Source organism: Lepisma saccharinum, chromosome 2, assembly GCF_977018435.1.
Source record: "Lepisma saccharinum chromosome 2, izLepSacc3.1, whole genome shotgun sequence".
Lineage (NCBI taxonomy): Eukaryota > Metazoa > Arthropoda > Insecta > Zygentoma > Lepismatidae > Lepisma > Lepisma saccharinum.
The window spans coordinates 135098070-135386427 of record NC_139230.1 but is presented as its reverse complement, the minus strand read 5'-3'; the positions used below and the strand labels follow the sequence as shown (position 1 = coordinate 135386427).

General features: G+C 37.7%; 1 protein-coding gene, 1 long non-coding RNA gene and 1 pseudogene across 3 annotated transcripts; 2 read left to right on the top strand and 1 right to left on the bottom strand.

The window, feature by feature from the left end:
- The first annotated feature begins 46459 nt into the window (after positions 1 to 46459).
- LOC145984511 (ribonuclease kappa pseudogene) lies at positions 46460 to 46861 on the top strand (annotated as a pseudogene).
- Positions 46862 to 77614: 30753 nt separating this feature from the next.
- LOC145984510 (uncharacterized) lies at positions 77615 to 224836 on the bottom strand. Its single transcript, XM_083118160.1, has 5 exons — positions 224801 to 224836; positions 209656 to 209775; positions 178918 to 179090; positions 124702 to 124753; positions 77615 to 77850 (listed from the first exon to the last, which is right to left on the bottom strand). Exons 2-5 carry the CDS (start codon positions 209705 to 209707, stop codon positions 77705 to 77707), a joined length of 423 nt encoding a protein of 140 aa, XP_082974286.1. The 5' UTR covers positions 209708 to 209775; positions 224801 to 224836; the 3' UTR covers positions 77615 to 77704.
- Positions 224837 to 225093: 257 nt separating this feature from the next.
- LOC145984509 (uncharacterized) lies at positions 225094 to 276881 on the top strand. 2 transcript variants are annotated; one of them, XR_014441339.1, is made up of 3 exons: positions 225094 to 225190; positions 238357 to 238529; positions 276759 to 276881. It is a non-coding gene; the product is annotated as an uncharacterized LOC145984509 (long non-coding RNA). The 2 variants fall into 2 exon arrangements; XR_014441340.1 differs by having other exon boundaries at positions 238343 to 238529.
- The last annotated feature ends 11477 nt before the right edge of the window (positions 276882 to 288358 follow it).

The following is a 288358-nucleotide window of genomic DNA, read 5'->3' as shown; positions in this document are numbered from 1 at the left end:
GGGGACAGCATATATATTTTGCCACCTGGTGTAAATGGTGAATCATATTCTTTGTTGGGGATACTGTACAATTCAAGAATTACTGTATGTTTAGGATTCTCGATTATGCCAGTTATTTCTTTTTCTGCTGTAAGCAATCTACTTGTTACAGATTCAAGGTGCTCATTGATAGTCCTAACAACATCATCGTGGCCTGGCTTGATCTTTATGTCCACAACAAGTTTCTTGTATTGTTGCACAATTTCTTGTAGCTGGGTGGTAAAAACAGACAAAGCATTTGCTTGATTGGATTCCATGGTCCCTAGGTGTTGCTTGATATTAGCTACAATTTGCTGTAAATTTTCAACAACTGCCAATTTTGAATTTTGAGCAGTAAGATCATGGACTTGTCTTCTAATATCCTCAAACAAGGCATGCAATTCATTAATATGTTGATTAGTTGGTAGAGTGGCCACTGTCTGAGTAAGTTGTTTGATCTCTGTCTGGATATTCTTGATATCTTCTGATTTCAATATGCGATTCACAGCTCTCTTAATATTTTTAAGTTCCTGTGATGTAGGCAGATTTGATACAGTATTCTGCAAAGATTCAAGTGCCAATTTCTCATCATTTAATTCAGAAGCATCAACCACACCACGCATAGCATCTTGGAGCAGGGTTATGTCTGCCTGAGTAGGTGTTGATTGTTGTAAAATTTCAAGCTTTGTTTGGATATCATCGATCAAGTGATGAAAATGAGATACCTCAGATTCAGTGTTGAGGTTTTCAAGTTTTGTGATCTGTTGCTGGACACTGACAAGGGTGTCTACAATACCAGGCAAGCGGGATTCTAGAGATTCTTGTACATTTGTCAAATCACTTTGCACTGCTGCTATTGTACCCTCAAGATGGGTTATGGTACTTTGATTTTTTCCAAAATTTTCATATGTTTCAAGTTGCAGCTTAATGTTGGCAACACTCCGAGTTATAGCACTCAAAGCATCAGAAGATGGCAAGTTGTTCATAAAATTTTCAAGTGTCTCAATTTTTTCTTTAACCTCGGCTATGGCATTGTTCAAGGGGTCCAGATTAGGAATCTCCAGTGATTGAATCTGTTCTTTTAGAGTGGAAATCACTAGATCAAAATCTTCTTGTAATTTTATGCTTTTGACAATTGTTTGGAGCTGTGCCTGGACATTATTAATCTGCTCTTCCAATTGTTGTTTCAATTGCTCAGAGTTGGTGGCCTGGGTCTTAAATTTGGCTTGAAGAGCTGCTACAGCCTCCTCTAAACTTTGAAAATTATCCAATGTGGCCAAATCAGTATATTTTTGAAGCAGCAATTTGAGTTCTGAATCAATTTTAAGAAGAGGGTCCATGCATTGTGATTGTAAATTTGTAATTTCTAGTTGAAGACTGGCATTCAGTGTGGTTTGTAAAGCTTGTAAATCACTTCTTAATTTTTTGACTCTGACATCAAGCATCAGAATCTCATCACTGTGATCTTCATGTCTTGTATGGCCAAATATATCATTAGGCATTTTGATTTAGTGGTTATTTATTATTGAATATCTAATTCTTAATTCTATAAAAAAAGGTATAAGCTTGTCATAGGATCCCGGGACCTCAATATATAAGCAGTCACCAGCAGAAACAGTATATACAGTGCCAGAAACCATGTTTGAGTGCTTAATTCTATAAATATTTTTGCCTATTGAAACTTTGACATTACCCTCGGGAGTTGTAATAAATTGTAATTGACCACCTACAGGTAATTGGTAATGATTTAAATTATTGTTAAATATGTACAATGTTTTACCTGTTTCATCATCAACATCTGTAAGTATGCTGTTCAGATGAATAATTAACAAAGCACTTAGTTTAGATATTATATCAGAAGAGGGTGCTGGTGTTGGCAGGTCCATAATAGCCTATTTTTTGAACCCAAATAAGTTCATAGGCATGTTTATTTATTTCAAATCATGCTCTGTAATTGGGCATTGATTGCCATTTTTCAAATCACAATGACCCCATGGTAGAGTATGTATGTAACATGATAAAATGCATCCCTTATCATCATGTGGGTCCAGAGCCACTTTTCTTACAATATTTGTAGTCAACAAGTGATCCACACTCTGAATTCTATTTTCTGATGTTCTGATTGAACTTTGTGATTTGAGACAATTTTTGTAATCTTTAAATTCAAGCTCTTTGTCAACAGTTACTCTGCCGATGCCCTTGGCTTTTTTTGCAACAACACCACTACATGTTTCAAAACTGTACATCTTGGCCCTTAACCCAGCAAATGCCACAATAACATCACCAAGTGTCTCATCTTTTAACTTGCCAGGCACCTTTTTGTTGTGGGGCTGAATCTTTGAATGTTCACTGGTATCAAAATATTCAAGCAATGCAGGCTGTGACATATCTTGATAAACATCTTCTGTCTGAATATCAAGAATAAAGCTATCTGTGTCCGTGTACATCAGTTTTACACAATCACCATAAAAAGGCTTCAACACATCATAATACAATTTTAACATGTGTAATTTGGCCAATTCCAATATCACAGACCCTACATAAATAGGCTTATCAAACTTAATCTTTGTTTTTTCATGTTGAATAGTGCCATATTCTCATCATAAATTCTTCTGTAGTTGAAATTAGGCTTTGCTATCAATTTTTTGCTCTGGCTGGGGTCAGTAATTAATTTAACATCAGTATGTTTTCTGACATTTTCTATGGTTTTACCATACACTGAATTTACCATCATGTTAAACAGGGTCTTATCAAATTGGCTCATTGCAGATGTTCGAAGCTCTGTGTTTGTATCAATATATGGCTTCAACCATATTGAGTGCCTGAACCTCAAAACTTTTCCAACTTTGGTTACTTGAACACCATGATTCATTAGGAACTGGAGGTTTTTGTAATATATGACATAATCCTGTTTTGGCTCTAGAGTCATCATGAGCTTCTTCTGTTTAGAGCCAGGTGAACACTTAACCTCAGGAATTGGGGGCAGATCAGAAAATGTGTTGTGTAAAACATCAGGAATTGTCAGATCAACTTCTAAGAACAGGCCATAGTTACTGTCATCAAAATCCTGAAGATCTTCAATATTGAAATCTTCAACCCACTCAAGCCCTGCATATGGCAATTTATCCATCATAGCATAACCATACAGGCTGTTGGCATCTACATACAGTATATAATTTGATGGCAGTGCTGGATCATAATCAGGAATATATTTGATATTTGCTCTGGCATATCTCTGAGAACATTGCACCATGCCTCCTCTTATACATTGCTCCATAAACAGATACATATCTTGATCTTGGATCAGATCCAATTGCATCTTAGTGTTTAAAAACATTGCAGACCATGCTAGGCCTGGAGCACTGTAGAAATACATTGGATCCAGCTTATAATTTTCCATCGATGATTTTCTAAATGCCTGAAGTATATCAGCTAAGAGAGTCACATCAAGTTTTAAATATGCCTTATGATAATCACCAAATGTCTGGCATTTTAAATTGTTCCACATCAACTGGGCATGGTGATAATCTTCATCAGTGATTCCAGATGCTCTGAGTTTGCTGTAGAACTCTTGTTGTGGTGGCAGAGCACAATCATCAAATTTAGAAAAATCTGTAACATAATCATATGGGTATACACCCTTCCGCCTAATTAATTTCAGGTCCTGATTTGGAAACAAAGCACATGTGATTTTGAATTGATCATTAGATAATTGACTGGCCAGTGTAGCCAGGCTAGCGGACAGAATTCTGTAGGAATCAAGAAATCTTAAGTGAATGGGAACACCATTAACTTTAATTATTTTGCTAATGGCAATATATTTCTCATTATTTTCAGCTAAAATATTTAAATTCTGCTTGTCAAACCCCTCGTACCTGATCAAATGATGAAAATCATAATTGGATGCACCATGGCAAAATATAGGGACAAATTTTGGTCTCTGGATCTTAATATTACAGCTATTACACAGGGCCATTTTGAATTTACCATCTGTATGAGAATGGTGTTTCACCTTGATATTTGTATCTGAAAATTCAGAATCACATACCGGGCATTTTTCTGCATTGTTGAAATCTTCAATCTGTTTCTCTGTTAAAGGCAACATAGGTTTTGATTTTAATAAGACATTAGATGCTATGTTATGGCACTCATTTTCTATTCTATGTGCAAATTTTTTGATGGCATCTGCTCCCATGTATAAATATTCTCTACTAACCACACCATCCTGTACAACAACATAATAAAAAATAGAAGGTTCATGTAACTGGTATGATGTAATTGAAGATTCATCAGGATCTGGGCTGCAGAATGCAAGGGGTTTGAGGTTTGATTCAAAATCACAGACTATATATGCTGGGTGTTCCAACAAGGCTTCAAATTTTTTGAATTTGGCATTTTCATTTGGGTTAGGCATAAGCATATGAACAGGTTTATGGTTGCCACAGTATTTTAAATGTTCAATTAACTTGTTTTTAGCAATTTCTGCATTTTTTTCCCGAACACCATTTATTATTTTTTGACCATCAAATACAGTCAAACATCTTCTGCACAACTTGAATATTGTATTGGATTTGTCTAGTTGTTTTCTGACTAAAGCTTCAAGATTATGTATCAAAGTGTAATGGTGTGTGTCACCCCCTTCAATTAAGAGCAGATCAATCGGCTTTTTTGTCTTTAATATTAGCAGGTAAAGGCACATATGTGGAACCTTGTAATGGGTTAAATTTAGAAATATTAACATAGAGCTTGTGTGGAGATCCGCATAGGCTCCATCCTGACCCTTTTGCAGCAAATTCAGAATGTTTAATATTCAATTGCTCTATCAAACTGCTTATTATTTTGTCTAAATTTGCATTTGAATATTCAGCTACAGTTTCTGTTATGTGGGGCTGTGTAAATTTTGTGCCATTTGCTTTCTTATGTTGTGTAAACAATTTGAAGGACAGCTTATAAGAGCTATTTTGTGCATTTAGAATTGCCTGCACATCAGGATTTATACTGTTCAAAAAATTCTTAATATCACATCTTGGCTCTGATACAAAACAGTGATCCCTAAGTTGGCCATTAAAACTGCTATGGATAGGTGGTGCATAGCGTGGCTGCTTTGCCGATCTAGCATTAACAGGTGCTTCATGCTTCCTTTTCAGACCAGATGTATATGGTTGTGGGGGCAATATTGATGACTGTGCAGAACAAGTATCTATATGTTTATATGTGAAATATTCCATGCTATATTTTCTATGGCATTTTGGGCATATTTTTGTGGGTGTTCTGCATTTTTCTGGATCACAATTCTTTTGGTGCCTAGCCGAATTGGGGCTGGATATATTCTTATTGCATTGATTACAATATTTTTGATTTGGCATTTTTGTTATTGGTTTATTATATAAAATTTCTTGGGATTCAAATCAAAATTCTATGCTTAATAAAAAATATCAGTTGGGTTCAGCAGTGTGCTTTGTATACTTAGTGTGTGTGTGTGTGTGTGTATGTGTGTTAATATTTTTTGCTTTGGTATTTATATAAAATTTCTTGGGGTTCCAATCAAAACTCTATACTTAATAAACCTATGACAGGTTGTATAAAGCTGATAGCCTACATGCACAAAGGTAGAATAAGTACAGAAGCACTGCCCTAGCACAAATGCATGTCTACACAGGCATGTCCTAGAAAAACAATGACCTAATACCATGTGTCATGTATAACAAACTGGGGCAGATATAAACCTTTTGTTCAATATATTACAAATATGTTTGATATGAATAATAAAAAAATTCTGTCTATTAAATCAAACAAACCTATAATTCAATTTATACAAATCTGCTATATTTTTGTGTTTAAAAAATATGAGGAGCACTGCAACAACATACCCTTACTCTTCAACAACTCTCACAATACTGGCTGATATGCAATGCAAAATCTCTTTATATAGCCTAAGCACGGACCGCATTGAAAACATCTGAAACAATAAGCCAATCAGAATATAACACATCATCACATTATGTCATAACCAACCAATCAGAAAACAACACATGCTTAATAATTTATTGCATAATATTGGGTAATAATTTGTTGCAAAACATGATGCAAAAGAAATAAACCAGAAATAGGCCACAAGTGGGCCGGAAGTGGACCGGAAGTAGGCAAACTGGAAGTGGACTGGAAGTGGACCGGAAGTAAACAGGAAGTAAACCGGAAGTGGACCGGAAGTAAATATGTATAGGTGAGGGTGGGTGTGGGTGTATGTGGGTGTGGGTGTAGCTAATAAGATTACACTTTACAGAGTATTACACTAGAGGCAATAAGCTCTTATGAGCATCTTGGCTTAGTTTTAGGTGTAGCCAAAAAAAATATCAAGAGGGGCATATTTTTAAGAAGCTTATGGACAACAATCTCACAGATGTAGCTTTTGTAAGTGTAGGCAAATCAATCTGAGGGGGCTCATCATTTCACGGGAAATTCCCGAGGGCATTTTTACAAAAATCTTGGGTTAGACAGAGTACCACACTTGAGCAATAAGCTCATATGCACATCTTCAGCTAGTTTTAAGTGTAGCCAAATCTGCCTGAGGGGGCTCATCATTTATCGACCCAGTAATAGGGTATTTTACACTACTGCACCCGCCACGTTATACGGGGTGCAGCCCCTTACCATAACAAATAACATAACTGTAATGTCGCATAACTGAAATATTAAAATATTCTGACAGGTTAAAACTGAGGCTGTAAAGAGGCACTCAGCGCATATGACAGAAAGCAGGAGAACACACAGAATTATACTGGCCATAGGGCCAGTCGCCAGAGTCTCGTTAGTCTGCAAAGAGTAGTCCAGGGTCTACTACGTGGAATGAAGTTGAGGATTGGATGTAATACGTGGAAGGTCACCCCTTACACCCCTGTTACGTTTTCAAATCTGAAAATAGTTATTTATGTTTGGGTGTGAAAAAAGAGATCACTTTAATATTCAGACAAATCGTGAAAGCCTTCTGTTTCTGTTAAGCTACGTTTCCATTCTGACAAGTTCCAGACCCATGACGCGCAACATATGCCGGCGCATGTTGCGCGTCATTCAGTGCACTGTTTCCAATTCAAAACTACTTCTGCAAAATACGCCCGCAACAGCACCGGAGTGCAGGACTTGAGTGTAGCGTTGTTCGTGCTTTAGAGTAGTCAGTGTTTCTTCTCTTGTATTGTAATAATTTGGTAGTGATTTAACGTGTGTAAAGATGAACAATACAACTATGGCGGGTTTTATGGTTATGGCAGGCGCGTAGCATGAACTTGTAAAAATAAGAGGCGAAAACGACCTAGATGGTGGATTAGAAGTTTTCTAGCGAAAAGAAATTCGGAAGGAGCATATAACTAGTTGATGAGAGACTTACGTCTTCAAAGTGGGTACGAAAACTTTGTAAGAATGACTGTAAGTGATTTTGCATTGTTATTAAATCTTGTTGGACCCCAGATTGTAGTCGCGTCGTTTGTTTCTACTCTAGTGCGCAGCTGTGCAACTTGGAGCAGGCATTGGGACTGCTGTACGGTTCAGTAGCGTTTCGTCCGAAAGCGAAATTTCTAGAAAAATGCTACACTTCGTCTGCGACGGTTTAATGAGTTGCGTTTCGTTCGAGCCTGGCTGATGATGAGTCACACCTTGACTAACCACTGGCAGCGATGGAATTGGTGACTAGTATACCTCGGTTTACAACTTTTAAAACTACATTTCATAGACAGCGGAGTGCAGCACAAGGAGTGCAGACTCAAGACAAATTGTCGAGAGAGAGGTCCCGGGTTCGATACCCGGTGGACGCACAAGTGGTTCGGATCCCACTTTAAACTGTAGGTCCAATCCCTATTAGCCTTAATGTGCATAAAGTGGACTTAAAACAACAAATCAAATCAAAACAAATCGTCGAGAGGAAGTGAACTTGGATCTAGAAATTTTAGTCATGGCAGATGGCAACACTTTCTTACTATCTGACAACTACGAAAGTGAGATTTGCAATTTCCAGAGGGAAAGAAATATTAAAGAAAAAAAAAATATTTTCTTCGATGGAGCATTTAAGAGTGTTAGCAAGAGTTTGCTTCATTAAACACTATTAGGATGGTAGCCCTCGGACGAAACGCTACTTGGTCAGGTAACCGTAAGTTGCCTGTTCCTGGAATTCGGACGCGAAACGCTACGCCACGTGCTGTACACCTGGCGGTTCAGAAAGCGAAGATGAGCATGAGCGACGAATGCTGAAACTGATGAAGGGACACTCACAGACAACACTCATGTGCAGGTCGGGATTCGAAACCGGGACCCCTGCCGTCGTAGTGCGCTGTGCTAACCACTCTGCCACGTAATATTTTTTATTTACTCATTTTTAGCTACTTCCTTTTAAACTAACTAACTAACTCTCTAGCTTTCTTAAACCCGAATGTTCATGGCTGCAGCAACACAGGCCTTCCATCTGTCCCTATATTGAGCAAGATCTATATACTTTTTCCATCCCTACCGATTTCCCTTAGGTCCATCTCAACGAATTCCCTCCATCTTGGTCTTGGCCTTCCTATAGGTCTCTTACCATCAGGTTTCTTAACAAGAATCCTATAAACTCCTCTTTCCTCTCCCATTCGTGCCATATGGCCTGCCCACCTAAGTCTTCTTGATTTAATTAGTCTAATAACATCTGGACATGAATACAAATTATGTAGTTCTAAATTATGTAACCTTCTCCACTCACCTGTCTCCTCATCCCTTTTAGGTCCAAATATTTTCCTAAGAACCTTATTTTCAAATACTCTCAATTTATATTCCTCTTTCAATGTAAGGGACCAAGTTTCACACCCACATAATTCGAGCACTACATACAAAATTACTGTTTTGTATATTTTAACTTTTAGTTTCTTAGTTATTAAACTAGAAGACAAAAGTTTATGAAGAGAGAAGTAACATGCATTTCCTGAATTAAGCCTACTTTTTATTTCCTCTTTAATATAATTTTCATTGGTTAATATTACTCCTAAGTATTTGAATTTGGAAACTGGTTCAAACGAGTTGTTATCAATAATTAGATTTTGATTATTACCTAACACTTGGTTTCGGCCTGTAAGCATATATTTAGTTTTCTCTTTGTTAACTTCCAAACCTATGTCTTTAGCAGTTTTGAAAAGTATTTTAGCATTATTCTTAATTGTATTTATATCATCTCCTAATAACTCTACATCATCTGCACATGCTAACAACTGAGTCACACCATTTAATTTTAGTCCTTCGTTAGTTTCTGTTACCTTCCTAACAGCATATTCTAAGGCAAAATTAAAGAGCAATGGATATATTGCATCTCCTTGTTTTATCCCATCATGAATTGTAAATTTGTCAGACATATTATTACCCACACGAATTTTGCTTTCTGTTTCACTGGTGCATACTTTTATCACATTAACAAGCTTCTTATGTATTCCAAATTCGACTAATATATTATATAATTTATCTCTTTTGACCGAATCATGTGCTTTTTAGAAATCAATGAATACCTGATGGACATTTTGATTATATTCCCACTTTATTCAAGTGACTTCCTTTTACCTACGCTAGAAAAGGAAATTTTAAAAAATGAATATTAGTATTTTTTTTCAACATGTCCATTGAGAATGTAAATGATCTGTCCATTTTTTGTCAGGAAACCTTTAAAGTTTGACATTATAGTTATTGGACCTTTGTCGCCATTGCACTGAAAGTTTACATCATTGCAAAGGTTGATATATCTATCTACCAGATAGAACACTGGAATTGAATGAGATTAGGTAGTTGTTCTGTAATAGAGATAACACAATTCCATTATAACTTTGTTATTCGGTAAAATAATCGATTACTTTGATTTCACTATTATTCAAAATGTATCTATCTGTTAAAAGCAAAAGTAAGAACCGAAGTCCACCATGGCAACAACACTACTACTTGTAAGCAGATCCCACAATTGACTGAGGTTAGAATGAAAGTTTGTCTTGTTTTAAGTTCACTTGTATGCACAGATAGGCTAATTGGGAGTGGACCTACAGTTTAAAGTGGGAAATGAACCACTGTGCCTCCACCAAGAATCGAACCCGGTTAGAATGCAAGTGGTTTCTCATACTCAGATGGCAATTGTAGTTGATTGAGGGAAATTGTAGGCTGCAATTGTTTCATCTCTTATCGTCTGATGTCTACATACAAGCAATTTGGTATATTGAGTGTGTTTTTCGTTCATCTACGCAATATGGCAGCAGCCACGAGAATGCAAACTCAAGACAGGCACACAAATTTGGAAGTAGTAAATACTGTATAGATTAATGAACAGGGCAAAATTTAAATTAACAACAATAACAAGTATTGCTTTCGAAAATCTTAGCATGCTGTGGAGCAAATTGTGGTTTTGCAATAAAGGGAAGACACGCGAATACCACTACTCACTCGTGCATGCAGTGAATGAAGTGGTAGTTTGTAGCTAGGGTGAAACGAGCCTTGGAAATCGGTCGGGAAGTTGTTTGCTATTGTTTCACATAATCTGTAGGTAGTCACACGTAGTCTGAGAAACAGAAAAGTCACACATACAAGAACCTCTCTTGCAGGCCACGGATAATAATCCTGGGGAAGTGACGCTACCAGCTCCAATTTTCCAAAATTTGGCAAGTTAGGTATTACACCAGATGTGTCATTTGGGTATGATACATTTTTATTATATTCCTGTGGAGATTCGAACAGTGTTCTCGGCTTGCGAGCCAGCTTAAATCGGCGTTAGCGTCCAATGTTTCGAGCGCATACATTGCTCCCATCATAAGGTAGAGAGCATCCTGCTTAGAGCAATGTATGCACTCCTTAGTTTGAGAAAATCTAAAATAAGAGGAATTCCTATCCCTGTTCTCGTGTTGATATTTCCTGGCAAATAAGAGGCTGTCGCGGTCTATTGCCGCGCTATACATTGAAGAGACATGCTTTCTAACGACCGCCATGTTGGGCAGATTTCAGTTGTATATTGGCATTTATCTTATTCGTAGATTTTCAAGTTAAGAACTTGGATTAAATTATTTATAGTTAATTGTTTTTATAATTCATGTATATATTACGTTTCTTTATATTTTATAATATTATTCACGTATTTTTTTTACTTTCTTTTTCACGTATTTTTGCAACATTTATTCAGAATTTATAGGATCCCAAATAATATATGCAACGTTTTCATTGTTTTTGAAGCACAAGTTAAATACATTTCTTTCTAATATCGATTTTTGTTCAACAATGTACAAGATTGAAGTAATTTGTCTTCCTTATAAACTAAATATTTATTTAATCATTTTTTTATGTACAAGGGCAAATATGATTTATTTGATAAAATCAGTTTAGTTATTTCTATATAGTTTAATATTGTAATATTATAGCAAAGTATTTCTCCCTCGTTTTCAATAAAATATCGTATTCCTATTGGCTGTTTATGTTAGGAGTAGGAGAACCACGCTTCGTGTTCTTCTTGGCGATGTAAAAACTTCCACGTTGGAATTTTTAATTGTTGCCAACCTTAACTTTAGCTTACTATCGCTAATTAACATTGATGTGTTATATAAATTATCAGTTTTTCTTGTGTTATTTTATGTTATGAGTTTGTATTGTAAGTTAGAACAATCTGTTATGCTGCACCTCGCGCTTGAGGTAGCAGTTGAGGTCTTGCTATTAACTGTGAAGGCGGTGCGCGGACTCTCGTGTTAAAAAAATTGCTTATGACTGCCTGCGAGCGTGCATGACCCAATAAATTATAACTTTTAACTTGTGCGAATCAGTATGTAATAATTAACATATATTATTATAGCTAAAATGCAATTGCGCGATATATATAATTTTTGGTTGACTTTCCTTTTCCAGGTGGGTCGTGCCCTTGCCTCTTTTTTGGACATTCATGCAAAGGTTCTATTTTTATTTCGCGTCTACCACTTTAGGTTAATCGCGATGATAAAGGATGTGATAGGTGATGGAAGTGGTATAAAGACAAATGACCCATCCATATTTTCTAATCCGACATTAGACTTAGCAGTGTATTACGCTAACTAATTTGCCACGGGATCGGCTTCTTCGTGTTTGTCTGCTCATCAAATGATTGATTAGTTATTCAAACTATATAGGTAGCAAAGCTATATAAAATAACGAAACAGAAAAAAAATCCACTTGACGTCTTGTAGTACTATCATCAACCTACAATTTCATGCTCTCAAATCCACACAGAAAACTTCTTGTGGCATTAGTTTTACGGAATGGCCTTCGGGAATAAAGATCGTCCATTTCCTGGTTCAGCTCGAAATAATTCAGGTGCCTTATCGAAGCTGCTCTTGAGCACGCAGGGTTTCTAACCTACTTCGCTGTAATTCAGTTGTTGTATCTGGTTTAATATGATGTATTGTAGAGCCAACCGCAGATTAAATAGGAGGAAAAAGACTTTTTCCGACGGAAAATAAGTTGGCAATGCTACGAACACCGAGGCATTCTTGATAAGACGCCTGAGGAGGGTCGAGAAAACTTTCCTGAAAAAGCGCAACCCCAGTATCGAAGGTCATGCTACACGTGGATTGGCAACTTTCGGGAGCATGCTGTCTGTCTACACAATTCTACCCAAATACCTGTTTGAAAATGAATTTTCTGCTCGCATTTTATTTTTACAATGTAGTTCTGACATTGTAGTCATTTTGCAATTATTTTTATTTGTTCTTATTTTGCTTTGCTTTTATGTCACTTTTATAATTAATCGAAACTATGAAGATGAATTAATAAATAGATGAAATTGATGAAGAGACACCTAAAAAAGATATTTACAGACCAGGACTCGAACCCGGAACCTAAAGCGGACTAGACAGGAACGATCCTTAGTGAGGTACGTAGGAACTTCGTACGCTCCCAACTTTTGCAATGAAATTATAAACAGATTAGATAAGCATAAACATTACTATTTTAATAATATGGTGAGATAGACACATGTACCACCTTGGAACGATCTAGTAGGATAGTTGCATTAGCTTATGGCTTTAGGGACATCGCAATGAACACATTTTGTAAAATTCGTAACAGAGATACTGCTCTAATGTTTTCCGAGCAATCCTGCACTTTATCTCGGTTGTCAGTGTTCATTCTATCCAAAGAAAATTAAAGGTTCCAAATTGTAACGGCAACATTGTACTCAAAACAACATTCGCAGTGTTGTATACGTCACTCGTCAGTAGTTGGTCTTCCATATGCTGTTGGAGTTCAGTTTACGATAAAGAGATAATATGTATCGTAGTTTTTATCCATTGCCTAGTGCTTCTATTTATACCTATTCTGCGACTACGTTTCGAGAAAGCACTTCTTGTCTAGTCCTCAGGCTAGCAATTTCTTTGTGCTGGTGGTAGGTATCAAACGTATGACAGGCTTGTGATTTTATTACGTATCCTGTGCGCTTACAAACTGCTCCACAGTGTGCGTGTGACATTCTATCCAAGTCGAAAACAGAGACATATGTTTCCGTAGTTGGACGATTAACGTAGTTTGTTACGAAGCCAGGGATTCTAGGATTTAATCCTGGGTTTATTCCTTCATCCACCGGCAAAAATATGGGACACTTGGATCCTGAAATGCTCGCTAGCCTAACTCTATGACGATGGGAGAAGGTCGTTACTAAGCGCTCTTTTTACACTCAAGTGAGAAACCTAATACACAGTGTTTCAAAAGTCACGCAATTCTAACTTTGATCGCTTCAAATTCGAAAGCCGTAAAATACACTTACACCTAAATTTTTACGTTTCTACGTCTTTGTAATACTTTTATTTTTTAATTTGTGAGGTAAGCCCAAAAAATTCATTAATAGGGAAATATAGGATAAATATTTGTCTAAAATGTCAATTTCGGGAGAGAAAAGGAAATTACCATGTAATCGCAATTGGAAGTTTGAGAGTCACGTGGAGATAGATATTTTCGGTATATCCATTTCATGAACGAAGTAGCCATATTCGCCTATCTTGTAACTAATATGACTCTAATTTTTAGCTTTTCTTAGGATTCAGTAAAAAAAAATGCATTATAGTACCCATTGAAATTGACACGTTTTAAAATAAAAATGTGTTTTGTTGAGATCTGAAAATGTATTCCAATTTTTTTGGCGTTCAGGGTTCTCCTTTCTAGTCGCGGCTCTGAGATAGTCACTTTCCCGTTCATTCCCTTTTTCATGTTTCTGTTCATCACAACATACGACGACGCTTGGGGTTCCGGGTTCTATTCCGGGCATGGTTGTTCTTTGTGAATGTCCATTCACCAATTTCATCATCCTTATCACTGGCGTACGCAGAGGTAGGGCTGAAGGGGCTAAAGCCCACGAATTTTTTAGAAAATATAAAAAATCAAGTGATGAAGTCAGAACAAAAAAACTTAAAATGACATCCAGTAAGAGAGACAACCAAGTGCGGAAACTTTTGAAACACATTGGGTGGGCTCAAACCCTTGATTCATAAGTTCACAAGAAATCACATAAACTATTGGGTGGGCTCTGGCTCCACGGGCTCATATAAATTGGCGCCACTGTACACAGTCGCCATAAATTGCGAAACGAAATTTTTGTATGTAGCTATGGTGCGGTAAACTTACATCAATTCAACTGGAAAAACGTAAGTACGATATAGTTTACAAGTGGGTTGGAAACAATGATTCCTGTTTGAGATGTGTCATTCATAACCAGAGATCTGATGGTTCACAACAGGAGGAGGGGGAAATCCCTCCTATCACCCCTTCATATCACACCCACCATTAAAATTAAAAAATGCAACGTTCAAATGACAGACTCCTGGTTTTCCGTTCCATCACATTCGAATTGAGCCCAACACGAGAGGTCTAGTGCTTTATATGTTTCGGAATTATTTGTTTTTAAAATAATCATAAATTCTACAAAATAAGAAATAAAATGTATTTACTTATGTAAATGTTCTATTAAACAACAGGAAATGCGTGAATGCTCTTCTAAATTGAAATTTTCCATGCCCCAAAAGGGCCTCCCCGATGGCGCAGTGGTAGCGTCTTCGCCTTGCATTCAAGGGGTCCCGGGTTCGATACCCGGTGGAGGAACAAGTGGTTCGGATCCCACTTTAACCTGTAGGTCCAGTCCCGATTAGCCTTGATGTGCATAAAGTGGACTTAAAAAAAATGAAATCAGCATCCGGTCTCATTATCATAACAATTCTCAGCTCTTTGAGATCAAAGCATCATACATAAATGTAAGTGGATAAATATACACGTATATTTATGTGTCTGAGAGAGAGAGAGAGAGAGAGCTGGGGCGGAGAGAACTTTGATCGAAACAAATGGAATTTTATTAATTTGTTGCTATGTATGAAATGGAAGCTATTTATATGTTTTATTTATTTCAGATTTGTTCTTGTTGAAAGGGTTCTTCTAACAAACGAAGAAATTAGTGCAGTGTGAGGACTTGCATAAATTCTTGCACATTCTCGGTAGATTAAATGGAATTAAATTAATAATTGAATGTATAAGAACCACGAAAGTAACAGCAACAAAACACTGTAGGCACCCGACATTCCTTGTCCCTTTCCCCTTTCTCTTCCCCCCCGAAGACAAAAAAAAAAAAACAACGCGTAGTTTATAAGCTCCTACTCGGCTCCACAGAGCCTCATAGACATACTACAACAAGATGTTACAGCTGCGGGTTAAGAATGGTTGACAGTATGGCGGCACAATTATACGCACAAATTGACTAAACGTAGTTAGAAGTGGCGGAAATTAATTATATGCAATGCTTTCGTTCAATTACAAACTTTTTGCATTAAAATTGATTTCTATCACAAAAATAAAAGTATACGAAAATTATATTGAAAACGACCTATTACCAAAACTTCTTGAAATTGCACTATTACTTTGAATGGAAATATATAATTTCCTCTAAAGGCATTTATAAAAACATTCTTCATCATACGAAAATGACCTTCTTAAAATAGGTACATTTTCCTTTCTTGGGTGGAGAAATGGAATGAAATGAGTATGCAAGAATTCAGAACGATTTATATCATAATAATCCATATTTACGAAAATATTTTTTTCCTGATTGATCCTTCGGCTATACTGGATCGTATTGAAAGATTTTACACCGATCAATAATAAATATTTGTTTGCCACATATTAAAACGAAAAAAAATTACTGCGTTCAGCAACTACGCTCCATTCGATAATAAAAATATCAATACTGTCAGAGATCAGTTCACATACCTTGTGGCACTGATTAGAAATAGGTTAGTCTGCACAGAAAAATTACAATAATTACCAATAGTGTGCTCGGAAGTTTACTCAAAAATCAAATAAATAAAAAGTACTAGGTTGAATGCTACGAAAAAGTCACCCTTTAACACATATTTACTGTCATGACACAGACCATTAAGTTGAAGTGAAATTTCATACTTTATTGTAGCAAGTGCAGCATCACCTACTATACATATATGATTTTTACACTTTGAAAGAAAAGTATTAAAACGTATTTTGGAAAATTAATTGTTGTTCCCTAAAGACTTATTTCAGCATTTAAGGCAATTGAAATAATGAAAAACCCTAATATTGAAAATTAATATTCCTACTTTAAAAAAAACAAAGAAAATTTTAACAATCTCTCTTGATGTGTGCATAAAACACACACATAGGTGGATAATTCCTCGAAATTAAAGAAATGCTCTATTATGTATAAAAAATACTAGTACTTTCATTCCAAATATGTACAGTGGGATTAATTTTGTTACATTTTCATGTTCAAATACTATTAAAGAAAACATGTACTGGAAATTGCCCAATGGGTAACATAGTTTCCCTGCTGACACTAACATTTCAGTAGCCAACATGCTCAAGTGCTCACCACATAAATGAGAGTACACTTTGCAAAAATAAAGGCGACTGAAGCTATGGCAAACAGAAATGATGTACTTAATGTACTCACTTTAAGACATGCATGTCTTCATTATCAACTTTGGCTGCGTTATTCTAAGGACATACGAACATCATTACAAAAATAAAAAAAAATCATATTGGACCTTGCAACTCCATACCTCCTTTCTGTAATTATTTATTACACATAGTTTTATAACATGAGCAACTAGTATTTAATGAAGTACAGCATAAACAGTGTGCAACATAGACTAGTTACTTTCATACATCTCACTGGACTTGATTAATCTGTTATATCAGTAACTACTGTACTGTATGTATCATGATACATGCATGTTACTGAACACAAAAATGTTCATCTTGAAATAGATAAATTGTGGAAATGATCACACTCTGAAATATTTTTTTTTATTCCACAGAAAGGTTTCTCTAACTGCAAATTTATTCTCACAGTTGTTTGCAGTACTGAAAGCACCTTTACATTCTCTTGCATTACATCTAAAAAGAGAACATCACACAATGGGAACCATGATTTTCAGTAATTATTCTCAAAATAAAATAAATGAAAAGAAAACATGCAACAACAGTCATGAGATGTTGAGACTAGCAGAATAAGTTATTTTCACCATTTTTATTATTATTAAGTATAAATGCTATTATATTTCACACAATGTCAGTCACTCAACTAACCATAGAGATTAACACAAATTCCTTTTGTTTTATTGTGATTTTAACATGGTTCGATTTCAATTTACTTCGGTTAACACATACTGCAGAGTTTTCAGGATTACTTAAGATTTTGTTCAATATATGCTTTCGTAGTTAGGTTAGGCAGGCCAGGTTTGGTTCTCTTAGCATTAAAATAAAGTATTTACATGCATTCTACTAAGGTTCCGATTTACTTCTACATTAATTCCCACTAGTCTACGATACTTACAGTTGCTTGTGAATGGAAAATACGTTGTCCATGGGAAGCGCGCTTGCTTGCGTAAGGCAATTTTTAAGTTGAGTTTTTCAACATAAATAACTTTTCTTTCGAAATCCGAACAGTAGTCATTACTTTAAGGAAGGTTCAAATTTCGTGTGACAATGATTGTCAAAATTCTATGATATTTAGTCTCCCTGCTAAGAAAATTAAAAAAAAATCATAAAACATTCTGAACCGTTACCATACATACCAACTCACCTGGTCGATAGCCCGAGAGAATCTATTCATCATTCGTCGCCAGGAAAGTTTCAAGTCTTACTGAAAATATGCTGTTCTCAATACAAAGTTGCATTTTCCTCAAGTGATCCTTAAGAATTATATGCACATAAAAACCCCCATTGAAAGTAGTGCCTCCATGAACAAACACTGTTAATTTTTATACGTTTTAAGTAGGTTAGGATCATTTGGTTTATTATCTTATTATTTCCGCGCGAATGTATAATTATAAAATATAGAGAAAAACCTGACCCACCTATTCAACTCAAGCAAACAAATACGGCAGGGAATGAAAATTAATTGTTTGTAGAAAACATAACATCGCAGATTAACTTATACACATGGAACTTGGGCCTTACAAAACAACGACACTGAACAGTTCATAATATTATTATATTTAAACAACAAATGGTTCACAATTAAGTAAAAGGTTCGTCTTCGATACTTAAAACAAGTCTGTACTGATATACGAGATGAACGGAATTTGTTCGGCGATATTTTTTCTTTTGAAAAATGCAATGATTTTATACAATGTTTACGATAATCTAGTTCACATTAACTACATTAGGCAAAACTTACCGTATCTCCAAAAACGTTCTTCATTGACAAGTATCAGACGACACAATTTCAAAATTTATGGAAACAGATCGGCCGGATGAAGCTACTTATCCAAATTAAAAACTAAACAATGTGTCATTGAAAAAAATATAGTATACTTAAATTCCTGTTACTATTATTAAATATTATATGTATTCTACTCGAATTCTCTAAATACATTTTACTAAAAGAGAAGATTCACGAATATCGACACGAATTTGACTTGAGCCGGTTTGCGAGGCACCGTCGAAAAACAGACTACTAACTTCGGTCAACCAATCTCCCATTAGACTGAAACAGCCCTGCAGGGCCGTGTGGTGGACTTCACGTCAGTGCTCGTGAGCGTGATTCATGCTACCTTGCAAGGCCAACGTAGGTTCATTCAAGACCTGTCCGAGTTGGCTGGACATGACAAATTTACCAATTCGCAGAAATTGTTTTTTGTAATTGTGTTTAAGCAACAAAATACGTATAACCATGAGCCAAAGTAAAAATATGCTCCCATTCTTCAAGATGTTTGGTTCAGGGCACACGTTTTACTACCCATAGCGAATTTTTGTTCTGTCGTTTTAAGTAGGGTTTTTCTTTTCTGCCAATTCCTTGGTGTCTGTTTCCAGGTAGACACCGAATACTAAATTACTCGAAGTCAATGACGTATCCTAAAGGAGGGTCTATGCAGTTCAGAACTGATAAAATGGTTAGCGCCGATGGTTGTGTCCTAATTGTGAAGAAAGCCAAAATCGTCCTAATTGCGAACACATAAAAGCGAGAAATAATTTCGTGTCCTAATTACGAACACATGAAACTGAAAAACCTGTTTTCAGAAACAGATAAGGTAGTGACGCAGGGAGACAACTGGTTTGACCTGATTGATTTATCATGGTCTTCTACTTTTTAAATGAAGTGTGCAGTACGTATTCCTATAAAATAACAGGTTACACTTTAGTTACTAAATTATATATACCTGTACTTTGGCGACTACTTTAATCATGTCGAATTTTCTATGATTCAACAATACACTAACCACTCTCAAGTCTGGAACTGAGACCCTTTAAATAAATCGTTAAATAGACTCGGGAAGTGTGAGAGAAAGTTGTAGATCTCAAGGCAGAAAAATGTGTTCGTAATTAGGACATAGCGCTTCGAGTATATTCCTGTTTAGGCAGCAAGTGTTCGCAATTAGGACGACACAAGCGCCGATACTCAGGAACCATTCTGATTTAAAGCTTGAGTAATTTCGAAGATGTTGCAACATTAAGAAGTCATCGATTTTTGACATTCAGTTATTTTACTGTCATAGAGAGACGGGTGGGTCAATCGAAATATTTCATAATTTCTTAAGCTAATATGGCCTAACGCTTAATTACAGAAACTTTTAGATATGCTCGTTCTTTCTTGTCGAGATATTGACAGATCACTCGAGACCGGTTGTTGCCTCTTAGTACCAGACAGACTGGTTGATCGAGTTGATTAATGGTGCCTTGGGCTTTTATTTGTTAGGACTACCAGTTCACCAACATTTTGTTATTTCTGAAATATCGATAGTTGACAAGGTAGATGGAAGAACAGAGAGGCAGACACACACGATACGATACACGAGCATGGCATAAGGGTGATTTTTTAAGGTTGATTCTTACTCCTAAAAACAATTGTTGGAATTTTCTTTTATTTGCACATTCTCTCTGCCTACCCAATAAGATACCAAATCAAATGCGGTTTTCTTTGCAGATTCCGAGAAAAACAATCTACAGGGTGGCCACACAGTCCCGTTACCCTTATAATATGCAAACACAATGAACAATAATTCTTTTGAGTAGTTTTTATTGATAACAGACAATGAATTTACTAAACACCTCTGTGATATAAACCATTAATTATAAAAGGGATCAGTCTGTGCACCATCATTCTCATGGCAAAGGATAGCCAGGTTCTGTGCGATATTTTGCGGAGCAATGCTGGCCTAACACGAGTGAAAGCCCGTTTCAAAGTATCTTTCAGTTCGTCAGTGGAACTGTACGGTCTAAAACGGAAACAAATATACTTTTATTATACTTTACATAGCGATAACGAGACTTTGTGGCCACCCTGTATTTACGCATTTTTTTACGGAAGACAACAGAAAATAACCATTAATGACAGATTACGAACAGTTATAATTTATATATTTTTTTGTGATTTTATATATATGCCCTCCTACTTGGACTTCGGTCTAAGGCGCTGTGCTTTGGGCTCCGAATGCGGAACGGCATGGGTTCGAGTTCACCTGGGTTCAGTCTCTGAGTTCTCGGCCTGTGTATATTACCGATGGCAAACCACCATCGTGAGGAAATTGGGGAGCTACTAGTGAGTAGCGTAACTCGGTGACGGATATCTCCTATAACGGCTGGGGGTTCGACGTGCTGACCACAAGTCACCCCATTACTGGTTGAAGATCTCCCTCCATACCTCTAGGTCGGATTGTGGGAGGGAGACTGGTAGTCGGGAGATAGGCTGTAGAGTCACGGGTTATTTTATTTTTTATTAGCCTATACTAAGGTATATATGAATAATTCCCTTAAATTTTCTTCAAAAATATTTCCTTTTAAAAATTATTTCATAGTAGTATTTTACACATAAAGTAGACATTTATACTTTCGTTTGTAAGATGGCTAGATATAATCACTATTGTTGTCAAATTGTGGCTCCTGTTGAAAGACAGACACATCGATCGTGATCGAGATACTAAATACCCCACTGAACGACGCATTACTACTCTCAGTCCAACGAATTTGTGTCTTTTCATTTGTCAAAGTTTCTAAGCAACCACAAGATATCCAATGGTTCGGGCACCAGCACTAATGGATAATTATACAGAAAATCAGGAATACTTTCTAAATTTAAGGATCACTTACTATATAGTATGTGCATACAAAAACATACACAAAATTAAGTGTTTTCAACTTCATTTACTTCTGAATACTGAAGGTTAAGCATACTTTTTGTTTTTATTTTTGACAGTTTGAAATACGAGACACTCAAGTCGAGATTAGTTTAGTGTTAGGTAGATATTTTTGTAAACCGAAATTTATATTTTTTATTTTTCGTAGAAACTGAGTCATCAATTGGTTTCGACTATTCACTAGAACATAAGAATGGACGGTTGGATCTCGAAAACAGATAGCCCTACTTGTAATAATTATAAAATGGGCGACGCCAGGGGTTCCGTGTTTGAATCCCGGCCTGTGCATGGATGTTTTTGAGTGTCCATTCATCAATTTTATCATATCATCACTCATCCCCTTCTTCGCAAATTAGCCATAAATGGCACAAAAGGCGGTAAGTAAAATAAGCACATCCATCAATCAATATAAAATGTTCAATGATTTAGGTTGGAAATTACTGCACAAGTAACTTGGACCTTTTCTGACAAGAATATTAGCATCCATCTAAGTTGCATTCCACTCAAGTCTCATGCTTATCAATATATGACATCGGCTCTTTTAGACCCAGACCTTAGATATAAATAAATATACAATGTATATTTAAGTGTGTGTGAGAGAATATTTTCTTAGAAACTAATGGAACTTTGTTGCCATGTTTTAATTTGCTTTTAAGTCCATTGTATTCAATGAAAGGCTAATTTGGACTGGATCTATAGTTTGAACTGAAATACGAACTGTGTGCCTCCGCCGGGTATCGAACCCGGGACCGGTGATAACAAGACATTGTCGTTAACACTACGCCATTGGTGAGAAACGTGTTGCTATGTAATAAATGTAAGATTTTTATATATGTATTGTTTCACACTAATTTATTTTTGTTGAAATTGTATACTTTTTTATAGAATCTAGACGTTAGTGCAGCGTGAGGAGCCGCATACAATTTTGCAGTAAGTTCTCAGTAATGAATGTAATGAAATCAATGAAGGGTAATGTGTTAAAGCAACAAAACACTGCAGGCAGTCACTCGAACGTAACCCCGTCCCCTCCTTCCTCAAAACCAAGAAAGTTCAATAGAGTGGTCAAGAATAAACAGGATTGGTCACTTCCTATGCTTTCCATGTACATTTTGCAAACACCATGACGTCATGAAATTTAGCGTGCAGAACCACTTGGTAGTTGCTCTGAAACTGGCTCGTTGTCATGGCAACTTATTTGCCAATTCGATCCATGCGTTCATATCGTTGTCATAGTATCAGCCTACCAATTGCATCCTACTTCAATTGTGACAGTTGAATGTGTGTGCGCGCAATAACCAGCCAGTTCTCGTCCTACTCTCGATATTTTCTAACAATAATTTGGGCATTTCTCGTAACTTAACACGGCAAATTTGCGAACACAATAGAAATAAATTGAACAATGATGTATTTTAAAACATTTTTTACCTTCAGTTTCTTCCGATTTTCTGCGTTTGAGTTAAAATAAAGGAAGGAATTGGTTTGTTGGGTCTCAGTGAAATGCAGAAAATCGGAAGTAACAGTAGAATAAAAGATGCCTAAAAAATCACTATTGCTCAATTTACCCCTATTGTGTTTACAGATTTTCGGCGTTAAAGATATTAGAAATGTCCAAATGTTTGTCAGAAAATATCGAGAGTAGGACGAGAACTGGCTAGCATGACCAGCCCCACCCCACAAGAAAAGGAGAGGAAAAATATAAATATTTGTGTAGGGCGATTTGTGTAGTATTCTAAAAGATACATACAGTGACATACTTTAGAGGGTGTTGTGGGGCAGAAATTATGAGATGATTGTTTGAATATGAACCATGCATTGGGAACAATGAAAAGAAGTGCAGGATGCTTGATGTACATATTGCTAGCTGCCTTCTCCCTATAGAAAAATAGAATAACCTAGCAAGTGCAAGGTAATCATGTTATGTCAGAACAGAAGTTTAGTGTGTATCCTGAAGTTGCACAATAATATATTATGCACTTCTCATGCTTGATTCAATAATGTTCACAAGTTGAGCTCTTCAAGAACAGTGGATTGCACAAATATTGCTCGGTAATTTGTCGATGACTATTTTTATTTATGCTTCTCTTGCATCGTACTTGTTTTTAAGAGCTTAATTTTTAAGTATGCTCATGTAGACGTTGCCAGGTGCTTGTCACCTAATTTATTTCAATTCTTGAAGCTTTCATTACTCAAAACAGAAGAATAAACATGAAGATCAACAATTTGCTTTGTAATATTTATGCATCCAACTGTCAACCTTATATACACAACATGTAGTACTAACTGTAAACAAAAATACAAAAATGTCACTAGCATATGTTTGTGATGTTTGGAATATGTTAAAGCAGCAGCACATGTGTTATAGGCATTCAAACAGGCAATAAAACTATAGAGATATTTCACAATGCTGATGTACTGACGTAGAGCAGTAAAATAGAATAGACAAGTGTGTGTATTATTCACTCTGTAATGATTGGGATATTTTTCAACAACGGCAATAATTAATATATAAACAAAATGTACGTACGTATCCATTGATTGATTTTCTTTATTTTACTTTGCTTTCTGTGTTACTCTTGACTTATTTGCAAAGATGGGGATGAGCTAACTACTCCCCCACGGGGGCCGGCTCTTACGTATCCATGAAACAGTTTTTTTCATTCTTAACGCAGCTACATTTCATGCATATATTAATAACTTACAGCATTTAAAGTTTCGTGAAATATGAATGGCTTATATTGAAACAAACTCCTAGGTTATGATTCTTACATATCTGTGCACATGTGCCATATCACACTGAATGCCATTGACAATTGGTAATCAGCTAGCAATAGAATATTATACAATAAACTCAAAAGTGACAGGTATAGCAGACAGCCCATATAAGAGAGAACAGAGTCAGATTGTCCATCAGCATGTTCTCTAGTTCTGGTTTCCACAATGTACAAACCGTTCAAGAATTGAAACAAATGTATCAATAAGCAGAGGACATGCCCTGCTGGAAATTTCCACTGTTTTCAGGAGACAACCCAGGGCGAGCCTCAGCTACTGGGCGGGTCGCAGGTGGCGGATAGCGAACGGCCATCAGATATGGTGGTTAGCTGCGAATAAGGAAATACCAAATAAGCAGTCCCTGACCGAGGCGGTAGTGCTGTTGAGGTCTGGGGAGGAAGGATTATGGCAAGATCATCGTCATAAAATCCCAGAAAAGCCTTATAATAGCACTACGACATGGCGAGAAATTGCCGCCATTAAACAAGCACTGCCCCTGTTGCCTTGCAGGGAGGAGAGGGATCTCCAAAGGCTAGGGGAAGGTCACCCCAACAGAAAACCAAAGGGTGGAAGGAACTCTTAGGCATAGAGAAGCCGATCCTTCTAAGGGGAGTAAACCCCTATCAGAAAATCCCAGGTCCTCCAAGGAAGTGGAGGTTGGAGCATAGAGCCCACAAAAGAAAAGGGGAGAAACATCCAAACCCCATTGCTGGCATAGCAGCAATAAGAAGGCAGCCCCTTCACTATGCTAGGAAGCTGCAGGCCAATCACCTACACTTCTTAAATAAAGATGATTAAAAGAAAAGACAGAGAGTTGGCCGGACGGATCTACAGGAAAGACAATTGGCGAGGACTAAGGTATATGACTTTTGGAACTTGGAACATCAGAGGCCTTAATGGAAAAGAAGTTGAAATAGTAAAAGAAATGAAGAACACCAAAGTAAAATAATTAGCCCTAACTGAAACCAAGAAAAAAGGAAATGGAGAAATTGAGTTAGATGACGGATATGTACTGATATATTGTGGAGTACCGAGAATGGAAAGAGCTAGAGGAGGGGTGCCACTTCTGATCCACGAAGAAAAGAAAAACAATATAATAGATTGGGAATTCATAAGTGAGAGAATAATGATTGTTAACATTAAAGAAGAAGAAAATATATCAATGATAATAGTTTATGGTCCAAATGAAGATGATACAGTAGAGAATAAAAACATGTTCTATTATTCACTACAGAAAATCATAGATGAAAGAAAGGAAGAAGTACTGATAGTAGGAGATCTAAATGGAAGAGTAGGAAACAATACGGTAGAATGGAGACAGGTAATAGGACAACATGGAGAAGAGACATTAAATAATAATGGTACACGAATCTTAGAATTATGTGTAACAAATGACATGGTAGTGGTAAATACTAAATTCCCACATAAAGAAATCCATAAATACACTAGGGAAGAACCAACAAGAAGGGCAAAATCTCTAATTGACTATTTCATAGTAGAGAGAAATACGATGAGAAAGATAAGAGATGCCAGAGTGAAAAGAGGAGCGGAAATTGGGAGTGACCATAAACTATTAATAATGGAAAGAGTAGTACAAAGAAGTAGAGTGCTAAAAACTAAAGGGAAAAGAAGACAGGAAAAACAAAACAAAATAAGAATAAAGGCATACAAATTTAAAGATACAAAAGTTAAAGAAAAATATCAGCAACTAATAGAAGCAAAGATACAGGAGAAACATAAAAAGGAAGAAATAGATGTAGATAAGTTGTGGGATGAATTTAAGAAGATTTTGCTACAGTCTGCAGAGGAAAGCTGCGGGACAACATACATTGGAAACAAAATGAAAAGAACGGCATGGTGGACAGATCAGCTGAAAGAAGAAGTCACGCACAAGAAAATACTGTGGAAAAAGTACCTATCAGTTAATTATTTAGAAAGCTTCGAAGACTATAGGAGGCAAAGGGATATAGTTAAAAAGAAAGTGTTAGATGCTAAAAAGAACTCTTGGAGAAAATTTGGGGAAAGTATGGAAGAGAACAGCCGAGAAAATAAGAAAACTATTCTACAAAGTTTTAAAGACCATGAGAAAAGATAAAGAAAGCCCATTAAAATACATAAAAGGAAAAGATGGTAAACTAAGAACAAAACCAGAACAAATCATGCAAAGATGGAAGGAATACTTCGAAGAATTGCTGAAGGATGAAACACAAACTAACAGGACGGAGGTTCAAACAGGAAATGAAAGAACAGAAGATACAGAAATGGAGGGTGAAGAAGAGGAAATAAACGATATCAAAGTAGAAGAATTAAAAGCAGAATTAAAGAAACTGAAGTTACGTAAGGCTAGTGGACATGATGGTTTAACACCAGAAATGCTTAAATACATGGAAAATGCTGGAGAGCAACTGTTTTTGAACCTACTGAATGTTGTATGGGAAAAGAAAACTGTACCGAAGGAATGGGAGATATCAGTAATAATCCCAATCTTCAAGAAAGGGGATAATAGAGAATGCAGAAACCATCGGGGAATCTCATTGCTCAGTGTGCCAGGGAAGATATATTCAAGAATCCTGAAGAATAGACTCAGAAAATATGTCGAAGAGCAATTAGAAGAAAGTCAAGCAGGCTTTAGACCAGCAAGAAGTGTATGTACAAGACCATATTTTCACCCTCAAACAAATAACAGACAAAACAATAGAATACAATAAAAAGGCACATGTATGTTTTGTAGATCTACAAAAGGCTTTTGACAGAGTTCTTTGGAATGAGATATGGAAATCTTTAGAGGAGAAAGGAGTGGATAAAACCTAATAAAAGCAATCCAAAGTTGGTACAAAGGATGCAGATGCTACGTGAGGACGAGAAACCACCAGTCAGAGGAATTTGAAATAACAACAGGAATTAAACAGGGAGATATACTATCACCATATCTATTTATAATCTTATTAGACGAAGTAATAAAGGAATGCCACATAGAAATGAAACAATTTCATGTAGGATACTGGAATATGAAATCAATTAAACTAACAGAGCTCATATACGCTGATGATATTATACTAATAGCTAATACACAGGCTAGTTTACAATATAACCTAAATATTCTTAATGAAGAATTAATGAAAAAGAATACGGAAATAAATACAGAGAAAATTAAAACAATGATAATTAGCAGAGAAAAGACAAGCCATAAGATAAAACTGAATAACAAACCTTTAGAACAAGTGCCAAATTTCAAGTATCTTGGAGTAATTATAAACAGTCAAGGAAAAGAAGAGGAAGAAATAAGAGATAGAATCATGAAGACAGGAAAGCTATATCAAATGATAAACCGAGGATTTATAGGCAAAAAAGAAATATCTACCCAAACAAAATTCACTGTATATAAAACAATGTATATACCAACACTTACATGTAGCAGTGAAATTTGGACAATGACTGGAAAACACCTCCAAAGTGTACAAACAATGGAAATGAGGTACCTTCGAAGAATAAGTGGGAAAGCCAGGAAAGATCGGATAAGGAATCAAACCATTCGGCAATCTTTAAATGCTCAGCCACTACAAGAAACAGTTGAACGTAATGAACTCAGATGGTTCGGCCATTTGAGCAGAATGAGTGAGACGAGACTGCCAAAGCAGATATGGGAAGCACGTCCACAAGGAACAAGACCAAAAGAAAGACATGGAATATGAGTGTCAAAGAGATTTTGGAGAAACGAAGCATAAGATGGAAAGAGGCACAGGAAAAGGCGATGGACAGAAACGTCTGGAGAGCTCTCTGTAACTCCTCGACACCGGCAGGTAGAAGAGGACGCGACTAAGTAAGTAAGTAAGTTCAGGAGACAAATTCTACTGTTTTCAAATGTCTTCTACTGTGTACAGTGAAATGAACTGAAATTCTATTGTAGATCTACTGTACAGCTACTGTACTCTAGCTACTGTACTGATAAAACAATGTAAATAATAATGCATTTGCTACCATATATTATAAAATCATTTATTGACTCCAAGAATAGACAAATTCATTCTTGACACAATATTTTTAGTGATTTTGAATTGAATTGGAAAAACAGTACATGAACTGAATTTCTACTGTTTTTCTAATGCATACTTCTGAAGTCAGATATATCTTAATGAATAAGTTACTACAATTCTTTCTTAAGAAATAACTCAACCTTAAAGCAGCTAGCAGTTTGAATACATGATCATATCAGTTGATTTTTTTCAGCATGGAATTTCCATGGTTATTATTATATCTGTCTAATGCAATTGCAGAAAGGATCCATTTTTTGATCAACGTAGTCAACAGTGTTTGCTTGTTTTGATTTTTCAAGCATTGAGGGTCAGATATTAATTTATACTAATTTTTGGCCGTTTTCGTGGGAATATAGGAATAACAATATGTCAACTTATGAATAAGAGAGTGTGTTTTTCAATTTTCTACAGGTGCGTTAACCACAATGAAGCTACACGCTTAAAAACGTGTTGACTTTATTTTATTTCTTTGTTGTGTGAACGCATTCCTGAGTAGCAAGTTCCATATGCTTTACCATACATTTATTTTAGTTGTTTATACGATTTTTCCATTGCATTTTCAGTTACATAGATAAGAAATTTTCCACTAACAGCAATATACTGAAAAGTTTTAGGACAACGACATTTTAAACTAGGCAACCCAATTTACACAAGGAGTTGGTGGGTTGCGTGTAGAGGTAGGCTGAAGTTCAGGGTTGCCACATGCACATTAGATATTTATAAAATACGCGAAAGAAAGAAATCAACGTATTATTGCACAAAACTAGAAAAAAAATCAGTATTACATTTGTTGCAAATGGAAACACTTTCTGGAAGAAGGAAAGTCGGTGTTCTACTATTTCATTTTTGATGAGTCTGCACAAAGGAAAAGGGGAGAGAGGAAACGAAAGGGGACAAAGGAGAGTAGAAAAGAGAAAGCGAAAGGAGAAGAAGAAAAGTAAAGGAGGGAAAAATATAGGACAGAAATGGGTAGGAGAAGTAATTACGAGAATGGAAAAAGATGCGAGGAGATGAGGAAAATGGAGCATAGAGGAGAGAAGAGAAGAAGGAAACCGAGGTGATAGAAGAGGAGGAAAGGAGTTTGGAGAGGAGAGGAGGAGACGAGAAGAGGGGAGTGGAGTGGAGAGTAGAGTAAAAGAGAGAAAAAGAGAAGAACGAAAAGAAGAGGAGAAGAGTGCAATGGAGTCGGAAATCTAAGACAGGAGAGGAGATAAGAGGAGTGGAGAAGAGTGGGATGGAGAGAAGAGGCGACAAAAGTAGGGAAGGCGGTATGAGATAAAAGCAGAGGAGGAGGAGGGGAGAGAATAAGTAGAAGGAGAAGAGAAGAACAGAATAGACTGGAGACGAGAGGAGAGAAGAGGTAGATGCAGAAAATATCGTCTCGGCGTCAAGAACTAACTAATGCATTGATCAAATTATCGACATGAAACATTCAATAACATTTTATAATGTATTGGAGAATGTATTAGATCGGCGCGAAATTCCTTTTGGCCGAGTTCAGAGCAAGATAAAATCTTCCACGTAAGATGTTTGATTTTACCTGCGATTATACCACTAAAAACATAAATATAATTTTAATATTTATAAGAATTGTCCAATTCTTACCCACTTCTCGGTTCGTTGAAATGGAGATTTTGTTATTAAATATTTCCCCTCCCCCATTGTTAATTCGAAACTGAATCATTCCGTTTCACACGGCGTGCACAATGAACACAATGAGATATGACTAGAACTTCCGAAAAGTTTCTGCCACCGGAGGGGTTTGAACCTACGACCATCAGATTGACAATCCTTAACGGTAACCACTACCCTACAAGCTTTCGCTCCTGGACGCAGGTGGAATGAGCTGACGAATGTGAAATGTAGATCCAACTCTCCTCCTACATGCCATGTGCAAAGAATACTTGTTTGTAACAAAGAAAACGAAGGTAGTACGACTCGGCGAAAACATTTAATGGAGAATTGCACATGATGGAAACTTTTCATTCGATATTTGCAGAAGTATCCTTGCATTGAACTAGAGTGGAAAAAGGGGTAAAATTAGTATGTCCTGAATTTCCGCAAATATAAATAGTTCTTTCATAAATATTTGTCAATGTCTTTGAAGCAGTACACAATTATCGTTTCAAGAGTATCATAATTCAAGATCTGATACGTGAAAATATCCCTTTGAACTTGTGTCAATTCATTTATTTGTTTATTTTTTTTAGTAAATTTCAGATGCAGAACAATGTAGCCACTATACACTGCTATTACAAATAATGTCACCATGAACTTGTTTAATAAAAAGAAAATTTAAAAAAAAGAGAACACCTCGTAAGGAGAATCGAACCTGGGACCACTAGCAGTCCAATCGACAACTCTGACCACTATTTTTTTTTATTTTTAAAGGAAATACCCCCTACACAATGGTATCCCCCACCATTCACTCTTTTTCTCAATTTTACAATTTTCAATTCCTACATTTTTCTTTGTTTCTTATCAACTGGACGAACACAAATACCCATGCCTTACCCGGGACTCGAACCCAGAACCCCTGGCGTTGTAGCGCGCTCTGCTAACCACTTCGTCAAGCAGGTCGACACTACATCACGCCCTTTCCTTACGTTGAAACAACAATGTTTAAGTATTCTGTCTTTCCAATACTGTAAATGTCCTTGGTTATATACTCCGTCCCAGCTAACTGTTAAGCAGACAAACGAAAACAAGTCTCCGTGGAAGTAGTGACGCGAGACGACTCCACCAATGAACACGTGAGAGGAACGGAATTGCGTGGAGAAGTGGAAAGCGACTGAAGTTACCAGCCTTCCCATCAGCGTCTACTGATTCTCTCTTGCCAACAGATTTCCCTCGCTTCTCTGACGCTATGCGCGGCCTTGCTCCACAGTTAGCCTGGACAGGGTATAAATGTAGTTGAACTTCTACTTTAATTTTGAATTGTTTCTTGTAGTATAGCAGCTATCTTCGAGAATATATTTTCGAAGTCATCAAGAAAAACAAGAATATTGGTATTTTTTGTGAAAATGCGAGTTACTTCTTCTAACTTACTAGTTACTTCTTCTAACTTACTTACACGTATTATGTTGATTAGCCATTATTAATGTAAAATATCTACACGCTTCAAAATTGCGGACGATGTTCTCTTCCTATGATACTGCAGCAAAAGATATGCTTGTTTTCTGATGCAAGTCTCGTGTCCAGAACAGCCTTTTGAAATGTATTTGCTGTTGCGTAAGGTGACACGAAATAATTACAACGTTTGCGAACTTCCAAATGTGCGAAACGTTTTTCAAAGGCAGACAAGCTTGGTACGCGTAGCGTAGCTTGCTTGCGTTCATGAGTCACACTTCACAAGGCCGCTCCATATCGCAAAACACAGTGCGTCGATGCACAGTGTCTGCACCCAGCAAGTTACAACTGACCAGAGTCGAATTTTAAAGAGAATCTGAAGAATGATAGATTTCATCAGAGGCGGCTAGGTGGGCACTAGCTCAACATGCAATAAGCAATGATTCCTAGCAAACAAGAAAGCTTATTGAATAAGTATTCGGATAGTAATTAGTGCTTTATCGTGTAACATGTAAGATATAGCGTAGTAGGGCACCTGATCCATGAAAAACAAAATAAAATTGAATGGTTGCTTTATTATAGATAAATATTTAAAAAATATATTTTTCCTCATTCCCTTGTTTTTTCTTATTTTAATAATAATAATATTAATAATAATAAGTAGGGACATTGAATTTTCGCGATGCGCGAAATCGCGAAATGTGAAAAAAAGATTCAATTTTGAACATTCTGCACGTAACTACACCCCCAATGATGAAATATTGATGAGTTTTATTCGCGAAGTAATGCGAAATGTGTGCTTTTCCACGAAATGAACGCTTTTTCGAGAAATAACCGTGAAATATCATCAAATTAAGTAGAAAACACTCAAAAACCGGCAATCGAGGTTGTGCGCGCAAACTGTCGATTTGTAACGAAACGTTTGCCTAAAGTTTCCTACCACTTGCAGCTGAAGAACGTTTTATCTTCGATCACATCAGGAAGACGCTGCAAATTGGGATTTTCCATGCACATAATCTCAGTTCGAGAACTTCGCTCCCTGTCAAGCTGCATTCCTTTCTTCCCTCGAATGTCTACTCTACTTCCAGTTTCATTGAACTTGCTAGCTGTAGCAGCGATAAGATTAGTCTGTTCCCGCACATCAAGGGAGACAATGGTGTCATTGGTGTTCAGTCATGAATGAATTTTGTTTATCATCAAGTGATTTTCAACATGTGTTTGTGTATGTGCAGTAGTGATTATTTTATTTGTTGGACAGCAAGGATATCCTTTAAATACATACAATGAATAAATCACTTGAGATATGCAATTTAGTAATGAAGTGATTTTCTGTTGATGTTTTATTTTTGGTTGAACAGCTAAGTACTTGTGCACGTGTACAGTATATAAAAACGAAGTAGTTGATCAATTTATAGCTCTTTTGTATGTTGTTTCCTCTCATAATGAAAAAGTGTGTGCAATTTTTTTTTCACCGGTGGTATATACCGCTGATCTAACATTTTATTTACCGCTCTTCTCAGTTTTTATTTACCATAAATTTGTGCCCCTAATAATAAGCCATGGCTCAACAGCTCTCGCAGGGCCTTGGCCTTCCTTCCGAATGCCAGTCTCCCTTACACAATCCTTCCTAGAGATCTTCAACCAGATGGGGTGACGTGAGGTCAGCACGTCGAACCCTCAACCATTATGCTGACAATTCACCTGATGTTTACATTTTCGTTCCTGTTCATCGCGGGCGGGACCCTACTTCCGGTTTTGAAAAAAGTAACGTGGATTACAAAGATGTAAGGGTAATATCTTGCAGAAAAGGTGACAATCATTGCGTGCCTGTTGGTTGCAATATGAGGTCGGGAGCGATTAAATTTTCTCAAGTATCTGTGAATCTTTTTTCGGCAGACACGATACGAAAACTCAGTGGATTCAGGCAATAAAGCAAAAAAAACAAAAAAAACTGGGAACCACAACATGAGATAGAATAATTAAGAGAGCTGTGTTCTAGTAGATACACAAATCAAAAAAAATATTCTGATATAGTCGGAGTACATTTCAGTTTTTTTGTTGTTTTAAGTACGCTTTATTCACAGTATGGCTAATCGGGACTCGACTTACAGTTTAAAGTGACCATATTGTGCCTCCACCAGGTATCGAATACTGGACACCTTGATTACAAGGCAGCAACTTTACAGCTATGCCATCGGGAGGCTTCGAAGTATTTGAATGTTTGTAAATAATGTAAGCTTTATTTCAAACTGCGTAGTCTTCAAACTTCCTGCATATTCGTATCATGTGTGAAAGTTCCTGTTTTTTTTCGTTTTCGTGAAATTAAAAATCAACTGGCATGGTTTGATTGATTGATTGATTTAGTTTATTTTAATTCGCGTTTTGTGCCTCTTGGCTAATTTGCGAAGATGAGGATGAGTGATGAAATGGATAAATGGACATTCACAAACAACCAAGCCCGAGCGGGATTCGAACGCGGAACTCTTGGCGTCGCAGCGCGATCTGCTAACCACTTTTTTTTAATCTATCAACAAACTATAATATACTTTATTCACATAACTATCATACATTTTCATGGTGACATGGTGCAGAACAATGTAGCCACTATACACTGTGACATTATACAAATAACGTCACCATGAACTTGTTTAATAAAAAGAAAATGAAAAAAAAAAGAGAACAGCTTGTAAGGGGAATCGATACTCGGACCGCTTACAATGCTATCAAGAACTCTAACCAATACACTACGCCCTTGGTTTCTCTTGGAGCAACAATTCTTAATTTTGTCGCCTCAATATTGCAAACGTTATCCTGCAAAAGAAGTTCAATACTCTCATATTGCTCTGTACTTCTATAATTAGTTTATACACATGCATTTGAAATCTTACTCTGAATTTCTTTCTTCGTATTAGTATATCTAAGGTTGTGAATATATTTTATTTGTAATTTTATAACGGTTAGGATATCATATGAGTTTTACAGGGTAGGTGGTGTAAAATTATTTTAATAAACATACATGCACCAACGGAAGATAAAGATGATAATACTAAAGATGATTTTTATACAGAGTTAGAACATGTCTTTTATAAATTTTCTCAGTATGATATGAAAATTCTGTTAGGTGACTGTAATGCACAGATTGGCAAAGAAGAGACATTTAAACCCACGATTGGTAAAGAGAGTCTTCATGAATTAAGTAATGATAATGGTATAAGATTGATTACTTTTGCAACCTCAAAGAATATAATTGTGAAAAGTACCACTTTTAAACATAAAGATATCCATAATGTAGAGATGTGGAGATTATTAAACCGAGAAAACCTCGTCATGGTAATATTCACGCTTGTTTATTTCCTGGAATTGTCCGACCAGCGGGTGATCCCAAGAATGCGCTAACTTGTAACTTGCGTTAAACAAGGAACTGAAAGGCAAACGCGTGGATCAAAACAAGATCTACCGCGTTCGAAAGGTTTAACAACCTTTCGAAGCCTAAGATTATAAAAGCAAGCTTACTCCCAGAGCTCGCCCTCATTGGAACTACGCTTATCATCGACGCTGCTCTTTTTGGATTTCGACGCTCACATGGATAACTAGTCTCTGATTGCTCTACAACACATTAACACTACTGAACTACGACGATGGAACACGGAGTTACGGCTCGCAAGGGATAGCTCGGTTTGGTGAGCCAAGGGTCGAAGGATAGAACCTTGGCACCTGTCACAATTCGGTCTGCAAGAAGCATCAGGACAAGAACATCACACACCTACCAGGTATGAACAAGCGTGAATAACCTTTACATCAACTTTCCATATCTCTACCCTCCTAATCGGAGCAGGTTCAGCCAACAGATACAATTAAGCTCTACCTAAATGTATAATTGAACTTCCCTGTGACCTCAGATCCCAGGTAAAACGGGATTACTACATGGTGGAGGTGCTTCAGACCCTTTTTGCAATTGAGTACCCTTCTGTACGAATTGCTTAAATTAAATTAGTCTTTACCCCCCTCCCACTTTGGGAGCATTTTTTAAAGCAAATTTTTAGTAATTCCAATTCATACTCCCACAGTACGCTTAAGATGCGTCAGACCCAGTGACAATTTTGTGTATTACCCTATGGAATACCACCCCTCTTTTCTCTTTTTATGCCGAGTCCCCCCCACAACAAAATCTAGTTCTTCTGCATAACATGTATTCAAGCATCATTCACACAGGAATGAGAACACTTGCTTATACTTATTTGACAAGCGATATATTAATGACATAAATAACTGCATAACCATACTTTCATTTGTTCTTTGGTCAGCACAACGAACCTTTGTTTATGAATAAGTCACAGCTAGTATTGCACGAACACCTAGATTCCTCCCTCGACCATATCATAGAGTTAGCTACTGCAATCACGGCAAATCCAATAAATTCACGACCTTTGTCCCCACTCCCCTCTCCTCCACTAACACGTTTAAGGTCTGCTAATAGAAACTACCCTCAATTTGTCCTTGGACTGGAAACACCCACCAGAAACCGACCCCAGCCCTTAGCAAGTACCCCAGCTCCCGTTTCTACTCCTTCTAACAAGACTAATAGCTCTGATAACGTAACTGTAAAAATTCCCACCACTAACATGGCCACCCCAATCCCAACTGCATTATACCCGGCACCATTTAGCGGAAATGACCCAAAATACATTGACCAATTTTTCCTCAAGTTTCAAAATGTAGCACACGCCGCGGGATGGTCGGAAGCTAAGCGTAAAGAGATGTTGCCTTTATTTTTGACTGCCACCGCTTTAACTTATTTTCATGACATACAGAAACGACCCAACTTTGTAGACCTGACTTATACACACATCATAAATGAGCTAAGTACGTTATTTAGAGGCTCGTACCTATCAGCGGATCCCGTACAGATAATATTCGCAAGGAAACAAATGATTAGCGAACCAATCCATACCTATGTTATTGCTAAGAAGACATTAGTCCAGCAATACTTCCCGAACGCCACTGAAGAACAAGCTCTGTCTTATATAATCACGGGACTGCAAGCCAAATACATTGGCTGTTTAACTAATAAGCACTTTGCCAAAAGAGAAGAATTAATTGCCCACCTACAAAATTTCGAACGCCAGCAGTTATTGATTAATTCCCGTATGATGGAGGAAAAGTTTGAAATTGACCAGGCGATAGCACAAGCAAGCTTGCAGCAACAGACATTGACCCAGACGCCACTTCACAGCTGTTCTCATGCACAGGTTTACTCCCCCCTCCCAGGTAATCATCAGAACCCGAGTCAGCAATATGTACCATATAACCAGAGTCCATCTCCTTTCCCCCAACCATCGGCTCATCAAGTCCAAAGTCTGAAATCAAATCCCGCTCACGTCAATAACTCTCACGCAATGTATCAAGGAATGTATCATGTACCAAGTTCTGAAATTCTCCACTGCGCGGCGCCACCAGCCGTAGCCACAGTGGAACATGCTCAAAGTGCTATATCTAGTGATGAAATAAATAAACTTTCGTCACAAATGTCGAACTTAGCTTTACATTCAACCGAACAAATGAACACAGCTTCTCTTTTTAATTTTTGCTCAAATGTTTTGGAATTTGCGAAAACGGCTAATCAAAACGCACATGACAGAGGGAACAGAGCTTACAACAAGGGGAATAATAACTCCTCTTCCTACAGGGGTAATAATAATAATAGAGCTAATCATAGAGGAAATTTTAGATTGAACTCTCGAGGCCAATTCAGAGGTAATAATAATAAGAGGTTTCAACGTCGAGATCAGACTCGAAATATGGGTAATCGCAACGAAGCAAATACATCGGCCTGTACGTTCTGTGGTCGCTACAATCACGTGAGCGATAAATGCTTTTACAAGCCACAAGGAGATAACAGTAGTTTAAACTAAAATCATCTTCGACTTGCAGGAACGAAATCGAGGATAATAGTAGATTAGACAAAGTTCCTATCATTGAGAGAAATGGCCTATATTTTATCAATAGTAGCATACAAGGGAAAGAAGTAGATTTACTTATTGACGTGGGTTCCCAAATATCAATTTATCCCTCCCACCTCCTTCCTACTGAAAGAAAAACATACAAGGTCAAGTCCACAATCCAAGGTGTGTCCGGATCGAAACTGAGTGTGTTTGAAATGGTAGTTCTTCCTATCATAATTGGAAAGCGTAAATATTCGCACCCGTTTAGAATTGTAGATTCAACAAATGTCCCTCCCCTTTTAGGAAATGACTTTTTGCGAACGCAGAGGTGCGAAATGTCGTTAAAAGACAACACAATAACTCTTCATCATTTAGGACGTACTCCAAATTATAGTATTTTGAGGTCAAAGTACAAGACTCACCAGCTGTCACATGACATATTCACCCAAATTGAAAATGTAAATGTGTATGAGGGAAAAGCTACCCTTTCAAACACAATTCAGTTAAGTCCACGATCAAAAACTTATATCAATTTGAAACTCACAACTACGACACCTAACACCCCTAAGCCTGTACTTTTTACCCCATCTGCTTCCCTTATGACCCAGCATCCAGTAGTCCTTCCCAATGCTACAGTAAACCCTCAGTCACCTGTAATTCCCAAAGACAACCCGATAGAAAAGACTAATCCTGACAAGAAAGATGATGATGATGATGATGATGCACTATTCTTTCATCAAGTATTTCATGCACAAGCAGCAGATTTTGACATTAGTTCAGAACAACGTAAAGACCCCTATTTAAGAGACATTATTGACGTTTTAGAAAACAAAGATCAAGCTAGTCATCCTAAACTAGAAAAACTTTCGTATTCTTATGTACTCAAAAATGGAGTCTTATACAGGACTAATAAAATCAAAACTGGTTATCGGGATAGACTTTGTATTCCCCATGCATTAAGAAATCAAGTTTTCGATCTTATTCATGCACACAAAATGAATGGAAGTCACCAAGGTGCACAAAAGACATAATTTAATGCTTATGCGCTACTTTTTCCCTAATATGAAGAAATTTGTGTACGATAAGGTTCGACATTGCATCCCTTGCCAGATCTCAAAGAAACCACAAGGTTCTAAACCACATACGCTGAAAACATTTCAACCAGCCCAAATTCCTTTCCAACGAATTCATATTGACGTTTGTGGACTACTAGTCTCTTCTAAAACGCACAAATACAAATATTTTCTATCAGTAGTTGATAGTTGTACAAGATACGTGATTACAGCTCCTTTGGCTAATTATGATGCACAAAACATAGCAACAGCTTTAGTTGAGAAAGTCTTTCTAATCCATGGCCTCCCGGAAACGATCTATTTAGATCGTTCAACACCCAATTCAAGTTTACTTTTACGAGAGTTAGCTAATATTACAGGCGTACAACTAAAATATGTACATACTTGTGCACATTTCACGAATGGGTTAGTTGAGAGTTCATTTAGTTACTTAAAGAAAGTTATGAGAGTTTTTGTGTTAGAGAAAAAGGCTTCGTGGTGTGACTATTTAGCTAGTGCGACGTTCAGCCACAACATTACAAATAATTCTGGATCCCTCCAGAGCCCGTATTTTACTTTGTTTGGATACAACCCAAGGATTTTAGCAGACGCAGTCCTTCCTTCGAAACCTGACAATATCCCTCAGACGAACGCACAGAGACTTGAACTCCTGACATCCATACGTAAGACCGCTCACGACAACTTACATAAACGTTACGAACAGCAGAAAAAGTACATAGACCGCACTTCTAGGCAAATACAGTACTCACCAGGTCAACATGTGTGGATTCTAGATGCCACTCCGACTCCAGGCGTGTCAAAAGCCTTTGCGTCCTCTTATAAGTATAAAGGAACTATTCTTCTCAAAGTTAACGAGAACTCCTATGAAGTCACTTTCATCGACGGCAGAAGTAAACAAATGACTGACACTCTTACTGTTTCTCGACTCAAAGCCCGCTACGACTAGTGCCATAAAAAAACCCACTAACATATACGCTAACATTCATTAACACTCCACTCCGTTATCAATCTCTTTAGCCTCCTCGCTACGTACATTGCACATGCTAACATCCCATGATCCAGCATTTTCTCACGCTCATCGACCCCCCCCCTTTTTCCACTTCCCGTGCTCGCACTGCACTTCTTCGTTAGAACGAACTCATTTTTATTTTTAACAAGACCAGGATTACAGAATGCTATCTCAATCGTCGGAACATTTATAATACATCTCTTGCCTAATAATCAATTTCTACTGATATTTTAATGTTATTTTATATTTTGCGATTAAACGCATAGTAATAGTCAGAACATATCACTTAGCTGATTTGACTAATAAGTACTTAGCGCGTTTATGATTCTAACTAGCAAACATTTTTTTCCCCATTTGCTGGTACATATACGCTCAAATGAAAAAAAGTACAAAGAAATAAAGAAAGAAATAACTAAGATAGAACAAGATCAAGGATTTAAAGAACAAATGAACTGCGTAGAACTTGCTGAACTTATTTGCTTTTGGCCAAAACAATTTTTTTTACGGTTAGGTGTAACGCGAACTGCTTCTTTGAAAGCTGCAATGCACTAAATATGTTAACAAATCATATAATAAATATAGGCAAATGTTCCCACTCTCTCCTTTAATTTTATAGTTCAAATATTGATAGTATACAACATGGTATAGCTCATATCCCATGAAATTAAAACCTACTCTGTTTTTCCATGAACTTCATATAAACATATATCTTACTCTTTTTCACTTCTTTTTCAAGTTTTTTTTATTAGCAGCGAATCGAAGGCGCTTAATCCTTTGACCACAAGACACGTAAAATACTTGCAATTGTTTTATATACGACATTTACACATATTACAGAAGGAAATGTCTCGTAATCACTTAGTTCGTTCTATTATCGCTGAACTCCCCTTTCTTTTCTCATTTCATTCCCGGCTAAGCCGGCTATTCCAACACCAACTTCCCTCCCCCCATTCCCCCCGGCGAACTTCCCTCATGTAAACCTGTCACTCATAAACAGGCCCCCTTAAAAACTCTTCGTCATATGAACAACAATGCCCCTTCGCCGTCACTACGATCAGATATTATCTCCCCTCCCCCCTGCAATAATTCACCAGTTTTATATGAAAGTCCTTTTTCTGTCGACTTTATCACCCGCCATCATTTATTGTAAACTCTGCTCCACTACCTTTTACATTTTTCCTAATTTTTCCCTTTTTGCGCTTGTTTCATTCTCATCGCCACGAATGCTACTGGATGGATTCATCATGACGACCTCCTGCCTGTGCTTCCGAGCGAGAGATCTAGGCTCATCGCAGAGAACGACGTCGATCTTGTGGACTTCCACCACCAAAGGACCCAATCCCGTCTGGACCGCATGGCTGATTTTCCCATCTTCCCTGCCGCGACCCAGCTGTGGAACGCTTTACTCAGGACGTCTACCGACCCGCACCGACATCGTAGGCTTGAATTCCAGACTGCCCTTCCATGACGTCACGGCGACCTACATCGGCAAAGCCCCTCCCACTGAGAGCGTGTTGTGTTGCCCTTGTTTACTGCCATCACATGATACGCATTGTCGTTTTTCATCGGCTGAAAGTGTGTTCCAATGTTCAGCCTCCATCAACTACCGTCAGGCACACACATTTAGTACAAAAATATGTCAGTTACAGTGCCAGGGTTGTGACCATGGGTGCTGCCCATACTTTTGGTGGATTAGAGATAAGTCTCTTTGTTTTGTGTTTATTTTTTTCGTCTGGTACAGATTACACTCGGCCAATAGCGCCGTGCAGTCTACAGCGTTGCCATGGTAACTTTACCTCAATGCTCCGCCCAACCTCGTGTGTGTTATTCAGTGTGTACTTTGAACTCTGCAAACAGTCAATAAAACCACGTGCGTTATGCGGCGTTCCTTCACAGTGTCCTGACATGTGTTTTTCTGTTATCGTGTTGTCATCTTTAATTCAAAACTAGTTCAGTGTCAAACCTTATATGTTTATTTTTTTATCCATGTCTCAAGACTTCGTTATTGATGCTCGTACTCTGTGAGTACACAAGAGGCTTTGACCTACAGTTTTAATTTTTTTCTACGTGTTTTAATTTTTTTCTCAACGGTGTTTGGTGCTACGATTTTTTTTGATGATATGACTATTTTGGTGATCTCAATTTTTTTTATGGTGATGTGAATCTTATGGTGAATGGATTGATGTATTGGTTTTCTACGGATTTTGATATGTTAATAAATTATACTTTTTAAATATCACCTCCTCCGGAGAAGGTAGTCAACCATCACAGAATGGATCGATTACTTCAACAAGCGGAATGTAGAGATGTGGAGATTATTAAACCGAGAAAACCTCGTCATGGTAATATTCACGCTTGTTTATTTCCTGGAATTGTCCGACCAGCGGGTGATCCCAAGAATGCGCTAACTTGTAACTTCCGTTAAACAAGGAACTGAAAGGCAAACGCGTGGATCAAAACAAGATCTACCGCGTTCGAAAGGTTTAACAACCTTTCGAAGCCTAAGATTATAAAAGCAAGCTTACTCCCATTGCTCGCCCTCATTGGAACTACGCTTATCATCGACGCTGCTCTTTTTGGATTTCGACGCTCACATGGATAACTAGTCTCTGATTGCTCTACAACACATTAACACTACTGAACTACGACGATGGAACACGGAGTTACGGCTCGCAAGGGATAGCTCGGTTTGGTGAGCCAAGGGTCGAAGGATAGAACCTTGGCACCTGTCACAATTCGGTCTGCAAGAAGCATCAGGACAAGAACATCACACACCTACCAGGTATGAACAAGCGTGAATAACCTTTACATCAACTTTCCATATCTCTACCCTCCTAATCGGAGCAGGTTCAGCCAACATATACAATTAAGCTCTACCTAAATGTATAATTGAACTTCCCTGTGACCTCAGATCCCAGGTAAAACGGGATTACAACAATAAATATACCTGGTCTTCTCCAGATGGTAAAACTCATAATCAGATAGATCATATTCTCATTGATAAGAGAAGGCATACTAGTATAATTGACGTTCGTACACATAGAGGTTCTGACTGTGCCAGAGACCATTATTTGGTAATTGCTAAATTAAGAGAAAGACTCTCAGTGATAAATCACAAGCAACAAAATCTAAAAGTTCTAAAATTTGATACAGGAAAGTTTACTGATGAAAGAATTAAGAAAGTTTACCAAATTAAACTGTCAAATCGATTTGATGTTTTGCAGGATTTAAATGATGATGAAAATATAAATGAAACAGACGTAAATAAGAATTGGGAGTACATACGTAATGCAATAGAATTAGCAGCTAAAGAAAGTATAGGATACCATAAACCGAGAAAAAGTAAGCCATGGTTTGATAATGAATGTCATAATCTAATAGAAATAAGAAATCAGGCTAGACTTAGGTGGTTAAATAACTCTGATGATACAAATCTAAACAATTATAATAGAATAAAGCGAGAAGTTAACCGCACGTTTAGAAGTAAAAAAAGATATTACTTGAAAAGCAAAATTAACGAAATTGAAACAAACAGCAAAAATAAAAATATCAGAGATTTATATAAAGGTGTAAATGAATTTAGAAAGGGGTGGCAACCTGATGTAAACTTGATAAAAGATAAAACGGTGATTTTCTAGCTGACACAAGCGATATTCTAAATAGATGGAAGAACTACTTTAATGACCTTTTAAATGTCCATGTAGGAGATAAATCAGAAGTAAATGAAGTGCACACAGCAGAACCTTTAGTTCAAGAACGTAACTTGACTGAAGTTAAAGATGCTATTAAAAGGCTAAAGAATAACAAAGCACCTGGCATTGATTTAATATCAGCTGAGTTAATTAAATATGGTGGAAATTCATTAATATGTCAAATTCATAAATTAATTTGTTTAATATGGAATAAAGAAGAAATCCCTCAACAGTGGAAAGAATCCATAATTGTTCCTGTGTTTAAAAAAGGTGATAAAATGAACTGCAATAATTACCGTGGAATTACTCTACTCTCAACAACATATAAAATATTATCTAACATTCTTTTAACAAGACTAACCCCATATGCTAATGAAATTATAGGTGATTATCAATGTGGATTTAAACGTAACAGATCAACTACAGATCGAATTTTTCACATCAGACAGACACTTGAAAAAAAGTGGGAATATAATCAAAATGTCCATCAGCTCTTCATTGATTTCAAAAAAGCATATGATTCGGTCAAAAGAGATAAATTATATAATATATTAGTAGAGTTTGGAATACCTAAGAAGCTTGTTAGTATGATAAAAATATGCACCACTGAAAAAAGAAAGTAAAATTCGTGTGGGTATTAATATGTCTGACAAATTTACAATTCATGATGGGTTAAAACAAGGAGATGCATTATCTCCATTGCTCTTTAATTTTGCCTTAGAATATGCTGTTAGGAAGGTAAAAGAAACTAAAGAAGGACTAAAATTAAATGGTGTGACTCAGTTGTTAGCATATGCAGATGATGTAGACTTACTGGGGGATGATGTGAATACAATAAAGAATAATGCTAAAATATTTTTCAAAACTGCTAAAGAGATAGGTTTGGAAGTTAACAAAGAGAAAACTAAATATATGCTTACAGGCCGAAACCAAGTGTTAGGTAATAATCAAAATCTAATTATTGATAACAACTCGTTTGAACCAGTTTCCAAATTCAAATACTTAGGAGTAATATTAACAAATGAAAATTATATTAAAGAGGAAATAAAAAGTAGGCTTAATTCAGGAAATGCATGTTACTTCTCTCTTCATAAACTTTTGTCTTCTCGTTTAATATCTAAGAAACTAAAAGTTAAAATATACAAAACGGTAATTTTGCCTGTAGTATTATATGGATGTGAAACTTGGTCCCTTACATTGAAAGAGGAACATAAATTGAGAGTATTTGAAAATATTTGGACCTAAAAGGGATGAGGAGACAGGTGAGTGGAGAAGGTTACATAATTTAGAACTACATAATTTGTATTCATGTCCAGATATTATTAGAATAATTAAATCAAGAAGACTTAGGTGGGCAGGCCATGTGGCACGAATGGGAGAGGAAAGAGGAGTTTACAGGATTGTTGTTGGGAAACCTGATGGTAAGAGACCTGTAGGAAGGCCAAGACGAAGATGGAGGGACAACGTTGAGATGGACCTAAGGGAAATCGGTAGGGATGGAAAAGAGTATATAGAACTTGCTCAAGATAGGGAAAGATGGAAGGCCTGTGTTGCTGCAGCCATGAACCTTCGGGTTTAAGAAGGCTAGGGAGTTAGTTAGTTAGTTAGTAATTTTATAACGGTTACATGAACATCTACGAAATAGTTCCTTATAACTTGGAATCTGTATATTGATACTTTCGAGCTTTCAAATGATTTTAGACCACTAGATTTTGGCAAGGGATTATGTGTGATCCATGTCAAGTCATCATTGCTGAAACAAACGTTTGAAAACTCCGTGAAATGTTCATTCTGAGATAAGTTGCTATAGTTGCTACATGTATGAGAACTACACTGGCCCACTTATCTCTGGAGCAGGTGATCAAAAGCAAGTATCTGAGCAGCGATGAACACATGAGAGGAACGGGATTGCGTGAAGGGAGAAGATCCACTGCAGTTACCAGCCTTTCCAGCAGTGTGTACTGCTTCTCTCTGTTCACTCGATCCCCCCTTCCCCTCTTTTCCCTTCTCTTCCGCTATGCGCGGCTTTCCTCCAGAGATGATGGGACCGGGCACAGTTAATTGTTTGCAAAAAGAATCTCTATGTGTCACACATATAATTCTTACTCACATGAAAATAAAATAAAGATGTTGTCAATTTGTATTCAGGGGGTAGTTTCACAGTTACAAACTATGTTTGCCTTATGAGAAGTTTAGTGTAAATAGTCATTTTGTTTATAATTTTTTAAATTGAGGTCTATGGTTGAAATCCTCATATTTCGGGCTTGAACTCGTCACCTGAGAGGTTGAAGATCCGTCCTATTCTTTGTGCGTGACCTTCTTTATCTTTTCTATTCATTATTCATCCTCATCCTTGCGATTAGCCAAAAGTAAAATAAGAAAAGTCCTCCTCCGTGATCGTGCGGTCTAAGGCGGTTTGCTTTGGATTCCGACTGCGGGACGGTATGGGTTTAAGTCCGCCTGAGTTCAGTCTCTGGGTTCTCGGCCTGTGTATAGGACCGGTGGCAGACCGTCGTTAGGAAATTGGGGAGCTACGAGTGAGTAGCGTAACCCGGTCTCGGAAATCTCCTATTGGGGATGTTCCTGGCTAAACAAAAAATAGTCCAGCAGACAATTCGATTATCGAAGGCGATAAGAGAACTTCCGGTTTGACCAAGTTTCTAATATAAAGAAGTGAAATACAGATTTTCTTCGATCTTACTTTGTTAAAAAGGAGCGGATACAAAATGGATCACTTGAAATGTGTAAGTGGCACAGAGAAATAAAGATACCTCGAAGAAATTGACCAGTTCCCGGAGCCTTTGGATGAAGATTTATGGAACAATAGTAATCTTTTCCGAGACAATGTTGATCCTCTACCAACGGTTTCGTTGGTATATACATGTGTATTAAACAAGAAAGTTCATTCGCTTATGCGATAAGTAACACATTTTTTACATTAAAAATGAAGTAAATAATAATAAACTCTTAAAGTTTAAAAGAAGATTAAAGACACCAACGCAAAACAAAGATATTCTACATATTCTAATAGAAATAAAATGCAAATTTTATTTCTCATTATTAAAACCACAGATCAGTTTTTACATTAACGTGTACTTTAAGTAGGTTCTAATTTATGTTTGGCCACTTATCATTCTTTACAATTATCATTCTAATTAACCATTAACATATATAGCCACGCCAGTTGTGGCCGAGTGGTTGTAGATGCTGAAAGTTGACGAAAAATTTGGATATCGTTCCTCTTGTGATTTTTTTAGCAATATAAACATGAAAATTTGTGGTCCTAAGTTGTCTCTTTGTGGATTTATCGTAAGCGTATGGGGAATTGTGCAACTGGTTCTTATGTGAATATTTCATTATGTTAGAGCTGTAGCATTGGCAGAGGATTTACCTTTGGAGCCATCATATCCATGAGTAAAAGATTTTTATCTGGCTGCTGATAAAAGTTATCAAACGAATGTCTACAACTGTTGGATAGCTGCATGTTTGTATGTATTCACATTACTTTTCTCGGCGCATCAATTTTATGTGAATAATCGTCTTTCCACAAGTATGTAATGTAGAATTAAATGTGTTCTTTCTATCAAAGATATCAATGGCAGGAACTGCAGCAATCGTGCATCATGAATGTTTCGAATGTGTAAATAATCATTCTTCTTTATTCCGAAAAACATAAGAGAAAAAAAAAACATAAGGATTGTTTTCAAGAAAGTTTTGTAAATATGAGTGACAGTGATTTAATGTAAATAGAATCTCACTTTCGTTATCTTCTCCATATTATGATTGAAATGTTCATATTCAGTGCTGTTTGTTTATGGGTCAAAACAGATTTCATTATTATGATTTGTACTTCTGGAAGTACGTAACTATTTTTTTCATTACAAATTTAATACTCAAAGGTAATGTAGTCTCAAAATGAGTTAAGTTATAACGGACAGTGCTTCTGTATCACATCTTTTTTTATATATATTTTCGATTGCAAGTTTCTTACAGATTTACCCCAGTTTATTATGTAGAAAATCTCTTTAGATGTAGGGTGTTGGGTGGTGCATCATTTTTGTGTCATGTGAGGTAAGAAATGGTGTTTGTTCTGTAATATTATTACTATTGAAATCTCATTATCAAGAAGATTTCTGAAGAATACTCAAAGTTGTTACATTCCAGTATTTTCTTTCTACAAGAAAAATCTATCAAAAGTATTGTATATGTTAGCTTAATATTTATGAAAATGTATGATAGTTATGTGAATAAAGTATATTATAGTTTGTTGATAGATTAAAAAAAAAGTGGTTAGCAATTCGCGCTGCGACGCCAAGGGTTCCGCATTCGAATCCCGCTCATGCTTGGTTGTTTGAGAATGTCCATTTATCCATTTCATCACTCATCCTCATCTTCGCAAATTAGCCAAGAGGCACAAAACGCGAAGTAAAATAAACTAAATCAATCAATCAATCAAACCATGCCAGTTGATTTTTAATTTCACGAAAACGAAAAAAAACAGGCACTTTGACACATGATACGAATATGCAGGAAGTTTGAGGACTAGGCAGTTTTAAATAAAGCTTACATTATTTACAAACATTCAAATACTTCGAAGCCTCCCGATGGCATAGCTGTAACGTCGCTGCCTTGTAATCAAGGTGTCCAGGATTCGATACCTGGTGGAGGCACAATATGGCCACTTTAAACTGTAGGTCGAGTCCCGATTAGCCATACTGTGAATAAAGCGTACTTAAAACAACAAAAAAACTGAAATGTACTCCGACTATATCAGAATAAATTTTTTGATTTGTGTATCTACTAGAACACAGCTCTCTTAATTATTCTATCTCATGTTGTGGTTCCCAGTTTTTTTTGTTTTTTTTTTTGCTTTAATGCCTGAATCCACTGAGTTTTCGTATCGTGTCTGCCGAAAAAAGATTCACAGATACTTGAGAAAATTTAATCGCTCCCGACCTCATGTTGCAACCAACAGCCACGCAATGATTGTCACCTTTTTTGCACGATATTACCCTTACATCTTTGTAATCCACTTTACTTTTTTCAAAACCGGAAGTAGGGTCCCGCCCGTGATGAACAGGAACGAAAATGTAAACATCAGGTGAATTGTCAGCATAATGGTTGAGGGTTCGACGTGACCCCACGTCACCCCATCTGGTTGAAGATCTCTAGGAAGGATTGTGGAAGGGAGACTGGCATTCGTAAGGAAGGCCAAGGCCCTGCGAGAGCTGTTGAGCCATGGCTTATTATTATTATTATTATTAAAATAATAAAAAAGAAGGGAATGAGGAAAAATATATTTTTTAAATATTTATCTATAATAAAGCAACCATTCAATTTTATTTTGTTTTTCATGGATCAGGTGCCCTACTACGCTATATCTCACATGTTACACGATAAAGCACATATTACTATCCGAATACTTATTAAATAAGCTTTCATGTTTGCTAGGAATCATTGCTTATTGCATGTTGAGCTAGTGCCCACCTAGCCGCCTCTGATGAAATCTATCATTCTTCAGATTCTCTTTAAAATTCGATTCTGGTCAGTTGTAACTTGCTAGGTGCAGACACTGTGCATCGACGCACTGTGTTTAGCGATAAGGAGCGGCCTTGTGAAGTGTGACTCATGAACGCGAGCAAGCTACGCTACGCGTACCAAGCTTGTCTGCCTTTGAAAAACGTTTCGCACATTTGGCAGTTTGCAAACGTTGTAATTATTTCGTGTCACCTTACGCAACAGCAAATACATTTCATAAGGCTGTTCTGGACACGAGACTTGCATCAGAAAACAAGCATATATTTTGCTGCAGTATCATAGGAAGAGAACATCGTCCGCAATTTTGAAGCGTGTAGATATTTTACATTAATAATGGCTAATCAACATAATACGTGTAAGTAAGTTAGAAGAAGTAACTAGTAAGTTAGAAGAAGTAACTCGCTTTTTTTAAAAAAATACCAATATTCTTGTTTTTCTTGATGACTTCGAAAATATATTCTCGAAGATAGCTGCTATACTACAAGAAACAATTCAAAATTAAAGTAGAAGTTCAACTACATTTATACCCTGTCCAGGCTAACTGTGGAGCAAGGCCGCGCATAGCGTCAGAGAAGCGAGGGAAATCTGTTGGCAAGAGAGAATCAGTAGACGCTGATGGGAAGGCTGGTAACTTCAGTCGCTTTCCACTTCTCCACGCAATTCCGTTCCTCTCACGTGTTCATTGGTGGAGTCGTCTCGCGTCACTACTTCCATGGAGACTTATTTTCGTTTGTCTGCTCCACAGTTAGCTGGGACGGAGTATATATCCAAGGACATTTACAGTATTGGAAAGACAGAATACTTAAACATTGTTGTTTCAACGTAAGGAAAGGGCGTGATGTAGTGTCGAACTCCGTGGCGAAGTGGTCAGTCTGCCTGCAGCTCGTGCAGGTATCAGTTCGTTGCGAGCTCCGCTCTTCGCGTGAGAAGGCTTAGTGATCGAACTGTCCGAGTTAGCTAGGGCCGTATACGGTTTGCTAGTGTTGTGTTAGTTCTTTTTATTTTCTTTTGGAGTGCAAGCGAGGTTTTGACTACAATTACCGTGAGCCAGTGAAGATACGATGAAATAGTTCACGATGAATACACAAAGAGAAAACACCTTGAAATTTGTTTTCCGTGAGGTCAAAACGCGACCTACGGCATTGGATTTTCATCGATGGTTTCATGATGTCTACCAAGTGCCTACGAACCAAGTGCTCAGTTTTGAAATAGATTACTTTCGTAAGTGTTTGTACGTGAAATTTGCGACAAAAGTGGTAGGAGAACGGTTACTAAATGATTTTGGTGCTGAGGTAATCTACAGTGACGTAGATGGTGATCATAAAGTTGAAGTAGAATGGGCCCACCAGCGGCATGTAATCGTCAGAATCCATGTAGTCCCAATTGAATTAAGTGCAGAAGTGATAAGTCGTGTCATGAGGTCTTATGGGGAAGTTTTGAAAATTGAAGACGAGACATACTCTGCAGATCACATTTACCCTACTCGAACTGGACGTGTCTTGATTAAAATGATACTACGTAAACCCATACCCTCATATGTAGCAATGAATGGAGACTCTTATTGGGGAGGATCATGTAGTTGCTCAGTGCCCTAAGCGTCGATCCTCAGGGAACCAGCCCCGCAGGGGTCCGGTTAATATACCCGCTGACAATGTACCGATGGTATATGAACCAACTGTGCTACCCGTACGGACTAAACCAAGAGATTCAGCTCCGTTAGTTGCAGAAGTCCCAGCGTCAGGAGATAGCAATGGAGGGAACACGGATAGCCCCAGAATCACCGACGAGGAGACAGGTACCAGACAGGAAGTTAGTGAGAAGAATGCACCAACAGGAAGGGAAGAGATGGAGCAGCCAACATTGACCACTGCAGAGGAGATGCATCACATACCCCCGCTCCCACCCCCAAGTGCTTTGTTCGCGGAGGCAGAATTCTCCGTAGTTACCTCTCCTAGGAAATCACGGGCAAGATCTGTATCAAGGTTACGGTCAGTGGCGGAAGAGTCCATGGTGCTACGTAGAAAGAAGAAGAAAAATAATGCATGCGTAAGTTCCACAATAGTTCATAACGAATTTAGAGTAGAACCTGGTACCCCAAAACAAGATGTTTCAAAGGGTAGTTTAACAAGTCATTCAGGAAATGTAATTAAAGAGAAACCTTCGACGAGTAACAAACTTACCCCAGATTTATTTAGTGGAAAGCATAGTTAATGCATTATAGGCAGAAATTAGAGTTTAGTAATGTTGAAGAATGTAAGTAAGTTTAGTTTTCTTTTGTGGACAGTTCTAATCATGCAAACATTTACCTTGGCATCTATAAATTTGAATCAAATGCAAAGTAAGACCAAAATAATTGCTCTCAATGACTTTCTCATTAAATCGTCTATTGATGTGGCCCTCTTACAAGAGGTAGCCATAGACGATTTTTCTGTACTGAACATGTTTAAAGTTTACAACAATTTTACTCCCTTTGCACAAGGGACTGCCATAGCATGTAGGCGACACTTGGATTTACGTAATGTAGTGCCCCATCCCACGGGCAGACAAATAAGTGCCAAATTAGGCTCAGTGTTTCTCTGTAATGTGTATGCTCCGTCAGGAAGCCAAAACAGACGGGAAAGAGAAGATTTTTTTTCAACAGTTGTAGGGCCCGAGTTGACATCCCACACACTAGACACTATACTAGTGGGAGATTTTAACTGCGTAATTCGTTCACAAGATCAAAATCCAGGATACAACTTCTCACGTGCGCTCTATGAATTAACGCAGGGGTTACAACTGCGTGACGCTTGGATACACACCAATGGCGAAAGTCAAGGTTACACACATATCACCTCCAATAGTGCGTCAAGGATCGATAGGTTTTATGTCGCACCAAGATTTCAGGAATATATCATTAGTGTTCAAAATTTTCCAGTATGCTTTAGTGATCATAGTGTCCCAATTCTCAAAATAAATTTAGATTTGATCAAACCCCGACAAGGTAGCGGATACTGGCTTTTAAATAGCACATTATTACGCAATGGTAGTTATGTCCAGCTAATCAGGGAAACGTGGAACGAACTCAAGGCCTCTCGGCCAGTGCAAAAGACCCTAATCGAGTGGTGGGAAACTCGAGTTAAGCCTAAATTTCGTCAGGTCAGTAAATTCTTCAGTGCAGAGGTTAGTAGAGATCAAAGAAACAAATATAATTTTTTGTATGCAGTCTTGAATGATCTCCATCGTTTAGCATTGCAAGGTAATTTCGATCGTACTTATGGAAATGAAATAAAAGCGCAATTACTTGCTATACATAGGAAACGAAAATCTGCAGCAATAATAAAGAGCAAGATTCTTCCTATAGACCCAGACGAGCAAGCCACACTAAGTCACATTCTTCAAGAACATAAACACGCCAGGAGTCACGTTATTCATAAATTAACTTTAGATTCCGGTGAAGTTGTCACCAGCCCTCATAGTATACACGACAGGTTTTTGCAATACTATAAAAATCTTCTTGGTCAAGCCTTTAAACCAACAGAAACGCAATGTAATTTTTTGAACTACCTCCCTGCATCACTGACAGAAAATGAAAGAACTGAGCTCACACAACCGTTTAGTAAAAAGGAGGTTCATGATGCAGTATTCAAAGCTCCGAGGAATAAAACTACAGCCGAAGATGGACTACCATCAGAATTCTATCAATGTTTCTGGGATCTAATAGGAGACGAATTAACGGAATGGGTCAACGAAGTGTTGACAACAGGGACCATAGGGAAGACCAGTAGCACGGGAGTTATAGTGTTAGTTCCCAAAAAGGCAAATCCAAAGTTCGTCACAGATTTTAGGCCAATTTCCATATTGAGCAGTGACATCAAACTTATAAGTAGGTGCATAAATCAGCGTTTAAAAAAATATATGGTTAATCTTATTGGCAATTTACAGTTCGCTTGTAATATGTCCCAAAGTATACATCACTTGCTACAAACGATAAGAGACGTAATTATTACCAAAACAAAATAAGAATGCATCAGAGGCAATTCTCTCTTTAGATTTTTCTCAAGCATATGACAGAGTGAGCCACGAATATCTGTACAAAGTCTTAGAAGCATATGGCTTCGGAGACACTTTTCTTAATTGGATAAAAACATTATATAATCATATGCTGCTAAAACTCAAAATAAATGGTTTCTTGACAATAAGTTTTAAAATGCGACGAGGTGTACTACAAGGTAGTCCCTTGAGTAGCACATTGTACGTCCTCACAATAGCCCCCTTTTTGTTTAGTATCCAGCATCATTTACAGGGCATTTCTATGGCTTCCACCACAATACAAGTTGGCAGTTTCATGGACGACGTCACGATTTTTCTCAAGGATGAAAGAGATCTGTACAGTGTTAAAAGCCAAATACAAACTTTTGAGCTCACATCAGGAGCAAAACTAAACAATCGAAAGTCATTCCTGATGCCCCTTGGCAAGGAGAATCCTTTCACAAACAATACGGAGATCCCTGTAGACAAGAAAATAAAAGTTTTAGGTATAAACTTCTATGCAAATATCGATGAAACGATCGAAGCCAATAGTAATCTCACGTGCGAGAGGGCAATCTACGTCCTCAGAGTGAACAAGATGCGCTCTCTGAGTTTAAAAACACGAGTAAGATTTATCAACGTTTTTGCTCTCTATAAACTTTGGTATGTAGCAAAAATCCTGCCCTTCAAAACACAGCACTTAGCCAAGGTCAACAAAGCTGTTGGCTGCTTTTTGTGGCACGATACAATTTTCCGGGTGGCAATAAATGAGGTCACGTTATCAGAGAAGACAGGTGGTTTGGCACTAATACACGTGAACACACAGGCAAGAGCATTGTTTGTACAGACTGGCCTTAAAACAGTTTTCTCACTGCACGAGTCAACGACCCAAGCATGTATACAGACGATAATACAGGACATTCCATTAGAAGCTCCCATCGATATCCAAAGTATCCCCAAAAGATTTTCGTTTTATAAGGACATCGCTTTACAGGTATGCTACCAGTTATTACGACATGAGACAATTACACCATCTGTTAAAAAGTTATATAGTGAAATCAATAGTTTCAAGCACACAGTACCACGAATAGTCCGGGATTTCAATACACATAATTGGCCACAAATATGGGAAAATGTCTCCGCCAAACACCTTTCAAAAGCTGCCCAATCAATATGGTACAAAGTGGTTCATCGTGTTATAGTGACAAGAGATAGGACATACCAATATGGAATCAGTGACTCTCCTAACTGTATATCATGCAACGTGCCTGACTCTTTCGCCCACAGGATAACCAAGTGTCGCAACTCCTCCACGGCGTGGAACAAATTGCGAACAATGCTCAGTCGTATATGCCGCACCTCATTAACAAAGTTTACGGATACAGATATACAGGGAGGTTATTTCAGTCGTTCACCGCCAGCGTGACGGCCGGTCGGCGGACTCTTCATGCAACAGGTCCCGGCAAATTGCGTTCAGGAAGTCCGTAACAGAAACCGCTTGTTTTGTAATGTTTCCACTTTTCACAATTACAGTTACAATTACAATTGAAATAAGCACGTACCTTGTCGCAAGGATGCTGTGTGTGTGTGGAAAAGGTGTCCTCCCAAATACAAATATTTCTGGCACCTTATTTCTGACAGAAAATCTTAGATTAGACATCGCTACTTTATCGTCAGTTGTCAGAAAGGGAAGACAGCATCCCGGCGCATAAAGCAAACCGAAAGCGTAAAATGATATTTAAAAGTAATAATAATGATGATCACTAACCTCCTGTGTTATAAGAGATGTTGAAAATGACCTCCTTTAACAGCAATACAACACGTTTCTTAGGTTCAAGAGATCCTGTCTATCGTAATTCCCTGACCACTTTTCTGCAAGAATTCGTTTTCACGTAATTATCGTACATAAAAACTCTCTGTTCAAGACTATATTTGTTTAACGACATAACTAATGAATGAATAACAATTAACACACAATAAAGCACTAGCACTAGCAATAACACAGTATAAAAAAACACGCGTAACTGATAAACGCAAACAGAAGTGAACATGAGGGTACGGTACACTCACTACGTCTGGTAGACGACAGTGTTGCTAACCATTTTTCGGCAATGTCCCTACAACTGACCAAATGTCCCTACGCCAAGTAAAGCGACTAAAAAAATTATCACCTCATGAGCATGCAAAACAGAAGATAAAATATACACATTTACTTACCAAATCTTTCTGCTCGGTGCTTCCACAATTAATGAAGGAGCGAATTTACATTTGCCTATCCTAACTTAACCTAACCGTACCTGGAAGCGGCCCCGGCGCCTACCCAGCGTCGAATAACATGGGTACCTGGGGGAAACCCTGGGGGGTAAAGGCGGTCAGGGGCGTGATGCTGATCACATCACCCCCACTCACGACCGGATCAAGAAAGTGTGGGGCGTTACCCTCACACCCCCTATACGCCTTCATGGCGTGGTGCTATGCACAGGGGAACACTTTACCTTTTTTGTACCTGAATGGTTCGTGGGGCTATCCGTCAATGGTTTGTTGGGCTACCCGTTTTTCGAGCCCAAATTTTAACTATGTTTGCCTTGCCTAACCTAACTTAACCTAACCTTACCGAGAATGCTCAGTGGGGCTATTCCTGAATGGTTTTGCGGTAATTGTGATTACGAACCGATAAAAAATATTTTTTTCGTAGCACTTTAACATCATCGAAGACGCCATTTTCGTATCCTGCAATTTTATGATTGATGTAATGTTGCCAAATTTACCTGTAATCAAATCAGTTCTTCTACATCGTGATTGTCGCTGTCACATGTAAGCATGTTCTTTGGGCAATATACTGAAATGAATAAGTTTATTAATTAGCCCTCCTGCACACTCCACCTAACAATCTGTATAACATTAACAACTTTTTTACTGTTCTCTTCCGCTATTCTTACACAATCCATGCTCTCCAAGTATGAAATCAACAGTGTGGCAACGCTGTAGACAGCGTAACTAATTGTAATTTGTTCATATCAACAAATATGGCTACCATACTTGTATACGGAGAATCATTGCGAGAATTGAAATGCTTATTTTACAACTTTTACACGTTAATTAACATTTTTTCCCCCTCACCCCAACATGTTAACTTGAGATAAATTATCACGACTAATTATTTCGTGAGTATAAGACGTAGCATAGAAATTACAGAAGGGTCCGGTATTGTAAATTCTTGCCTTAATGAATAATAGGGGTGTGCGGGACAGAATGTTTTGGGTGGGGACGGGATCGGGACGGTAATTTTTTTAAATCCCGACATTCGGGACTGAAAAATTTGCGGAAATGTTCGAAATTTCCCGAAGCACTGGAAATCTCGAATTTTACAAGTCATTTTCACTTTAAGTGATTGTTTTTGCATTTCTAGAATAAAAACTTACAATTTTCGATAAGTTCCAGAAACTTACAAGGCAGAAAACGTCGAGAATTAACGACTTTTTAAAGTAAAGGATCCTGCACACCCCTAATGAATAACGTTGAGTCGTTTACTGTTGATTATGTTATTTGAAGTCATACATGCTGCTGCTGTGCAGAGATAGATGTTGGTTGGTGATGCTGTATTTCCTGCAGTCTTTAACAATTCTGGTCCCATTTTATTTCCCTTTTTTGTTTTTGTATCACTTAACGTTGAAAATATTCTTTCAGTTTCCGCTTTAGAATGTGGCAATGTTAGCACTATTTTCGCGAGAGTGGAAATGTTTTCAAAAAGGAACTTGCCTTGAAAGTTTTTGGTAACCGATAACATGTTCCAAAATTCTCATGGAGATTTGTTAGTTAGTTCTTTTTTCTCCTCTTCGCTAAAGTATCCAGATAAACTAATTCATAAAATGTCATTTACCAAGATTGAAAAAAGTACCTACGTTTTCCCTCATTTGGCAAAATCTGTCCCTGCGTTCCTACGCGGGCGAAATTTAGTGAAAAGTCCCTATGCTTAGGGACATGTCCCTACGGTTGGCATCACTGCCGACACGTGCAGTATGAAGCGCCCTCTCGCGGCTGACAGACAACTCACCCAACCCCCGATAAGCTGCCGGCGCTGTCGCGACAACTGAGGATAAAGTAGCGATGACTAATCTAAGATTTTCTGTCAGAAATAAGGTGCCAGAAATATTTGTATTTGGGAGGACACCTTTTCCACACACACACACACAGCATCCTTGCGACAAGGTACGTGCTTATTTCAATTGTAATTGTAACTGTAATTGTGAAAAGTGGAAACATTACAAAACAAGCGGTTTCTGTTACGGACTTCCTGAACGCAATTTGCCGGGACCTGTTGCATGAAGAGTCCGCCGACCGGCCGTCACGCTGGCGGTGAACGACTGAAATAACCTCCCTGTAGTTTTTCCTGCTTTCAATTTTTATCCACCAACAAAACAACGAGCAGTACAATGGTTGATAACAGAATACTTATTATATATATTTCAGAATGACGAAAGCAGTTTTAAGAAACAATTCAGTATCTTCTTGCAAAAACAATATGAAAAAATTCCTCTCCAAGCAAGGAAGAAATGGTATGCAAATTTCTTATTAGTGCTTTATACTTAATTTAGGTCAAACAAAAATGTAAAGGTTAACCAGATAGAAATACAAATTGTAATAGTAGTACTACACTTATGTCAAAAACAATGTAATTCCATAACTTGTATATCAGAATGAGACAATAATAAAAAAAGAAAGTGGTTAGCAGAGCGCGCTACAACGCCAGGGGTTCTGGGTTCGAGTCCCGGGTAAGGCATGGGTATTTGTGTTCGTCCAGTTGATAAGAAACAAAGAAAAATGTAGGAATTGAAAAGTGTAAAAGTGAGAAAAAGAGTGAATGGTGGGGGATACCTCCGTGTAGGGGGTGTTTCCTTTAAAAAAAAAAATAGTGGTCAGAGTTGTCGATTGGTCTGCTAGCGGTCTCAGGTTTGATTCTCCTTACGAGGTGTTCCCTTTTTTAAAAATTTTCTTTTTATTAAACAAGTTCATGGTGACATTATTTGTAATAGCAGTGTATAGTGGCTACATTATTCTGCATCTGAAATTTACTAAAAAAAATAAACAAATAAATGAATTGACACAAGTTCAAAGGGATATTTTCACGTATCAGATCTTGAATTATGATACTCTAACGATAATTGTGTACTGCTTCAAAGACATTGACAAATATTTATGAAAGAACTATTTATATTTGTGGAAATTCAGGACATACTAATTTTACCCCTTTTTCCACTCTAGTTCAATGCAAGGATACTTCTGCAAATATCGAATGAAAAGTTTCCATCATGTGCATTTCTCCATTAAATGTTTTCGCCGAGTCGTATTACCTTCGTTTTCTTTGTTACAAACAAGTATTCTTTGCACATGGCATGTAGGAGGAGAGTTGGATCTACATTTCACATTCGTCAGCTCATTCCACCTGCGTTCAGGAGCGAAAGCTTGTAGGTTAGTGGTTACCGTTAAGGATTGTCAATCTGATGGTCGTAGGTTCAAACCCCTCCGGTGGCAGAATCTTTTCGGAAGTTCTAGTCATATCCCATTGTGTTCATTGTGCACGCCGTGTGAAACGGAATGATTCACTTTGGAATTAACAATGGGGGAGGGGAAATATTTAATAACAACATCTTCATTTCAACGAACCGAGAAGTGGGTAAAAATTGGACAATTCTTATAAATATTAAAATTATATTCATGTTTTTAGTGGTATAATCGCAGGTAAAATCAAACATCTTACGTGGAAGATTTTATCTTGCTCTGAACTCGGCCAAAAGGAATTTCGCGCCGATCTAATACATTCTCCAATACATTATAAAATGTTATTGAATGTTTCATGTCGATAATTTGATCAATGTATTAGTTAGTTCTTGACGCCGAGACGATATTTTCTGCATCTACCTCTTCTCTCCTCTCGTCTCCAGTCCCTTCTGTTCTTCTCTTCTCCTTCTCCTTATTCTCTCCCCTCCTCCTTCTATACTTTTATCTAATACCGCCTTCCCTACTTTTGTCGCCTCTTCTCTCCATCCCACTCTTCTCCACTCCTCTTATCTCCTCTCCTGTCTTAGATTTCCGACTCCATTGCACTCTTCTCTTCTTCTTTTCGTTCTTCTCTTTTACTCTACTCTCCACTCCACTCCCCTCTTCTCGTCTCCTCCTCTCCTCTCCAAACTCCTTTCCTCCTCTTCTATCACCTCGGTTTCCTTCTTCTCTTCTCTCCTCTATGGTCCACTTTCCTCATCTCCTCGCATCTTTTTCCATTCTCGTAATTACTTCTCCTACAAACTTCTGTCCTATATTTTTTCCCTCCTTTACTTTTCTTCTTCTCCTTTCGCTCTCTCTTTTCTACTCTCCTTTGTCCCCTTTCGTTTCCTCTCTCCTCTTTTCCTTTGTGCAGACTCATCAAAAATGAAATAGTAGAACACCGACTTTCCTTCTTCCAGAAAGTGTTTCCATTTGCAACAAATGTAATACTGATTTTTTTCTAGTTTTGTGCAATAATACGTTGATTTCTTTCTTTCGCGTATTTTATAAATATCTAATGTGCATGTGGCAACCCTGAAATTCAGCCTACCTCTACACGCAACCCACCAACTCCTTGTGTAAATTGGGTTGCCTGGTTTAAAATGTCGTTGTCCTAAAACTTTTGAGAGACACTGTACAATTTTATTACTGCAAACGTTAAGAGTGCAGTTCAACTACTTAAATAGAGGAAACCGTTCGTACTACCAAAAACAGTAGAAAACATTAGCCGTACAGTTCATCTACTGAAAATAGTTGGGCTACTAAAAACAGTAGAAAAAATTAGCAGTACATTTCAGCTACTGAAAACAGTAGCCTACTAAAAACAGTAGAAGACAGTAGCATTACAGTTGATGTACTAAAAACAGTAGATGTTTCAAAACACCCATTGATCTACTGAAAAACTGTAGACAGAATTTTCAGTTGAGTGTAGCCTTTGCACTAGCTTACACTACACTACACTTTGTAGCTGTACAACTGTGTTAAAGATTATTCAGATATTTGATATCCAACACTACATTTACAAAATACTTCCATAAGTGCAACAAAGCAAGTACACATAGATACTCAGAATCCATGGCAATGTAGTAAAATATAATGGGAAAAATTAATGAAATGGTTGCTTTTCATTAGTCTTATTTTTAAATTTTCATTGGGTGACGCCTGTTCAGACGCGAGGTGGAACCTGAATCACACTTTTCAATTCTATCACTTGGCAGGGTTCATATCTCTAAATATGTCAAAGGTAAGAATAAATGTTCCGTATCGCCTGTATTACGAACCTACTAATTTGAAGCAAATGCAAAGCTATGGCGCTATCACTGTACCACTGGGGAAGTCCTATTAGTAAAAAAATAAAATGAAAATATTTATTTAATAGATATGACCTCATCATGATTAACAGATACATATGCTTTGTATTGCAAGACATAAATATTATATTTGGATATTTATTTATTGAGAAAAGAGAAAATTTCAGATACAGCACGTAGCCATTTTACACTGAAATCAGTAACAATGAAAATAACAAAAAAGGACAAAAATAAAAATAGCAAAATAAGACAAAATATTAATATAAATAAGTCAAGATAGGACAATTAAATATTATTTAGCAACATATCTTCTGATGGTTGACCGAAAGGCATATTCTGTGGAAAATACATCAGCACTTGATGGGAGGTCGTTATATTGAGTGGGAAGTCTGTGGCTTTTTTGTGTAAAATAGATTTGTGTTGCGTGTTGAGCGCATAGGCACTCGAAAGTGGAATTCCTGGAGGAGTGTGTTGCAACGGATTTTGCCATTGACAATTTTGTAAAGATACCCAAAATCGTTCAGTAAACGGCGCTGATAGGGAGTCTGTAGGTTTAGAAAGGCCAGGAGATGTGGTGTTGGAAAGTTGCGTAATGAGGGAACCCTGTAACGAACTATAGCCAGGAAAAAGTTAAGAACAGAATCAATTCTGGAGAGCTAAGTGGGACATGCCATGGACCAGACGGGAGAGCAGTATTCTATTATTGGGGAGATGAATGATTTATAGTACAAGGTGAGGGCTGAGATGTCACTAATTTCGGTGAAACGGTAGAGTAAACCTAAGAGACGCATAGCCTTTTTTGTCGTGCCTGTAATATGTTCTTCAAATGTGAGCTTTTGGTCGAAAACAATGCCTAGGTCTTTATGAGAGGATACTGCTTTGATGTTATTGCCAAAGATGGAGTAAGATGACTTTAACAGGTTCTTTTTGAGAGAGATGGTGAGAGTAGTACATTTTTCAGGATTTAAAGTAAGTTTCCATGTCAGGCACCATGAAAAAAACGTTGTTATGTCATTCTGGAGAAGATGAGCATCGTTGGAAGTGGAGATTTCTCTGAAGATCTTACAGTCATCTGCGAAGAGAAGGTAATTACTAGAGGCGGCTGTGAGATGGTCGGTAAGGTCATCGACGAATAATATGAACAATAGGGGTCCTAGAACTCTGCTCTGTGGTACTCCAGAAAGGACGGGAAGAAAGTTAGACAGAGTTCCTGGAAGGACTACACGTTGTTGGCGATCGCTAAGGTAATCTGTGAGCAAGTTAAGAAAGTTACCATGAATGTTGAATCTATTGCATAATTTATGAATCAAAAGACGATGACTGACAGTATCGAAAGCTTTGGCTAGATCAAAATATATAACGTCCAGTTGTGAATTGTTTGAAATACATTTCATAGCATCTGAGAGAAAAACAGACAGGTTCTTAAGACAGGAACTACCAGAAAGAAAACCATGTTGATTTGAGCTAAGGTACGGAGAAACAAATTTATATAGCCTGTCTTTGATGATTTTTTCACAAATGATGGACAGAGGAGAGAGTAACGAGATTGGCCTATAGGAAGAAGCACGGTTTTTGTTGCCATTTTTGTGAATGGGAGTGATGTTAGCTTGCTTCCAAGCGTGAGGAAAGACGCCCTCCGAGAAACATCTATTCAGAAGAATGCAGAGGGGATAAGAAAGGGATTCCCCAGTTTTCTTCAGGAACATGGTGGTGATATTGTCCGGCGCTAGTGCACGGTGAGCTGTGAGAGACGACAATAGACTTTTCACTTCATCGGTTGTAGTGGCAAGCTTTGTTAGAGAGGAAGAACAGACTGATCTTACGTTTGGCAACGTTGCAACGGGGGCAGGCGGACAGAAGTTACCGTGGAAATAAGCATTTAAGAGTTCAGCCCTTCGGTCACCTTTCGCACTTTCACTATTGTGTGTAATTTCAAGAGGAATTCTGCTGTTGTTTCTTCTCGAGTTTATTAGACTGAAGAAGTTCTTTGGATTTTCCTGGATTGTTGCATTGATACTGTTTATGTATTCTTTGTATTCGTTTCGGAGAAGGTACTTTGAGTGCCGTCGAAGAACAGCGAAAGTATTGTAAGTGTGTTCACTCGGGAAGTCCTTCCAAACTTGCCAGGCTCGATTCTTGTTAGCCAGTACAGCACGCACTTCGGAGTCGAACCAACTTGGAAATCGGCGAGATGCTATTCTTTCCGAAGGAACAAGGTCGTTCACCGTTGCATGAATGGCAGCTGTAAATAGCTCACCTGCGTCGTCGACTGTCCCGTCTTCCAAAAGCCCCCAGGGGAAGCATTCGAGGGTACGTCTTATCTCCTCCCACGGTGCTCGGTTCCATAGGTGGCGCTTCCTCTGGATCGATGGGCGATGACCTCTTTTAGTAGGTGGGGGGATGGAAATGGACACGTCCAAACTATCGTGGTCAGAACTGAGGAGATTCTTACGCGGCGTAATGTTTACATTGTTCAATGTGGACATAACATAATCTAGATTACTGTCCTTCCTGGTGTTGAATAAATTATGCTGCCTTAGCTTTAAACCAGAAATGAAAGTTTCAATGAACCATAGGTCATTTGCACACTTCGCGATTCGATGACCAGGATCTTGCCACTCAATAGACAGGTTGAAGTCTCCGAAAAGTGCAACGTCCCCCAAGGCAATTGCTGCAAGTAACGAATCTCGACATTCTTCGAGAAGGTACAGTGGACTATTTTTATTCGGTCTATAGTACGAACCAAGGAGAAGATTATTTGCATTGGATACTGAAACCTCGACCCACAGTAATTCACAGTTCCGCTTTAGGTCATTGCGTACTTTACTGGGCCATTTTGTGCTAACACATATCATTACACCACCACCGCGGGTCGCATGATCTTTTCTATATATGTTAAAATGGCTTGCGAATGGTAGTTCACTGTCACTAACATTTTCAGTTAACCACGTTTCCGTAAATATCAAGCAATCGTATGTCATTAGCTCACACACAAAAGCAGCACAGTCAGAAAGCTTGTTCTTAATGCTCTGTGTATTTTGGTAATACACAGAGAAATTTGCCAACGTTTTCACAGGTCCTGGATTCACTTGTATGTCCCCACAGATTAAAGCCATGCATAGGAAGTGAATGTACCGGGCTGGGGTCCCCTTACCTGTCGAGCGCTGCTCCCTGCTGCTGGGTGAAGCCATGGCGGAGACACGCATACCTGTTGCCGCGAGTGCCGAAAATGAAAAGTCTCTCTCAGCACATCTCCATCGCAATAGATCATGAAAATCCTTTGACATCGGTGAGGAAACACTGTAGCGGAGGCACGAGTACACCAGGATTAAAGATAAACTCAGAAAGAACACTGAAAATTCTCGAAAAACGGGACGACGATCATCGCAGCTTCTACTAGTTGCCGCCATCTTCAGTGAGTCATATACAGCACAAATTTGGCAACATTGACAACTACTGTAGGATTACCACCAAAGCCTTATACACTGGGAGAGTATGCATTTCGTAAGTTGGGTTTCAAGGTGAACGTCTCAGTTGAAAATATCCTTGCAACTGTGGATGTCTAAAGTAGACGGGACAGGGGAAGATACACACCCAAAAGTTAAGATTTATATGGAAGCAGATAATGACCATTGCAGCAAATGACACACATTTTAAATGCAAGATCAATTTACATATTCATTATAGAATAAATTAGACACCACATATTTCCACAACACAATGATCTAGATTTGAATTTCAGGTAAAATATGTACATGAAACGAACTGTATAGGGAAGATGGCCTGGAATACGTACACTTGCACACTTTTCAAATACAGTAACATAGAACAACTAATTTCCACGCTGTGCATTCTTCACATTGTCGCACTCGGTTTTCTTAGTCAATATAATAAAATTCATGCAGGAGATCTAAAGGATGATAAAAACACATTGCTATGGGGTTTCTTTTTATTAACAGTGTGCATGTGTGAAAATACATAAGTTTGTATATATTGTACTACAAAAAATCCTTAAAAACAGCACTTACAATACACCACATTTATTATCGACAAATGTTTTACTCATTCACATTAAATCTTTAGACAATATTTTTACGCCTTGATCTATGAAACTGGGCTTGCAACATTGACATGGTAGGATCAAATTATTGTTTCAATCAGATGCAAGGAGTTTGCTGACTACTTTATTATCAGAGTTTTTGCTCTAATCTACATTGCTTACATCAAAATCACCTGGCATTTAACACTGCTTGAATGGAAACTCCACTGTGTGTGTGTGACTTCTCCATTAACAAAACTAGTGGGATCATCACAAATCAAATCACCCTTCACTAAAACATGTTCAGAAAACATACTGGATGGGAAACATGAAATTCAATTATTAGTAATAATCACTTAAGCATAAGAGCTTTTCAACATTTTAAGAACACTAATGGTGTAATTTATGCCTACAGCAGTTACATCTCAGTAGAAAGTCTAATTTTGTTTTCTATTTTAAAATTTAAAATGTATCATAATTATTTGGAAACTGTACCTGCAGCGAGTGATAATTGAAAATTTCTGCGCAAACATTTATACAAAAAGATTATATTTATTTTCACAGCTAAATTGAAGGGGGTCTAATATTTATCAACATTCCTGTAGATGCATTGTTTACAACCTTGGTGACAATGTAGTTCGACCAGAAAGTAATACGTGATTAAATGCACAGAGGCATAGGCGGTGGAATGGGTGACCCGCAGAAGTGACGCATGTGTGTAAGAGGAGGCGTGTGAGCAGGCAAGAATCGTGACCCCAGCATGTTGCACCTAAGGTCACGTAAAGAACGAAAACGGGGAACAATACGCGTGACATTGAACTTCGACCAGGCACCAGACCCATACAGAAAAATTCCAGATAGTGGCGCATTCGACGGAAGCATGACGTCACGGACACGATAAGGGAGTCCGCCGTATATAAGCGCGTGCTGTGCACCGAGGAACCGCAGTGCATCATCACCATGGCCAGGGGCAAACCTATTGACAACAATGTGAGGAGAAGAGTGGTGGAGTTGCAACAGGATGGACTCAGTGAACGGGAAATAGAGCGCCAACTGAACTTACCCAAGTCAATGCATCATCAAACACCACCAAAATACGGGTACTACAGAGCCAGGTAAGGCCCCCGGTCGAAAACGCCTGCTGAGCGTGCGTGACCTACGGATATTTAGGCGCTATATCCAGACCAACAATCATGTTTCTGTGGCCGAATTACGACTGTGGACTCGAGAACGCTTTCACATTGAAGTGTCAACCAGAACCATTCTCCGTTACCTACAGCGATGCGGTTACCGAGTGTACAAGGCGAAACGTAAACCCTTCCTTTCCATGTTGAACAAAGGCAATCGACTACGGTGGACACGAATGTACCGGGGATGGACATTTCGGCAGTGGAACAGGGTTTTGTGGACGGACGAATCCATTTTCAATGTTGTGTACGGGAAAATACGGAAAACAGTCATTTGTCGGAAGGAGGAACAGAATGAAGCAAAATGTTATGCACGTCGGGTACAGAAACCTGCGTCAGTGATGGTATGGGGATGCATGACGGCATCTGGGGTTGGCCCACTACACGTCTGTGAGGGCATTGTGAATGCACATGCCTATACACGCATACTGGAGCGGCATCTTCCCACAGTGCGAAGGCACCTGTTCCACAGGCGGCGTCTCATCTTTCAACACGACAATGCCAGGCCTCATACAGCGCGGCTGACAAGAGAATGGTTGACTCGCCATCACGTGCGAACTCTGCCATGGCCACCATCGAGTCCCGACCTCTCGCCCATTGAGAATGTGTGGCGTGTTCTTAAGCGACGTGTGCAACAGAGGGGACCCACGACAGTGGCTGCTCTTATCGCCTGCCTGCAGGAGGAATGGCACCGCATCGATGTGGAATACCTTGAACGACTCGTCCGCAGCATGCTTCGACGCATTGCCACAGTTATTCGCCGACGGGGCGGCGTCACACCATAGTAAACAGGATCCCCTCTAACAGTGGTCGAACTTCAATATCACGTGTAGATGGCCGAAAATGTTTTATTTTGTGTGGACACCATACATTGCTGCGTTGCAGCGGAAATTTATGTTTTCCTTTGTTCCATGTAGCCTGCTGAATAAAATATGTTCAGCATATGCATGTGTTCTCCTTCTTTCACAACGCACTCCTATATTTGTGACTGGTCGAACTTCATTGTCACTAAGGTTGTAGTTTTACCACTTTGGGATTTTTACATACAATAATATCAAATGAGTAGTTTTACATGCGTGATGAGCACTGTAAGCTATCAACAACATCTCATTTTAAATGATAAGACACAAATTGGACAAATACGTTATTACCATCAGTTGTCGGAGAGGGGAGGAGGGTGAGAAACATCCTACCACAGACACTGTACAATAGATGACACAACTTAGCACATTTAAGATGTATTATCCACTGACGTTAAAGCTTCGGCATATGCATTCTGAAATTAAATTTTACTTTCCTACCTCTGGCTTCTATTCTTATGGCTGATTTAGATTGGTCGAGTGAGCAGGAGAGTTACTGGGACGAGCACTGGCCTGTCTGCTCGAATCGACTCCTTCTATGGCGAGTAGCTGTTTACACACTTTCTACTCGACTCCAGCAAAGTGGGATATTAGCTGCAGAATGAACCAATCGACGTCGTTGTCGATAGAAAAAAACAAGTTCTGAAACGGTTTACGGTTTATACACTTCTTTTCACGAGAAATGAATACAATAATACACAAAGACATGTCTGAAAAAAACTAATTTTCTTTGATTTTTCTATTTTCGATCATTCTTGGTTGAACGTAAATTCCTTATTTTAAATTTTATTTCTCCTACGCCAAATACATCAAGTCTCATCTCTTCAACTTCATACGCCCGTAGTTTATTTTGTTTGTTCCTACCTATAAATCGACACAAATTCCATGGACACTCCCAGACACAACACGACACAGACTCTATACTGTCCTCAGAAAACGTTTACTCGGTCAAGTCGCTGTCCTCCGTGGACAGCCACTCGACTGTCCTGACTACTGGAGCGAGTACTGGCTCCAGTACTCTTCCCAGTTGTTTACACGAGGAGAGTAGCTCGCTTTGCTCTACTCGCTCCAGCTACTCTCCCGTCTAAACCAGGCTTTACTATTGACAGGCAGAGAGAGAGAGAGAGAGAGAGGGAGATTAAGAGTGTGTGAGAGAGAAGAATAGGTGAATAGAAATACAGATATGCACCGTTGAAAAGTAAAAAAATAAATTTATAAGTCTTGTAGAGAGCTGTGTGGTCTCCTTTTGAAAAATTCAAAATGCTTTCTTAAAGTAATAACTGGGGTATTCAAGCCTTAAGTGTATAACATCTCACACACAAAATGTAAGATTATAGACATGAGATTGGAATGTAATATTCATAATGTACTGATTTCTTAGAAGTGCTTTGTGGTCTCTGCTAACAAATGAAAAAAAAACTTGAGTATGATGACATAGCCTAGCCAGTTAATTGGGCTTGAGTAGAATTTGGTTATGATCTTGAAACTCAAAGAATTTGGCTGTGCTTTACTCTCTTCAAAATAATTAAATAAAACACAAACCAGAATGCATGAAAAGCACCAACAAAAATGTGTTAATTGTGTGATACTTTAAAAATATTGCAAATTTGACTTCATCTGTCTGTGAAACATATAGACTACAAATGAAATTATAATAACTTTTGGTGGTAAAATATGCAAATTATATGCATTCACAAAAATTTCTACCTTAATGTGATTAGAAACAGTAATAATCTTTAGATAAATTTATTTTGTTATTTACATGGAGTAGGGCCACTTTCTGTGGAATACCCCAAGTTGTATTTCTAAGAGTGAAACCATATACTCTCCAGCACAGTGTTGGCAAAAATATACGTATGTACACTAACATTCTGCAAGTGAAATACCTAATACACACACACTTAAGTAAGTGACAATGCTGGGCTGTTTGAATGTCATCATTACAATCTAACAATTAGCATGGTTATACAAAAGTCTCTCTCTGTTGTCCATCGAACAAGCATTGGGATACAGGATTCGAATATAGTGTGGAACTGAGACTTATTATGTTAGCTTTCGTAACACAGAACTAACTACAAACTATGCTGAACTTTACCACTTAATTTTGGAATATAATGGAGGATGAAATATTTGAATCCTGTAGGAATTGTTCCTTCCTGCTGATACGGGTGATGTTACATGTCATCAAATAATACAATTCCGTACCACTTTTTTATTTACATATGATAGCAACTTCTTCAAATTGAACACAATAATTCATCTTGTTCTTCTTAACTAATCAAACATACTCACTTGGCTCTAAGATGAGAAAGCATGATCTGCCAACTGTTGTTACTTCACATTCATCTATATATGTCCCCTCTGGTAATTAGATATCCTTGTTTTACCTAATGTGGCTGTGCTGTAAGTAAACAATAAATGCTACAAATTTGCAACTTTTGCACAAAAAACAAATGAATAGGTGTTTCAAGTTTTCAGCATTATGTAAGGGTAACTGTTAAGATTGTTTTATGATTTTTTTAAAATTCTCCTAGCAGGAAAACTAATTATCCTAAACTTTTGGGCAATCATTTTGAACCTTCGTTAAACTAATGAGCACTGTTTGGATTTAGATTAAAAAGTTATTTATGTTGAGAAAAAAACAACTTGAAAATTACCTTACGCAAGCATGCGTACTTCCAATGGACAATCTATTTTTCGTTGACAAATGACTGTAAGTGTCGTAAACTAGTGGGAGTTAATATATAAGTAAATCGGAACCTTAGTAGAATGCATTTAGAGACTTTATTTTAATGCTAAAAGAACCAAACGTGGCCTGCCTAATCTAACTATAAAAGCATAAATTGAACAAATCTTTAGTAATGGTTGAAAAACTGCAGTATGTGTTAACCGAAGTAAATCGAAATTCAATCATGTTAAAATTGCATTAGTAACATGATGATATCACAATAAAACAAAAGGAACTTGGGCCAATAGTCTCCTTAATCTGATTTTGTTGTACACTGTACACTAGAATTACTTTGCTCCTCTTGCAGTGAATATAAACATATTTATCCACTCTTGTAAGTTTTCTAAGTGCACTATCGTAGCGCTTTTTTTAAAAAAACTATTAATACGATTCCGCAATTCAGTACTAAAAATGTATTAGTTAACGACAGTTTAAAAATGTACAAATGAACATCACATTCAAAATATTATTCATGTTGCCAAATCTAATATCTAGATTCGTTCCTGCTCTCCCTTGCACTAGTTACTTTGAACGTGTAAAATTCAATTACTGCGAGAGCTATGTGAACAAAGTTTATTTATCAACATGCATAAATTACTTCATACATCATAACAATATACGAATGACTTTCATTCGTCCTTTGAGGCAAAACTTGCATACATACTCCTACTGAAAAAAACACACATGTGATAACCTACAAGTTCACTCGCTTCAGCAAATCTTTACCCACAATCAAGACTATTAAATTATATTATTAATATAAAACTACTAACCATTCAACATTTTCAGGAATACTAAAGTGCCATATTATCATTTTAAATTCAATCTAATTCTATGTAAATTATCTCTCTCGTTGTAAATATTAAAAGGCATCCATGATGGTTTGCTTTGATGAAGAAATAAAAAACGAGCTCATTATGATTGATCTTACAAAAAAACTTTACAAAGTATAGTTAAAGGGAAATTTGTATCTGTGATAGCTTGCAAAAATCTTAATGCATTTTACATTAATTAATAATTTTTAATGTCAACTTAAACTTCAGTTTATAAATATAATACTCGAATCAGTTCCGATGGTGGCGTCAACTGGTTTCCAGACGTATAAATATCATTTTTGGTGTTGTAGGCTACACGACCCTGTTCGGCCTACTCATCAAGTAAACGTTCCATATTCCATGGAGTGGTTGTGTGAGCTTCTCAGTGAGTGAGTCATCATGCTCCTTCACCTTACTGCAAGGCCAAGGAGGTATACAACACCTGTTTCTGTTACTAATTTCGCGTAAAGTAAAAAAAAATCCTTTTCGTTTTTAGAATTGTTTTAAGCCGCGTTTACACAGAAAGTTACCTACAAATGTTAACTGTTTGTTACCAACACGGTTAACAACAGATGCTGGCAACAAATGTTGGTAACCAGAAACACTAGTTTGACTTTATTTTTGTTAATAACTTTTGATAATATTTTGACTGCATGACCTCAATTGCTTGCAAGATGCAAGATGTCTACTGTGGAAGAAGTTGTACTCTCTGTGACAGAATGTGTCATTGTGGCGCAAGAGAGAAGACCAAGAAGATTTTGTGTGAGACCTTAACTGCGGGCAAGAATAATTATGGCGGAAGTGCCCTTTTGTTTTTTGCCTTTAAATTGTGGACAAGTTTGGTCCCAAAGGACTGGCTTCTCGCGGAACAATTCAACTAAGTTCAGCACTTGATCATTTCACCACTCCATCTCACTCAAAAGATAAATAAATTACAAAATAAAACACACCTTCCAAAAAACAATGGTTTCGCACTCGCTGGCTGGCTGTCACTGGTGGCGGAAGGGGAGCGGAGGAAATGTTGCTAACATTGAAAAGGCTCTGTTAACATGTATTGGTGACAAATGTTGATAACATTCTTTGATCTTTACCGACTTCTTGTGGATAACAAAATTTCTGTTGCCAACACGGGAAATCTTTTGCTAACATGAGATGTTGATAACAAACTCACAAGCGTCTTTCCAAATTTTACCAAAATTTGTTGGTAACATGTGTTAGCAACTCCGTTGTAAACGCGGCTTTCGATACAACGTCCATAAAAGCATGAGCCGAATTTCAAATATGGTCCCATTTTTTGAGGAATGTTGGTTTAGACACACGTTTTGCCAGGGGCGCCCACAGGGAGGTTTTATGGCGCAAGTTGCGCCATCGAGATTTTTGGGGGTGATTATTCCCCTTCAAATAATATAAAATTCAACATTTATATCTTTCCCAAAACATATGTAAAAATTTTACACCTTAAATGCACCATATTTAATACATTAGATGAAGAAATGAAAGTGTTTAAAGCATTGTCGAAAGGGCGGGGATAAGGGGGGATTCTGAATTAAACTTTGGGGGGGGGGGACAGTATCCAACTCTAGATCTTGGATTATGGCAAGTACTTTAGTTAGAGATGGGGATTGAGCATTAAATTGAAGGGGGGGTATCCAATTCTTGTGTAATACTATTGTTTTAGACTGTTGCGGAAATTCTGGTGTGGAGACTGAGAATTAATTTTTTGGAGAAGGCAATATCCACTCTTCAATATTAACAGTAAGTTTAAAATAGCATGCAAATTTTGGTCGTAGGATTGAGTATGAAATTTAAAGGGGGAGATAGAATGCTCTTAATAAAGTGTTAAATCTTAGATTGTCAAGGGATTTCTGTAGTGGAGAGAGAGAGTTCGAACATTACATTTTGGAGACTGTATTTAGCCATAAGGCCTCCACACGTTTTCGACCCCGAATGTGCCAAAGGAAAAGCTGGAAAAGGAAAAGACTAAATATCTCGGGATCTTAAGAAAGTATTGACACCCCATTAAATTAATATTCTTCAAAGCCTGTATAGAAATGGATGTTAAAATTTTCTTGCTCGCTTCGCTCGCAATACTTTGTTGCTGCTATGTGTTTTTGGCGCTTTAATGAGATGAATATGAAGTTTTTATACTAAATCTGCATTTCAAGACAAGCGATATTCTCGATTCATTGATTAATGATTTGGTGTTTTAAGTCCACTTTATGCACTCTAAGGCTAATCGGGATTGAACCTACAGTTCAAAGTGGGATCCACGCGATATTCTCGATTATGATGAACGATTTTAGGGGTGGTCTTGATTGATGGCACCCCCTGTTTAGGGAGAAGGGGCAGATCAATTATAATGTTCAGTAAAGCTAAGAAAAGAGTTATTAAATATTTTGTGTTCATTACGATATGGTTTAAGAGCGCGAATGATATGATTTGGGGGTGACGCATGACATGATTTTGTGGGGCATGCGCCATTGGCCATGGGGGGGATGGGCACCTCTGCGTTTTACAACCCACTGCGAATATTTGTTCAGTAGTTTTAAATACTTTCTTTTCTGCCAATTCCTTGACACCTGCGCTTTTCTGTATTAAGGACGACAACGACTACTAAAATAATTCACACGAAATCAAACGCGTATTCAAAGGGATGGTCTATGCAGTCCTGAAATGATGGAATAGTTAACATAGACACAATGATGCGTGAGTCTTACTTAGGGTCTAGTGGTATTTGAAACTTGAGTAGTATCAAATATATTGCAACATTACAAATTCGTAGCTTTTTGACGTTAATTTATATTACTGTCACAGAGAAAAGGGCTGCGATTCGAAATATTTTATGTCTTGCTAAAGCACCATTTCGCGCTGAAATTTCATAAAATTTTGGATCTTACGTTTTTGATTGTCGAGATATTGGCAGGTCATTTTAAGTTAATTCATGTCCCTTAGGGCCAGCCAGACGAGTTTTTCGAACTATTTCAGCTCTTACTATCAGCTATTACTTGGTATGGATATCAGTTCACTGACCATTTCGTAGCTCTTGTAATTTTTGAGATATCGATAGTTGACAAGGGCGGAGTGACAGAGGCGCAGGAACGCTACAGAATCATCACATCAGTGTTTTTTCAAGTGAACTTTTGTTGAATCGTACATCTCAATCACTCAAATACTTCTTTGGTAAGACAGAAGTATTTGGCGAATCACAGGTGTTTTCAAATCGTTGTGGAATGAATAGTAAAAAAATGCACTAGCTGACACAGGCTCAACTCGTTTTAGCACTAAAGAATAGGTAGTATAATGAAAGAGCGAAAGATCTAACGATCGCTGGTTCTCCTGGACAGACTACTGCTTAAACGTAGATTCACGAAATTGATGAGTTGGCCATAAGTACAATATTATCACATTGTGTTGATAAACCATTTCGCGAAACTGAAGAGAATATTAGGCGTAGAGTCACAGAAGTTAGAAAGATTTCGAAACCAACGCCTTGAGCAATTCAAAGTGTATCCAAAAAGGACAATGTCCAATAACATGAAGTAAAAAGTTAACTAGATTGTATATTTAACAGTGCTGAAGTCTGAATGTATTGAGATATGTGAGTTGTCGGTGCAAAGTTGCCCAGAGGGGTGAGGGGATATAATGATGCTCGCTGTGTCATAGGATTTTTTAAGGAAACAAATTATAATTATCGAATAGATACTGTAATAAGTAATGTGATTTAACAATGCATTTGTTATAGTTTCTAGAGTCTTAAGTTATTTAACGATGATTTATGAAATGATGGAATTATATATGAAATTATTATGTGTTGCATTGAAAAACAGAGCTTAGTAATCTAAGTGTGTGCGAGGAGGTCAAACCACAGAACGTTAAGGGTGCATGTGCTACAACGTGTGCGTTAGAAAGCAAGATTAAAAAGGTTTCAATTCGTAAACAATAGGCGTATCTAGAGAGTAACCTCACACGCTTGTAAAATATTGCATTTCTTTCCTTAGGTCTTCAAGTAGAATGCTACTACCACTTGTCACTGTAGCATGAAATGTTTCCTAGGGGCAGATGGAACGCATACTCTACAATAGTAACCTACAAATAAAGCATTTTGACATTATACACTTGGTGCCGCAATCTCAGCTCTAATTTGCTTGATTTGTATTTACCTATACATGAACCTTTGCATGCTAGTTGGATGATGGCTAATTCGGTGTGGTTGCTAGTTAACGCGAAGAACACTCATGCAAAGGAACTTCAGTTTCAAGATCAAGCGGCTACCGAATCGACAGGGGGACACTTTCATTGTTAGAAAACTTGCCGTATGACGTAGAAGGTTCTCGTGGTCTCGTTCTTCTTTTTTTAAATAATAGTATTACGAAGTTAGAGATTCGTTGATACCGTTAAGTAGATTTTTGTGCTGCTCATTATAAAATAGTGAAGCAAACTAAAAGGCATTTTCTAATATAATCGCTTAGATATGAGAGACATATGAAACGGGGTTGCTATAACTGGATCTACTTTACCGCTTTACATTCTCAAGGTATTATCATCAGTACTCCCTATTGGGGAAGACATTTATAGATTTTAGCAATTGGTATTCATATCGAAATTATTAGCCAGTTACGAACCTACATACAGACTCACCTTGTATATACTGTAAATTCCGTGACGCAACAACCTTATTTAGCAGTTACTTATTGGATAATATGTGATCAGTGCTTCGAGTCCTATCTCGCCTACTGGCTTTCTAACCCAGAATCCTCTACCTTTCTTTCTAAGTAAGCTGCCAAATTATTGTTGGTGCTGAATCAACATCGAACTTTTGGGCACTTTTACCCTGAATCTAACACGGAACCATACTTGTCAAGGGATCAACTATAACAAGAAACTCATTCATCATGTCCTTGGACTTTGTAACCATCTATGATAGGAATACAAAATTATTGGACAAGGATTTTTTTCGTGTGAAACGCTAGAGAAAATATTCTTAATGTCTACATTAGACTATTGACACTATGATAACAAAAAATAGCCTAAGTTAATCTCTAGAAGAATATCTTAGTCGTTAATTTAGTCTTAAGCTTTTCACGATAATAGTATGTTTCATGTTAATGCAAAATCGTTGCAGCATGTGCCCCAATTTTCTAGTCTATAACCTATTATTGCTTATATTTTTATTAGTATGTGCCTATGAAAAAAATATATAGATAATATTTTGAAAGCCAACTGTTGTCTTTGAACATGAAAATTTTTAGAGACAGTTATATCGAATTTAGTGCCTTTGAAGATGTCTCAAAATTCTTCTTAGTATCAATTCACTCCATACCTACTTCTTAATTAAAAAGCGCAAATTGTGAAAACGAGAATAGTGAAACACTTGAGTCATATCAAATAGTAATTAAGTCATAATTCATAATATCGTGGCAGGCTCCAAGATAATCCATGGTTTGTTGCTAAGAGTGCAGAGGGAATATGCAGTACACTACTGATCATGTAACCAAATAATAGCATAAATAAAATATAAACCACAATTTCAACCAAAATATTATTTTCAATTGTATTTATAGTTGAATCTAGCAACATTAGTATAATATGGTGCTTCAAGAATCCTGGTTGTATCATATGATTTCACCGTGGATCGAATCCAGATATTCTAGACCACAATGCGAGAGCGTTACCACTACACCATCGAGGACAGCAAAACCCTTTGTCAATATCAATATTCGTTGTAATGGATCGTGAGGTAATGTTATAAGAGAGAAAGGCCTTGATTTGATTTGATTTGATTTTAAAATTTTTGGGTGCGTCAGCACTAAGGCTATTTTGCACCCGTCACACTATATGGGGTCCAGCCCCTTACCGTTACACGTAACAACTCTAACGTTGCTTAATTAAAATCATAAAAGATTAAAATGTTCTGACTGTTGTTAAAAGCCGAGGCTGTAAAGAACACTCAGCACAAATAAGGACAAACCACAGGACAACACAAACAAAATTATACTGGCCATGGGGCCAGTCGCCAGAGCCTCGTTAGTCTTTAGTCCAGGGTGCACTACGTGGAAGTGAGGTTGACTTTTGGGCGCCTACGTGGAAGGTACCCCTTACACCCCAGAAAGGCCTTGAGCAATGAAGGATAATTACAGGACAAAATAATATTCTACTGAAGTGTTACTTCTTTACTTCGCTCAAGAAATGGATATTCCAAAAATCCATAAAGTTTCCAAAGTCTCTCAGAAACTTTCAATTTTGATCCTATGGTAATTTCATTTTCTCTCCAGTATATTTATCGTATGGCACAAATTGACACATAAAAGTATTGCAAATACGAAGAAACGTGAAAATGATTGGCTCTTGTTTTCATGTAACCTTTACATACGGAACCTTCAGTGCCTGTAAACTCGTCCTGGATGGGAACATTTACGCGCATGAATTTCAAACTTCAAGCTAAGTACAAAAAATCGTAGTTCGAGAACTAATTGTCATAGAGAGAACAAATTGGTTTTGTTTTCTTTCCCAAAGATAAAGCTTTTAGGAGGGATGGAACTCTACATTGTGCCTCCAAATAATAAGTGTTAAAGGAAGAAGAAGGATAATCAATTTCTTTGAAATTGGAATTCGGCACGTCCTCCAATATGAAAAAGAAAACGAAAATTACGCCACATATTCGAAAGCCACAATTCTCGGTAATTTTAGAATACTGGGCCTTTTGTTCTGGATCCCTAATTGTAGCACGTTATTAAAGTGTTAATTTGTTCTCATTATTACGTGTAAAAGTGAAACGTTTATTAGGATAAAGCTGTGGTTGAAGGCTTACAGCCAATTTTATTGAATCTATCACATAAAACAACAGAGGTAAACAAACAAAGAACTTTTTTCCAACACCGATATTTAATTTTTTGATTTGATTTGATTTTGGTAACTTTTACATCGATTTTCTGTCACTTTTGGCTAATCGCGAAGATGGGAATGAGTGAAGACATGGTAATATTGATGAAGCGACACTCACAAATAATACCTATTCCCAGGCCGGGATTCGCACCCGACACCCGTGGAGTCGTAGCGCGCTATGCTAACGACTCCCCACGGAGGCCGGTCGCAATTTATTAATAACAACAATTGAACAAAAAAGACAAAACTGAAATACTATGTGAGGTTTTCAAGAAATGGAGCATTAATTTCTAAGAACGTGGTGCTGGAATATATATGTATGTATGCATCCTCAAAGGGTATACCAACAGCGAGATATAAATATCCCATCCGTACACTAAAGCAAGAAGAACACGTAACTGAAGTCCCACAAATTTTGTGTCAGATATCTAACAAACAGGGAAATTAATTTTCACAACCACAAAATAATATGAATTTCGTATTATACATGGTTTTAATGTTTGCTGTCAATTTCAATACACATTGCACATATACAGAAATTACAGCGAAAATCGCAGATTTTTTTTCTATCTCACTTCAATGTGTTCGATAGCATTCTTCAAAACAATATTTTATTATTGCAGTAGTCATAATTGATGTACGTTGACATACACATTCCAAGTTAATATTTCAGTAAAGAAAAATCCATAACAATTTTCAACATGAGTAACTGTTATATATTAATCGAAGTTTTGGCCCCTTCCGAAAATATATTTCTGGTTAATGCTTAAATTTAATAGTGGAAGAAAATAGAATTTTTACAATAATATCTACAATACTTTTCTTCAAGTCAACACTATTTATACGTATATCAACGGCCTCCTATTTTTCGAATCACTGCCAGCTGTTAAGTGTCATTCCATTATTTAGGACTTTTCAAAATTTCAAATAATTGTAGTTATCGAATGAAACATAGACATACGTAATTTATTGTACTATCTACAAATACACAAAATGCAAATACATTATAATTCCATCTGATTGGTTTCTTCAGTAGTATTCAAAACTCTTGAGCGTCCTCAAAAATATCCTCTTCTTCGGCTACAGTCGATAATGCAGATTCATTTTCTTTACGAATCCTCCCTAGACGTTTTCTGTAATACCTTCTGATGGGCTGGCGACTCCGAATTATCCTTGCTTCATATTCTGAAAGAAATATATGTATATGTCAGTTGATTGGTTGAGTTTGAGTTTTAAGTCAACTTTGTGCACAGCAAGGATAATCGAGACTGGACCTACAGTATCAAGTGGAATCCGAACGACTATTAGCCTCAACCGAGTATGTAACCTTGGACCCATTGATTACAAGGCGGCGAGGTTACCACAAGCCAACGTGGAGGCGCATATGTATATGTACACACACATACACACTGCATGTATAAATACGTTACTTTCAATGATCAAAATGTGCCTGTATCCATCCAAAGACAAGTACAGTTGCACAAGTAGCGTTTACAGGATGGTCAGATTGATATAAACTTTTTATTAGATTTGAATAAATTTTATTTTATTTTATACGTGTATAAAATAATAGGACTTTAACTAAGAACTTACAGAAAGAAGCAACAATATAGAATATGGAAAGTACTTTTTAGCTGAGAATAGTGGGTTAATTGTTGCCGAATCGGTGCCAAAAGGGCTGAGAAATGTGAAAAAGCAATTGTTATGGAAGCGTAAGTTTCCCATTGAAACTTTTCTAATTTAGTCCTCTCGCTTTCTCACGCTATTGGTATCAACTCTCTCTCCTATTATTTGAAGATCACCCAGCTTAAAATTTGCTATCATCTCTCCAGCTTGAAAAGCCAGTGTCGTAAAACTACCGCAATGACAGCTTTTAGCGAGTATCTGATTTTCTGCACCTTGTCAGAGAATAAATATCCACAGACGAGGGTGGATTTCAACGCAAGAATTGGAGGGAAGGATTGCATTACAAACAGAGAATTAGGGGTGGGATAGATAGACGAAATCTATAGTCTCTCTCGGGAATCTCTGGAGCAAGGAAACGGAAATAAGTAGTACTGTATATTAGGCGGTTATAAGTCATCCCTCGTGGGTATCCCCTATTTCTATGGATGTAGCCTCCGTTGAATCATATTATGACAATTTTTTGTGGATTTTTTGACGTTCGACGATGTTTCAGTACAGTTTTCACCGCAACTCGGTTTCTTCCATCTCATCCTTTGTATAAGTATATCACGATCTTATGTGATTTAACTTCACGTATTCACTTTTTTTTTACGATCTTTTACGAGTTAGATAACATACAGGTAGTTCGTTCTCTTTCACTCCAGATGTTACCTGTCACGGGGACGTTTTTGTTACGATCTTTTACGGACTAAAGTGCGTACGTAGGTGGAAAAGTCGACTTCTAAGTAATGTAGTAGTATGAAACGGTAGGAGCTGGACACATACTTTGACCTACTTTTTTGTTTTTACGACCTTTTACGTGCTAAGCTAACCTACATGAGAAACAGTTGACCTATATGTATGCACGTACTTGCTAATTCGCAGAAAACAGATTTTGACCAAGTGTAACCGTTTTCGATACATCCACTTCCGGTCGCCATTTTGAATTTCGGAAATCCGATTTCAGTCAGGGAGGACAGAGGACACCGAGACGATGCTAACGCAAAAACCATGTTCCTACGATCATACTTTCGAAAGTTATGAGTGATCGAAAAAAAAATCGGCAATTGACCCACCCCTTGACCTCAGGACCACCAAATTTCATACGCGTACTCCATGTTCCCAAAATCGACAGGGGAGTCAACGGGGAGGATTTTTCGAGTTATTTTTGCGATATCTCTTAGGTAAGTTTTAACGTTTATTTGTGATTGTGGTTTGTTTCAATTATGATAGTTCAAGGTTTCCGGGTGTTTTTTGATTGGTTAAAATAATGATGATTTCTATTAATTATAGAAAATTATATCAGATCCTGTATAATGCTTATTTCTCATTATAACTGGATTATTTTATTTAAGTTTGTGAATCTTTGTTTAAATAAAGATTTAAAAATATTTGTAAAATATAAATATTAAAATTATATATATGCATATTTTTTTAATTGAAATTAGAATGGAAGGAATAGGGGACATGTGTTTGAAGTAAATATAATATGGAATGAGCAAAGCAAGATTGTAAAGAGTAAGTATTGTGAGTGTGGGATATTGTGAGAGGAAAATAATATTTTTATGTAGTATTATGACGCTTGCTATTGTATGTTGGAAAATGTGGAGAGAAAATAAATAGTTTTGTTTATTGTGCATTTTGTGTTGAAAAAGTGAAATTATTGTTATTCATTTTAAAATAATTGAAAATAAAGCATTGCTTCAATTTAGAAATGATTTTTTTTCCCATTTTGGTTAATATGCCTTCTGTTATTCGGTTTTCTTTTAAGGTAAAGAGGTGTATGGTTTATAATTCCTTTAGAGTTTCTAGTTCAGTATTTGAAAGATAAATTTTCAATAGCGCCAAGCATATTTTTCCAAAGTTTTGTAAGTGTATAAGATTTCAATATGAAATTCATTGACCTATTTTATTCAAAAGAAATACCATCTTCCATTATAATTTAGTTTTCATGACCATGTCCTAAAATTTCATTACATTATTTTCAGATTGTGAATTCTTGTTTAATCAGAGATTGAAATTCATTCGCAACATAGAACTATTAAAATTATATATATATATATATATATATATATATATATATATATATATATATATATGCATATTTTTTTTAATTGAAACCAGAACGGGAAGGAATAGGGGACATGTGCTTGAAGTAAAGATGATATCGGACAAGTAAAGCAAGATTGTTAAAAGTAAACTTCGTGTTTGCGGATATTAATAATATGGTTTATCAGTTTGCAAAAATAAAAAAAAATAAAAAAATCTCTTGCTCGCCAAGAGTCATATATATATATATATATATATATATATATATATATATATATATATATATATATCTGTATTTATTATTTATATTTCAGATATGCAAGCACATACACATTGATATTTCATCAATAAATAGGCCTTCTTAAGATAAATTCCGATTTCCACCATATAAAATATAGTTAAAAAATATTGTGCAAGTATTTCTATTTTTTTTTTTTAGAATTGAATAAAATGATTTCGGGTAATAATATGTTTAAATTTTGTGTTTTTTGATTAACAATTGATTAAATTAAGTACAGAATATTGCCGAAAAACAATTCACGAAAACGTTAGATTGAAATGTTAACATTATAATAAATGTTTTTGCATAGCCGTTCTAGTTTACAGTGTTAGCGTGTTTCATTGTTATATGGGAAACCTTCTGGAGGTTTATTTTTCCTGGAGCTTTGAGATTCACCAAATCACATAGCATTGAGCATCATTATTCATCTTCATCGTTGCTATGTAAAGAGGAGAAGAATTTTCACAATATGCTAATATGAGTTTCCGTGTTTTGAATGGATGTACCATGTTCAAAAACAATGAAAATAGTTTGTCACGGATTTTTGATGTTATCTGTAAAAAGCATGAGCTATGACGAGAGCGGGAACCGTGTCGGAAATAAATTCGTAGAAGATAGGGACTTGCGGCATGAAGATTCGAGGATGTCAGTAAATCATCAATGATGCCTAATAGCTCTGTAAATTGACATATGAATTGATCATTCCTTTCTATATTAACCAATTAATTATCTTGCTTTATTAAAAACTCTAAGGTTTAGTAATAGAAGCCTTCTATCTGTCACCCTATCCCTGAACAATACTAATTCAATCTTTTCCAACTCAATGTATCAAATTCTCTTCAAATCACACAGCCGGAATCTTGCGTGTATCGCTTTCACTGGTTATCCTTTCCGCTAGCCTTTGACCGTGTTGGAAACAACGTGAAGATTGGAACGGCAATGCAAAGACATTTCAGAAGAAGAAAAATGTCAAATGAAAAATTGTTTTGCTGTGATAATGTTAACATTTCAGTCTAACCTTTCGAGAATTGCCTTTTGATAATGTTCGGTACTTGATTTAATCAATCGTTAGACATAACAAAAGAGATGATATTGTAAAAAGAAGAGACAAAATATAAACATATTATTACCAGGAATCATTTTCATGCAATTCTAAAATTATATTTTAACTGTACTTGTATGGTCTACCCAGTGACTTTTCTTAGTGTTTGTGTGACAGTTATCGAATCATATACTCTTGGCGTGATGTGGCACGGAAGTAAATTGTTATAGCTTCAGGAAATTGCGTTGGGTTGACGCTGAGAGTGAAAATTACTATCCCTGCAAGTAGTATAATTGATGCTACAATAAGCACACTTATAGCGTAGAAAAGAAGAGCTCATATGATTAAACAGCCCGATTTGCCCACACTTAAAATTATGCCAAGATGCCCTTATTCCCCATTTCTTCAAGTGTGATATGCTCTTAATTCTAAGAATTTTGAATCCTAGTGTAGAAAAGAACAGTTCATATGCCCCGATTTGCCTACACTTAAAACTATATCAAGAGGGGGCATATACCCCAATCGGCCATGTGTGTACATATTTAAATCCCAAGAATCTTGAATTCTAGTGTAGAAATGAGAACTCCCCTCAGACAGATTTGCCCATGTGTGTAAAAGCTACATCTCTCAGTTTGTTGTCCATAAACTTGTTAAAAATATGCCCCCCTTGTTATTGTTTTGACTACACTTAAAAACTAAGGCAAAATGCTTATATTCTCATGCTCTTCAACTTACAGATCAATACAATAGGACAAGGTCAGGCTGCAAATTGTTTCATGTTCTTTCTAATCTTTGATCAGTTTCATGTCCCGGCCAGCAATAAATTATGCACGCCTGGGAGATTTAATATGCTTGCGTGCATGAGATAAAATCTACACTGTGCCTTTTCAGGGAAAATTCCCCATACATGCCATCATGTTATTGGCTCCAAGGGAAATTCTTAGTAAAAAGAACATTAGCCTCTTGCATGTATGCCTGAATTGGATTCAGGTTTTGCCTTGTTCAGATAATATTTACCCGAGTGAGACTTACAGATATTCATTGCACAGTTCAAAGTCCAACTTTGAATTGTATTTAGCTGATATAGAGCTCATAACTCCTGGGTTCTGATATTCAATGTGTATTGCATGTGGACATAGTCCCATGGCTTATATGCTTTGTAATCAAGAGGCTTCTGTTTTTGAGGCCTCCCCTGATGGCAAAGTGTTAATATTGTTGCCTTGTAAACAAGAGCTCTGGGTTTGAGTCCTGATAAAATGTGAATGATTGAAATACATGTGGCAAAATAATATCTCCACACGTGAGATTTTGAGAATATTCACTGCTAGTTGATATACAACTGATAGCTCCCAGATCTGAAACCTGGTAAAGTGTGTTGTACAACAGCATAAAAGAGCAAAACTATTTTATATTGGGGATCACCAGAGCCTAGTTATTGCTGTTGTTTGGGTATAAAAGCACCAGCTCAGCCACTAACTGCTGTTATAATTGTTTTGGCATATTGTCCATAGTTCTGTTTTTTTTACCAATAAATTTTATATAAACAAACAACAAAAATGCCAAATCAAAAATATTGCAATCAATGCAAAAAAAATATATCTAGTTCTAATTGGTCTAGACACCGGCATATTTGTGACCCTAAGAAATGCAGAAAGGCTACAAAAATGTGTCCAAGATGCCATAAAATATTAAGCAAGGCATATTACAAATGGCATAAGTGTATTTGTTATGAACAGCCATCAACATTGCCCCCACAACCATCTACATATGGTCTGAAAAGGAAGCATGAAACACCTGTTAATGCTGGACCGGCAAAGCAGCCACGCTATGCACCACCTATCCATAGCAGTTTTAATGGCCAACTTAGGGATCACCGGTTTGTATAAGAGCCAAAATGTGAATGTGAATTTTTTGAACAGTATAAATCCAGATGTGCAGGCAATTCTAAATGCACAAAATGGCTCTTATAAGCTGTCCCTCAAATTGTTTACACAATATAAGAAGCCAAATGGCACAAAATTTACACAGCCCCACATAACAGAAACTGTACCGGTTTATTCAAATGCAAATTCAGACAAAATAATAAGCAGTTTGATAGATCAATTGAATATTAAACACTCTGAATTTGCTGCAAAAGAGTCTGGATGGAGCCTATGCGGATCTTCACACAAGCTCTATGTTAATATTTCTGAATTCAGCCCATTGCAAGGATCTACATATCTGCCATTACCTGCCAATATTAAAAACAAAAGAGCCGTGGTTAACATAGAAAATACCGACCAGAAATGCTTTTTGTGGTGTATTTTAGCTGCTTTGTATCCAGTTTTAAGGAATCCTCAGAGAATAAGTTATTATAAACAGCATGAAAATGATTTTGATGAAGCAATGGAGGGTTTAGAATATCCAATGTCTGTTCAGAATATTGATAAATTTGAAAAAAGGCCAGGGATATTAATGGTAAACAATTATCTATTAATGTATTTATTTGTTCTACTGGCCGTGGCAATTGCTTGATAGCACCTCTCAGAATCAGTACATTTGATGATGATTCTGCTGTTCCGATTGATCTGCTCTTAATTGAAGAGGATGATACACACCATTATACTCTGATACATAATCTTGAAGCTTTAGTGAGAACACAACTAGACAAATTTAAAAGAACATTTAAGTTGTGCCGAAGATGTTTAACTGTATTTGATGGTCAAAAAATGGTAAATGGGGTTCGTGAAAAAAATGCAGAAATTGCTAAAAACAAGTTAATTGAGCATCTGAAATACTGTGGCAACCATAAACCTGTTCATATGGTGATGCCTAATCCAAGTGAAAATGCCAAATTCAAAAAATTTGAAGCCTTGTTGGAACACCCAGCATATATAGTCTGTGATTTTGAATCAAATCTCAAACCTCTTGCATTCTGTAGCCCAGATCCTGATGAATCTTCAAGTACATCATACCAGTTACATGAACCTTCTAGTTTTTATTATCTTGTTGTACAGGATGGTGTTGTTAGTAAAGAAGATTTATACATGGGAGCAGATGCCATAAAATAATTTGCAGATAGAATAGAAAATGAGTGCCATGACATAGCATCTAATGTCTTATTAAAATCAAAACCCTCGTTGCCTTTAACAGAGAAACAGATTAAAGATTTCAACAATACAGAAAAATGCCCGGTATGTGATTCTGAATTTTCAGATGCAAATATCAAGGTGAAACACCATTCTCATACAGATGGTAAATTCTTAATTGCCCTGTGTAATAGCTGTAATATTAAGATCCAGAGACCAAAATTTGTCCCCATATTTTGCCATGGTGCATCCAATTATGATTTTCATCATTTGATCAGGTACGAGGGGTTTGACAAGCAGAATTTAAATATTTAAGCTGAAAATAATGAGCAATATATTGCCATTAGCAAAATAATTAAAGTTAATGGTGTTCCTATTCACTTAAGATTTCTTGATTCATACAGAATTCTGTCCGCTAGCCTGGCTACACTGGCCACTCAATTATCTGATGATCAATTCAAAATCACATGTGCTTTGTTTCCAAATCAGGACCTGAAATTAATTAGGCGGAAGGGTGTATATCCATATAATTATGTTACAGATTTTTCTAAATTTGATGAGTGTTCTCTGCCACCACAACAAGAGTTTTACAGCAAAATCAGAGGATCTGGAATCACTGATGATGATTATCACCATGCCCAGTTGATGTGGAACAATTTAAAATGCCAGACATTTGGTGATTATCACAAGGCTTATTTAAAACTTGATGTCACTCTCTTAGCTGATATACTTCAGGCATTTAGAAAATCTTCCATGCAAAATTATAAGCTGGATCCAATATATTTTTACAGTGCTCCAGGCCTAGCATGGTCTGCAATGTTTTTAAACACTAAAATGCAATTGGATCTGATCCAGGATCAAGATATGTATCTGTTTATGGAACAATGTATAAGAGGAGGCATGGTGCAATGTTCTCAGAGATATGCCAGAGCAAATAACAAATATATTCCTGATTATGATCCAGCACTGCCATCAAATTATATACTGTATGTAGATGCCAACAGCCTCTATGGTTATGCTATGATGAAAAAACTGCCATATGCAGGGCTTGAGTGGGTTGAAGATTTCAACATTGAGGATCTTCAGGACTTTGATGACAGTCACTATGGCCTGTTCTTAGAGGTTGATCTGACAATTCCTGATGATTTACACAACACATTTTCTGATCTGCCCCCAATTCCTGAGGTTAAGTGTTCACCTGGCTCTAAACAGAAGAAATTGATGATGACTCTAGAGCCGAAACAGAATTATGTCATATATTACAAAAACCTCCAGTTCCTAATAAATCATGGTGTCCAAGTGACCAAAGTTGGAAAAGTTTTGAGGTTGAAACCATATATTGATACAAACACAGAGCTTCGAACATCTGCAATGAGCCAATTTGATAAGACCTTGTTTAAATTGATGGTCAATTCTGTGTATGGCAAAACAATAGAAAATGTCAGAAAACATATTGATGTTAAAATAATTTCTGACCCCAGCCGGAGCAAAAAATTGATTGCAAAGCCCAACTTCAATTACAGAAGAATTTATGATGAGAATATCACACTTTTCAACATGAAAAAAACAAAGATTAAGTTTGATAAGCCTATTTATGTAGGGGCTGTGATATTGGAATTGGCCAAATTACACATGTTAAAATTGTATTATGATGTGTTGAAGCCTTTTTATAAGGATCGTGTAAAACTGATGTACATGGACACAGATAGTTTTGTTCTTGATATTCAAACAGAAGATGTTTATCAAGATATAGCACAGCCTGAATTGTTAAAATATTTTGATACCACTGAACATTCAAAAATTAAACCCCACAACAAAAAGGTGTCTGGCAAGTTAAAAGATGAGACACTTTGTGATGTTATTGTGGCATTTGCTGGGTTAAGGGCCAAGATGTATAGTTTTGAAACATGTAGTGGCGCTGTTGCCAAAAAGGTTAAGGGCATTGGCAGAGCAACTGTAGACAAAGAGCTTGAATCTGAAGGTTACAAAAATTGTCTCAAATCATGTAGCACAATCAGAACATCAGAATCCAGAATTCAGAGTGTGGATCACTTGTTGACTACAAATATTGTAAGAAAAGTGGCTCTGGACCCACATGATGATAAGAGATGCATTTTATCAGGTGGCATACATACTCTACCATGGAACTCAGATTACAAAGATATTATGTGGAAGGGTTGTTTAAGAATCACATTTAGAAGAGCTGCCAATGATAATAATGCTTTGATGAGGTACAGTACATTAAACTCTACAGGGGAAGCTCTGCCCAATACCTTACCTGATGAAGGCAAATGCATTATTCAGACTATGGAGCTAAGAATCCCAGTTGTTGAATATGAAGCCAGTTATGCTCTTAAATTCAAAGCAGATATAATAAAAAATCCACAAGTACCTTTACAATTTTATACATATCAATGTGTACAGAAGCCTGCCGCTGGTACTTATTATGAGTTTGATGCTACAAATTCATTCTCCAGTATACAATATGACATGCCGGATTTTGTGGTGGTACTGTTTCAGACTGGAAGACACAATAATCAGGAAAAAAATTCAAGTAGATTTGATAACTGCAACATCAAGAACATATATCTTAAAAATGGCAGAAATGAGGTATTCCCTAGAGAAAATTATAATTTAGACATGTCCAAGGATGATTTCCTTAAATTATATGAAGCATTTACAGCATACAAAAGGGTCACTACTGGCAATACTGACATGTATTACACACCAGATGAATTCAAAGCACAGAGACCCATGTTTGTCATCAACAGTTCAAAAAGGAAACAAGTTGTGGTTAATGACAGGACAAACATTAAAATTATCTGTGAATTCCACGATACACTCCCTGATGACACCATATGTAGTGTTATTCTTATAGGTGAAAAATCATGTGTTTATGATGTAAGAAATGAGAGAGTCACAGAGCAATTCTAGAAGATTTCTGCACAATGCATTGTCTTAGTACTAGATATGCAAGTTGAGGCTGGTGTCCAATTAAAATATTGATCATATTCCAGGTAACAAGTATTTAAGCATATATTACATTATATTATTGTGTAAGCAAAATCTCTTATAAGCATTTTGCCTTAGTTTTTAAGTGTAGTCAAAACAATAACAAGGGGGGCATATTTTTGACAAGTTTATGGACAACAAACTGAGAGATGTAACTTTTACACACATGGGCAAATCTGTCTGAGGGGAGTTCTTCATTTCTACACTAGAATTCAAGATTCTTGGGATTTAAATATGTACACACATGGCCGATTGGGGTATATGCCCCCCTTGACATTGTTTTAAGTGTAGGCAAATCGGGGCATATGAACTCTTCTTTTCTACACTAGGATTCAAAATTCTTAGGATTAAGAGCATATCACACTTGAAGAAATGGGGAATAAGGGCATCTTGGCATAATTTTAAGTGTGGGCAAATCGGGCTGTTTAATCATATGAGCTCTTCTTTTCTACGCTATAAGTGTGCTTATTGTAGCATCAATTATACTACTCCTGCACAAATTTTTGCATACTTGAAGTTAATGAATTGATACATTTATTCTGGACTTGCAATTGTTATAGTGACGTGCACCTTCACAAGGTATCGAAGATTCTACATTACAAGAATACATTAGAATCATGTACATTCATGTCGTTGAATAGCAAAGAAGAAAAAAGGACCGTTTGTATATCCGTCGGCAATCACGCAATCCATTGTATTCTACGTATAAATATGTTATTCGATCGACAACTGCAAATTAACATTTCTCATAATTTTAAAATTTTTGAACTCCACATTATTTGTACTCCAACCGAGGATTGTAAGGGGGGGATAATGCAGATGGGTAATCAGTTTATCTCCTTATCTTCAAACCCTGGCAAAGGTGGAGGTTAGTTTCTATCGCGAAAAGGAACTCAAAATGTAAAATCTTCATTATAACGAGTTAGAAAATAGGTATAAGGGGAGTGGGAGAAATGTCAAGTAGGTTTAGAAGTGCCATGACGGTGAGTGATAGATGACACCTAAAAGTATCAACATAGAAAATTGGTGACAGCAAATAGGTGTATTCTCTCCATATCCTTTATTGCACCATTTAGAAAAATCGCACGTTTTTGCTCAAATTGACAAAAATTAAAAAAACAAAAAACAAGTAGCAATTATTCACATTATTTTTTAGCACCATCTAAACAAAATGTCATTCGCACCAATACTGATAGTGAATATATATAATTTTCTTTCCTTATTTGTTCTGGTGCCGAAATCAACTTTTTGTTCCCTTCCTATCACACTGGGAAAATAAACATGCAACTTTAGTTATTACACATTCCATTCATCCATGTTAATTAATCAAAATTCATTATGAATATGATATTTCTGATTAGGTTCTATTTTTCCCATAAAATAATTGGATGAGTATGGCTATTAATGTTAGGATTGAACTATGGTTACAAGGACTGTGGAATTTGCAGGTATGTTAATTATAAGAGATTTTCTTGGGGACGCCACAAAACATCAGAAGACGCTTATATTCAATAAGGTCGAGACAACAACAAGTTAAAGAACTATGGTATCAAGTACAGTAGATTTTTCAGGTATGTTATTTATAGAGAATTTCTCGGGGACAACACGTAACGCCCGATTAAGTCAAAATTCAATTTGGTTGAATTCACTACGAGAAACATCTAAACACATTCGAAAAATAATTGAAAAACAAGTTATTGCACAACGGTTACAAGGATGGCAAAATTTGCAGGTACAGCACACCGCTCACGAGAATATCCCCAAACGAGGGTTGTCGGGGAGCGGGTGGAAGGAAAGGATCGGTCCATTTGAAGATTTTAGGGGTAGCATAAGGCCTTCCACTGCGGTTTTTCGAAGTGCGTGGGAGTTGATTTGCGTCAATCACGCAGAGCGTGTGTCCCCAGCAACAGTTTGCTGCTTTTCTTTCAGTGGCCAGAATTCTTTTGTATTGCTTATCCTGTGCATTATTTAGACTGTATTTCAAAGAATTTTAGAAAAATATACGTCAACGACTTTAGGGTTACCAGATGACAAACTTTAAAAAGGAAGGCATTTTTAGATTGCAAAATGTTGTTAACTTTAGACGAAGACACACGTTTTGTGCTTACTGGTGTTTTGATGGACTTATAGATCACACACCCCTGTAAAATAATTTTACACCTTATCCGTATAACTAATAGTAGGCCTCATTGTAGGCAAATGTCTGGATTTTCTAATATTTATTCACTATGCTCCTAATATTATACGGTTGTGAAGCTTGGTCTCATACTTTAAAAGAATAACATAAATTGACATTCTGCTTCGGAATTTTTTCTTCCAGGCCTAAAGTCAGGAAACCGTTTTTGTAAGACGTCACTAAAAACACATTTGCATTTTGACATGGTTCAGATCGCTGATCGACAGAATTTCACATCTCAACTGCCATGTAACAACACGATTACGGCTGTTAAAAAATACTGTTTATTTCTGAATTCTGTCATGAAACTCAAATCAAAGTAAACCGCGGCTAATTGCATATTCTTACCTATTGTCAGAAACTTGCTGCTCACCAAGAGCCGGGGTAGATGTCACAAATGCTTTCAAATCAAAACCTCACACGGCGCGGCGGTAACAACAGAAGAGACGCAAAGGTCCAACAATTGTTCTTTGTTGCAAGAAAAGTTTATTTTCTTTGCGTTTGCAACTGAGAGTGTTGTATTTCTTTACCTTGAAATTGAAAACGGAAAGAATATTAACAATTGTTTACAAATAACATTTTGTTACTAATCTTGAAGTTAAGCAGCTGTCTATACCCCAAAATATATAATATTTCCACATTTTCCTAAAAATCCACATTTTTAGTACCCGAAAAACAGGATTTGTCCGGGTAAAAGAGAACTGCTGGTAACCCTAAACGACTTGCGTCGTTGCCCCGGTTACAGCGAGCCCACATGTGTTTTCACTCAGGGTGCACATCCCCGACCCTAATATGGAGTCGCCTGCTGCTACGTCTTCACTTCCGTCAGCGGTCTTCTCCTGAGCGGTCAGCTGTACGTTATTCATAAGATATTTTCTGATGATGACAACACATCCGAAAAAAAATAGCAAAATAGGTTTTTGGAATTTCAACATTCCTTTGCAGGATTCAATGAGACCCCTTAATCGTCGGTATCGTCTACCCATCTCCTTTTTGCAATTCGCATCTTTCCATTGCTTAATCCAAGGATTAGCTTTCTTTAAGACGAATTGTTGAGAACATGATATCATGAATTAAAAGCCGTATCCAGTGAAATACCCCAGCATAAGCTAAGTTCGTGTTGCTAGAAGGCCTTCGTCGTTGCAGGTCACCTAACCCATTCACTAAGAAAAGAGAACAAAATGTTGACGTACTGAAAAAAGTTGTCAGAAAATTCCAACATCCGAGAGTTCCAACGTTTTGCTCATAGATGGCTCTGTCGTCGCCTATCAAAATTCTCGACCCTTCCGAAAAAAATCCGAAATTATAAAAAAATGACGACCAGCAGTGGACGTATCTTGAAAACGGTAAGAGTATCGCAAAAATAACTCGAAAAATCGCCCCGTTGATCCCCATGTCGATTTTGGGAACATAGAGTACGCGTACGAAATTTTGGTGGTCCTGAGGTCAAGGGGTGGGCCAATTGCCGAATTTCTTTTCGATCACTCATAACTTTTGAATGGATGATCCTAGGAACATGGGGTTTTCTGCGTTAGCATCGTCTCAGTATCCTCTGTCCTCCCTGATTGGAATCGGATTTCCGAAATTCAAAATGGCGACCGAAGTGGATGTATTGAAAACGGTTACACTTGGTCAAAATCTGTTTTCTGCGAATTAGGAAGTACGTGCATACATATAGGTCAACTGTTTCTCATGTAGGTTAGCTTAGCACGTAAATCGTCGTAAAAACAATAAAAGTATTTCAAAGTATGTGTCCAGCTCCTACCGTTTCATACTATTATATTACTTAGAAGCAGACTTTTCCACGTACGTACGCACTTTAGTCCGTAAAAGATCGTAAAAAGAATGTCCCCGTGACAGGTTACACCTGGAGTGAAAGAGAACGAACTGTATTTTATCTAACTCGTAAAAGATCGTAAATAAAGTGAATACGTTAAGTTATATCACATAAGATCGTGAAATACCTACAAAGAATGAGATGGAAAAACCCGAGTTGCGGTGAAAACTGTACTGAAACATCGTCGAACGTCATAATATGATACAACTGAGGCTAAATTCATAGAAATAGGGGATACCTACTTAGGATGACTCAGAACCGCCTAATTTACACTGTTATGAGTCCTGTGATCTACTAGAGAGGGCTCGACGAAGGAACGCGGGGGAGGGAAATATTGGGGCAACCCTACTATATTCACCAGCCGTTCGCAGCGGATCGACCTGCCTTGTACTGTCCACTCGCTTTCTGCCCTTCTCGACCCCTATGCGCGGTATTGCTCCAGAGATTCTTGGGACAGAGTATAAATCCACAAATTAAGTGGAAGGAAGAAATTTGCTGAATTTGATGGAGGGCTTCAAGCTAGAGGTTATGAACTGAAAGTGTGGGAAGTGTCTCGAGGGAATATTACGATTTTTGTGGTAAGACTGGATGTCAGTGATCGATTACATATTTTTCTCGAGTCCGTGTCGTTTGCGCCGAGTCATTTGCGCCGAGACTTCTTATCGGTTCATTTGCGCCGCGACATATGTCAAGACCTTCCTTGGTGGATTTTCCCACAATCGGGAGTGTCATTACCGCCGCGCGCACGTGTGTCTATGACGTTGCCCAGCTGTAGCTGTGTTTATCTTTCGATTGAAAAGGAAGGTGATTGGTAAATTAATGTAAGATGAAAGTATATATGAGGGATCTACATTGGGAAATTAGTATTTATGCAAAACTGAGACTTGAGAGAGACAAGATGGCTGAGAATATGGACATGATAGAAACTAAGCGTGGAAAGCCGTAGCTTATTTACGAAGGCCAGCAGTATAGGAAGAAGAGGGAGAACAAGGATGGTTCGATAGTTTGGGTAAGCAAATTTCCACATGTAAACTTTTATACCTATTAGAAAACGTGTGTTACATCTCATCATAAAATTCTTGAGACCTAATGTTGCAATGTTATTCTTCTTTCAGGTGTGCGTTAAGGAGAAAGATAACCCTAAATGTCGAGGTGTGTTAATCGTCAAAGATGGAAGAATTGTACGTATCCCGGAACATATAGGTACATGTGTGCCAGACCATGCTGGGCTTGAAATTAAGAAGAAACTAACGAATTGCAAGAAAAGAGTTCGTGAAGAAATGTTAACGCCTGTTTGGAAAATATTCCGACAAGAAATGGATGAATGTCTAGACCGAGGTTTGGATATTGTTAGTAACGTTCCTGTTTACGATAGACAGAAGTGTACCCTGAACAGAATAAGGAGATCGATTTTAGGTGTTCAACAAGATGCACCAGATGCAGATCATCTCACTTTACCAGAATCTTTTAAGTATTTTAATGACGGTTCTCCATTTCTGTACCTTGACGACACGGAAAATGGAAAGCGGTTGTTAGTTTTTTCTAGTGTCAGATCCAAAGATGTTTTGGCAACTTCAGAAACCGTACTTTTAGATGGCACTTTTAGCGTCTGCTCCAAACAGTTTTATCAGCTGTATACCCTCCATATCGACATCGGTAGTACGAATACTGCTACTAACGTAGCACCAGTAGTTTATGCTTTACTTCCGGACAAAACCGAAAGAACATATCAAAGATTATTTTCGTTCATTAAGAACTACTGCCCTGAGATTAATCCGAAAGTGATCAAGCTAGACTTTGAAAGTGCAGTACTTAAGGTGTTAAGAAACGTGTTCCCACTGTCACACATTTCTGGATGCAATTTCCACTTTAAACAAGCAATTTGGAGAAACGTTTAACGTCTAGGGCTCGTTGACATGTACAAGAAGGACGAAGCTGTTAGAATGCACATCAAAATGTGTGCCGCTCTGTCTCTGATCCCTGAATCAGAAGTAGAAGAGGGATTCCTACTCATCATGGACAGTTCTCCACTCGATCAAAAGGTCCAGTTGTTTAATGACTAATTCGTGGAACAGTGGTTGGAGAATGAGCATATTCCAATATCTGTGTGGAACTGTTGCAACCAAAGACACAGGACAAATAATGCCGTTGAGTCATGGCATTCAAAGCTTGACAAAGTCATCGGGAAAAGGCAACCCAATGTTTACGTGCTGCTTGAAGCCTTAAAGGCGGAAACAAAGAGTAACTCGTCTGCAATTGAGATGGCAGAATTGTGTCTATTGGCTGGGAAGAGAAGAAAATATCAATACATCGAAATGGACAAACGTGTTGAGTGTGTTCTTTCGAAGTACAGAAGCTCGGGCGATCTTCGAGGATGCCTTCGAGCATTTGCATACCTACAAGAATTCAAATAACGTTTGTATTTTTGTTGTGCAAGTGTATCCAAATATTGTGTTTATATATACGTAGCTATTACTTATGTAATGTTTGCAAAATATAACACTGTATTTATAATATCTTTGACGATTTTATGTAGTGCATAATAATTAAGTGCAACACATTGGCATATTTATGTTGTTTCCAAAGTGTACATATACGTAGTACTTATATAATGTTTGCAAAAATAACACTATTTATAATAATTTTGAAGATTTTATGTAGTGTATAATAATTAAGTGTAACAGACTGGCATATTTATGTTGCTTCCAAAGTGTACATATACGTAGTACTTATATAAGTTTTGCAAAAATAACACTATTTATAATATTTTTGACGATTTTATGTAGTGTATAATAATTAAGTGTATTAGACTGGAACATTTATGTTGCTTCCAAAGCGTACTTGTAGAATGCTTGCAATATTTTAACAATACTGTATTTACAATGTTTTTTTTAACGATTTTATGTAGTGTATAAATTATTAATAGTTAATAGGCTGATTTATGTATTTTGTGTTGTAGAATAAAATTGATACAAGTAATCCTCTGTAACGTCTTTTGAAATAAGCAAATAAAAGTCATATTTGACTCTCTGGATAGGTTTAACATTTCAGTGTAAACACAGCTGTGCAACGTCATAAACACACGTTTGATTGTTTGTTTGTTTGATTTCATGCACTATGCACCATGTTCCCATAAACACACGTGCGCGCGGCGGTAATGACACTCCCGATTGTGGGAAAATCCACCAAGGAAGGTCTTGACATATGTCGCGGCGCAAATGAACCGATAAGAAGCCTCGGCGCAAATGACTCGGCGCAAACGACACGACACCGACACCATTTTTCTCATTCGATTTGTCCAACAGGGTGGCGGATTTCTATGTTCACGAGCGGACAGAAAGTCGAAGCTTTCCATTGGTGTTGGAAGTTGAGTGTGCCACCCCGGTCAATTGCAATACAATATCGGTTCCATGGCGGGAAGATCCAGGAGAAGCTTCTGTTCTGAGGCACTATAAGAACGCAAACGAGGGGCTACAGCAGTTCCAACAAATGTTATAAGACGACAAAACTGCTATGCTCCTTAGGAGAATGGGTGAACACAATGTGGGAAATTTCCCCGAAATCAAGAAAACAACAGTAGTACAAGGGTACAAGTGTAGATGTAATCGACACCAACAATTACAGATGAATTTCCCTTTCCCATTTTAAGGAAAATATATTGCAACTTTATGCACAACAGGTTACGAAAGTGAACGGATATTTTCGACAAATTGACTCCCCAAAGGCTTGTTTAAGGTCCAATTACACAACTGCAGATAATATTTTGTCTTAAACACCCTTGTACACAACGTAAATTGAACTGTGGTTTCGTTGATTTTTAAAAGAGTCTTGAATTTATGAAGAAGCCAATTCTGTAAGAGGCGTTATAAGTAGACCTCGGATTTTCAGGTTCTAAAAAATATGCTTTTAGGTTCCTAACATTGGCTCTATAAATCCCAAAATCGGTTCAAAAAACCCTAAAATAGGTTCTATAAATCCTAAAATAGGTCCTAAAAGTCTTAAGTTAGGCTCGAAAAATCCTGAAGTAGGTTAAAAAAAACTCAAAATAGTTCAAAATTCCTCAAAAATACTGATTAGGTATAGTCACATATATATCTTGCTAAATGTTATGTGTGTTGCCTAACCCTATGGCAGAACTTGCCATTGGAAGTTTTATGTTAAAATCCACTCCTCGCCGTATAGTTAGGCAACAATCTTTTTTCATGTTATCCACAGTCAAACTTCGCAATATTGTCTGTGAGTATCATCTTATATGCTGAAAATAATATAGGGTGATTATAAAGTTTCGATACATTTCTGTGAAAAATAGATATTAGAATCAAACCAATAATGAGAATGGAAAACCTATCACTTAGTAACATTTAATCTATCAAAACGTCTACGGATGATGTAAACCCAACCTCAGAGTAACACATAATCCTTTCGTGCAGCGGTGCGTCGCTGGGAGTTTTGTGTGGACGTGCAGGGTGATCATTTGGAATAAGGCTCAGTGCAACCTGTGCGGGTTACGGAGGGTTAATAAACAAAATGACACGTCCAACGTGTTTGTGAACAACGTAATCGATATTCGGTTTCGCAAAATAATGAAAATAATGTACAATCTATGCATGCCAATTCAGATTCATCCCACAGTCAAGCATCAAGCAGGGGAAATATTAGTTTAACGGGAAATAAGAGACCAAGACTAAACTTTGATGCAAGGGCTAGCAAAAGTAATTATAGCAATCAGGGATCACCTTACGTGAATAGAAATTTCAGAAGAAGGAATTTTAATAATTCTAACAATCAATTCGGGAACAATAGAAGATCTGATAGTAATTTTAGAAATTATCAAGGGAAAATAACATTTTCAAACAACAAGTTTAATTGGCATTCTTGGAACTATCAAGGTCCAGTAAACGATATTAACGAACAAAGTACTAGTTTAAGGTTTTCTACATACGCTTCTTCATCTACTGTATGTCCAATGTGTGCAAAGCCAAATGAAATTGGTCAAGCTTGAAATGAAGATTATCAAGCTAGGACTATGAGTAATTCTTTGAACGTAAACGTTCCTAGTTTTGACTGTAGAGAAACTGCATTTAAACAGTTTGATCAGTCTACATCGAGTGTAAGATTAAATGAATGCCACAGGTGATCTTAGATTTTCAAACATTTGCAGTACAAAGTTTTAAGAAGTTTCTTATACTCTATTATTGACATTGCCTCAAAGAACTGTTATACTGTTAAGCAAGCACTCATTGTTCTCAGATTGAATGTTACGAAATGGAAAATATTTCCACACTTATGTTTATGTAAACGTCTAATTTCTACACAATCTTTGCTATTTGATCTTGTTTTCAATATTGTATATGTTTGGGTTAAATATTCTATTCATGTAACAAAAACATTTGAAGTTTATAATAATTAATAAGTGCATAATATTGTTATAATGCTATCTTGTACAAAAGTAAAAGTATTGAAAACATTGAGTCTGTCATAACGATTATCGCCCATAGCTAAACAGCATTAATGCTCAAGAGTTTCAAAAACGTAAGTCAGAGTTAGATTTTATTTATCGTAGAGGAGAATGAAAACAAATTTTTATATTCAAGTGTATAAGAGTCAAGAAGTTAAACTGACATAATTAATTTTAATATGAAGTAATGGATACTTAGAATTTAAGCTCTAGTCCTAAGAAAGGAAGAGTTAAAAATAGATTTATTATTTTTAATGTTAAATGGATAAAAATCCTATCCTATAGTATAAGGTAGTCCTCCTTCGTAGCCGAGCGGGTTAAGGCGTTCACTCGTCTTGAGATCGTATATGGTCGGTGGCAACCCACCATCGTGAGGAAATTGGGAAGCTCCGAATGAGTGACCGGTAACCCGGTCAAGAAGACCTACAGCGGCTGGGGGTTCGTCGGGCTGACCACCCGTCACCCCAATACTGGTCTACAATCTCCACGCTACAACAGGTGACGGAGGAACAGTGTGGGAGGGAGACCAGCAGTCGGTAGGTAAGCCAAGGCCCTCAAGCGCTGTCGCGCTTCGGGTTATAATATAAGGTATCCAGATCCATGAATGCTCCTGGAGATATGACTCCATGATAAAGAGTACTTAGGTTCCAAAAGAGAATTTGTCTTATGATAGTTTCTTGATATGTACTTAGTTTACCTACAAATATTATGAAGAAAACTCCTCGTGTCAATATGTAATTGCTATAGGGTGTTTCAAAAGTTTCTGACGACTCGACGTTTTCTTCCCCGAGGAAGGGGAATGTTGTGACTCTTGTTCTCTACAGCACAAATTAATTTCCTACGTTCATTTTTGTATGTACTATTATAATTATGAGTTTAAAGCTTCAAATGTTACTGTTAGAGTTTATGTTTTATGAAGTTTGTTTTCTCTTTATGATAAGCTGTATTACGTTAATAATAATAATAATAATAATAATAATAATAATAATAATAATAATAATAGTTTATTTTAAGTGTTGAGCACAGTATGAAACCTAATACAGCGCTAAGTCAAATACAAAAGTACAAAGTTACACGAATAAAATACGTAAGCTGTAGAATAACATAACATAACAAGTTAGCATATTTACACTTCAAGTTACAGTTTTCAACGAGATCTATTATATCTCTGATACTAATAATTGTTTATTGTTATATAATATTGTGCAATTAACTGTGTATTGTTCTAATAATAATAATAATCATATTTATTGAAGTGATGATAACGATTAAACAACCACTATGTTATACAAAATTTAAAAAATTGGATACATAATTATAAAATAAAACAGTGGATCCTACAATCTTATACATCAACATAAATTCAAATTGTAGGTTTCAACAAGATCAGCTACTAAACCTGTTGCCGTGTTTAGGCATGTGAGAATTGAGATATACGTATGGGAATATCTGGGAATTTTATAAGCTATATTATTAAAAAAGTATTCACTGTCAACTTGGAAATTTAATATCTTCTCTACAAAATTTATCCTTTTCATTTTTCTTCTTTCTTCTAAGGAAAACATATTCAACTGTGATAACCATTCAGAGTAATGTTGGTCATAGTAATTGTTTTTAAACTTTGTGCATAATAACCTGATAAAAAGTTTTTATTTATTTATTTATTTATTTATTAATGCCTTGTTTTAAATGGCGGAGTTAAGGCCGTACAAAGCCTTTTCTTCCACTCAACCATACATTTAAAATTATACATTATTATATTATACACAAAGTACACTAAGTCATTTCACATAGGTCCACACACACACATTATACTCATACACACAAGTCTTAAATCCCTGAATATAACACACAAAATTCAAAATATATAATACACAAAGAACTAAATATGGAATGAAAGAATGCAAATTTAAAATTGTATTTAAGTAACTGCAAGGTATTTTAAGAATTCGTTCACTTGCACATGCTATTTAGTCTGCTTGACAGGGGAAGATCTAACGACTACTCTGAAGAGAGTGGCGAACATGTCTGCTAAAGGAACCGACGGAGCTTACTGCTCTAGTGCTTTCTGGCAACTTATTCCATAGTCTTACAGCCGATACGGAGAAAGAGTTGGAGAAGAAGTTTGATCTGTGGACGGGGATAGAGAGAACTGAGGAGGTGCGTGATCTGGTGTCGCGATCGTGAAATTCGTGAAGAAATTGGAAGCGAGAGAGGAGATAGGAAGGTGACTTGAGGTTGAGAACTTTGTAAAGTAAAATCAGTGTGTGCAGCGTTCGTCTTTCTTGCATACGTACCCACCCCAATTTGAGAAAATAAGGTGATAGGTGGTCCCAATATTTTAAATTAAAAATGTATCGTACGCAGGCATTTTGAACACTCTGCAGACGTCTAGCTGACTCACCTGTTAAGTTGGAATACGCTACGTCACAATAATCTAAATGGCATAAAACTAGGGACTGACATAGTTTGGCCTTGATAGAGGTGGGGAGGAACTTGCCCATGCGTCTTATAGAATACAGAGATGCGAAAGCTTTTCTACACGCCGAACTTGTGTGATGTGACCACGATAAATTTCCGTCCAATACAATTCCCAGATCTTTAACAGTTTGGTTAAATAATATGTGAGTCGAATCTACAAGAATGGAAGGCAGAATGTTAAGATCTACGTAACGTTTCAGTTTATCGGAAGCAATCAAAATTGCTTGTGTTTTATTAGGGTTAATATACATGCCATTGTCTAGCGACCAGTTAACAATCCTCTCTATATCTTCATTAACCTTGGAAATGCCATCGCTTAACATTACTGGGGGTGCAGAATAGTACAACTGGAGGTCATCGGCATACAGGTGATAACGGCAGTGTTTCAAGATATTTGGCAGGTCATTAATGTATAAAGAAAATAATAAAGGGCCGAGTACGCTTCCTTGAGGAACGCCACAAGTGATCACAGTGCCGAGCACTTGCCATCATAAACCACCCTTTGTTTATGTCCAGTTAAGTAGGATTTGACCCAGTCGGTTGCAGAGGTGGTGAAATTAAAAAATGATTTTAGCTTGGAGATGAGAATATCATGGTCGAGTGACTGGAAAGCTTTTGTGTAGTCCAATAAAACTAAAACTGTCGCCTGCCTGCAGTCCATAGCTTGTCTGACGTCGTCGGTTATGTGAGTCATGGCGGTGCTAGTGCTGTGATTAGGTCTAAATCCCGACTGAAACGGAGCCAGAACTTCATTTGTATGTCGGCTGATTTGGTCGTGAGCAATGTATTCTAATGCTTTCGATAGCGCGGGAAGAATACTGATAGGTCGGAAATTGTCAATGGAAATAGCGGGGTCAGTCTTGGCGAGAGGAAGAACGTGTGCTATTTTCCACTTATCTGGAAAAATACCAGAGCGCAGAGAAAGATTAAAAATGTCAGTGATGTATGGCAATACATGAGGTAAAATCAGCTTTATTAGTCGCAATGGGAGGTTGTTGGCTCCTTCAGAACCAGATTTGATCCGACCGATTGCAGTTGCAACTTGGAACTCATAGACTGGGTTAAAATTAAACTCTATCATTTCTGTTTTGTGGTTTGCTATAGCTCTAATAGTAACATTTTTAGCATCGTTATTTATTGAATTAGAGAGAGAGAAATGTGTATTTAATTCATCAAGGGACGAAACACGAGTAGGATCTACGTTACGTTTCTCTCCTAGCCCTAGATTTCTTAAGTTATTCCACAACATTCGGGGGTTGCCTTGCATATTTAATAATTCGTAAGAAAGCCTCCTCTTTGCGTTGCGCACGGCCTGATTACATTGATTTCTCAACACGCGGTAGTTATTAAAACTATTTAAAGTATTTGGAGATTTGAGGCGCTTGTCAGATTTAAACCTGCGGTGAGCCGAATCGCGCTCCGCCATAAGTGCGAGAATGCTGTCGGTCATCCAGGGGGAAGCAGGCCGCGTGACGCGTTTTTCCTTTAGTGGAGCATGATTGTCGAAAAGGTGTAAGATTAGACTATTTAATTCATTAAGCTTATCGTTAATATTAGTGAAGCTGTATATTGAATTCCAAGGGGTTCTTGTAGCATCTTCGTTTAGTGAAGCGGGGTTAATTTTCTTTAAATCGCGGTATTCAATTATGTTTGACTTGGATTTCGGAACATTGAGCGAGTAAGCAACGTAAATAAGATCGTGGAACGAGAGACCGCAGGCGCTCGTTTGTCCATGTTTGGTGATTCGAGAGCAGTCTCCTGTTATGATAACATCTAGCCAAGAATGCGAGGTAGCCGTGTGGAAGGTAGGATCGAGCTTCAACTGAACTGATTCAACTTTTTGAAGATGACTGGTTACAGTCAGAAACCATTATTCATTTGCATATTCAAGAATAGGACGAACTATCGTTTTATACAGGAATATTAAGGTATCTTCCTTTTTAAAAACTTTCCATGAGAAAAATATATAACCAAGCATTCTCTTTGCTCTTTTGCAAATTTCTGAAATGTGCTCATCAAATATGAGAGAGGAGTCTATTACTATTCCTAAGTCTTTATGACTGTCGCACACTTGGATTTTATTTTCATAAATAAAATAGTTGGAGACTATATAATGAACTTTCTTAGTACATCTTAAAACTTTACACTTTTTCAAGTTAATTTCCATTTCATTAATCTTGCACCAATATGTCATTCTGTCGAGATCAGCCTGAAGTTGAGCGACATCATTATTTGTTAAAATACTCTTAATTTTTCTTATATCATCTGCATATATTTATAGTAAACATGTGCTAGATTTAAAACATAATGTAACATCATTGATAAAAGCAGCGAACAGAATTGGGCCAAGTGGCGACCCTTGAGGTACTCCACGAAGTACTTCTTTTTTAGAAGAAGTTGTTTCACCAATCTTAACAGAGAAACTTCTATTTACTAAAAAGTTGGAAAAACATTTCAGAATTCGTGGTGATAATCCCATTTGGTCGAGTTTATAAATTAATAGCTGATGGCTGACACTATCAAAGGCTTTAGCCAAGTCAATAAATAAAATATCGGTCTGGGATTGCTTCCTAATGTTAGATTTAAGAGAGTATATTAAAACCAATAAATTTGTAATAGTAGACCTTTTTCTAAAAAATCCATGCTGATTTCAATCAATATATTATTTAAAAGAAAAAGCCAAATAGTCAGCAATTATGTGTTCAAAAACCTTTGCCATGGAATTTAATATAGTAATTGGTCTATAATTATTAAGATCATTGGCTTTTCCAACCTTGTATTTAGTTACAGGTACAATAAACACATTTTTCCAGATATCTGGAAATATTCCAGAAGTAAGTGACATGTTGTAAATTTTAGTTAACAGTGGTACAACAACGTCTTTGTTTGCTTTCAAAATAATAATAATAATAATAATAATAATAATAATTTAATCATCTTTATTGGAGCCGTCGAGGGCTGCTATTACAACAAACCCTTGTCTGGGTGATTAATACAAAGTAAAGTAAATGTAAAGTACAAATGGAATATATGAATATATCCTGATTATATGTATGATGGATGAACAATGAATACAAAAATACAAATTGAATAAAAATGAGGTTAAGAAAGAAAAAAGAAGATTATATATAAACAAATGGATATCCATTGTTCGTCGCTTTGATCTTTAGTACATATACATGTATAAAATCCGCTGGAACAATGAATAAAACAGTAATAGCAATAATAATAATAAATTTAAAAGACAAAACAAAAATTATGAAATTTAGAACTCTAATAGTTATAACAAGTTAAATGAACAGAGTTGTCAATTATTACAATGGATCTGTATATATTTATAACAGAAAAGTTGCTCGTGATTATGTGCTTAGCTGTCGTGCTATAGCTCTTTTCAGTTCTTACGGCGAGCACTCTAGAAGCTGGCAAGGGAAGTAGGGAGCGGGGAAGAGACCAATTCAGCGCGATAAGAATCGCAGCAGCCTGTAGAATGAGGTTCACGTAGTACTTATTTCCGCCACGTCGTATCTCTCGGCGCCACTGCTGTTCTCTGGTTGGTCTGCGGCGAATACCCCGCTCACGATTTCCCTCGCCAGCTTCTAGAGCGCCTGCCGTAAGATCTGAAATGAGCTATAGTAGATGATTTTTTAATAGCTTTTTGAACTGCTTATGACACTGGATGGATGTTAGAGAGGCTGGAAGGGAATTCCATTCTTTGGTGACAGATACGGTGTACGATCTTCCGTAGGTGTTTGGTAACATTGTAACAGCTATGGTAACAGAGATAACAGTTGTGAAGTTTTTGATAAAAGTTTCTATCAAAAAGTGGTTTCCACTCGTGCTAATATTTAGGTATTTTAGATATGTAATCAGCCCACAGAAGTTTGGCTTCGCATTCGTGAATCGTGAAAGATATTATTCGTTTAACAACAGTACACGCGCCGGACTCTGTGGCCGAGTGGTTCAGTCTCGCGCCTAGCGCGGAACAGGTAGGTCGTGCCGTACGAGCTCTGTGCTTTGAGGAAAAGTGAAAGTTCAGCGCGATATCGGTACGTACGTGTGGGAGAGGGTGTGCTGTTGAACTGTGCTAGTGAAGAATTGGACAAAAGTAAAGTATAGAATGGATCGCGAAAATACGATACAAATCAGTTTTGAAACGGGAACTTTGAAACCTAGTCCTTTGGGAGTACATGAATTTATTCATGATAAATTCAAACTGAGTGTGGATGAAATTGCAGCCACACAGATTCCCACGACGATTAAATGTGTATTTTTGAAATTAGTGCGTCCTGGAAAAATGATAAAAATATTAGAAGAAAATACTGGTGAAGTGAATTTTTATTATAGTAGTGGAGCTGTGACACAAGTGAAACTGAGTGATGCGAATCGATGCCAGAACGACAAATTCGTGAGAAACTGAGTGAATATGGGACAATCGATGAATTGATAAGCAGAAACTTGGAGTGACAAATTCAGGTACAAAGTGTATAATAGGGTGCGTCAGGTTTTGATGGCAATTAAGAAGCCAATTCCCTCCTTTGTGAAAATACTCCAATATACGGCACATGTACTATATAATGGTCAAATCAGGACATGTGAATGGTGTGGTAGTAGTGACCACATGAGATTTAATTGTAACTTACGGAAACCAACAGTGTTCAAAGTCATGGGTCGTGCAGTTTGGTCCTATAGCGAAGCAATTGCACCGTCTACATCTTCACACGAAGGTATAAATGTGGGTCACCATAATACGACACAGAGTCAAGAATCAGCACAAGTGACGGTGATAGAAGGGCTTCAACAGGGAATATAAATACAGGAAGAGAAAAATATACACAAGAATGATCAACAAACTTTGACCAAGGAAGGAACTGAAGAAAATATGCAAGAGCAACCAAAATAACCTGTGTTAAATGTTCAACTTACGCGACAAAGTGAAGAAATGTCCCTGGATACTATGGAGAAGAAGAAGTGTGGACCACTAAGACGACTAGAAGACATAACTAAAGTGCAAGAGGTATCGAGTGATGAAGTGCTACAGAGCAAGAAGGAGAGGAAGCAGAATCAGACCAAGCAAAAGGACTTCAGACATGAAGCTGAACAGGAAAAATATTCCGGAACTGATAGTGAAAGTGTCCAAAGTAGTACGGGTCGTTCGGTTTCCGGCTCACAAAAACGACCAAAGAGTATAAGGAAAGCGTCAGGCAGCAACCGGACGAAAAGACGATCATTGCGACATGTAAAAACAAATGTACAAGACATGGTTATTGATCCGAGTCCGATAGGTCATGAAAGTTTGTGAATACTGGGTACAGGTAATCACTTTAAGATTAGAAAATAGTATTATTTGGAATGAATAATTTTATATGGACTGTCAGTAAGTTAATGATATTGAATTATGTGGTGGTAGTTATTAATGGATTAAGATATATAAATGGAAGTGGTATTTCCTCCCCCCCACTAAAATAATATTGTTACTGTGTTTGTTAATTTTTGGTGTATAACATTAGGGGTATATAAAAATAGTGTAAGAAATATTACTCTTAGATGGGGCAAAGGTGGGAGTATAAGTATTGGGAATAACCAATCCTAAAAATTTTGATCATAGTATATATGATGACGACTCTTCGTTTTGCGACGATAAATATAAACAAAATGAAATCCCTTACAAAACAGGCGGCGTTAGAGGACTTTATTATACAAGCATCATTAGATATTGTATTTCTCCAAGAATATGGACAAATGAATTTCAATTTTTCCCCAACGATAAGAGTTCATAATAATGCGAATTTTCAATCGACAGGAACAGCTTTGTTAACACGTAATACGGTTCCCCTCACAAATGTGGTATGTCATCCTAATAATAGAATCATATCTGCAAAAGTTGCAAATGTATGGATACATAACATATATGCCCCGTCCGGGTCACAGTGTAGGAAACAAAGGGATGAGTTTTTTGCGCAGGAAGTTGCGGTTGAAATGCAGGGTAGGAGAGAACACATAATATGTGGGGGAGATTTCAATTGTGTATTGTATCCGCAGGATCAAAGACCTGGTTTTAACACGTCGAATTCATTGCAAAAATTAGTAACTGGCTTTAAGTTCACAGATGTCTGGAGTGATAAAATTTTTTGGGCAGAGAGGTTTCACGTATATACGTGACAATTGTGCATCCCGATTGGATAGATTTTATGTAACACCCAAATTACGTCAGTCTGTAAAGTCCATCAGTATAACACCTACATGTTTTTCAGATCACAGTGCTGTCATTATGATGATAAATGTTGACATTCCAATAGTCCATAGAGGGTACGGTTGTTGGAAATTAAATGCTTCAATACTTAATGAGGAAAATTTCCAACAAGCATTTAATGACCTAATGGTCGAGATGGATAACACACCGTCTGAGGAGGATAGATATAATCCGCTGGTGGGAGGAGATTCTCAAACCGGGTATAAAAAGATTCTGTATCAGTTACTGTGAGGAACGGTCGCGAGATTGGACAAATAAATATAATTTTTACTACAGGGTGTTGTGTGAACAAATTCAGCAAGCAACAGACGGGAAAAAGTGCAAACTGAAGTCAAACGTATACAAGCTGTACTGTTAAAAATGACTGCAGAAAGGCGCCAAGGGGATAAAATTCGTAGTAGACTTCCTCATTTTGACAAAGATGAGGTCGCCTCTATCAGCCATGTAATTTGTGAAAGAAAAAATGCTAAAAGACAATGTATTAGTGAAATATTTGATAATGGGGGAAGAAAGATAAATTCAGCCCCTGAAATACGTAATTACATTTATAATTATTTTGAGCAGCAATATTCTCAACGAGCGTCACATAATGGGGATTTGATGGATGCATTGGCATCCGAATCAGAGCCTTTTACAGATGAAGAAAGTGAAAATTTAAACAAAGAATATACAAGTGAGGAAGTGTTTCGAGCGGTTAAGGCAGGTCAATCATTTTCAGCTCCTGGTTGGGATGGGACACCCAATAAGTTTTATCAAACCTTTTGGAAATAGATGGGTGAAACAATAACGGACTGGATAAATGCAGTGTTTAGCAAGTATCAAATGGGTAAATCTTCCAATACGGCTATTATAATTCTAATCCCAAAATGTCCAAAACCAAGCGAACCTGGTCATTATAGACCCATCACCCTACTATGTACGGATTACAAAATATTGGCGCGATGTATGCTTGGCAGACTTATGCCTTATGTCGACAAATTAGTAGGAGAGGAGCAATATGTTTTTGGTTTAAATAACAAAATCACAAATGTTTTACAAACGATGCGTGAAGTAATTATATGTTATAGACTACAGAAAAATAATTCTGAAAATGCTATATTAGCATTAGACTTTGAACGTGTTTTTGCTCCATAAAACATGAATATCTATTTAACGTCTTGCAGGGCTACGGTATACGTGGACATTTTCTGTCAGTATTTAAAAGTCTTTATAGACATGCAACAGCAAAAGTTCAAATAAATGGTTTTCTGACAAAATAACTCTATATTTATAAAGGTGTAAGACAAGGAGATCCTTTGTCGATGTTAGCGTTTTGTATTGCACTGAGACCCTTCCTTTCTGAATTAGGCCGAAAAGTTCAAGGAATTAACATACACTCTACTACAATTAAGGTGTTAGCATATGCTGACGATATTACTGTATTAATAAATGACCAGTCTAATATTGATGCAACGTGTCAGGTATTACAGAAATTTGGAATATGGTCGGGATTAAAAATAAACCAAGAAAAATCGTCACTTTTGAATCTAAATTTGGCTCATTCTCACTCGCAGCGAGGCAATTTTAAGGTTGTACAAACGATAGCATACTAGGTATAATATATACGCACTATATTCAAAGTATGATCCAATTAAATTTTGATAGAGTAACAAATGGGGTTAAAGTGATATTACAAACAAATAAATTTCGCAGCCTTAGTTTAAAGTCAAGTGTGACCTTTGTACAGGTCTATGCACTGTCAAAGGTATGGTGTACATGGCAAAAATCCTCCCACTACGGAAGTTAGATATAAATAAACTTAAGAGTGCAGTAAATTGGTTTATTTGCAACGGTCAGATATTGAGGGTAAAGCATGTGTTACTTTGTTTGCCCTTTGCCGAGGGAGGAATGAATCTTGTGAACATAGAACTCAAATACCAGTCCTTACGTATTCAAGCTGACACGTATACATTGATTCAGCATCCGCTCAGCCTCACAAGTAAACTTTTGAGAAGCGCTTTGGACTATATTTTACTAGAGGCTCCTATTGATATTACTAGACTGGTAGACAATTTATGGTATTTTAAAGCATAGTGGATATTAGTTTGCCCTATTACAATCTCCGATATTAACAATACCAATGACATCGGAAATATATCGTAGACTATGCAAATTAGAACAACCAAAGTGTAAAATTATTGAGCAAAATCCCAGAATGAATTGGAGAGAAATATGGAATAATATTCAGGCTCATCATCTTACATCACAAATCCGATCAGCATGGTATATAATTGTCCATCAAAAATTAATCACTGGAGAGAGACTCTATGATCTTAAATTAATAAATACACCAATGTGTGTTAGATGTAATGTATCTGATAGTTTAGTCCATAGACTAAGTGAATGCCAAATAATACAAACATCATGGCTCTATGTAAGGAAACTAGTGAGTACTATTTGTCGAACATCAGTGTATAACATCTCTGTAGATATTCTTTTATATCCAGCTTTTGCCTATTACCCAAAAACAAAACGTAAAAGTGTACAATGGCTCTTAGGACACTATGCCTATTTACTATCGACATATCGGCAACCAGACTTTAATATACAATTTGTAAATTACCTGCATCAAGAATACCACAGGATACCTCATTGTAAAAGAAATAGATTGTATGCTAATTTTCTTACTGTAATGTTCACCTACTCAATGAGTTGAAATGTAAATTGCGAATGTATGTAATAAAAAAAAAAGTGGTTAGCAATCGCGCTGCGACGCCAAGGGTCCCGGGTTCGAATCCCGCTCGGGCTTGGTTGTTTGTGAATATCCATTCATCAATTTCATCATTTCATAACTCATCCCCATCTTCGCAAATTAGCCAAGAGGCACAAAACGCGAAGTAAAATAAACTAAATCAATCAATCAACAGTACACGCATAAATTATAATCGATGGCAACAGCAAAAGACCTACATTTAAACGAGTTTCATCAAAATGTAGCTTATTCAATTCTACGTTAATCTATGCTAACCAATTATTTTTTCGAATAGGCACACAGTGATGTCCGTTGAACAGCGGAAACTGCCGGCGGGCGCTGCGAGCCAATGCTTTCAATGTTGCTACTTTCCACATACATTTATACTCCGCTGAATAAAATTCTGTATAAAATCGGTTTCGCAATATGAATTGACAGTGATAATGCATTTTAAAAACAAATACAAGGAGCTTCAAAGCAAGACCAATATTGTAACTGTAGAACTACCAAATACTATGGAAAAATTGTTTCGCAAAATTGATAAAGATTTTTTTTTCTTTTTTCAGAAATTTTGAAAACCTGAAAAAGAATAATTGTGGTTAGAACATATTTGCCTGCACTCTACTAAAATTTCATAATGATCGGACAACCCGTTTTATATTTACAGAATTTAAAAAAATATTGATAGTTATCAAAAGTAATAAGAAAACGGCCCTTTTTTGTTCTCACGACGATAAAAAATAAAAGGCCTACTTGAAAATAAACTGGCTGGTATAAATTAACGCAGAGTTGAATAAGCTAAATTTTGATGTAACTTGGTGTAATGTAGATGTACTGGTTAATTTTTAATTGGAGTCCAAACTCGAGTATCTATAATTTCTAATCCGACAGTAGAAGAAATGGGCATACTGTCATACGTGTGTATATATAAACTGCTCGCCATTAAAAATGCAACACCCAGAAGGAGTAATCGGAATCGGACGAAATGTGCACAGTGTGTAGAGGAGAGGTGCAGAAGGAAATGATTAGGTGTTCAAGGCCGTCATGCGTCATGTGCGCCTGCCACGCCATCTGGTAAGTGGTATCTGTAGCAGGTCAGATAGGTGCAGACGAGCAGTGAAAGTGCATGGTCGTGAGAGTAGTGTGTTAAAATCGGTCAGCAATGCCACGTCGTCGAATACGGCAGCGATTCCAGCAGGTTTCCCAGTTCGATCGCGGCCGAATTGTTGCATACCGTGAATGCGGATTATCCTACCGTGAGATCGGTGCCCGTGCAGGACGGAATGCATCCACAGTGATCCGTGTATGGAACCAGTGGGTCCAGGAAGGCACTGTAGAGCGACGTAGAGGTTCACAACGTCCGCGTTGGACGACGGAACGAGAGGACAGACGTCTGATACGCATGGCCCTTACAGACAGAACGGCCACGTCAACGAGGATTGCGCATGAAGTACGGGATGTTTTACAACGTCCAGTGTCCCCACGAACCGTACTTCGTCGTTTGGCGAACCGGGAAATGTTTTCCCGGCGCACACTGTTGCGGATTCCTCTGACGCTAGAGCATAGGCGTTTGCGTCTGAGATGGTGCCAAGACCGTCGTGCATGGATGGCGGAGTGGAATGCTGTAGTGTTCTCTGATGAATCCCGCTTCTGTATACAACATCATGATGGACGTACACGCGTGTGGCGGCACCGTGGAACTAGGCTTCATGACGCCTGCATCATGCATCATCACACAGGGCCTTCATTGGGTATCATGGTATGGTTCGTTCACGTCTCGTACGCATTCAAGGGACATTCAACAGCCAACGGTACATCACACAGGTTCTCACCCCTGTTGCTGTCCCATTAATCCATGCACTGCATAATGCCACTTTTCAACAGGATAACGCGCGTCCCCATGTTGCAAGGAATGTCCTCGCATTTATGGAAGCTAACCACGTGCCCCTGCTTCCTTGGTCAGCACGTTCGCCGGATATGTCGCCAATTGAACATGTCTGGTCCATGGTGGGTCGCCGGCTGGCCCAACTCAGGTTTCCGGAACTTAATGTTGAAGACCTCTGGCACCGTGTGGAAGCCGCTTGGGACGCCATACCGCAAGCAGACATCGATAGACTCATTCTGTCCATGCCTCGCCGTGTTGCAGCAGTTATTGCCGCCCGTGGAGGCTGTACACGCTACTAGCTCCTTGGGGTTATGCAACCATGTTCTACGTGTCACATGTCACACCACCGAGCTCTAACTGTAATCATTTTATTATCTTATTATGAACTACATATTTGCCAAGTTTCGTGTTTCTATCTCATTTCCTTCTGGGTGTTGCAATTTTAATATATATATATATACACACACACACACACATACATGGTGTCTGATAAGTCAATACCTCTTTTTAAGTTGGTAATACATAATGTAGAAACCATTGTATAATGGTAAATATCACAGAGAATGAAAACTAATTCTTTACCATTTATGTTGAAGGTAACTGAATATGCCACCAACGCTGATACGCACCCACTTATTGTATAATTTTAGGTGTTTAAAATGTTAATTGTCTATTATGACGTAATTTGTTTTGTTCAATTGGGTAGTCTTTTATGGTTATGGACTAACCTGAAAACATTGGATTGTGAGTGGAGAGGTGAGAGATATTATGGATGTTTCTGGAATAATGCAAGTGATTTTGGAAATGTGACTGTTTTAATTTGTGTAGTGAAGAAGTATTATGATCTAAATACACTTTTGTTTGTAATAAGAAGTTTAATTGTGAGTTCTAGTGTAATATATTAACATTAACATATCCTTATCTGATTTCCCACTACCTGAAAGCTTCAAAGTAGGCTGATAAGTCTCATGATCGCCGTGGAGGAATAAACGTAAGTTGATCCTTTGAGTATATTCCGGGGAACGTAGCAGGTGTAAACTTTTTGGCGCCGCAACGCGGGGCTCGATAAATGTGTTTGAGTAGGGTATGCAGAAGCGTAATTTAAGAAGTGATCGTCGTAAGTTAAAAATGGATACTTTAAGTTGCTGTTCCGATAAAGTGAAAGCTGATGATGAAGAGGTCGAGTGCAACGATTGTAAAAGAAGCTTCCACTTACGTTGTGCTGGTTATCCTTTGACAAAATCGCAGTATAAGGAGGAAGAATTGAAATGTCTAATTTGTAAAGAGAAGGGTAATAAAGGAAGTCCTTGTTTGGAACAGTTGTTTCAAACCCTGATGGAGAAAATGGAAATGGGAAGAAAAGAAGATAAAGAGGAACAGGAAAGGAGAAGAAAAGAAGATAAAGAGGAACAGGAAAGGATAAGAAAAGAAGATAAAGAGGAACAGGAAAGGATAAGAAATGAACAAGATAGAAAAAGAAAAGAAGATAAAGAGGAACAGGAAAGGATAAGAAAAGAAGATAAAGAGGAACAGGAAAGGATAAGAAAAGAAGATAAAGAGGAACAGGAAAGGATAAGAAATGAACAAGATAGAAAAAGAAATGAAGATAAAGAGGAACAGGAAAGAATCAGAAGAGAACATAAAGAGGAACAGGAAAGGATAAGAAATGAACAAGAAAGAATCAGAAGAGAAGATAAAGAGGAACAGGAAAGGATAAGAAATAAACAAGAAAGAATCAGAAGAGAAGATAAAGAGGAACAGGAAAGGATAAGAAATGAACAAGAAAGAATCAGAAGAGAAGATAAAGAGGAACAGGAAAGGATAAGAAATGAACAAGAGAGAAAAAGGAATGAAGAAAGAGGAGAATTGATGAAGCTGCTCAGTCAAGATAAGGAAGAATTATTATTTAGAATAGAAGAGGGGCGAAAGGAATGTAGAGAAATTAAGGAGACACTGAGGAAGGAAATTGCGTGTGAGAGGCAGCAAGTAGCTGAATTAATACTAAAGCTGGAAGAAAAACAAAAGGAGGATTATGAAAAGTGGAACTTAGACTTGACACAGGAGAAAACATCTAGAGAAGCTAAAGAAAAGGAAATGGAAAATGAAATTGAGAAATTGAGGGGAAGAATAGAGAGTGTTGAAATAATTGCAAGGCCAGAAGCAACACAAGGTTCCTCAGAATTACTTGATAATTTAGAGCTAAATCAGAGAAGACAAGAAAAGAAACTTGAAGAAGTTACGGAGAAAGTCGCATCTGTAGATAGGCAGGTCGATCAACTACAGATGTTAATGGCAGGCTGTCGGGTTCTAGAACCTTCTCAAAATGGTGAAATTGTATTTCAATCGGGAATGAACGGTTCAACAACTAGAGGTGATTCCAAGGGGAAGATGAGGAAAAGAAATCGTTACTCGTCAAGTTCTTGCTCTGTAGTTTCCTCTAGTTCTGAGGAAACTGAAACTAGGAAAATCACAAAGCCCAGGAAGAGACATAATAATGGAAAGTCCGAGAGATTGGTACAGGATGAGATATCTCGTGACAATGCCTATAAGAATAGCTCCTACAAATCTTTTCGCATGTCTGATGTTAACGCTCTTTCAAAGTTTGCTGGAGAGATTAATACTGTCTCTGCTGAGAGGTATTTAAAAGAGCTAATAACATACCTGGATCTAATGAATGTCCCTATGATTTTTAGATTGAAGTTATTGCCCTCTCTTATGGTAGGAAAGGCTAAGGCGTGGTTTGTTGCAAATGAGAAGAAGTGGAAAACTTCTGAACACTTTTGTGCTGCCTTTAGGAAACAATATGCCTCTGCTGATGCCAAGCAAAGGGAAATGCAGACGCTGAGAAACAAACGGTATTCGAGGAGCTGTGGCCTCTCACTTGAAGAATATTGCTGGGACACATATGGCTCGTATTGTAATCTTGTTGATAATGTTGACCAAACAGAGGCGCTGAATTTGGTTATTAGTCAACTACCACAGCGAGTGCGTCAGTTGGTACTTACACGTGATCCACAAAACTTCGACCAACTCACTAGTTTCTTAGGGAGATATGAAGCCTCGGAACAACTGGAGGGCTGGAGAGCAGACAATCCCAGAGTAGAGAACAGGAGACCACAACAAGCTAGGGTCCGGCAATTGAAGTATTCGAGAGACCAGTCCCGCTCTCAGGGAATGCCTGAACCTAATGATAGTTCTACTAAAGACCACTTTAATAGGAAACCACAGTACAGAAACGCTCAGAGAGGAGGGAGAACATTTTGGAATCAGAGAAAGAACCCGTTTTATCAAAGAGGATGGACTGTTGATAGAAGTAATACTGTTACCAAGGATGCTGCTCCTAGTGACTGGCACTTTGTTCGATTGACAGCTTTGGAAGAATTTGATTATTCTAATACGAAACCTGAAATTATGGCTGACGTTTTGGGGATTAAAATTAACTGTATTTTAGACACCGGCAGCGAGTGTACCGTTATGAGTTATCGAATGTGGCTAAAATTAAGAGAAAAGCTCCCAGGTTTGAGACTTCAAAAGTGTCCAGGAGTTAAGTTGAGAGACTTTGCCGGAATTGAAAGATCCCGAGTTGTGGGTTGTCGAAGAATTCACTTTCAAATAGCTGGAGTTACCTTTGAAGATTTAGTCTATGTCATTAGGAATTTAGAGGCTGAGTTACTTTTCGGATACCCATTTTTAAAAAAATATAAAGCTAATTTGGATGCGGGATCTGATAAATTATATCTTACTGTAAATGGACAAGTTGTTGAAGAGGGGCTCATTCCAAAGAGCACTTCAGAATCTGATTTGACGGAGAAAGGACTTAAAGTGGTCAATAGTATAGATTGTGAGAAAAATACAGTGGACGATAATTGCATAGCTTCTGAGGAGACTTTAAGAATGAAGGCCTATGAACCCGAAATATTAAGGCAAGAAGAGAAGGAAAGGTTGTTCGAATTACTCTTGAGTTATCGTCATATTTTCTCGGATAGGCCTGGACTTGCAAAACATTACGAATGTAAAATTGTGTTAGGATCTGGTGAACCAGTCTATACGCACCCTTATCCGATACCTATGGCGAAGAGGGCGAAGTTGGAAGAGGAATTGACCAAATGGAAAGCCTGGGGAGTGATACGTCCGTGTAACTCACCTTATTTAAATCCTATGTTGGTTGTAGACAAGCCAGATGGGTCGGTCAGGCCCTGCATTGATTTTCGGAAGCTAAATAGACTTATTATTTCCCCCAGGAGCACAGTGCCTCTGTTGCAAGAAGCGTTACAAAAATTTAGAGGAAAAAAATATTTCACTTGTTTAGATTTAGCGTCAGGATATTTACAGATTCCCATTCAGACCGAGCATCAAATCTACACTGCTTTCAACTACAATGGTAGGTCGTGGTGTTTTCCCCGTATGCCTTTTGGTTTAGCCAATGCAGTTGCTGTTTTCATGCATGCAATGCATAATTTATTCGGTCCAGATACAGAAGACTTTCTCACTGTATATATTGATGACATCCTAATCTTTGATGATTCTATTCAATCCCATTTTGAACATGTTGATTTTGTTTTGCGGAAGTTGCAAGAGGAAGGCTTTACTGTAAAATTGAAGAAATGTTCCTTGGTAAAGGTAGAAATTAAATATTTAGGACATCTTGTTTCTGGACAATATATACGAATAGATCCGCGGAAGGATGAAGCCATTACGAAGTTTCCAAGGCCAAAGAACAAAAAGCATTTACAACAATTTTTGGGTCTCGTAAATTGGAGGCGAAGATTTGTGCGAGATCTTGCTCAAAAGACTGCTAAGTTAGAGGAACTACTGAGTAAAAACAAAAATTGGGAATGGAACAATGAACATGAGTTAAGCTTCCGAAAGTTGAAAAGGGAGCTGATTCAAATTCCTGCTTTGGCCCAGCCAGATTTCTCAAAACCTTTCTGCATTATGTGTGATGCTTCTCTCATAGGTCTGGGAGCCATACTCTTCCAAGGCGTTCTGTCTGAAGCTGCCAAATTAGAAGAAATTGCTATCGTGCAGTACGCCAGTAGAAAATTAAAAACTTCGGAAAAGAATTATACTGTTCAAGAATTAGAGTGTCTTGCTGTTATGTTTGGTATTGAACACTTAAAGGTGTATTTATATGGCACAAAGTTCCTCATTTATACAGACCATAAGAATCTTGTGTGGCTGGAAAACAGCAGAAATTGGAATGCCAGACTTACTAGGTGGGCCTTAAAACTGCAGCAGTTCGATTATCGAATCCTTTACATCCAAGGCAAACACAATCAACTCGCTGATATTCTAAGCCGTTATCCTCCTAGCGCTCCTGAGGAGAAGCTCCCTAATGAATCCACCCTAGTGTTTAATGTCTGGCATATAATGCCTAATAACTTGAATGAAGTTGAATTGAACAAGTGGAGGGAAAGGCAGATTAATGACTCATTTTGTCAAAAAGTACGGAAGAATCTAAGGGAAAATACTAAGGATAAAGAAAAATATCTGGAGCATCAGGATTTATTGTTCCGAAGGAACAAAAACTCCCAGCAATTTCATCAAATTGTAGTCCCAGAATCTCTTATTCAAGAAGTTTTGCATGCGGAGCACGACGGAACTGGACATTTTGGATTCACTAAAACCTATAATAAAATAAAGTCCAGATACTTCTGGGAAAATATGAAAAGAAATGTATCTGAATATGTAAGGGAGTGTTTAGTTTGTTCGAAGAATAAGCCCGACAGATTGGGTATCGTGAAGGAGAAACTAACAACCACTCAAAGGGATCCGCACGAAGTTCTGTCCGTGGACCTAATCGGAAGGTTACCTGGATCCAGTCGATATCTTTATCTGCTCACCATGGTGGATGTCGGCAGTAGGTTCCTGATTGCCTACCCACTGCGGACTGCCAGCACAGGAGAAATTATCAATACATTGGAGCTGGGATACCTAACACATTTTATGAAACCAAAGTACATCGTGACAGATCGAGGAAGTCAGTTCACTTCGGATAGATGGAAGAAGTTTTTAGAAGGCCATTCCATATCGCCATTGCTTACATCTCCTTACCACCCTGCCAGTAACTTGGCAGAGCGATACAATCAAGAAATTGTTAGATTACTTAGAACATTCTGCAGCAAAAGGCACGGAGACTGGCACAAATACGTAAATAAAGTGTGTTGGATGCTGAACTTTTCGGTATCAGAGGAAACAGGATACGCGCCTGTGGAATTATTTTACAACAAACCAGTTCCAGCTAATTTGTTAAAACAACTAGAGTGGCCCCTTAACGAGCAAAGTGAATCAATTGCTTGGGAAACCAAACTGTTTAGAGCCCAGGAGAGTAATAGGAGGAAAAAGGATAAGCATAAGTTCAAAAATAAGGGCAATGCTTATTCCCTGCATTCTGGTGACCTCGTTCTCAAGCGGAATCGTAAACTCAGCTCAGCCAAAAATAATGTTATAGCTAAATTTTTCGAATATTTTGTGGGACCGTTTCTAGTATCTGAAACGAAAAACAACGTGGCAACTCTGATGGATCCCTGGACTAAAGAAGTGGTTGGACGAGAGAACTATGATAACCTAAAGAAGATTAGCTGCTCTGATTCCAGAAGGGAAGAATTGTTGCGAAGGTGGAAGAATGACTGTAATTAAGAACTAAAAAGAAAATTTACTCCATTTTCATTTTGTTAATTTTCTTTTTGTTTGTGGGAGGATGCCATGATACGCACCCACTTATTGTATAATTTTAGGTGTTTAAAATGTTAATTGTCTATTATGACGTAATTTGTTTTGTTCAATTGGGTAGTCTTTTATGGTTATGGACTAACCTGAAAACATTGGATTGTGAGTGGAAAGGTGAGAGATATTATGGATGTTTCTGGAATAATGCAAGTGATTTTGGAAATGTGACTGTTTTAATTTGTGTAGTGAAGAAGTATTATGATCTAAATACACTTTTGTTTGTAATAAGAAGTTTAATTGTGAGTTCTAGTGTAATATATTAACATTAACATATCCTTATCTGATTTCCCACTACCTGAAAGCTTCAAAGTAGGCTGATAAGTCTCATGATCGCCGTGGAGGAATACACGTAAGTTGATCCTTTGAGTATATTCCGGGGAACGTAGCAACGCTTAGCATAGAAAAGCGAGCAAGAATTGCTGCAAAGTACGAAGCATGGAAATTGGTAGTTCAAGTCCGGCGTTGGTGGAGAACTGAGAATTGTCGAAATGGAACGCTGACTACCAAAATCATCAAAAAATGCAGTAAATTGATGAGAACAGGTTCTGTGTTTGATGCGTGACGTACTGGTCGACCGTCAACATCACGATCGGAAGAGAATGTTACATGCGTGCGGGAAATGTTTGAAAAAAGCCCTAAAATCCACCTGAAAGGCCAGCAGAGAGAGCCACCTAAGACGCTATACCATTGAGACTGTTTTGAAAAAAATAATTAAATTTCCATTCCTGGAATCTGCATTACGTCCAGCAAAACTTTCCGGAGAAATGTAAGTAACCACGGAATAGAATTTGCAGAAATCATGATCGGATGGAAAGAAGATAATCCTCTACCGATTTCCATTCCTCGTATCTTCCAGTAATTCTTGCTCGCTATTCGATACGTAACAAAGAAAGGAAGGAGTCAGCAATTCACCACAGATGACTTGCCTACCTTGTCTAAGGAAAGTATATATATCTATGTACGTATAGCTGAAAGTCTCTTAAAATTGTACAACTTGCATGACTTACAAACCGTTATATCTGTAAAATTGGAAAAATGGAATGGATAGTTTCATGTATCTGATCTTACTAGTAAGATACACAAGCAACGCCACATCCGAAATTATTGATTGATTGAGGTGTTTTAAGTCCACTTTATGCTCTGTAAGGCTAATCGGGATTGGACGTACAGTTTAAAGTGGGATCCGAACCACTATGTGCCTCCACCGGGTATCGATTACAAGGCGACGACGCTACCACTGCGCTATCGGGGAGGCAACATCCGAAATTAAAAGACGATGTTTGGTGACAGTTACTGTAGATCATATATTCTTTCCTATAATACAAAATTATCATTATTCAATGTGTTTGTGTTTACTGTACTATTGCACGCCTCCGAGAAGTGAATAATATGATGATAAAATGTGTTAGTAATGTTGAGAAAACGTTTCAAGCGATCCAGAATGAAAGGGGAGGGAAGGTAATGTTTAATATAGAACTAGCTATATAGCATCCACCAAGACATAGATATCGTGAAATGCATAACAATCGTGACGTTGAAATGGGCAGGACATGGCAGAAGGATGCCGTAAGTGAGAGAGCAAAATGAATGGATTGGCTCGTGCACCTGCAACTAGAAACTGCAAGAGAGAGCTTCCACAGACCGGGTCCAATGTGACAAACACTGAATACGAAAGTCAACGCATCTACATACCATATAGTCAAATAACAGGCGTTCTGAAGTATATAGACGTTTAAATTTAAATCCAAATTAAACATTTCACTCACGGTCTGCGTCACCAACATCCAACACCAATCCCTACTGATTTAGTACAAAATACACACGCTCGATGTGTGTGTGTTGAATTGAGCTAAATTTGAAGTGTGACTACACTTTCAATTTTAACAACGATTGAAGAAGTTGTTTGATAAGTAAGATAATTGGAAAATAGATAGTAGCAATACGAACAAAACATTCTACCGCCGTTTTGCTCCACATTTCAGAAGAGGATTTACCTAATTTTACTTGTTCATATTTTTTTGACTGATTTAAACGCGATTGAAAGAGTACTGAAGATGAACACCACAGTGACTTCTCATATGTAATGATAACGTCAGATATGATACAAATATCGACAAAATCATTTCCAGTGATCCAAGGTTGAAAGTTAGATATGCAGATATGGTGTACAGTGGTGGAAAAAAGTTCTTCCCCATAAGACTTTAATGGCAATAAATAATGCCGGAAAGGTAGGCAACACACATTGCACCTTTAGGTGATCGGGTGATTCTGTCTGTCTCAAGGAGCAACTCGTCTTTCATGCAATAGCCAACAGACACAGGAAATGTAGGAAAGTCACGTGACATCAGGTGGAATGTTGTTCGTCATAAAATCGCCTTTTCTCAAGCCAGGTCGCAGAACCGACAAGAGTTATAGCCTATGTCCGAAAATGATTCCCCTAAAACCGTTGAACGAAACGCTAAAATAATTCTTGCCTTAATTACAGAGGCTGCTATACTATATGTGCCGCGGTAGCTCGGTCGTTAGGGAGTTTGATTACCATGCGAGAGATCTGAGTTCGATCTCCGACTGGGGAGAATTGGAATTTTGTCCACCGGTTCAAGTGGCTCCGGCGCCTACCCAGCGTCGTATAAAGTGGGTACCTCTAGGAAACTTGGGTGAGGGGTAAAGGCGGCCAAGGGCGTGGTGCTGATCCCGTTATCCCCACCTTCGGCCGTAACAAGAAAGTGTGACACCCTAACTCCGCACCCCCTACACGCCTTCATGGCTTGCTGCAAAGCACAAGGTAGCACTTTGCTTTTTCATTTACTATACGTCCCGATTTTGGCGGAATAGAACTTTCTAATTTCTACGTGGACTTTCTTCCAAGTTCCGTAGGGATGTGAATAGGCTCCAGTTTTTCTTGACACAATTCGTCCATGTTATATTTCGTTATAAAAACCACGGCCGTTATCCTGTGTGTGTGTGTGGGGGGGCTATAATTCAAACATGTGAGGTGATACTTTTCTCACTACTCCATTCTCCGATTCTTCGAATCAAAAATAAATCTTAATTCCACACACTGAACTTGTAGCACTTGCTACATCTTAGCATGCAAATATCTAGCAGCAAAGTAATGTGTAGGCACATAGTGGTTCGGATACCACTTTAAACTATAGGTGCATTCCCGATTAGTCTTATGTGTATAAAGTGGACTTAAGACACCAAATCAACCAAGCTACACAATCCCATTATCGTCTAGATTATCGAAACCAGAAGCTTCGTCGCGAATAACATAAGCAGGAAGACAATGTGAAATTACCGAACAGAAACAGAACCTAGAACGGCTAGATTAGATTAAATCGACGATACAGCACGCGTTCTGAAATGAAGAAGAATACTAAAGTTGAAGGACCTCGATACACACACACACACTTTTCCTCCCCTCAATGGTAAGATATCTTTCTTGCAGAGAAGCCTTTACGTAGGCCTTCAAGGCCACGACGAGAAAGTGTTTTACATGCAATGACGGGGCCAAAACACAGGTCTAGTTTGATATGAAAGCTGTGTTCCTCCTTATTTCGTACGTCATTGATAACAGGAACACGGACCTCGTCTGCTAATCCTAGTTTCGTAGAGCAGACGCCTGTTTGCCACCCTTTGGTTCCGTGACCTTCGCATGTAGTTAGCAAGAGTGAATGACTCACCAGATACCTGTTGCCTGTCAGCTTATACAATAACAGATATTTCGTTAGCGTCTGTAAGTATTGTTTCATCTGCAGTTATATCAGTTAACGTTCGAATTGTTTCCTAATGGTTACGTTATTTGTAAATTAGTTCTCGAGATTGAGCTTTCTATCTAATTTGAATGGGGGGGGGGGGGTATACAGCCTGATTGTATTATTTTTTTCCTGAAACAAGAAGAAATTCCAAGACAAAAAAAGAGTCGTAGAAGAGTAGTTAACAAAAAAGAAAGAAGATAACGAAAATGTAAATGTTTAAATAAATTATTGTATAAATCGAGTGAATAATATTTTCTCACGGGGCCTCCTCTATGGCGTAATGATAACGTCGTCACCTTATAATCAAGGGATCCCGGGTTCGATACACGGTGGATGCACGTAGTAGTTTGTATGTCATTTTAAACTGAAGGTCCAGTCGAGATTAGCTTATCTGTGCAGAAAAACTAAAAAAGAAATTGTCACAGTGTAAGCAAATGTCATGTTCAACCACATACAAAAGGGAATAATTTATTCCATGTTGGAGTTCACATTTATAGCATCTAACCAACACAATTATGGATCTCAACGTATTTTCTCAGACCCATTTTAATTATACGTGCATGATAAAATAACAGAAGTTGAGGAAAGAGAAAGCCAAGCGAAACACAGATGCCTTCTCCAGAATTTCAAATCTCGTTACGTAAGGTTCTGGGTCGAAGTCCCGGGCAGGCATGACTCTCTTGTTCTTGCCCTTTTATATGCTCTACTGTATTTCATCATAAATCGTCGTTATGGTTTACCTACAGGGGAGGAATAATGACAATAATTGCCAATACAAAGCCAATAACGAACAGAACAACAACTCAATTAGGGATATGTCAAGAAAGAAACAAGACTTTACAGTGTCTCCGTCTCTCGGTTTCTCGAATTGAAAATTGCTCTCCCGTTCTCGGTCTCGGCTAGTTAAATATAGAAATCGAAAAAGTATGTGAAGATACATATATTTCATATATATCCCGGTTTTATAGGAGATTTCGTGAGAGATGAAATAAGTACTCTTCGATCATGTTTATTTTTATTAGTTTTGTTACGTAACATCACTTTTCTTCCTAGTCGCGGACGATTGACCATTACATGAAATTAATAACGAAATACTCAAACATCTGTGACAAGGACGGTACTCAAACCCGGGAACTTTGGTGACGAGGTCGAAGGTTGACCACTTAATGAGCTTGCTCACCGAGTCTGCTTAATGATGCATGTATCAGGTAATTCGAAATAACTGTCAATATCCCACATTCATTATCACTTGTTTCATAATTTCTCTTATTGATGTTATTAACCTGAAGTCGAAGAAATAGTTGAAAGGCAATAATGCAAGATTGAATGTCTATGATGTTACTTCGTGCCGAATAATATGACGTGATATTATGATATGAATATATTAATAATATATTATGTCTAGTCATTCCAGTGATTGATCCCAATTGCGCACCCAAAATATGGTATAATGTCCATTCCTAACCAACCTCCGTGGCGGAGTGGTTAGCACAGCGCGCTACGACAGCATGGGCCCCTGGTTCGAATCTCGGCTTGGCCATGGGTGTTCTTGGTGAGTGTCCGTTAATCAATGTCATCATATCATCACTCATTACTCATCCTCATCGTCGCTATTTGCCAAAAGTGAAAGAATAGCGACACTAAATTACAAAATCAAATCAAATGGAACATCTTTACCGATTTAATTCTATACCGTATCAAATTCCCAGCTTATTACTGCTTCTTGCTTCATTTTACTGCATCTCAATTGTTTTCCGATTAAAAAAAATGGAATGTTGAGCAGTTGATTGTGAATTGTTTCGTTGTTTGGATTGTTTAATTAACGTCGCATTAATTAGTTTTAGACCAATCGTGACAGAGGGAATCGAGACACAAAGGAAGGGGAAAAGACAAGTTAGAGACCACGGCTTTCTTTAAAGGTAGCATTCCTTGAACACTACTGAAGTGACTGCAGATATTATGGATAAAATTTGTTTCCCTTTTTCCTTTTATTTCTGTTTCAGTTATTTTACTTCGCTTATCTTCTACCACTCGTATTAATCCTGTTGCTGAGGAAGAATTATAAACTCGTGAAATGGACGATGGGACAAAAAAATATATATGCCTTTCGCACGGTTCGAACTGTGACCACAAAATATTGTCTTATTTTTAAAATTTACGTCAAATATGGTTTCATTCGTCTCTTTCTCAAGGCGTTCCATTGCCTCTCCGATGGCGTAGTGGTAACGTCTTCGACATGTAATCAAAGGCTTCCGAATTCAATACCAGATAGAGGAACATTTGGTTTCCCACTTTAATCTGTAGGTCCAGTGCATAAACTGGACTTAAACAATTAGCGTGTGGCATGTGGCCTGTGATGAGAACTATCATTTCAGTGAACCTTCTTGACAATGACTAGTATCACTCGAAAGAATATTTTCTTACGAGTAGATCTTGTCAAGAAACCAGTTGCTGAAATGTTCTTGAGGCCACGTAGCACCCAGCTGTTGTTTGTTGTTGCTGGGGCATGAGTCATGTGACTCATGCTATCAATGCTCAATCCTTCCGGAGAACTCAGATCCACCAGCCAAACTTAAGCAAACAATTTGTTATTTGGGTTGCATAAACAACAGGCTTTAAAACGTTACGAAATTCTAGGTCCCGTGGCCCAGGTAATTCTTTCTCCGACTGTACACCTCGGCTGAACGTGTTTACAACATGTTACATGAACATTTTGGCAGAAGGAAACTTTGTGCTCGATGGTTGCCACGTTAGCTCACGTTAGACCAGTACTCAGGGTTGAAATTCCTAGCTGTGGGGATGCTTGGCGTGTTTGGGGAGAGATGGAGAATGTTTGTACAGATCAACACAGAGACAATGAAGTATGTGAAGAGATACCAATGCAATTGCTCTTAGCGGAGGGTGCTTTGCGAATATTTTCTTAACTGTGTGGATGCGCGCCTGAGTTACAAGGAACAACAGCCACATTATGTAACGTAAAAGAAAGCAAGAAAACGCGATGAAAAACCTAACGGGAAGTGAACCAACCTAACGAAAAATGGTAGAAAAACAACGCATTCAAAACGAAGTGGTAATACGTTCATTTTGAATACGTTATTTTTCTACCATCTTTGGTGTAGTTGGTTCATTTCCCCCCTTCCCTGGGATGACTGCTGGACTTCTGGCGATGGTTGTTCGTGATACAAAGGATGTTTGGTCTACTGAACGTGTTCCTTGCTTCGTTTTAAAGCTCATAACGTGGCTAGTAGTCCGTTATTTTTCACAAAATTTGTGTGTACCTTGCAACACTGCCGTGCTGTTTCACCGTAGGAAATGACGTCACAGATCTGATGAAATTTGTAAGGTTGCCATCATTCAGGCGGCAAAACGGATTTTTTTGAAGGACTGTAACGCCGAAACGACGCACCAACGAGAAAAATGTTACTGAGAAAAGTCGTTTGTATTGTTGTCCTCTAAGCGTTTCTGTGGTTCGTGGGCGCCATTAAAATGACACCCTGTGGCGCGCATGTGGGAGGCCTAGAATTTTGTACCCTCCCAAATGAAAGCGTTCCTGCGCTACTGGCTACAAGTAACAATTTCACACAAGGAAATTTTGCAAGACATGAAGCGTACCTGATATCAGCGTTTCGAAGCTGCTTCCGGTGTAGTCTATCCCAGCATTTGCCTGCAAACAATGGACAAAATTAAGTACACAGGTCTTTAAACATGATAAACAGAATATATTTAATCGTCATTTTATGAATTACGGTACTACAAAGTGAACCATAATTTTATTATACGTTATGAAGAATGTCTACATGATTAGCTAAGGAGTACATTTCAACACACGTGTGCGTGTGTGTGAGTATGAGGGGGTGTATATGTGTGGTAGAAAACGTGTGGTGGCCCAGCCTTTTACAGGACTCTCAAAGAATATGAACTGCACAGATACGATATTCCTACCACACATTAGCCCTGTCCACAACTCAGCTCGGAACAAATATTAGCAGTGTTGCCATATTTAGCTCAAAACACTACCTAGCTATAATCTTCCAAAATCACACATTAAAACGTATCTCATTACCACATATAATGCTATTATATCCTATGGCTCATCCTTATGGACCAAGTAAACTAGTAAACAATACATAAAATACAGGCTAAGATCTTCACAACGCAAAGCGATACTCTGTCTTACTGGTGTATGCAGAACAACCTCTACTCTCTCTCTTCTAATAATTACAGGCCTGCAGCCTATTTAAATTATCGTACAAATTAGAGCATCAAAATATTTCCTTAGAAATGGAGAAGGCGAAATACATAATCTAATTGGAACACACCCTGCTACAGTAACGGACATGCACCACGACTTACTCAAAGTCTGGCAAGAAGAATGGATACAAGCTACTCAAGGCAGGATACTTTACAGCTTCCTGCCAAACATAAAAGAGTTAATATCAATGAACCACTTCCAACTAACGAGAGTTTTCATACATTTTTTTAACGGAATACAGTCAAAACCTACATAAGCAAAACCGCAGACAGACCAACCAATACCCGAAATCTCACACCTTCTTTCACCACAAATACAAAATTGCCAATGGCAGAATCCGTTGAAACACGCTCATCCAGGAATTTCACTTTCCAGTTCCCATGCGCAAAATACGTAACACAGATCTATTTTACACAGAAAAGCCTAGACTGGAAATTAAAAAAAAAACATCGCTCGTTCACAGACATCCTACCCAATATAACGACCTCCTATCAAGTGCTGATGTATTTTCCACAGAGTACGCTTATCGGTCTACCATCAGAAAATATGTTGCTAAATATTATTTAATTGTGCTATCTTGACTTATGTATGTTAATCCTTTGTGCCATTTTGTTATTTTGATTTTATTGTTCTTTCATTGACGATGGTTTCAGTGTAAAATGGCTACATGCTGTATCTGAAATTCTCTCAATAAATAATTAAATAAATTCCTCACAAATGCACTGTGTAATGAAGAAGAAACAGAATAAGAAAGTACTTGCTGACTGCGAATGACTGGAGCAACAAAAAAGTAGGTATACTATCTTCATATGTTGCCATCGGACACTTGCCATAATAAAAAATTATAACAAGCATTCAATTCATAAAATATCGTGGAAGGATATATTTCGCCGAGGCGATATATATAGTAGAGACGATGCATATAGCTGACGCGATATATATCGTGGAGAAGACGCATATCGCCGACACGATATGTATCGTGGCCAAGTTATATATAGACAAAATATCTCCACTATACATATCCTCAAAATACCGTGAAGATACATATCGCCGAAATATCATCAACCTGATATCTTCTGGACGATATATTTTCAATAGCGTGATATATCGTCTAAATCAAATTAAACATAATGTGACTGAATTTTCTATATTTCTGCTCACGGTCGTAAGTAAGAACTGCACGAAATGCATCCAACTTCTTTACGCCTCCCTGAGTCCACCCTACATTCGCAACACACGAAAATTCCGTTTTATAATCGGAGCAAGGCCCTTTACAACCCATAACGTTGGACAGACAGTGTCTTCCAGTCTCGCGAATCACGTTTAGCCGAATGGATCAGATGAGCATTATGTCGGATTTCCCACCTAAACAAAATTTTATACTAGAAGCTGAGAAATTTCAGGTGTTCCAAAGTGCACCTGTTCTATTTGTATATGGCGAAAGATACCTAGAGAAACGAAGTATTTATAGTGGATCTACAAGAAGTATTTGATAAATGGATTGGATGAAATTTACTGAGATACTGAAACGATTGGCGTGTATTGAAAAGACTGGAAACTAATTAGCAATCTGTATACACACGAACAATAAGTTAACGTGATAGTAGGAGAAGAAATGACAGAGGGAAGTTGAAATCGGGAGGGGAGTACGACAGGGATGTTGCCTACAACCTACATTATTCAACATGTACTTGGGAGACTTAGTAAAGAACAGTCAGAAAACATATTAAAGGAAGCAGGCGAAGCAAAAAAATATGCCCTCCTCCACCCGCATACTTTCGGATGTTGTGCCTTGGTACCTGAAAATTAACCTAGGGCGTCAGTTCCGCGAATTTTTCTTTCTACGAATTCCCTCGCTTTTCTTTGATTTATCCCATATTTTCCTTTTTCTTTTGTATACAGTAATTCACTGTGGCATTGACATGAATACCCTAGTGTGAAGAAACAAATTTCTTCGGTTTTCCTGAACAAAGTTGGCTTTACAGCATTCTATAAGGATTAAAGTAAGATTAATATAAAGGTTAGTAAGTGTAGGAGGTACGCCTATGCTAGTGGATAACATTATTAATATTTATGAATAAAGATACAGAGTAAGTGACTGGGTAATGTTTGCTAGGATAGTTTATATTGTGTGTAGTGTGTATTAGTGTTTATGAATGAGATGAGGGGTAGTAGTAGTTAAGGTGGGGTTATATAACGCTGACGTTGCAAATCAGTGTTGCCAACCTAACCTAACTTTTCTAAACAATGTTGCTATCCTAACCTAACTTTAGCTTTGAGGACAAATCAGTGTGGCTTACCTAACCTAAATCTTTGAATAGAAGCTACAGGCTTAACCTAACCAGATGGGGAGGGGGAAGAGGGGGACAACGATAAAAAGACGTATCTCCATATAGGCTAACGTCAGCCATGTGATGATGATGTATTACGATATGAGTAAATCTAACTCGAAAGGTTTCAGGACAAATCAGTGTTGCTAACCTAACCTAACTCTTTGAATAGAAGCGACAAGTTTAACCTAACTAGTTGGGGAGGGGGAGGAGGGAGGAAAACGAGAGTGATGTATCATGCTATAGACTAACCCCAGACACGTGATAATGACGTATTACGATGTAAATTAATCTTACTGGACGGAGAGAGGAGGAGGGGGAGAAGAGAGATAGAATGGGAGAAAGACAAAAAGAGAGAGAAATCACTTGATGAAGAAAAATTACATCAAAATGGCCGAATCTTTTACTAAGATATTGATCGATATATCGGACCGATAAAATAATCGGTACTTTTACCGATAAAGCGACACCGATATGCCTATATCGGCTGATAGCGATAAAATACAGATTAATCGGTCAAATCCCTAATTATTGTTAACAAATATATTGCACCGTAAGGACTCTTTCACGTTTTGTTCTAACATAATAAGGCGGATTTCTTTGTGGTGACTTCCTCTCAAAAAAAAGCATTGCCACCAACAAAGGCCCGAATATTTGTTCCACTAAAATAATACAGCTGAACCTCGATATGGGAAAAGTTTGCTCGTCGGTAGCAGGTAGCAGTAAGTTGGAAAGTGCTTTCAAGTTCGGCAAATGGGGGTGGGGGAAGTAAGGGGAGAAATAAGGGGATGGAAGGGGGCGGAGGGGTAAGGGGCATTTTTCTCAAAAATTTTGGAATTTTTAAGTTCCCTCCCTCTCCCCGCATCCATATATATATATATATATATATATATATATATATATACACTCGCCGGACCCTGTGGCCGAGTGGTTAGCACATCGCGCTGAGACGCCAAGGGTCCCGGGTTCGATTCCGCTCGCGCTTGGTTGTTTGTGAATGTCCAGTCATCAGTTTCATCATTTCATCACTCATCCTTATCTTCGCAAATTAGCCTACTAAATCAATCAATCAATCATATATTCACTCAATGTACATATTTTTTATAGTCCGATTTTATGGTTTATTCCGCGTATAACGAATGCTACTTGATTCATCCGTCTAGTGCAATTAGCCTTCAATATACAGGCTTTTTAAGGTAACTATGCAATCCGAGGCTTGAGTCAGTGGCGCACAGACATATCGTTTGGGGGCTATAAGTCGTTTTCTATTTTGTCATATGATAAAAGTGCAATATTTTTATTGGTCCAAACATGCCTGCGATCATTTCCATTTGTATTTTGTCAATGTCATGTACTTTGTTGTCTAGAGGCGGATGGGGGAAGGGGCATTTTTCTTCAAAAATTTTGGAATTTTCCGGTTCCTCCCCTCCCCCCCACAAGCATATAAACACTCATTGTGCATCAATTGTATGTAGTCCGAATCTATGGTTCATTCCGCGTGTAACGATATATCATTTGTTTGTCTAGGGCAATTAGCCTGCGATCTACAGTCATCTAAATGAAACTCTGCATTTTGCTAGAAAATGGCCTCGTACAGGAGGACCTACATTGTAAAATGGGCTTGGGTTTCAAAAGTTTAAAAAAAATCACATTATCCTTCGTCTCACATACAAAACAATAACTCTAAATTCGAATCTGTATCCTATTTTTCGAAACCACAGCCATCGCCAAGAACATAAAATTTTATTGACCTGCACAGTAAAAACAATTTTGATTAATATCATCTTTGAAACACAGAAGTCTATTTATTCTTCGGATTTTTTCTTTGGCTAAAATTAAAAATAAATTTCATCCACTCTCTTTCCAAAGTCTTTCAAAAATTATTTCACTTTTTAAAAGTAACATTTTAGTATATTTTTCTGGGGATTAACAAATATCAGACAAGTTGCATCTCTTAAAAAAGTGACTTTGACTTTGAAAAATTGCCTTCAGATAGAAATCTAATTTGACGAAGAATATTTCGACTTTCGCAACATTTCACTTTAAAAGGCATAAATAAATTAATTGTAACAAGAACTCTCAATTCGGTTCTGTATCCTGTTTTTCAATATCACAGCCAAAGCTAAGAACATAAAATATTGTCGATATACACACAATGAAAACAAATTTTCCTTCATTCACTACCAACGCCTAGTTACACTTCGTACTTGCTGGGAGCGACACATTTCGAGTTTCTGTGCAGATCTCACCCTGTGTATTAGCAACCAAACCTGTTGTTCTTACAATGCATAACTATCATTCGTAATTACCTGAAATAACAAAGTTCGGTTTCTGCACCATAACAAATCTCTTTTAACATTCTCAGACAAATCAAGTCGTTCTTAACATAATTGTTCGCCACCATTTTGGATTCACTGAGTGCGAAAAAATCCTATCTTCCCTCCATATTCGTTATCTTGGAATTGTTCTATCTATCATATTATATTTATTTATAATTTCATACGCTAAACGCCGCAAAATATAATATTATCGCTACCCACCATCTTGGCTTTACTCAGTCCGACATCTTGTTCTCTTCCCGGTAATATTATCTATGCCTGAAGCTAAGAATTGCAATACTATTGTCCCCCATCTTGGAATCAATCTGATATCTTCGTTACTTCACATAATATCAGTAATATCCGCCATCTTGGGATTATAGCGTCAACCAACTTAAATTAATTCCTAACTTAATATGCTGTACAATATAGTGTATAGTGCTGTATATTAATATTGTTATCCGCCATCTTCAAATCATTCGTCACACATATTGTCGTTGCCTCGTTTATTAGATAAATAATTCGTATTATAATATATTTACACATGTCGCAATCTTGATTCTCCTATAACAATAATATTCGTCATTTTGGAATTACCATCCCCCTCTTAGAATAATTAATAACTTAACTTAACTTAACGCTACAACATAATATTATCGTTGTCAACTATCTTAGAATCACTCAATCCGAAATCTTTGCCTATCTCTCTTTCTTTCCCTCAGTTGTCCTCCTTCTTGGAATCACTCGATCTATAAACCTGGTTTCTCTTCAAGTACCTTTGATGAAATCTCCCCAAAATGAATATATACCTTAATAATTTTCAATTTATACAGGTCGCCATCTGTATTTGCCTATAAAAATATTATCCATGTCCGCCATCTAGGAATCATATTATGTGCTATTTTATATTAACCCGTAACATAATACGCTACCATTCACATAATATCTGGGATTCTCCGCATCCAATACCTTAGATTTCTATTTTGCTCAAATTGACTAATTAACATAGAAAATGTAGTGCGACTCGAATCACTATTCAATTTGTCTCGTATATCTCGTATACTCGTTTTTGCATTTCCTAGCATATCTGGAGACGTTTACAAATCATCGTTAACATTTATCTTAAGTTTCTATTCTAATCTTCTTTGCATCAACAGTTACACATTCAGCGCCCGCGAAACATAATTAGTATTGTAATTTGTAAAAGAGCAAAGAAAATAATCTCGAACCCAGTATTGTCCTTTTCCATAATCTCCAAATAGAGTATTCTTATAGAACAGACACCTTCAATTCACATTCCGATATGCTTCTTGGTATCCGTGGGAAAAATCTCCAGTCGTACGTGCTTTAACGTGTGAAAAAATCTCTGAACGAGCACATTGTCACATTCAACATAGATATTCACTGGAAAGCATTCGATATAAAATTCTTCCGACAACGTCGACCTATTTAGAAACACATGTAAACTTCTCTTCTCTCTCTCTCTCTCTCTCTCTCTCTCTCTGTATTTTTTCTGTGATATGTGCGTTACTCTCTTTTTCTTATCAATTTTCTCTCTCTTTCTGTATCCTTCTCTCTCTTTCTGTATCCTTCTACTTTGTCTAACTATCGCTACTGATCGTCTTACCTTTCCTCTCCTTTGTTTTTCTTTACTCTTTGACAACCTCTGTTACTTTTTTGGTTAATCTATCTCTGATTCTCAATTTCGTCTTATTTCCACCTTCTCAATCTCTTTCTGTCGTTTTCTGTCGATCTTTTTCTTTCTCGCTTTCGATCTGTTTATTCTCACTCTCTCTTGTCAATCTTTCGTTCGTCCCTTTTCTCCCACCTATTTTATTTCTCTCCCTACTTCTAATTTCACTTTCGAACTTCCTTCTCTTGATCTGAATTTCCTCTCTCTCTCTCTCTCTCTATTCTTTTCCTATTTCTCTTCCCTCTTTTTGTTTTCTTTCGGTCTCTCTTTCTCTCTCTTATATGGACACATTGTCCACCATCTTCTCTCTCTTTCTCTCTCATTGCTCCTCCTCCCCCATTCTGTTTTATATCGTAACAAGTCATTATCACGTGACTTGATTTAGTTTATAGCATAATACAAGAGTTCGGTAAATTATATAGAAATACTTCTTCATCACGTGATTTCTCTCTCATCTCTCTTTATCTCTCTCTCTGTTTCTCTTTCCTCATATCTCTCTTTCTCTCTCCCTTGTCGCTCTCCTTCTCCCTCTGTCCATCGAGTTAGGTTTAATTATATCGTAATACGTCTTGATCACGTGATTTCTCTCTTTCTCCCCTTATCTCTCTCTTTCTATCTCTCTTCTCCCCCTCATCCTCTCTCCATCGAGGTAGAATTATTTTCATTGTAAGACGTCATCATCACGGGACTGGGGTAATTCTATCGCATGACACACCACTCTCGTTGTCCCCCCTACTCCCGTCCCCAACTAGTTGGGTTAAGCTTGTCGCTTCTTTTCAGATTTAGGTTAGGTTAGCCACACTGATTTGTCCTCAATGCTAAAGTTAGTTTAGGTTAGCAACATTGATTAGAAAAGTTAGGTTAGGTTTTCAACACTGCAACTTCAGCGTTTTATAACCCCCTTAACTACTTCAGTCATTAACACGATTTTATGAATGTTAAGAAGGGGGTCTATGTTAAAGTATGTAATGCTTTAGATAGTGAGTTATTATTATTAGCTTTGAGGTATAAGTATTAGTACTAAGAATGAAGGAGAGATATGAAAGAACGAATGGTGCTTGATGCAATGATACTTGCTGGAGACGAACAAGAGGGGAGTCGTTCTGGGATGAACATCGGTACGACGGTTGGTACCTGGGACATCATCGGAAAGGAAAGAAGGAGGAAGATATTTCCTGGTAAGTATCGGGTACTTTAGAGATATATTCGGTAGTAGAAATATGGAGAATTGTGAAGAATTACAGTATACAGAGTGATTATTGACAAGAGTAAAGAAGAGTAAAGGGAGTGTAAGATTACAGTTTTGAAAATCTAGATCTAAATTCGGCTAGTGTGTGGGTTGAATGTTATTCTTTGCCTTTCTCCGAGGTGGCGTGAGGGACCTATACTTCTTCTTTCTGCTACAGCACTGTCTTGCATAGTAGAGTCTCCTTTTCGATGTTCTTGTAAGGGGTTCTGTTTCATGATCCTCCTGTTGTTGTTGTTGCTGAGTTTGTCGAAGGTTGATTCTATGTGATCTTCTAGAGGGTATATTAAATTTCGGAAGTAGGAGTTGAATCGGGAGGTGGATGATGTTGCCTGATTTCAAAAGGGAAAGTTCCTCTTTCGACACCCGGTTTGATAACTAATTTAATAATGCGAAGTGCTCTGGGTTCCTTATTAACTGGTACGTGTTGAAGATTGGTAGTTTTGTCCTAAATTTTCGATTTGTTTGTTCGATGTGTGGCAAATAAAAGGCCTTATGTTCCTGTGTGTCCGTCTCGTTATTACATTTTAGGCATTGGTCAATCTGTCCGAGGTTGTGCTTATGAAAGTGTTGACCGTAGGGACGGTGTCCCTTTAGAAAATGTATGAGACCTCTCGTGGGGTGGAAATGGTCCATCGATAGTAGCTCCTTTATGTTCGGCAGGAAGCTGTGAAGTCTCCTTCCTTGTGTATCTTGTGTCCATTCTTGTTGCCAGACGCTAAGAAAGTGGTGGTGAATTTCCTGTACCGTGGCAGAGCGTACTCCAATTAGATTATAGATGTCGTCTTCTTTTCCATTTCTAAAGTAATATTTTGATGTTCTAGTTTTAATGACAAATTCGGTAGGCTGTAGCCTCGCAATTATCAGAAGAGCCAGAGTTGTAGTTGTTCTGAATGCACCAGTGAGTTGAAACTATCACCTTGCGTTGTGAAGATCTCAATCTGTTTTTGATATTGTGTTTACTAATTTCCTTGGCCTACAGGGGCAAGCCATAAGGTATAATAGCATTGTATATGGTACTGAGATATGTTTTAATGTGTGATTGTGCAAGGTTGTAATTTGCGGAACTCGATGTGGCTAGACTATTAGTCGTTTCGGCCTGGATTGTGGTCAGGGATATATATATATATATATATATATATGTGTGTGTGTGTATGTGTGTGTGTGTGTGTGTGTGTGTGTGTGTGTGTCTGTTGAAATACGTATATCATCTCTTGAAGAGTGTTACCAAGGTATTAAACTTCTTGTACTCATTCTAAGTTTTCCCTCCGAGATTACTTTAGGGTCTCATTGTAACTTCCCCTTAAGGATAATATAATGCGTCTTTTCCACAGCTATTTTTAGTTTTCATGGTCACACAAGTCGGATAGCATATTGATAGCAGTAGATGCTTTATCTTCGATTTCCCTTCGGAGTTACCGGATGTAAGCAAGATAATGCCATCAACATTCTGGTGTATATCTGGATGGTCTTGTAGTTTCATAAGCGCAGGCTCCAATTTAATATTCCAGAAGGTTTAGAAATGTGACTGTGGCGAATAATGGAGCCTGTGAAGTAGAAGAAGAAAATAAGAAATAAAACAGTTTTGGAAAGAGTTTGCGAAACAAGAGTAATGCTGGAAGTGATCAAAGAAAGGAAAATCAATTTGCAGGGACACTAGCTAAGAACGAACTGCCTGATAAATGATGCACTGGAAGGAATTATTAACGGGGAAAGTTTCGGGGAATAAGATATCAGACGATAGGTTATATTATATTAAGAGGGTTCTACGCTGGCATGATGCGTAAGGCACTTACGCTTCAGTCCCTGAATTTCAGCAGAGGAAAAATTCCCTGGTTCGAAGAATTCAGCGAAACGTAACTCATTTTGCCGAAACATTTTGCTTATCTGTGATATTTGTCTCTGGGGTATTAGGAAATAATGGGAGTATATCCTGAGGACGATTGTAAATAAACTCTCTTCCTCAGATCCAGTGCCCATAGTATCAGCTACACTATATTTTATCACCACAATGGTATTTTGAATCAAGAATAGGAACGCTCCTTCCCCATGTGTTTTTAGAAATGTGATGTGTCATTGCTTTGTTTAGATGGATTTTTCAATATTATATCAAGGTCTTGAAAAATACCAACGATCTTGGACACTACGTCTCGGTCTCGTTGGGATCTTGTAGAGGTCTCGTTTCCTGAAATATCGAAAGGCGTGGTCTCGTTTCGATTTTTCACAAGTACGTCCTACCTGGTAATTACTTAGACGTCGAGAGTTGACATCGAAGGGCAGACATATAAATAGACAGGGAGAAGAACACAAATGTACTTTTTGCAGCTTAAGTCTATTATTGCCCTAACATCAGTTTCGTACAAAGGATTTCTTTAGGGAAGGGCAGATCCAAAAATGTGGAGGAAAGAGAAGATCCAAAATTCTGGCGAAGTATTACTACCAATACTATGGTAGTATTGCTGACAGAGCTAAACTCCGTATCAGCTAACTGTAGACCAGGCGAATGAGAACAAGTATATACGCAAGTAGTGACGCGAGACGGCTCCACCAATGAACAGTGAGAGAAACGGGATTATGTAATGGGCGACGGTAGTTTACCCGATTTCCTCCTTCGCTAGGCAGCGTGGCAAACGTTTAAAAAGGATAATACCGAACTCGCATGGCAAACGGACCGTATTTTTGTCTCCAGGTCGTTAAGATTGGTTTAAGAATTTCTTATGGAAATATTAGGGATACAACTGCAAGAGCTAATTTTGACAAGCCGTGCATTTAGCGTACGGACTAAGGTCTGGACATGTACGGTCAGGAACGTACGGTTGGCAACGCTGCACTTTCACCACTCCATTTTTCTCCTCCTCCTTTGTCGATATACGCGGCCCTGCTCTAGAGTTAGCTGAGACAGGGTATAGATGTACAATTGCAGAGTTGCAATATTATGGTCCAAAGGAATCAAAGAGTATCTTCTTAACGATAGATTCCCATGACCCTACAATCACTAACCCAGTCGCTTACAGGCCTCCCCGATGGCGGAGTGGCAGCGTCGTCGCCTTGCAATCAAGGGGTCCCGGGTTCGCTACCCGGTAGAGGCACATGGCACAGTGGTTCGGGTCCCACTTTAAACCGTCGGTCCAGTCCCGATCTGCCTTACTCTGCATAAAGTGGACTTAAAACACCAACTTAAAAAAAGAAAAGAAAACAGTCACTTACAGACATAGCCTATCACACGGTGTACAGCTTGTTGCTTATTGATTACATTCAATTCTCAGAAGTATTCGTATAGTACTGCGTTCCTCAAATTAACAATGTATTCATATTTCGGTTAATTGTCTTGACGTCATATTGAACAGCCTGGGTTCGATACCCGGTAGATGAATCAGGCTCGTAGCTAGAATTTTATTTATCTTATCCCTTATCAGCAGCCGACATTTAAAGGCGAAAAAATGTCAGGTTTCTAAACAAACGAAGCATTCGTAGGATTTTGGGATGGCTTCATCCCCTTGTCAGGGAGCACTTAGTGGATAGAATCCCAGTTTAAACTGCAGGTCCAGTCCCAATTACCCTATCTGTGCATAAAGTGGACTTAAATACTCAAAGACATTCAACAGACATGGTAATTATATGTTTAGGAAATAATAGTCTATATTTATAGTAATTTGTAAATAAAATTATACGTATTAGCAATGATTCTTAATAAAGAACATGTCTGATGGTGAATTATCGAAAAGAAGGATATTTTCGAATCAAGTCGGCAGTAATGTCAGCATTAAAAAGTATGGACTGTCCACACTAAATCGGGACGTCTGGTAGCGTTGCGTCAATGGTTGTAAAACTAAAATTACCAAACAATGGAGAAAGCAGACTTCTGGAACCCATGTCTCTCCGCAAACAAGTCATTTATTTATGCAATAACATATTTGAAATTATTGCAAAATCTTATAAATCGTCAATGTTATTTTCGTAGGTTTACATTAAAATATTTCAAAATTTGAGTAAAGGAACTTTGTCCCCTAGCCACGTCGAACCCTGTTTTGGTACGGGTCTGCCTTAAACAGATATTCTTTTAGTAGTTGTTGTCCGCGCCAACGTCAATTAGTGCACGGGTGTTAATTAATTTGCATATAATTGAGAACTCATTTGCATAATTTAGAATAAATTTGCATATCATTAGAACTAATTTACATTTATGTATCTGCATATTCATAACTTTTATGAATTTTTATTTTTTAATTCTATGAAATATATGTATATAGAAGGTAATTAGCGGTAATAAACGTTATACATATGATATTAAGTTCATTACTGCAAAGTATGTAAAGTATGAAACTATAATAATTTATGTTCATAATATTGAAAATAAGATTTTATGGTTTATGAATCGCTATTGCGTAATGGTAAGGGTCTATTTATGATTTAAGACGGTCCCGGTACTCGAAACCACGATAAGTACTGGAAAAAAATTATAGTGTACTAAGGAATAATGTTATATGCTTATAGTGTACTGTGTTTTAATAATATATGTTATGACAGAAGTTGATCCGAGATGCTAGGCAGACGACGGTGAACTGAGTTCAGGGAGATGATAAAGGAATTTGGGGGATGTGCATTGAAGGACAAATGACGTTCTAACATCATTTAACCTTGGTCACAAACATTTTGTGATCCTTAGCGAAATATATTGAGAATGTTGCCGTTCTTAGAATCGTTCTATTAACTAATTTTCTCACCTTATGTATAGTATACTCGTATATTGATGAGGTATAATGAGTGAACATAAAGAAGAGGCTCGTTTAAAGCTCTCTTTACACTGTTCATTAACTTGACGTTTCCGTCGAATGCCTCTCGTTATCCCAGGAATGCGCTGCATTTCACAATACCTCTGTGATGAGGTTAAACGGGAGGTGACGAAGGTACACCTAACAGGTAGAGGACATGAGGAGTAATAACCTCTGGTCCGGGAGGAGTATATAACATGATGTCCGCAAGGACAGCTCTCGCAGTTGACTTACAAATTCATTCGATACATTCAGCGCGGGATAACGCAGAGTAGCCAATTTGTTTTGCATAACATGCCATATCAGTAGTGTATTCTTTTTCTTTGCAGGTATGAAACAGTATGGAGTAGTGGACAGTTGAACATCGCGTGTTTGCACATGAAACGTATGTGCGAAATAATGAGTCTATTGTCACAACACAACGAATCTTTCGTCGTCATTTCAATATTGGTAGGCATGGCGCAACTCCTAGCCCGAATACGATGGGTTGAATCGTATCGTGCAACAGGAAGCATCATGAAGAAGAAGCCTCCAGGCCCTGTTCGAACTGTGAGGACTCCAGAAAACATCAACATAGTGAGAGGGGCAATGAATCGGAGCCCCAGTCGATCCGCACGTCAACATGCGCGTGAATTACAGATCAACCGTGAGAGTGTAAGAAGAATGTTACGGTTGGATTTACACTTCCATCCGTACAAAATGCTGGTGGTTCAGGAGCTTACAGCTACTTAGCTCGTGAAGATTTCGCTGTTCGTATGCAAGTGATTATGGAAGAGGACCAAAATGCTGTAGTGATGATGAGCGATGAAGCTCATTTTCACTTAAATGGTGTATTGAACAAACAGAACTTCCGTTACTGGGCGTCCCAACACCTTCAAAACATCCAGCAAAAACCCCTACACTCAGAGCGAGTTACAGTTTGGTGTGCTGTTACCCCTTCAGGCGTAATTGGGCCGTATTTTTTTTTAAGAGAATGGCAGAACGGTCACAGTAAACTCAAGACGATATGTCCACATGTTGGACACATTCTTTCAACCGGAACTGCAGAGACTAGGAATAAACATTCATAATGTTTATTTTCAACAGGATGGTGCCACAGCGCATACCGCTAATGCATCAATGGCAGTTGTCAGGAACATGTTCCCTGGACGCTTCATTTCGCGTTTCGGTGACGTGCCATGGTCGCCCAGATCACCAGACTTGTCCTCTTGTGACTTTTTCCTTTGGGGGTACCTCAAGGAACATGTCTATGCCCACAAACCGCGGACATTAATGGAGTTAGAGGAGGTGCGTGAGATTGACCAAGAGGTGTTACGCAGGGTTATGAATGCTTTCTGGCGACGAGTTGAACTTTGCATTCAAATGGATGGCCGTCACCTGATTGACATAATTTTCCACACGTAACCAATGTAATCAAATGGCAACTCTTGTTCTCCATTCTGACACAATTATAACTACTTTTCCTTCACAATTAACAAACTAATATTCATTTCAAAAACGTCCGGTTCCCGTGTGTCACCCTGTATATGCAAGTGTATGGAATTGAATTATGAACAAAATAAATTAATACTTTGCCATTATCTGTCAACCGCAGTTTCTATCACTGCCACCGAATATGTAAAATTCAGTGTGTGACGTGTTGCTGTACTTTTTGCTCATGAATGACAAAATATGTTGCAACACATTCCATCCGAACACAATCCAATTCACGTTTATTTTATCCTTGCATACATATACATGAAGGAGAGTGATTAGAATGATATGTTGTAGACACATAAATAAAATCATTCATTCATGCAAGTGTCGTGCAACATATATGTGTACTATATATTGAAGTGTGACTCGAATTAACACCTGGGATCGAAAGTCACGGGGATGTAGCAAATGACAAAACAAGAGGTTTAAGGTTCATAATGAAGAGAAAGATGAGATATAACTCAGTATAAATGCTCTCTCCATCTATCCACTGTTCTCGCTGAGTGTTTTAAGACGTATCTACTGACCGTCTCCATAACTTGTCAGAGTTCGTACTTGGACTTTGACTGACGCTCCTCCGTTATCCCGCGCTGAATGTATCGAATGAATTTGTAAGTCAACTGCGAGAGCTGTCCTTGCGGACATCATGTTATATACTCCTCCCGGACCAGAGGTTATTACTCCTCATGTCCTCTACCTGTGAGGTGTACCTTCGTCACCTCCCGTTTAACCTCATCACAGAGGTATTGTGAAATGAAGCGCATTCCTGGGATAACGAGAGGCATTCGACGGAAACGTCAAGTTAATGAACAGTGTAAAGAGAGCATTAAGCGAGCCTCTTCTTTATGTTCACTCATAATACCTCATCAATATACGAGTATACTATACATAAGGGTGAGAAAATTAGTTAATAGAACGATTCTAAGAACGGCACAAGAGAGAGAGAGAGAGAGAGAGAGAGCACATGAGAACAAGCTGAGAAAGAAATATAGACACAAAACAATAAACAGGTAAAGAAATATAGGAATGCGAAAGGGGAAGAATGTAGAAATGAAATCAAGGGTCCAACAAGTAGAGAGAGGGAGGAGTGGAAATACATATTCGTAAAATTCAGGTGTCTTACATTTATACCTGCCTACTCTAATTTATCTGTATACTACTTCTGCCCTCCTGTCCACCTCGTCGAAAATTTCTGACGCCCCGCAACTTGTTTTCGTATTCAAATAGGAGCTAATCCGCATTGTTCATATCTAATGTGTTACACGTTACCCTCGATTTTTAACTGTACTGCGACAAGATAGTTGATATTCATTTAACTATCAAACAATTTAAAGGAACCCAAAGGAGATGGAAGCGCGACCCAGGGGATAGTTTCCCCTTGCCCTGAAGACACTACACCAGGGTTTACATCACTCTTCTATACATGAGTTAAATGTCCATAATTTTTCTTCTGTTTTGAAGAAGTCTAAGAAATGTTTGCTCAATGATATATCGAAGAGAAATGCCACTGTTTTACTTACAATTAATAACATCGAGGTCCGTTGGCTTTAAAAAAGTAAATTTCGTATCCATGAAGCAACAACAATTTGGCAATGATTGCGCCAGAGGTAAGTGACTGGGGCGTTGGAGGGGGGAAATATTGTAAAGGGGCAGTTACATTTACTAAGGCCACCCTATCAACAGCCCCTCGTTCACAGAGCAGAACGGTTATTTTGGTAAATCCTGTTTCCTTGATGCATGCTTCGGGAAGGAGGGATTTTAAGGTTGTCGCTTACAGCACTAACAAGGGTGCCGCTGTAGGCCTGATTAGCTGTCTGACAGCAAGTTCCTACGTAGGGAAACGAGACGAGAGCGGGTGACTACCATAGAAACGTTCTCCACGCTGGCTGTTATCGTGGCGGTACTTTTAGTTACACACAAAGTACACGTGTGCATGGACGATTCCTCGTGGAGCAAATGCAGCTACAATCGTGTGACGCCTGAAAACACAACAATAAATATTTTATATTCATGTGTACTGTTTTATGTCTGTTGTTCTTTGTGCTGATTGGGGTAATTCTTGATTGCAAGATTATCTTCATACAATTGATTTTAATACAGTCATAAGTCGCATACTTTCCAGTGGACTATTTCAGTAATGAGAGACAGGTGGAGATGGCCTAAATAGTTTTCCCATTTATAATTTCATAATACACAGTTTTCTTGAGATGAAAGTAGATATATAAATACCATATATTTAACTTATTAGAAAATAACATAGATAACGAAAATGAAATGTTTAATTTACTTACAAAATAAATAGGACTTTGGAAGAAAATAATTTTCTAAAGCATTAGAAACAACAAAAGTCACCTAGTGAATTGGAATTCTGATATTCTCATGTGCTTTGGAGAACGCATCGACAACCTGCGGTACGTCTAAGAGTTGTCATTCTTTTTTCTCGATATACAGTATGTAACATTCTGATTCGTACACACGGATTTTATGGGCACTCTGATTTACATTGTTCTTCAATATGTCCAAATAGACATATGCATCCATGATACCATCAATAAACTGGATGGTGCCAACACCTTTGGACGACATACAGCCCCAAATCATTAATGACCCACCACCGTGTTTAACTGTTGGAACTGTGTTAATGTGATCATTGTCTTTATTTGATTTTCTCCACACCTTATTTATCCCTTCTGACCAGTATATATTAATCTTGGACTCGTCTAACCATATGACACTATCTCAAAATTCCTGGTCTTAGTGGAATTGTTCTTTCGCAAATGAAAGTCTATACCTGCGATTCACATTATTTACATACGGCCTCTTTCGTGGTAATCTGCCATGATATCCATGCTTCCACAAGGTACGTCGGACAGTTCGATCGAACAACCTCTTGAACGAAACATTTTCTACTAACGGTCGTAACTGAGGAACACTTAGTCGGGGTTTTTCTCGCACTCTTTTTGAAATAAAGCGTTCATCACATTTATTCAACCTTCTTTGTCTCTTTTGGTTTTCGCGGCACATTCTGTGTTGAACCTTCCTCTCTAAATTTGTTTACTATGTATTGAACTGTGAAGTGTGATTTATTGACTGTTTGTCCAATTTTTCTTAACGAATAACCTCTAAGGGCAAAATTTATAATAACATGCTTCAGATCGAAACTAAATTCCTTCACCTTACCTATTTCGAACACGCTGATAGATAGACGATAGGCCTACAACAATACCTACGCCAGCATTCCGCTTGACGGGGAGCTCGCCTGCATGTTCAAACTTATTAAGAAGTTTCAAACTGCACGAAATCGCCCGAATAGCGGTGGCGCTGTATGCAAGGAAGATTGAAACTCTTGCCTGTACGAATAACAATGTTGCATGAAACAGCGTGTTTTTCTCATTTCACACAAATTACATGCTCTGTTTACACACTTTTAACATGCATTTTTTTGACATTTGTTGGTGAAACCTTCATTAACATTAATTTCCAGGTACGTATGAAAATGATTATATTTTCTAGTAGATTTGACACTTTTTCCTCGGAAATTCAATGAGTTGGAATAACAAAGTTACATACTGTATAAGCAAGGGCAGTCATATGAGACATCATGACTTCCAGCATTCACCAACTCACTTTCTGACACGACGACAGCCCGTCAAATTCATTGAAACAAGCACTACATACCCAAGAAAACGAACAAAACAACTATCACATGAACAAACTTTGAACCGAACTTGTTCTTGACTAGCGAAGAACTCTGTTACCAGATTCTGCGGATTACTTTCTACATATGTGTATTTCTTGAAGCAAATAAAGTAATAAGGAAATGACCGTTGGTATATTTAGGCACTAGAGGTGGAACCGATATTCAGCGGAAAAGACGATCTGATATTTGTAGGCACCAGAATATGAGCGCATACTCTCCAATGTATGGGAGTTAGATAAGGCATCTTCTATCTGTATGCAGATAGAAGAAGAAGAAGACACTGTCACAAATGCTTTCTGTGGTAAGAAACTTCTATTTTTGTTTCTTTTTTTCAGTTTTTGTGCCGTTACTGGATATATTTATACTCAAACGATTTCCTCCCGTTTCGCCGAATCCCCTTTGGCCTAAAGCCCCAGAGACAAATATCTCATCTAAGCAAAATTTTAGGCAAAAGGGAAATTCCAGTTTTGCCGAATCTTCTTTCTCCAAATATTTTGAAGGGAAGGAATTTTCCCTCCGCTGAGAAATTTCAGGGAATAAAGTGAAAAATAATTTCAACGAAGTGAAAACCTCGGTTGATGAAAGTGAATATTAAATACTAGTTACTTCCATTACGTCTTTAAGCGCAGTTCCTTCTTAGTCAGTGTTCTAAGCAATGTTTTTTCCTTTTCTTGATCTCTCCGCATTGATCTTCTTTCACCAACTCTTTCCAAAGCCGCAGTATTTCTTCCTTGCTCTGTCCATTTCACACGCTACATTCTTTGCCATAGCCACATTTCAAAAGATTCCACTCACTTTTTGTTGTGTAAGGTGCTGCCATCTAAACAATGAAAGCTGCACTATACCAGTGCCTGGGGCAGTACGTCCTCCGACCCTCACCGGTATATATATCGGGGCTTCCCCGATGGCGCAGTGGTAGCGTCATCGCCTTCTAATCAAGGGGTCCTGGGTTCGATGCCTGGTGGAGGCACATAGTGGTTCGGATTCCACTTTAAACAGTAGGTCCAGTCCCGATTAGCCTTACTGTGCATAAAGTGGACTTAAAACACCAAATCAACCAATCAACCTCACCGGTATACATCGCTTATCTCTTGCTCCGGCTAGCACGGCAAACACTACATGGTGGCAGAAATGGGATCCGCGTTCTATCGAACGAAGGAATGGAATAGCGAACATGGGATCCCAATATCGTGGCTCTACTAGACTTTTTTTGAGAACAGAAAACAAGGTTCGTGTGTGTTAAACATGCCTAACAATAGTGATTCGTCGGTAACAGGCAAGGTTTTGCATTCGCTAGTGAATGTGAATCCTCCTGAACAATTTGACTTTGTTCGACCAGAACTGTGGCCATTATGGAGAAAAATGTTCGAACGTTATTTAAGTATTTCGGGCTTGATTAACAAAACTGAGGACGAAAAAATTAACCTACTTCTATACGTAATGGGTTCACAAAGTGAGGAATATTTGTTGCGTTTCCCGGAACCACGTTCAGTGAGTGACTTGATGAACAAGTTCGATTCTGTGTTTCTGACACATCGTAACGTAAGTTTTGATCGATATAAGTTTAATACCAGAGTGTAAAATGTGGGGGAACAAGCTGACGTGTTTATCACGGATCTGCATAGACTGGCTGAACATTGCGAGTTTGGTAATCTCAAGGACGACATGATTCGGGACAGGATCGTCGTGGCAGTAGCTGATAAACGTGTGTCCGACAAACAACAGATGCAGCGAGAATTGACGCTTGCGGAGGCAGTTAATTGGGTTAAGCAGTACGAACAACTACAGAAGAATTCACATGAAATGGCCGACCAAGGACAGGTACAACAAGCGACCAGACGACGCGAACAGACGACCGGGAAGGACTACGCTAGTAGAACCGGGACCGGAAGTGCAACGAACAGGGGAGGGAATTCTCGACCAACAGCTCGGAGTAAGTACAACACAAACTTAGGTAAACCGAAGTATTGTCCCTTCTGTGAAGGACCATTTCACCCAAAATTGAAGGATTGCCCAGCTAGAACAGTGGCGTGCAGGTACCGTAAAATAGTACGACATTTTGCTCGAGTTTGTAGGAAGAAGAACACGAAAACAATGAATCATTTTGAATTTGGTAATGTGACTGAACAAAACACTAACGAAAAATCGAGTGTGGATGTAATTTTGTAGGAAATATTAAAGGACCTAATTGTAATTCAGAATTCAGTTGGTATCGTTCACTTTTCATTAAGGAACTTGGCGCTAATGTTAATTTTTGATCTATACAGGTGCTGATTGTGATTTCCAACAGGTTGAGTAATTTAAATGCAAAGAAATCAGGCCTGAAAGGACCCTACGGTACACAATTAAAGGTGTTAGGTACTACGAATTTTACATTATGCTTTAAAGGCAGAGATTTTTGTACAAGGGTATATATAGTATAAGGGTTGCAAAAACCATTGCTTGGTCGAAATGCAGTCACTGCTTTAGAAATGCTAAATGTAAATAATCTGCATAAAGACCAACGATCTTTCACAAAAGTTGATATTAATTCACCAGAATATTGTAAATTGTTTCAAAATATTGGAGAATTTAAGAAAACGGTTTCTATTGCTATGAAACCTCATGCAAAACCATATGTACAGGTTGTTCCAAGAGTAGTAACCATACCAATGGTGAAAAAACTAGAAGTAGATATTAACCATTTGAAAAAAAAATGAAAATAATTTAACCAGTAGAAGAAAAAAAGACTGCGTTAGTCTTATTGGGTCTGTGCCTAAAGGTAATGAGGTTAGACTATGTTGGTTGGTTGATTTGTGATTTAAGTCTACTTTATGCAAAGAGTGGCTAATCGGGACTGGACCTACAGTTTAAAGTGGGATCCGAACCACTATGTGCCTCCACCGGGTATCGAACCCGGGACCCCTTGATTACAAGGCAACGACGCTACCACTATTTGTTTTAAAAAAAGGAAATACCCCCTACACGGAGGTATCCCTCACCATTCATTCTTTTTCTCACTTTTACACTTTTCAATTCTTACATTTTTCTTTCTTTCTTATCAACTGGACGAACACAAATACCCATGCCTTACCCGGGACTCGAACCCAGAACCCCTGCACCACTACGCCAGCTATGTTGTGGTTATACAAAATTAAATGAATGGGTGTTAAGGCCACATTTCCGTATGCCAAGAGCAGAATCAACTTTTGCACAATTAAAGGGAGCAAGGTATTTCAGTAGAATTGATTTAAATACTTCATTTTATCAAGTAAAATTAGATGAAAACAGTCAACTATTAACTACCTTAATTTGTCCATTTGGAAGATTCAAATTTTTGCGCATGCCATTTGGGATATCTTTTGCTCCGGAGTGTTTCACAACACAAATTTCCATGTTATTGCAAGGTGAAAAAATGTAATATTTCATGTAGATGACATATTGTGGTTTGGGAGTACTATAGAAGAACATGATGAAGCTCTTAAAAGAGTCTTAAATAAACTGAAAGCAGAAGGTATTACTATTAACAAAAGCAAAAGTATTTTTGGTGTAACTAAAGTTAAGTAATTGGGTCATATCTTGTCTGAGAAAGGTATTTCGATAGACCCGGAGAGAGTAAAGCCTATTGTAAACATAGAAAGGCCTACTTGGAAATCAGAGCTTCAAACATACTTGGGTATGGTTAACTATGCAGGAAAATTTATTCCAAATAAATCAGATATTTTAGCACCTTTAACTGGTTTGCTTAAAGATGGTGTAGAATTTACTTGGCTTGCGGAACAAGAATGTAGTTACAAAATGCTACAGCAAGCTCCAACTACAACCCGAACATTAGCATATTTTGATCCTAGTAACGAGTGCATTGTTAGTGCAGATTCATCTTCATATGGTATAGGTGCTGTGTGTTTTCAAATTGAAGGTGCAAAAAGAGAAATCGCTGCTTATGTTTCTAGAAAATTAACACCTACAGAACAAAGGTATGCACAGATTGAAAAGGAAGCTTTAGCTTTAACGTGGGCTATGGAAAAAAAATCAGAATATATTTCAGGTCTGAAAGTGAATTTGGAACTGATCATAAACCATAATTCAGATTTTAGGTTCTAAGAACATTGATGAATTAACTCCTAGATTGCAAAGATTTAGAATAAGTTTAATGAGGTATGACTATACAGTTAATTATGTACCAGGCCGTGAACTTATATTAGCAGATTTTCTGTCCATAAATACTATTGATAGCTGGGAGAGAGAGGAATTAGGTGAAGAAGTTCATGCTTTTGTAAATTTTGTTATTCAACACTGTCTAGTGAAAGCTTATTACTTAGACAAAAATAAAGAGTGTCAAGTAAATGATAACATATGCAATAAACTTAAGTACTATACTTTGAATGGTTGGCCTGTGAAAAGTAAAATTGCAGTTGAACTGTTACCTTACTATCAATATAAATTAGATTTCTCAATAATACATGATATATTGTTAAAAGTTTCTCTTATTGTAATACCAGGTTTACTGCAACAGGAGGTTTTAAAATTCATACACCAAGGTCATCAGGGTATAACGAAATGTAGACGTCGAGCACAGATGTCAGTATGGTGGATAGGACTTAGTTCACAACTTGATGCTTTAGTGAAAAACTGCTCTCAATGTATAGAAATGAGAGGTAACTCTAAAGAACAATTTTTAATGGAAAGTTTACTTGATGGACCATGGCAACAGGTTGGAGTAGATTTGTTTAAATGTAAAGGTGTATGGTGCCCTATTGCCAAAGATTACTATTCAAAGTTTTTTGAGATATTTCCGTTGAAACAAATGTGAGATGATGTGATAATCACAAAAATGAAGCAAATGTTTGCTAGATATGGTTTTGTAATGTAATTAGATCTGATAATCGACAGCAGTTTCAGTACAATTTTCGCTGTTTTGCTAAGGAGTATAACTTTATTCACCACACAGGTTTGCCATATCATAGTCAGTCTCAAGGACAAGTAGAAGCTACTGTTAAAATTTTTAAACATTTGTTAATGAAAAATAATGACATACATAAAGGTTTGCTTGCCTATAGAAATACTCCATTAGCGAATGGTTATTCTCCTGCAGAATTATTTCTGAACAGGAAATTAAGATCAGATTTACCGATGTTACCTGTAAAATTACTACCTAAAGTGTTGAATCGTAGCCAAATTTTGTACAAGAATAAGAATTGGAGAACAAACAAGCTGACAATTACAACAACAGGCACAGAGTTAGATATTTAAGAGACCTAAAGGTAGGTGAGAGGATCTGGGTCAAGGATTTAAAACAATATGATACAGTTAAAACTAAATTAAAATATCCTAGATCATACTTATTACAAACGAATACAGGCACTTATCGTCGAAACAGATGGCTTGTCAACCCTGCTCCTCAGATAATGAGCAGGGATGATATTACATTTCCTGAAAGGGCTCAGCCCAGAGTAACTCCAACTACACCAGGACGAGAAACTAATAAAGAAAGTAAGTTAGAATATGCTGAGAGTTTGGCGTATATTCATCCTCGAAGGGAAAGAAACCCTCCAGGATGGATGAAGGATTACGTAGGTTAAGATAATATTTGTTTTTGTTAATGGGTATGGTGGATATGGATAAAATAGTTAAATGTGCAATTTTCATGTTTTGGTTAATATATTATTGTTTTCAATTTGAATTAAGAGTCAGAAACTTTGTTGAAAATGTTTTGTAATAAGATGTAAGATTTATGTAGCATATGCAAACAAACATATAGCTTCAATAAAGAAGAGGGGTGTTGTGTAAGGTGCTGCCACCTAGGCAATCAAAGCTGCACTATGCCAGTGCCTGGGGCAGAGCGTCCTCCGTCCCACACCGCTATACCTCGCTTATCTCATGCTCCGGCGAGCACGGCAAACACTACACTTTTCATTACTTCTTCGCAGCCCCCAGGTTTCTGCACGCTAATCTCCACATTTCTATTTTTATTATTATTAAAGTCAAATTTTGACTCTGCTTTTCTCATTTCACTTTCTGACGGAAGCTCATGTCAATGCTTATGATACATCCCGGGTTAACTCTTTTTCTATTTTGGCCTTGAATTTTCGCATTAATTTTCCTTGCTTTCTCCCCAATAATCATACCCTCTCTTTTGTTTACATTTAATTTCATTCTTAATGCTCACAGTGAGTTTTGAAGTATTTATCTTCCTCTCGTGATCTGCTAGTAAAGTAATGTAGTCCGCAAATCTTATACATTTTATTATTATTTTTGTATTATTTTCCTCCCACCCCCACACCCCATATTCTGGACAAAGTTCTAAACCATTTTTTTTTTTAAAAAAAGGTTGAACATTGCAGATGGTCGGCAGCATCTTTGTAATCCAATTTCACTTCCCTCTGTCATTTCTTATCATGCTCATAGTTTAACTCATTCAATCATATACAATTGATGAGTCTCCCCTCTTTACGATCTACACCAATCCCTTCATTATCTCTATACGTTAGTAGATAATATTGATTCCTTCATAGGAGGGTCGATTAATATCAGGGCCTATTTTGGCTTAAATTGACTAAAATTATGCTATATTTTTATATTTTCTGGTAAATTTTAGCTAATCTATAAGTGTAACAAATTGACGGATCATTGTACGAAATTTATACTAAGATGATTAACCCAAGTGCCAAGCTAGCTTGGAATGCCCTGATCCCCTGTTAATTTGTTGGGTGTGTATATAATATTAGTATAGCCTCCCTACTCCCTCTCTCAGATCTTTAGAATACGATTTTATATTTGGAAGTGAATATTTCGAGAATTAAGCGGCTCGGGAATGTCCCGTCAGAAGCTCTGGTGGGAATTCCGAGAAATTAAGCTGGCTCGGGAAAATTCGGAGAAATTAAGCTGGATCGGGAATGTCCCGTCAGTGACTCTGGTGAGAATTGTGAAAAATTAAGCTGGATCGGGAATTTCCCGTCAATGACTGTGGTGTCAATTCCGAGAAATTTAGCTGGCTCGAGAAAATTCTGAAAAATTTAGCTGTCTCGGGAATTTCCCGTCAGTAACTCTAGTGGGAATTCCGAGAAATTAAGCTAGATCGGGAATACCTTGACCCCTGTTAACCCTGCGTTAGTCTGTTAGGGTGTGACAAACCCCAGTCGTACTATATTAGTTTATTTCTCAACGATTTAGCAACACTGAACTTTGTTGTTCCGTGTACCTGGCAAGTATTTATCGTGGATGTTTGTAGTGTATTTGCAATTGTAGGTGCTGGAGCTGTTAAGTTGTTGTCACGTATTTGTTGGCTTTGGGGTTTGACATACCCCGCCAGACTAGTCACGGTTCTGTTTTTATGTACGGACTAAATACAAAAAAGAGCCAATAGTTTATTTGTTATTGTTTTTTTAGTGTCTGTGTATTCTGCAAACAATGGGTTCTGAAGTGGAACGTATTAGGCGATTGTTACAAGAATGCGAAGAAGTGGAATCGGATGTGGAGGGAGGTGAGGGTAGTGAGTGTTGGTCGGACCATGCTAGTGAAAATGAACATAACACAGATTCTGAAGAAGATGCGGATTTAGACAATACCGATAGTGTAAATGAGAATTTTTACGTAGGTAAGGACGGTACCACAAAGTGGAGCAAGTCAGCACCACGTACGAATACAAGAACAAGAGCGAGTAATATTATCAGAACACGTCTCCCATGTGTACGAGGTGTGGCTAAGAACTGCAAAAGTCCTTCAGAATGCTTTCAGTTATTTCTTAGTGACGACACACTGCAGAAAATTGTAAGTAACACAAACAAATTCATAGACAATGCGTCCCAAAAGTATGGTGAACATGAGAAATATAAAGTAAAAAATACGTCATTAGTAGAAATAAAAGCTGTAATTGGACTTTTGTACATGGCAGGTGTTTACAAAGCCAACAGAGTAAATTTAGATGATTTGTGGGCGAGAGATGGTACTGGTATGGATATATTTTGGAGTACAATGACGTTGCAACGCTTCCGATTCTTACTCACTTGTCTCCTTTTCGACGACAAATCTACGAGAGCTGAGCGATCTCAATTTGATAAACTTGCACCGATAAGAGATTTTTTTGAAACTTTCGTTGAGCAGTGTAAAGTACATTACTCTGTTGGAGCAAATGTAACAATAGACGAGCAACTCGAAAAGTTCAGAGGTAGGTGTCCCTTTCGACAATACTTACCCAACAAGCCAGGCAAGTATGGCATTAAAATTTTTGCTCTTGTAGATTCAAGAGTCTTCTATTCACAAACCCTGGAAATATATGCTGGTAAACAACCTGATGGACCGTTCAAGATCAGCAATTCTCCGGAATCTGTAGTAGAGCTAATGGTGCCACCAATAACAGGTTCTGGAAGAAACGTTACGGTAGATAATTGGTTCACCAGCATACCACTGGCCAATAAACTATTGAAAGATCACAACCTAACCTTACTTGGTACAATCAGGAAAAACAAGAGAGAGATACCACCTGAGCTAACTGAAGGCACAAAAAGAACAGTGAACAGTAGTATCTTTGCTTTCACCAAAGATATAACGTTAGTTTCCTACTATCCCAAAAAAAATAAGATTGTGCTTGTCGTTTCTACTATGCATCATGACGACAGGATTGATGAAACAACAGCCGATCTTCAAAAACCAGAAATGATCACCACGTACAATTTGTGTAAGGGTGGTGTTGACACAGTGGATCAAATGTGTGCCACGTACGACGTTTCTAGAAACTCTAGACGTTGGCCTTTGACGGTATTTTATGCTGTACTGAATATCAGTGGCATCAATTCTCAGGTTATATTTGTGAGTAACACCAACCAGCAAATACAAAGACGTAAGTTTCTAAAAAAGTTGGCGTTTGAATTGATCGAAGAACATCGCAATCTTCGGGGTGCTTCTAGCAGCAATCTTCCGAGGGAACTACAACTGAAGCTGAAAAGAAGACATGATACAGAAGAGGACGTTCCAGCTCCAGGTCCAAAGTGTTCTCAAGGACGATGTGTAATCTGTCCACGTTCAAAAGATCGAAAGACTAGGTTCACTTGTGCAAAGTGTGCAAAATTTCTATGTTTGGAACACGCACTCTCTCTTTGTAAAGAATGTTACGGACAAGCAAACAACGGTGAACCTGACTGAATGTCACTGAACTTTGAGGTCTTTTCTTTTTTAATTTTTGCTTTCAGAAATTATTTGTAACAATAGAAAAGCTTTTTCGGCAAATGTAAGGTATTTGTAATAAAAAATAAACTAGTTAAAATAAAAATAAGAATTGGGGTGCCTCACACCCCACCAGACTAATGATGTATTTTCTTTTCACCAGACTGACCCAGGGTTAATTCGTGTTGTTTGCATATAATATTAGTAACCCCCCCTACCCCCTCTCTCAGATTCTCAGAATAGGAATTTATACTTGTAAGTAAAATTCGGGAATTTCCCGAGAACTAAGCTGGCAGAGACACTCGATATATCGAGTAGCTAAAACTGGGTCAATCGATTGCTTAATACAGTGACTGCGTGTGCAAAAAGGCCAGCAGTTAAACTAGAATAGTTAATATGGCTTATATGCTATTGTATAAATATTAGATAGGGAGATCTGTCACAGCGATTATTTGCCCTCAGAAAAGCTGTAATTGTCTATCATATGTATCTCTGTTCTGACATGTCGTGTTTAAGTGGAGAGATCTAACAAATGATAATTATGTTTTCAATATTGCCAGGAGATTGATGGGTTGATATATCGTCATGCAAAGCCTAGCTACCATGTGGGGTCACGGTATCTACCGGTTGGTTGGTTAGTGGCGCATTGCAGAAGAATTGTACTCGATTAGTAGGCAGTATGAAGAGGTGGGCAGCAATGGTACAAGTTTCTTGTGCTCCCACAACATCTTCTCATAGGCATTTACCCCAGTCCCGAAGTTATCAGTTTTTGAGAAGCTAACTTTGTTAATTTTTGGCTATCCAGATGAACCCCAGGTCTTCCAGATGAATCACATCTACCTCATAGCCTTTAGTTGCTGTTTTGATGCTATTTCCCCTTCTCTCCCAGTATGCATCTTTTTAATAGTGTGTCATATTGTGTCATATTGTGTTATATGACATCCTAATGCGTCAAAAATGTGTTATGGTGTGTTCAACTATGTTATTATTTGTTATATTGTGTCATCTTGTGTTGATTGATTGATTTGGTGTTTTTAGTCCATTTTATGCACAAGAAGGCTAATCGGGTATGGACCTACAGTTTATAATTGGATCCGAACCACTGTGCCAGGGTATCGAACCCGGGACCCCTTGATTACAAGGCAACGATGCTACTACTGTGCCATCGGGGAGGCAGTCATCTTGTGTAATATTCCATCTTAGTGTGTTACAATGTGTCATGGTGCGTTATGATATACAGGGCTAGCATAAATGATTTATTCGTTTTGAAAAGGCTATATTTTCAAAAGTATTACACGTACACACATGAAAGATATATGTAACGAACCACAAACTCACCAAGTTTATACACCATCTACAAATGTTCGATATGTGCCCCTTTGTTTACACGACACACGTCCATGCGATACTCGAGCTCATTCCATACATTTTGTAGCATAGTCCTGTCAATGGTCTACACTGTAGCACTGGTTCGTTCTTTGAGCGCGACTAAGGATTGCGGTAGTGGTGGTACGTAAACAAGGTCCTTAACGTACCCCCACAGGAAGAAGTCGCAGGGCGTTAAATCAGGAGATCTGGGAGACCAGGGGAACAAAGCTAGGTCATCCTCACAAATACGCCCCTTCCAGAGATACGGAAATTAATCGTTTAGGAAATCACGAACTGGGATGTTCTAATGAGGGGGTGCCCCGTCTTGTTGGAAGACAAAATCGCTGAAGTTAGCACTGAGTTGCGGGAACAACCACAACTGCAACATATCCAGGTAACATTTACCGGTCACAGTTTGCTCAGCGAAGAAAAACGGCCCATACATCTTTGTTTGTGACACTGCACAGAAAACATTCACCTTTGGCGAATCTCTTTCAACTGTCACGACTGCACTTGGATTCTTCGTGCCCCAGAATCGCACAGATTCACGTTCCCGGATAAGTGGAACGTTGTTTCATCGCTGAATATAAACTTGGCGGCGAAATCCTCGTCCTCCAATGCTTCCTGCATGTTGACGCAAAATTCTAGTCGACGGGCGTAATCCTCCGGCTTTAATTGTTGCAGAAGCTGAACACGGTACAGTTTGAAATGCAACCGTTCACGCAAAATCTTCCACACACTTTTTTGTGGTAATCCAAGTTCACGGCTTGCTCGGGCATTTGAGTTTTTTGGACTACGCACGAAACTATCCCTCACTCTCTCCACTGTTTCTTCTGGCACTTTTGGTCGACCGGTGTTTTTCCCTTTACACAAGCAACCCGTGTCCTTGAATTGCCGATACCACCACAAAATGCTTTGTTTACGTGGCGGTTTTTTTTTCCATACTCTCTTCAGAAAGTGCGTTGCACAGCTATAACAGACGAACATCTGGCATATTCAAGCACACAAAAACTCTTTTCTTGCTTTCCCTCCATTTTCGACAGGCGCTAACCTCGTGCTGCCACCTGTAATACACAATACAAACTTGGTGAGTTTGTGGTTCTGTTCATATATCTTACATGTGTGTACGTGTAATACTTTTGAAAATATAGCCTTTTCAAAACGAATGAATCATTTATGCTAGCCCTGTATTGTATGGTATATATTTGGCCAAGACGATGCAATAAGGACTCTGTTGTCTAAGCATATACAGGGTTTGTGAAAATTATTGGCTTAAGTAATAAATTGTGCTAGTGTTGTCTAGTAAATTGAAAGCTCCTAGTTTGATTCCCGGATACCCTGTATTAAAATTGTTTACAGACAAGCAGTGTTAATAGATTTTTGGATAACTAAAATTGTTCTGCGACTCTCTCATTTTTCACATCGTAAACAAAAGTTTTATATGCAATAAGAATAAAACTACATAAAGTGTTGTCGGGCATTGGCTCATGGAATTCGCATACAATTTTGATATTTGTTCTATCATTGACTACCACTTCTTTTCTTTTTGATGTGTTGATGACAAACGTTGGTCTGTGTGCCTTGAATTCACTGGAAGTGTAGTATACATCTATGTCGCCTTCTGTTACTCTTTTTTAAGCAGAATAAGCCTCATACAATTTAAGAAAATTATCTTGTGCTATGTCCAGATTATAATTTTCACGGGGGAAAATCACATTGCGTCCATTTTTAAGATAAATATTTTTAATCTTGCAATCATCAAATTTGCTAGAATCTTTTTCTTCACTGTTCTCTCTCCCAGTCTGGATCAACACAATTACAAAATCTGGCATATCATACTCTATACTACTGAATTGATGAGTTGCGTCAAATTCGTAATATCCACCAGAGGCTGGTTTTTGAATACACTGGTAAGTGTAAAATCCAATAGGAACTTGTGGATTTTTTTTAGAATATTTGCTTTGTATTTGAGGGCATAATTAGTTTCATATTTCACTACTGGTATTCTTTGCTCCATGGTTTTGATGATACACTTGGCTGTTTCAGGTAAGGTGTTGGGTAATGTTGTACCATCAGGATTTAAAGTACTATAACGCATTAGTGCATTGTTGTTATTAGCTGCTGAGCGAAAAGTGATCCTTACTAGACTAAATTTCCATATGATGTCTTTGTAGTCTGAGAACAAACCTGGCAGCAGACGCATGGGGAAATCGTACTGTGTGGTTTATTGTCAGAATTTTGGTTCATGATTCAAATCACCCTGTCTGGTAATATATTATATTTACTTTGGAAAATTTAAGTGTTCCTATGGTGGTAGAATTCATGCCAGGAGAGTCTACTCTATCTATCACAGTACCATGTTTTCTAATTTCTACTTGAGAGAACAAGTGTGGTACAAAATTATCTACTAGTTTTATGTTTGCACAAGGGGGAAATGCCTCATTATATTAATTTTTTACTGTTTCAAATTTAACATACAAGTCGGCCCTGTGAGGATGTACAAAACTGTCACCCACGTACACGTCAAATTCAATGTCACGATTGGGTTAATTGAGATTAGTAAATGTATGACGATTTGGGAGGAAAATATTGTAATTCAAAACTTTCAATATGGTCCATGTTAATGGTTATTTTATATATTAATTTCTATGATTGCTGTTGTAGAAGCACCAGCAAAATCTACTACTTCTCCTTTTTCATTGGTTACCACTAACTCTATGTGGTCTATACGATTGTGAGATACTGGAAAATAGATAGGTAAGGAGGGTGTGTAGATGATAGGTTCCATGAACTCAGAATTTGGTTTGAAATTTCCTATTATTCCAGTTTGTTTATGACTACCTATGTTGCCATCAGAATTGGTAAACATTCCTTCTGCCACATTACAATGGATGTTCAATGTCTCTATGGCCAATGCCACCTATGTGTATGATGGCAGGCTCAAGTTTTGTGTTGTTCTCTAAACCTAGTAGGTTACCAAGTGTACCTAGATTTACTGTTTTAGTTGCAGAAACTAATTCTACTTGTTACAGGCTGCTAATTTAATAACTAACTAATTAACTCAATTAACTCAACTGAACTGAGCTTAGCAACGCAACAACGAAGAATCGCTCGCCTCACCTGCTGGGCGAATTAAACATTACATGAAATATAATACGGTCAGGATAAGTGCCTAACAGTCGGAGTTACCAAGAATAAACCTAGGAGGATTTGATTTTAAATACCTGAAATGACGTTACATAATACTACGGTGTTTCTGAATATACATATATATTAAAGCACAGATAAATACACAGTACATCTTGCCCTCTTTCACTCGATCTCACATTCATTCTCTCATTCTATGGCATATTGCGACAATATGACAAATACAAAGGTTAGATTATTTACTACTTTGACCATACTCTTGCTATGTCTTGGCTACATTGCCTTTTACAATTTATCGTTTAGGATTTTAAGTATAAAGTGAATAATTGTTCCTTGTGCGAACCTCTTCTATCTTTTCTGAAGGTATAAATATATTTCATGAACTATCGTTTGCGGCTAACATAAACTCTGATCTTTAACATCTTTTCCGCCGGAAAACAGATGCCTAGGGATGCCATAGCACTGATTTAAGTTATGCAATGATTTGATTTACGCAGATTCGCGGTAGATAGTCGTCATCTTTCTCACACACGCACATGGTTGGATCTTACCTTCGCTGCATTCCCTCTGACCTGGGTTGGGTGAAAGTGGTCCTACAGTTTTGGAAGGCCTCCACGCTCCATTGTTGCACCTCGCGGTTATCCTGGTTGGCGAAAGTGGATCAGTCGGCAGCTCCATATGGCCTCATCGGATCCTGGCTTCACTCGTGCACTTCGCAGGGACGTCCAGGACGGTACACGCACACTGTCGACTCCATACGACAACTTGCGCAATAATAGGTAAGTTCTTCGCGGTCACTCGTAAGTACAGATACGTGACTTGGGCGATGAGACGAACATACGCGATGAGCCATTCGCGGTTTCACATGGATATCAAATGTTATTAACTTTCACTACTTTGGACGTTGTTTCGGACGATTGACACAGGTGGACGTGTCTGGCGTTATTCTCACATAACCACACGTATGTGCACGAATGCGTAGACGGCGAGGGGGAGAAGGACCCCCTGGTTCTATTCTGCTCTACTCCATGGCTCTGAAACACTCACTCGAGGAAAAACAAATCCAGACCACGAGTCTGCTTGCAACTCGCAGCTCGGTCGCGCCTAGCTCACACTCCGGTGGCGATTGTAGGCAAAACTGTGCAAAACTGTGTCTCGCTATTCCAAATCATCCCTTTTATTCCAGATTTGAACGTAGTGACGCTGTACCCTCTATGATCAGGTGCTTGTTTATTGTTTCTGGTGCTTTGACCGTTGTCCTCCTATCCTGGTCAATGCTCACTCCGGTCCTTAACCCCTGGTAGCAGCCCCTCGCGCAGAGATTAGGCTAACTCTTCCTCCATTGTTTTCAGTCACGAAAAGCAAGGACAACTCAGTAGGGTAGCTTCTCCCTTTCAATCCAGCGATGAATCTTTAATAATTCATAACTCCCGTATTTCTGTTCTGATTAGGCTCAAATCTTGGAATCAGTACTTTCATGATGTGGTCTTCCGCTGGTTGAAATCTCATCAAATTCGGTCCATTGGTTTAGAAGTTGCATTTCTCTTGATATTCCCATAAGAATGCATGTAAATCCGAATTCGGGCGAAAAACGGTGGTTGAGCAAGCTAGTGCTGGCTAAGACAGTTCGCTGGACACCTGTATTCGCGACGGATTTTAATATTACCAATTGCAATTAATTCCTACTAACGGGCAATTAGATTAAATACTTGTCACTCAATATTTGACCGTTATATACTATGTGTGTAACAGAATTTTGTGATAAGCTGATGAGCTTGTAATTTTGATAGATTATACTGACCAGGAGTAATAATATTTTTTCCTTTCCTACTACAACCCTATTATTGTGTTCTGTGATATTAAGAATAAGATACATACTGTAGATAGCACGTAGAGCTATGGATTTAGGATAGATAGTATTATTGTGTAAGCTAAGTTTCAATACTAAACTGTCACTAGTAAAATGGAATACTCCCATGATGCTTTAGATGCCACATTGCTTTCTGGTAATCTTCAATTGTTGGTTTATTCATTTGAGATAGGAAGGCCAGCATAGAAACAAATAGGTGGCCACAATTTACATCATCTAAACCCTGGAAACGCTCGTCACTATAATAAAGATTAGAAGTATTACGATAAGTAACCAAGCCTGATGGTGGTATTCCACCAAAAGAACCAAAAACAAAAGCTATCTTAGCTTGTTTGTAATAACAAATCCAGTGGGTTACTTGATTTTTGAAACAATCCAAATTAACTACTACACACTATTTTATATGATCCCTTGATAGGTAGAGAATCTGACATGAAAACACCTCTGAAGTATTTAATTTTCAGTAACTTCATTATATTTCCAATATTATACTTAGATAATGGTTGTATTTTTTTAATATATTTTCTCAAAGCATTAATACCCTTGCATTTCTTCTCCATTGCTAGATTATGACATTTTTGCTCATCTAGTTCAGCTTGGTTCTTCTTTGCGTCAATTACGGTTTTTGCTATAGCTGCACTACCTCCTGCTAGACTCCCCACAGCACCCAGAGCTGCTAAGAAAGCTGGAATACTGAATATGAAACCAACAGTGTGTTTCTTTTTTCTAGAACTTTGCAATCTTTTCAACTGAGGTGTACTAAGTGTTAATTTCATTCCATGACCTCTACCCAAACAAGATTTTTTCTTCTTCTGTTGTTCTTTAGTGAGGAGATTGTCTAAGGATCCTAGAGATTTTAGATCTGAATAAGGTACGTGGTATACAATACCTTTAGGTTTCATCATAATGGACATTTATATATATATTAAGATTAGAGTCCCCACTCCATTTTCATTTGTATTCATGACAATGGTTGTACCTAATGTTGCTATTGTTTTTACATAATGAAGCATCACTGCTGATCAGTCTTCCAAATGCTGCTTGCTCCAATTTTTGATCAGCTTCATGACGGGCACCAAGATCCGTCTGCGTATTGTAGGCAATGTCATGGTTTTTACAAGCTGTATCCAAAGGATTGATTCCTCTGTCTCCTTTCTCCAGTCGCTGTTCTAGTTTGGTCCCTGGACCACAGTATTGGTAACCAGGTAAGTGCATTTAGAAATAAAGTTTGTTAATAATGTCATTAACTTTACCCTGACCCTTCCAGATTTTGGGAGGTAGAGTATTAATAATTTTAATTAACTATCCTATGCCTTTGCTGCCATTTACAATAAAATTGGCTAGATTAGTACTAATCATATCTACAATGCCTATTTTATCATTATAGAAATTATAATGTCCTGCATTTTCTTCTCCTGGTATGACCAACAATCTATCTATGAGTTTCCTCACATCATCCACCCACACAAACTCTTTGGGTACAGTATTGTAGTGTTTAATGCCACTACCAGATTTAAGTTGGTTCCATATAGGTTTAATCAGATTTTTGTATTTGTCCTCACTGCTAGATTTAACTCTATTCTGACTAGCATCATTGTTTTGGTATAGTGCATCAGACAGTTTTAAAATTTCTGAGTAACTCTGGTAATCTTGATCTGTATAATCTCTGGGATGTTTCTTGGTGATGAGTTCCCACAGTCCCACAGTGCAAGGATATCTAGACCAGCTATTTGCACCACCCAAATTGACTATTACGTCATCTTGAAATGTAACTCTAGAATTTCCAATTTTCCAAACTACTCCCTCATTCGGCTCCAGGGTTGTATATATTCCAAACACTTCATCTTTGTCAAATTTCCCAGTACTCAGGTAATCTCTTGCCAAGGGACCTAACTCATTTTTTTCTGAATCTCTTGTGGCCTTAGTAGGTGGTCTCAATGACACAAGCCTCAATGACACAAGCTCCTGTTTTAGATTTTAGAGGAACAGCCCAAGCATATTTACTAAAATGTCTTAGGCAGTAAGCAAATATTTAAAACCATGATTTATCTTATTCAGATTTTTCAAATTCCCTGTGTTTATTTTCATTAAATCAGTATGCTACAAGTCATCAATTCCTTTTGTTACCACAGATAGTCGATAGTCGTTTGTAGTTACGACGAGCTGGTCTGTGTAGTTAATTAACTATATATTTTCTAGACATTGAGTTTGGTAAGAAAATATTACATAAAAGAGATTATCCTCAGGATACAATTGTTTAACTCCAAATAATAATTGATCACCAGTTTCAACATCAAAACAGACAATTGTTTATCTTCATGTCTTTTATATTTATTGGTAGTATTATCCCAAGATGTAATTGGTATTTGAAGTGCCCTTAACACAACATCTTTTCTTTGTATAGTGAAAAGTGCCACTTCAAATTGTTTTCCATTTTTCAAATATCCAAACTTCAGAAATTAAATAGTACCATTGAAGAAAAATTCATGAGTCTGTGAGTAAGGATATAATTTGTAAATATTGCTAGCCTTAACATATGTCCAGTGCGCTCTAGTATTTGGAATACTATAAAGTTTGACAATCTCAACAAAGAGAATAAATGACTAGATTCTACTTCATCCAATCTCCTCAACAATGGTTCCAAGTGTTCTCCTATAGTACGATCAATCTCATCATAGCTGGGTTTGATTTTCAAATCAACATACAGTTGTATAAATTGTTCTTTTAAATCATGAAGCTGTGTGGTGAAACTTGATAAGGCTGATTGTTGATTTGTTTTTATAGTCACAATTTGAAGCTTAATATTTGAAATCATATTTCTGATTTCTATAAATAATGAGTGAAGTTCACCAACGAACTGGTTGGTGGGCCAAGTGACAATAGTTTCTTGAATTTGTGCAATTTCCACCTGGATGTTTTCGATATCCTCAGATTTGAGTATTCGATTTACTACTCTTTTCACACCTCTAAGTTCCTGAGAAGTAGGTAAGGTAGCTACAGTATTCTGGAGTGTTGTCAGGGCTTTCTTTACAGCATCTAATTCAGTGGCATCAGCTACAGCACTCAGGGCATCTTGGAGTTGTGTTATGTCATTTTGTGTAGGTGTTGATTGCTGTAGTGTTTCTGATTTGTTTTGTATGTCATCTATCAAATGATGAAAATTAGATAATTCAGTGTTCAGATTTTCCAGCTTAGTAATTTGTTGTTTGACTATACTCAGAGTTTCTGTAATACCAGGTAATTTTGATTCTAGTATTTCCTGGAAACTCATTAGTTCATTTTTCATTGTTGCCAAAGTATCCTCAATGTGGGCTATGGTACTTTGAATTTTCCCAATATCCTCGAAAGTCTCAAGCTGGAGTTTGATGTTAGTAACATTACGAGCAATGGCATTAAGTTCGCTGGAGGAGGGTAGATTTTTGATAATATCTTTAAATATTTGAAGTTTGGCTTGGACTTCAGTTATGGCAGTGTGCATCTCATCTGTTTGTAGTTCAATTTTTATATTTTGCAATGTAGGAATCTCAAATGATTGAAACTGCTCACGCAAATCAGCAATTATACTATCATAATCTTCTTTAGTTTTAATACTCTGAATAATAGCATGTAGTTCTGTACGAATACTGCTTGTTTGATTATTTAATTCTTTCAGTTGTTCTGCCAGAAAAACTATTGGTTGTGATTTAGAACTGGTCATTAGATAGTTTGCTAGCAAGGGCATCCAGGCCAGCTGAGAGAAATAGCATGGAGTCCAAGAATTTCATTTAATAATGTCACCACCAGGAATCTTCACTCTTTTGCTGAGACAGATATATCTCTCCTGATTCTCTGCTAGGACTTCTATGTTATTCATATCATAACTGAGATGTCTAACCAAATAGTAAAAATCATATCCGCTGCCTTTATGAAAAAAGTATGGGGACAAATTTTTCTCTCTGTATTTTGAGATTACAGATATTACACAAAACTCCTAATTTTTTTCCCGTAAACTGGCAATGGTGATAAATTTTTCTATTATCATCTGTAAAATATGAATTGCACTCTGGGCAAATCTTAGTAGCATCACATAATTGCTCTTCGGCAGCAGATAATGGTACCCTTGGCTTTGACACAGATAACACACTACCAATTCCATCACTTAATTTTTTTTTTTTTTGGAAAAAATGGTTGATGGCATCGGGTCCTCGGTATACATAAAGCTCAATGGGTTTTGATGAATTGCACCACACAACTACATAACCATAACTACAAACCTTATGGAGCTGATAAGGTGTAGTCGAAGAGATTTCAGGATCAGGGTATGAATAGTGAATAATTTGAGAAATTCCTCAAAATCTGCTATTATTATTGCTGGATGCTCCAACAGGGCCTTGTGTTGTTTAAATTTCTCAACCTCTCCTGGTTTGGGCATAATCATACGCACAGGTTTGTTCTAACCACAATATTTTTTGTGCTCTTCAAGATTTTTGGTTAGCAATTTCTGGATTATTGAATTTGTCATAATTCTGTTGAATACGATTATCGAATGTAGTCAAACACCTATGACAAATTTTAATTTCCCCACGATATTTAGTTATTTGGCTTCTAATCAGACGAGAAAGATTGCAAATAAGACGGTAATGGAAAATATTGTCATCTGAAATAAGTAACAAATCGATGACAGTTATATGATCATCATCGATGGTGCTTATTCTTAGGGGATATACAAAATTATTTCTGAAGCTATAGGTATACACATTGATTGCCAAGGGATCTCGCACCCGATTTTCAAATTTTGCTATATGGGATATAGCAACAGGATACTCGATATCCGACATAGCATACTCAAACTCTACCTCATATTACGTAAAATAACGAACCTGCTCTGGATTTGTTTTCCAATAAACTGGGTGAAGTTTCGCCAAGACACACCACAGAAAACACTTATCATTATTTTGTATATTGAGCACTGCTTTCTTATTCTGAATATTCACTGGAAGGGGACATAGGTAGAAGCAGAGAGGGGGGAGAATTCACTTATTTTCAGTTCCAGTTTATGTGGATCCCCACACATTTCCAACCAGATCATTTGGGCTCAAATTCATCGTGTTCTGTGAGCAATGTGTCCATAAGCCAGGCATAGATTTGTTCCAAATTATCTATATCACACAAATATAGAGTCTGAGTCGTGGAGTAATAGTGTTGTATATGACGTGTTTCATCTAGTTTTTCATATTCAGAGAATAAGACAGTATAGAACTTAATAGATTTATTTTTAGGTTTATTTTTCATTATTGTCCATTATTGAAGATTTTATGTTCTTCAATAAATTATCAATATCACAGCGTGGCTTCGATTCAAAGGAGTAATCATTGAGTCGACCACCAAAAGCTGTTATATTAGGTGTGGTGCAAGATCTAATTTGTTTCTGTTGAGGGCTATCAGTTACGGCTATATCTGCTTGTCTTTTTCTAGGATTGGTCTGGCTAGTTGATGGTTGATATTCGCAACTCTTCTTATGTCTGTTTAGATTTCAAATGCTAATAGAATTACCACAATAGGAACAGTATTGGGTTGGTAATATAGAATTATTTCGTTGACCAGTGCATATTGCCAAATGTTTTGACATATTTGTTTTGGATATGAATTTAGCACAATTGGGGCATTCAGTTTTAACCATTGTGTTTTATTTTGTATTTATATAACTTTTCCTGGATATACTTCAACTCTAGAGGGTGTCGATATTTCAATCTCACTTCGACATAATATATTTGCCACAAATAATTTAAAAAATTGAATATAAACTAATCTATGCTTAAATGTATCAAAAATAGTAAATTATTTTGGGTAATAGTTATTATATATAGATTTTGCTGGAGACACAAGTCTATGCCTAAGTATATCAAAATACCAAAATATTTTGAGTATTAGTAGTTTTTATTTATATTACTAGAAAGACAAGTCTATACCTTGGTATATTTAGTAACTATACATATGTATCACAATTGCTCTCACAAAAATTTGCTTACAACCACTCTCAATGAGAACTGCTTTTTAACAACTGATGGTAATGCCCAAGCGAAACCTATATATATATACACTCTCAACCAATCAATATCCTGACGGGACATTCTCGAGCTCTCAGAATTCTCACCAGAGTTACTAAAGAGACATTCCCAATAGGTCAATGCCTCGAGGTCAACACACGCGCGCCCGGTATTAATGGAATGGATCGATATCCACACGCGCTCCCAGTATTGATGGAATGGGTCGATGTCCACACGTGCCTAGTATTAATGGAATGGGTCGATTATATTGTCGAAGTGCGATCGAACATGTTCGCCAGTTTTATCTGTCACAGGTATTTTAGTATTGATTGTTTATTATAGGATATGATATAAAAAAATATCACACATAATTTCCATCTAGATCTTTAAGCTTCACATTCTTCATGTTTTCTAAGTAATGTGTCCATATGTTGGGCATAGATTTGTTCCAAATTATCTATATCACTCAAATATATAGTCTGAGTCTTGGAACAATGACAAAATTTATATGTCTCATCAGGTTTCTCATATTCAGAGGACAAAATAGTATTAAACTTGATAGATTTATTTTTAAGTTCCTTTCTCAGGAGTTCTATTATTGAAGATGTTATGTTCTTCATGAAATTTTTATATCACAGTGTGGCTCTGATTTGAAGGAGTAATTATTGGGACAACCACCAAAAGCTGTTGAAATAGGTGTAGCCAAAAATCTACTTTGTTTTGATTTCAAACCATCAGTTGGAGCTATATCTGCTTTTTTTTTTCTAGAATTAGTCTGGCTGGTTGATGGTTGAGATTCCCAACTCTTCTTATGTCTGCTCATATTAGGTATGCTAATAACAGTTAGTAATTTAGGAATTTTTGGTTGACCAGTGCATATTGCCAAATGTTTTGACAAATGTGTTTTAAATATAAATTTAGCACAATTGGGGCATTCAATTTTAACCATTGTTTTTTATTTGGTATTGATATAAATTTCTCTGGATATACTACAACTCTAGAGGGTATCGATACTTCAATCTTACTTGGAGATAATATGTATGGCACAAACAATTTTTTAAAAATTGAATATAAACTAATCCATGTTTAAATATATCAATAATTGTAACTCATTTTGGGTAATAGTTATTATATATAGATTTTGCTGGAGACACAAGTCTATGCCAAAGTGTATCAAAATAGCAAAATATTTTGGGTAGCCTACTAGTATTTTATTTATATTACTGGAGATACTGGTCTATGCCTTAGTATGTTAAGTAATTATATATATGTCTCACAATTGCTCTCACAAAAATTTGCATATAATTACTCTCAATAACAACTGGTTTTTGAGAACTGATAACAATGCTCGAGCGGAACCTATATATATATACACACACTCTCAACCAATCAATGTCCTGACGGGATTTTCCCGAGCCAGCTTAATTTCTCGGAATTCCCACCAGAGCCACTAACGGACATTCCCGAGCCAGCTTAATTCTCGAAACATTCACTTAGAAATATAAAATCCTATTCTAAAAATCTGAGAGAGGGGGTAGGGGGCTATACTAATATTATATACACACCCAACCAATTAACAGGGGATCAGGGCATTCCAAGCCAGCTTGGCACTTGGGTTAATCATCTTAGTATCAATTTCGTACAATGATCCGTCACTTTGTTACACTTATAGATTAGCTAAAATCCACCCGAAGATATAAAAATATAGCATAATTTTAGTCAATTTAAGCCAAAATAGGCCCTGATATTAATCTACCCTCGTACCATAATTCCGGTGAAGAAATCCATATTATCTACTTACGTTTCATCCAATTCACTCTTATCTAATGCTTTCTCCTGATCCACATCTATAAATACCTTCTTTCTCTAAGTGTCTCTCGCCGGCCCTCGTTCCGAATTGTTTATCGGCCTCCGTAGCGGAGTGGATAGCACATCGCGCTACGACACCAGGGGTTCCGGGTTCGAATCCCGGGTAAGACATGGATATTTGTGTGTGTCCTAAATAAGTCAAATTGGCGATTTAGAGAAAAGTGATATGCGTGAAAATAGGGAAAGAAGAGAGTGACGGGGGAAGTTACCGTTTAAGGGCTTAAAATGAAAAAGAAGATTGGTTAGCACATCGTGCTATGACGCCAGGAGTACCGGGTTCGAATTCCGGCCTGGGCATGGATGTTTGTGAGTGTCAATTTATTAATTTCATCCCATTCGTTTCATTCCCATCTTCGTAAATTAGGCAAAAGTTGCACAAAAGGCGAAGTAAAATAAAGCAAATCAATCAATCAATCTAAGTATCTTTCACCATATAGTGTAACTTTTTAATAAGTATTCTGTTTGTTTACACATAAAATTTCCTAGCGGAGGGAAAAATTCATTCTCTTCAAAATATTTTGCGAAACGTTAAGACCCCATATTATTTTTAGCATAATTGAAAGTAGAATGAAAGGTTGACTAATTGATTGATTGATTTGGTGTTTTAAGTCCACTTTATGCAAAGTGAGGATAATCGGAACTGGACCTACAGTTTAAAGTGAGATCCGAACAACTATGTGACTCCACAGGGTATCGGACCCGGGATCCCTTGATTGCAAGGCGACGACGCTATAGAATGAAAGACATTGCCAATGCATTTGTTACACTGTAATATCTTAATTACTTTCTAAGTTATTGTAACGTGAAGTTGAGCGTGAGATACAACGACCGAGCAGTTCATTCAAGTGTCTATCGAAGGACAACATCAAGAATGAAAGAGGAAGAGAGATAAAATAGTACTTTTATTATGTAGAACTATAAACGGTTTAGGAAGGAATTTAAATCACACAAAACTTTATTAGTAATTGTTCTTCTACAGTATGGATTCTCTTTACCAAGGAATTGTACGCATTCAATTATAGAAAACGAAAGAATTTTAGGAGAATAAATGTTCCTCATTATTTGCCACACACACTTCCAACCGACATGCTGTAATCACCGTTGCATGTCCTGTGTAATTCTGCCGCAGGCTGCCTCAGTGAGATGTTTCATGTTCTCTGAGCTTGTAGTTGCATTGCAAAAGACTTCTTCCTTTAAACCACCCTACAAAAAGAAGTCTAAATGTCTCAGTTCGGGAGACCGGGTTGGACAATTCGTTCGCCCGCCATGTCTGATAAAACCTACATCGCACATTCGATCAAGCGTCATAATAGTGTCATTTTCAGAGTTCGCTGGACAACCATCCAGTTTACATTTTCTTGCGAAGGTTGCAGATCATTTTGTAGGAAGGAATTCAACATAGTTTGCATTTGTTTGGGTGACATCCATGAAGTAAGGTCCAAGGAGATGGTCGCCAATTATTACGCACCATACGTTGACACTCCAAGGTCGCCGTCGCTCTTCCTGTCGAAGCCTACGATGATTTTCTACGGACCAGTAATGTATGTTTCGTAGGTTCATTCTCTCATGGTTTGTGAATAGCTGTTCATCGAGAACAGGTAGGACTCCAATGCATTCACAAAAATTCACTACATTCTCAAAGTAAATTTCATATAATGATGAGGATAAAATATTATAAGGATGAAATATGCACCAGAATGCACCAGTGAAACAGATAGTAAAATTCGTGTGGGTGTTGACAAACTTACAATTCATGATGGGTTAAAACAAGGAGATGCATTATCTCCATTGCTGTTTAATTTTGCCTTAGAATATGCTGTTAGGAAGGTAAAAGAAACTAACGAAGGACTAAAATTAAATGGTATGACTCAGTTGTTAGCATATGCAGATGATGTAGACTTATTAGGGGATGATATAAATACAATTAAGAATAATGCTAAGATATTTTTCGAAAACTGCTAAAGAGATAGGTTTGGAAGTTAACAATGAGAAAACTAAATACAGGGTGGTGCAAAATTTCGTTTACAACGCGGAGGAGATGAATCGCCAAGTGAAATGAAGACGAAAATGTAAATGGAATTTTGTCGTATCACGCACCGTGTCAGAGCTAGAGGATGCCGAAATCGTGTGAAAATGGACTTCACACCTCCATATGCCAACAAATAGTACTCATAAAGAAGATGCGGCACGATATCCCCAAAGAAAACACACCTAGGCTAGCGAATGATGCACAAATCGCGTGTCGAAAATGAATGCGGCAGGGATTCCCCACAAGAAGTGAGGGATTCCCGGTAATATGTCCGACATGGAACGCAGGTATCGAATGGGGGTACAAAGGGAAATGACGGAGGTCACAGCACATGAAGAACATTTCGCCAGGAAGTGTCCGAAAAGCAGGCTGCAGAAGGGGATTCCCCAGAGAAGAGGGGACACAGACAACATGTGCAAGAGGTGTACTATGATGACACACACGTACACAAGTATTATCTAAGGCTGTACGTAGAAATGAAATACGTACGTACACGTGATAGAACGACCAGCACGTACTGATATCGGCTGCAAATACTACGACGGAAGACGTAGTAGTACATAAAGCTCCGGTAGAGGCGCTCAGCGGGATGCTACCTGCCCCTGCCCGCTATCGCTGGTATACGTATATACAAACAACGCGTCAGTGTACGCAACTAGCGATCTGCCTGTCAGTTGCGCGTGTTGTCGCAAGGTGTTCATCCTGAGGCGTGTGGTGAAATTGAGCACATTGCTAAAGTGACTGTACGTAGTGCGTACCATCTGTGTTGTCTGTACGTGGTGGACACCTGTGTGGAATGTTCAGTGCTGTAGTCGTGAACGGTACACCACAAGTTAGTTTCGTACGTATTCGTGTGCTCCTTTGTGAGCCTGACAATGGCGACATACACCACCAACGAGCTTGCCGATATGCATCTCGTTTACGGTGAGACACACCAAAACAGCCATCAGGCAAGGCGTGTGTATCGCGAACGATTTCCAAATCGGCGCCTACCATCACATGTCCTGTTTCAACAGGTGGATGCTCGTTTACGTGAAACTGGATCTGTACGACCTAGGGTGTGGGATCGTGGCAGACCGCGCAGTGTGCGCAGTGTCCAATTTGAGGAGGAAGTGTTGGACAGGATACGGGAGACGCCAGGCACCAGCACCCGTGCCATTGCCCATGTGCGACACACGCACCATACCAATGTATTACGCGTGCTGCACGATGAGGGTATGCACCCATACAAAGTGCAGAGGGTGCAACACCTGCAGCCGACGGACTTTCCCCTACGCCTTGATTTTTGTCAGTGGTATTTGCAACAAACTCTTGCAAACCCCAATTTTCCAAAACAGTGTTGTGGACCGACGAGGCACTATTCACCAGAGAAGGCGTCTTCAATACCCATAATAGTCACGTGTGGGATGTGCAAAACCCGCATGCAATCATTGAGCGTCATTTTCAGCGACGGTTCGCAGTGAATGTGTGGTGTGGCATTGTCGGGGACAACCTGATAGGTCCGTACGTGTTGCCCAATACTTTGTCCGGTGGGAACTATTGTGTGTTCCTACGGGAAGTTCTACCTGAACTGTTGGAAAATGTGCCCCTTGCAATTAGGCAAGATGTATGGTATCAACATGACGGTGCCCCTGCACATTTTGACCGCCGAGCCAGAGCTGTACTCAACAATGCATACGGTGATAGATGGATTGGTAGGCGTGGACCTGTACTGTGGCCACCTCGGTCACCCGACCTCACAATGCTAGATTTCTTCTTCTGGGGCGAAATGAAGAGGCTGGTCTACGAAACCCCGGTGGAAAGTGTGGAGGACCTCGTTGCTCGAGTTACCGTCGCTGCTGGGATGATCACTGACATGCCCAACGTATTTGTGCATACCAGAGCGTCCCTGCTACGCCGATGCCGTCTGTGTGTAGATGTGGTTGGTGGACATTTTCAACAACGTCTGTGATATGTATCGTATGTCATTTCCACAGCCAATAAAGAATACTACTTGCGTACGTGTGTGTCATCACACCTCTTGCACATGTTGTCTGTGTCCCCTCTTCTCTGGGGAATCCCCTTCTGCAGCCTGCTTTTCGGACACTTCCTGGCGAAATGTTCTTCATGTGCTGTGACCTCCGTCATTTCCCTTTGTACCCCCATTTGATACCTGCGTTCCATGTCGGACATATTACCGGGAATCCCTCACTTCTTGTGAGGAATCCCTGCCGCATTCATTTTCGACACGCGATTTGTGCATCATTCGCTAGCCTAGGTGTGTTTTCTTTGGGGATATCGTGCCGCATCTTCTTTATGAGTACTATTTGTCGGCATATGGAGGTGTGAAGTTCATTTTCACACGATTTCGGTATCCTCTAGCTCTGAGACGGTGCGTGATACGACAAAATTCCATTTACATTTTCGTCTTCATTTCACTTGGTGATTCACCTCCTCCGCATTGTAAACGGAATTTTGCACCACCCTGTATATGCTTACAGGCCGAAACCAAATGTTAGGTAATAATCAAAATTTAATTATTGATAACAACTCGTTTGAACCAGTTTCCAAATTCAAATACTTAGGAGTAATATTAACAAATGAAAATTATATTAAAGAGGAAATATAAAGTAGGCTTAATTCAGGAAATGGAAGTTACTTTTCTCTTCATAAACTTTTGTCTTGTCGTTTAATATCTAAGAAATTAGAAGTTAAAATATACAAAACAGTAATTTTGCCTGTAGTATTATATGGGTGTGAAACTTGGTCCCTTACATTGAAAGAGGAACATATATTGAGAGTATTTGAAAATAACATCGTTAGAAACATATTTGGACCTAAAAGGGATGAGGAGACAGGTGAGTGGAGAAGGTTACATCATTTAGAACTACATAATTTGTATTCATGTCCAGATATTATTAGAATGATTAAATCAAGAATACTTTGGTGGGCAGGCCATGTGGCACGAATGGGAGGGGAAAGAGGAGTTTACAGGATTCTTATTGCGAAACCTGATGGTAAGAGACCAGTAGGAAGACCAAGACGAAGATGGAGGGATAACCTTGAGATGGACCTAAAGGAAATCGATAGGGATGGAAAAGAGTATAAATATCTTGCTCCGGATAGGGACAGATGGAAGGCCTGTGTTGCTGCAGCCATGTACCTTCGGGTTAAGAAGACCAGAGAGTTAGTTAGTTAGTTATGAAATATGTGAAGTCGAAGTATGCGAATTACACTAGTGTGTTTGATTCAACTGCCTGTAGAAATTTCACGTGAACTAATATGTGGGTTCACGGCAATAGCAACTAACACCAACTTTACCAGCTACTTCTGCAACGCGTTTGTAACAGACTCGTTTACGTGTTTTTGCACTATCTGTTTCCGACAACTGTGTGGAGGTTTACAATTGTGTGGCGCGATGGATGACTCCTGTACGGATACTTTAGGCATACACCCTGTACACTTGTGCTACATTTTTCTTATGCTCGCTATAAATCCATAACATCTTGGCTTTTCATATTTTGAAAATACCGTTTTCTCAGCGATAATTCTGGCGTTCGTATCCGGTGGAGGCACATGTGGTTCGGGTGCCACTTTAAACTGTAGGTCCAGTCCCGATTAGCCTTCCTGTGCATAAAGTGGACTGAAACCAAGACTCAAACTCAAACTATCACAGACGTCTTGTTAATCAGTGTACTTTCCTAAGCTCAATGAATATGCAGATCAGTAACAATCACAAGCGCTACATACAGCGGATGAGACACTTAACGAACATACCATTGGTACAGTTCAAAGGACACACGAAGGAACCGTGAAAATGGGAAACAAGTTTGTTACGTCACACGAATGACCAGTCTAAAAGGGAAACATGTTTGTTACGACATACGAATGACGCTAAAAATGGAAAACATGTTTGTTACGACACACAAGTAATGTCAAAAGGAGAAACATTTTTGTTTCGATACAAAAATGACCAGTCAACGGGAAAACATATTTGTTATAACAAACGAATTAACTTCTGAGATCTTTGTTTCAAGCGTCAGCTTCACGTTACAATTACATGGGAAATAATTGATATATTGCAATGTAACAAACGTCATTATTAATATATTTTCCTGCTTTCAATTGCGCCAAAATAATATATTACATGTAACATAATACGTTCGGAACACCACATTCTACATTCCTGGCTTTGAATGTAGTCAACTGCCTTCTGACTCCTTTGATCACTGTATGACATTTTGCATTAGTTACAAAGTGATTGTTCTTCATTCTTCTGTTTTTTGGTCCCTTCATCTGCTGCTTCACTGTTTATTACCCAGTTTTGCCAATTCTTTAACGTAGAATAAAATTACTGTGAAAAGTATAACATTCTTACACATTTTGCCATTCACAAATTATAATTATTTATTTCACACTTTTCATCCCAAAGATTTTTTCGTGTTAGCGACATTGCAGGTAGAGGTACTGTCCCTCATTAACTAGAACGACGAGGGGTTGAAGTTAATGCAAAACCTTCCAGGTATTATTGAACAATTTTTATTTAAAACAATATTACGTGTTAAAAATTGACTCACAAAAAATTTCAAAACACTTCGGTGACCACCTATATCTTCTCGCCATGAGTCAGATCTAGCACATATTCTTCAGTTCTTGTGGAAAAGTGAAGTACTAATATACGGATGAAAGACACAGAAATATGGACACCCTGATGTTGGCTCATCCATGAATGAAATTACAGCCTGTATTTGACGTGGGGTGGACAAATACAGATCATGCACAATGTTTAAGGGAATACATGCCCATTCCTTGTGAATAGCGGTCTTTATTTCAGAAAGCGTGGCTGGAAGTTAAAATGTAGCAGCACTTTGACCTCCAAAATTCCCTACAATTGTTCAATTATATTAAGATCTGTCGACTGAGAAGGCCAGAGTAGACGTTGATCCACTTCATCTTCGTGCTGAAAGAACCATGATTTGATGCACCGATAAGGGGTGTAAGGGGTGACTTTCCACGTAGTACACCCAAATGTCAACCTCACTTCCACGTTAGTACACCCTGGACTGAAGACTAACGAGGCTCTGGCGACTGGCCTCATGGCCAGTATAATTGTGTTTGTATTGTCCTTTTGTCCTTATGTGTGCTGAGTGCCGCTTTACAGCCTCAGCTTTTAACAGAAGTCAGAACATTTTAAGATTTTTCATTATGCAACGTTCGAGTTGTTCTTTGTAATTAAAAGGGGCTGGCCCCCGTATAATGTGACGGGAGCAAAATAGCCTAAGTGCTGACGCTCCCACAATTTTAAAATCAAATTCAAATTGATGCACCGATAAGTTTAAAGGGTTGGGGGGGGGGGCATTGTCATATTGACACAGATGGCTCGCCAGGAAAAGTCTGAGTTATTGAATGGAGATGTTCACCCAATAATGCTGCCATATTCCTCACCTGTGAGAGGAATACAAGTAGTCAAAGACCACACAAGCTCAGAACACCCTCCATGATTAACAGAATTGTAATGAAGGGGCCCCGGGTTCGATACCCGGTGGAGGCACTTGGCACAGTGGTTTCGGATCCCACTTTAAACTGTAGGTCCAGTTCCGATTAGCCTTTCTGTGCATAAAGTGGACTTAAAACACCAAATCAATAACAATCAATAACAATGATTAACAGTAGGAAAAATACAGTCAACATGAAAGGCTTCTGCAGGCGTTCTGTACAACCAATCATGCTCTGGGGTGTGGAAAAATGTGAATGCAGAATCGTCTAACCAGTTAACCTGTCCCCACTGTTGTTATGACCAGCCTGTGTGCTCCTGGCAACATTTTTGATGCTACACAGTGTTGCGCAGTATTACCAATGGCTTGGAATAGTCGTTCTGCCATTAATGTTCGCAGTATGCAGTTCTCTTTGTGTAGTTTTGGTTGACGCAGAGTATTCGAAATGGGAGTTTATCTCGGATGTTATCTGGCACCATTGTCTTGCGTGTTTGGGCTACTATCCGATTCAACACTAACCTATCCCTGTCAGTGAGCTTCGACTTTTGTCCACTGTTCTGTTTGGAAGATAACGTTTTACCTCCTTTGTTGTAGGCTGCCATAACAGTTGATAACATGCTCCTTGCAACAACCACCAAGTTGGTTGATTTCATCACTAAGACTCAGCTTGGAGCGCTTCAATTAGCATGCTTCGTTGGAAGTCTGAGAGGTCGGACATAACAGCATTTGACTGGTAACAGAATATGCACATGGTATGACTACTGCTGATAAATTTATACCTCTACCTTCCCTGCCACTAGGTGGCAGACTTCTGTGCCAGGTGGCGTGACTCTGCAAGGACGAAATACGACCGACTTTCATATGGGTGTTCATATTAATGTGTCCATGTAGGACTAGAATAATGAAGAAATTAACTCTGAAGTGAAGAAAATGAATGACCTAATTTACCCCAAGAAAAGAGACTCAAATTATTCAAAATTAAATTGTTCAACAAATGTGAGAAGAAGAACAAGTATGTACAATAATCTTACTTAATTTTGTATACTGTTACAAGTGCAGTAAAAAGCTTAAGTTTGAACACATAAAACATTCATTGACAGGTTTTTCGCAAACTGTTAGAAAATGTTACCAACAAAAATGGCAGACCAACCTCAACTGACATTCTTACTGGGCTCGTAGCATGAAGTGTTCATTTCTCTATGGAGGTGGGGAAATAATGTTGAAAGTGAAATGAATTATTCCCGTTTAGTTTGCCAGTTACAAGCGCCTAAATTCAAAAGAACAAGAATTTTCCCGTGACTCAATTTTCTCCGGTCTACCTTAACTGCATAGTGACTGGTGAACTCGAATACACATCCATTATTTGGTGTCTTATGTACAGATCTTACGAAAACGGCGTAAAAAGAATACAGAAAGGGTTTCTGAGAAAACTTTTCCACAAAATATATGTCTTCACGACAGAATAACGTGAATTATAATAATCTGCTTGAAATATGTGGGTGTAAGAGTAGAAAATTATTAGAACACGTACACATCTATGAAACAATTAATCTTAGATAAGAGCTCCTTATTCGATCAAATTCAATTCAATGTAAGAAAAATAACCTGCGCAATAGAAAAATTCTGACTTCTAAGATTTTAAAAGCTCAGAGGTATTACAAGAACTCACCAATGAGTCATAGTTATAATATCCTTTTTGTAAATCACTGGCGTACGCAGAGGGGAGGGGCTAATGGGGCTACAGCTCCCTCTGACATGTTGAGAAAAATCAACATTTTCAAATAAAAGCAGTGAAAAACTCGAGAGATTGATTGATTTAGTTTATTTTACTTCGTGTTTTGTGCCTCTTGGCTAATTTGCGAAGATGGGGATGAGTGATGAAATTATGAAATTGATGAATAGACATTCACAAACAACCAAGCCCGACTGCTGGTCTCCCTCCCACACTGTTCCTCCGTCACCTGTTATAGCGTGGAGGTCTCAGACCAGTATTGGGGTGACGGGTGATCAGCCCGACGAACCCCCAGCCGTTGTTGTAGGTCTTCTTGACCAGGTTACGCTCACTCACTCGGAGCTTCCCAATTTCCTCACGATGGTGGGTTGCCACCGGCCCTATTCGTAGGCCGACTAAATTCCGACCAGAGCCGGATTCGAACCTACGCCGTCCCGCAGCGAAATTTTACAGATTTTGGATAACAATATTTCTTTTAACATTCCATCAGCACCTTTAAAAATGTGCGAATAATATTTTTCTTTTATCTTGAGACACTTTATGATATTCCTGTTTAACATACATGAAAATCTATACCTTTATATATGCAGACAAACAATATATAATGTCCAACCAACCATTGTACACTACGCAATTTCGTATGGAAAACACGAAAACGAAGGTAACATTATGTTATGCACAGTAAACGCATTGGGATGGGTGCGACAAATTTTTCCTAATAACACACATAGATATTTCCATGTTTCACGTGTCCGTATGCATTCACTTAGCCAGTGTGAAATCGAACCATTTTTGTTTACACCTACCACATAGTGGTTCTTGTAACAGTTTTAATTTATGTAATTTCTCTTCCGTCACCACTATATCCTGTACCACACAGTACCACGCAGATTTTACCAAGGGCGATAAATGTGGTGCGTGAACATTGTTCCATATTGTGTGCCAGGGATGGGTTTGTTGTTTAATCATTATCTTGCAGCTAGGCAGTGTTGCCAAACGACGTGACTTGTATAATTGAGATACTTTTGGTATTTCAAGAGGTTTCGCTGAAAGTAGTATATAACAAATTTCTAGCACTGATTCTTGTAAATATTTATAATGCGGTGGCACCGTTGCTATAGCGATCGGAGACTGCAATGGTATGGTGTCCAAAATCTGCTTAAGTATCACACCCGTTAAACTGTCTGGGAAGTTTATTAACATTGACATATCTGCTTGTACGCGGAAAGCTTGGATTTTTAACTCCACATGAGTCAGGCCAAGTCCTCCGTACCGTACCGGTAGACACACATTCTCGTGACTCACCCGCAGCATTTGGTGTGCCCAAAGAAACCAGTTTATCGCACTCCTTATCTGTACAAAATCCAATTTCCTCATCGGAAGCACTCGTGCCACAAACCAGAGCTTTGAACTCGCATAAATATTTACAAAGGCTACCCTGGCAACCAAGCTAAGGGCACGAAGTTTGTTTTGTTTAAGCACACTTTTCAGGCCAGTAATATATGTTGAATAATTTTGAGCAATCATTTCTTGTAAAGAGTGGGTAAAAATTATTCCAAGTATTTTCAGTGCATTTACTTTTTGAATTTTATCGTTTTGATACGAGTGGTTTGTAGCATCTAAGTGCATCCAATGAGTTTTATTATAGTTAAGCTTTAGGCCAGCTACCGAGCTGTATTTTTCTATCACGTTTTCAAGTATTTCCATATCTGTCGGCAATTTCACAAACACAGTGACATCATCAGCATAACCTAATAATTTTATCGTTGTTGAGTGAATATTTAACCCCTGCAATTGCATTTCAAGTACCTTTAAAAATGGCATTAACGCTACACAAAAACTTATCATTGACATGGGATCACCTTGTCTGACACCCCTTTGTAAAGGAAATGTCTTAGTTAAAAAACCATTGATTTTTACACACGATTTGACATCAGTATATAAACTCTTAATCGCATTTACAAATTTTGGACTACAACCCATCCTTAAAAATACAGCATATAATAATTCGTGCTGTACAGTATCAAAAGCATTTTGAAAATCCAATGCCACTATACCATGGTGACCTTGTATGGTCGTATGTCTATAACTAGTTATGACATCACGAATTGTCTGTAAAACAGTAAAGATCGATCTATTATTACCATAACAGTATTGATGGACACCGATCATTCTTTCCATATAGGGCAAAAGACGACGAAGTAAACATCTTGCAAAAATTTTATAATCCGTGCACAACAAAGATATAGGTCTATAGTGTTTTACTATCGTAGGGTTAGGAACTTTGGGAACCAGGACGATTACACCTGTATTGCTCGTCCTTCCCAAGCAGTGTTGATTATATACTGCATTTATCCAGTCTGTCACAATATTACCTACAAATGACCAAAATATTTTATAAAATTCTATGGGAATACCATCTATTCCTGGCGATGAGTTATTCTTCATTCCTAGAATCGCTTCGTACACCTCAGCAGCTGTAAAGCTCTTTTCAATCCGCAAGTTGTCATTAACAGAAAATATTTCGGGAACTTGTTGTAAAAATATTTGTTCCTGAGCTAGATCAACCACTCGGCCACAGGATCGGGCGAAAAACTCGAAAGAAAACAGAGTGGTAAATGCAACCCCCCAATAAAATATCCCACAGTTATCATTTTTGAGAGTAGAAATGTCTAAATATAGAAAATCTCTCATTGTGTATCTCACCTCCCTAGAAAGCTGTTATCCACCAGTGCAATTGAAATCCTCCTGTTGGAAGCCATCAACATGTAGATTTTTCATTTACACTTGACAGATATAAAATAATAATAAACTCAATATTATGAAGAAACGAAATTATGATAGAACGTAGATTGTTAAATTGCAATGTTAATACATGCATTTCTTGTGATGCATTTAAAATGTGCAATACTTAATAATTAGGTATAAACTTCTTGCCTAAATGTATAATTTTGTACATAAATACATGTTCTCATGTTTTATATGTGTCCGTTTGAGTGCATGAAAATGTGTTTGCATATTCGCATGTAATTTATACTTTATCAAATAAACGCAGTCTACACCTTCTGTAATTAGAGGTATAATCCTCTGTAGAAGAGCAAAGAATAATAGAAACATCTTCCGGGGATTTCCCTTTTTAGATGTTCTGGACAAGCTCTGAAAGTTTTTTTGTGTTTATACATTTTTGTATACATGTATTAATAATATTAATAATAATAATAAGTAATAACGTTTTGAATTATCTTAATGGTAAGTAAGTAAACGACTGGCATCAAGTGAAAGTAAAGACATAAAATTTTACTAGTCTGATTTTTAGTGTATATGTGGGAGTTTGTGTTGATAACGTAAGTAAATATAGAAACATTAGAATATTCGTTATACTCACAGGAAATACTTCATTTTCTCGATGGTTAGAAAACATGGCGTGCATACTTTGTGATATATTTTCCCATTGGGCTATAACCACAACAATGATGACGTTGAGGATGATTAATCCTACTTTCTCAGCAGCGAATCTAAGTATTTCTTCTACGTATGTTAATAGGGCACCAACGTCATCTAAATGATAGAAAGAAATAAACAAATTAATTAAGGTAAACAACGATTTAATAATGATAAAGAAATGCACAATCTTAACTGCCACAATTTGCAACGAAAATTTAATATAAGGAACAGTCATAAATTGTTTTGGGTCGATTGAAAATCTGAAGTTGCATATATTACTGTATTAAAATCTAAGAAAACAATGGTTGTAACTGTAGCAATAATATATTCATTTAAAAAAGTTTACAATAAATGAATGTATAACTTTTTATATCGGTGGTCAATACCTTCCACACTCACTCACACTCACACTCACACTCAAATGAACACAAACATCCCTGTGTGTGAGAGAGAGAGAGAGAGAAAGAGAGAGAGGGGGTGGATCACACACACGTCCAAAATCTCTTCGATTCAGAACAAGTAAATGTATGAAGAAAGAAAAAAATATTATGTGTCTAATTTTTTAATTCGTAATGGAATAAGACTCTTATCAGAAGTGTGTGAACACTGAGGGCAAATGTAATAGAATAGTTGTTAGTGACGCAGTTGATTGATTGATTTGCTAGATTTTACTTTTTTTGTGCCACTTTTGGCTAATCTGCGAAGATGGGGATGAGTGACGATATGATGAAATTGATGAATGGACACTCACAAATATTCATGCCCAGGCCGGGATTCGAAACCGAGACCCCTGGCGTCGTAGCGCAGTGTACTAACCACTCCGCCACGGGGGCCGGCTGTTAGTGACTGTAAAAGATACTTACTTGATACGATAGACATCTGTAGGAAGAAAACTTTCAGTTGGTTACAATTCAAAACACAATTCGACAACATCTGGTAAAATGAGTGCCAAACATCTACTGTGTGGGTAAATACCCCCAGTTTCTATATATTAGAAATAATAATGTAATGATGTTTATTTGAGACAACATAACTTGCCATGTTGTACGTCTACCCTGTCCCGGCTAACTCTGGAGCAAGGCCGTGCATATCGTCAGAGAAGGGGAGGAAATCGATTTGGCAGAGCAAACACCTCTCTGGTGTTTATTGGTAGAGCGTCACTACTTGCGCAGAGAATTATTTTCGTTCGCCTGCTCAAGAGATAGGTGGGACAGGATAGATAGGGTTATACATAACATCAATGAGGCCCTAATTAAGTGTATAGGTATATTTCTAATTTCTCATCTGTATATGTGACGTGGAATAGGAAGAAGTCAAAATAGATTATTCCTGTTTTTCTTCCTCCATAGATATAATGAAGTTTTGGCGCAGAGGTCCCCTTGGACGGAAGTCAATTCTAGGGGGGGGGGGAAACATTGAAGTAATACAAACAAAACTTTTTTTAAGGGTGCACAGAAGACGAGGTCCACCAACCTCCTCTCTCCTTGCACTCAATAAAACCATCTCCCAGCATAGTTCCCGTTGATGGCATTTCTTGTTTGCCGTTTTAGATGGGAGCAGTTGTGCCCCTCTTCGGATAATGATCATTTATTTGGTTAGGAGTTCAGGAATATTGAAGAGCAAAGGAAAAGCTGCCATTGTGCCTAAAAATTAAAACCAAGGATTATGAACTCTAATTTGATTACCAAAGTTTAAAATTTAATTTGATTACTAGAAAGAATAAAGATACAATAAAAAATATAAAATATTATAAATGATAATTGAATAAATTGAATAAATATAATTATAAAACACAACTGAGGAATTAAAGATCACTATACCGATAATGCAAACAATTGTTCAATGCATATACTTTGGCTATCCTATGTCAGATCCGTAAATCTGGAGGTTTGGAGAAGAGCTTAGTTTTTGTTAGTCTCTTTTCGTCCTTAAACCTTTACTTTCGAATAACAGAATTACCAACTTTGCGGGACAATGAATGAGGATCGGTAGTGGTGTAAATAGTAATAATAATTATTATTATTATTATAATGATGTATTATAATTAGATTTTAATTTTATTTTGTGTTGCCCATGAAACCCAGATCCGTAGACATGTAAATTTAAGGACGAAATTAATTTATTTGAATCTGTGTGGTCCTTATATCTTGGTTGATTGATTTGGTCTTTTAATTCCACTTTATGCACAGTAATGTTAATCGGGACTGAACATACAGTTTAAGGTAGGATCCGAACCACTATGTCCCTCCACCGGGTATCGAACCTAGGACACCTAGATTACAAGGCGACGACACTACCACTGCGCCATCGGGGAGGCCCCTTAGACTTTGGCTACCCAATATAACGGGAATTACCAACTTGTAAAATTACCCCGAATAGGAGAATCTCTAGCTTCTTCTTCAACCTTCTATCTTCTTTCTGATTTTCTGTCTTCTTTTATCTTCTGCTGCTTCTTCTTTCATCTTCTTCTAATTTCTTGTGGTTTCTGCCACCCTGCGGCTATCTCAATATACACTATGTAACCAAAAGTCACCGGACATCCAAGTGAACATGACGGTATTGTCAGAGTATGGGGCTATCTTTCCTGGTTTGGGCAGTGGCCAATAGTTTCTGTCAATAGCAACATGAACTGTGGTGTTTATGAGAATATTTCAGACAATAGCATGCTGCCCACACTGTAGCAACAATTTGAAATGGTCCCTTTCCTCTATCAGCACGATAATGGCCCTGATCATAAAGCAGGGTTCATTGCATCGTGGTTTGAGGACAATCAGGTGAATGTGGTTAGCTGTCCCTCTCAAAGCCCCGGCTGGAACCCCATTGAACATATTTGGGATGAACTGGAACGTCGGGTTCGTACCAGGTTACAGGACGAATGGGAAAAAATCCACCTGCAATATACCAGAACTTAGTGGAAAGCCTGCCCCGAAGAGTAAATGCTGTGATAATAGCGAAGGGAGACCCGACGCCTTATTAGTTACCTGGCTGGTGTCTTTGAAATGAACAGCACTGAGTGTCCAGTGACTTTTGGCTATATAGTGTACATATTACTCAGAATCATATTTTATTCGATTGAACACCTCGAATTCACTACACTACACTACACTTCACAGCACTGTTTCCTTACTGCTTCGTAAGGACCTTATATAATATTCCTCCTATTTAAAGCTGTTGGTCCCTGTTCGTAGAATTGAAGCTCTGTTTCTCCTGATTCCCCAATCACATTTCTCTGAGTGTGCTTTGCTAAGTCCTTGTTTCTCAGTCTGCTACTGCAGCGTTTCTCATTTGTTCCCGTTTGACTTCGAGTTGGAATTCCCAGTTCAGAGGTGTTACTAATGTTGTACCTGTAGTTAATCTCTTTTATTTATTTATTTATTATTTAAGACAACAGGCGAATGTCCAATTACCGTGATCTATATTTCTTGCTTTGAGTTTGTAAATTTACAGTTTGATAAGAAATATTATTGTGCATAAATGTAAATAAACATAAAATGAGTCAACGCTAAATTATATTTGTATACAACAGCTAAGAAACCGAGTTTAAATAATACATGATAATTGAAGAGAGTGGAATAAAATATCTAACTATTATCTACAAAATTAGCCTACATGAATACAATGTTTCAATTATTAAGTACAATGCACAACGTATTTATCTTTAAACTCAGTATTTCAGATCTTTACCACCACACATATATATATATATATATATATATATATATATATATATATATATAAGGATATACTAATATATTATAAATTACATAAAGTATGGAAATAAAATATTCACAGTATAAATCAAGGATAGAAGTTATTTACTTTGAAGAAATACATTAATTATGTGTGTAATAAAGGACCTGTAAATAATTGACACTCTAGAAAGTACGTACATATATGTAATTGAGTATATACTACGAAATAAATATATATTTACAAAAATTGCGTTTATGTTTACATTGTTGACATTTATTCTTCCATGTCTTGAATAACTCTTTTGAATGTCCCAATAGGCATGTGAAATATATCTAATTTTGTTTCCCTTTCGGAACATCTGTTGTATAGTTCACACATTCTCCTGATCGGTGATTTATTTATAATGTTCGATCTTCTGTTACTACTTTGGATCGTGTCTTGGAGATAGGAACACGTATGTGTATTTGTTCTAGAAGATGTTGCACTTGAACATTATTGTTCATGATTTTGTATAAGAAACAGAGCAATTGCATCTTCCTTCTTTTGCTGAGAGAAGGCAGGTTGTGGTGTTTACAGAGGGAAGTGTATGATTCGTATCGGGGATATATGCATGTTTCTTTATAAGTGGCGTACCTTACCAATTTAAACTGTAGCATTTCTATTTTATGCGTGTACTTTTTGTCCTGAGGAGCCCATATTTCTGCTGCATATTCTACTTTGCTTCGGACTATTATTATTCATTATATCTTTGTTCATAAACTCTTTACTCATTCTAATTGCGTACCCTAGGTTCCTGTGTGCCTCATTTACGACCCTTTCAACATGTGTTGCAAATGTAAGTTTTGAATCAAATGTAACTCCTAGATCTCTCATCTCGTTAACCCTTTTAATTTTTGTGTTATTTATTTTGTAATTGAATTCAATTTATTTTCTCTTGCGCGAGTATGTCATAGCACAGCATTTTTCTATGTTCAGATTAAGATAATTTATTCTGCTCCATTTTGTTCCTGTATTGATTTAATTTTGTAACGATTTGCAGTCATCAATATTACAAATAATCCTACCGAATTTTAAGTCATCCGTATAAGAGTCTGAATGAGTCACACAGGTACTTTGTTAAGTCATTGATTAGAATTCAAAACAACAGAGGTCCGAGACTCGAACCCGGGGCGACTCCTGAGAAAACTGCGAACTCTTCTGTTACAATTCCATTATGAGATATGTTCTGCTTACGGTCTTTTAGATAAGAAGCAAATAAATGTAGTGCTGTTTTGGAGAGGTCGCAACATGAGAGTTTACTCAACAAAATATCGTGGTTTAATCTATCGAAGGCCTTGGATATATCTGTATAGATGACACCTTCTTGCTTTCTTTCTTCTAGATTAGTTGCAACGAAATGACTTAGGAGGGATAGGTTCGTAACAGTGGATGTACCCGGGACGAAGCCGTTTTGGTTTTCAGATATTACTGGGGATATGTGCGACAATAATCTTTGATAAATAAGACATTCGAAAACTTTTGCGGGCGCAGACAAAAAAGCTATGGGCCTATGCTCTTCAGTGTTACCGGTGCCACTATTTTTGGGTAAGTGACTCTGTAGATGTTTTCCATTTCGTGGGAAAGACAGACGTAGCTAGGGAAAGATTGAGTATTTTCATGAAGAATAGGACTAATAAGCTTGCACAACCTTTTAACGCGTAGGGCGGATTGCCGTCAGGGTCACAGGATATCTTTGGTTATAACTTTTTTATTGCCTTTTCAACATCTTGAATACTGACTGCGTTTAGTACAAATGCTTCACCTACAACTATCCTTTCGTGGTCTTCGATTAAATTGCAGTCGTAATTCGCGGGCGTGCTCTTATAGGTGGAAAGGAAATGCTGAACAAAGGCGTTCGCAATTGCCTCGTCATCGTCTAGTGTAGTGTCATTGTATTTGAGGGGCATGGACGTATTTTCTTTTCTTTTCGAGTTTTATATAATTGTCTGTTTCTGCTATGTAATTCCTGTAAGCTTTTTCAATTTACCTTTTGGTTATCTTGCGGAGAGTTTCAAACTGTACACAATGAAAGTTGATATTACCAATTATAATGGTGGGATTTGCTTTTAATATTTTTAATTATGCCACTGGTGAACCATCTAGGATAGCGTGATGTTATAGATTTGTTTCTGTACGGGACGGTGACTTCGAAAACTTTATCAAGATTTTCGTAAAAAATATCAAGCGCGTCATTTCCATTCTTTTGATTGGATATTTCTTCCAAGTTGATTGTAGCAATTTCACGGTTCATTACCTGAAAGTTAGCTTTTTGGAAATTACGTATGCTAATTGTTTTATCTTTATTTGCTTAAACGTGTTTTGAAACAAAGAATTCGATGCTAAGTTGGGGGTGATATTCATCCTCTGGTACGTACTAACGTTTCATCTTTACAGACTGACACGTTTTGGATGTTAGTCAGTACTAAATCTAGTGTTTTGTTGTTGGTGTTTAACACATTTTTTACACTACTTAAATTATAGTAAGACATGAAGTTGGAGAGAGTTTTAGATTTTTGCGAGCCTTTGCTGAAATCATAATTAGAAATTGTTACTTCCGGCAAGTTAAAATCACCTACGAGGAGTATGCGTGAACTGGGAAGACATACAGAATAAATAGCTTCATAAAACGCTTCATAAATTGAAATAGTACACAATGGTGGGAAATATACTATGCATATAACCAGATACATAATATTGTTAATTACAATTTTTCCGAGAACACATTCAATTGATAGAACAGGCAATTAATTCTATGCTGGTTGATCTGAATTTGTTTTGTAATACTAAAATAACCTCCCCTCCATCCTTTTTTCCCAAGGTTTTCATTTTCGGGTCACATCTAATTACGGCATATCTTTCATCACACAGTTCACTGTCCCTGGTGCCAGGTACCAGCCAGCTGTCGACTACAGCCACTGCAGCATAGTTGTAGGCAAAACGCTTTGACAGAAAGTCCTGATTTTCGTAAGGAGTCCTCGGGTATTTTGAAATGCTAGATTAAATAATGCTTTACTCACCGCCTCTTTCCCTTTTTCTAGAGATGACCGTAGACTGCCTGTCCATCATTGGGTGAATGACCTCTCTCTCTATTGTTATTCCTTACCCTCGGGTCCCGATGTGAGAAGAGGGTGGATGTGGATGGCGAACGTTGCTTCAGTCCCTGCCCTCCTGCTGCTCCAGCTGCCGTCGCGGCCTCCGACGGAGGCGCGGAAGGGGTAGGTGGAATTCCTTTGTCACGTTCATGAGAGACAAGTACTTCGTCCGGTTGCATACTCTCCAGGTCGCCGAGTGTGTAACACCTCCCGTCGATGAACAGATACCGAAACAGCAGGTACACATACTTTCCTTGTTTCCTGGCCTCGATCATGTGGTACTGCAGCTTCTTCCGTTCTTCTCGAACCTTTGCACAGTAGTCCTGCTCCAAATACACACGGCTTCCTTTCAGTTCCTTGCTGTTGCGTAACACTTCTTTCTTTTTGGCCGACAGAAATTTGAATGATTTAAAATTTTAAAATATTATTGCTAAACAGTCACAAGACAACAACATTTTCCCCATATAAATGCTTTTTTGCAGGCTTATAAGGTTCTGGCGTGAGGGCCTATGCCTCCTACAATCCTCTGTAAGGTTCGTGTTGTTCTGTGATTAATCAATATACATGGTAAGCCTAAGCTTTAAGCTTCAATCAGTGGATTTTAGTCCTCATAGACATATAATGCTTGTAGTAAAATTAAGGCTTGTATAATTCCTGGTATTAAGTCAATCATTCAAGAAAACCTGTAATACTTGAAAATACCTTGAATAAAGGCTTTAAAACTAAATAACAACATAGAAAACATTCTTTTTCACAAATCTTTATTATTTGCACTAAAATACATTACACATTAATATTTTTATTATTGTACCAACATATAAGTCTTTGAACATTTCTGAATGCGCAACCTTGTTCAGCTGGGGGAGAAGTATCAGAATGATACTTGCACAATCCTCCTTGAAACATATACAAATGCTTAAGGGATGGACAGTTTGCAGTTTGTAAATCAACAATTTTATCAATATTAAACGAATCTTTGATAATTTGGGATTTTCCTTTGCAGAAAAATGTACCACCCTGACAGTTCAAGTTCCTAACTGCCCTCCGGACATAGCACATTTCACATCCACAAGGAATATCATACATTAATGCATGGAGATTGTCTTTAATCCAGCGAGATTCTTTGTTCTCTTTGAAATAATCGGGAACACCCAAATGTCAACCTCACTTCCACGTTAGTACACCCTGGACTGAAGACTAAAGATGCTCTGGCGACTGGTCCCATGGCCAGTATAATTTTGTTTTTATTGTCCTGTTCTTTTGTCCTTATGTGTGCTGAGTGCCCCTTTACAGCCTCAGCTTTTAACGAAAGTCAGAAGATTTTAATATTTTATGATTTTAGTTCTGTAACGATAGAGTTGTTATTTGTAACGATAAGGGGCTGGACCCCGTAGAATGTGACGGGTGCAAAATTGCCTTAGTTCTGACGCGCCCTAAATTTTAAATTCAAATTCAAATCAAAATACATTACGCATATTCATTTTGGTATTTAATTTTTCTTCGTTTCTTTGTTTTCTAGATTTATATATTATTTAAAAAAAACTGTTGGAGAAATATACATTCCAGAGGTAAAATATCTTGCAAAATACTCACCGCAGTGTGGTTAGTCATGATTATAGAGCTTAAAACGCCATCTTTCACGAAACGTTCCTTCCAGACACACATACAAAATTAGATGCACCTGAAAAATAAAAAAAACATAGCTGTAGTACTTGTTCACATTACGAATATTCTTTTTGATTTGCATTGACTTTTTCTTCGTTTCAATATTAGGATTTACGCATTATTTAAAACACACTACATAATAAAAATAACTTACCTTAATTATAGCTTCTCTTGAGTTCATTGTCTGAAACTCTCGGACAATAATCACAACTTGACGTCTTCTCTGACACAATGCTTCACAAATACTTCTCAAATAGCTTCTGCTTGCTTTTACCAGTTTTTCTACCTCATAAGCAAAACTGATGCCTTCTCTTATTGGTTGAAATAAAAACGACGCGTTTTCTAATTGGTTGAAATAAAACCGACGCGTTTTCTGATTGGTTGAAATAAAACCGACACGTTTTCTGATTGGTTGAAATATTCTTAACATTAGTTCATCCAAAAACCTAATAGTTATCATCCAAATACACCCTGAAAATACTTTGAAATATTATACACACCTTAGAACTTTGTAATATCCTAATATAGAAATACAGAACCAAAAATAGCCTAGTGGGAATCTGAAAACCGAAAACAATAAAATAACTTTTAGTTAAAAAGACTTTTTTCTTTAGTGTTTAGAAAAAATAAAAAAAATATGTACATACCGGTAAGTCAATATCCAGACACTTTCAGTGATTGGTCTAAACAATAAATACCACATAATCACGTACTAATAATAATTTGAACAATAAACATTTAAGCAAAAAGGAAAGGACGTGTCACTCTCCCATGCGGGAATCGCCCTAAAATTTAAAGTTAGGTGAAAACAAATGTCACAGTTGTTTTCCTGGTGAAATTCTAGCCCATTTTGATATGTCGCACGACCCGCTTCCCATTTTAATTTCTGAAGTTGATTTCAAGATGGCGGACATCAAGATGGCTGCCGACCATGTGGGTGATGTCAATGTGGTTCACACTTGGCCAGGCTACGATTGGTCATCGCCATTTTCACGTTCCATGCCGCAGTAGCCTTGTACTGGGGGTGTTAAGTAACTTATTGAACCACCCTGTATATAAAACATGTGTGTACATATACGCAGCATATAATGTTTATGGTATAGATATTTAATCGAATAATATTATCAAAGAAATATCAATAACTTTCATTAAATGTTACTCCGTGCAAATCACTTGCTATGTTGATGAAACACATAACGTTAACTGTTCCAATTTAAATATTGGGTTGGTGCGAATGAAATGTCCGGCCCAGGTGCGTCATTGCCAAAGGCCAAAAAAATCAAAACTACAATGCGTGGTTAATCAAAATAGTCACCGTCTACAGCCAGACACTTTTACCATCGCTCAGCCAACAATTGGATTCCAAGGCGGAAGAAGTCTGGAGTCTGCGACGCAAAGAACTCCTCCACGGCATGTTGCACCGCCCGATTATCAGCGAAGGTCTTCCCTGTCAGGAAGTGATCGAGATGCCGAAAGAGATGGTAGTCAGTGGGAGAGAGGTCGGGAGAATATGCTGGATGAGGAAGGGTTTCATATTGCAACTAATGGAGAGCCTTTACCGTCCTTTGCGCGACATGTGGGCGAGCATTGCCATGCAACATGAAAACACCATGTCTGTGGACCATTCCTGTATGCTTGCGCAGAAGTTTGCGGTGCATTTCATGGAGTTCAGCACTGTAACGATCTGCATTGATGGTTTCAATTCGCCTGAGAAAGACATGATGGATCACACCCACCATAGACACCATACCAGCAACAACACCTTCCGTGGGTGGAGAGGTGGTGTCGGAAACCGTCCTGGACGTTGATCACGATCCAACCATTGTCCTGATCGTTTACGATTGTCATAGCAGATCCATTTTTCATCGAAGTAACAATCCGATGCAGGAAACCATCCCGATTATTCCTTGCACTCAGAGAACTGCACACCTCCAGACGGCGGGTCTTGTTGGCCGGTGTCAAATCATGTGGTACCCATGAGTCCAACTTTTTCACTTTACCGATCGCATGGAGCCGCCGAACGACAGTGGTATGGTGTATGCCTAACTCGTCTGCAATGGCACGAACACTTTTCCGAAGGTCCGCTTCCACGGCGTTCCTGAGGAGCTCATCCGAACATGATGTTGGTCGATGGCCACGGGGCTTATTTTGCAATGCTGTGTCACCGGAACGAAATTTGACAACCCAGCGGCGAATGGTGCAGTAGAATGACAGCATTTTGTTCCTACGCGTCAGCAAAAATTTGATGCGCCTGGTGTTACGTTACATCCGGTTGTAGCGGGCCACGAGTGATTTTATTGTTGAGTCAGCAGAACGTGTCTGATCACCTTGAAGACATCGGAAGCGGTGGGGGGAGGGGGGTCAATGGGTTTGTCACGTTGTTTCTTGATGTATGCTAAACTAACACGTGCGTATGTTTGTGTGTGTGTGGAGGAAATGCGCGCGCAACCATTGCGTATGATTCAAAGACATGAAGAAATGATTTAAAGATGGCGCCGAAGGTGCTTTACCCCCGAAAGTTTAGCGGCTAAGGTTATTGCTCTGTAAAACAAGAGGCGTCGAGGGTTCGATTCCTGGTAGAGTCAATATTGATTGGTTGATAGATTGAGTTAGTTTTTTTAAGTCTGTTTTATGCACGGCAAAACTAATCAGGATTGGAGCTACAGTTGAAAAGTGGTGATTCGGACCACTATGTGCCTCCACCGAGTATCGAACCTGGGACCCGTTGATTACAAGGCGACGATGTCAATATTGAATGGTCTCGATTAGCCTGTGTGTAAATAAAGGCAACAAAATGGTTGAGTTCGAAAATCGAGTTGGGTTAGTGGTTAATGTTGTTACCTGGCAATGAAGAGGTCGCGGGTTCGATTCTCTAGGTAGTTAAATTAGGCCAATTGTTTTGCCCCGCCATTATAGGTCCCGATTAGTCCATCTGTGCATAAATAGTATTTGAATAAAATCAAAATGGCGGCCGCGTTTTGTGTTTAGCGGCGGCGGCGACCGGGGCGCGGCGCGGCGCGGGGCGGCGCGGCACGGGGGGTGTTTTTTATTCCGCGAGATGTTTTAACCAAGTGGTTGAGGGTTCGATTCCCAATGTTGGTGAAAATTGGATATTCAATTGTATTTGTTTAAAAGTTCCGATTAGCTTTTTGTGCACAAAGAGAAAATGAACTAATTGGAAATAGGATGTTTATGCTGTAATGAAAAGGTCCCCGGGTTCGATTCACAATGTCAAATTGGCAGATAATGATGTTGTTTAAAAAAAAAAAAGAAGTGTGTTGAGTCCCCATTAGTATTTAGGCAGGAACAGATATTAAAAATCAAAACAAAATGCCTTTTGATTACAACGCAAAGACTTTACCGCTAATGTATAAAGATAAATTAGAATCTGTTGTTTTGCCGTGTGGGGCCCCAGTACCGATTAGCTTAAATGCATAAAGAGTAGGTAAAATAACCAAGATGGCCGTCACTATTGTTTTGTGATCAAAGAGGAGTCACAGGTTCGATTCAATCAAAGGAGGCAAGATTCTATGTTTCAATTCCATGTAAAAGTCTAAAGTTATGTTTCGATTAACCTCAATGCATAAAGAGGAATTAAACAAAAACAAGCAAAATGGCGACAGATGTGATAAAAGAAAAATTGAATTAGTTTTTTATAGTGACAAGAAAAAATAGCGAATCATTGTTAGAAATAGAATGAAAATAAAGATACTTGCCTTTGCGTGTCCAGCGCTGTGCAGAAAAGCTCTCATGCTTTATCTCCGACAAGTCCACAATACACATTTTTTTTATTGTATAGTTAATTATTAATGTTGTTATTAACACAGATTCTTACCAGTGTGAAGAAAAGCTCTCATGCTTTATCTCCGACAAATCCACAATACACACTTTTTCATTATATAGTTAATTATTAATGTTGTTATTAACACCGAGTTTTACCAGTGTGAAGAAAAGCTCTCATGCTTTATCTTCGACAAGTCCACAATACACACTTTTTCATTATATAGTTAATTATTAATGTTGTTATTAACGATTGTTACCAGTAAAAATATAAACCATGAGGATTTTTAAAGGGGGTGCTAAGTGAAAAAAAAGCCAAGACATATATTTTATCCCTGTTTATTACCAATATTTACAAAATTCAAAAGAGCCGCACACACACACACACACACATACATATGTAAAATGTTTATATTGTGTCACCAGTTTATCAGCATGTTATTTAACAAGTTTTTATTCTTCAAGTTTGTTCACTCACCCACATAAGGAATTGTGTCACTATCATATCCATTTTCTGCTGCAACCACTGAATTAAAATGTTTCACTATTTTTTCCACAAGCATGTTCTCGCAAAAAACAAACACTTCTTTGGAAAGTCTTTTTCCGTCGATGTTTTGTATAGACAAAGGCTCAGGTTTTGTACATCCATGTAGATGGGAAAGCACAAACTTCTCCTTATGACATGCATGGACAGGGGAAATATCTGTGCAACCGAAACATTGTTCGCGAAGGTCGAGAATGCAAGATTCCACACAGTTTCCAAAATATGATTTCAGATACGGCGACACTGTTTCACACATAACTTTCGCATGCTCGATGCACACAAATATCTTCATAAAGTTCCGCCACGAACTTTCTGCGATGAACACTATCTCCAGGGAACCGTAAGCTGGTTTCTTCCTTATAATGATCTGACGGCGATTGTACAGTGTGGTTATCAGCAATTCATGTTGCTCACTTAGTGGGTAGGAAACACGAGGCTGCTCACCTGGAATAGCGATGTAATTGTCGATTACTGGAAACAATTCCTGAAGAGCGTGCCACTCCTGCAACTGTAGTTCAACACCGGCCGCCCCGCTTCTGTGTAGCCTGACCACAGGTTGGAAATCCAGATGAGAGGAAAGTCCGATTGAGATAACTTTTGTTTTCGAAGCATTCAAATAGTAGACGTGATCAAATAATAGCGACTGGCGTATAAGACTAGTTACTTGTTTTTGTTCTTCAGGTAAATGCTGATCGCTCTCTTTCTGAAGAACCCCCTTGAAATTAGTGTACGGTTGAAATCTTTTTTTCAGCGGCATCGAAATAGAGGATTCCATGACTAAGAACTGCGAGATACTGCATGTCGCAGCGTGCAGGTATACATTTGAAGAAATGCGTGGGTGTGTTTTTGAGACGCATGCGCGCGTAGCAAACCAAGCATGTGCTGGACAAAAAAGGTGGAGGGGGCGGGGCATTACAAAGATCAATGGTGAGAGAAAAATCAGCAGAATATCATAAACGTCATATTGAGAAAATATTGGATAACAAATATTAATTAATTTAATTAAAACATCAACCGCATTGTCGATCTGAAATTAGGTTTATAGACAGGGGGCAAAATGGAAAATATCGACGATGTTCTAGTATTGGATTGTTTCTGTATTTCCATCGGTATAATCCTCCACCACATTTGAAGCATACTGTTTTATCCTCTTTTTGAATGTAAAATAATCCTGCTTCGGACAGAGCTTCTACAAACGGGAATTCTTTTGATTGCCAGTTTCTGAAAGAGGACAATCTAGCATTGAAAGATCCCATCTCTGGATATTGCGTCATTGTTCTGTAAAGACACAAAACAAGATAAATATTATAAGTAAGCTGTTGTAAACTGTAACGCTACAAAATTATTAATATACTATTAGGACTATATGTAACTTGTATAAAATTTCAAACAGTATTTACTGTCAATATTTTCTAGTATACGTACCGAGTATTATAAATTTAATTTACGAGTCAGCAAATAAGTTGATATAATATTGTCGTTTTTTATCGGTACTGGGAATAAAATTTGAAATTTATGCATGGGTTTACCAGAGACTCTATGGAATAAATACAGAAAACAGTAATGCCCACAGTACACAGACCCGTAACTTTGTATCTGATGAGTGTTGTACGTATAGAATTTAGAGTTTTTTTCCAAAAATCGCAAATGGTTATGCACATGTGGAGGTTTTCCGTAACTATCAAAAAATTCCCCCCGGGAGTTACTGTCTATGTAAATTGCTACCCAGTGCTTCCCGGGGCTATCTTTGGGATCTGTATTTACAATCAACGCTGCTGGTAGTTCCACATGTACAGGTAATTCATTAGCTGCGAAAACACCAACATGATGATTGTCAAAGGCTCTATTTGATATTAACCCGTGGAGCAAATTTAAAGTCGACAGCATTGCTGGACACTAAATAGTAATATTCCGCAACTCACCTTGTTATACAATTAATCCAGATGAATATCTCTTTGATTATTAATTTCCATGAGAGCGTCAAATTCAGAGTAGATAACACAAGTCACAGTAGATTCCAAAGCCGATTTGAAGTGGACTTCCAAGCTAACAGCCCCTTGCCGTTGAAGACTGCAGTGGGATATGGCACTTGCAGCTGCGTCTGGTGTTATATCGAAAACAAGTAATGCGTATCCCTGGGGGTATTCTTCACGCGATATATTGTTTCCTTCATCCATATAGTGTATCCCTGTTCCAGAGAATAATGTGTGATATGCTGTTATGTACTTGTTGTTTTCAAAGTCTGGTTGAAGTGGTTTGCCGGGAATTTGGACTCCATCAACATATAAAGTAAAGAAGTTGTAATTGAAATGTTGAAAATTGAATGGGTTTGTAGACAGAGTGCCGTTGAATGCATCGTTGGTAACAAACCCCACAACTAATCGTTTCGGAAGACGTCCAAGTATCACATTGTCAATTGTTTTTGAAACAATATCTTTTGGAATAGTTACAGCTTTAAGTTGTACTCTTGTTAGAGGGTATTTTGCTGTATGTTTTTGCAATATGCGATTGTGACTAAGTTTGATGGATGAACTGACCGATACTTTTCTCACATATAGTGTAGCATCCAGAATTTCCACTTTGCCTTCACTGTCATCTAATCCCATCAAGCAGAAAGTGTTTTTCGAAGGAATCAGTTTTATTCGCATTTCCACTCCATTGATCAAAAATTTCTCTTGATTGAAAATATCAGAATGCAAGTAACCAAACATATCAAATGTTTTACTCTGTTTTGTTAGTTGGTTACGTTTTGTAAAGCCTTTGTTGTTTTCCGAAACGTTATCAAAAGCGCCTGCTGTATCTTTGTACCACAATGCACTTTGGAGATGAGATGATTTTGCAGATATGTCATAGTTCAGTGCTTTTTCAAAATAAGACCTGTATGGGTGCATGTGAGATGGAAACGAGATGAGTTTGTTATTTAAGTAGATTTGTACTTCGCTGAACATTGCATTGAGAAAATCATTGACAGGTCCAATTGTTTTATCTGTGGGTAGCAATAACTGACCATTCGCTTTTACAATTCTGGCATCTATATTCAACATTGTGTGTGCTAAATCCATATAATCATCACCATGTCCAGGTATTACAAACTCGGTGGGGGCATTATCTGCCAGAGAACTAACAGGTTTGTATCCGATGGTGTGGTGTTCTAAGATGCTTGTCTGAGTAGGTTTTACCGAGAAAATATCCAATTCACTTTTAAAACACTCACATGATTTCTCCCTAATTTGCGCCATATCTAATCAAAAATATCTGATGTTATTTGAATTTTTTTACGGTTGCGCTTGGTTGTTTTCTTGGTGTTTGTATTGGCACTGGATCTCTTCTTTCTCTGAGCGATGCTTCCAGTTCGCTGTCCCGAAGCAGAGTGATTCCTTTTGAAATGTTTATGCCCCTGATAACCTGAACCAATCATTTCCTTTAGCTTTGTTTCAGCTTTTCTTTTAATATTTGATCTGGCATCCGAAATTCTGGATTGTAGTGACTGTTTTAGGGGTGTTTTGTCTACAACATCACCTAACACATTTACCCCTGTTTTTAACATTTCTTTCCCTACAGCTTTCGCTCCTTTTTTGATAAGAGGCAAAGCTGACCGAAAAAGTCCTCCAAGAAAACTTCCAATGCCATGTCCTTTTTGATAGGCAGCACCGTAATATATGTTACCCACACCAGATCCAGCTTGTTGATGGTAGTATTGAAAATATGGGTCATTCATAATCAGAGCTTTTCACCACAACGTCTAAAATGAAGTTTCAAACACACTAGTCCGAAGGAGAATGGGATGTGTGCACCAGTGCTATCCCTTAAGTCAATTTCTATTTGTTCGAAATTATGTTTCTGCACTGGGATGTAATGTGGTGAATCGAAAATTTGCACACCATCACTTCCAAAAGTATGTTCCATAGGATTAATGTTTATAATACGTAATAGAGGGGCGACAGCATCTCCCACCATATGTGATTCCGCAATATCTGTGTAAATATACATCTGGGAAGGAATTTCTCTCACAACATTTGGAGGCGAGCGTCCAATTTTTACTTCTGATAGATCATCGGTCGGTTTAAAACCTAATATCCGAGCCAGTTGAGGTGACAATCGTACATTTATGTTTCTCTGCTTGGTAGATATATCAACAGTCACATGTTTGTACGCAGGATGATTTCGGAGACTAAAATTTAATGTTTCAGAATATTTATTGATTTCTGCAACAATGCTGTTTATAGATGCGTAATAGCCTTCGGATATTCGAAGTTCGTTCCATTTGACATCATCCATAGATTTATATTGAATATAGTTGTTAAATCTTGTAATGTTTAGTATTGAATAAGGATAATGCACTTCTACCAATGCCATCTCCCATTTGTTGGTGTCCAACTCCACACGGTTCTGAAGCTTTGTGGTGTAATTAGTTAGAGTATTACTTGGGAAATATTTCATGGAACTGTTACTAGGCAAAGTAAGGTAGAAAGCGTTTGCTTTTCTCATGATGTGTTATGAAGGTTATTTGTACCACTGATGAGAATACCTACAAAAAATTATGCCTCTCTCTCTCTTTTTTTGACTCCAAAAACGATGCGCTAATCCAACTGTCAAATAATCTGGAGTAACCTTTCCAATGAACTAACAACTTTTTACTGGCTCCTTTACCTTTGGTCGCAAGGATTTTATCAATTTCATGCATATCCAGTAAGCGGACCAATTGCAACTCTTCCGTATAAAATGTTCCATCGATTTTATGTCCTTGTAGATCTTTTAATTCATACACTTGAGGATTTCTTTTCAAAATACGTTCCACCACAAATATTTCTCTTGTCCAATTTTCCATGTAACCTTTGTCAAAGCGTTTTTTGGTTTTTGTTATTCTCACTGTATCTCCTATTTTGAATGGCATCTTCAATGACAATAGTGGAGATGAATCAGATTTGAGTTTTTTGTCATACATATTGTGCCATACTTTCAAAACCTTCTCAGGAGTAACATCTGCTGGTGCCATTTTAATACTCGAGTGAATTTTATGATTATAAGCTTTCAAAAGCTTTGGGAGTACATTAACATAACAGCTGGTTCTTTGCTTAGTAAAATACTTCCACATGCGTTCCTTTAAAGTTCTGTTGAATCTTTCAACAATACTAGCTTTAATATCAGGATTCTTTGTTGTAAAATAAATTACATTTTGTTTTTTGAGATATTCCTGCACAATACTGTTGGTAAACTCACGGCCTTTGTCAGTTTGTAATTGCAAAGGTTTTCTTTTGCTTTGTTTGAAAATTTGCTGGAAAGCCTTTTTTATACATACACCAGTTTTATTTTTTACAGGGACAGCCCAAGCATGCCTGCTAAAAATATCGATAACTGTGAGTATATATCTGTACCCTTTGTTGTGATTCCGCAAACTCTGCATGTCATTCAAGTCAGCCTGCCATTGGTCATCGATATTATGCACAAAATAAAAGTTTCTCGGAAATCGACGCTTTACAGGTCTATGCAAAGTGTATGCAGTTTGCTTTGTCAGCCAATGTTTGATTGTTGACAATGGTATGGATTTTTTTACAGCTTTCCATAGTGTTGAAGCTGTAGAATAGGATGCTGGATGAGATGGATTGTACCAGATATTCTGTAATATTTTTTCGCTCATGGTTTGTATCTTGACCAAACTGGAACAGTACGTTTACGTTTGTGCCCTGGAAATGATGATACAAAAGAAATTGGTTCCTTTTCTTCTTCTTCTTCTTCTGCTTCTGTTAATTCTTGTGCCTCTTCTTGGTTAGCTCCGGACAGCGGAACATGGCGTCCGGGGTTGCCAAAAACAATTTGTTGAATAAACTCCTGTCTCCGGGGGTTTCCAATATATTCTTGAGGGATATTAGATAACGCCAGAGCTCTATTGAATAGTTGCCACCCAACAGGATTGCTTGTTTTTCGTGGTCGAATTATATCCGATACTAGATCGACAATATTTGAGCCTTCAATTTTATTATTGTTAATAAAAACTGCCCCATATTTATCCCAATCAATATTACTATTATGTAAAAGACGTTCATACAACAGTTCGGCTTTTCTACGATACATGCTAGGTGTAGCAGCTAGAATTTCTTCTTTCATATCAGTCAACTTCTCAGTAGATTCTGTAATCGGTAGCGACACAGGTTCTCTTTGTTTTCGAGTAATAGACAGAAATTTTTGGAGCACAATACTGTAACGATTCCATTTTTCATCATCCGAAAGACCTTTGAGATTCAAAATTACTTGCATATCCTGATCCAATTGCGATAAGGATGTAGACGGTGCAGACATAACAGGATGTCTCATGTTATCCATAAATTCTTGAGGTATTATAACCATTTTTTTGGCATGCTCCATGTTCAGATTTTTTTTCACTTAAATAAACTTGATAACACACCTCCTATTAAAGGGGCTAATAACGCAGGTAGAAATCCTCCGTGTTGCACTAGTATCTGTTTCTTCTGCTTTGTAGAGTGTCCTTTGGCAGAGAGATTACGTATCACCTTCTTGTACCGGCTCAATCTTGTTTTCTGAGGTGTTGAAAGAGGAACATTCCCTTTTAGAACATTGTAACAACACTCACAGATTGAATTAACTAAGGAAGAATCAGCAGCTTGTAATATAGCTGTGCGAAGAGCTGGTTTAGCATCCGACAAAACTTGGAGCACTTTAGCGTGTTTCACTCTTGGAGCCATGATGACAGAATAAACGACTAGTGATTATGCTTGCTTTTTTTGTAGGAATATATACATAATTGATATCATCGTCGGGAAATATCCGCGACCGAAAACGTACTTCTTCCGGAGTGTTCTGCTTCAGATCAAACAGCAAATATCCATGGGGTTCAGCGGTGGCATTGTAATATGCATCTTTTATAAAATTTCAAATTACATATATATATTATATTGTATTGTATTATATATATATATATATATATATATATATATACACACACTTCATCAATAAATAAATATGCGTGTGTGTCTGTATATATATATATATATATATATATATATATATATATATATATATATATATATATATATACACACACACACATACAGACAATTTTCTTATAGTACAAAATTCATTTTACAACAGCACATCAAATGCCAGATAGCATTGTACGCATGCGCGTTTGTAAACCCCGCCTACATATTCCGAGCATCTGCGTTGTGTTAGATAGCTCTCCCTCTCCATTGTTTCAACAACGATAAACAGCTTGGTGACACAGATCAAATTGGTTCTGGAATCTACTGTGACGTGTACCGTCTACTTTGAAGTATAAAAAGGTGAGTTGCACAATATTACTATTTAGTGTCCAGCAATGCTGTCGACTTTAAATTTGCTTCACGGGTTAATATCAAATAGAGCCTTTGACAATCATCATGTTGGTGTTTTCGCAGCTAATGAATTACCTGTACATGTGGAACTACCAGCAGCGTTGATTGTAAATACAGATCCCAAAGATAGCCCCGGGAAGCACTGGGTAGCAATTTACATAGACAGTAACTCCCGGGGGGAATTTTTTGATAGTTACGGAAAACCTCCACATGTGCATAACCATTTGCGATTTTTGGAAAAAAACTCTAAATTCTATACGTACAACACTCATCAGATACAAAGTTACGGGTCTGTGTACTGTGGGCATTACTGTTTTCTGTATTTATTCCATAGAGTCTCTGGTAAACCCATGCATAAATTTCAAATTTTATTCCCAGTACCGATAAAAAACGACAATATTATATCAACTTATTTGCTGACTCGTAAATTAAATTTATAATACTCGGTACGTATACTAGAAAATATTGACAGTAAATACTGTTTGAAATTTTATACAAGTTACATATAGTCCTAATAGTATATTAATAATTTTGTAGCGTTACAGTTTACAACAGCTTACTTATAATATTTATCTTGTTTTGTGTCTTTACAGAACAATGACGCAATATCCAGAGATGGGATCTTTCAATGCTAGATTGTCCTCTTTCAGAAACTGGCAATCAAAAGAATTCCCGTTTGTAGAAGCTCTGTCCGAAGCAGGATTATTTTACATTCAAAAAGAGGATAAAACAGTATGCTTCAAATGTGGTGGAGGATTATACCGATGGAAATACAGAAACAATCCAATACTAGAACATCGTCGATATTTTCCATTTTGCCCCCTGTCTATAAACCTAATTTCAGATCGACAATGCGGTTGATGTTTTAATTAAATTAATTAATATTTGTTATCCAATATTTTCTCAATATGACGTTTATGATATTCTGCTGATTTTTCTCTCACCATTGATCTTTGTAATGCCCCGCCCCCTCCACCTTTTTTGTCCAGCACATGCTTGGTTTGCTACGCGCGCATGCGTCTCAAAAACACACCCACGCATTTCTTCAAATGTATACCTGCACGCTGCGACATGCAGTATCTCGCAGTTCTTAGTCATGGAATCCTCTATTTCGATGCCGCTGAAAAAAAGATTTCAACCGTACACTAATTTCAAGGGGGTTCTTCAGAAAGAGAGCGATCAGCATTTACCTGAAGAACAAAAACAAGTAACTAGTCTTATACGCCAGTCGCTATTATTTGATCACGTCTACTATTTGAATGCTTCGAAAACAAAAGTTATCTCAATCGGACTTTCCTCTCATCTGGATTTCCAACCTGTGGTCAGGCTACACAGAAGCGGGGCGGCCGGTGTTGAACTACAGTTGCAGGAGTGGCACGCTCTTCAGGAATTGTTTCCAGTAATCGACAATTACATCGCTATTCCAGGTGAGCAGCCTCGTGTTTCCTACCCACTAAGTGAGCAACATGGATTGCTGATAACCACACTGTACAATCGCCGTCAGATCATTATAAGGAAGAAACCAGCTTACGGTTCCCTGGAGATAGTGTTCATCGCAGAAAGTTCGTGGCGGAACTTTATGAAGATATTTGTGTGCATCGAGCATGCGAAAGTTATGTGTGAAACAGTGTCGCCGTATCTGAAATCATATTTTGGAAACTGTGTGGAATCTTGCATTCTCGACCTTCGCGAACAATGTTTCGGTTGCACAGATATTTCCCCTGTCCATGCATGTCATAAGGAGAAGTTTGTGCTTTCCCATCTACATGGATGTACAAAACCTGAGCCTTTGTCTATACAAAACATCGACGGAAAAAGACTTTCCAAAGAAGTGTTTGTTTTTTGCGAGAACATGCTTGTGGAAAAACTAGTGAAACATTTTAATTCAGTGGTTGCAGCAGAAAATGGATATGATAGTGACACAATTCCTTATGTGGGTGAGTGAACAAACTTGAAGAATAAAAACTTGTTAAATAACATGCTGATAAACTGGTGACACAATATAAACATTTTACATATGTATGTGTGTGTGTGTGTGTGTGCGGCTCTTTTGAATTTTGTAAATATTGGTAATAAACAGGGATAAAATATATGTCTTGGCTTTTTTTTCACTTAGAACCCCCTTTAAAAATCCTCATGGTTTATATTTTTACTGGTAACAATCGTTAATAACAACATTAATAATTAACTATATAATGAAAAAGTGTGTATTGTGGACTTGTCGAAGATAAAGCATGAGAGCTTTTCTTCACACTGGTAAAACTCGGTGTTAATAACAACATTAATAATTAACTATATAATGAAAAAGTGTGTATTGTGGATTTGTCGGAGATAAAGCATGAGAGCTTTTCTTCACACTGGTAAGAATCTGTGTTAATAACAACATTAATAATTAACTATACAATAAAAAAAATGTGTATTGTGGACTTGTCGGAGATAAAGCATGAGAGCTTTTCTGCACAGCGCTGGACACGCAAAGGCAAGTATCTTTATTTTCATTCTATTTCTAACAATGATTCGCTATTTTTTCTTGTCACTATAAAAAACTAATTCAATTTTTCTTTTATCACATCTGTCGCCATTTTGCTTGTTTTTGTTTAATTCCTCTTTATGCATTGAGGTTAATCGAAACATAACTTTAGACTTTTACATGGAATTGAAACATAGAATCTTGCCTCCTTTGATTGAATCGAACCTGTGACTCCTCTTTGATCACAAAACAATAGTGACGGCCATCTTGGTTATTTTACCTACTCTTTATGCATTTAAGCTAATCGGTACTGGGGCCCCACACGGCAAAACAACAGATTCTAATTTATCTTTATACATTAGCGGTAAAGTCTTTGCGTTGTAATCAAAAGGCATTTTGTTTTGATTTTTAATATCTGTTCCTGCCTAAATACTAATGGGGACTCAACACACTTCTTTTTTTTTTTTTAAACAACATCATTATCTGCCAATTTGACATTGTGAATCGAACCCGGGGACCTTTTCATTACAGCATAAACATCCTATTTCCAATTAGTTCATTTTCTCTTTGTGCACAAAAAGCTAATCGGAACTTTTAAACAAATACAATTGAATATCCAATTTTCACCAACATTGGGAATCGAACCCTCAACCACTTGGTTAAAACATCTCGCGGAATAAAAAACACCCCCCGCGCCGCGCCGCCCCGCGCCGCGCCGCGCCCCGGTCGCCGCCGCCGCTAAACACAAAACGCGGCCGCCATTTTGATTTTATTCAAATACTATTTATGCACAGATGGACTAATCGGGACCTATAATGGCGGGGCAAAACAATTGGCCTAATTTAACTACCTAGAGAATCGAACCCGCGACCTCTTCATTGCCAGGTAACAACATTAACCACTAACCCAACTCGATTTTCGAACTCAACCATTTTGTTGCCTTTATTTACACACAGGCTAATCGAGACCATTCAATATTGACATCGTCGCCTTGTAATCAACGGGTCCCAGGTTCGATACTCGGTGGAGGCACATAGTGGTCCGAATCACCACTTTTCAACTGTAGCTCCAATCCTGATTAGTTTTGCCGTGCATAAAACAGACTTAAAAAAACTAACTCAATCTATCAACCAATCAATATTGACTCTACCAGGAATCGAACCCTCGACGCCTCTTGTTTTACAGAGCAATAACCTTAGCCGCTAAACTTTCGGGGGTAAAGCACCTTCGGCGCCATCTTTAAATCATTTCTTCATGTCTTTGAATCATACGCAATGGTTGCGCGCGCATTTCCTCCACACACACACAAACATACGCACGTGTTAGTTTAGCATACATCAAGAAACAACGTGACAAACCCATTGACCCCCCTCCCCCCACCGCTTCCGATGTCTTCAAGGTGATCAGACACGTTCTGCTGACTCAACAATAAAATCACTCGTGGCCCGCTACAACCGGATGTAACGTAACACCAGGCGCATCAAATTTTTGCTGACGCGTAGGAACAAAATGCTGTCATTCTACTGGTGCGTTCATTTGCCATTCCTGGCCCAAATGCACTGTTAATGTTTTGGCGGCTTGCTGAGCAGAATGTCCCAGTTTGAATTCGTAAAGAAAAATCATTCGCAATTGTGTGTTCTCCATGGTGCACTTTCAGACGACCCTGTTCAGCAACATACTGCCTCCTGACTGTCTGGGTGCTCCAGCCTGGATGAGTAATGAATGATGTGATGAAATTGATGAATTTAGACCCACAAAGAACACCCATGCCCAGGCTGGGGTTTGAACCAGGAATCTCTGGTGTCTTAGAGTACTGTGTTATCCACTCCGCGACGGAGGTAGGCTATTTTCACAAACAATTGTTTCCAAGGTAAAAGGCAATGCAAATATCAGCTTTTGGCCTGAGAAATTCTGCAAAAATTAGGTGATGTTCTTGCTTGTTATGCTTGTCTTTAGTTACAAGTGGAAATCAGCAAGGACTGTATACAATTAAGAGGATACATTTATATTGGTAGTGTTAACATTAAATGTTTGATCAACATAACTAATTATTTGCACGGTGAACTTCTAATCAAAGTTATTGATATTTCTTCAATGAACGTTATTCGATGAAACATTCCTACACCATAAAATTTATATACTACGTTTGTGTAAAGATATGCTCTATATATTATTCGTTACTTGTCAAATTGTAATTGTTACTCATCATTTATGGAGTCTTGATAGAAATTATACATACTGCGCTATTGGCTCACCCATAGCACAGTGGTAACGTCGTTACCTCTTAATCAAGTGAACGGTCCTGGGTGCAATACCCGGTGCAGGCACATAGTGATTCGGATCCCACGTTAACGTTACCGATTATCCTCTCTGTGCATAAAGTAAACTTAAAACAAACTTCGATTACTTGAAATTTCGTGGGTAACTTAGTGTAGCAGTTTTGGACAAGCACTTAAATTTTCAGTCAGTTTCAATTCATAACACTTTCCAAATTTCTTCAACCAACGTTTCAAATCCTGGTCTTCTTGGTGACTTATTTTTCTAAATATGGTATTCTAGAAAAGAAAAACACCATCTATTGTTGTCTATACACGGTACAATCTCTCGTTTCGTGCTTACTACATGTCCTTGAGTTTTCGTTTCCTTTCATCAGGAGCTGAGCTAGAGATTTTGGAAGGGGTTGGCAGAAGCTGTATATTGACAAATTAGGATATATGAGAGACGTTATGTGAGTTTTACAAATATGTGCTACCCTTCTCTCCTTCCCTCCTTCTCTCTTTCAATCTTGATATTCCTCTTACATCTATTCACTTATCATTTCTTATTTCCCTCTTTTTTCCTTCGTGCCATCTTATTTGTCCCTACCTTTCTCATTATGTTACATCTCTCTCTCTATCTCTCTTCCTCTCTCTTCTTGAATTCAAATTCTAAACTGATTTTCTCGTCTATATTTTCTCTATAATTTCCTCTCTTCCCCATTTTGTCTCATATATATTATTTCACTTCTTTCGCTTTGTCTGTTATTGGCACAACTTTCAAGAAGCTGCAACGATGCATTCTAATCACGCTCTTTCATGCATACAACAGTGAAATTAATGTGAGCTGGGTTTAAGCTTGTGTTACATCCCATTTTCTTCCTCTAAAAGAAAGAAGGCTAATTACTGCATTTTGAACATTCGGTGACTGATAGAAAGGGCGTCTGAAAATGGCAAATATTGAACTTGAATATATAATTTTTAATCCTGAGTTATTATTGAAATAAGTGCTGTCTATTCGTTGAAGATTAACGAACATTTTTCTTAACTTATAAGGTTTTTACAAGTGGCAAATGTAAGCGTGAATGTCTGGTTAAAATTAATGTATTATTTGTTAAGTTTTTAAACACATAGGCCAACTACTCACAGGATCTTGTTTTTCCTTCAAAACGAAGCAAATGAAAGCGGGCTTCTTGTGTTCGCAGTCAACATGGCGACTCATGAAGAAGCAATTGAAGTATGTGCATATTATTTGATGCATTTTGATGGCAAAAGAACCTCATGTACTCTAGCTTGCCCAGCGGGTTCACGTATTCTTACTAGTCAGCTCTAGGCCCGTACTCAAGATTCTTTCAAAGGGTAATTCCGAAATGCTGTTCGATTGATTGGAGTAGGTTACTTTACATCGCTTTTCTGCCACTTTGGGCTAATCGTGACGATAAGATTGAGTGATAATATGAGGAAATTGATGAAGTGAAAGACCACCAATGCTTAGGTAGGGATTCGAACCAGGGGCCCTTGGCGTCGTAGCTCGCTGTAATAACCATTCCACCATGGTCGTTGGCGTAATGTTGTTAGAGTATTAGATATGACCACCAATGTATGGCAGTACTGCAGCTAGAGCTAATCGTGGAATGATAGAGTTGAAATACTATGGGGTTCAAAGAAACGGGAAAAAATCAACTGTGCGATAGATCTCGCTCCCCTTCTCAGCGACACGACAATCAAGAACAAAGTCACTCACAGACAATCTGTCACATTGCGTACAGCTTTGTGCTTATTGTTTACGTTCATTTCTCATAAGTATTCGAAAAGTATATGTTCCGGAAAATTACAATGATTTCAAATTTCCTTTAATGTTCTTATAATACAGCACCGTTGAACAAGCATGATAATTCTGTGTTTAAAAATAATTTAGGCTATGTATAAAATTAAATTATATGTATTATCAATGATTTTTAAAATAAAGAACATATTGAAATATGAGTTAACAAATAAATATTTTCACGTCACGACTACAGTTCAAAAAGCGTCAGTACAGGGATTTAGAAAATGGACTGTTGCTACTATAAATAAGGATGTCTGGTAGCCTTGCATCAGTGGTTAAATTAAAATAATATTTCTGAATATCGCATACTGCAGATTTCTGGAGTTTGCCTCTTCCACAACTAGCCCATTAATTAATGTAAGGGCGAAATCGCAATTCTTTCAAAATATGAAGACTCGTCAATGTTATTTTGGTAAGTATTTGTGGGCTCATATTAAATTATTTCACAGTTCGAAGGGACATGACCCTCCCTGGATACAGGCCGGGTCAGTTCTCAACTTCTTCATTTTTGTTATCTTCGACGATATTTTTTAACGGATACTAGGCCAAAATGAACAAAGAAACTACGCGTTTTTTTTAAAATCGAACTACGTGGATAAGGACAAATTCCTTAATTTTACGAGATTAAGCATAATTAACTTTCATTGGGATTAGTGAAAGAAAGAATATAAACCGCAAGCTACAGGCAGAGCCTGTCTCCAGCTCCAGCTTATATATAATCAGTGCTGTCAAACGATACAGTAGTGAATCACACGCTGGCGGTGCGCTGCAGACAAAGGATTTGCGCATGTGCAGATCGTTAGTCGCAAGTAGCTCCTTGCCAGACATAATTTCAGGGGCTTTTATTGTTTTGTAGCAAACATTTGCAATTTGACTCGAGTCAAATATTTCGTTCGGTGTGCGACCGCGCATAAGAGCCTTCCCACACAGAGACGGTTTGCAACACAAATGACTCGTCGCGTCGTGCACGCAGGATTTATTTCGGGAGGGGCTGAAATTGTAATAGTAGATAATACATTGCTGGTTTCTAGGCGGCATGTACATACAATAAGATATTTTCACTCTAAAAAAAGGCAACCGGCTGTCATTTTAATGGGGAATTGCATTTATCACTCTGTTTTCCTGAATTGTATTCACTGCTTTTATTTGAAAATGTTGATTTTCTCAAAATTTACGGAGCGGTTCTAGCCCCATCAGCCCCCTTTCTTAGTACGCCATCTCGTTGTGTCATGTCGGAACTGGTGTGCGGCTGGCCTTATCGAACAAATAAAGTCTTTGTTCATTCTGCATAACGTTTTCAACAACTGAAAGACGGACATTTTGACTTAATATTGATGACAATTTATAAACATTTGTTTAGGATTGAAATGATTATATTTCCAATGTTGCTATTCGTTTTCTGAAGTAAGTCTTAGTCTCTCCCGTGTGGATCAGGAAAAACATGCAAGGTGATTGAGGTAACAAATATAGTTTAGGTTTGTAGAAATCGATGTGAACACAAGGAATTCTTCAGAGATGCTACGATGATCAACTTTTGATAATTTCTTTTTCATAAATGCAGCCAGGGCATTAATTTAAGGTAACTATCCCCGTATTCGTTTGGTGACATTTTCCAATATGGCGAACTTAGCGTAAGGGTGATCGCCGGGGACTTTTGTTATGATGTTACTAATGTTTTTGGGATGTTACATACCAAATTGCAGCTTCTTATGAATTATAGTTCCCTTATTTCGTAAAAACTTTCATTGTGGGCCATTTTCCAATATGGCGGAATTAGCGTAAGGGTGATCGCCGGGGGACTTTTGGTATGTTGTTATTAATGCTAAAAAAAACGCTACCTACCAAATTTCAGCTTGTTATGAATTAGTTCCTTTATTTCTAAAAAATCGCCTAAAATGACTGCATTATAGCATCATTCTGTTGAAGGAAACATCGTATTCACATCGTATTCATCCCGGGGGAGGCACATAGTGGTTCGGATCCCACTTTAAACTGTAGGCCCAGTCCCGATTATCCTTACTGTGCATAAAGTGGACTTAAAGCACCAGATCAATCAAATCCAATCACTGTTAATTATTTCTGAATTAATTTATATTTAAACGACGTTATTCATTTTATTGCAAGAGCCATCATCATCATTTTACGGGCTTGCTCCCGCATTATGTGACGGACTCGATTATGAATTACGCTACATGCCAAGGAATAATTTCCAAATAAATTGTTACAGTCTGCGTGTTCGAAACGGGCTCGCACGAATTGCACATCTACAGTGGGGCAGGTGTCTCACCGAACCCGAATTGCGCACCGGACGAAGATCGCCCCATTCCACCGAGCATGAATTGCGCACCAAGTTTGCTGGAAATACATACATAAATGGAACAAGTAGACACAAATGAAACAAGTTCAAAGCATGTAAGAATTAATAAACTAAGAATAAGAATAAGAATTTTATTTGAGATTTGGGCAAAATTGTCAGTAATCATATACCAAATTACATTTTAATATAGACATCCAAAGGAGTCACATGTACTTAACAATTTCATTTTAATATAGACATTAAAAATTTTATTATGATTAAACAACTCACTTCTAGTTAACAAGACACCTTGTAAGATACGCATTTCACAGAACTCAAACAATCAATATTTTCACTTATTTCTAAGCTGTGCTAATTTATTTTCGATGAATGCCGCTTGTTTTTTTTTTTTGTTTTTTTTGTTGCTTCTTTTCTTGTCAGTCTGTGGAAAATTTCCTTCTCGCACACTATTAACACGGAAGTTAAGTGTCTGTCTGGGTTGACTTCAAGCTCCTCAAGAAGTTATATATGTTCGGGTAAAGAATTGCATGAAGCATTGAATCTGGAGTGAAAGCTCTCTCATGCATTTGTCGTCCTCCACGAAGCATTGACCAAATGCGTCGTGGGAAAGTAGCGTGCTTGACTTGGTCGATATCATTTTCTAGAAGATAATCTGCAAAACCAGTGAATTTTTTATCTTGTTGTATCCAAATTAAATCGCAGAATGTGCCCTCAACATCTTCGGGTTTTAAGAACGTTAGACCAAAGCAGTAGTGGAGCCACTGCCCTTTCTCGGAGTCCTTGTGCTTGCTTGTTGCAGACAAACCGAGCCTCTGAATTTTCCTCCACCTGCAAAAAATAATATATTTATAATTATGTACATTAATACATTAAACAATATATACATTTGTGACTTTTATTATGATTAGAATATGTAGAATATGGATACAGATTGAAAAATATCAATGCAGTTATCGTAATCAAATAGAAAATTAGTTCTTTTCCACTTACCATGCCTGCGCCAAATGAAATGGACAGCTCACTAGATTGGTGCGTGAAAACACAGATATGGTGCTCTCATGAATAGCTTGCTCGAAATCGATCACAACGTTTTTCGGTTGTAATCGAAGTTGCTTCTTCTCACATTCGTCATTCGAGATCCTCAAAGCATCAGCGTACGTCTGCTTCTTCTTGTCTTTAAGTAGGCAGAATACTAGTGGAATATACGATCCCTTCGAATACATTTGTATGCTGAACAACTGTAGGAAGGGACAAAAACGACATGTATCACAATATTTATATTCTACAAACAGCAGCATGCCTCACTATGATAGAAGTTCCCATCCCCCCATGACATGCAATATGTTTCGTTGACTAAGCGAACAACTTCATTTCCTTGGGCAGCGTATGTGGTGTTAGTAATTCTTCTGTGAAACATCTTGCTATCACTGCCTTATCATTTTTCCATTGGCTTTCGCTTTTCATTTTGTCTCGTCCATCACAGTGTTATATACGAATGCATGGTATTTCGTGATCCTATTACTTAAAAATAAAAAAATAACTTTTAAATTTAGAATCCTTTTTCCTAAATGTAATTCAATTTGGTCGTATACGATATATGTAAGAGTTGATTTTAAAAGAAATGAAATTAGAAAATACTAATTTTACCTTGTCTGTCTATTTCCTCCTTATTATTTATTACTTGGGGGACTTCGTTCATTATACGGAGCTAGTAACGCACCTCGATGTTCCAGTACGACCACAGATGAGACAATTGGTATGTGCCGCCTTGACAACAATAGAGCCAATCGAACGTATTAGTTATTTAACCACTTTGCATTACATAATAAATAATGAAAAATACGTATGACAATCGCCTCTACTCCTTTACATCACATGCTAGGTTATAACTATATATCAATGTAAAATTAAGTTAATATACACATACACTGGCTGAAAATCGTCACTGACTAATGTATGATTTCACTTTATAATCTTATTTCTTTCATATTTTCTGTAATAGTATTGCGTAAAATTAACTGTTTATAAATATCAAAAAAGTGTTGATATATTTATTATTTGTGAAATATTACATTAATATTTTACAGATGGAAATAAGAAACATATTAATACGAAATTATTTGGTAAATTTTTACTTTCGTGCACTAAAGTACGAATTTTTATACTGTGAATAATGGAAAGAAAACACTTTGTCATTCCTAATTAACAAATTTGAATAATTGTCAACTACTCATTACAAATGAAAAGCTTATTTGCAAAGTGATGTATTTTTATCAAACGCTAAATTTCAGAAAACCAAAAAAATGAACAAAGCTTGAATTCCGAGAAATTGATTTTTTGTTTGTAAATTTGTTTGTGTATATAAATATATGAGTATAATACGATAGAATTCTGAAGGAATGAAATCAGAGAATCTGCAATTTTAGGACTGTAATTAAGTCACTTTGAAAGAGTTTCACGTCTTAATTAAATTAAAAAAAACAAGAAATCTTAAAGTTGTATTAGGATGTTTTACAGTATGCTTAACATTATCATATGTGGTTCCTACTAGCGCTTCAACTAACTGCAGATGCAACAGCTGATTCTTCCATACTTTGGTTCAAATTTTTGCTCCTTTTCTGAGCATCAAACGTTCTGCAGATTGGCGATTTATTTATAATGTTTTATTCCTGTTGCAACAGTAAAAGAGACCACCTTTGGGGTGTGTCTTGAAGATAGGAACACGTACGTGTATTTGTTTTACTATATGTTCTACCTGAATGCTAATGTTCATAATATTATACATGAAAGTTAGCAATTGTGTCTTCCTTTATGTGACATTTACAGAGGGAAGTGCATGATTCATATCGGGGATATGTGCCTGTTTCTTTGTAGGTGGCATGCATTACGAATTTAGACTTGGGCATTTCTCTTTTCCGCTTATATTTCTTGTCTTGACGTGCCAATGTTTCTGGTGCATTTTTAACTTTGGTTCGGACAAAGCATTAATAAAATTATTTTAATTGCTTCTTTGTTCATGAACTCGTTACTCGTTCAAGCATGTCTTCTCTAATTATGAGCCGGGTTAGTTTGATGTTAGTGTCCAACGTTTCGAGTGCATACATTGCTCTCATCATCAGGACCAACTATGGCTTCCAAACCTAACCGAGCAAAGTGTGGTTTCGCCGATGATGAGATCAATGCATGCGCTCGAAACGTTGGACACTAACATCAAATTAACCTGCCTAATAACCCCAGAACACCTGTTTGAATATTGTCGCCAAGAAAGATAAAATATATATCCTTATTCGTTCTAATTGCGCTGGCCCCAGTGGCGGAGTGGTGTAATAATGTAATGGCAAAACATCTAACGAATAAGGCTTTATGGTATGACAAGGTGATACAACAAGTAATTGTAACGTCAGACAGATGTTATAAATACGGCTTTAGTAATTTTACAAATTATTATAATTGTCATGTTCCAGATTCGATTACCCACAAGAGAACAGAATGTAAAAAAGCAGCCATAGCGTGACCAAAATTAAGAACAATGCTTAGTAGAATTTGTCGTACTTCACCAAAGCAAGTATCAGCAAAAGACATAATCCTACCAGAGTTTCATTTTTTTCCAAGTGCAAAGCTAAAATCAGTTCAATTGTTAATAGCACAGTACCTAATGTTTTTATTTTCTGTGCAAAAAATTATAATTACTTGGACTTTGGACTAACTCTAAGATAAGAATATGAACAAATGTCTCAAGATTATAGAAAATTACATTATGCTAACTTCTTAAATGTAACATTTGAATAACACATTTGTAAACTTTTGTAAAATTTACTGTAATTGTTTGATTTAAAAGGGAAATAAAAAAAGAGTGGTTAGCATATCGCGCTACGACGTCAAGGGTCCCGGGTTCGAATCCTGGCCTGGGCATGGATGTTTGTGAGTGTCCATTCATCAATTTCATCATATCATCACTCATCCGCATCATCGCTAATTAACCAAAAGTGGCACAAAATGCCATGTAGAATAAAGCAAATCAAATAATCAAAAAATCAATCAATCATTCTAATTGCATACCCTAGGTTTCTGTGTACCTCGTTTACTATTATTTGAATGTGTGTTGCAAATGTAAGTTTCGAATCGAATGTAACTCCAAGATTTTTAATCTCGGTTGCCCTTTCAATTTTGTGTTATTTATTTCAAAATTGAATTCAGTCTGCTTTTGGTTACGCGAGTATGCCATAGCGCAGCATTTTCCTAAATTAGAATGATTTACTCTGCACCACTTGGTTACTGTCTAAATTTCTTCTTGCAACAATTTGCAGTCGTCAATATTGTGCAGAGTTCTACCGAATTTTAAGTCGTCTTCGCTTGAGAGTCTGAATAACTTACTTAGGTAGTATGGTAAGTCATTGATTAAAACTAAAAGTAACAGAGGGCTGTGATTCGAGCCCTGGCAGAAGACTGAGAAAATTGTGTACTCCTTCTTTAATATTCCCTTTTTAGGGTCTCTTAGATAGGAAGAAAAGAAATTAAGTGCGGCTTTGGAGAGGTTGTAAGAAGATAATTTACTTAGAAGTGTATCGTGGTATACACAATCTAAGGTATCGAATATGCATTATTTAATTATTGCTTTCTGGCCACAATGCAGGACTACCTTTTCACAGTTTTAACAAAGGTTATTTGCACATTCCAAATATTGTTCTTCACACATGACTGGTGTTCTGAACAATGTTTCACAAATTTTTAAATCTAACATAATTTAATTCATGGATAAAGGCACCATCCCAACCATTCAGTAGCTAATCATTAAAGGGAATATGCACTTGCCTTACTTGCATATTATTATTTTAATTATCTGTAAGAGGGAAACGTTCAGCCTTTCCAACATTTCCAAACGTGCGATCGAAAGCTAAAAACCGTGAACGCGTAAGGGATAAGTTAGACAAGGAATCGAATGATATAAAGGTGTACTTCCCTTTTCGGAGGCATAGAAATACAACTGTTTGAGGCATGATGATGCGACGCTAGGAATAAAGTCAGTTTTATCAAACTGTGTTCAGAGAGATTTACAATATACGTATTACAAATAACCAAAATGATGACAAAGAGTCATCATAGCACATGATGTCGTAGTCAGCTTAAAAATTTTAAAATCGTAGATACGAAACTTTGGAAACAAGCTCTTCAAATATTCTACTGCATTGATTACATTTCCTAAATATTGAAAATTATGAACCGAAGTAAATTTTAATTGGGCATTTGATGAAGGATTTTCGAAGATTTAATAAAAAGGAATCTGAAAGAAATGGCCCCTTCTTTAAACATAAAGACATAAAGTTACGGTTGTAATTATACAGGGTGTCCGGCTTAGACCTTTAACATTACAAAAGAGAATAATTTTGCAGAGAAACCCAATTTTATTACCAAAATTTACATTTTGGTAGAAAAACTCATGCATTTTTTTTGTCCCAGCACCAGCACTTTACACAACCTCGATATGAGCCCCCCCTGTGGCCGAACCGATATTCCAATTCCGCCCAGGTATTCACTAGCATTTGAGGGATCACATTGTTAATCGCCTGACGAATTCTGTTATGCGGATCTTCCAAGTTCTCGACGGGCACACTGTACACTTGGTCCTTGAACCCCCAGAAGGAAAAGTATAGGGGGGGATGGAGATCCGGCGAGCGCGGAGGCCAAGTAAGTGGTTTAGAACCTCTTCGTATCCATCTTCTAGGAAAATGGTCATCGAGGAGTCCTCGTACAATGATAGCAAAATGTGCCGGGGCTGGAAAATGGTTTCTGGAGGCATTTGAGGCACAGCGTAATGCTGAAGCATGTCTAAATAATTCGTTCCTCTCACTGTTTCTTCAGCAAAGAAGAACGGGCCTATTATCTTCTCTTTCATTAAACCACACCACACATTAAATTTTGGCGAATCTATCATAATTTCACGAAACTCATGAGGATTGTCACTTCTCCAAATACGGCAATTTTGCTTGTTAACTTTGCCACACGTGTAGAATGCAGCTTCATCAGAAAAGCACACCTTGTCCAGAAAAGCATTGTTGTTGTCAATTTCGGTTAACATTTTGCCCGAAAACGTCTGTCTTTTAGGCTTATCATCAGGATAAATTCCTTGATGTAACTGGATCTTGTACACCCGTAGAAGTAACCTCTCGTGCACAACGTCATGGATAGTAAACCGAGGAATATTGAGCTCTAAACTTGCACGTCTTATTGATTTCCTTGGACTTCTTGTGAATGCAGTGCGAATCATTCAATGTTTTCCTCTGATATCTTCCGCTTCGCGTACTTCACGCCCACTGACACAACACTTCCAGTTTTTCTTAGTTGTTTTTCACACTTAGCAATACTCAAATAGGAAGGAACATTGACGTGACGTTGAAGATTGAATTCACGCCGAAAAGCACGTTGAACAAGCTTCACAGATTTGTTTTCTGCCAGTGACAGAACGCAGAACACTTTCTGCTGAACCGCCAACTCCGCCATCTTGGAACTTTTGCGTTACACGCGCATGCGCGTCACGTCAACTCGAAGTACTGGTGATTCTCGCAAATGGCCACAGTTGTCAGTCCCATACAAGCAATAAGTTTCATTTGAAATTGAATGTAACAAAAGTTATACTGTTTTGTAATGTTAAAGGTCTAAGCCGGACACCCTGTATATATTTTCTTTGGATCCAGAACCATAACACCAAAATAGTGGTTATGTTGTTACTTTTCTTATATTCTTAAAGTGCATATTAAAATCGAGTAGGTAACAACTACCACAAGCAACTAAAGAAGAAATAAATACAAAATATTATTCTCATGAGGACACTTCAGAATGAGAGATGAAGTCAGTTGAAAAATCTTAATTGGCTACATGGACATCCGGAAGAGGGGGTCAAGGGAGGCCACAGCCCCCTTGAATGTCTACCTAAAAAAGTACATATTCCACATATAATTTCATTTCAGTCACAGTAATTTCTGTTAATTATTACAAAGGCGTTGAAAGTTCATTGATAATTTCGGACTGAAGCAGTGTTTTCCGAGAGAGCATCATTATTATGGGGTAAAAGTATGCCTTTGTTCCCCTGGAAAAAAAATACCTTGCGTGCCCCTTTCTGGAAAAAATCCTGCGGACGCCCATAATAGGCTACTAGTCATTATGTAATGTTTAGTATAGCATTCCTCATTCCTCATTTTAACATCTGTGCAACTCACGTGCACAGTTTGCCTTCTTTAGATACAGCAAAAGCAGATAACAGATATAAATATTGGATTTAACGTTCACACGTAATAGACCGTTCGATTGGTATTCTGTATAAACACTATTGCATTTGCCTTTCCTGGAATATAAAATAGGATTACAGGAATATTCTTGTATTTCTTCTTATATTATTGCAATATCCCATGTAACTAGGCTACTACAAGTGATAGGGTCTTAGACCATTTTAATTATAATTACACAGTTACGTACCGTGAAACTTGTGCAATGTTACGTTTATGATCAGATGTTATTTAATATTTACCGAAACGTTCCGATTTATATAAAAAAATCTACTTAGTCCACAGCTATGAAACAGAAATTACAGTTATTATAAGCATACTTAACTGTGTAATTATAATTAAAATATGCTCTCATAATATTTGAAAATTAGAGTATAGTCAGTGGAGGGTTATGAAAAATGAAAAGAAAATTCCTAATGCCGTTGTTTAAGTACGCGTGTAATGCAAATGTATGAAATTAATAGCTATAGGTATTTTCTACTCTTACGGCAAGCTCACTATATGCTGGAAAGGGAAGTGGGGAAGCAAGGAAGCGACCAAACCAGCGAGATGAAAAACGCAGCAGCCTGTAGAACAAGGTGCGGATACTGCTGTTGCCTGGATGGTCTGCGGCGTAATTCCTGTTCCCCACTTCCCTTGCTAACATGAGGGCCGCACGCCGTAAGAGTAGCAAAGACCTATAGTTATATACAATATCTGAGGAATATCTTGAGCAAGCGAATGAAAATAAGTATCTGAGCCAGTGGTGACACGAGAGGGCTCGACCAATGAGCGCGTGAGACTGGAAGCGAGTGCATGGAGGAAATAAATATGAAAAGCCGAGATCAGTTGAAGGAGAAGAGTAAAATAAAGTGTGAAGAATTTTAACAGCAGATGATATGATAACTAACTTATTGCCCGGCGTTACCTGGGTACTTATTTATCCCAATCTTCTATTAGACATGAAAATAATTAATTCTAATTAAAGTGTAAAATTAACTTGGAGTTCAACGGCATTAAGAGTGTCACTATTCATCTTAGCGACCCCGAAAACTATGGATTCCACACTAATATCGCTCGTTTTCGATTTTTGTTACATGTCACCCCTTTCCCAAACCCACCCCTAAAGGTGCCAGAGGTGTCTTGGAGTTGAATAGCATTGGGAGTGTTACTATTCATCTTAGTGACCCCGAAAACTATGGATTCCACATTAATATCGGTCGTTTTACATTTAACCCTCTTCCCACCACTCCTAGAGGTGCCAGCGGTGTCTTGGAGTTGAACCTCATTGGGAGTGTCACTATTCATCCTAGCGACCCCGAAAACTATGGATTCCACCCTAATATCGGCAATTTTACAAGTCACCCCCTTCCAATCCACATCCCTAGGGGTCCGAGAGCTGTCTTGGAGTTGAACGGAATTGAGAGTGTCACTATTCATATTAGCGACCCCGAAAACGATGGATTTTACAATAATATCGGTCCTTTTATATGTCACCACATTCAGACCCTTTCCCCTATGGGTGACAGGGGTGTTTTGGAGTTGAACGGCATTGGGAATGTCACTATTCATCTTAGCGACTCAGAAAACTATGGATTCCACACTAATATCTGTTGTTTTATATGTCATCACTTTCCCACTCTTACCCCTAGGGGTGCAGGGTGTTTCAGAAGTGTCTTGGAGTTGAAAGGCATTCGAAGTGTTACTATACATCCTAGCGACCCCGAAAACTGTGGATTCCACAATAATATTATTCATTCTGCATGTCACCGCCTTCCCACCCAACCTCCTAGGGGTACGAGAGCTGTCTTGGAGTTGAAAGGCATTAGGAGTGTCACTATTCATCTTAGCGACCCCGAAAACTATGGATCTAACATTAATATCGGTATTTTTACATGTCACCCCTTTCTCACCCCTTCCCTAGGGGTGCCAGGGGTGTCTTGGTGTTGAACGGTATTGCGAGTGTCACTGTTCATCTTAGCGACCCCGAAAACTATGGATTCCACGCTAATATCGGTCGATTTATGTCACCCCTTTCCCAGCCTCCCACCCCCACCCCTAGGGGTTCCAGTGGTGTCTTGGAGTTGAATGGCATTTGGAGTGTCACTATTCATCTTAGCGACCCCGAAAACTGTGTATTCCATACTAATATCGGCCGTTTTCGATTAATTTTACATGTTACCCACTTCCCACCTCCGCCCCAAGGGTGCCAGTGGTGTCTTGGAGTTTAACAGCATGGGGAGTGTCACTATTCATCTTAGCGACACCGAAAACTATAGATTCCACATGAATATCAGTCATTTTCGATTATTTTTACGTCACCCCTTCCCACCTCCACCCCTAGGGCTGCCAGAGGTGTCTTACCACCACAGTATTTCTTTCCAGATTGCAAGTGTTATGTACCAAGTTTGGTTGAAATCGCATCAGGCGTTCGACAGTTATGCCGGAACAAACATACATACATACATACATACATACATACATACATACATATATACATATATACAGGGTGTTGCAAAATTCCTGTTACAACGCTTGTGAGGTGATTCGACAAGTAAAAGCAAGGAAGAAATGCCATGTGAAAAAATTTCGAAATCGGCACCGTTTTCGAGTGACAGGCGCCAGACCCTGTGGCCGAGTGGTTATCCCATTGCGGTGCGACGCCAAGGGTCATGGGTTCGAATCCCGCTCCCTCTTTCCCACCTAGTAGAGATCCAGTTTCACGCAGTCGAGCATCAAGTCTTTGAAAGAGTGAATGTGTTGGTAACCGCCTATTGGGAAAACGTTCGTGATACGAACGCCGTGCTTCACGGCTGTTTCGGTTTGCCTCTCCATAAATGAGATGCATATCAGCAAGCTCGTGGGTAGAGTACTCCGCCATTGTCCTGTTCGAGAACTGACCAGCACTTTCCCTCCGAGTGACTGATCAGAACTACCGTTATTAGCACTTACGTAATATCACACAGGTGTCTACGCAGTTGTTGCAAATCGAGAAAGAACACTGGAATACGTACTCTACGTACAATACTCCTTGGCGCAATTCAACCACACACACAATGCAGGATTAAACTCCACGCTGCGACACGTAGAACGGACAGGAAGAACAACGGTCAACTACACTCTCTACGTAGTATCCACCAACGCTAATACGTAACAGGTGACCTACACTCCCAGCCCCTCTAGTGGGGCTTTTCTGTATCACTTAGCTGAAATCAATCTCAGCGTAATCTGTCGGCATAGCGTCATTTTCGGGTGAATTTTCTATTTCCCGAGTGTGGGACGGTGTCCCAGCAGTAGTGGGACATGTGGAAATACGTCGTCATTTTTTACTGGCTACATTCCGATCTCAACATTATGTAGAAAATAGTATTAAAATTTCCTGCATTTTCCATCAGGGGATTCCCCACTTTCTTTGAGAGTCCCCTTGCGCAATTTACACTAGGCCTCAATTGCTGCAGCATTGTATTCGTCAGGTACGACTTTCTTTGTACTCTTTTAATCCGACATTGATATATTTCTTCCTTCTTGAGTTATCCTGCTTTAAACACGGTGTGAGGCGATTTTCGCAGGGTGGCGATTTCGACATTTTTTCACATGGTATTTTTCTCCTTGTTTTTACTTGTCGAATCACGTCCCAAGCGTTATATATATATATATATATATATATATATATATATATATATATATATATATTGTTTGTCAAGCAGCTATTCAATTTTCCAGTCTCTACGGTTTCCACCTATAGTCGTAGCAGGATCTCTTGGCCATTGAGATTGAATAAGTACTATGGAGCGGAACAAAAGCGCTATGGAAAAGGATTCTGCTGAGTCAAAATAATTGACTGATTGATTTTTTTATTTGACTTCTCTTCTTGTGCCACTTTTGGCTAATTTGCGAAGATGAGGATGAGTGATGATATGATGAAATTCATGAATGGACACTCACAAACATCCATGCTCAGGCCAGGATTCGAACCCGGCACCCCTGGCGTCTTTGCGCGATGTGTTAACCACTCCGCCCACGGGTGCCTGGTGAGTCAAATTGAATCTTCATGCTCCATGATACGAGCGTGAAAAGCACCAACATTTGCTGGGAAAGTATTAATTGTCATTAGAATATTCATCACAAAAAATAAATAACCTTTCAGTTGACAAGAGATAGATTGTATTATATTTCTAATGTGTTTCTTTTCTATATCAATTAGAAATATTATATCTCTGTAAATTCGTGGATTTCCTGCTTCGACTTTCTCAATGCGGCCCTGATAGGAGCGTCGGAAATTATTAATGTACTGGTAACTTTATGGGCCTCAATGTAACTTTTATTTAATAATACACAGGGCCACCACTGACATAAAAGATTCTAAAAATTATAGAAGATACGTGCAAGGATGTTAAAATATTGAACGAATTAGTCAAGATAGAGTCACACAGATGCCTATGTGATAGAATTACACACATTTATATGTCTATAATTCTATTGAAACAAAAATATAATACTTTGTGTTTACTTTCCAAATGCTCACGAATAAATTAAAAAATTGTTGGTTAAAGACGAAGATTTTGAAGCAAGTGCAATCTTATCATCTTCTCTCGCAACAAGCGTAGTTAGGAGAAAAAGAAAAAGATGAATTAAATTTTATCTGACTATATTCATTTGACTAGTCAAGAGTTAATATGGTTCAACCACGTATAATAGGGCTTGTGTAAAGGTGACATGTTAAAATGTTGTCCTTGCCAAGAACAAATCAAACATTTACACTCTACGACAAAGAGTTCTCATTCGTTGGTGTTTTTGTGTAAATCTTCGTAATTAAAAAGCTCGTGCTTTAAAGTTGAAATCGATTTAAAACACAGCGTTTGGCAAAAGCGATCAAATAGTTGCATTGCATTTAAACTCAAATATGTCATACGTATATTGATTGATTTAATTTATTTTAACCATACCAATGTAAACACAAATGAAATATTAATAGTTGTTCCCGAGAAGCAACGAAAAATTTAGTCACGTACCGTTGGTTCCAGAAAGGCCAAGGCAGGGTACGAAGCTTACAGGCATTGTTCACAAACGGGACTAGCCAGGTTAAGGTTAAAATGTTATTCAACAAATCTTTTCTGAAAAATCAAGGTAATTTGCAATATAAAAAATATCTAATTATATACCTTCCATTTATAAAACAAAAAACATTATAGAACATTTTTATTTTATTAAATCTGACGAATTGATAAAAGAAAAATGTTTTAGCAATATCTTAAATTAATAATCATTACAATCTGTTCATTTTTCTCGAGATAATGATTTCAGAAGAAATCAGTGCAAGAATGACGTCGTATTTCAGTTGGCGATGGGTCAGGTAGGGTTCTCCAAATTCTGTTGTGCATACAGGAACTGAATACTCATTATACAACGTTTGATGTTTTAGTACAAAATGTACTGATCCTTTCTCTGAATATATTCTTTAAAGACAGGCCGACCTACGTGGCGGAATGGCTAGCACAGCCTGCTACCACGCCAGGCGTGTCGAGTTCTAATTGGCCTGGGCATGGGTATTCATTGTGAGTGTCCTTTCATCAATTTTATCGTGTCATCACTCATCCTCATCTTCGAGATTAGCATGAAGATGGAGGAAAGCGATGCTAAATAACAAAAAAATTAAAGTATAAAATGGCAGCAAAGCGAAGTAAAATAAACCAAATCAATCAATCAATCTACCTTTACAGATAATGTTCAAAACAGAAAATGTGAAATAAATTCCAAATAAACTTTGCTCTTCGTTAGGACCATGGACAGGTAACGGTGGGGTGTAATGTACAGCGACCGTTTCTTTGTGAATTCGTATCAATCCACAGGATTATTATTTATTTTTCATTTTAACTTTCTTTAAGCTTCATTTCACCTACGTTCATTCACTTTTTTACACCAGCTGTCCGGTCCTCTCAGGTATTTGAATTATTCACAGTCGAGTATTAAGCAGATCGATTGATTGATTTAGTTTATTTTACTTCGCGTTTTGTGCCTCTTAGCTAATTTGCGAAGATGGGGATGAGTGATGAAAATGATGAATGGACATTCACAAACAACCAAGCCCAACCAGGATTCGAACCCGGGACCCTTGGCGTCGCAGTGCGATGTGCTAACCACTCGGCCACAGGGTCGGGCGAGTATTAAGCAGACTTCCGCTTCCTGATATACTGAGGCTGAAAGATTTACAACAAGTAAACAAGGAATAAACAGCTTTCAAGAATATGAAGGTTAAAACTGACTGATCAGCGTATAGGAAGTCTGCAGAGAGAGGTGTTGCGAGGGACGGAGAGACTGACAAGGGACTCACTTTTGGTTTGGATGAGAGACAGGCAAAAGCACTTTGGAAAGGAGAGAAGGAGACCAGTCTGCCTGAGTTAGGTGAACTACCTACGAAGCCTAGAGAGGGCTTAGTTTTATTTTACTCTACGTGATCAGTTTCATTAGCATTCTTCTAAGTGTAGACAGGTAATTATCCTAACCATAACATGCATGATTTAGGTTCAAAGGTTTACAAAATCAAACGAGTGACAATTTGCCATTTCTAGTTGTATAGTTAGGTATTCTATTTCAGTTGTACCTCTCGCAGCCAAGCATCCAACTTGTCATGAGGACAAGTGGTCTCATCATTAAAGAGGATGAATGGTGAATAGCTACATTTTCCATTTATCTATTGGGGGCGGTTGGTTCGATCCCATCATTCTGTAGAATGATACGAATTGTTGGCATCGAAATTCCTGTTAATAGGCACGTTTAGAAAGGAGCTATGAAAACTGGTCTCAAGTGCTCTTGTAGGTTTGTGCTACGTACATTGTTTATGACAATTCCTATTGAAAAAATCATGATGTTCAAATTTCAAGCTGGTGATTGCTAATAGTTTGCATGTGTTCATCTCAGGGTGGATAAAAAGCATGATTTTTATATTAAAAAAAACTTTTGTGTTGATTTTTAAAATTTAAATCGGATTTTTTTTATTTATATCCATTTTTTAAAAAAGAAGACATGCTTAAAATTGATTGCATGGTTTTTGGCACCATGCACATAGATATATGTTTTTATTATTATTATTTTTCTAGTAATTGACCCTGTAAAATATCTGAACAGTTTGGTTAAAGGAAATAAAAAATATACGTGAACATACCTTTTTCTGTTTCTGATACTGTAACTACTATGGAAATGTTTGTTGAGTTTGTTGATGAAACTGATGATTATTTCAGAACTCTTCTTTCAGTGAAACTAAAACATACTGGATGTACTCTGTAATTGTAACTTAAAATATTAACTTAAATATTTTTTATAGTCTTTGTACATGAATTTAGGAGTTTTCTTAATTATAGTTCAAAAAATATCAGTTGTCATGTTTATTTACAGTTTAATGATTTTGCTACTATTTATGGTTTAACATGATTAGTATTTTGTATACTTTTCTACACAAAATGTTTGCTATTTTTGCCCATAAAATTATTGAATTTTAAATCAAGAGAAATGCTGTCTTTACATTTATTTTCGTATGAGCTTCACATAATCAGTACATCTTTAATATTTCCTTTATTTTCCTATCTTAGAACCTAATAATCACCATTGAATGATCACGAGTAATGTACTTTCAACAAAATAATTTCTGATATCTACAAACTTCTTATATGCATTATTCTATAAATTATTTATTTAGAGTGATTTGAATCAACCTGTTTTAATTCAATTCACCCTGGTTCATCTCCATATACCATCTGGCTGCGCGTAGAATTGTTCTGTTGTGCGAGTTGCCAGCCCGACTGACCAAATAATTTAAGTGAAATCCAGTTAAAATTTTATTTCGCTGTAAAGGACTTAAGGGAGAAATTTTAAGCATTACGCGTTACAGAAGTTTGAAGAAAGTATTTTCTTTCAGTTTCAAACTTTGCGTGGTCCATAGGTTTATTAATAAAATAAATAAAAACAAAAAAATATAAATGTATCCGTGATGTAATATAATCATTGATATCAATGCCTTAACCAAAAAATAAAGCGAGCATGCGTACATAAGAATGTATTCATGCCCTTCAGCAGTGATTTGGATGCAGAGTATATTCCATAAAATATTCAGTACCTGGCCCAGAATCCGTTTATGAAATTCCCAGTATCATCTCCATTAATCGAATCATACGAGTACTACACACATGCTTTTTATCGCATACTGAACAATTATTCTGATTACTCACTGCGCTTTTAGGGAAGAACGATTTCTATCATCACGCTTGTACTGTATATGTTTACTGAGTAGGTTAGGCGTGTAAGGTTTGGGGCTCTCAGCAATATAATTACGCTTGTACGTGCTTACAGTGTTACTGTTCATAAGTTTTAAATAAGTTTGGATGGTTAGACTTGATTGCTTCAATATTTCCATATTTTACTTTCTTTGATCAACTGCGCCTGTATACGTTTTCCTAGTTAAAAAACAATGAACTTCTACAACGTATTTTTAATGACATAATTCCTCACCAATTAATACTGTAGTTCCTGTATCTTTAAAACACACGAAATGGTTTGTTCGAATGTCAAATTTACTTCCACAGCCATTTCAATTATTCTAAATGCATTCTGCATTGTCAATAAATCTTCTCATGACGCAATCGGAACAGTAACCCAGTCAGGCAAACTACATTATTCACATTTTGTAACCCTTCTTGTAGTTATTAAATATATTCTTTTATAATTGCATTTATAAATGTTGTTACCTGTCAAATTATATATAATAAATTTGAATATACGTATTATTTCATGAAACGTATTTAATGGGGAATTTTTAGTTGAACATTTTTATTTTTGGGCATTCTTGTAGTTCTATTTTTTAATTTGCCCACAGAAGGATGACAGAAAGAAACTTGAAACTTCTAGTGATACCCTTCAAGATGATCTTGTGAATAAAGTTTTATTGTACCCGTTATATGTAAATTTGTTCCGGTGTTTGATATTAGAGGATATTGTCCTTAGTTTAGTGAATTTATTTTAATTGATATAAATATTCATTTTAGAAAAACACTTGAATGATATATTTATATTTGAGGAGTGCTATCAGGAAAGCAGTAATCTGACCAACTACTTACTTTACAAGGAATTGTAAGCATTAATATGTACATCCATTTTTCTGATTTTACGTAATTTTTTCTCCCTATTTTGAATAATGCTGGATAATGCTTACATGAAATTGACAAGGGAAAAGTAATAAATAGACACCCAGACCCAGGCAAATACTCGAAAGGAAACTTCAGTGGCAAGATTGTGGATCGACCACACAACGTTCTCGATCACAGAAGCGGGAGGCCAGGTGTGCTATCAGCATATGCTGGCATACCTATGACAGTGTTTTCAACTTGTTAGCACTAAACATTCCCAGTTTCTCAATTATATAAAGGCTTGGATATTCACAGTATTAATCTCACATTTGGATACGTTACGGCCCCACAGTGAGAATAAATGACAACAAATATAATGCATGAATAAACCAAAGCAAATATAGAAAGTAAACTTACAGTGTGTTTAAATAAAGAGTCCCTATCTTCACCGTGGTTACGCTCTCTGAAGATTATGTAAACTGGCACTTGGGAATAATGGTTCCGTGTACGTGTTTCGAACTTCAGTTTCATTATTAGCTTTACGTCAACTTATGGCAGGAATAAACAAAGCTATAAAACGATATAGAATGGGTTCTCCGGAGGCGAATTAATTCGCTGAAAACAATAGAAGGTAGTTTTCATAACATCATGATATATGTTATCCTTTCCGCTTGCTGTTCCAGGCACACAGGCATTGTACGACTTTTAGTTCAACTGTTTAATTGTGTTTTCATATCCAACAAGTGGCAGCAAGATCTGATTCGAAATCTGTGACTGGCAGAGAGAAACTAAGAATTTGCTTCAAAGGTGAGAACTTATCCATGGAATTTTATTTATTTGGAAAAATGTGGGATTTATATGGTACAAGTAAAGCTTATAGCCGACCGAAGGTACCATTCTGCAGAGAGGAAATAGCACTTGCAGTGCGCCACAACCACACGGATCCCGTTAAATTTCCATGCCAGACGTCTGCAGTTTCTAGATAATACTTTTTTCCACCCGCTTCAGCTCGCTTCCGAATGCGCTCTCGTTCAATTTCGGCTGTCTATAATTCCAACATTATTCATTCCCAACACACGGCATTTCGGATCGGCGCGCTCGGTATATGCGCTGACCCTCTCCAAAAGACGCAAAATGTGTATGTTGCATATACGGCAGTTCGGAACGTATATGTTCGGAGCGCTATAGTTGGCAACAAGCTTAAGTTCCAAAAATACAGAAGCAAGAATATCCATTTACTCTCTCTCTCTTCTCCGTCGTCGGAGTTTTTGAAAGAACGATATTGAATGTGGCGATTTTTTGTACAGTCATGTTCAAAAAATCTGTCGCATGGAATTTTTCTAAGTCCAACGTCTTACGAAATTATGTTGGTAGCTCTGAAACAAGGAAGTGTTGTGAAATATACGATCCTCCAATCAGAGTGAAGTTAGATTCAGCGGAGCAGGAGGCGTGCTCACGGTCTTGTCCACAGGAAATTCAACCAATGCAGCATTTTCAAATATGAGATAACGTCCCCATTGGTTAAATATTGTTTCAATAATGCGAATCGGCAGAAAGATTGCGCAAAAGTTTATTTGTCGCTTTAATTGACTTTAATCGTTTCAAATTAGTATTAAATTGTCCCAATTATAGTTCACGAACTTAATATATGTATTCATGTATGTGTTTGACAATCATATATCACTCCTTAGAACAATTTTCACATTGTTTTCACTACGTGAGATGACATTTCATTTACATTTACGATAAAATAGTGGTTTGGGTGTAATAACAGTTTTCATTAATTAATTTAGAGATGTATTTTTATTTATTGAGTTAATGATTAGGTTAATTCGTTATTTTTCGCGAAAAGAGGGATCCACAGCTGGAAGAAAATACACAAATTGCATAATTGAGGTCAAGAGTTCGTTTTAACATCACTTTTTGCACACATAGGCTAATCACGACTCGGGATACATTTAAATTGGAATCTGAAACATTATGCGACCTGACTGGAACTCGCAAAAGGACACACCGATAACAAGACGTCGATACATTACCGCTATGGTCTGGCGAACGCCAATAATAATGATGGGTGACGGAGAGTAGAAAATAAATAGTATTTTTGGGGGTATTTAGTGTTATATTTATACACATACAAACCTAAGAAAATATTTATTTTGATACATGTGTGTGGGAGGGGGGGGGGGGCGAAGGGAGAAAAGAGAGGAACAGAAAGATATTGGGAGAGATGGGACGAAGAATTGATTATAGAAAATGTTTTATTTGAGGTTCAGTAATAAAAACAATCAAATCAATAATGATTATCTTATAAATACCATATTTATTGTAAATTTGTTTTAGAAATGGGGGCGGGGAGCTGTTTGTTTAAGTACAGTGCAGGATAACAAGTGGAGACACATAGTGGTTCGTATCTCACTTTAAACTGTAGGTCCAGGCCCCATTAGCCTATCTGTGCATAAAGTGGACTTAGAATTCAGTAGGAAAATAACGTCGATCTAGTATTTTTGATTTTAGATGCGTTGAGACCACTAAAATTACCAATTCTTATAATAAGAAACCTGTCCTCATCTTACCATTTTGAAAGAGAGAGAGTTAATTGTATAATCTTTCGTTGTTAATTTCAAAGAAGACTAATTCAAATAGTAACAATGGGGACGAATAAAGCTTACGAAAAGTTTTTGCCACCATGGGGATTTGAACCTACGACCATTAGAGTGACAACCCATTGCGATAACCACTACCCCACGAGTTCGTTCCTTCATACGGCATGATTATAAGTTAAGACCAATTTGTTCAATGTGCATTAGAAATATAATCCCCACCCGCCTCTTTATAAACAACACACCAAAACGCTCCTTTGTAGCAAATGAAATAAAGGTGGTATGAATGTCACAAAACATTTAAGCAAAATCCACTATATTTACGACGCAATCGTTTTACATGGAGAGGCTACAGCTTCGAAAATTGAGGTTGTGGTTTGATTCTAGTTGTAGGATACCCCATAGGTATTGATAAGCCAAGGCTCTAATGTGCACTAGATTGGTTCATTTGTAGTGACGTGCTCAGGAATTTGTAAAGAGGTATGTGAATATAAAAATGTATTAATGCTTAGTTTTTAAACAGTGAACTCATATTTTAATATCTCTCTGTCAATCTCACTATCTGACTTAGGAACTTATTAGTATTGCAGGAGTCATACTGACAAGAAATCTCACGTGACAATAACGAGAAATTAGATTTACGGAAGGAATAGATTTCATAGTTTAAAACCTCGAAGGGCCTTGGGCTATCTCCTGACTGTCAATCTCGCTTCCACAATCCTACCTATAGTTGTGGAGATCTTCAACTGGCAACGAGGTGACGTTGGTCAGCACGTCGAACCCTCAGCCGTTATAGAAGATATATGAAACCGGGTTACACCAGTCAATCGTAGCTACCCAATTTCCTCACGATGGTGGGTTGCCGCCGGTCCTATACACATAGCAGGCCGAGAACCCAGGACAACTCGAATCCATGCCGTCCCGCTGCAGTTGGAGTCCAAAACACAGTGTTAGACCGCACTGCTACGGAGGAGGAGAGTTTTCATATTTTATTTCTTATAAATGTCGACAATACATTAAATCTATTACGCACCAAAAATTAGTGGAAAAAATAGCCGGTTCTATAAGAGATTCGAACCTTCGATCTTCACTCAACTAGGCCGCTATTTTTAACAATTTCCCATTTTCTCACTCAATAACCTTCGTGGAACGTTAACGTTTATCTTAAGAATCGTTAGCAATCTTGTAAACCTTATTAACCTATCTGCTGTCTATCACAAATTTATTTTACAACCTGGAGTAGATTTTGATGTCTGCAATTTAGAACTTGACTTTCGTGGTAAGTAATTCTCTACCGTCTACTACAATAAATAAATCAAAGTCTACATATCTCATATTTTGTAAATGCGAAATGTCATTGTTAAATGTTACAACCGATTTCTCATTCGACCGTTAGTTCCGATATAGCCACACCATTCTGGAAACCAGCGTGAAACGTGTTTCCCACATTTACAAGGTCAGGTGAACCCTTATCAGTTGTATTGGATGTCTGTGATCATGTTACTTCATACGTCATGGTCCTGTGGTGGATTTCTTCCCCTTCCCCTTTTACCTTGAACGGTAGTAATCCCCGACTGGGCACGACGAATCAATCACAGAAAAGCAGACTGTCTAGTAAATCTCATGGCATGTATTATTTCGAGCTCCTAGGTTTTGGAAAGTGAAATAAAAAAGTATGTAACATAAATTCATAATGGTTGACTTCTTTGGGTATTATTTCATGTATCTTCTCTACTTACTCCTCTGAAACTTTTTATCTACTGTTTTCAGTAGATCAAAAGGTGTTTTGAAACATCTACTGTGTTAATATTTTCAAAAAGATATAAATGCAAGAAATAATAAGGGGGAATGAAATTCATATTTACAGCCAAAATATTAAGCTTAACATATTATACGCTATACTGAATAAATTAATTTCACTTGCAGTTTCTCTACTGTACTGGTTTCAGTAGTTCAATAGGTGTTTTGAAACGTTAAGATTTTTTAAATTTGAATTACAATTTGTGTGCATCAAAACTTAGGGTTTTGATGCACGGGGCTGGACCCCGTCACCCTATATGGGGCCCAGCCCCTTATCATGACAAAAATAAAAGCGTGTCTGAAAACTAAAATATCCTTACCTGGGTTAAAAGCTGAGCCTGTAAAGGGACAGCCAGCACAAACAAGGACAAAACACAGGACAACACGCACACAGTCCTACGAAGATTATACTAACAGTAGGTCCAGTCACCAGAGCCTCGTTAGTCTGCAAAATGCAGTTCAGGGTGTACTACATGGAAGTGAGGTTGGTTTAGATTTTATTGATTGATTGATTTGGTGTTTTCAGTCCACTTTATGCGCAGTAAGGCTAATCGGGACTGGACCTACAGTTTAAAGTGGGATCCGGACCACTTGTGCCTCCACCGGGTATCGAACCCGGGACCCCTTGATAAAGGCGACGACGCTACCACTGCGCCATCTGGGTAAGTTTTAGATTTTAAATAGATATAAAAACAAATTGTTAGTGAGGAGGAATAAAAAGCTATATTTACAGCTGACATGCTGAGCTAAACACACTACAAGGGTGTAAGGGATGACCTTCCACGAAGTATGTACAGCCTCCTCCATGGCGCAGTGGTAGCGTCATTGCCTTGTAATCAAGGGGTCCCGGGTTCGATACCCGGTGGAGGCACAAGTGGTTCGGATCCCACTTTAAACTGTAGGTCCAGTCCCGATTAGCCTTACTGTGCATAAAGTGGACTTAAAACACCAACTCAAACCAATCAAACCAAACGAAGTATGTACACCCAATTGTTGCTTCCACGTAGTACACCCAGGACTTCAGTTTTGCAGACTAACGAGGCTCTGGCGACTGGCCCCATGGCCAGTATAATTTTCTGTGTTGTCCTGTGTTTGGTCCTTGTGGGTGCTGAGTGCCTCTTTACAGCCTCAGCTTTTAACCGAATTCAGAATATTTTAATATTTTAGTTACAACAGGACGTTACTTATGTTATTTTTTGTTCTGCTAAGGAGCTGGACCCCGTATAAAGTGACAGGTGCAAAATAGCCTAAGTGCTGATACACCCATAAATTCAATTCAAATTCAAACACTACATGCAATATTACATGTAGTACTGAAGAGAATGCTGTGGCTATATCTGGAACTAACGGTCGAATCTACTATATTTACGACGCAATCGTTTTACATGGAGAGGTTACAGCTTCGAAAATTGAGGTTGTGACGTGGCTTCTTTTAGTGGTAGATAATGGTATGGCAAGGTTCCTGCGTGCACTAGCCAGTAATTTCCGAGAAAGAAACTTCAATTTTTTTTAAGATGGTAAAGTGGATCGGTAATAGGCTATCAGTATCACACGCCGAAGATTATAGGTTTGACTTCTGTTCGATTACCCCTATTATTATTATATAGAGCAACTAAGTATTGTATTTAATTAATAATTTAAAGAAATAAAAATGTTATATATATTTTAGAAAAATAACACTCCTTTCTAATGATTTTTCAATGTTATTTTTGAAAATAATTTTTCAGAATATGTTTTTGAATTTCTCATCATTTTACAAATATTTGCATAAAATTTATCCATGTGTTATATTCGACGAAATGTCATGTTCAGCGAGAGTTATACATTTTTATTTTAGGGAAAATTATCAAGAAACAAAACAAATAAATACTATTGACATTTTGTGAATAGTATTTATTTTACATTATTTTTTGTTCACCATGCATAGTTGTATTCTTGTAAAAAGCATGAAAAACAATATATTTCTCTACATTTCGCAAAGCAAATAATATACGAATTTTCGTAATAAGTGAAATTCAATAAATAATTTTTCGGTTTAATAAGAAATAAAAATCGCAGAGTTAACCGAACGGTGAATCGACCACAGAATTTTACAACCCATAAAATACCTTGTAGCTTTTGCAATGAAGTGATGTAGATTCAAGTAATAAAATTTCATGCAAAATCGCACGTTATAAGATTGATCAAATATATTAACTCAAATCAATGTGTCCATAATTTGTTATACTGTCAGCCATTCAGCCAGCACATCTCGTTACAAAATCTCAGCATATCACCATTCACTAACTAATCGAATTGAATATTGATCCACTTCACAGTTCAATGTGCAACAATAGTTTCGACTCATATCACGTGAGACGTAAACTCAATTCAATTCTCTCATTGTATGTAACTTGTATGTTGAGCTCATGTAGAAATATCAATTACGAGCTCCAAGCTAAATTTGACGCTACAATCGCTTGATCAACTCTTGCGTCTCACTGCCAGACATTCTACGTTCCTGTTTGCTCCAGGTCGATTCTTCATTTCATTATCATTATTTTAACCTCTGTTTCATTCTCATAGTCGTTATAAACCTACATAATTCCTACTGTTTACAATAGACAGAATCTACTGTTATCAATTGTAGTACTCTACTGTGTCTCTCGGAAATCTACTCAAAATCAATAATTTCCTACTGAACACTTTCAGTAGGCCTAATGTGTAATTACAGTTGAGGAACTACAAGTGAAAGATTCTCTTCAGTACTACATGTAATATTGCATGTAGTGTGTTTGAATTTGAATTCAAAATTTTGGGTGCGTCAGCACTTAGGCTATTTTGCACCTGTCACTTTATATGGGGTCAAGCCCCTTACCAGAACTAAAATAACATAACTGTAACGTCGTGTTGTAACTAAAATATTAAAATATTCTGAATTCGGTTAAAAGCTGAGGCTGTAAAGAGGCACTCAGCACCCACAAGGACCAAACACAGGACAACACAGAAAATTATACTGGCCATGGGGCCAGTCGCCAGAGCCTCGTTCGTCTGCAAAACTGAAGTCCTGGGTGTACTACGTGGAAGCAACAATTGGCTGTACATACTTCGTGGAAGGTCATCCCTTACACCCTTGTAGTGTGTTTAGCTCAGCATGTCAGCTGTAAATATAGCTTTTTATTCCTCCTCACTAACAATTTGTCTTTATATCTATTTAAAATCTAAACCAACCTCACTTCCATGTAGTACACCCTGAACTGCATTTTGCAGACTAACGAGGCTCTGGTGACTGGACCTACTGTTAGTATAATCTTCGTAGGACTGTGTGCGTGTTGTCCTGTGTTTTGTCCTTGTTTGTGCTGGCTGTCCCTTTACAGGCTCAGCTTTTAACCCAGGTAAGGATATTTTAATTTTCAGACACGCTTTTATTTTTGTCATGATAAGGGGCTGGGCCCCATATAGGGTGACGGGGTCCAGCCCCGTGCATCAAAACCCTAAGTTTTGATGCACACAAATTGTAATTCAAATTTAAAAAATCTTAACGTTTCAAAACACCTATTGAACTACTGAAACCAGTACAGTAGAGAAACTGCAAGTGAAATTAATTTATTCAGTATAGCGTATAATATGTTAAGCTTAATATTTTGGCTGTAAATATGAATTTCATTCCCCCTTATTATTTCTTGCATTTATATCTTTTTGAAAATATTAACACAGTAGATGTTTCAAAACACCTTTTGATCTACTGAAAACAGTAGATAAAAAGTTTCAGAGGAGTAAGTAGAGAAGATACATGAAATAATACCCAAAGAAGTCAACCATTATGAATTTATGTTACATACTTTTTTATTTCACTTTCCAAAACCTAGGAGCTCGAAATAATACATGCCATGAGATTTACTAGACAGTCTGCTTTTCTGTGATTGATTCGTCGTGCCCAGTCGGGGATTACTACCGTTCAAGGTAAAAGGGGAAGGGGAAGAAATCCACCACAGGACCATGACGTATGAAGTAACATGATCACAGACATCCAATACAACTGATAAGGGTTCACCTGACCTTGTAAATGTGGGAAACACGTTTCACGCTGGTTTCCAGAATGGTGTGGCTATATCGGAACTAACGGTCGAATGAGAAATCGGTTGTAACATTTAACAATGACATTTCGCATTTACAAAATATGAGATATGTAGACTTTGATTTATTTATTATAGTAGACGGTAGAGAATTACTTACCACGAAAGTCAAGTTCTAAATTGCAGACATCAAAATCTACTCCAGGTTGTAAAATAAATTTGTGGTAGACAGCAGATAGGTTAATAAGGTTTACAAGATTGCTAACGATTCTTAAGATAAACGTTAACGTTCCACGAAGGTTATTGAGTGAGAAAATGGGAAATTGTTAAAAATAGCGGCCTAGTTGAGTGAAGATCGAAGGTTCGAATCTCTTATAGAACCGGCTATTTTTTCCACTAATTTTTGGTGCGTAATAGATTTAATGTATTGTCGACATTTATAAGAAATAAAATATGAAAACTCTCCTCCTCCGTAGCAGTGCGGTCTAACACTGTGTTTTGGACTCCAACTGCAGCGGGACGGCATGGATTCGAGTTGTCCTGGGTTCTCGGCCTGCTATGTGTATAGGACCGGCGGCAACCCACCATCGTGAGGAAATTGGGTAGCTACGATTGACTGGTGTAACCCGGTTTCATATATCTTCTATAACGGCTGAGGGTTCGACGTGCTGACCAACGTCACCTCGTTGCCAGTTGAAGATCTCCACAACTATAGGTAGGATTGTGGAAGCGAGATTGACAGTCAGGAGATAGCCCAAGGCCCTTCGAGGTTTTAAACTATGAAATCTATTCCTTCCGTAAATCTAATTTCTCGTTATTGTCACGTGAGATTTCTTGTCAGTATGACTCCTGCAATACTAATAAGTTCCTAAGTCAGATAGTGAGATTGACAGAGAGATATTAAAATATGAGTTCACTGTTTAAAAACTAAGCATTAATACATTTTTATATTCACATACCTCTTTACAAATTCCTGAGCACGTCACTACAAATGAACCAATCTAGTGCACATTAGAGCCTTGGCTTATCAATACCTATGGGGTATCCTACAACTAGAATCAAACCACAACCTCAATTTTCGAAGCTGTAGCCTCTCCATGTAAAACGATTGCGTCGTAAATATAGTGGATTTTGCTTAAATGTTTTGTGACATTCATACCACCTTTATTTCATTTGCTACAAAGGAGCGTTTTGGTGTGTTGTTTATAAAGAGGCGGGTGGGGATTATATTTCTAATGCACATTGAACAAATTGGTCTTAACTTATAATCATGCCGTATGAAGGAACGAACTCGTGGGGTAGTGGTTATCGCAATGGGTTGTCACTCTAATGGTCGTAGGTTCAAATCCCCATGGTGGCAAAAACTTTTCGTAAGCTTTATTCGTCCCCATTGTTACTATTTGAATTAGTCTTCTTTGAAATTAACAACGAAAGATTATACAATTAACTCTCTCTCTTTCAAAATGGTAAGATGAGGACAGGTTTCTTATTATAAGAATTGGTAATTTTAGTGGTCTCAACGCATCTAAAATCAAAAATACTAGATCGACGTTATTTTCCTACTGAATTCTAAGTCCACTTTATGCACAGATAGGCTAATGGGGCCTGGACCTACAGTTTAAAGTGAGATACGAACCACTATGTGTCTCCACTTGTTATCCTGCACTGTACTTAAACAAACAGCTCCCCGCCCCCATTTCTAAAACAAATTTACAATAAATATGGTATTTATAAGATAATCATTATTGATTTGATTGTTTTTATTACTGAACCTCAAATAAAACATTTTCTATAATCAATTCTTCGTCCCATCTCTCCCAATATCTTTCTGTTCCTCTCTTTTCTCCCTTCGCCCCCCCCCCTCCCACACACATGTATCAAAATAAATATTTTCTTAGGTTTGTATGTGTATAAATATAACACTAAATACCCCCAAAAATACTATTTATTTTCTACTCTCCGTCACCCATCATTATTATTGGCGTTCGCCAGACCATAGCGGTAATGTATCGACGTCTTGTTATCGGTGTGTCCTTTTGCGAGTTCCAGTCAGGTCGCATAATGTTTCAGATTCCAATTTAAATGTATCCCGAGTCGTGATTAGCCTATGTGTGCAAAAAGTGATGTTAAAACGAACTCTTGACCTCAATTATGCAATTTGTGTATTTTCTTCCAGCTGTGGATCCCTCTTTTCGCGAAAAATAACGAATTAACCTAATCATTAACTCAATAAATAAAAATACATCTCTAAATTAATTAATGAAAACTGTTATTACACCCAAACCACTATTTTATCGTAAATGTAAATGAAATGTCATCTCACGTAGTGAAAACAATGTGAAAATTGTTCTAAGGAGTGATATATGATTGTCAAACACATACATGAATACATATATTAAGTTCGTGAACTATAATTGGGACAATTTAATACTAATTTGAAACGATTAAAGTCAATTAAAGCGACAAATAAACTTTTGCGCAATCTTTCTGCCGATTCGCATTATTGAAACAATATTTAACCAATGGGGACGTTATCTCATATTTGAAAATGCTGCATTGGTTGAATTTCCTGTGGACAAGACCGTGAGCACGCCTCCTGCTCCGCTGAATCTAACTTCACTCTGATTGGAGGATCGTATATTTCACAACACTTCCTTGTTTCAGAGCTACCAACATAATTTCGTAAGACGTTGGACTTAGAAAAATTCCATGCGACAGATTTTTTGAACATGACTGTACAACAAATTAGAAACGTTTGGATCAATAGTCTTGCAGTTAAACGTAATATATATATATATATATATATATATATATATATATATATATTTAGTTTTTTTTTTACATCGCTTATTTTTTACATCCTCGATTGGCTAAACGCGGCATTGAAGATGAATGAGGCTTCGACGAAATTGATGAAGTGAAGGCTATACTCGAACCCGGAACCCGGAACCACAGGGTGGCTGATTAAAGTTTATAGAAGTGAGGAGATATAAGAAGACAAACGTATAAAGTATAGCACAAAACATTACTTTTATCGACGATATTTACATCTGAAGTTACCAAATTTTAAATATGCCGAAAAATAAGACATTTTCATTAGTATATTTTTAAAGATACAATGCATACACAGTGCAAGTCAAGTAATAAGACGGCAATCATTATTCCAAAACAATTGAGATTTTGCAATTACAAGTGTTCAAAATAATCTCCTTGCAATCCCACAAAACGTTTAAGTCTGTCATAGAAATTTTCAAAGCTGCGGTTATTTATTATTTTTTTTAAATCGTCTTTATTTATTTTAAATAAGTTTTATACTTTCGAAACATAGAGATCTGTTCTATTCCTGTATTTTACACTCAATTTTGTAAGTTAATGCTTTCTAATTTGGTAATTCTGCTGGAATAGTAATTAACTTAATTTTATTTCTGTTAATGACTATCAAAACAACAAGCTTCTTGCTTTTTGAAATGAACAATCCCAACTCTCAGGGGACCACATACTCGCCATGATCACGTCTGCAATTTTGTGTGCTTCATTCATCATCCTTGTCTTGGTTAGAAAAAGAAACAGAAAAACGACCTAAATTAAAAAATAAAGGAATATACATTAAAATGAATAGCCGACATAGAGAAAAATGACATAGAGAATTTAAAAAAAAACAAGTTCAAGTTCACTATTTTGGGGGAGGTTGTATTTTATTGTGCTCTTTTAATGCCTATTGTTATCCTTTTCAATGTCTTAGAGGAATAATGCCCATGTAGAATGAGCAGAACGAATTTTCTTGACGGGGTTTTATAATTGATGTAAAATTATCCAGGCTTTGTGTAAAAGGCCGACCTCCGTGCGGAGTGGTTAGCCCGGGGTCCCGGGTTTGAATCCTGGTCTGGGCATGGATGTTTGTGAGTGTCAACTCATCATGTCATCACTCATCCCCATCTTCGCAAATTAGCCAGAAGCGGCACAAAAAGCGAAGAAAAATAGAGCAAATCAATCACTCAATGAAGCAAGCATTGTGCAAGAGGTTCATATTGATTCCAGCCGGATAATTGGCAGGTTGCAATTGATCCTAAGGGAGATGCGTCCATCAATTCTGCTTTCATGTTTTTCCGTGAAAACACAAGCACATTTATGTAGTTTCAATATGTTATTTTCTACAATTCATGTGCCACATGTAACCCCCTATAACCGTGAAACAAGTTGAAACCAATGCGGTTTAGTACGGACTAAGGTTTGTTTGCTGCTGCTTCATAGACCAACATATGTTCTTCATGCTCTGCAATACTTCATCTTGAAAAAATATACTCGTATCCAAATTTCACCCATTGGCGAAATTTGAATCAGTCAGGTAGGCGAAATTTCGGTCTACTTGACAAAGTGCAACGAAACTCCCGAAGTCAGAGCACAACTCTTAACCACCAACAATAAACTGTATATTACAGCAGCACACATTTTACTTATTAATCATGCTTATCGGTAACAGTATAGAATCTACCCTTTCTGCAGTTTTATTAAACATCGGAACCTCTCAAACATTTTAGTGGGAGAAAATACCTTCAAATTTCCAATGAAATATTCACTCTTATATGTCTCATAGTTCACTGCATTTGCTCCAATTCTAATGTTAAGACCTATGAGAGTTGTTCCCAACCCACACCAGCTGAAAAACCCTGGCTGGCAAAATTAGATTACTAGGCGAAATTGGGTTACTTTCCTCTAAACAGTATTCTACAGAATGTCCTACATAACCAGTATAATGTATACAGTGGTGCAAGAGTCTTCTTTTAAGCAAGTGGTGTCTGAACGGATACGAAACATGAATTAAAAGGAATGGACTGTCCAGAAGAATTCTGGCCATCTAGTAGCTTGCATCAATGGCTATAAAACTAAAATTATCAAATATCGCATACTGCAGACTTCTGGAACGTATGTCTCTCCAAAAAAACAAGTCATTTATTCATGCAAGGACAAATTCCAAAGTTTTGCAAATTCGGATAAATTGTGAAAGTTATTTTCGTAGGTTTTTGTAGGTAGGTTCATATTAAAATATGTCATATTCCGAGTAGGGGCCATGGCCACCTCTTTGGTACAGGGCTGAATATATATATTGAAACATATATATAAGTTATATGTAGCTAGGTATTAATCTCATGTACATAGCTGTTACAGAATACAAGAAAGGAAATTTTGTATGTACGATTATGCACATTACATTAATGTAAATTTTAAAATAAGAAAGGTTGTTCGTATAAATTCATTTTACATTGATGTTAACAACATATTATTAGAATACTTTTGTAAAAACAAACAATATGCCACTGCAATGAGCATTGTTTCTTTGGTAGTGCGACAAAAGTTCGGGTGCGAGTGAGTGTAGTGAATTTTCCCTAGTGAAAATAAAACATATTTTATATATATATCTATATTTTTTATCTAATGACTCGCATTGTATTCAATTAGTAATTTATCTATGTTCTTGGATTATATATGCTCATTAATTTCAGGATGTTATATATAGGTAAGCCTAAAGGCAAAGAACAACTACTCATGACGAAAGTATATGGAGAGACCACTGAGTCTGTCGGTCTCGTTCTCATGATATTCATCATTGCTCTGATAATAATATTTGCGTCTGACTGCTGTAAATGTGCTTACAACATAATCAACAAGAAGCGTGTTTCAAAATGCTCTGTAAGTATTTCTATCTCATTATATACATATAACTAATACGTATTTCAATGGAAATCTTATAAACTGTACATAAACATACGTATGTATAAATATAATGCAAATATTGCATGGATCATATGCTTTCTTATTTCACAAGATTAATAATCTTTTCTTCAAAAATGTTATTGTAATCATTGAAAATTTTTATTCACTTTTAGAAAGTTAAAAATAACTATTAAATAAATTTTATTAACATACATATATAAACAACATTGTAAAGATGTGTATTTTTACAACAATCTAGGAATATTATACTACATCTATTGACTATTTTAGAGATATTATTTATATATCTTGTAGAGGGTTAGGTAATGTCACTTTTTCTTAAAGATGACAATAAACATTTTCAGATTTAATGCATCATTTGGAACAGTGCTTTGATGAAGAAGCATAAAAGAAGTTGTGAACAAAACTAACATTGTAAAACAAATACATACAAACAATTTATTTTTAGACGAAGTATAATTATATATCTTTATCTCCACAGGTAGAATTTAATGTCATTGATAAGTGAAGGGCATTGTACAAACAAAATCCTAAATAGGAATTGTAGCTTTCCTGGCGACGTGATTCAAACATGTGTTCTCGGGTTACCAGCCAAGTTAAGTTGACGTTGGCTTCCAACGTTTCGAGCGCATACATTGCTCTCATCATCAGGGAATGTAGAAAAAAACAAAATCCTGTTTTGAAAACGTTATATTAGGAATTTCTATAAACATAGAAGATTATTACATATGTAATGATGTGAAATTGTTTGGTTTGAGTTGCTGCTTTAAGACTACTTTATGCACAGTAAGGCTAATCGCGACTGGACCTACAGTTTAAAGTGGGATCCGAACCACTTGTGCCTCCACCGGGTATCGAACCCGGGAAACCCTTGATTACAAGGAAATGGCGCTACCACTGAGCCATGGGGGAGACCATATGTGAAATTTTTATTGGTGCGTTAAGAGTACCAGTATATTATAACCAAGAATGCATCCATTCAATTTAAATTGATTAATATTTCATCAGGAACATACGCAATTTTTATTCGATTTTCAGTGAAAATCTCAAAAAATGCTGACTAGGTTACTTAACCTCTTATTAATTGACATCTGTATTACTATTATTATAATAAACAGCAGTGTTAGTATTGATAAGAGTATTTCATTATATATGAAATAAATATATTACTATTAAAATTCATCTGGTATTCCTCATAGTGCAATGAAAAATACATTGCAGTATGTACCAAGTATCTACCGAGCCAGCTTCCGTTTCGACTGCTTTTTGCTTTACCTGGTTTAAATAATTTTCTGCTGCATAATCATCAAACTATACCTTTGGAGTAAAGCACTGTGTATTAATTAAGGTTGTTATTTCGTATTTTCAAGATCTTGACAAGCATGGTCTTCTAAAGTTGGTATCCCAATAAGCTATTGAATCTTCAACCAATGACAAGAGGAAATCTTTCTACAGAATCGTCATTCTGTACCGTTCAAAAGAGTGTAAACTTACCTCTTGATAGTACAGAGTGAGGCAGAAGTCCAGCACTACTCTTTTAATTAGAAAATGGCTTAACGGAGGACGATGAAACTTCAGGTATGGGTAATGGCAGTGGAGGCACACCAGACAGAGCCAGTATGTTTCATGGCGGCCATCTTGAAAGCCAATATTTTGGAATTCTCTCTAGATTTTCAAATGGCAAAGGGGTCATGTATCAAATCATTTAAGATGTACGTTTTCTCAGAAATAAGAACATGCAGTTATTTTCCACCCAACCTTTTTTTGGTGAGGAACTACAAATGTTGAGTTCAGAGATTTATCCACACATCCCAAAACACCCTTCCCTTCCCCCTCTCGGCAAAAGCATTTTACCAGAACTTCCATGTCTTGTTTTTCAAATGCCAGATTTATGGGAATTTTTCGTTGAATTTACACTTACAGTACTGGCCAAAAGAGTGTCAACTTCGTGTTTTTTTCGCATACCTCTTGCCAATGTTATCCGATGAGGATGAACGTTGCATGATATGTTGTTGAGGATGTTTCTGATGTTCAACGCATGTACTTTGGTCGAAGTGTACCATTTTCACCATAATATTAAGGAATTACAAGACCCGCCGAAGAATTACTATTGTACCTATCCATGCTGGTTAATGATTGTAACAATGTGTACCACACATTGTCCAATTTGTGTTCATCATGACACATTTCTATGTTTTCAGAGTATGGGTACTCGCCGTGGATGCACCAATCTGTCTCCGGACATGCAGAGAGGCATTGCTAACGGACGCACACAAGGGCGAACACTGCAGGAACTGGCAACACAGTTTAGAATCACTAGAAGTGCAGTATCGACATTTCTGAAGCGGTGGAAGCAACAGGGAGGAGTTGTGAAGGAATCCCATATAGGATGGATGACCCAGGATCACGTCAAGACACGTCGACAGGACCATCCTCCGCATCAGCAGAAGCAACCCCAGACTGACGTCAGCCGACATTACTCGGGAGCTAACATTCCCAACCACCCCGTCGTTACCTGGAAGGACCATCAGACGTCGACTCCAAGCGGCCGGTCTCAATGGACGTCGGCCTGTTAAGAAACCGCTGATTTTGGCGAAGAATAAGAAGGCCAGACTTGCATGGGCAAAACCTCATCTGGCGTGGACCAGGAGAGAATGGAAAGATGTGGTCTGGAGTGATGAATCAAAGTATTGCCTCTTTGGAACAGACGGAATAGTGTGGATTAGACGTCCTGTCGGCCAGAGATTTGATCCCAAGTTTCAACTTCCCACAGTCAAGCATGGAGGAGGATCTGTGATTGTGTAGGGTTGCATCACTGTCAACGGCGTCGGCCCACTATGCCGAATCAATGGTATTATGGACCGTTTCCAGTACGAGGACATACTGGAGAACACAATGAGACCATTTGCTCTCCAAACCCTTGGCCGTAACTTCACCCTCCAACAAGACAACCACCCAAAACGCACCTCCAAGCTCATCAGCAACTGGTTCCGCCGTAGTCGCGATAATGTTCTCGAGTGGCCCAGCCAATCCCCGGATATCAATCCGATTGAGCACATGTGGAAGGAGTTGGAGCGTTGTCTGGCAGGGAAGAGTGCAAATGTTGATGAGAAGTTTGCTCAATTGGAGGAGGAATGGAAGAAGATACCAGTCTCTTTTATCCACAACCTTATCGACGCCATGCCGCGTCGTTGCCAAGCAGTTATTGACGCCAAAGTCTTTGCCACAAAGTACTAGATGCTGTTCGTTAATTTTGTGTTGATCAACACCAGCTTTGACCTTTCCCGGTGAACTGAAGTGCAATATTTCTTTATGTTCGATGGTGTGTATTTTTTTCGATTTACATAAATTTGTTCTTTTGTAGACCATTTCACAATTTGCCAAACCACTCGGTTATCAGTCGAATGTAATCCAGTTGAATATGTTTTGGTGCAAATATTGTGTAATTCTCGCAATAAATACCTCAGTTACAGCAAAAAAAAAAAAAAAATTGACACTCTTTTGGCCAGTACTGTATACAAATCCTAAAAATTGAATCCACAACAAAAATCTACATAATGTGGGTCCGTGACAAATGAAAGATGAAGGACAATCAAATTTTGTTTTGATCCCACTTTATGGGCAGATAGGCTTATAGGGACCGGAATTACAGTTGGAAGTAGGATCCGAACCAATATGTGCCCCTACCGGGTATCGAACTCGGAAATTCTTGAGGTTACTAACCGCTATCTTCAACCATTCACTTATATATTTGAGCAGACAAGTAGTTAGTATAGTTGTAGAGTATAATAGAGTTGAAGTTTGTCCGGACCGAGAATAGAATTCCGTGCTCCCTACACCGGAGTTCACCCCTTTCTTCTCATTCTTGGAACAAAGTTTATTTTAATACTTTGCGCACCTTCCTAATATTCGCGCGAACACAGCAAGTGCCTAAACTTGAAAGGATTTCACAGTAAAATTATATCAATTTTTGTCTCAGATGTGCTTGTTATTCCTACATTTCAACTGATTTAATAAGACAATACTGCTTCGAGCCAAAAAGGAAAAAAAGATATTGGAATGCTTATTTTGTGTTTCATCTTCTTCTGTTCTATGTGGGTAACTTCCAGTGTGGCCCTCTGTAATATATTGAGTGAAATTATTACAGTATGCAGATAGTCGTTCACAATTTTGATGGAACAACATTGTAATAGTGACGTATATTCTTTAAATATACATGGAAACACTTAGACGAAGCATTATTTTGTGATGGAAGTTATTAATCAACATTAAGGATATTTCTGTCTTGATTGACTGAGTTAAAGATTGAGTTAAATTTTCTGCGTGCGTCGGCACTTAAGGCCATTTCGCACCCTTCTATGTATACGGGAAAATATCCATTATCTAAAATTCTGACAGAGAGCTTAAAAAAGGGGTGTAAAGAGCCCCTTTGGGAAAACTAAAAGTGCAAGGTTGTAAAAAGACCTGCACGAGACAAACACAACACATTAAAAAGTCAGAACAAACTAAAAACCTCCTTACAGACGGTGGAAGAGTCCAGCTCTTCTCAAAAAACTAAAAACATGTGATAAAATACTGCTGTCATCACCCAACAGGGATGACAAACAGCCGGAAAGGTTAAAAGTCTGCCGGAGGTAAGCAAGATCGACACATTACAAGCACGACACAACGGAGGGTCCAGCCCTTGCAATAGGTGACCATGCGTGAGACGGCTGTGTCCTATACGCATGCGGGTAAGAATAACGTCTTCTCGCCGAGAGGGACGGGACGAGGAACGCCAAGCACCTATGGTGGGCTTAACAGCGTGAAGCTTGTTCCCCGTTTCCGCATCCCACTCGGTCTGCCAAGTGTCAAGAAGGTGACAACGGAACACATTCTGCAGGTCGCTAGCTGGCAAAAGGTGGACGAGAACGTCGCCATCTGCATCAGCAGACTTGGCAGCAGCATCAGCTGCTTCGTTACCCTGGATGCCCACGTGGCTAGGGACCCAACAGAAGTGTACATTCGCGCAGGCAGATAAGGACACAAGCCGTCTAAATATGCGTTGCACTACCGGATGCCGGGAATACGGCGAATCCAGAGACTGCAACACGCTGGTCGAATCACAGCACACAAGGACTTTCTTCAGCCTATTCACGTCTGCAAAGTCCAGTGCCTTTAGAATGGCGTACAACTCTGCCGTATAGATGGAACAGGCAGGATGTAGCGAGTAACTGGAACTTTGAGAGTCTAGGACGAAGGCGCAACCAGCAGATTCCACTGTCTTGGACCCATCCGTGTAAAACACATTGAAATTGGGGTGCTTCGCACGAAGTTCTAAAAACCGTTGCTGGTATACAACCATTGGTGTTTCTGCCTTTGGAAGGGCAGTCAGAGAAAAATCGATAGAAGGAGCAGGAAACTCCCAGGTCGGGAGAGGCGGAATGAGTGGAGAGACGCCAGGAAGATCACTGTCAACACCAAGTGCTGACAGGATCTCGTCTGCACGAACAACAAATGGTCTAGTGACACTAGGGTGGAGCCGGTACCTTGCCAGCCTACTCTCGTCGGAGATGGTGTCAAATGAAGGATGTGAAGGCATGGAGCGAAGATGGAGGAAGTAGTTCACTAAAAGCCGCTGTCTTCGCAAAGACAGCGACGGCTCAGATGCCTCTACGTACAAACTGGCGACTGGACTGGTCCGAAAGGCACCAGAGCACACACGTATACCAGCATGGTGGACGGTGTCTAGGATGCGAAGTCTAGATGGGCGGGCAGAAGAATACACAACACATCCATAATCAAGCTTCGACCTGATGAGTGAACGGTACAAGCGAAGCAGTACCGTCCTATCAGCACCCCAGGAAGTATGAGATAAAACACGCAAAAGGTTGAGAACTCGAAGACAAGAGAACTTTAACTGGCGAAGGTGAGGTAGCCATGTTAATTTCTTATCGAAAATGAGGCCCAGGAAGCGGATTTCTCGGATGAGAAGGTGAAACCTGTTTGGGAGGATCACTCAACCAAACGGTTTATCGTCAGTTGGAGTTGACGAGAAGCTGACGCGAGATTCCGTGAGCGACAAAAGATCGTGAGGTCGTCTACATAGAGGAGGCCATGCACAGGGGAAAGAATGTTTGCCATAACACTGTTCACTGCTATGGCAAACAGAGTCACACTTAATACGCTCCCCTGCGGGACACCGTTCTCTTGTTCGTGAAGATCCGAAAAGGAGTTCCCAACACGTACGCGGAAAAAACGATCTGATAAAAAGTTTTTAATAAAGTACGCCATATGGCCACGCACACCCCAAGAATTAGCTGCTTTAGGATGCCAAAGCGCCGCGTTGTGTCATATGCCTTTTGGAGGTCCAAGAAAACTGCAACGAAATGTTCCTTGTTGAGGAATGCATCCTGAATATGTGTTTCCAGCTGAACCAGATGGTCCAGTGTGGAACGGTTGGAGCGAAAACTACATTGAAAATTACTTATCAATGAGTTTTCCTCCAAAAACCAGGTGAGACGTTTATTGATCATACGTTCCATCAACTTGCACACACAGCTAGTTAAGGCAATAGGCCTATAACTCGAGGCTGCGGTGCGTTGTTTACCTGGTTTCAGGATGGGAACAATAATAGCTTCTTTCCAGGAAGTGGGGAAAGAGTCCTCCAACCAAAGCCTGTTGAATACCGCCAGAAGGAAGTTTCTTGCTCCAATGGGCAGATGACGAAGCATCTCATAGTGGATCTTGTCCACTCCAGGAGATGTATTCTTAGAATCTCGAAGTGCCTGATCGAACTCCCGTTCAGTGAATGGTGAGTTGTATGGCTCGATGTTATGACTTCGAAAAACTAGAGAGCGTCGTTCCTGACAGTTCTTCTCACGGCGGAAATGTGGTTCATAATTTTCAGAGCTAGATGCATCAGAAAACTGCGTGGCCAAGATATTAGCTATGTCTCCGGAATCTGTGTACAACGTCCCATCGTGCTCCAGAGCGCTCAGAGGAGTAGATGCACCCCCCTGGATGCGACGTACCTTGCTCCAAACGGCTTTCGACGAAGCCTGCTTCGTCAGAGAAGACAGGTATTGGACCCAGCACGCCTTCTTACTGGCTCTGATGAGCCGACGGGCACGGGCACGCTTAATGCGGAACTGCTCGAGGTTTGCGGCAGTGTGGTTCTTATTAAATCGATCTAGGGCATGATTGCGGCCCTTGATGGCTGCACTGATCTCCGCAGTCCACCAGGGGACTGGGCGTCGCCTCGCAGGTCCACTGGGATGTGGAATGGAGGTGCGTGCAGCATCATGCACTCCTGACACAAAGACATCTAATGCGTCGATTGGTGGTAAAGTCGACGCAAGATCGACTTCAAGGTCCACTGCACGCTCGAAGGCATCCCAGTCGGCCCGACTGAGATTCCAGTGAGGGTGTTGTTCACGTGATTGCTGAAGATGTTCGAAGGTAAGAATGAGAGGAAAGTGATCACTCCCACAGAGATCAGGGTGAACGCTCCAAGATGTGGTAGGAGCAAGGCTGGGACTGCAAAAGGACCAACGCAGAGTATGTGCCAGAGGAAGGACTGAAATATGTGGGAGTTCCATCGTTCAGCAACGTTAAAGCTGATGCCTCACGGAATTGATCTACAATTTGACCCCGGGGCTCTGTACGAACGGAGCCCCACAAACGATGGTAGGAATTAAAATCGCCCAAAAGAACTACAGGAGACGGAAGTTGTTCGAATATACAAAGGAGGTCCTCAGGAGAGAATCGCTCCTCCCTTGTGATGTAGACACAGCACACAGTTATTGGCTGTGGTAGATGGACCCGCACGGCGACAGCTTGGAGGGGGGTGGTGTGAAAGTTTGGTGTTGAGTGGATGGTATCTCGAACACCGATTGCAGCACCACCGTGTGCACGACGACCCTCAGGAATCTTGTCGGTGCGGTAAAGAGTGTATCCGTTTAGAATCACTGATTCATTTGGACGAAAATGTGTCTCTTGGAGACATATGATGGCAGGGTCAAATTCAGATATTAAGATTTGCAGTTCCTCGAGATGAGTACGGAAACCGATAAGGTTCCATTGGAGACAATAAGCTATTGCTGGAGGTATTATAGTTACCTTTTGAGGCGTACTCTGTTTCTAGGCCTTGTCACCTTGATAAATTCTTCATCCGCGGCTACGTCCTGTATCATGTCCTCGGGTAAGGACACAGAGGGCGAAGGGGATGAAGAAGGGGCAGTGGGAGCGGGTGCTTTGAGCGCCCGCCTGGCAGCTTTCAGCTGCGTTTTAAGTCTCAGGGTGGTCGCTGCCGCCCTGACTGGAGAGCTACTGGACTTCAGAAAGTATTCTTTCGTGTGTACCTGCTTGAACTTTTTCTCTGTGGAGCGAGGAGTGGTTGCTGGTTTCCTCGAAGCAGGGCGAGCTACTACGGGAAGCGTTGTCGTTTGGGTAGACACGTCGCTGGTTTGTACCCCTACACTGCTACGGGTAAGAGCAGCTGCAGCAACTGTAGCGAATGGCACAGGTAGAGTGGTGCGTATGCTTTCACGGAGACGTTGTTTCGCTTCACCAGCAGCGATTTTCTCTTTGACGACTAACTCTCTGATTTTCTTCTCTTGTTGGAAAGAGACACAGTCACGATGCCAGACTGGGTGCTCGCCTTGGCAGTTAATGCATTTAGGACCAGCAGAACAAGGTTCGGTCCCATGCTCAGGCAGACTACACTTACCACAAAGGGCGGTAGTGGCCTTGCAGGAAGGCTGAGTGTGCCCAAAGTGCTGGCATTTGAAACAACGCATCGGGTTAGGGATGTATGGACGGACTTTGAGTCTCAAATATCCAGAAACGTCAGTATAAGTGAAGCAGTTGGTACTAGTTCTCCGGACTTACGCGTCTTTATTCGCTGCACTGCAGTCACATGTTGGTCTGAGAGTGCTTCAAGAATCTCTTCCTCCTCAGCATTTAACAGATCCCAGTGGCGAATCACACCTCTACTACTGTTAAGTTGACGGTGAGGTTCAACATTAACAGGGAAGTCGCCCAAAGATCTTAGCTTTAAAAGGTTGTTTGTCTGGCGATCTGTGCTGGTCTGGATCAGTAGACTCCCGTTTCTCAGCTTTTTTATTTCTGGTACGTCTGAACCAGCGGCGTAGTCTAGCTGTTTCTTGATCAGAAATGGTGACAAGTCCTTTAATGTAGCAGCTCCATGTTTCTTTGTTGTTGCAGATGCATCGGTACTCTCGGTCTTCTGCACAATACTAATCACAAGATAACGTGGCACGTTACTTGTCTTTTCCACTATTTGAAGCGGGCTGGAAGGCCGAGCTCGTTTTGGGGGTTTCCCCCCGTTTGAGTTGTTTTTTGTACCCATATACAAAAAATATTTATTGTGGAGGGTCCATAAATTGTCGCCTCGACATGCCCTCTATGCCGAGGAAGGCCTACCCCCAAAAATGGAGGCTACTCGAGGACCAAACCGAAATCCCCGAGGCCACGTTCGCGACTGCACCTACCCCTGCAGCCAACACTGTCCCTCACACCTTGGGATAGGTTTTTTTTTATCGAGGTTGTCTCCTCTAGCAGGACCCTTAGTTATAGGGAGGTCAAAGATATGGAGATGAATGACGTGATGGAATGGTGAAAACGTGAGATATGGATGTGAAGTATGAGTGAAATGATGAGACGGAAATGACCTCCCTACCTTAGTTTCTTAGAGGGAGGTCAAAGATATGGAGATGAATGACGTGATGGAATGGTGAAAAGCGTGAGATATGGATATGAAGAATGGGTGAAATGATGAGATGAAATTTGCCTCCCTACTAAGCCCCCTCGCCCCGTCAAGGCGGTCCTACATGGAGGGGGATATTTCTGTCTTGAAATGCAGTGTGATATCTTTGAAATCAATACTCACTTCAGGAAAATAAGCCTCCTCGATGATGCAGTGGTGACGTCGTTGTCTTGTAATCAAGAAATCTTGGATTCGATGCCTGGTGAAAGTACAATAACCAGCAGTAAAAATGAAACACCTATATTTGGACAATTCTTGCTTTCTTGCAATACGAATACGTTATTGTGTTGTCCAACTTAACGTCGCTTAGCAAACTTGTTATTGAAAATTTGCTATTACAGTTCACTGTTTGCATCCCACTTTCAACTGTAAGTCCTGTCCATATTAGCCTATCTGTACATAAAGTTTACGTATGTACGTGTTCAAATTTCCTGAACATATCCATGCATGAATACTATTATTCTTTACTTCGGTATTACATCATATGATCTTTGCGAATTTCAATACATTTTGCGCTCAAGAAGTGAAAAATACCTCGAAGTACAATTATCTTGTGTATCAGACATATAAAGATAAAAATGTGCCACATTTATGAGAACAAAACGTGCACATTCTCCTGTGTTATAAAAATATTTTTGATAGGATGTACAGGATGTGAAAAAAATCTACAACAACCAAATATATAAATAAAAATATCATTTTTGCGTTACTTCCATATAATATGGAAAAGAACTTTGATTCATGACTAGGTTTCTTTAACCTATAGTCTATTCCGGGAATCTGTGGAGCAATATATAGAGAAGGGAAGAAAGTGAGTGAGCGGAGAGAAGCAGTACACGCTGATGCAAAGGCTGGTAGCTGCAGTCGCCTTTCCCCTTCCACGCAATCCCCTTCCCTCGCACGTGATTATTGGTTGAGTCCTCTCGAGTCATTGCTTGCGCACAGACTGGCTTTCGATCGCTTGCTCCAGGGATTTCTGAGACAGGTATAGCGTTTTGACTTACTTTGATCTTGTGATAACTGTCAGTAATTGAAATTGGACAAGAGAAACCCCATTTGCATGAAAGGTCAGGTGTGAAGCAGAGAATAATTTCTACGTAGGTCTCATGATCAAATTTGATGCTTTTTTGGCTACTTTCGTTTTGATGTGTAAAGTAATTGTTTCTCCATTGCTACACATATTTCTATTCAATCACATCGAGGAAGTCTTTTCTGCATCGGTCATCTCAGGATTAACTTCAGGAAGTGATATATTCTATAATGATATCGATTTGTCGATATTTATTTTGCACAATTTTTTTTTTTTCAATTTTTAGTTTTATCTGTTGTAAAACACAAAGCCATAGACATGGAGATACAATGTTTGATAGATTAAGTTTATTTTACATGGCTTTTCTGCGACTTTTGACAAATTGCAATGACAGGTATGAGTGATGATGAACACTCACAAACACCCATTCGCAGGCCGCGATTCCAACCCGGGACCCCTGGCGTCGTAGCACGATGTGTTAACCACTCCGCTAGGGGGACGGCTAAGAGGAAGATACACTGAAGTCTAGAAAAAATCAAATGGGAGAGAAATAGGGAGATGTTATCAAGGTTGACGCAGGAAAGATAGGAATGATAGACAAGCAGCTCTACAGCAGGTGACAACAGCCTTCCCTACTTTTCCTAGATTGGAGTGGATGGAGAGAATAAACATGAGAAAATTGAGCAGAAGATTTGACGAATGAAGAAGGTGAGAGAGGGAGGGAGGGGTGTAACACAAGCGGACAATAGAAGAAAAGGATAGATAAGAAAGTGTCCAACAACAAAGAGGAAAGGCGAAATAAATACAAATGAATTCAAGAGAGAGGGGGAAGAAAACGAGATAGTATGAGTTAATTAAATTCATAAACCTTATATCTGTCTCCCCAAATTCATTAGTATTTGGCTCTTGCCCATCCGGTAAAAAAAATTCTGGCGCCGTTCCTTGCTTTGCGGGATCTCAGCTTCACATAAAAAATAACTCTCTAGCATTCTTAAACCCGAAGGTTCATGGCTGTAGCAACACAGACCTTCCATCTGTCGCTATCTTGAGCAAGACCTATATAATCTTTTCCATCCTTACCGATTTCCTTTTGGTCTATCTCAATGTTGTCCCTCCATCCTCGTCTTGGCTTTCCTACAGGTCTCCTACCATCAGGTTTCCGAACAAGAATCCTGTAAACTTCTCTTTCCTCTCCCATTCGTGCCAAATGGCCTGCCCACCTAAGTCTTCTTGATTTAATCATTCTAATAATATCTGGACATGAATACAAATTATGTAGTTCTAAATTATGTAACCTTCTCCACTCACCTGTCTCCTCATAACTTTTAGGTCCAAATATTTTTCTAACGATCTTATTTTCAAATACTCTCAATTTATGTTCCTCTTTCAATGTAAGGGACCAAGTTTCACACCACATATAATACTACAGGCAAATTTACTGTTTTGTATATTTTAACTTTTAGTTTCTTAGATGCATTTGCATCATCAACATGCATTTCCTGAATTAAGTCTACTTCTTATTTCCTCTTTAATATAATTTTCACTTGTTAATGTTACTCCTAAGTATTTGAATTTGGAAACTGGTTCAAACGAGTTGATATCAATAATTAGATTTTGATTATTATCTAACACTTGGCTTCGGCCTTTAAGCATATATTAAGTTTTCTCTTTGTTAACTTCCAAACCTATCTCTTCAGCTGCTTTGAAAAATATTTTAGCATTACTCTTAATTGTATTTATATCATCCCCTAATAAGTCTACATCATCTGCATATGCTACCAACTGAGTCACATCATTTAATTTTAGTCCTTCGTTAGTTTCCTTTACCTTTCTAACAGCATATTCTAAGGCAAAATTAAAGAACAATGGGGATAATGCATCTCATTGTTTTAACCCACCATGAATTGTAAATTTGTCAGATACATTAATACTCACACGAAGTTTACTTTCTGTTTCACTGGTGTGTACTTTTATCATGCTAACAAGCTTATTAGGTATTCCAAACTTTACTAATATATTATGTAATTTATCTCTTTTGACCGAATCATATGCTTTTTTGAAATCAATGAATGGCATATGGGCATTTTGATTATATTCCCATTTTTTTTCAAGTGTCTGTATAATATGAAAAATTTTATCTGTAGTTGATCTGTTAAGTTTAAACCCACATTGATAATTTCATTAGCATATGGTGTTAGTCTTGTTAAAGGAATGTTAGATAATATTTTATATGTTGTTGAGAGTAGAGAAATTCCACGGTAATTATTGCAGTTCATTTTATTACCTTTTTTAAACACAGGAACAATTATGGATTCTTTCCACTGTTGAGGGATTTCTTATTTATTCGATATTAAACAAATTAATTTATGAATTTGACATATTAACAAATTTCCATCATATTTAATTAACTCAGCTGGTATTAAATCAATGCCAGGTGCTTTGTTATTCTTTAGCTTTCAATAGCATCTTTAACTTCAGTCAAGTTAGGTTCTGGAACTAAAGATTCTTCTGTGTGTACTTCGTTTACTTCTGATTTATCTCCTACATGAACATTTAAAAGGTCATTAAAGTAGTTCTTCCATCGATTTAGAATATCGCTTAGGTCAGCTAGACGATCACCGTCTTTATCTTATATCAAGTTTACATTAGGTTGCCACCCCTTTCTAAATTTATTTACACCTTTATATAAATCTCTGATATTTTTGTTTTTGCTCTTTGTTTCAATTTCGTTAATTTTGCTTTTCAAGTAATCTCATTTTTTACTTCTAAACGTGCTGTTAACTTCTCGCTTTATTCTATTATAGTTGTTTAGATTTGTATCATCAGATTTATTTAACCACCTAAGTCTAGCCTGATTTCTTATTTCTACTAGAGTATGACATTCATTATCAAACCATGGCTTACTTTTTCTTGGTTTATGGTATCCTATACTTTCTTTAGCTGCTGATTCTATTCATTACGTATGTGCTCCCAATTCTTATTTACGTCTGTTTCATTTATATTTTCATCATAATTTAAATCCTCCAATACATCAAATCTATTTGACAGTTTAAATTGGTAATCTTTCTTATTCTTTCATCAGCTAATTTTCCTGTACTAAATTTTGTAACTTTTAGATTTTGTTGCTTATGATTTATCACTGCGAATCTTTCTCTTAATTTAGCAATTACTAAATAATGGTCACTGTCACAGTCAGGACCTTTATGTGTACGAACGTCAATTATACTAGTATGCCTTCTCTTATCAATGAGAATATGATCTATCTGTTTATGAGTTTTAATATCTGGAGAAGACCAGATACATTTATGGATATCTTTATGTTTAAAAGTGGTACTTTTCACAATTACATTTTTTGAGGTTGCAAATATAATCAATCATTATCATTACTTAATTCATGAAGACTTTGTTTACCAATCGTGGTTCTTCTTCGAAATACGGAAATATAGCACATTGATTGGTAAAACACTTAACTTAATATCAAATATCATAAAGTTAATTATATAAAATGTGTGTTTAGACAGTGTGTGTGGGTGGCGAATAAGGTTTTAAAAATTCACAATTTGAGTATTTGACACAATCAACCTAGGCAAACCAAATAACGTGCTGCAGTTGTTTGTTAAGCAAAACTTGCTTGTTCGTGTAACAGATTCAAATATTGTTTCACGAGACATATACAGAACCCTAGCTAGAAATTATTAAGACCGGGGGAGAATACAATAAGGTGTCTCCTTTGGAGAACCCACCCTATTGGGGTAAATATTATTATTCTAGCAATCAATACCAATAATTACATGGATTCTATGTTAAGTGCAAATTTCATTTCCTAAAGTAATATTGTCCTGCGACAAGATATTAGAATGTTCATTCATTGTACCTACGAAGTACACTTGGTACAACTATTACAGCATGCAGGAAATCAAAAGCACAATAATATTGCTCATAGAACTACATCATTAAAATGATGCACCTGCTTTAAATTAAACAGGATACCTACACTAATCATTAAATCTTAAGAACTGATTTTATTAATCAGTATATAGAATATTGCTTATGTCTCGTATAGCAGCTGTAGTATTATTCTTCCCAATCACCCGATCCAAAGGCCAAAACACGCACTTTTGCAACGTATTGTTGGAGCGAAGCGAGGAAGAAAATGTTTGCAACCATTTTTCTGCAGTCTTGCAAGAATGTTAATTTAATAGAGCGCCAATACTTTCACAGGATCCCGCCATATTTACTCTTTTATAGCTTCTCTTTTTGCTCATTCGAAGCTGAAAACGTGTGCACCACCCTGAAATGGCGTTTAGAGTTCATAAAATATCAGGTAAATTCTAAGCATTACATATAAAATACTCTAATAGCTCCTTCTCATGAATAAATTTTGGAGCCGAATAGGGAAATGCCAGTTGGGCTTGTTCGTCCGGTCTTGGACCGATTTGGATAAATAAAGTTATCACTAATGCTAGGGAGTTGATGACAAATCAGCTCTTTTCTCTGAGTTTTGGAAGATAAACTAACCCTGAACCTAAACCTGATAGCAGTCCGTTTCACTTCAGTTAGAACCAGAAAACATGTTTTTTTTCTTGTTTTTTTTTTCATTTTCAGCTCTTTTTTTGTTTTTAAGTCACTTTCAGTATTGTTTCCGTTTTTATTACATTTTTTTTCATTTGTGAAGTTTCTTTTTTCTTCTCCCAGTTGGATCATGAATTTTAAATGCATTTGCTAGCATAACTTATGTATTTAAATTCTCCAACACGTTTCGTTTTAGCAAGTACGCCATTAATCGTAAATACGGTCAATGCAAAAGCATACTATTATTTTTAACTGAAATGTTTGGCTATGGATTGTGTTGAACTAATCTGTGGTAAATTTACTTTTCTTCCAATATACTTAAAATACTTTGTTTCAAACCTACTTTGAGTTTCCCTTGTTGGCCACTATTATCATTTTAATCTGTGATTTTAAAGTAAATTTAGTCACAATATAATATATATATATATATATAGTTCATAAAATATCAGGTAATCTGATGCACACGAAGCAAAACCGTATTTTCAGATTCTGACTGAATCCTGTATCGTGCAAGGCCCATTCTGAAAGAAGGTGAATGACTTGCACAGAAAAACCTTGCGGAGTATTTTATGTTACCTTTAAGTAAAAATATTGAAAATTACATTAGCAGTTAAGAGTTTTCCCCCTTTGTTTCATAGTTTAAACCACCAAACAGATTTTATCAAAATATTCAACTAGTCTCTTGCAATTTGTAAAAAATCAAGCTTTCATTTTAAGAGAGGAAACTATTTGTTGGTCGTTTTTTGACATTTTAGGTCATTTGTAAATAATTTTAAGGTCACTGTAAAGGTCATTTTTAGGTTATTAACTTACCAGCCCTAGTTATCACATATACAGAAACATATAATTTTGCTGTGTATTTTATCCAAAATCTATATCTTCGAAATCAAACATGTATATGTGATGTCACACAACACTATTGCATAGGCCATCACATGAGTTAGGCATTCTGCTCAATCCGGTTGACAGGGCACTTGATAATGTAGAAAAGCTGGAGAAAGCGAAAGGACCAAGTCCTCTATAGTTGCAAGACGCTGTCTGTCATACATCGTTAAGTGTTTGCGACATTACACAGATAAAACGTAAAACGTGGCATTTCGTCGTTGATGGATGGCATTTGTTTGTTAGATGGTGTCAAATCTAACGAAACTTGGCAATCTCTTATTTTCTTCTAATCAGCACCAGCAAGGATGTACTTTTACTTGGACAGTCCAATTGATAATTATTTTAACGTTTATTTCCCCTCTACTGGTACTAGTGTAATCATAAAATCTAATTTGCATAAGGCAGTTGAGGAAGGGGTATGACAATGACTAACAATAAATATTTAATTAAGGTTGAGTTAACTATTAGTCGTTCATGAATGCTGTATTCAATAGGCGAGACTTCTAATTTATAATAACAATTGATAGTCTATAATCCAATTTGATTAGGAGACACATTAAAAATACAGTTCTGGAAAAAGTCGATATCAGCCGTTTAATTTACGAAAAGAAGACGCAAATGTTATTTAACTGAAACAAAGAAGGGAACATGCGAACATTATTTGTTGCCATATTCTGATGTGGACAAGGTTACTATTATGACAAGACAATATATTTCATCCAGTCCTTTGACGGGTAAATTTAAAGTGAATATTCCATCTCCAACCCCCTCCCTGCAGCAAACCATTTGTGAGGAAACTGGTAACACGTGAGGTTGTACGGTGTTAAATGTGCAATTTCAAGTGACAGGAATATTTTCGATGAGGTGTTGAAGTACATTTTCACTTATTTCAACCAGAATAAGATATTGTCACCACCGAGATCTACCGGATGCAGCTTGCCCCTAACCAATAGGTATATTTACATGCTAGAAAGCGATGAACTTAATGTTTTCTTTTCATTCTACAGGGAGGTTCAAGCGCCCCTTTTCGGATGTCAATGAACCTCTTATTTGGCAGATGCTTGTTTTAGGATTGAAGGAACGGTTTTCCTTACGAGTAATTCAGATTAAATTCTCCTTGATAAAACGACTTTCCAATTAAATGTAGGAATTTGATACCATATAACAAAATATAATCACAAAACATAATAGTATAGTATAGCGGCTAGTATTTAGGAGATTCTCTTCTCTAGACATCAGAAAGTTCCTTCACAAGGAAGCTTCTTTATCAGTACCTTTGTTGCCCTTGTTACAACCTCCCATTTATACAGAAATCTGCGACTTTTATGTCATTATGCAAATTCACTCCGCATCTGCGTCAAAGGTTAACAACTCCAAAATTTTGGGAACGAAGGGGAGTTTTATTGTTTCCGCCGGGGAGTGGAATGTATGCTAGACTAGGCACTATGATTGAATATTGTCCATCTTGTCTTAGGTGATATAAATATCTGCATTATCAAACGTAGTATGGAGTGTGTAGTAAAGGATGATTTCAGTATCAGACAATTAACACTTCAAGCGATATTTTAAAAGATATAGAGAAAATGTAGTATTTGTGTGATATTTCTAAACTTTATGTAACTTAATGACCCCCTCCCCCACACATAATATACTTTCATGTAATACTGTTCAACTTTTGAAAAATGGACTTGATGTACAAAGCCCCCCTCTGGTAACCCTTGAGCCCCCCGGGAGATCAATTCTGGCTGCGGGCCTGATTTAAAGAATCCCACCACATTCTCTTTCAGGTAAAAGTACAGTTGATAAGGGAAAGCCACCTGCTAGATTGTTCCAGAACTACTTTCTAATAGTCTGGAGGGGAGTATTTGTGTGTATATACAAGTAGTGTAATTGGCTATACAACCAGGACGAGAAATGATGAACCCCCATCAGGCAGATTTGCCTACACTTAAAACAAGCTCAACATGCCCATATGAGCTTTTTGCTCAAGTGTGGTACTCCGTCTAATCAAAGATTTTTGTAAAAATGCCCTCGGGAAGTTCCTGTGAAATGATGAGCCCCTCAGATTGATTTGTCCACACTTACAAAAGGCACTTCTGTCAGATTGTTGTCCATAATTCTGTCAAAAATATGCCCCTCTTGATATTTTTTTTTGCCCACACCTAAAACTAAGCTACACACACCCACACCCACAGACACACCCACACCCACACACACACCCACACCCACACACACAGACATATTTACTTCCGGTTTAAATTCAATTGGATACCAGGTTCAATTTGTTTATCTAATATTAAAACAATACATTGTGCAGAAATCTTCTAGAATTGCTCTGTGACTCTCTCATTTCTTACATCATAAACATATGATTTTTCACCTATGAGAATAACACTACATATGGTGTCATCAGGGAGTGTAACGTGGAATTCACAGATAATTTTAAAGTTTGTCCTGTCATTAACCACAACTTGTCTCTTTTTTGAGGTGTTGATGACAACATGGGTCTCTGTGCTTTGAATTCATCTGGTGTGTAATACATGTCAGTATTGCCAGTAGTGACCCTTTTGTATGCTGCAAATGCTTCATATAATTTAAGGAAATCATCCTTGGACATGTCTAAATTATACTTTTCTCTAGGAAATACCTCATTTCTGCCATTTTAAAGATATATGTTCTTGATGTTGCAGTTATCAAATCTACTTGAATTTTTTCCTGATTATTGTGTCTTCCAGTCTGAAACAGTACCACCACAAAATCCGGCATGTCATATTGTATACTGGAGAATGAATTTGTAGCATCAAACTCATAATAAGTACCAGCGGCAGGCTTCTGTACACATTGATATGTATAAAATTGTAAAGGTACTTGTCGATTTTTTATTATATCTGCTTTGCATTTAAGAGCATAACTGGCTTCATATTCAACAACTGGGATTCTTAGCTCCATAGTCTGAATAATGCATTTGCCTTCATCAGGTAGGGTATTAGGCAAAGCTTCCCCTGTAGAGTTTAATGTGCTGTACCTCATCAAAGCATTATTATCATTGGCAGCTCTTCTAAATGTGATTCTTAAACCATCCTTCCACATAATATCTTTGTAATCTGAGAAGAATCCTGGCAACAGGCGCATAGGGAACAGCACTGTGTGGCTCTTGGATAATATTTTATCACCAGCCTCAAATCCACCTACTTTGTAGTAAGAAAAATCGGTTTTGGATAATTTTAGTGTGGCCAAAGCTGTGGAGGTAATGCCGGGATAATCTACTCTGTTTATAACAACACCATGCTTTCTGATCTCAATTTCAGAGAACAGATGCGGCACAAAATTGTCCACCAATCTTATATTTGAATTTGCCGGATAATCTGTTCCATCGAGCTTTACAACATCAAATTTGATGTATAGATCTGCTCTGTGGGGGTGTATAAAGCCATCCCCTACATCAAGATCAACCTCAATCTCTGTGTTGGGTTGATTTAAATTTGCAAATGTCCTCCTGTTTGGGGGGAATGATTGTAGCTCATAACTCTCAATATTTTCCATTTTTTTGTATGTATTTTTATTTAAATATTAATCTCTATGATTGCAGTTGTTGTGGCTCCAGCAAAATCAACTAATTCTTCTTTTTCATTAGTGAACATCAATTCAATGTTATCTATTGTATTATGGCACACAGGAAAATATAATGTTGGGGATGGAGTGTAGATGATGGGCTCCATAAATTCAGAATTTGGTTTAAATGTTGCAATGATGCCAGTTTGTTTGTGAGTGCCTATGCCATTTGATTTGGTGATCATACCCTCGGCCACATTACAGTGAATATTCAGAGTCTCTATGGCTAAGAATTTAGGTATATTAATAGCAGTGTGTTTGATGGCTGGCTCAAGTTCTGTGTTGTTCTCAAATCCTAACAGCTCTCCTATAGTACCCAGATCCACTGTTTCTGTAGCAGATACAATCTCTACTCTGTGAGTGACAGAATTTTGAGTTAACACTATACCTCTGGGTAATTGAGCATTTAGAGTGGATAGATTATACTGCCCTGGAGTGATGACAATTTTTTGATCACCTACTGCAATTTTGTTGTTGTGGTGTGTAATATTAGGGATCAAGTACATGCCATAAAATGCTCTGAGAGCTATTGTTTTGGGATACACTATATCATCATGTAATTTGAGTTTCAATATTGAATTTTGGCTGGTGAGATGGAATACCTCCATGATGTTTTAAATACCACAAGGCCTTTTGAAAATTTTCAATTGATGGTTTATTTATTTGAGACATATATCTAAGAACAGATAAACACAAATGTCCACAATTAACATCTTTGAAGTTTTGAACACGGGCATTATTGTAATAAAGATTAGCTGATTTTAGATATTTTATTAAATTTTCAGGTGGAACACCTCCAAATGAATCAAACACAAATGCCTCATTGTTTAAATATTTAAGATAACAAATCCAGTGAGTGCCCTGATTTTTGTACTTATCCAAATTAACAATGCCACACTCTTTGTTGAGTGGTTGTTCTGGTAAAGAATCAGACATGTACACACCTCTAAAATTTTTGATGCCCAGTGGCTTGATTAAAGCTTCAATATCTTGGTTTGTAAGCGGCTCTTGTTTTTTTTAAACTTATTCATGGCTCTCTTAACACCTTTGCCTCGTTTCTCCATGGCCAGGTTATGGCGGTTCAATTCATCTAATTCTGCCCTATTTTTCTTGGCATCTATTACTGTTTTTGCTATGGCAGCTGATCCCACAGCCAAGCTCCCAACAGCCCCAAGTGCTGCTAAGATGGCCGGGATAGTAAATATGAAACCTCCTACATGTGATTTTTTTCTAGATTGTTGTAATTTTTTTTAATTGGGGGGTACTAAGCAACAATTTCATACCATGGCCCTTGGCAATACAAGAATTTTTTTTTTGCGCTGCTTTTTGGTTAAAAGACTATCAATAGTTTTAAGAGATTTAAGACCTGCATAAGGTATCTGATACATAACACCCTTGGCCTTCATCCTAGGTTTATTATATACATATTCACAACCCCCACCCCAGTTTTCGTTTGGTGTTCATAGCTATGGTGGTTCCCAATGCTGCTATTTTTTCACTTAAAGAAGCATCTTTGCTTACAAATCTACCAAATGCAGCCTCTTCTAATTTTTTGTCTGCAACATGTCTCTTGTCAAGATCAGTATGTGTGTTGTATGCTATGTCATGGTCTCTACAAGCAGCATCTAGGGGATTAACACCAGGATCACCTCTGTTTAATCTATGGTCCAATTTTGTGCCTGGACCACAATTCTGATAGCCTGGAATGTGTAGTTCAAATGGCAGCTTGTTTATAATGTCATTAACCAACCCCCGACCCTCAGAAATATTCCAAAATTTAGGTGGTAGAGTATTAATAATTTTTATAAGATATCCAATCCCCTTAGTGTCATTCACTATAAAATTATACAATTTTGTGCTTATCATGTCTATAATTCCAACCTTTTCATTGTAAGAATTGTGGTTGCCAGCATTTTCCTCCCCAGCTATCACCAATAACCTATCTACAAGTTTCCTGACATCATCAACCCAGACAAATTCTTTAGGCAGGGTGTTGTATTGTTTGATTCCACTGCCTGTCTTAATTTGTGACCATATGGGCTTGATTAAATTGTTGTATTTTGCTCCACTGCTAGACTTGACTCTTTTTTGTGTGGGATCATTGTTCTGGTATAGAGCATCTGATTTTATTAATATTTCTTTGTAGTGCTCATAATCTTGATCTGTATAGTTGCCAGGCCTTTTCCTAGTCATCAGTTCCAACAATCCAGGTGTGCCGGGATATTTAACAAAACCACCTATTTCTCCAAGATGAGATTCTGAATATACAATTATATCATCTCCCATAAATGTTACTCTGAAATTGCCAATTCTATGTATGATGTTACCATCACGATCTGTGTCAGCATATAAGCCAAAGACCTCATCTTTGTTGTCTTTAGGTGTGCTTAAATATTTTTGAGCAAGAAGACCCAATTCAATAGGATCCTGAGTAGCTTCAATTCTTCGAGGAGCAACAGGACTAGGTGTATGAATACTGGAAAGTGGGGTGTTTGGATAATCTAATATGTTCCTTGCAGCTACAGGTACAAGCTCTGTGATAAAATTTTGATTTTGCTCTGTAACAGTTTTGATATTTTTACCTAATTCACTAATAGCATCAATAATAGGCTGTTCTGTTTGTTTGTGTTGTTCATAAATTCCTCGGTTCTGTGATTTCCATCCCTTAAATCTTTTTACAAGATAATCTCTTAATTTAAGATCATCAATGATTGGCCTTTTCATGGTTATTTATATATGTTTCAATGTCTAGAAAATTGTTGATTTTATTTCTGTATTTGCCACTATTGGGTTTTCTTGACATATCAATTGTGACAAACCCATAACTGTCCTGGTTCCAGCACCTACTGCAAAACTTGGAAAAATCATTGTAGCTCAAGTCCCCACCTACATATTCATCATGTATGTGTTTGAGGTTGGTATGATCTTGATGAAACACACATATAAAATTGCTGTTGTCTCGGATCAGCTGCTTCGGTATTTTAGAAAAAGTCTGTGCCAGGTAGAAGCAATCAATGTTTTTGTGTCGGCCCTGTGTAAAGAAATTTCTAACCTTGTTTTGATTATCCAGTATAATGTCATCAAACACAACAACAGAGTTATCGAGACATTCATGGAGTGGCTTAACATCTGATTCAAAAGTGGCAATATCCAATCCATCATATAGCTTCATCAGCTGCTGATATTTTAATTGTTCCAAGCTCTTAGAGAAGACATACAAGTGCCTGTTTTTCCAGTCTAACCAGTTGGGTGCCAATAAAAAATTATCAATCATTAGTGTAGTTTTACCACAAGCTGATGGCCCAACAATAAGACATCTAATATTTTCAGGCAGCAACTTGCCATTTCTCTTAATCTGCTGTTCAGGTTCTGGCAGCCTTTTTATAACATCCCAGGTGCTCATATTATCACTTTGTCTGCATCGATCCAGCTGTATTCTGGAAGTCCTAGCCATTTGACAAATAACTTGTTGCCTTTTCTGCGGATGATTTTTTCTATGAGATATGTGTCAGGCTGTTTAGTTTTGTTGAGTTTTTCTTCATAGAACCGGCCTTTGAGAATTTCTCCTCGGTGGTCTTTTATTATATATGTGTTAAGGGTCCCAGGTTTAATTTGAACCACTGTAAATAATTCAGTGCTCCAGTTTCTTGTAAAGCCTCTTTTGAATAAGTGCTTATATTTGCTGATTCTTACTTGATCACCCACCTTGTATTTGGCCTTTCTTGTTGTTGGCTGGTATCTAGGATAATAAACAGTCCTGATCAATTTTTGCTCATCAGATGAAGTTACTTCAGATTGTTTCATGTTGATTGTGGAATGGACCGAGTTGTTATATTTATGTAGAAGTTCTGGAAGAATATTAATCCATTTATAATTACCTTGAAGTGTAAATTGTTTATACATAAGATTTTTTAGGGTTTTGTTGAATCTCTCTACAATTGAGGCTTTGAGATCACTGTAACTCGAATAATGTTGTATTGACTGGCTTTTAATAAATTGTTGGAACACAGAATTATAAAATTATTTGCCATTATCTGTTTGCAAATAGCGCGGTGATCTTCCACTCTGATTGATGATTGTCCTGAAGGCTTCTGTAACACATTTTCCAGTCTTGGATTTGAGTGACAGAGCCCAGGCAAATTTTGAAAATGTGTCTATTACAGTGAGTAGATACTTGTAGCCCTTGTTGATTTTGTCTAAGTTTTTCAGCTGTCCACTTGCCATCTCAATCAAGTCGCTCTGCCATAAATCATCTATGCCTTTTGTGACTACTGGCAGTCTCTTATAATTATGTCTGGCTTGTCTGTGTAATTCATCAACAATAATTTGTCTAGACATAATATGAAAACAGGAATATTGCAACTATGGGGTGTTCCGCAGCTGATACTACAGGATTTTCTAAATATAATTTGTCTCCTATTTGTATATGAAATTCCAGAGAGCCATCATCTTCAGCATAAGATGTTTCTAATGTATTGGGATCTGTAAAATCCTCTAACTCTACACTGGTGATTTTTGGTTTGTTGTCAGCATTTGTTATTGATAAGGTAGGGTAGTGGTGTGCCTGTGGTTGAAGCCAATATTTGATCTTGATTGGTCTCAGTGTGCCCCCAACAAAAAACTGGTAATAAAATTGTGCAGGGGACAGCATATATATTTTGCCACCTGGTGTAAATGGTGAATCATATTCTTTGTTGGGGATGCTGTACAATTCAAGAATTACTGTATGTTTTGGATTCTCGATTATGCCTGTTATTTCTTTTTCTGCTGTAAGCAATCTGCTTGTTACAGATTCAAGGTGCTCATTGATGGTCCTAACAACATCATCATGGCCTGGCTTGATTTTTATGTCCACAACAAGTTTCTTGTATTGTTGCACAATCTCTTGAAGCTGGGTGGCAAAAACAGACAGAGCATTTGCTTGATTGGATTCCATGGTCCCTAGCTGTTGCTTGATATTAGCTACAATTTGTTGCAAATTTTCAATAACTGCCAATTTTGAATTTTGAGCAGTAAGATCATGGACCTGTCTTCTGATATCCTCAAACAGGGCATGCAGTTCATTAATATGTTGATTAGTTTGTAGAGTGGCTTGAGTTGTTGTTGTTTAAGTCCACTTTATGCACAGTAAGGCTAATCGGGACTGGACCTACAGTTTAAAGTGGGATCCGAACCACTTGTGCCTCCACCGGGTATCGAACCCGGGACCCCTTGATTACAAGGCAATGACGCTACCACTGCGCCATGGGGGAGGCCCAGTTTGTAGAGTGGCCACTGTCTGAGTAAGTTGTTTGACCTCTGTCTGGATATTCTTGATATCTTCTGATTTCAATATGCAATTCACAGCTCTCTTAATATTTTTAAGTTCCTGTGATGTAGGCAGATTTGATACAGTATTTTGCAAAGATCCAAGTGCCAATTTCACATTATTTAATTCAGAAGCATCAGCCACATTTTGCATAGCATTTTGGAGCAGGGCTACATCTGCCTGAGTGGGTGTTGATTGTTGTAAAATTTCAAGCTTTGTTTGGATATCATCGATCAAGTGATGAAAATCAGATAGTTCAGATTCAGTGTTGAGGTTTTCAAGCTTTGTGATTTGTTGCTGGACACTGACAAGTGTGTCTACAATACCAGGCAGGCGGGATTCTAGAGATTCTTGTACATTTGTGAAATCACTTTGCACTGCTTCTATTGTACCCTCAAGATGGGTTATGGTACTTTGAATTTTTCCAAAATCTTCATATGTTTCAAGTTGCAGCTTAATGTTGGCAACACTCCGAGTTATTGCACTCAAAGCATCAGAAGATGGCAAGTTGTTCATAAAATTTTCAAGTGTCTAAATTTTTTCTTTAACCTCGGCTATGGCATTGTTCAAGGGGTCCAGATTAGCTATCTGTAATGATTGAATCTGTTCCTTTAGAGTGGAAATCACTAGATCAAAATCTTCTTGTGATTTTATGCTTTTGACAATTGTTTGGAGCTGTGTCTGGACATTATTTATCTGCTCTTCCAATTGCTGTTTCAGTTGCTCAGAGTTGGTGACCTGGGTCTTAAATTTGGCTTGAAGAGCTGCCACAGCTTCTTCTAAACTTTGAAAATTATCTAATGTGGCCAAATCAGTATATTTCTGAAGCAGCACTTTGAGTTCTGAGTCAATTTTAAGAAGAGGGTCCATGCATTGTGATTGTAAATTTGTAATTTCTAGTTGAAGACTGGCATTGAGTGTGGTTTGTAAAGCTTGTAAATCACTTCTTAATTTCTTGACTCTGACGTCAAGCATCAGAATCTCATCACTGTGATCTTCATGCCTTCTATGGCCAAATATATCATTAGGCATTTTTGTTTTAGTGGTTATTTATTATTGAATATCTGATTCTTAATTCTATAAAAAAAGGTATAAGCTTGTCATATGATCCCGGGACCTCAATATATAAGCAGTCACCAGCAGAAACAGTATATACAGTGCCAGAAATCATGTTTGAGTGCTTAATTCTATAAATATTTCTCCCTACTGAAATCTTGACATTACCCTCAGGGGTTGTAATAAATTGCAATTGACCACCTACAGGTAATTGGTAATGATTTAAATTATTGTTAAATATGTACAATGTTTTACCTGTTTCATCATCAACATCTGTAAGTATGCTGTTCAGATGAATAATTAACAAAGCACTTAGTTTAGATATTATATCAGAAGAGGGTTGTGGTGTTGGCAGGTCCATAATAGCCTGTTTTTTGAACCCAAATAAGTTCATAGGCATGTTTATTTATTTCAAATCATGCTCTCTAATTGGGCATTGATTACCACTTTTCAAATCACAATGACCCCATGGTAGAGTATGTATGCCACATGACAAAATGCATCTCTTATCATCATGTGGGTCCAGAGCCACTTTTCTTACAATATTTGTAGTCAACAAGTGATCCACACTCTGAATTCTATTTTCTGATGTTCTGATTGTGCTACATGATTTGAGGCAATTTTTGTAATCTTCAATTTCAAGCTCTTTGTCCACAGTCACTCTGCCAATGCCCTTGGCCTTTTTGGCAACAGCGCCACTACATGTTTCAAAACTGTACATCTTGGCCCTTAACCCAGCAAATGCCACAATAACATCACCAAGTGTCTCATCTTTTAACTTGCCAGGCACCTTTTTGTTCTGGGGTTTAATTTTTGAATGTTCAGTGGTATCAAAATATTTAAACAATTCAGGCTGTGCTATATCTTGATAAACACCTTCTGTTTGAATATCAAGAACAAAACTATCTGTGTCCATGTACATCAGTTTTACATGATCCTTATAAAAAGGCTTCAACACATTATAAAACAATTTTAACATGTGTAATTTGGCCAATTCCAATATCACAGCCCCTACATAAATAGGCTTATCAAACTTAATCTTTGTTTTTTTTCATGTTGAAAAGTGCCATATTTTCATCATAAATTCTTCTGTAATTGAAGTTGGGCTTTGCAATCAATTTTTTGCTCCGGCTGGGGTCAGTAATTATTTTAACATCAATATGTTTTCTGACATTTTCTATTGTTTTGCCATACACTGAATTGACCATCAATTTAAACAAAGATTTATCAAATTGGCTCATTGCAGATGTTCGAAGCTCTGTGTTTGTATCAATCAGGCTTCAACCATCTTGAGTGCCTGAACCTCAAAACTTTTCCAACTTTCTTCACTTGAACACCATGATTCATTAGGAACTGGAGGTTTTTGTAATATATGATATAATCCTGTTTTGGCTCTAGAGTCATCATCAATTTCTTCTGTTTAGAGCCAGGTGAACACTTAACCTCAGGAATTGGGGGCAGATCAGAAAATGTGTTGTGTAAATCATCAGGAATTGTCAGATCAACTTCTAAGAACAACCCATAGTCATTGTCATCAAAATCCTGAAGATCTTCAATGTTGAAATCTTCAACCCACTCAAGCCCTGCATATGACAATTTATCCATCATAGCATAACCATACAAGCTGTTTGCATCCACATAAAATATATAATATGATGGCAGTGCTGGGTCATAATCGGGAATATATTTGTTATTTGCTCTGGCATATCTCTGAGAACATTGCACCATGCCTCCTCTTATACATTGTTCCATAAACAGATACATGTCCTGATCCTGAATGAGATCCAACTGCACTTTAGTGTTTAAAAACATTGCAGACCATGCTAGGAACGGAGCACTGTAAAAATACATTTGATCCAGCTTATAATTTTCCATAGAAGATTTTCTGAATGCCTGCAGTATATCAGCTAAGAGGGTCACATCAAGTTTTAAATAAGCCTTGTGATAATCACCAAATGTCTGGCATTTTAAATTGTTCCACATCAACTGGGCATGGTGATAATCTTCATCATTGATTCCAGATCCTCTGATTTTGCTGTAAAACTCTTGTTCTGGTGGCAGAGAACACTCATCAAATTTAGAAAAATCTGTAACATAATCATATAGATATACACCCTTCCGCCTAATTAATTTCAGGTCCTGATTTGGAAACGAAGCACAAGTGATTTTGAATTGATCATCAGATAATTGAGTGGCCAGTGTAGCCAGGCTAGCCGATAAAATTCTGTATGAATCAAGAAATCTTAAGTGAATAGGAACACCATTAACTTTAATTATTTTGCTAATAGCAATATATTTTTCATTATTTTCAGCTAAAATATTTAAATTCTGCTTGTCAAACCCCTCGTACCTGATCAGATGATGAAAATCATAATTGGATGCACCATGGCAAAATATGGGGATAAATTTTGGTCTCTGGATCTTAATATTACAGCTATTACACAGGGCCATTAAGAATTTACCATCTGTATGAGAATGGTGATGAACCTTGATATTTGTATCTGAAAATTCAGAATCACATACCTTGCATTTTTCTGCATTGTTGAAATCTTCAATCTGTTTCTCTGTTAAAGGCAACATGGGTTTTGATTTTAATAAGACATTAGATGCTATGTCATGGCACGCATTTTCTATTCTTTGTGCAAATTCTTTGATGGCATCTGCTCCCATGTATAAATATTCTTCACTAACAACACCATCCTGTACAATAACATTATAAAAACTAGAAGGCTCATGTAACTGGTATGATGTAATTGAAGATTCCTCAGGATCTGGACTGCAGAATGCAAGGGGTTTGAGGTTTGATTCAAAATCACACACTATATATATGCTGGGTGTTCCAACAAGGCTTCAAACTTTTTGAATTTGGCATTTTCACTTGGGTTAGGCATAAGCATATGAACAGGTTTATGGTTGCCACAGTATTTCAGATGCTCAATTAACTTGGTTTTAGCAATTTCTGTATTCACTTCCCGAACCCCATTCACCATTTTTTGACCATCAAATACAGTTAAACATCTTCTACACAACTTAAATATTCTATTAAATTTGTCTAGTTGTTTTCTTACTAAAGCTTCAAGACTGTGTATCAGAGTGTAATGGTGTGTGCCATCCCCTTCAATTAAGAGCAGATCAATCGGAACAGCAGAATCATCATCAAGTGTACTGATTCTGAGAGGTGCTATCAAGCAATTGCCACGACCAGTGGAACAAATAAAAACATTAATAGATAATTGTTTACCATTGATATCCCTGGCCTTTTTTTCAAATTTATCAATATTATGAACAGACATTGGATATTCTAAACCCTCCATTGCATCATCAAAATTGTGTTCATATTGTTTATAATAAGTTATTCTCTCAGGATGATCTAAAACTGGATACAAAGCAGCTAAAATACACCACAGAAAACATTTCTCATCATTATTTTTTATGTTAACCACGGCTCTTTTGTTTTTAATATTGGCAGGTAATGGCAGATATGTAGATCCTTGTAATGGGCTGAATTCAGAAATATTAACATATAACTTGTGTGGAGATCCGCATAGGCTCCATCCTGACTCTTTTCCAGCAAATTCAGAGTGTTTAATATTCAATTGATCTATCAAACTGCTTATTATTTTGTCTGAATTTGCATTTGAATATACAGCTACAGTTTCTGTTATGTGGGGCTGTTAAATTTTGTGCCATTTGGCTTCTTATATTGTGCAAACAATTTGAGGGACAGCTTATAAGAGCCATTTTGTGCATTTAGAATTGCCTGCACATCAGGATTTATACTGTTCAAAAAATTCTTAATGTCACATCTTGGCTCTGATTTAAAACAGTGATCCCTTAATTGGCCAGCAAAACTGCTATGGATAGGTGGTGCATATCGTGGCTGCTTTGCTGCTCTAGCATTAACTGGTGTTTCATGCTTCCTTTTCAGACCAGATGTAGATGGTTGTGAGGGCAATATTGATGACTGTACATAACAAGTACACTTATGCCTTTTGTAATATACCTTGCTTAATATTTTATGGCATCTTGGACACATTTTTGTGGCCTTTCTGCATTTCTTAGGGTCACAAATATGCCGGTGCCTAGACCAATTAGAACTAGATATATTTTTATTACACTGATTGCAATATTTTTGATTTGGCATTTTTATTGTTTATTTATATAAAATTTCTTGGTCCAAAAAAACAGAACTATGGACAATATGCCAAAACAATTATAACAGCAGTTAGTGGCTGAGCTGATGCTTTTATACCCAGACAACAGCAATAACTAGGCTCTGGTGATCCCCAATATGAAATAATTTTGCTCTATTATGCTGTTGTATAACACACTTTACCAGGTTTCAGATCTGGGAGCTATCAGTTGTATATCAACTAGCAGTGAATATTCTCAAAATCTCACGTGTGGAGATATTATTTTGCCACATGTATTTCAATCTTACACATTTTACCAGGACTCAAACCCAGAGCTCTTGTTTACAAGGCAACAATATTAACACTTTGCCATCAGGGGAGGCCTCACATTTTACCAGGACTCAAACCCAGAGCTCTTGTTTACAAGGCAACAATATTAACACTTTGCCATCAGGGGAGGCCTCACATTTTACTAGGACTCAAACCCAGAGCTCTTGTTTACAAGGCAATCAGCCATGGGACTATGTCCACATTTTATTGAGTATCAGAACCCAGGAGCTATGAGCTCTAAATCAACTAAATACAGTCAAAATTGGATTTTGAACTGTGCAATGAATATTCTGTAAGTCTCACTTGTGTTTATATTAACATTACAGAGCCTTTTAGAATTGTACCCAGGCTTGCATGACAGCATGCAAGGGGGGTAATGTTTTTTTACTAAGAATTTACTTCTATTATACAGAAATATTAATTGAAGTTTTATGCTCTTCCAGTGAATTGAAGTCAATGGCATGCAGGCCCATACATGCTATCATGCAAAGGGAATTTTCCCTGAAAGAGCACAGAAATATCAATAATTCCCCCTTTTAGCTGTGTAGATTATATCTCATGCATGCTAGCAATAATAATGAAAGCCCCCAGGCGTACATAATTTATTACTGGCCGGGACATGAAACTGATCAAAGATTAGAAAGAACATGAAACTTCAATTTGCAGCCTGCCCTTGTCCAAGTAATCCTCTATTGTATTGATCTGTAAGTTGTAGATCATAAGAATATAAGCATTTTGGCTTAGTTTTAAGTGTAGCTATAATAATATCAAGAGGGACATATTTTTGACAAATTTATGGACAACAAAATGAGAGATTCAGCTTTTGCACACTTGGCCAAATCTGTCTGTTGAGGCTTCTTAATTTGTACACTAGAATTCAAAATTCTTTAGATTTAAATATGTACACACATGGCCGATTGGGCTATATGCCCCCTCTTGACATAGTTTTAAGTGTGGGCAAATCTGTCTATTGAGGGTTCTTCTTTTCTACACTAGGATTCAGGGTTCTTGGAATTAAAAGCATATCACACTTGAAGAAATGGGGAATAAGGGCATCTTGGCATAGTTTTAAGTGTAGCCAAATCGGGCTGTTTAATCATATGAGCTCTTCATTTGTACGCTATAAGTGTCCTTATAATATCATCAATACTACTACTTATACATCGTCCTGTTTTGTACATTGTTACATTTGTACTTGGTACAGAGTCTGAAGAAGACCTTGCTAGAAGGTTGAAACGTTACGTTTAGTTTATGTTTTATAATAAAATATATTTCTGCCTTGGTCAGCAATTTTAGTTTTTCCTTCTCTTTAAACTGATCTTCATAAAAGTCCCGTAAGTAATTTCGTATTAACTTGGGTTCGCTTATTCTCCCCGTGGCTGTATCGAGACACGTTATCCTCTTTCGCTGTGCACTGCGCCTCTCTGCTAACACCTGCACCAGCGAGACTTCTTCTTGTGTGTCAAACATAGAAAGACAACTCCTAACATTGTAACCTTGCATACGCTGTCTGTGCATGCTCAGCAGCACTGCTTGCACTCGTTTCACTTCTTGAAACGCTGGCTGCCCTTGTATTAACTGTGTTGTTAGTTCGTAAAGAACTCTGTAGTAAAAGTTATATTTCTTATTGAAATCTGAGTATTTTTCACGACTATATGCTAATCAGAAATATTTAATGGAAGGTTTTAGAAAAGTGTCCCGCCACATAATAATGTCAGTTTGACGCCCGCTCATATCTTCCCACTTCTTCCATTTTTGTTTAAATTCGGTGGGAAATTCTTCATCTTCCAATAACCGTACATTGAACTTCCAAAATCCCCGCCCTCGTCCAACTGAAGGTACAATCAAAACTCATGTCGAGTTGGACACTTAAATGATCACTAAAGCACGTTGGGAAAATTCTAATCGCAGATATTTTGCTAATCATGTGTGCACTCACGTAAAAAAGATCAAGCCGACTCGCTGTGTTGGCACGCATGTATGTGTAGCAGTCTATATTCAGACCTTTAGCCACCCAAACATCGTGCAGTTTAAACCCTTCAACCAGCGCCTGCAATGGAATCCTGGATATTGGTCCTGTCTTCTTAGAGTACAATTAAAATCACCCACCAGCACAATGTTTTGACGGGAGCCACCTAATGCCTTCGCCACTTCTGTAGCGTGAAATATGTTCCCAGTATTTCTAGCGTTGGTACCTGATGGTGCATAAACATTACAAAACCATATGTTGCCTATTTGGATACATATGCTACGACCAGCTGTAACAACAATTTTTAAGTATTCATTTTCACAACTACCAATATTCTCGTTTTTCTTCATCACTTCGAAAATTATTTCTCGAAGATAGCTGCCATACTACAAGAAAGCAATTCAAAAGTAAAGTAACAACAGTTCAACTACATGTATACCCAACGACATTTACAATATTGGAGAGACAGAGTACTTAAAAATTGTTGTTACAGCGGAAGGAAAGGGCGTGGTGTAGTGGTTAGAGTTCTCGACTGTGCTGATAGTGCTCCTTACGAGTGGATTTTTCTAATTTTCCAATTATCCATTATCCAATAAAGCAAATCAATCAATCATTAAAACATGGATGGGAGAATTAATGAGATTTCTTGTGAACATATTATTGTAGTGTTTGAGTCCACCGAATATTTTTGAAAAGTTTGAACCCTAGTAAGAGTAATACTGTTATATTTTGACTTATAATAGTAATAATTAACCTTAAAAAAGAAAGCGCAGTGTTAGCGTCGTCACTTAGTAATCAATGGTTCCCGGGTTCGATACTCGGTGGAGGCCCATACTGGTTCGGATGCCACTTTAAACTGTAGGTTCAGTCCCGATTAACCTTACTGTGCATAAAGTGTACTTATAACACAAACTCAATCAATCAATCAATTTAATAAAGATAGTGCAAGACAACTTTAGAAAGCCCTCCACCGGTGAATGACATTAATCCACTACTATTAGATCATCCGATATTTTATCAAATTTGGTTTTTCAATGTACAATCTCCCGATTTATTCAAATCTGACCTGGCAACATTGGTCGAGCTAAACAGATGCAGGGAAAAATGCGCGAAGACTTTTAACCGAAGGTTCTTTTGCTCCTGGCCGCTCTATAAATCCCACTCATACTGCAATATGGGAAGATTTAGCAAAAGACGCTAGGCCAAATTTTACTAACAGTCTGACTCTGGGCAGTAACTGTAGTTTCACGTGGACTAAGCATCATTGCACATACTATGTGCTTCCACTGGAACCGTACGTGCGATCCAGGCCCGTACCCAGGATTCTTTTGAGTGGGGGGGGGCAAGCCCTCTCTCTCTCCCTCTTCCTCTCTCTCTCTCTCTCTCTCTCTCTATATATATATATATATATATATATACACTACCATGAATTATTATTATTATTATATTATGTAAATAATTAAATAATATAATAAAATATATATATAAAGAAAGAAAACAAAATGTCAAGATATTAGAAGATAGATGAAATGTTTTTAATAAGTTTTTTTATTATTTTTGCTTTCTATTAATAATGATCCATAAAATGCCATACTTTATTTGTGTATATGTTTCTATAATGGTGTAAATCTCTTAATGGTATCTCTAATGGAAATATTTCCTAATCAGAGCTTTAGCTAAAGATTTCGGCACCAAAGAAGAGAATAGATTTTCGCAACCCCTGCACAGATTTTGCAGCCCCTTCCTATGTGTAGCTAGCATATGTAGACATTGAAGATGCAGTATATTATGTACCTACTCTTATCTGTTGAATCCAATAAAAATGAAACTTAGCATTCAAGAAATGTTGCTAATAAAAGGACAATCTGCAGTCCATCCCACCTTCTCTTTATTCAAGCAGTTTGTGGTATCACTCGCATCTTCAAATTCAATTGCAAATTGAAGATCTGAGATGCTAATACTATGGACAATGTTTTAACTTCGTGGAGGAGTAGAGGCGCAACCACGAATTTTGATGGGGTGCAAGTACTAGGATAAACGTGCCAATAATATTAATAATAATAATAATAATAATAATAATAATAATAATGACATTATTATTAGTAGTAGTTGTAGTAGTAGTATCAAATACGTTATTATTCTCGGAAATCACACAGAAAGGGGATAGAAGTCGGTACTGAAGCATTTGTGTTGGAACAAAGGGTTCTAAATATTCTTTTCAACAAGCTCAATTTCACATTAGCTAATAATGGAAAACAAGCACACAACCTCTATCTTTGAAAGACAGAAAACGCTAGATAAATGCACTCCGAATATGATTAATTTTTACACATGACGTGTATAACTTTCATGTACCATATATGTTTCACACATTTGGAGCGACGTAAAATAAGGAAATAGATATGCAAGATGTTAACACTAAATTCTCTACATATAAAGGTAAAAGGTAAAGTGTTCCCCTGTGCATAGCACCACGCCATGAAGGCGTATAGGGGGTGTGGGGGTAACGCCCCACACTTTCTTGATCCGGTCGTGAGTGGGGGCATGTGATCAGCAACGTGATCAGCATCACGCCCCTGACCGCCTTTACCACCCAGGGTTTCCCCCAGGTACCCATGTTATTCGACGCTGGGTGGGCGCCGGGGCCGCTTCCACCGTTAGAAAAGTTCACGGATTTGAACCGGCCGGGGATCGAACCCGGGACCTTTAGCATGGTAGTCAGACGCGTTACCGACTGAGCCAGCGCGGCCACTAAATTCTCTACATATTCAAAGTTTATTTATTACATATACATATAGAACATAAATTATTTAAATACATTACTTAATCAATTCATCCATCTGATAATAAACCAACAGCAAAAATGATATATATTGTCTCTCACATGTACGCGCTCCTATTCCTCAAAATAATTGTTCATGTATTTACGACAAATCTGTTTAGCAGCAACAGTCTGAAGTACATATTTGGTCATACTTCTCTCTCTCTCTCTCTCTCTCTCTGGTAATTTACAATGCATTACAGAAAATTATAATATTGCGTGCGAACAGATAAAAAAATAGATCCAATTTTTTGCTAATTTTAAACAATATGGAATAGAGTGCAAATAATTTGACAGGTCGCCATGGCATTCTCTCTTTTACAACTTTTTTCATTTAGATCGTTCGGTCGCAGGTCTGACTCCCACCGCCCCCTAGCTACAGCTGTGAGACTGGAAGAAAACAAAGGATTGCGAGCGAAACGAGCATAAAAATTACGAAATTTGTTTTTACTTGCACAAAATTTGAAATTGAGGGTTGCAATTGTCATGTTAATTTTGTAGAATTTTATAGATTTGCATTAAATATTTGATGGTTCGATGAGTGGGCATGGCCCTCTTGACCCCCCCTTGGGTACGGGTATGCTGCGATCCCTTGATTATAAGATGTCAGCGTTACCACTACACCATCGAGAAGCTGATCTGTTAATTTTAAATTCTACGTCTCGGAACATTTTGTTTGCTTTCCTTTTGTTTTCTTCATTGTAAAATTTCTGTTCAACTAACAAAATACCTGGTGACCTAACCCTCTACCTCTGACCTACTCCTTCAACTGAACACATACATATTGGCCACCTTCCTTGACGCCTCCATCATTCCCTATTTTCCCTATTTCCACATCCGAACCCTCACTTTCAGTGTGTACCTGCGTTTCAAGAACGTATGTCAAGTGGTATGGTCACACAATAATAAATTAATAGGAAATTATTTTCGACATATTCAGAGTTTAAAATGGCGGTTGCTAATCATTGCATGGGTTGCGTAACTCACCAAGATACTCAAGCATCGAGACACTCGTTTCATATTTTCACAAATTATTTGCATGTTTTATGGCATGCGATCTTCTCTCCCAAGACGTCAGTATAATCTCGATGAGTTACTGACGAGTTAGAGTCATTTTAATGCTTCATTTCTGACACTTCGAAAAGAAGGAAATGGGTACAAGCATTCATTAATAACTTTTTACTGGTTAAAGATATGTCGAAAATACTTCACCACAAATTCAAGCCTGACTTGATATATAATATCATCCCTTCGCATTTAAAATGCTTCAGTTGTATTCAACTTGGCGTCCAACAGTAATATGGCAGACCTCAGCTTGACACACGCATCAATCGTCCCTCCCCCCTCCCAACCCGGGCCTAACCTGTTTCTTTCATGACCAATTGTGCTCAGCATAACTCCTTGACATTTCATGGGGGTGGAGGTGTTTAGAGACTTTTCACGTCGTACCCTATATAATATAATCCCTCATTATGATGGGTGTTCTCCAGAGCGCAGTGGTAAAATATCGACGTCTTCTAAACAGTGTTTCCACCTCCGATTTCCAATCATGTCGCATAATGTTTCAAATTTCAATTCAAATGTATCCCCAGTTGCAGTTAACATGTGTGTGCACAAAGCGATGATATAACAAACTGCTCACCTTAATAATGTAATTTCCCAATTTTTCTTCACTTGCGGTTACCACTTTTACAGAAAATAAAAAAATTAGTATAATAATTAATTTAGCAAATAAAAAATACATCTCTAAGTTATGTAATGGTTGGTTGATTTGGTGTTGTAAGTCCACTTTATGCACAGTAAGGCTAATCGGGACTGGACCTACAATTTAAAGTGGAATCCGAACCACTTGTGCCTCCACCGGGTATCGAACCCGGGACCCCTTGATTACAAGGCGACGACGCTACCACTGCGCCATCAGGGAGGCTCTAAATTATGTAATGAATAGTGTTTCTGTTATTAGATCCAAACCACTATTATCTCACAAGTATAAATGAAATATCATCTCATATAATAAAAGTAACCTGAAAATTGTTGTAATGAGTGATATACATTTACACTCACAGAGTTTGTTCCTCTCCGATGGCGTAGTGATAACATCGTTGTCTTTTTCCGTAGTTCCAGTACCAATTAACGTACCTGTGCATAAAGGGAGATTTGAAACAAAATTCAAACAAGTATATTCACACAAACACACTTTCATACATTCATGCATGCATATATCAAGTTGGTGAACGATAACTGAGACTATTAATACGATTTGTAATCTATGCTTAGCAATTAAAGTAACAATATAAATTATTATTAATTCTTCATGCTAATTCGCATTAGTAAAACAATATTTAACCAATACTAACCTTATAATTATATAAATGTTTGATAACACTGCATTGTTTCATCATCCCATGAACAAGACTGTTCCACACCACAGATATGTGGTCGCACCTTTTCCTCCTCCGAAGTCAACGTCACTCTGATTTCAGATAGATATTTTCGCACCTTGTTGCAGAACTTGTAATATAATTTAGATAGACGCTAAACTTGCCAAACCTTATGCGACGATTTTATTGAATGGAACTGTATCACGGTCTGATATGATACTCAAAATATGCGTGTCTAAAATTTAAAAGTCATTCGAACACCTTGCTCTATATATTCATTAAATTGTTGTTTCATTGTCATATCTTATTCATTTTCAGGCAATTGTTACAAACGATGATACAGAGATGGAGCAAAGACTTGTGTAAAATGAAGGATTTGAAGATAAGATGATCTGATGGTCAATTCTAACAAATGTTTCGTATTTATAGCAATAAACTAATAACGAGATGAAACATGAAATTTAATAATAAAATGAACCTTCCCTTCTTATCTTCCTTTCAAAAATCTTCCTTATATCTATACTACGTAACAAGAAACTTATTAAATGTGTAATTTAGAACATGTTTAAGTTATAATAATAGCTACTTGTATAATTCTACAGGGTGTCCTAGAAGCCAGGAAAACGAGATTTTGAACGTGCGCAAATTTTGTACAAGAAGCAATAGAGACATGAAACTTACACTGCACTGAGAAAAAAGTCTGGTTGGCTGCAACAAATCCTAGCTACAGCAACCAAATCCCTTGTTTGTTATACGCGAGCAAAACGTGAAGGTTGAGAGTACAAAATTATTTGATTGACTTAATCTTGTTAATCCAACCAAATCATCTTGGGTCCAGTTCTCTGAACAAGATGCTTGGTACCATCAACCAAATCAACAAGTTGGCAGTAAAGGTTATTTTGTTGGAATTGTTAGTATTAAAAATATTAAAAAGCGTGAAATTCTGGGGGACAGGGGGGAATTTCCACCCACAAACAATTTTGTCCTACAAAAATCAAGTTGGTAATCGAACTGGTTTGTTAGTTTATGAATACCTGATGTGTATGTTTGTGTGTATACATATGGATATAATAATACACACATACTATACATATCAGGTATTTACAAAGTAGGAAGTTCCTATTCCAACTGAATTTACGTAGGACAAAATTGTTGGTGGGTTGAAATTCCCCAATCTCCCAGGATATTGCACTCTGCTTTCTAACATAAACTATGACACCCCCCCCCACACACACACACACACACACACACACACACACATATATATATATATATATATATATATATATATATATATATATATATATATATATATATATATATATGAATGGCTTATTGCAGAAAGGGACCTGAGTCACTTTTGCACAATTCTGAGAAAAACAAGAAAAATCGTATAATATTGAGAGTGTAAGAAAGAAATGTGCTGTTGTTGGCTCAAATTTTTAGCATAGTGAATAGTTAATTTTGCAACCCTCAATGCGCCCTCCTGCAGTATGCTGCTAGAGACAGAGGAGATGAAAAAGTTGTGACTCCGATACCTCAAAAATGTGACTTAGGTCCCTTTCTGCAATAAGCCATTCATATATATATATATATACATACATATATGGGTAATTCCATGTCAAATCAGGAGTTGACCTTCATAGTCACCGATTCTGATGATATTTGGTACACAGCTTTGCATTGCTCGAAAACCGATAGCTGTGAAAGGATTTGCAAAAAATATGATTATTAGGTATTATATGAGGGTTGTTCAAAATGTAATTTTTAAGCAACATGCCCTTTTCAATTGCGTAGGCTATATCTCGGAAACGAATGAAGATACAGAAGCGTTCTAAGCTTGTTGTAAAGAGGAGAGACGGTAGCATATTATGAGATGATCGAATGTTGAAACTTAGTAAAATTTGAACAGACTATTCAAATGTTCAAATTTTAAGTTTGAACAGCTCAAAACACCCCAATCGATTTTTCTCATTTTCGGATATTTTTAGCTACCATCCTTCCTCTATACTGAGAAAGTCTTATCGAGGTGTTTTCTTGATATAAGGGAGAAAAATGAAGTTGAAATCTGTCCCGCATCAGCAATGAACAAAGCTGCAGCGTCCTTATGATGAGACTTTTCATTTGTGTTACGCTAAAGGATATACATACTTACTGTTTAGGGTCAAATGATATTCCACTTGATGATTGGCTTCCTTAGGTGCTGTTATTATTAATTTATACGTTACTGTTTCTATATTTTAGCGGCGTTCGTGGGAACGAGATGTGAGCGTGTTGTGAAAACTTTTGTGTTAGCCAAGAAAATGATGGGGGTGGGCGGGGGTTAAAAATCGACTAATGTCGGGAATAATTTCATAAAAGACGGATTTTTGTCAGTTTGTTAGACCACTACTAGAAGTGCAAAGTCTCAAAAGTTTCTGCCCTTCTCCCTTATGCTTTCCCTTAAGCATCAGATTCACAGACTCTTAGTTACTGGCCTATATCTAAGCAGTTATTTTCTTTAAACTTTTGATCCTTATTAGATGGACTGAAGAAAAGGTAATGGTTGATTGTTCAACAATATCAGTGATTTTAACATTATGTAAGAAATCATCTTTTAAAAAGAGAAAATTTTTCCTATACTTCCTGAAGTTTCTCCATTGTAACTTTCGAATAAATTACGCTAAACAAAATTGTTAGGAATAAAAGTTATAGCCTAATTTATAAGGGTTAAACTGATATAAGTTTTAAGGTGTTTAATCAAAGAACCGCCATAAGATGAATCTCCAAATAGAGGACTTCCAACCCACCATCTTGATTACTGTTCAGCGGCTAAGTCCCTAATGATTGACGATTTGTTACACTTTCTGATAAAAGCAAGAGACTTGCTAGTATAATTGTTATGCCATCTAAGGTATTTTCAGTCAAGGAGCCAATCGCTATGTTTTTGCTGACGTCTCCCATGTTGAAAAGAGTCCAACATAGTAGATTATCTCGGGAACGGTGACACCTATCAAAGTTATCTCGGGAACTGTGACACCTATCAATGAATGGTTTTCTCAGAAATGCTCCAAATAGTGTAAACTTGCATATTAAATCAATAAATCTATTTTTAAAAAATAAACGATTGTTTTGTGAAAAACTCTTTTTTTAAAACGTTTTGTGAGAATAACTGTGAGTTGGAAGTTATGTTGATGGTTATCTTCTTACATTTTCAGTCATATAAATTAGAGCTCATTCCAACATCTCGAAATGCTGTCTCCAGCAATAAAAGTTTGTATAATTGAATTTATTAGAAATGCCATTTATCCAGTAACTTTATAAATATAAAAATAGTATTTTAAGTATTCAGTTCTTCTAAAAATTTAAATTAAAACTTCTAACAAACATTACCCAATATTACAATATATATAATGCTATCGTTTGATTCGGGAACAATTTGAAGACTGCTAACTAGTAGCGGCGATTGGGTGCCGCACATTGGGGGATGGGGGTAAAGGGCAGTTAATTTTCTTATTAGACAAGAATTTTCATTAAGAGACCAAAGTGCGAGGCAAAAAGTTGCAAGAAGTTAGAGGTAACTGCCCCCAAGTCCCCCTAATCACCGCCATTGCTTCTAACTCATAGGTATTCTCATAAAATATTAAAAGTAATGAATTTTTTCACAAACATCCCCTCCCCCATCATGGCTAACACAGAAGTGTTCACGACACGCCCACATCTCGTCCCGCTAAAATATGGAAACAGTAGCGCATAAATTAGTAATAGCAGCACATAAGAAACCAATTTTTTAAGTGGGATATCATCTGACCCTGAAAGGTAACTGAAGGTAGTCCATTCCGACACCCAGTTCTCTTAGTACGCAAGCGAGACAATTCGTTCCGCGTGGTGTCTGACCTTCGGGCACTGAATAAAATTATTCAGCCCTCGTCTCTCCCAACACCTAACATTGATAACATTTTAGCAGACATGGCAGGCAAGAAATATTACACAACCCTTGACCTTAAGTCGGCATTTTTTCAGTTAAAATTAACAGAAAGGTCAAAGAAAATAAACTCATTTGCAATTAGTAATTGTGGAAATTACGAGTATGAAGTACTGCCAATGGGATTGAAGACAAGTAGTCAGGTCATGAACAATGTAATGTCTATGGCTCTATCTGGCATAGATAGTTCCGAGATATCTGCATATACGGATGACATAATTTGCTACACAAATTCAGTTGACGCAATGCTACAAGTTTTACATAAAGTCTTTGCTAAATTACGTGCAGCCAATTTGAAACTAGGGCCAAATAAATGTAAATTTTGCTTTGAAGAAATTCCAGTCTTAGGCCATCTTGTGTCGCAAAAAGGGATTTCAAATTTCTGATCACATCCTGCGTGCAATCAAAGAATTCCCTCCACCTAAATCTAAGAAGAATTTGAAATCTTTCCTAGGCATATGCAATTTCATCAGACGCTATGTACAAGGGTTTGCGGAACCCGCAGAACGTTTGTTCAAATTACTCAAAAAGAAAGTAAACTTTCATTGGCATGAAGAGCATCAGAAAAGCTTTGAGGCATTAAAAGACAAAATTATTTCCGCACCCATTCTTAGACCTTATGACCCAAAGTAAACTTCATGCGTATACATCGACGCGTCATACCAGGGTATGGGCGGTTGTCGTATGCAGAAAGATACTGATGGAATCCTACATCCGGTAGCCTTCTGCAGCAGACACCTTACAGACACTGAGAAAAAAGCAGATGTCTTTTCTCTTGAAATTGCAGCTGCCTTTTCTGTCCTAAAATCATTCAAATTCTTCTTAATCAACACACCCTTTATAGTTTTCACAGATAACCATGCATTGTCTTACCTTAGAACAACAAAACAGTTGTCCGGGGTCCTTGCTCGAAGATCACTCTTCTTCCAAGAGTTCGACTTCCAAATCCACCATATCCCATCATCACAGAATGGTATTGCTGATGCACTATCGAGGAATCCCGTAGACCTAGCCCCTTCCTTGCCCAACGACACAGCACAAGACACTTCCCCTGACACAGACGAGGAGGACATACTAAATCAAGTCTTCATGTTACAATCCGATAACTTTGACATAGGTACGGCACAAAGAGAGGACCCATACTTACAAGCATTAATCAAAATTCATGAAAACCACCCAGATGCCGATCACATATTAGAGAAAACAGCCTACTCATTTGTTCTTGACAATGGAATCCTTTATAGGAACACTAAATTTTCACCAGGCTATAGAAGACAGTTATGTATTCCCCAAAAACTAAGAAAAGAAGTGTTTCAATTAATTCACAGTAACAAAATGATGGCCGCACATCAAGGTGCTGCTAAAACATACTCCTATCTCTCTTTACGCTACTATTGGCGTAATCTAAAGAAATATGTGTACGCTTCAGTACGCAAATGCACTGAATGTCAAGTAGCAAAAAGAGCTCACGGAGCCGTACAACATACACTGCAAACGAGCCCACCCGCTAGTCATCCCTTTAGCCAAATACATATTGACGTGTGTGGACCACTGACTTCAACCTCTGACACAGGACACAAATATTTTCTATCCGTTGTTGACAATTGTACCAGATTTGCCATAACTACAACCCTCCCCAACCATGATGCCAACTCAATAGCTAACGCCCTTGTCTCACATGTTTTTCTCATTTTTGGTCTTCCAGAGACGATTATGCTTGACAGGAGCTCCCCGAACTGTAGCAAATTAATACAGGAATTATCCAAAATTACTGGTGTCACATTAAAATTTATTGATACTGCTGCCCACTTCAGAAATGGTGTAGTCGAATCATCTTTTCACTACTTGAAATCCATCATGAAAACTTATGTGGTACAAAAACAAGGTAAATGGCATGAACTTTTGGCTAGCGCGACCCATGCCCACAATGTAAGTACACATCTTGGCATGAACAACTCCCCCTATTTTTTGCTATTTGGACAACACCCTAGGTTAATTGCAGATGCTGTTCTCCCTACTAATCCCAACACCACTATCCACTCTAATGAACAGAGAATAGAACAACTCCAAGCCGCTCGAGAACTAGCACACAAACATTTAGCAAAGCGATTTGAGCAGCAAAAACAATGTGCCGACAAAAAGACACAACAAACGACCTACTCCCCTGGACAATTAGTGTATATTTTGGACACTACCCCTCATCCCCACGTACCATAGGCATTTTCCTCCTCCTACAAATTTCAAGGGAAAATAATTTCTCAAAACGACGCCAATTCCTATTTGGTGGAATACACCGATGGTAGTGGCAAACTGAAAACTGATGCTATCACGATTCACCGTTTGAAAACAAGGCACCTTGACTCGGACGAGTCTCTCACTTAAATATTCAATTTTTCTATTTTTTCACCGTTGCACAGTCCATTCACACTTTATAAATATTTTTTCGCACCCACATGTCAATATAATACTTGTATTTAAGCAATTTTTTTTACCAAGCCGCACACAAAAACGAGCACATGTAAAAACGTAAGTTCCGCCATTTTGATTCACATAGTACCCTCTTCTTCCTGTTCCCTCCTCCTCAATACTGTACACATAAAAGAGTCGGGAATTAACTTTAAAAGCAAGTTCGAAGACTAAAAAAAAAACTTTTTAATATTCCACAAAGTAATGATAATAAAGAAGTAGAAAGTAAAAACGGCCAATCAGGAACGGCCAATCTCTCAACTGACTACTGGTTGAGTACGTGAATTTTCCGCTCGCTAGCGACAACGCGATTTTTTCTGTCTGCAGCAAGCAGATTGTACAAAAAAAAAACTCGCACAAGTATATGCGCATGCGCGACCTACCCGTAGACGAATCTCGCACAGCTGACGATGTAGCAATCACTTCGGCTCGAGCAAATACATCGCGGAGCGCAAAACGTAAACAAATGGTAATAAAATACAAACAAATAAAAATGCAGAAGTTTATATTATAAACTATTCAGTCTCGAGAATCTCTTGCATTACAATTTGTTAATCCTTCTCTTTTATAATATTTCATTAGTGATCTTTTACCTTTTCATTTGAGTAGCTTACTCGGAAAACAATTTTTTTTCATTACAAATCTCATGCTTAATACATGATATTTTTTTTTATGCAAACTCAGTTTTAAAATTGTATCTTGTCCCTTTCAGGGTTCACTACCGACAATGGCAGTAATGTTACTACTTTCCCTTTTTTCCCTCATTTTTTCGTTCACCGCGGCGACTGAACATGTGAAAATCACCTCGGGAATTTATCTGAAAGAACTACCAGGAACCATCCCTTATCATTATACCATCTCCATCTACTATAATGTGAAATTAGAAATGCCTAAACCCCAGCACTTTCCATCAACATTACATAATGCCATGTGCAACAAAGGTGAAGAAGATTCCAACCAATGTAAACTTGCGGTCCAACTCCAAAATTTTCATTCACACCTTTTTTCACACCTTTCCCTCTTCACACGACCCACTCCCAACACTTCCGTAGTTAGACAAAAACGTGCACTCCTTGGCTTTATAAGTAGCATTGCTAACTATTGCTGTGATTTTGCCACTACTAAGCAACTAGAACCCTTATTCCAAAATGCTCATGAAGTAAAACAAACGATATCTAACATTAAACTACAACTGCAAGCTAATCATATTTTCTATCAAAATTTAACTGGTGAAATTCACTCTTTCCAACATCAGATTGAGGATGTTTTTATTGAATATGCTAACCACTCTGATAGTTTGGCTCGAAATCAGGAAGCATTAATTAATAAACTCAAAAATTTAACAATCAAAGATGCGCATCAAGCACAGGCATATCTCATCGAATTTATGACCCTAACCTTGCAGCTTAGCCAAATTTTCACCCTTTTTGAATATGAGAATACCATTGGCAATTGTAAACATCATTTTCTCTCTGAACATGTAGTATCTAAAACAACACTGCACCGAGACTTGAAAAAGATTCAAAAAAATATTCTTTCTACTGGATTTGATATAGCGATTCCTCTCACCCTTATTGACATGTATTATCAGATACCACTGTCCCAATGCAGAATTTCTGCTGATGCTGTCAATATTGAGTTGAAGGTGCCTATCACTTCCACTCAGAAGAAATATAAACTTTATTTAGCAATCCCTGTCCCCTTTTTCATATCAAAATTTAACATGCGTAGTGTCGCATAATCCATCGTATATCGCCATTGATGATTCTCATAATGTTGTCACTATTAGTGGTACAGACCTTGAAAATTGTCAGGTCCATACACAGAAATTGTGCCTTCTGCCTTCTCACACAGGAAGACACGATGGGCTCAATTTCTGTTTTTCCAAATTGATTCAAGCAACAACCGTGGCTGATACGATGAATGGGTGTACCTACACATGTCACGAATCCCACCTCACTGATGTGGTCAAATTAGATTTAAATGTTTATGCAATAATTAATCCTCCTCCTACCATCACCCTTTTTTTACACTAATGGCTCCACTTTACATTACAATCTTACCACTTTTCACGAACCCGGTGCAGTATTGTTACACGTGGCTTGCCGTACAGATGTACTTATCACCCCCGATATCAAAATTCATGCTATCTTTCCTTGTGGTTTCGAAAATTCAACAATCCACCGAACAATTCATATCCTTCCTGCTGCCTGGACTAACAATCCCAATTTTCTACTCGACACCCATTATAAAATTTCCCCCCTTGTGAATGCAACGGCTCTTTATCATAAACAATGGACATTTCATATCCCTCACCTTAACCTCTCCCAATATAAAGTTCTTGACATCCCTCCTATAACTCCACTTTACAGACATGCGGATTTTCCTATCATTATAATTTTTGTCTGGCTCACATGTCTTACTCTAGGTGTCATATACCAATTTAAACTTCTCCACATTCCCCTTTTCTTATGTTTTACTTCTAAGGCTCCTGCACTTACCACTCATGACCTTGTAAAATCTCCTGCACATACAACCTCCTATCTCTTCTTAATTTTCATAGCTCTCCTGCTTCTTTGTATTTGCATTACTTACATGTACTTACGTCTACAACGTCACACTTCTTGCTGTTCATGTTGTCACCGGCGAACCCCATTTCCTCCTAAGACATGTTCCGTCCCTATTATTAGTCCTCCTATTTCCTTAGCTGCTATATCTCAACGTCCCGCACATTCCCCACCACCCCCTCCCCCTCTTCGTCAACTTACAACTCCCACTCGCTTAGCTCCTCCTCTTCCCACACATATCACCTTCGATGATGGCTACTGTCTACCCACCCCTGTCATTTCACTTATGTCACCTTCGACTACAACCTTTACTCTTCCGCACTTAGGCGAACACCTTTTATTATAACTTCCCCTTCCCTACGCTTGTTGGCTCCCCCCTTGCACAACATCACCATCTGGCCATACTACACTCACGGCGTTTCTCAAGCATCTCTTCGGCAGTTCCGCATACAGCCAGTCACCCAGCAGTCGGTCCGCGAGGAATCATCATGGCGCAGCAGTCATCCTGGAGCAGCTGTACAAGCAGCCAAGCAGCCAGCAGCCATCTATTGCGGACATCATGCATCTAGCCAGCCAGGAGACCTCCTATTGCAGCAGACACCATGCAGCCAGCCAACCAGCAGGCATCTATTGCAGACATCATGCAGCCAGCCTGCCAGCAGACATTCTATTGCAGACATCATCATGCAGACACCATGCAGCCAGCCAACCAGCGGCCATCTATTGCAGACATCATGCAGCCAGCCAACCAGCAGGCATCTATTGCAGACATCATGCAGCCAGCCAGCCAGCAGACATTCTATTGCAGACATCATCATGCAGACACCATGCAGCCAGCCAACCAGCGGCCATCTATTGCAGACATCATGCAGCCAGCCTGCCAGCAAACATTCTATTGCAGACATCATCATGCAGACACCATGCAGCCAGCCAACCAGCAGGCATCTATTGCAGACATCATGCAGCCAGCCAGCCAGCAGACATTCTATTGCAGACATCATCATGCAGACACCATGCAGCCAACCAACCAACAAACATCTATTGCAGACATCATGCAGCCAGCCAGACACCATGCCGCCATTCTGCAGCAAGCACATAAACATGTAGACAGCTGACCACATACAGCCTGCAGCTCAGCATACCACCAGCGGTCAGCATTCCAGCTGAACATGCAGCCAGACCAGTGCAGTACCAGCTATACCGACAGCTCCAAAATTTTTATTTCTTTATTTTTACTTACACATTATTATATACAGGGTTTTTATTTTTCTTTACTCAATGTACCTTCAAATTTTTATTTCAAAATATACTCTCCATAACCATCTCTACTCTGCCTGGTAACCACTCACAGTGGATACATCTTGGCCAGGGGAATGATGAAGGAATTGGGAGCATCAAGGTAGAAACATTAATTTGCCTCAAACATCGCTCAGAAGCTCGCAAGTTGAACGCTCATTCACCCCACATTCCACCGGATGCAGAGCCGAGCAACAAGAATTTTCCTTTCAGCAAGGCAACGGCCCTCGCCAGCGGTGAGTGCACCTCCACTGTAAATTTCCATCTGCCGCGGTGGCTCAGTCGGTAACGCGTCTGACTACCATGCTCAAGGTCCCGGGTTCGATCCCCGGCCGGTTCAAATCCGGGAACTTTTCTAACGGTGAAAGCGGCCCCGGCGCCCACCCTGCGTCGAATAACCTGGGTACCTGGGGGAAACCCTGGGGGGTAAAGGCGGTCAGGGGCGTGATGCTGATCACATCACCCCCACTCACGACCGGATCAAGAAAGTGTGGGGCGTTACCCCCACACCCCCTATACGCCTTCATGGCGTGGTGCTATGCACAGGGGAACACTTTACCTTTTTACCTTTATCCAGGGATACCCCAGGTGCACAGTGGAGGTGCAAAGTCCACCAACCTATGACTCAAATCCAATGTATAAAACCGCTGGAGACAGTAAATCAATCTCTCACTTCGCTCCAATATCACCACCAAACTGATCGACGAGAAGACGACGACGGCCTGCTGAGAGATCCCTACGTTACGAGGCGGCAACAAGCGAGAAGTTCATAAGCAGTCCGGATTAAGCCAGCCGAAGAATCTGCAGTTCATTTACAATTCAAGTCGCCGAATTGCCTGCCGTCTCTTATCGTCATCTTCGATCTCTCCAGTGGGCACCTATCACCTGTCACCGTCGCCGACGCCAGAAGCCGAGGGCCAGACCTACAGCAAGGGGTGAGTAGCGTTCAACAACACAGGCTCCCAACAATCCTTCATCAGCCTCCTTAAGGGTAGAGGTGGTTAGCCAAGTCAAACTTAAGAGCTATTGTATTTATCTGAGCTACGTCCCGGCGTGACTCGATCCCGTAACTTACCCGACGTCACGCTACACTATATATATCCTTTAGCACGGCACAAATGAAAAGTCTCATAATTGGGACCCTTCAGATTTGTCCATTGCTGATGCAGGACAAATTTCAACTTCATTTTTCTCCCTTATATCAAGAAACACCTCGATAAGACTTTCTCGGTATAAAGAGGAAGGATGGTATCTATAAATATCCAAAAATGAGAAAAATCGATTGGGGGTGTTATGAGCTGTTCCAACTTGAAATTTGAACATTTGAACAGCGTGCTCTAATTTTACTAAGTTTCAACATTCGATCATCTCATAATATGCTACCGTCTCTCCTCTTTACAACAAGCTTAGAACGCTTCTGTATCTTCATTCGTTTCCGAGATATGCGGAATTGAAAAGGTCATGTTGCTCAAGAATGACATTTTGAACAACCCTCATATAATACGTAATAATCATATTTCAGCAAAATCCTTTCACAGCTATCAGTTTTCGAGCAATGCAAAGCTGTGTACCAAATACCATCAAAATCGGTTACTATGAAGGTCAACTCCTGCCTGATTTAACTT

Coding starts and splice junctions, on each gene's coding strand:
- LOC145984510 (XM_083118160.1), bottom strand. CDS start 209,707: ATGAACGAAGTCCCCCAAGTAATAAATAATAAGGAGGAAATAGACAGA. Junction 179,091..209,655: donor GGAGGAAATAGACAGACAAG/GTAAAATTAGTA, acceptor TCTATCATTTAG/ATGACGTTGGTGCCCTATTA. Junction 77,851..124,701: donor CTTCGAAACGCTGATATCAG/GTACGCTTCATG, acceptor TATTTCTTTCAG/AATATGAAGCAAGGATAATT.